Genomic DNA, 249,235 nt, shown 5'->3' with positions numbered 1-249,235 from the left:
TGCTTTGACCCTGCTCTGTTCTGACTCCTGATTCTCGCCGACTCCCTAATCTGTACTACTGCTTGGACTGCTCTGGAATAACGAACCTGACCGCCCGACTACGAGACTGCCTATCCCTCACGGTACTGTAAACTGCGATCTTCTGTTACTGAACCTCTGCCTGCCCCTGGATCCGAACCAGCCTGCCCCACCGGTACCGAAGCCCCGTGATTGACTGTGCATGACCCGGACTGCCTGTGATTCTGAATAAACTGTTTATCCCTACGATCTGCCTGTGTGGTCTCTGTGCTGTGCATGTGGGTCCGAGCTCTGCCAAAACCTGACATGATCAAAGCCATCACACACTCAGGTCTTGACCATTCTGGGTCACTGGGTTTTCACTCATTGATTCATTCACTGTTCATCATCTCATTCTGATCGTTCTCTCATTTTCTATTCTGTTTATTTGAGTATTTCCATATTATGTTATTCATATATCCAGTAGTGTTATATTAATAAAACGTTAAAGGAATCTGGTTTTGTGTGCATTGTTCTTCAGATTTAAACAGAGGTCACTGAACCGTGACAAGAATTCACGGCATAAGAGACTGATTTGGTTTTATCACAAGAAAGTGGTTATTGGTGTTCATGGTAACTCATGAATTGATATCTGGCATTGACTAGATTGACACAAGCGTGGTTTCAGCTTTAAAACAAACCTGTTGCCCCAACTTCGAGGTATATTAATGTTTCTACACAGAATAATGTTTCTACATTAATATCAAACTATTAATAATTTGAAAAGTAATTTTTCGAGAAATTACGTGGGAGAGCTCATCTGCTACCGCAACGAGGCCAAACGCTGATTAAGCTGCTGACGTCAAAAAAGTTGACTACGTCCAAAAGTGACTACGGCAAAACAATGAAAACGATGAAAACGTTGACAAAGATTAAAACGATGACAAAAGATGGCGATTAAAAAGACGATGATTAAAAAGATGACCAAGGTCATACTATGACAATATTAAAGAGATGACAATGATTCAAAAGTTGACCAAGGTAAAAAGATGTTGACCAGAGTGCATTGTTGACAATCATAAATAAGCTGACTAGCTTTTTGATTTGACGAAAGTATTTGTAAATAATTACCTAACTATATATATATAGATATATATATATATATATATATATATATATATATAGATATATATATATATATATATAATAACTATTAAAAATTTACCAGTCAGAAACAAAAATCTTGCCATTTTGGGTAATATTTTACATTGGTGCTTGTATTTTGAAAGCATTTGGAGGCTGTGTGTGAGTGATTACTAAACTATAAAATAGTCATTAGATAGTCATAATTTATCATTCAATAGCAAGAATAGCCCTGTTAAAGCAAAATATTTAGATTAAGCCCTTTCAGAATAAAAGCACCCTAATAAGTGTGAGTGGTTATTTACTGAACTCTAAAGTAGTCTCATTAACGATTGGTAAGTATTCAGAACCAGAAATTTTCTAATCAATTATGCCATTAAAGGTAATAAATTGTAATTGGTGCTTTTATTTTGAAAGGATTTAGAGGAAATGTGTGGGGGTAATAGCGTAACTGTCAATTAGTCTTTAAATAATCACAATTACCCATTCAAAGGCAAAAACAGTGCAGTTAAAGCTAATAATTGGCATTGGTGCTTTTATTTTGAAAGGATGTAGAGGAAGCACGTGTGGGTAATTACTAAACTGTTAATCTATCTTTAAATAGTCATAATTACCCATCTAAAAGTAGAAATATTGCTATTAAAGCTAATTATTTGGCTTGGTGCTTTTATTTTGAAAGGATTAAGAGGAAGTGTGTGCTTAATTACTACACAATCCAATATTGTAGTTGAGTAATCAATAATAAGCATGGAACTGCTCTGTACACAGAGCATCAGCAGTTTTGACCTGTCAGTCAAATCTGCAGCTGCGCCGTCGCCATGGAGACAAAAGGCGGGAAAATCAGGCTCACTCTGCTCTGTAAAAGCAGAGTTTCACCCTGTATAAACAGGCTTGTTCCAGCTAAACCATGATAGTTATCACAACAATTATTTCATTTTACGAGTCCCAAGGCTTCAATGAGCAAATGGTGTGAATTTTATGTTTAAGGACAAAAGCTTGTAGCCACAGTGGCAATTTCAAAATATGTCTCCTCTGTTTTTCTCCCCAGACGTCTGCCGAAAATTATCATTAAAGTCTATGGGAGAATTTCAGGATCTCTCTGCACTTTGAGGTTGATAGCGACTAAAGTATAGGTCTGAGGGTAAAGCCAGACACATCATTAGAAAGAAGACAATTATGACTACGATTTAGTGAAGTAATTACGTTGATAGAGTAAAAATTGTGGCTGTAGCGAAAAGTTATAGACAGAAGTTCTGTCTTAAAAAAGCGCACCTTCTCACTGTAGCTGTGACATCACGCACTCTAACTGACCCAATACACACTAATGGAAAAGCTGAAAATTTAACAAAAACCACACGATATTTAAACGCTCACAAGTCGAAAACTATAAAAGATACGAGGACGCTGATTTACACGGAGAACGTTGAAAGATGATTGACGCTTTTGACGTTGAAATGACGTTTCTACGCCAAAGTATGACGATGATAGACGCTAATGAAAAGAGGGAAGTTGACAGAAAGTTGAACGATGATTCCCATAGACGACCATTATAAAAAAACGACGAAAAACGTTGAATAACGTTAAAAGTTGAAAAGCTGAAAACGTGAAAAGTAATAGCCTGCATCGTCTAACGATGACGCACGTTTAGAACGTTGAACGATGATTCTACGACGAAGCGTTGAGACGATGAAAGCGACCGAAAAACGGGGCGAAATAATAATAAGAAGAAAATAAAGAGCGAAGATATCAATAGTGTGAGAGCTGTTCAGCTCTCCCACTAATAAAGAGCGAAGATATCAATAGTGTGAGAGCTGTTCAGCTCTCCCACTAATAAAAAAGAGCGAAGATCTCAATAGTGTGAGAGCTGTTCAGCTCTCCCACTAATAATAATAATAATAATAATAAAGCTTAGAAAAACAATACAGTGAATGCTTTGCAGCATAGACGACCATTATAAAAAAACGACGAAAAATGTTGAATAACGTTAAAAGTTGAAAAGCTGAAAACGTGAAAAGTAATAGCCCCCATCTCCTAAAGACGACACACGTTTAGAAAGTTGAACGGCGATTCTACGACGAAGCGTTGAGAGTGAGAGCTGTTCAGCTCTCCCACTAATAAAGATTACAACAACATAACAGTGAATGCTGGAAGCATTGATAATACCTAGATAAAGCATTTCCATAAGAAAATGCACAGTGAATGCTTCCAAGCTGAAAATATTCCTGAAGAGTTGCTGAAAGCAGCTGAAACATTTAAAACAGATGAAAATAGCTCAAGCATGTAAAGCATAGTTCAATGTATCTAAGGGGAAATAGGAATCGATTAAACAGTGCTGAATATTTGCAGAAGAAGCTGAAGTAGTTGAATTTCATATGGAGGAAACACGACAAAGATTTGGTAAGATTAACGAATTGCTGAAAATCAAGGAAGTGTGTAAAGGTTTGCTTAATTTGTTATAATATAGCCAAATGTATCAAAATGGCTAAATATTGTAGTTAAATAGTTTTGATTTCAAGAGCTGAATGAGTAGCTAAACGTTTTGGAAATATTTAATATGGCATAAATTTGCTTCAGAACAACTATTTCAATTTAAATTGATAAAAGCTGAAACTTTGAAGGAAGTGTGTGCAGATAATTGCTGAACAGTAAAATAGTTTCATTAACTAGTTATAATTAACTAGTCAAATGCACAAAAGCGATATTTAGGCTAAAGAATTAGATTGGTGCTTTTATTTTGAAAGTAATTTGAGGAATTGTGTGTCCTAAATTGCTAAACTGAAAAAACGCTCATTAAGTAGTCCTAAATAACAAAAAAAGCGGTCAAAAGCAGAAATCAAAAAGGTTTAGAGCTTAGTTAGTCGCACTAAATGTTTAGTACTTTTGAAATGATTTACAGGAAGCTTGTGTGAGTAACTGTTACATTTTTTCATTAACTAGTAATAATAAACCAGTAATTACTTACAGACTTATTGCCGATTCACAATTGATCATTCAAAAACAGAATTTATGCTATTAAAGCTAAAAATTTGGATTGGTACTTTTACTTTGAAAGGATATTGATGACACCTGTGCAGGTAATTTCTAAACTTTAAGATTGTCATATCATATAGTCACAATACACCAGCTAAACGCAGAAATATTGCCATTTTTAGCTAAAGATCCGAAATGGGGCTTTTATTTTGAAAGGATGTGGAGACGCTGTGTGTGCTTAATAGCTAAACTGGAAAACAGTCACATTAACCAGTCACGATTACCCATTCAAAAGCATAAATAGTCCTGTTAAAGGTAATAATTTGGATTGGTGCTTTTATTTTGAAAGAATATGGAAAAGGCCCGTGCAGATATTTGCTAAACAGTATATTAGTCTAAATAACTAGTCATAATATACCTGTTGAAAGCAGAACTATTGTTATCTTTAGCTAAAGATCAGGATTGGGGCTTTTATTTTGAAAGGATGTAGAGGGGCTGTGTGTGCTTAATAGCTAAACTGTAAAACAGTCACACTAACCAGTCATGATTACCCATTCAAAAGCATAAATAGAAAAGCCAAAAAGTTGGATTGGTGCTTTTATTTTGAAAAATTCAGAGGAAGTGTCTGATAATTTACTAAACAATCAGTGTAATGATGTAATCAATAATATGCATAGAGCTAAGTAAAAACTGTGTCTGTAGTGACGAGTTAAAGACAGAAGTTGTATCTTTAAAAAGCGTTCCCTCGCACTCTAGCTGTGACATCACGCACTCTAGCTCACGCAATACACACTAATGGAAAAGTTGAGAAACAAACCAGTTGAAAGCAGAAATATTGCTATATTATATCTAATTAACTATTTGTAATTAATCAGTTGAAACATTACTTAAACGAGCTAATGAGTTGAATGTATAGCTGATTGGATCTGCAAAACAAAAGGTGCAAGCCAAGGACTGAAGCCATTGAACCACAGTATATACTGTAGTCTGTAGTTGAAAGAGGACTCACTGTAGCTAAAGAGCTTTTTTCCACATGGAGAGAGATGTGTGTGTGTGTGTGTGTGTGTGTGTGTGTGTGTGTGTGTGTGTGTGTGTGTGTGTGTGTGTGTGAATATAACATATTTATTGGTTCAAACAACGACTTGCGAGTTGCAACAGTCCCAAAACAGTGGACCTAAAGCAAATGAGAATATTTTATTACAAAATCATGCATCAATCATTGCAATTTCAAGTTTAACATATTGTAGTGGCTCACAGCAGTAAGTCCCGCCCTGAGCCGCTAAGGCTTACGGGTAAAACAACCGTTCTTGTGTTTGTAGTGTTATAGTTAAAGTTAGGATTCAAAAATTGTTATAACTTGTGAACGTGTGAAAAGGAAATGGTGCTTGCTTTCTACAAAGGTAGTGCACCAAGCGGTGCTGTTATTTTGTGTCTCATTACCTGCACAGTCTAATTTAAGCAGCTGAGACACGAATGATATCACCTGTAGATAAGTACAGGGTTTATTTGGGCCTTCAGTTAATTGGCCTCTTCACCTGAGCCAAATGTGCATAGTTCATTAAAGAATGAAAATGCATTATTGATTTTTTATTTTACAAGCTGGAGGATAAAGCTGAAAAGCATTCTGTGATTTAAAAAAATTGAAATAAAAAAAAGTATTGTATTTCAACACAAAGATTAGTCTCTTATGTCAATATGAAGAGCCTAATTAAAAAATTATGCATCATTAAGGGTCACTCCTATTAACACCACGTTCTGTTATGGTGCATTACCTACATGCATTGTGCTATAAATTTGCATATATTGTTGAACGCTGTAATGTTGACTTAATTTCTTAAAAACACCCCCTCAACTATTAGACAGACCGGGGGCCCGTTTCAAGAAGGAGGTTTTGTGGAAACTCTGAGTTTGTTAACCCTGAAATGAGGAAAACTCTGAGTTTTCGGTTTCAGAAAGCGGGGTTACTTAAACCCGTAAAGCGGGGTAAGTTTAAGCCTGTTTCAAGAAGCGAGGTAATCGAAACTCAGAGTCAGTTACTTTGGCAACTGACTCTGTGAACCAAACCTGGTCGCGAGCAGGTTTTATTCGGGAAACCCAGAGTTTCCTTCGGTCTCCGTCCCTTTTTAAAGTGAACAGTGTTTAAATACCTCGTTTAATCTTTCAGTTCATTCATAGATTTCACCTGTTTCCTTCGCGCAGAGACCAAAATGTCCGTTTCTAGAGGATCCTGTAGATGAGGACGCTGTATTAATTCACACGGCATTGAATTTACGCCGCGAGAGGATTTTAACGCCACGAGTTAATTTTCTGTCATATCGCCGTGCATATTTTTTTGAGCGGTAACGTTTTTCTCGAGACTCCATACATATATTTATAATATTATTCACCCATACGTCAAACACATCACCCTTCGTGGCCGTGCTTTTACATCCGAACAGATTCTTTGTGTTGCGTTACGTTTTTTTTTTTGCAAACGGTAGTTTTCTTTATAACTTTGGAGATGCTGAGCACATTAGTGAAGCCACTGTGTTAGAAAGTTCGACCTCAAGCGCTTTCCTTGACACAAACTCCTTAAAGCCATTAAAGAGGAGTTTTCACAGGATTGCAGGTATGTGGTAATTTGTTTCATTGAGGCTAATCTGAAAAATGATGATCAGTTAATAATATCTTGCTGTGATCTGAAATAAACTGATAAATGTGCAGGTGCACTGACTACTCTTTCTAATGGTCACTGTAACTGACGTATCATTGTTTACATCACCAAGATCATATGTGATGCTGCACATATCATAAACGTGAACTCATGAATATATCGTGAGTCAACCCTAAATAACAGGCTGCACTGTGGTAAGTACATGTATGTCCTATACACTTATTTCAATGCATGCACTACACACTCACAGGAACACTTCTATGCAGCACTAAACTAATGTGAACTTTCTTCTAGGAGAGATTGACGACTTTCTGCTGGAGATAAGGGTTAATGGCAGCCCACACTACTGACCCCTCAGCCAGAACCTGAAGCAGGCCCCCAGCAGCGCTTTGTCACTGCAGAACAAGAGCCCGGGTGGAAATGACCATAGACCTGTTGAAAGCACGTCTTCAGTGCCTACGTCACCTCAGGGTAACAGCTGAGAGGCCTGTGACATTAATGTGGCATGTGTTGTTCTCCACATTATTGCAATTATTAGAGAGAAGCAACACCCTGCCCTACAAATACAGGACCCTGAGGAGACTCCTTCCATCACAGTGATCTGCAGAGTGGATGGACAGATTTGCTTTAATGTCTTAATCAACCATCACCACCACCAATAAAAGAAACTGAATAGATGTAAATCATAATTTATTTTTTTTTCATTTCCTACAAATACAAAGGCAATTGTTAGATTTTATGATTCTTCCAATAATTCATACAATTCACCTTTAACTATACACTCATCTCCAGCTTGTGTTTGGGAATTTCAATTTCTAGATCTGGCTTTTCAATCTTGTGGTACAAGTATAACATTTCCTTGAGATTACGTTTATACAACTCTGTAACCGGTAACTTAAAATACAGAAGATTTAGAGTTACATGACATCTTGACATGACATGTTCCTCATTACTCTTACAGAATTGAACTCTGGCATTTACTGAACATCACTGAACTGTGTGCATCTGTGCAGCAGAATGTGACTGACTATACTTGGAGACACTATACTTGGAGATCAAGTTAAATCCTTTAGGCTACGCAACACAAACATCAGAAATCATGTGATGTGTATAAACTCTATTAATATTACACTTTATAATACTGCTTATAATTTAAGCTTTATTTAGTAGTATACTTACAACATCCTGGGTCAGAGGTGGAGGTGCAGGTCCTCCACCAGTTGTTCGAGCCTCTGCCTTCTTTCTGTTGGCTGAGTAGAAGTCAAATGTTTAACTGTGTGAAAACATTACAACCATGTTGAAAATGCTGCTGCACTACTATACTCTGCATGCTATTTAGTTATTTAATATGTCAAATATTGTAAAGTCAGGTAGTCTACACCCATGACATGATGGTGCCTTATACCTGTTTGAATTATGTTTTTACATTTCATTTTTAGCCACGTTCTGTCTGCAGGATTGCGCCTACATAAAAACTTAAATTAATTTCTTATATTATTACGTGTTTTGGGTAAATTTTAAAAACGTAATTAGATTAATGTAATAATTGCTCTCCATAAAAGGTATTGGATTATTGAATTATCATTACTTTACAAATCCCACATCAACCACAACAGGAATTTTAAAAATGCATAGACATAACACTGCACTTTTAATTCATACAAACGTCGGTATTTGCAATTACTGAAGTAACGCCTTAGATGAGTGAAAAAGTCCTTACTTTACGAGTGAAAAATAACAATACTAAAATTATTTAGTATTTAGTTACGCTGAACACTATGATTAAAATGTAAACTTACGCATTGACTCAAGGAGCTATTTTCTTCCAAGCTAATTCTTTCTCTTTCACCGCTGCAGCCGTGTTGCCTTTTCTACGGAATATAGACTCGTAGACGCTATATGCTTGAGGTATCATATCCATTTCCGGACCTCTTTTGTTGTGCTGTTGCCATGGTGACTCGTAATATCTTCACTCCATTGATCAGGGCTTTGTACGCGCTTAACTCTGAGTCAGTCAACTCGGAGTTGCTTAAACCAACTCTTATCAGCTGTTTTGAAACCGAAAACTCCAGGTTTGTAAACTCAGAGTAAATCAACTCAAAGTTTAGTTTAAACTCAGAGTTTGTTAAACCTCCTTCATGAAACGGGCAACAGGTAGTTTAAAAAAAGCTAAAGATGTATGTCTACACCTGCTCTTATGGGGAATCAACAATGCAATGAACTCATCAATAATATGCATAGAGCTGCTTTGAGCATTAGGACTTTGACTTGTAAGTCAAAGTGCTACTGAGCTCAATCCCTTATCTGCTGCAGCTGCGCCGTTGTCATGGAACAGGTAGGAACTTGTTACTCCAAAACCATAGAGGTTGTCACAAAACTAACTTCACTTTATGAATCCCAAGGCTTCAATGAGCATTAAGGATAGTTCAAAGAGATCTGACGAAAGAGAAGAGAAGAGAAGAGAAGAGAAGAGAAGAGAAGAGAAGAGAAGAGAAGAGAAGAGAAGAGAAGAGAAGAGAAGAGAAGAGAAGAGAAGAAGAAATGCTAAAATGAAGAAAGTATGTAAAGGATTGCTGAACTTGATGAAACATAGTTGAATGTATCTAAATAGGTAAATAGAGTCCAAGAGCTGAAAGAATAGTTGAATGTTGTGGAAACATTTAAAACAGCTGACAGTAGCTGCTAATTAACTATTTCTAATAATCAGTTGAAACATTACTGAAACTAGCCAATGAGTTGAATGTATAGCTGATCTGATCTGCAAAGAAGTTGCAGAGCTAAATGTGAAGAAATAAAACAAAAGCAGATTGATTTCAATAAAAACTATAAAGTGTTTCACACATGACTACAGTGCTGTAAAGGCTTCTTCTGAAAATTGTTGAAATACTTGTTCCAGTCAGGTTTCGAACCAAGAATTCCTAAATCAGAGTCATGCTCTTTAGCTACTCAGACACATTACCTGCTTAAATCAGTGCTCAGACGAGCTGTATACATACTACTGGAAAAACTGAAACTTTCTAAATTTTTTTATATATATAATATAGATTACTAATATAGTAACACATTAAGCTTCCATCCATGTTCCATACCGCTTAATTCCATCGGCGGGTTCGTGGGGGTGCTGGAGCCTATGGGTGATAGGCAGCGTACACCCTGGACAGGTCACCATCCCATCGCAGGGCTAATACATTAAGAATATAGATCAATTTATCTAGGAAATACAAACACTTGTATTACAATGATTGCATGATCATGAGTCAGACAGGAATCGAAACAAGAACCCTCGCTCCAAAGACAAGAACTTACACCATTCAGCTAAGGGATATAACAAGCAAATGACGACATAGCTGAAGAGCTTCCTCCAGATGGAAAGAAATGCTTAGTCATTTTAACATGTTTATTTTTTTAAACAAAGACTTGAATGTTACAACAGTCTCAAAGGTGTAAACCCAAGCAAATGAGAATATTTAAATACAAAATCATGCATCAATCATTGCAATTTCAGTTTTAACATATTGTAGTGGCCCACAGCGGTTAGTCTTTTTTTTGTGTTCTTTTTTTTATATTTTACAGTATAATAAAAACCCACACTGAGTTATATATTTAATATATCAGCAACTTTTGGCTATATTATAAAAGGATCATTTGTCACTAGTCATTAACACTGTTTTACAATTACATACATCCATATGAACAAATCACTAACGAACTGGGGCGCTTGCTGCTCCCTACAGAGACTGCGCTCTGCTGACACGTGACAAGTGAACGAACGAACGATCCATATGAATGAATCATATGAACTGTAGTACTTGGTGCTGCCAGAGAGCCTGAGCTGTGAACGATGAACAATAATGATGAACTAAACCGTGCAGCCCGAGCTGCCTTTCACGTGGCGGCTGGTAGTGAACAAGTGAAAGTAAAACTTATTTTGACAATTAGTGAGACTTTTAAAGCAAAAAGTAACAATAACTTCCTTAAAATATTTACCTGGTGCATTTATCTTGGCCAAAATGTGACATTATTATTATTGTTTTTTTTTTTATATATTTTGGCAGAATATACAGGACCACAAAAACAACATGTTGATATGTTGATATAATGTTTGCAAGTATTTATTTACAAACACACTTTACATTATATACACAATTAAACTACACACATCTACAAGAATCAAAGACCGCTAATTAATTATGATTCCATGAATAAATAATGCATGTCAGGCGTCAGGTGATAAATAAATAAACGTCAGAAACCAGACATGGTTCATGGACGCCCAGCTTTTACAAAATGGTAGTAGAAGTTAAACAACAGCATTCATTACCCAAAAATATGAATCCAGCCTTTATGAGCCTGCTCCAAATACCTGGAAAAGACCCTACACTCCCATCAAGTTATAGACCAATTTCACTAATAAATGTAGATTTAAAAATAGTGTGTAAAGCACTTGCTAGAAGATTAGAAAAAAAATCGCTCCATATATAATTCACTCTGATCAAACAGGCATCATTAAAGGTAGACAGTCATCAAACAATATGAACAGATTAATCAACTTAATTGATTATGTCAGCCATCGTCTCCTTAGATGCAGAAAAAGCCTTCGATAGAGTACACTGGAAGTTTCTTTTAGCCACTCTGCATAAATTCAGCATTGAGAAATCATTCATAGACTGGATCCAAATACTATACAGCTCAGCAAACGCCGCAGTCAGAACAAACAACCAGATCTCACCAAGATTAATCTGCATAGAGGGACAAGACAGGGCTGCCCACTTTCCCCATCACTATTTGCAATATTTATTTAACCTCTAGGCGCAGCTTTAAGACAGCATGAAGGAATTACTGGAATATCGACCAAATCAGTAAATCATAAAATAAGTTTATATGCTGACGATGTGTTACTGTTTCTCCTGGAGCCACAGACGTCTCTTCCTAAAACTATCAGCCTCATAGATGAATTCTCAGGACTTTCCGAATACTCAACTAACTGTACAAAATCTATAGTGCTACAACTTAACTTTAAGGTGAATAACATCTCTTCTAACACACTCCATTCAGGGAACAATAAATACTTGGGCATTGAATTGTTTAGGTTATCAGAGCTTATTGATCTAAACTACAACCCATTATTAAAACAAATAGAAGCCAACCTCAAAAGATGGCAGTCCTTATCCATTTCACTTATGGGAAGAATTGTAACCTCGTTGGCTGTGTGTAGCAGCCGTGCGCCTCTCATTACCCTGTCTTTCACAAGTGGCATTGTTCATGCACCAACGTCTGCCTCACCCTTTGGGTGAACAATGTTAAGCTACAGCTTCACTAACCTTGTACTGGGACACTCAACACCTGAGCTGATATACAGGCTTTCTAAACCTAGCTAGAAGTAAGTACTGATACGTATCACTACCAATATCAATAATGTGTGAATATGGAAGTTGTGGTGTTGTATGTCATGGCTATTATTAAGTATTATGAGGTTATATATGACAATGCATATGTGTGTCAATCAGCCTTTGCGCCACTAGGGGCGCTCCTGTGCTTTGGTGTGGGTCATCTCCTGAGTTCGTTACCTGCCTGTAATGAGTTGATGATATCCACCTGCTTTATGTTGTATTAAAGTCAAGCCTTTTGTTTCACCCATTGCTGGTGTGTTAATCGCGGTTGTAAGCTCCAAAACTACACCTAAGTTACTTGTTAAAGAGAGGAATTTGTGTGCCCGTTAGGAACGGAGCGTTTTTAGTTTTGATCTGTAGGACTCAGTGCTCGGTTAGTTGTCTCTAGTGATTGTCTTGTGTTTCATGTTTAAAGTATTGTTGCCTGAAGGAACAGAGCATGTTTAGTTTGTTATCGTAGTTCTCACGTTTCTGTGTTAGAGCTTAGTCCTGCCACGCAGTGAGTTTGTTTGTGTTTTAATAAACCATTGTATGTTACTTTACTTCTGCGTACTTGGGTCTTGCATTTGGGGTCTCCCCTATTCACTGTTCCCCCGCGATCTGGTCAGTGGAATCGGCTAGGTGAGCATAACGGTTCAGTAGAGAACCAAGTGTTTAGCAGCGTAGTGCCGTGTGCACATAGGCCGTAGTGCCATATTTCCTCCCGCTCAGAGCGGGTGTTAACTCCGTCCTCCGCCTCCATTGCATCTCCTCTCCTGGCCCACGTTCCCTGTTAAGCCATACGGAACCATATGGGGGGAGTTTGTAACAATATGTGTATGTATATGATATATGTATATGTTTGTATGAGTGTGTGCACATACCTTAACACTATTATTGGTATTAATATTAATTTCAAAGGTAAACCACAGTACAGCAGTTGTTTAGTTATGAATATGTCAGCCTAAGGTACATCTCTTCTCCTAGCAGAACGTTTTGTTCTCAGAGCGCTGGGCTACTTGTGGTTCCCAGAGCCGTTAGCTACCAAGCTCCTCTCCTGTGGAAACAGCTGCTTGTTCAGGTTTGAGAAGCTGACACACTCTCCACTATTAAGATCAGGCTTAAAACAATATTTTTTTAAAAAGCTCATAGTTATAGAGTATTGTTTGTTGTTGCTGTGCTTTTCTCTCTCTGTCTATCCTCTCACCCCAACCGGTCAAGGCAGATGGCCGCCCACATTCAGCCTGGGTCTGCTGGAGGTTTATTGCTCTTTAGAGAGCATCCTGTTAAATTGTAATCATTACAATTAAAGGCTTGATGTATGTGGGATTTGTTGGGTTTAATTATGTATAATCTTAATCTTAATCTTAAACCTAACCTTGTAAAGTGCCTTTGGATAACTTTGTTGTGATTTGGCGATATATAAATAAAACTGAATTGAATTCAAAACACAACTGACTTCTGAGTTTTAGAACCTTGGGGAGAAAGGCTCCATAAAAAAACAAGTACAATATACTCAAGTTACATAAGTTTTATGCCATTACTATTACATTCAAGTTCATTGTACTAATTTGGAGTAGAATCTACTTAAAACTGAGAATCAGTTTAAAACCTGGGCAACTTAAGTTAAATGTACTTAAAAATCTAAGTTTTGGTGGTGATCACGTGTTTGCATCTCCATGGAGACAGGATTTAAAGCTTTGTGATTGGCTGCTTTGAAACCGTGTGAAAAACACACATTAACATTATTGACATATATTGATATCATTCTGCCGGCTCAGTGACTGCTAGCTGACTTTAGCTGTGTCCGTTTTAATAGTTCTTTGTCTCATTAAAGACATACGTGAACATTATTGTAACAAGCACTACAAAAGCACAAAGTACCACAGACAGATTTACTGGACTTCCGTCAGAGAACAGCTTGAGCCACAGTCAGGGTTTCCAGACGTACGATAATTATTATAATTATACAATAGTTTTGGGGTCTGTATGATATACAGTACCCTAGAGACAATATATGATAGTTTTGACACTACCGTTTGCATCTTTTAATGTTGATTTGATTGACATGCGCGCCACCAGAAACTGTTTTAACTTGTTGTTGGTTGGCTCCTGGCCCCAGTCAATCACCTCAGCAGCGCTGCTGATTGGTTTGATGATCTGCTCGTGTGTTTTGTTTTTTATGATTTTAGTGGTCTGGTTTAATAACTTTAATTAAATTACAAATTATATCTAACAGTAAAATCATATATTTTCTACACGTAATTACAGTAATTAGTAGAGTTACTGTTTGTTTTAATTAAGAGTAATAAAGTGTATGTATTATGATGTTGTACTGTTTTGCCTGTGACGGTTATATGCTGTTGCTATTTAACAGTTTTTTTGCCATCATTTTTACAGACATTTATTGTATCCATTTAAATTTAAAATTTAAAACCATTTATCACATGTTTAAACCTTATTGTTAAATGTTGAGCAAAATACTTTGCTTTGAAATATAAATGTTTACTGTTTATACTGTTATTATTTGTCCTTGACTTTATGCTATTGTAAGGTAAGATTAACTTAGAGTAGTGTATTATAAAATGCAAATGCATACATTTCTTTTAACCAATCAGGTGCATCAGGTTGCTAAGCTGTATGGGTAATCATCACCAGCGATAATTTCTTTAAATATTACAACGTGTAATTGATTAACTGTTGTGAATTAGTGTGTAATTGTGTATAATTGTATTCTTGTTGGTTGGTTTTGTTCACTGTTGGCAAATTTTTGTCCAGATGGCGTGCACCACAAGGGATACTGGTGTGGGGGGGAGTGACCCACTTATCATATAATAATAGAAGTCAATGTGGTTGGTGGTCACAATGAAGGATTACTTACAGAAAATGTGTGAGAGAACTTGTCTGTTTGTAAGACCAGCCTTTACTCTTGTAGTGCATGGGGCAGAGGTGCACTTACTGTATCTGTGCTTCCCTGAACTATTCTGCCTGCAGTAGCTGTTGATGTGAAGTCAGTGGATAGTTAATACAATAAATGTTTTTAAGTTAAATCAATCTGTCAATTAGTGCACTGAACATAAAGTTTTAATTGAAGTAGACTAGCAAATAAGTTGTTACTATTAAAGATTTTGAGTTAAGTGAACATTGCATTGAGTGGATTGAACCCAACATAAACATTTCAACATAATTTCTTTAAGTTGAGTTTACTTGTTTTTTTAAGGCAACCGGTTTACTTGAATTTTTTAAGTAAACTCAACTTATCTAGGCTTACAGTGAAGGAGTAATTAATAAAGTTATTATGAGTTATAAATTGCTGCTACTCCTCCACCTCTACCTGTATTTCTAGGACCATGATAGCTGATGTGACTCATTAGCATAGGATACGATACGACTTTATTAATTCCACAATAGGGGAAACTTGTGACAATCAGCCTTTCGTGCCACTAGGGCCGCTCTTGTGTTTTTGGTTTCACCATTCATGTTCCTTATTTCCTGTCCCTGGGCTTATAGTTTGTCATACCTGTGTTTATTTTAGTATTTAAGCCCTACTTTTGTTTTCAGTGTTGCTAGTGTGTTAAGCTGTTACATCCAAGATAAAGAGAGGAGTTTTGGAGTTGCAGAGTTTTTGTTTCCTTTTGATGCAGGTTTGTAACAAATGTTTGTGTTTACAACAGTGGCATGATGGACAAAAAGAAAAGTAAAACACCAACAGTAAAAAATTTATGCAAAAGGATAGTCAACAATAGTGTTCTACCTTTATATGTGTTATGTTCAAAATTAGAATTGTGTGTGCCTTAGCGCCCTCTTCTTGGCTTTTGACAAAAACCTCAGTTAAGCCCAGTAGACACGTGAAGTCGGACTCCTCTGCACCTCCATCACTGTATGGTTTGGTTCAGCCACCAAGCAGGACAGACTGCAGTGGGTGGTCTGGTCAGCAGAAAAGATCAACAGAACTGAGCTTCCTTCTATTGAACACACCTGTACCGGGCCAAACTCAGAAAACGTCTGTCAGTATCACTGTTGACCTCCACACGCCCTGCACACAAACTGCTTAAACTCCTCCCCTCTGCAGGCACCCCAGAACTATAGGCACCAGAACCACCAGACACAGAGTCAGCTTTTTCCCCAAGGCTGTGTCTGAGCTCAACTTTACCGGATATGCACAACAATGACTGCAATATAATAATATATGTCCAATAACCACTTTCAAACCACATTTGATTGTCACATAGCGAGCCAGTTTTTATTGTTTGTTATTTGTTTTCAAAACTACATTTAAAATTGTATATATTTGTGTTTTCTGAGGGAACAAAGACAGAGTCAGACCACATACAATTCCTTGGCTGTCCTGTGCAAATTTTGTCATTAAAGCTGATGCTGATTCTGAAAAACAGTAATACTTGTAAATACTTGTATCAAGAATACTTGTACATCAGCACAATCAGTACACACATCAGTAACAAGTTACGCAGGAATAAGGCATCAATGTTGACTCTGCGTACTCTACATATTCACATTGGCAACCATCATCATGTGGATGTTAGAGCCCTGGGACACTGTACAACAACAGATCGTGACAATTGTGTGTTACTGCATTGCTGTATTGTAGAGTCTGCTGGCTGTGGGGAGGACTTACCTGTGATAGCACTCTTTCTTACACAGTGGGTGTGTAAGCACATCATCAGTCAGAGCCATCTTCCTGGTGTATTCATTATGGATAATGGCTTTGATGCTCAAAAATCCTCATCCTCCTTCCACTTAGCGTACTGTCTCAGGGTGCTGAATTTGGGGAGAAACCCTCTATGCATTTTAAGGAGCTTCCTTGTCTTAATGTAGGTGGCTTCCATCTCCTCTTTTGGCCAGCTTTTTATGTCAGCGGGAGGGGTGTAGGTGTTGACCGTTGAGACTTTGTTCTTCCCATTCAGGTGACTTGAGACATGCGCTAGTGAATGGCATGTGAACGCAAAAAATAGTGACTTTTGTTTTTTTTGTAGTGAGTGAGCATAGATATGATGGAGCCAAGCCAAGAGGAGCCTTATAAACTAATAACATCCAGTGAGTGAGTAATATTGTCAGTCCTGTTGTTCATTCAGTAAACAATCATCTCAAAAGATGCAGGATTTTTTGCATTGTACAGCATTTATTATGTCTGGCATCAACAAATATCAAAAAACAAAGTGAGTTATTGATGTGATGCTGAGCGTGGATCGACAAAAAGCAAATAGATGCAGAGAAATAAATGCAGAGTAAAAACAGACTCACACTGTTAGACGAAATTATCGCAGATGAAAGCTAGTCGAGAAGGTCATCGAGAATTACTGCAGTACATCACACTGTAGTCTTCTTAATAAAGGACACTTCATACAGGTAGGCAATGAATAACTTGGTTCCCTCAACATAGTTGTACCTGAGAGAAAGAGACAAGACCCAATTAAACCCTCCCTGCTCCACTTTATTGCTATAAGCAAAAAGCTAAGACTTGCAACACTTGTATTACAGGTTATGAAAGATAACAAAAGGGTAATATGGCACTTGCTGACTATTAAGTTTCCATTTCTCCAGTCTGTAAAATGAATTAGAAGAAAGGAGCTGTGTATTCAAACCTGCTAATTTTCTCATTCTGAGAGTGCAGTCCATCATCAAAACCTCCAATGGGCATCATAATGATGCTTTTCCCTGTCACATCCTGGAAGGTTCTAGCAATGGGGATAGTTCCACCCTCACGAATGAGATCAGGGTCCATGTCAAAAACTGTATGTAAAATATAATTTACATTTTAGATGCATGAACTCTTAAATATATATAGGAATTAGCTGCCACGTACAATTCCATATGCAATTTAAACTAGCTCCAGATTTCAGACCACTGTGTCCTTAATCTGTGCTATAACTAGGTTTTAACATTTTCTGATTAGTTAGAAGAGTGGCCTCGCTCAAGTACCTTGCTATGAAAAATTTAACATTTTACACCAAACTGAACCTGTAAACAATGTTTGCTCAATGATCCATTCGATGGTGGCCAAGAAAGACTACAGTGTTGTGTCTGGGTTCAGACCATTAACTAGTCGGCAGTCTAAACCTATTTATGATTTTGCTGTAGAGGGATAGTTGTGTGTCTATGCTGCTAAATCTGTCTAAGTAGTAGACTATATAACAAATCATGAGTTTGAATCATTTTTCTATTTGTCCTGTTTCTATACAGCTACTGAATATTGAATTGGATCGTGCACCTCTCTTCACAGCAGCCTTCCCAGCTTTATAGAGAGGATGCTCCGTTTCAGCTAACCAAGGCTTTGCGCCAATGACCATGGTGACTTTCAGCTTGTTAGGAGACTTTCTCTTTGCGAACACAGAGTAAAGGTAGTCCGTTACCTAAGAGATGGCGTTAACAAGATAAGGCACAGATGTGGTTATTTAGAAGAGATTGTATTCAATATAAAACAGCATAAAAATATAATACATATAATAATATGAAACAGTTAATATTCAGAGGATTTGCCAGCTTGTTTTACCTGTCTTTTGACCAAAGCAGGGTCCATGTTGGGAACTTGTCTAATGGAAAACTTAGCGGTAACTTTGGCAGGGATAACAGTCTTTGTTCCAGGGTCAGAGAAGGCTCCCTCAATGCCATGGATGGACACAGTGGGGTAGCGCCACATGTGGGCCAATAAATCCACCTTAAGGAAATATAGCATGAGAAACCTGATGTCATCTTGCACTGGCCTCTCATTTAAAAGTGTTACTGTTCTGTGTTCTGCTGGAGGTTTATTCCTTGTTAGAGAAGGAGCTTTTCCTACCCTGGTTGCTGCCAAATTATAATCAATCATAATCAATCGGTAAAGTCGCAGGACTTGTATACGGGTGGCCCCCGGTTCGAATCCCCGTTAGGGCGAATAATCATCCAGTGTGGGTCCTTGGGCAAGACCCTTCAAGCTACCGCCTACCTCATAATGATGAGAGACAATGAAACACATGAGATACCGGCTCAGACGTCGCCCGGTCTAACAAGGTCTGCGTCAGGTGTTGGGGAACCAGAGCACCTTGACGAGAAGTGGGCTACTGGAACAAGAAAGAAATGGCTAAGATGCGAGAACAGAGAACTGTTGGAATGCTATTGCTCAAGTAACCCTAGTCAGAGGGGTTACATGAAAAGAATGTGCGGCGAATGGGAACAGAGAAACCCACATTCAAGACGCACATTTAAGATGACGGTGAAGCAACTAGTAGCTCAGTGTTCCAACATCCACAAACGGCAACTGCCATCACAACTTGAGATTGATGAGGTACAACACAAATGCTACGGCAAGGGGGAGCCAGGACGCCAGGTCAGAGGGGAGGTTTCATCATCTCCCCAACCAGAAATTGGGTACGAAGCCCCAATGAGCACAGATACGCTGAGCGAGGCAGCGACTGACCTGAAAGATAAGATCATGGCGAGATTGAACAGGCAACCCCGAACCCCACTACAACGACTAAGTGAAGTACCATCAGAAAGTCTCATGGAAGATGTGAATGCAGCATTGAGAGTGATCCCTACCACAACAATCAGAGAAATCAATGAACTGATATACGCTTCAGCATCAGTGATCCTAGAGGTGCTTGGCTATAAGAGCAACCATGGGAGCCATGAGAAACAATACCCACCATGGAAACGAAGGTTGGAGGCAAAAATCAAGGCAGCTCGGAGGGAAGTGAGCCAAATGACAGAGGCCCAGAGAGGTGCAATGAAAAGACCGTGCGGTAACACAGCAAGATGCCCATACCTGAAGCACTCGAAACTGCAAGCAAAGCCTTCAAGCCTTGGCCAGAGCCGCCTAAAGAGATACACCAGAGACAACGAAGCCAGACGAATAAACCTGCTGTTTCGCAACACAACCTGCGAAAGGTGTACTCTCAATGGCAGGGTAATAACAACAGAGCAGACACACCAAGGCTGGAACTGAACAGTACTGGAAGTGTATATGGGAAAGGGAGGCATCACACAACAGTGATGCACAGTGGCTGGGTGGATCTGAGGGAAGACCACAGCAACCTCCCTGAACAAATCCAGTGACTATCACAGTGGCAGACATCCACATAGAGTCTCAGGTATGAAAACTGGACATCAACCGTCCCTGACATGATCCACGCCTACTGGCTAAAGAAGCTCACTGCAATCCACGAGCGCCGGGCAGCACAAAATGAAACCAGCTGCTAGGGATGGGGACCCACCCTGAATGGCTAACCGAAGGGCAAACAATCCGGATAATGAAGGATCCTCAAAGGGTACAGTCCCATCCAACTACCGGCCAATAACCTGCCTCTCCACAACATGGAAGCTCATGTCAGGCATCATTGCAGCTAAGGTAAGTGGGCACATGGGTCAATACATGAGTGAAGCACAGAAGGGCATTATTAAGGATACCAGAGGAGCCAAACACCAACTCCTGGTAGACAGAACAGTCGCCCAAGACTGCAGAATGCGACACACCAACCTGTGCACAGCCTGGATCGACTACAAGAAAGCCTATGACTCAATGCCACACACATGGATCACCGAATGCTTGGAGCTGTACAACGTCAATAGGACTCTAAGGGCCTTCATTGCAACCCTTGAAGCCAATGGGAAGCCTGGCTTGGGAATTCTGCATAGGTCTGAACCCTCTCAGTCAAATAATAAACAAGACTGGCTATGGATGCCGACTCCGGAACGGGGCCACCATAAGTCACCTCCTCTACATGGATGACATCAAGCTGTACGCCAAGAGTGAGCGAGACATCGACTCGCTGATCCACACCACCAGGATCTACAGCTTGGACATCGGGATGTCATTCGGACTCGAGAAATGTGGGAGGATGGTGACAAAGAGAGGCAAGGTAATCCACACAGAAGGGGTCTCACTCCCAGAAGGAACAATAGCAGACATTGAGGACAGTTACAAGTACCTAGGAATACCACAGGCGAATGGCAACCTTAAACAGGCAACAAGGAATGCAGCAACAGCCAAATACCTCCAACGAGTAAGGCAAGTCCTAAGAAGCCAGCTCAATGGCAAGAACAAATCCTGGGCAATAAACAGCTACGCCCTGCCAGTGATCAGATACCCTGCAGGAATAATAAGGTGGCCAAAGGAAGAGATACAGACCACAGATGTTAAGACACGAAAGCTCCTCACCATGCATGGAGGGTTCCACACCAAATCCAGCACCATGAGACTATACGCTAGGCGCAAGAAAGGAGGCCGAGGACTAGTGAGCGTGAGAGCCACTATCCAGGATGAAACATCCAAGATCCATAAGTAAATCAAGGATAAGGCTCCGACAGATGACGTGCTGAGTGAATGTCTCAGGCAGTGGAGAACAGAGGATGAGATGCTGGAAGAGGGACCATCATGGGAGGACAAGCCCTTGCACGGGATGTACCACCGGAACATAACTGAAGTGGCTGATCTCAACAAATCCTACCAATGGCTTGAAAGGGCTGGGCTGAAGGACAGCACAGAGGCACTCATCCTGGCTACACAGGAGCAGGCCCTGATCACCAGAGCCATAGAGGCCCAGATCTACCACACCAGACAAGACCCAAGGTGTAGACTGTGCAAAGAGGCCCCTGAGACGGTCCAGCACATAACTGCAGGGTGTAAGATGTTGGCAGGTAAACCATACATGGAACGCCATAACCAAGTGGCTGGCATAGTATACAGGAACATCTGCGCAGAGTATGGACTGGAAACCCCAAGGTCAAAGTAGGAAACACCTCCCAAGGTGGTAGAGAACGAGCGAGCCAAGATCCTGTGGGACTTCCAGATACAGACAGACAGAATGGTAATGGCAAACCAACCAGACATTGTGGTGGTGGACAAAGAACAGAGGAAAGCCGTAGTGGTGGATGTGGCAATACCAAGCGATGGCAACATCAGGAAAAAGGAACATGAGAAACTAGAGAAATAACAAGGGCTCAGAGAGGAACTGGAGAAGGCTTGGAAGGTGAAGGCCACAGTGGTGCCTGTGGTGATCGGAGCACTGGGGGCAGTGACCCCCAAATTGGAGGAGTGGCTACAACAGATCCCTGGAATAACATCCGAAATCTCAGTCCAGAAAAGTGCAGTCCTAGGAACAGCAAGGATACTGCGCAGAACCCTCAAGCCTCCTGGCCTCTGGTAGAGGACCCGAGCTTGGAAAGTGGATGAGACCACCCGCGTTTTTTTTTATATATATTTGAATATATGCACATCTGGCTGCAGTTAAACAATTGCTCTATGTGGGATCTGTTGTATTTTGTTGCATAAGGTCTTGTAAAGTGCCTTGAGAGAACTCTATAAATTGGTGCTATCACCTTGTTACTGTACATGAGTTGGCTTATGCCAATCTTGTTTTTGTAGCTGTCCATATCAAACTGGATGTCCTGGTATAGTTTCCATTCCTCATCAGTAAGGGGAGCCACGGCCTCCCGAATCCCAGGAACCAGGATCTTACCACTGGGGCTGATAAGTGTATCTGAGTAGAGTAGAGTAGAATAGAGTAAAATGACTGTGTAGAGAACATGGTCAGAGCAGTTGCAGTAGACAGTTTATCTTTCATTAATAAGGCAAATTCTACATGTGAGCTGCTTTGAGCCATGTACTGCACTCTGCCTAGCTCTTCACATTAAATCATCATAACCATACTTAGAAGAAGCTGGTTGGGAAAATATAAAGGCTCTGTTAAAACCTAGCCCTAATACTGCAAGTAAGAGTTTTTTGGTCAAAATTACTATGATAAAATGTTTAGACTATTGATGACAATGAATAATTAAATGTGTTAAATGAACTTACCAAGGATGCCTATAAGGTCAGTCATTGGTTCAATCACAGTGCCTCCATACACACCAGAATGCAAGTCCTGTTTAGGTCCTTCAACCTGCAAACACATCAGGTAATGCTTTAATCAGGGAATATTATCATGTATTAGTACAAAACTCCACAGTGTTCTCCAAGTATGCAGTGTGTGAGAAGGAGACAGTTCTGCCATGTCACTCATGATCAAGACTAAACCAAACACTAACAAATCAGCTGGCAACAAAACAGACAATTTAACAGTAGTGTTAAATAGGATAATGCTGTCTAAGCCACGAGGGATATCTGAGGAATGGTTTTCATCCTATGCACAACCTCCTAGTGATGCACAGGAGCATATTTAGTGCCAGATTAAGACTTCCAAAGTGCAGTACTAAGCACCACAGGAGTTATTTTCTTCCTGTGGCCATCAATCATTATAACTCTTTCCTCTGTGATCTCTGTGATTAGACACCGCTATTCATTCATAACCATATTGCATTCTTATTTGTTACTTTTATATATGTATATATTTTATATATACATAGAGCAATTTAAAATGTGAATGATTGATACAATTATTTTATATTAGCTTACGTAAGTTGGTGAGTTCTCTAACTTAGTTTTACTTTTGATGTGGCTCTATAAATAAAACTGAATTAAACCAAGGAATCTGCTGTGAGTGGAAGTTCTAGAAACCTGGCTGTAAGCGACAGGTGTTGCAACTGGTGAGGTGGCATTCTTGTTAGACTAGGATGCTAGAATTGGATACCTGCATAAGACTGATGTAATTCGCTCTAGACAAGTAACCAGGGTCTAGAATAAAATGTCTTCCTTCCACTGTAATGACTGGGAAAGATTGTCTGGTTAAAATCATTTCACCCTCAGCAACCCTGTGTGGTCATTGTATCTCAGAATTACCCTCCATGACTAGATTTGTTTTTTATTCTGGTCAGATTATACTTTCAGAAATGTGGATTTGTGATATGGCCTCAGCAGTGCCACCTATTATAGGTAGCACTCCTGAGGGGGGAAATGTTCTAATCAAGTGACATATAGCTCCTTTTGTGGTCAGTGGTTCATTTTCAGCCTCCTCTTGAAAGTAAGTGTCTTCAGTATGACACTGAACACATAAACCCCATGTTATCAGCAGTGTGCAGAGTGAAACAGTAGGGTTTAAGAAGAAAACACTGCAGCCCTATTGTCTCTAATATAACCTCAGCAAAGAAGTAGCAGTTTCCTCTGGTTCCATAGGTGAGAGCGGGTCGTCTGCTGAGCCAGCCACAGTCTGAGATGATAATATATTCCACATCAGAGAAGAAGGTGTCCCTCTGTGCTAGGATCATGGCATCCAGGCCATTAGAGCCAGTCTCCTCCATGCCTTCAATGACGAACTTCACATTCACTGGAAGTTCCTGACACAAAAAGGAACATATTTAGATATATTTGACAAAAATTGGTTTAGAAAATGATAAGCTTTCTTTGAATTTATAGTAACAAGCAAAGCATATTTTCATTTCATAAAACATGAGCCATGTGTTTATGTGAAAATAGTCACCAACATACTTCATACATATATACATATAATACATATACAATATTGGGCCTGTTCTCTCCAGACAAAGTGGTGGCACGCATGGCTCCTGCAGTGCCTGTTACGTTTTGGGTTTATAGTGCACTACGCATATTTCTCTTATATTTAAAGTGTTTCATAACCAAAATATAATCTCTATTGTGTCCCAAGGTGAGATGTGTTTCTGCTCCCATTTACACTTTCATTGTGCTAATGTGTAGCATTGGAAACCACCTGTATTAACCAGCAGCATATATACACAGTTGCTCTCGGTTTCTCTCACCATATTCAGGTTCTGATAAGCCTCAACAGCATGAATCCAGGCTAAAACTGGGGCCTTGTTATCAGAAGCTCCTCTTCCATACAGGTTACCTAAAGGAACAATTAGACACATAATCAGTAATATATAATTTGTAACTTCCTCCTTGAACCGCCGCCTTATCGTGGTGGAGGAGTTTGTGTGCCCGAATGACCCCGGGAGCTATGTTGTGAGGGGCTAAATGCCCCTGGTAGGGTCTCCCAAGGCAAACAGGTCCTGGGCGATGGGCCAGACCAAGAGCGGTTCACAAACCCCCTATGAAAGGCAGACAATCAAGGCCAGAGACGTCGCCCGGTATGGTGCAGCCGGGGCCTTACCCTGGAGCCAGGCCCAGGGTTGGGGCTCGTATGTGAGCCCAGCCGGGCACAGCCCGAAAGAGCGACGTGGGACTGTCCTCAAGTGGACCCACCATCCGCAGGAGGAATTGTAGGGGGCCGGTGCAAAGTGGATTGGGCAGCAGTCGAAGGCGGGAGCCTAGGCGACCCAATCCCTGGATAACCAATCTGGCTATTGGGACATGGAATGTCACATCACTGGGGGGAAAGGAACCTGAGCTTGTGCAGGAGGTCGGGCGGTACCAGCTAGAAATAGTTGGGCTCACCTCCAGACACAGCCTGGGCTCTGGAACCCAACTCCTTGAGAGGGGCTGGACCCTTTTCTACTCTGGAGTTGCCTGCGGTGAGAGGCGGCGGGCTGGTGTGGGCTTGCTCATAGCTCCCCAGCTTAGTCGCCATGTGTTGGAGTTTTCCCCGGTGGACGAGAGGGTCGCTTCCCTGCGCCTTCGGGTGGGGGATAGGTCACTCACTGTCATTTGTGCTTACGGGCCAAATGGTAGTGTGGAGTACCCGGCCTTCTTGGGGTCTCTGGAGGGAGTGTTGGAAAGCGCTCCAACTGGGGACCCCATCGTTCTTCTGGGAGATTTTAATGCCCACGTAGATTACGACAGTGATACCTGGAGAGGCGTGATTCGGAGAAACGGCCTCCCTGATCTGAACCCGAATGGTGTTATGTTATTGGACTTCTGTGCTAGGCACAGTTTGGCCATAACAAACACCATGTTCGAACATGGGGTGTCCATCGATGCACATGGCACCAGGACACCTTAGGCCGGAGGTCGATCATAGACTTTGTAGTCGTTTCACCTTACCTTCCGCCATATGTTTTGGACACTCGGGTGAAGAGAGGGGCTGAGCTGTCAACTGATCACCACCTGGTGTTGAGTAGGATCCGCTGGCAGGGAAGGAGGCTGGAACAACTTGGCAGGCCCAAACGTATTGTGAGGGTCTGTTGGGAACGCCTGGCTGAACCCTCTGTCAGACGGACCATCAACTCACACCTCCGGGAGAGCTTCGACCAGATTCCGAGGGAGGTCGAGGACATAGAGTCAGAGTGGACCATGTTCTCCGTCTCCATCGTCAACGCGGCCGTCCGGAGCTGTGGACGCAGGGTCTCCGGTGCCTGTCGTGGTGGTAATCCCCGAACCCGGTGGTGGACGCCGGAGGTAAGGGACGCCATCAAGCTGTAGAAGAAGTCCTACCAGGTCTGGTTGACCTGTGTGACTCCTGAGGCAGCTGATGGGTACCGGCAGGCCAAGCGTGCTGCAGCCCGTACCGTTGCGGAGGCAAAGTAAAGCGGTCAGTGTATCGGTCCGTCGTGGTAAAGAGGGAGCTGAGCCAAAAGGCAAAGCTCTCAATTTACCAGTCAATCTACGTTCCTACCCTCACCTATGGTCATGAGCTTTGGGTCATGACCAAAAGGGCAAGGTCACGGATATAAGCGGCGGAAATCAGCTTTCTCCGTAGGGTGGCTGGGCGCTCCCTTAGAGATAAGGTGAGGAGCTCTGTCACCCGGGAGGAGCTCAGAGTAGAGTCGTTGCTCCTCCACATCGAGAGGAGCCAGTTGAGGTGGCTCGGGCATCTGGTTCGGATGCCTCCTGGACGCCTTCCTCGGGAGGTGTTCCAGGCATGTCCCAGCAGCAGGAGGCCCGAGGAAGAGCTGGAGGATTTGTCCAGGGAGAAGGAAGTCTGGAACTCTCTGCTCAGACTGCTGCCCCCACGACCCGGCCCCCGGATAAGCGGATGAAAATGGATGGATGGATGGATAATTTGTAACATTGCTCATTGTAGCTTATAATATTACCAAATGTCATTGTCATGTTGGTGTCATTTATGTGGGGTCCACTCTGACTAGGCTACCAGTTTGTCATGGGGCCATATACACAAACACACTCACTCTCAACTCACACCTTACTACACCGGTTAGAAGAAACTGGAGAAACCCTGTGCAGATGTGCAGGACAGAAGCTGGACAACCTGGGAATCAGGCCTTTCTTTCTGTGACCCTAATCGTAAAATACTGTGACAAGTTCTGCTATGAAATGATCAGACATGTGTCTGTTGTGTGTCGTGGTTTCTTTTAAACACATCTTTTTTTAAAAGTAATTATTATTATTGTGACATCCTTTGGTGATAACTGTGATCAAGAATGTGCACGTCACAATCCCAATATGGTTTTATTTGATATGTTTTCCATTAGCTGCAATAGAAAAATAAACATGTCTTCTTACAATAAGTTCCAATATTCGAGAGTAGATAGATAGGATAGAGTTAGAAGGTAATCTAGAGGTGTTTCACATTCATTAATACAGTTAGACAAATTATCTATAACCTGAAACTATTACCTCTCCATAGGAATGGATATTCAGCTATGATGGCCTCAGGTGTATAATCAAATGTGGCAAAAAAATCAGTGGGGGACTACACTACAACATTTTTAAAACATTGCAACCAAAGTTGCCATCCATTCAAACTTCTAAATTAAGGTCTGTAGACCTAAGTAATGTTTGGTTAAACATTCCAACGCCACCAGGGTTACTTACCACTGATGTCAGTCAGGTTATACGGATCAGTTGCCCAGCCATCCTCCAGCTTTGCTGGCTGAACATCCACATGGCCATAGATACAAACTGTGTTTTTGCTCTGGTTAGCTCCAAACTGAGCTGTTACCACTTTAGGCAACAATAATTTCTGCCCATCAGGAAGCTGCAGACATGAAAGAAGTTAAATTAATAAAGATGTAACAACCATTCACACATAACATAACGTAACAGAAGGCATACAGTATCTACTGTATATAGGAAAGATTCAGAAGGTCACGTAATGCTATGTTGTTCCTAATTTCAGATGTGAAGCCAAGGATGTTGACCTTTAAAATAAACCAACATATTATATTTTTTATGAGTTTAGCTAAATGTAGTCTAGACATTGATTTTCAATCCGCTTCCTGATGAGCCAGCACCTTTGTTCAATATGCAATCTATCCAATAGTGTGTGTCAGACCAGTATTTCTGAAAGGTGTTGAGGGAGCTCAGCTAGTGTTTTGAGTGTCACAACCAGCCCTCCAGCTGTTGGAGGTGCTTTGGTTTTGTTTCTTTCTGGTGTCTGTACTGTATGTGGTGTGATGTCACGTCCTGTTATGTCTCTGTGTGCTATTTGTTATTTGTCAGTCTGCGTATTTTGTATAATTTTCTTGCTTAGCAGTGATTTTTACTTGATCTTATTTGTATCCTCCTTTGTTGTTTATACTGTCTTGAATTTAAATGACATCTATTAGGTTCAGTTTTGTCTTGTGGTCTTGCATTTGAATTCTGTGTTGGTCTGGTTGTACTGTAGGTTGAGCTGGCTACTTAAACTAATTAATTTGGGCTTCAGCGACTTTACTGGTGTGTGTAGCCTGTGCCAGATGTTCTGACGTGTGTAGCTCATGTCAGGTGCTTGTGTAGCCTTTGTGTAGAGCATATTTTGAAACAGAGAGGCTCAATTCACTTCTTGTTCTCCGATGTCAACTAGCTCCACTGTCCCTCCCATCCTCCTCAGCTTCTGAGCCACCATCTCCATCATACGGTGGAGTTCTGGTCTTTTCAGGATGTTGCTGGAGTCACTTTCTACTGCCACCCAGTCTCGCAGAGTCTGAAGCACACATTCAAACCAACCTCATTGTTAGTTTCCCTTTCTCTCAATTTGTAAACACATGAAAATACAGCACTAGTGTCTAGTGATCAATCAAACAGAAAAAACTAAAAGGAGAAGCACCATCTCTGCTCTTTATACAATTAAATGAAAGTCTGGCACTGGTCGACTCCATGGCTATGTTTATTTACAAACACGTAAAAAAAGAAGACATATCGATGACAACACAGCGAAGTAACAACAACTGTATAGGCTGTCCAGCATGTGAGGATCGTAGTTTCAGTGCTAAAATGTAAAAAGTTTGATTGCTGAAAATTTCCCCATTGTGGAACAAAGAAAGATTTTCTTATTTGTTCTATATTGTTCCTATTTGTTCTGATGCAACTCGCAAGCGTCAGGCAGTTGCACAATCATCTCCCTCGCTACACAGTTATTGATTGTGCTACCAAAACACTGAAATTACAACAGTGCAAAGTCAGGCTAATCTAAAATCAGTAAATAATAGCAGATTAAAAGGTTTTAGTGTTCGCGTGTGGAGTTTCCCCCTACACTCCCTTCTTCCCTACTCGTAAGAGATGCTGTTTTGTAGCATCTTTAATTGCTTCTCTCTGTAAAATACTTTTCAGAGCCCTAGATTCATAGTATCACACATACTTCTTTTAGGAGTCCAAGTACAAGTTTTACAATTGCTGTAAATAGAAAAAATGCCTATATTGTACCTCAACATATTGTTCTTGATGGCTGTCAACATACTTCACCAGCTCCATGTACTGGAAAGCCTGGACAGTGGAAATTACTAGCAAGATGCAGAGAAGAACAGGAAGGTTCATCTGTTGACAGTCAGAAAGTGAATTACTGATCCTTGCCATCATCAGATTATGTTTGACATTGGAGTGCAGCGACCCTGAAATATTAACATCAAAATAGAATAGTCGTATTCTATGCAATTCAACTGTGAATTGCCAATAACTAATGTCAGAAACATTTAAAATGCATTTGCTAATGAAGGGATAATGAATGAAGGGAACCTGACCCAAATCAAAAAACCAAGGGTATAAAGGTTACAGACCTACATGTAGAGAATGTAATATGAACATAGAACAGACAGTTGTAGAATGAGCTCACTGTCTTTTCACCACCTAACTGATTCCCATACAAACTTTATGTTGTTTAAAAGCCTCCCCTATATGGGTAGAAATACACACAGAAAAGCTGAAAATTTGGCAACCATTTAAAGTTCAAAGTTCTTGTTTTTCTGTGTCACCCTGTAAATCTCATGGTGGAATAAAAGTATATAAATATATGCATAATAAAAATCTAATTTAGAATCAAAAATAAACTGCATACTTCTAAACAAACAGTTTTTTTATTTGAAAGCTTAAAATCATAAAACAGCCTACCATTTGTGTGCGTTGAGAGAGCGTGGCCGTTGCTAAAGGCAGGCAGACTGTGGACCTGTAAGGCTAACCAAACATTTATATATCCTCCCTTCATATCACGCAGCCCAGAGGTCAAAGAGGCAAATATTTCCTAATGCAGTGCCAAGGCAGCTGACAAATTATTTTTTTGCTGACAGCCTCAAGAATTAACTTCACTTTATTGATTTCTCTTTAAGTATGCACATCAGGGTTCAGCAGTAACAAAAGCAGCACCGAGCAAACCCCAGTTGCAAATAGCAGAGTGGATTTTCCATTCATATTAGCCAGATGTCCCATTGTGCTGAACTTAAGCTTGGAAGAATTGTTACTTGACCTGCTGCTATCTTATGTAATTATCCTAATATGAAGTGTCTAGAAAATATTTAATCCCATCATTTTTTGTGTTCATTGGATAAATTGTCCTCTCTTTATGCTTCCTGCAGTGACCAACAATATAATGAGCTTAGCCTGCAATAGGAACTTTATATTGTACCTGTATTCAGGTTTTTAAGTTTGAGGCTTAATATTTTTAATTTGCCATAAACATTTTTAATTCATGGTTTGCAGTACTAACATTACAACATACTATTTAGTCATTAATTAAAAGCTTCCAACTTCCAACTAACTCAGTCTTACAAGATGTCTCTGACACCAATATTCACTCTATCACAATCAGTGATCATGCACCAATGTCCATTTCGTTGATTAAGACAGCCACACCATCAACCAGGAATTGGAGGTTTAATACATCATTACTCAATGATCAAGACTTCATCAGTTATGTCAGGAGAGAATGGAAAACCTTTATAGAAATCAACGATACACCGGAAATCTCACCCTGTGTTCTTTGGGAGACTGGGAAGGCAGTTATGCGCGGTAGAATTATTTCATATTCATCACACAAGAAAAAAAAGGACATGTTACTTGAATTAGAATTAGAGGAAAAAATAAAATCTCTAGAGATTAAATATGCAGCCTCTCCAACCAATGATGTCCTAGAAGACCTAAAGAATCTAAAGCTGAAATTAAATAATATAATTGATTGCAAAACTCAGTTTCAGATAGACCAATTACGCTGGGAGAACTTTGACCATGCTAATAAATGTGGTAAATTTCTAGCTAACCAATTAAAAAATAATAAAGAGAAACAAATCATCCATTCAATAACTAATAAGGAAGGCAACATTACTCGTGATCCCCATGAAATAAATGATACCTTTAAAAACTTTTACCAAGAGTTATATACGTCCCAAATAGATCCACCCACCTCAGCCATAGAGGCGTTTCTGAATAAACTAGAACTGCCAAAGCTAAATGAAGAACAATCTACAACTCTAGACTCATTGTTATCTTTGGCAGAACTACATGAAGCTCTGCAGGAGATGCCCAATAAAAAAGCTCCAGGACCAGATGGATTCCCAACTGAATTTTATAAAGAGTTCTGGTCCATGCTGGCACCCAGCTTTTACAAAATGTTAGCTGAAATTAAACAACAACATTCATTACCCACAAATATGAATTCTGCCTTCATAAGCCTGCTCCAAAAACCAGGGAAAGACCCTACACTCCCATCGAGTTATAGACCAATTTCACTAATAAATGTAGATCTAAAAATAGTGTGTAAAGCATCAGGAATCGAAACAAGAACCCTCGCTCCAAAGACAAGAACTTACACCATTCAGCTAAGGGATATAACAAGCAAATGACGACATAGCTGAAGAGCTTCCTCCAGATGGAAAGAAATGCTTAGTCATTTTAACATGTTTATTTTTTTAAACAAAGACTTGAATGTTACAACAGTCTCAAAGGTGTAAACCCAAGCAAATGAGAATATTTAAATACAAAATCATGCATCAATCATTGCAATTTCAGTTTTAACATATTGTAGTGGCCCACAGCGGTTAGTCTTTTTTTTGTTTTCTTTTTTTTATATTTTACAGTATAATAAAAACCCACACTGAGTTATATATTTAATATATCAGCAACTTTTGGCTATATTATAAAAGGATCATTTGTCACTAGTCATTAACACTGTTTTACAATTACATACATCCATATGAACAAATCACTAACGAACTGGGGCGCTTGCTGCTCCCTACAGAGACTGCGCTCTGCTGACACGTGACAAGTGAACGAACGAACGATCCATATGAATGAATCATATGAACTGTAGTACTTGGTGCTGCCAGAGAGCCTGAGCTGTGAACGATGAACAATAATGATGAACTAAACCGTGCAGCCCGAGCTGCCTTTCACGTGGCGGCTGGTAGTGAACAAGTGAAAGTAAAACTTATTTTGACAATTAGTGAGACTTTTAAAGCAAAAAGTAACAATAACTTCCTTAAAATATTTACCTGGTGCATTTATCTTGGCCAAAATGTGACATTATTATTATTGTTTTTTTTTTATATATTTTGGCAGAATATACAGGACCACAAAAACAACATGTTGATATGTTGATATAATGTTTGCAAGTATTTATTTACAAACACACTTTACATTATATACACAATTAAACTACACACATCTACAAGAATCAAAGACCGCTAATTAATTATGATTCCATGAATAAATAATGCATGTCAGGCGTCAGGTGATAAATAAATAAACGTCAGAAACCAGACATGGTTCATGGACGCCCAGCTTTTACAAAATGGTAGTAGAAGTTAAACAACAGCATTCATTACCCAAAAATATGAATCCAGCCTTTATGAGCCTGCTCCAAATACCTGGAAAAGACCCTACACTCCCATCAAGTTATAGACCAATTTCACTAATAAATGTAGATTTAAAAATAGTGTGTAAAGCACTTGCTAGAAGATTAGAAAAAAAATCGCTCCATATATAATTCACTCTGATCAAACAGGCATCATTAAAGGTAGACAGTCATCAAACAATATGAACAGATTAATCAACTTAATTGATTATGTCAGCCATCGTCTCCTTAGATGCAGAAAAAGCCTTCGATAGAGTACACTGGAAGTTTCTTTTAGCCACTCTGCATAAATTCAGCATTGAGAAATCATTCATAGACTGGATCCAAATACTATACAGCTCAGCAAACGCCGCAGTCAGAACAAACAACCAGATCTCACCAAGATTTAATCTGCATAGAGGGACAAGACAGGGCTGCCCACTTTCCCCATCACTATTTGCAATATTTATTTAACCTCTAGGCGCACCTTTAAGACAGCATGAAGGAATTACTGGAATATCGACCAAATCAGTAAATCATAAAATAAGTTTATATGCTGACGATGTGTTACTGTTTCTCCTGGAGCCACAGACGTCTCTTCCTACAACTATCAGCCTCATAGATGAATTCTCAGGACTTTCAGAGTACTCTATTAACTGGACCAAATCTATAGTGCTACCACTTAACCTTAAGGTGACTAACATCTCCTCTACCACACTCCATTCAGGAAACATTAAATACTTGGGCATTGAATTGTCGTCTAGGCTATCAGAGCTTATTGATCTAAACTACAATCCATTATTAAAACAAATAGAAGCCAACCTCAAAAGATGGCAGTCCTTACCCATTTCACTTATGGGAAGAATTGCCACCATAAAAATGATGATCCTGCCAAAAATTAATTACATATTTTCAATGATTCCAACTCAGCCAGCCCAGGCGTGGTTTAAGACATTAGACTCCTACATCTCACAGTTTTTGTGGAAAACCAAGCCACCACGAATTAGTTTAAAAACTCTTCAAAAATCCAGACGCTGCGGCGGCCTAGAACTACCTAACTTCCACCACTATTTTCTTGCCAATAGACTGAACCATGTCCACAAATGGATAAAACCTGAAGCTGATCTCAATATCACCACTAATTACACGTTCTGGAATAACATATGTTCTAATTTTTTCAGAATGACAAAAAATACAAATTTACAACTAATACAATACAAAATTCTTCATAGAACTCACTATACAGGACAAAGGATGTTCCAAATGGGTCTCACAAACTCAAATATTTGCCCTCACTGTACAGATAACACAGCAGATAGATTCCTACATGCATTCTGGTCATGCTCACCTGTGCAGCAATTTTGGCAAAGAGTATGTGAACACCTGTCAACCCAGTTAAGCTGTCCAATCCCAGCAGCCCCTGCACTTTGTTTTCTAGGAGATCTAAGTGGGCTTGATCTAGAGACAAACTCATCACACACACTTCTTTCTGCCCTCTGTGTCGCAAAGAAAATCATCCTCATGAACTGGAAAACTAAAAAAAAATTAAGCATTACTCAATACCTGAACAGCTTGTTAGATTATACCACCTTAGACACATTGTCTGCTTCATCAAATCAATGACCAAAACTATACTCTGATTGATTCCATTTCCAGGTAAGGATGCGTGGGGCTCGGGTGCTGCGTCATGTCTGGCACAGTGGTGGGGGGGTGACTAGTGGTTGGTGGTGCCTGCCTGCCTAAGGAACCGGGACAACGGGTTGGTGGACTCTGGGCTGGCCGCATGGGTCCCCTACGGCGGGGGTGTGGTGGCTGCTGGGACCGGCGGCCCTGTGCCGGGGTGGGACCATTTTGAGGGTTGGCGTGTGCCTGTCTCCGGGGAGCCGGAGGCGGGCCTCCCTGCCGGTGTGCGGGGGCAGACTGGGGGTGGAGACCTGGGTAACCTGCGTCCGGGGGACTCCCTCTGGGGGTGCCTGCCTGTGCCCGGAGGGGTGTCTCTCCCCTGGGGCGCTGCCCCTGCTCGGGTGGGGCGCTGCCTGCCCTAGCGGTCCGACGCCCTCTGGTAACTGCTCGGGCCTGTTGCAGGGGGGGTTGGCGGACTACTCGGCTAGAACCTTCATTGGGCCCTGGGCGGAGGCTGGCCCTCAATGCACAACCGCAGAGTATGTGTGTGGGTTTGAGTGTCACACTACACGGGGCGAGCATGGGCATACTTGAGCGAGAGAATGGGTAAGTGTGAAAGAAGGGTGAGGATGGCTCTGGCTGTGCTGCGTGTGGCGCCTGGGCAGTAGTACTGCGGTCCCTGGGTCTCGGCTGTACCTTCCTGGCTGGGGGTTGTGGGGGGTGGTGGGATAGGTAGCAGAGCCAGTCGGGAACCTGGCTCTGCGGACCCTGGTGCTCTGCTTCCCAACTACATTTCTCCGCATTCATCCACTTAGGTCTGCAAGGGGCGTCCTGCTGATGGAGGGACCGGGGCTACTGGGAAGTGGTTCCTGTCAGGACTCGGGCAGGCGGCGGACCCACATGCACAGCACGAAGGCACGATTATGATAAAGCACAGGTTTATTAGATAAGGCAGGGTCAGGCAGTCCAGGTCATACACAGAAGTGTTCAGTGAGCGGTAAACAAGGGAGCAGGCAATCTCTGATTAAATGTCCAGGCAGGGTTCGGTACACAAGCAGGCTCGGTAAAGGTACAAACGGGGATAAGGCAAACTCACGGTCAGGTAGTTAGTCCAGGTTCTTTTACAGGCAGGATACACGGAGCAAGGCAAAACAGGAACAGGCACGAGGAGCACGGACATGGAACACGAAAACACGGGAAACACGGGAAACTCGGAACGCTCAGGAAACACGCGACACTGATGAAACACGACAATCTGGCAAGTGACTACGGGAACAGGAGGTGACTAAATACACAGGTGAGTGATTAACTGATTACAGACAGGTGTGGGTGAATGAACTAGGGAGTGAGCACTGAACTGGCAACGGGAAGTCTACAAAATAAAACAGGAAGTAGTGTGACAACAGGACATGGCGTGAAACATGACAAACAGGACATGGCGTGAAACATGACAGTACCCCCCCCCTATGGCGCCTTCCACGGCGCCCACGGAAGCCCCCCCCCCAAACCAGGGCGGGCGGAGGGTGGCCCCAGGAGGAGGGACCGAACCCCTACCCCACAAGGCACACGAGCAGGGTGGGTGGAGGGAGGACCGGAGGAGGGTCAAGGCAAGAGTCCATATAACAAAGTCCACGAACGGGGAAGAACACAAAGTCCAGGGATTCCGTCACGGAGGGTGACGGCGTGGCGAGATCCTGCTCAGCAGCCGCTGAGCCAGGGTGGCACTCTTAGTGCCCTTGAACTGGGCCGATGTCCCTGGGGGCCACCCCGAATGGCAACGTCCTCCAGGCGGACGCTGATCCGATGGGCTGAGGAGTCGAGGCGGGCGTCGCCGCAGGAGGCAGCGCCATCCAGGCAGCAGGAGGCGCCGAGGGCGAGGCCACCAGTCCGGCAGCCGAGACAAGGACGAGGCAGGAACCAGCGGCGCCCTCCTTGGACCACCGCGACGAGAGGCAGGAACCAGCGGCGTCCTCCTTGGACCACCGCGACGAGAGACAGGAACCAGCGGCGTCCTCCTTGGACCACCGCGACGAGAGACAGGAACCAGCGGCGTCCTCCTTGGACCACCGCGACGAGAGACAGGAACCAGCGGCGTCCTCCTTGGACCACCGCGACGAGAGACCGGAACCAGCGGCGTCCTCCTTGGACCACCGCGACGAGAGACCGGAACCAGCGGCGTCCTCCTTGGACCACCGCGACGAGAAACAGGTGCAGATGCGGCCGGAGCCGGACCGCCAGGAACCGATGCAGATGCGGCCGGAGCCGGGCCGCCAGGAACCGATGCAGGTGCGGCCGGAGCCGGGCCGCCAGGAACCGAAGCAGGTGCGGCCGGAGCTGGGCCGCCAGGAACCGAAGCAGGTGCGGCCGGAGCCGGGCCGCCAGGAACCGATGCAGGTGCGGCCGGAGCTGCGACGGGAACGACCCCCTCCTGGGGGTCGCCAGGAACTACGACGGGAACGACCCCCTCCTGGGGGTCGCCAGGGACTGCGACGGGCGCGACTCCCTCCTGGGGGTCCGCCGGGACTGCGACGGGCGCGGCCCCCCCCTGGAGGTCCGCCGAGACTGCGACGGGCGCGACCCCCTCCTGGAGGTCCGCCGGGACTGCGACGGGCGCGACCCCCTCCTGGAGGTCCGCCGGGACTGCGATGGGCGCGACCCCCTCCTGGAGGTCCGCCGGGACTGCGGCTGGCGCGACCCTCTCCTGGAGGTCCGCCGGGACTGCGGCTGGCGCGACCCTCTCCTGGAGGTCCGCCGGGACTGCGGCTGGCGCGACCTCCTCCTGGAGGTGCGCAGGAACTGCGGCTGGCGCGACCTCCTCCTGGAGGTGCGCAGGAACTGCGGCTGGCGCGACCTCCTCCTGGAGGTGCACAGGAACTGCGGCTGGCGCGACCTCCTCCTGGAGGTGCGCAGGCACTGCAGCTGGCGCGACCTCCTCCTGGAGGTGCACAGGAGCTGCGGCTGGCGCGACCTCCTCCTGGAGGTGCGCAGGAACTGCAGCTGGCGCCGCCTCCTCCTGGAGGTCCGCAGGAGCTGCAGCAGGCGCCGCCTCCTCCTGGAGGCCGGCGGGCGCTGCGACTCCGAGGGTGACAGGGACTGGAACGACCTCTCTCGGGCCGACAGGAACAAGGACTGGAACGACCGCCACAGGGCCGACAGGAACGGGAGTGGCCTCAACATGGCCGACGGGAACGGGAACTGGAGCGGCCTCTACTTGGCCGACGGGAACGGGACCAGAGACAGGAACGCCCTCAACTTGGCCGACGGGAACGCCCTCAACTTGGCCGACGGGAACGCCCTCAACTTGGCCGACGGGAACGCCCTCAACTTGGCCGACGGGAACGCCCTCAACTTGGCCGACAGGGACAGGAACTGGAACGACCTCAACTTGGCCGACAGGGACAGGGACAGGAACTGGGACGACCTCAACATGGCCGACAGGGACAGGGACAGGAACTGGGACGACCTCAACATGGCCGACAGGGACAGGAACGGCATCTACTTGGCCGACAGGAACAAGAACGGCATCTACTTGGCCGACAGGAACAAGAACGGCATCTACTTGGCCGACAGGAACAGGAACGGCATCTACTTGGCCGACAGGAACAGGAACGGCATCTACTTGGCCGACAGGGACGGGAACGGCCGCAACATGGCCAACAGGGACTGGAACGGCCGCAACATGGCCGACAGGAACAAGAACGACCCCTAACGGATCGACAGGAACTGGAACGGCGTCCCCTCCGGAGCTGGCATGACAGCTTACAGCTGCCGAGCTCGACGGGGGAGACGTCGGGCCTGATTGGGTGGAACTAACAGTTGTCAGACGGACGGTGCCCTCTGACTGGGACAAGGACTGAGCGTGACTGGACCGGACTGGGGCGTGACTCGACTGGACTGGAACATGGGCTAGACTCGGCTGGACCAGAGCGTGACTCAACTGAACGGGGACCTGGACTGGGCTCGACTGGACTGGGCTCGACTGGACTGGGCTCGACTGGGCTGGGCTCGACTGGGCTGGGCTCGACTGGGCTGGACTGAAACCTGGACTGGGCTCGACTGGACTGAAACCTGGACTGGACTCGACTGGAGCGGGGCTCGACTGAACTGGGCTCGACTGGACTGAGACCTGGACTGGGCTCGACTGGACTGAGACCTGGACTGGGCTCGACTGGACTGAGACCTGGGCTGGGCTCGACTGGGCTGAAACCTGGGCTGGGCTCGACTGGGCTGAAACCTGGGCTGGGCTCGACTGGGCTGAAACCGGGACTGGGCTCGACTGAACTGGAACCGGGACTGGGCTTGACTGAACCTGAACAGGGCTCGACTGAACTGGGGACTGAACAGGGCTCGGCTGGACTGGAGACTGAACCGGGCTCGGCTGGACTGGAGACTGAACCGGGCTCGGCTGGACTGGGGACTGGGCAACACACGGCTGAACTGGGGACTGGGCAACACACGGCTGAACTGGGGACTGGGCAACACACGGCTGAACTGGGGACTGGGCAACACACGGCTGAACTGGGGACTGGGCAACACACGGCTGAACTGGGGACGGGGGACCGCATGAGAGCAGGAAGTCCTCCCAGCGGAACAAACATGGAGCTGGGCAGGTTGGTGCAGACACAACGGCCCGACGGGGCTGGGAGGAGGAAACCGAAACCATCGGCGGTGCGACTGGCGCTGGCGTGGTGCGGAGCGCGTCGCTTAACTCATTGTACCTCACGCACAGCCGCTCATAGAGGCGACGAACACTGGGGCGCTCTAACGCGCTGTCATCGTCCTCCAGCGTCAATATCGCCACCTCAACGGCGCTGCGCTGGTTCTCCGGGTTAATCGCCCGTCGGTAATCCTCCGCGAGGATCTTGAAATAATCACGTAGGTCGCTGGGTAGCTCGGCGCAAGTGAATTCCATGCTCCCTCGGGAGAAGAATATTCGCCGTACAAAAACAAGGAAAAAAAAAACAGTCACTGACCTGACCGGAGGCTAAGTGCTGGCTGGGTCCAAGTTTGGCCAGATTGTTCTGTCAGGACTCGGGCAGGCGGCGGACCCACATGCACAGCACGAAGGCACGATTATGATAAAGCACAGGTTTATTAGATAAGGCAGGGTCAGGCAGTCCAGGTCATACACGGAAGTGTTCAGTGAGCGGTAAACAAGGGAGCAGGCAATCTCTGATTAAATGTCCAGGCAGGGCTCGGTACACAAGCAGGCTCGGTAAAGGTACAAACGGGGATAAGGCAAACTCACGGTCAGGTAGTTAGTCCAGGTTCTTTTACAGGCAGGATACACGGAGCAAGGCAAAACAGGAACAGGCACGAGGAGCACGGACACGGAACACGAAAACACGGGAAACTCGGAACGCTCAGGAAACACGCGACACTGATGAAACACGACAATCTGGCAAGTGACTACGGGAACAGGAGGTGACTAAATACACAGGTGAGTGATTAACTGATTACAGACAGGTGTGGGGGAATGAACTAGGGAGTGAGCACTGAACTGGCAACGGGAAGTCTACAAAATAAAACAGGAAGTAGTGTGACAACAGGACATGGCGTGAAACATGACAAACAGGACATGGCGTGAAACATGACAGTTCCGTCCCTTCCAAGTGGGATGCTCTGCAGTTTTAATTGCATTAGTCATACACACTTGTCCAGGAATCTGGGGGCTCCTTCCGGGGGGGCCAGTAGACTTCCCATTGATGGCTCTGTCTGCTGGACCCCCCGGAGAATTGGGTATCTCCCAAAGTTCCTCATACTTAGCTACATACACATACATTTAGGGCCGGGGGTGGGCTCTTTCACTGGGGCCTGGGGCTGAGGCCAGTTGTGGCCTCGGCCACTGGCCCTGATGGAGAGATCACCACCCAGTTTTAAGTGCAAAAAGACATTTAGGGCGAGGGGGGGCACTGTCCGGGGGACACACCGTCAGCCAGCGGTTGTGCTCCTGGAGGTGTCACCCAACTTCAGTGCACTTTAGTTCCACACACTCACGTCCAAGCTGGGTTGCAGGGTTCTGGGGTACCTTTTTCTAGTGCCCTCTGCCTCCCCCGGGTTGGGGGGGTTGGTCGGGGCTAGGGAGGAGCTGCGGTCCCTGCCTGGGGCCACATGGACGGCAGGCCGGAGACCTACCCTCCCCACGAATGTGATCAAGCGAATGGTGTGGGTGGGAGAATGTATCTGAGAGTGCATTGGTTCACGTATGATTGACTAGTTTGTTGTGAGAGAGTCTATGGTGTGTGTGTGTGTTGATGTGATGATGTGTGTTGCACATGTGGATGGGTGTATGCGTCTGTGTTTGTGTGAGTTGGTATGCGTGTGGTGCGGTTGAAGTGTGGGGGGTCCGGTTTTTCGCCCGGGGTACGATGATCGTCTGCCTGGGTGGTCTCTTTTCTGCTGACCCCACCAATTGCTGGCCTTGTGCTGCAGGCCGCTGTAGCGCCAGGGGATGAGGTCGGGCCGATGGGGTAGGCCCCGCTCCGCCCGTGTGGGGGTGGTGGACTGGGGGCGGGCCCCACTCTGGGCGCGGGGGCATCTTCTGGCGGGCTCCCTACGGACCGTGGGTCCTCGGGCTCTACTCTTTCAGGCCGACCCTCCCGCCGGGGGGAGTGTTTGCCCCTGGTTCTCATGGGGCGGACAGCGTTGACCCCCGGTGGCCCACTCTGGCCTTGGGTGCTGTCTCTGTGGCTGCTGCAGCTCTGCCTGGGGGGCTCTGTGTGGGCGGCTTGGGTTGCAACACCTGCCCTCCTGGAACTGAAGGTGTGTGGGCTCCCTGGCTGCTGGGATTCCTTCCTCTGCTTGCTGGATGGGCGTAGTGGCGGAGCCCCTCACATCACCCTGGCTTCCACAAGTGGCATTGTTCATGCACCAACGTCTGCCTCACCCTTTGGGTGAATAATGTTAAGCTACAGCCTTACTAACCTTGTAGTGGGACACTTTCCAAATCCAACTGTAAGTATTATTGATACTTATCACTACCAATATGAATAATGTGTGAATATGGAATTTGTGGTGTTGTATGTCACTTTTATTAAGTAGTATGGGATATGTATAATAATGCACATATGTATGTATATTGTATGTATATGTTTGTATTAGTATGTGCACATACCTTAGCACTATTATTGGTATTAGTATTAATCTCCAAGGTAAACCACAGTACAAAAATTGTTTAGTTATGAATGTGTTAGCCTAAGGTACATCCATGCTTCTTATTTATTTTTTTTTATTTATTTTTTTGCTCCGATTGTTTACTTAACAGATTTGCTTGGTTTCAGCAGCTGGTTGCACCCCTTACCCCCCCTCCCCCCACCCTCCCGCATACACACCCTAAAGCAGAAACCTAACCTGTCCACCAACACAGCAACATCACACACATTTTGGATTAGCTAAATAAACCATTAAATAAACCATAAATCAGGAAGAGTATATATATGCTATATATACATATATACTCTTCTTGTTAAAGCAAAGCTGTCCATCACAATATGGCATTCAGCGTAATATATGCTGCTTGCTTAACTGCTGGACAGAACAAAAAAAAAAAAAAAAAAAAAAAAAAAAAAAAAAAAAAAGCTTCCAACTTAATATTATTTATATTATTTCCTTAAGACGATAGCTTGATCCACTTCCTGCCAATATCCAGCAACGTGGCACACCATCAAAGAAGTGAAGCAAGATTCAACAACATGATCAAAACCACTGACCCACCATACAGTAAAACTGCACATTGGCCTTTTATTGTGGCCATACTAAGACACTTGTGCAACAATCATGGGGTCTAATCCGCATCTTGATACAATGGATCATGTCAGCAAGAATAGGTGCTCACTGGCACAGATTTAGACCGATTGTTGAGCAGTATTTGAAAGAACCAGACCTTTTGTTTATATAGAACAAGTTTTAGACCTTTGAGCTTTGAGGAAAATGCAAGTGTTGTATTTATACATTTGTTTGGTGTACTACTATCACACTGAAACCTTACTACAGAACACTAAAGGCCTAGACAATGTAATATGCTAATATTTTATCATTATCAATTACTACTATTTTGATACTACAATCACTAAATTTAGAGTTGGTTTATTCATCAGTTCTAATTAAATCAGCTTAGAAGTTTCTATGTTTTTTTTAAAACTGAAGTTTGTCAAACGTTGAAGTTTTAGTTTCCACCACTTTTAGTAAGTGGTAAGTTAAGTAAGTACAAAGAAACTGAACTGAAGATTTGATCCAAAATACATTTGTTCCTTGACTCACAGCTATCTTGTAGAAGTAAACAAGTAATCAACAATTGTTTAGGTAAGTTCAACTGGTCGTTATATGATGTCGGTCAAAAAAAGAGGAAGAATGCTTGTTTTGTATAGAAAGCAGTGATCTGATCATTCAGATTTAATATATGTGTGTGTCCACCTGCATGACTGCATTTGGGTGGAAACAGCTGTGTGTGAGGAAAATGCAGCAACACACAGAAATACAAAAGTGGTTATATAAAATTAATAATTTCATTTGATTTAGTTAGAGCAATGTATCTTTTTACATAGTATCCTAATAGCACTTGGATGTTCGGCTGCATAAACAGTGATTAAGAAACCACTTTATGTTTACAGTTAAGTTATGCAACCATAAATTCTGAATAATGTTTAATGCAAAAATTTATTTTTGCAGTTGTGCAGTTGCAGAGCGTTGTGCTGGTGACTCGCAGGTTAGAATCTAGCGGCAGGAGTGAGTTCTGTGCCGGTGTCCTGAGCTGGATAAATAGAGGTGTTGTGTCAGGAAGGGATCCGACGTGAAAACCTGCCAATAGCTGTGCAACCCCTGACGGGAAAAGGCCGGACTGATTGTATTTGTAAGAGAAACATTACAATAAAGTTAGAATTACGGAAAAAAACATTAAATAAAGTTAAGGGAAAAAAAGAAAAAAATACGTATCAGCGCGCCATTGGTCCGTTGTGAGTTAGGGGCGTGGCTTGAGCAGGAGGAGTGTGGATTGAAGTAGCCTCCTGCGCAGACTATAGGGGATCCTATACGCCGTTTCATTTTTACGCGGGAGGTCAAAGGTTATTAACAAAATGGCTGAATACAGAGGAATCCTAGTTATACGAGAATGCGAACATAGATCTGTAATTATACGGTGATGTGTTGTCTTGGATTGACATTGATTGCCGAGTCAAATTCGTGGACACGTCCTTTTTGGTTGCGATAAACGACTGTAAGCCGTCCTAAGCGAGACAAGCTCAAGATAAAGAATCATTGCTAATGCCGGACCAGTATCGACTGTAGCAAATGTCTTCTAAGCTCGTGGTCTGTTAACGTTACAAAGAAGAAGATTGTTCTTTATCTTAGTTTGCCAGACGTTTGGAGTTGCTGCATGTGATGTTTGCGACGGAACCCAACACTGCTAAGAAGGAAACATCACGGAACGATAGGGCGCGTGGACACGAAAGCTAACGAAGATGAACAGAAAGAAAGATAAAGGGTTTGAGAGCCCACGGCCATTTAAATTATAAGTACTTTTTGTAGTGTTAATCAACTTGTTGTCATGCTTAAGGTCAAAATAAACTACGTAGTATGTTCATACTGGCGATAGTCGCCCTTTGTAAATATTATTGCATATTGAATGAATGCAGAATCTATATAAATTCCCAATGCAGATTTCCATTCATTATGTTTACCCTGGTGTCTGTTGCTTCTACGACCCAGCAGGTGGTGTGCATCAACAACATCAACTTTCAAAGGAAGTCCGTCATTGTGAGTAGGACTACTTAGTAAACTATTTCAGCAGGTCGCACAGTATGTAATGTCACATCTAATGTTGACTGGAGCCTGGCACCAACCTCCCATCAGTTTAGTTAGCCACTATTATTATTACTATTGTTATTATTATTGTTATTATTATCTTATTTCCTATTATGACTAGGAGCTTGAGTGGTTTAGAGTTTAATGTTGTTTAGTTTATTTCACATAGTAGTAAATAAATAATAGTAAATGTGCTAATATTAAATCAAAATTAATAATAATGTAAAGTGTGAGTTTTGTAGTTTAAGGTGGATAATCCATAATTAAAGATTATCATTTATTTTGCATTTGTATTTTAATTAATTTGTATATGCACTATAAAGTAATTTTAGTAAGGATAAATATTCAACATTTTTTGTGACTTAGTGGAATAATGGTAGAAGTAAGACTTAGACCTTTGGGAGGCTTTGATGTGATGATGGAGCCTGAGGCACTAGACTGGAACGCTGCAGTTCACTGTGTGGTTCTGATCCACACAATAAAAATGACCTCAGCTACTGATGACATTTGCCATTAATTTTTATCAGCATCTTGCTTTCTTTTTGTTTCCATTAGGGCTATGTTGAGCTGACTATTTTCCCCACAGTAGCCAACTTGAATAGAATCAAGCTTAACAGCAAACAGTGCCGCATCTACAGGGTCCGGGTCAATGAACTTGAAGCCCCATTCATTTACAATGACCCTACCTTGGAAGTCTGTCACCAAGAGTCTAAACAGTAAGTCCGTCAGTGTTGTGTATTTATATGTTAGCTACCTTATTACTAGTTTATTAGCTTTGAAGAATTATATTATTATAATACAGCACTTTTTTCTTGTTTATCTACATATCTTTATTGTGTATGTTCTGTAGTAAATGTTTTTGTGCATCTGTGTAGGAGGAATCTCAACTATTTCTCTAGTGCCTATACAGCAGCAGTGAGTGCTGTGGATCCAGATGCAGGACATGGGGAACTGGTCATCAAAGTTCCCTCTGAGCTCTGGAAACAAGGAGATGGTAAGTTAATTCAACACAGTAACTGTGCTAGAATCAGCAGAATGTGTGTTCCAATTCAAACCATACAACTGTGTCTATTGCTCCAGTAGATTTGAAGGTTTTAAAGGTCTACATTGAATTTTCCTTGGATCAGCCAAAAGGAGGTCTCCACTTTGTTGTTCCTGATGTGGAGGGCAGTATGGCAGAGAGAGGAGCCCACATGTTTTCCTTTGGTTACCAGAACTCCAGGTATCAGTAATGTGTTTTTAATTGGAATTTTGTGTGGGTTAAAACTTGGCTGACTGCCGAAGTCTTCTGCATTTATTGTATGCAACAGTAAAACTTATTTTGTGTATTTCATTTTTTGTTTATTTTGTCAGTTTATTAGGTTATTTTTTTCATCTTGCACAGATTTTGGTTCCCCTGTGTGGACTCGTACTCAGAACTATGTACATGGAAGCTAGAGTTTACTGTGGATGCTTCTATGGTGGCAGTATCCTGTGGCGATCTGGTGGAGACTATCTACACCCATGACATGAGGAAAAAGACTTTCCACTACATGCTTCCCATCCCTACAGCAGCACCTAACATTTCTCTTGCTGTTGGGCCCTTTGAAATTCTTGTGGATCCCTACATGCATGAGGTTAGTTCAAATGTTGATGATTTTGCTGCATACAGTTTGGAATATGTTTTGCTGGTTTGTTTGTCTGTATTGAGTCATAGTGTGAATTAAACAACTTAACGTAGAAGACACAGGAGCAAAAACTTCAAATCATGCAAACAGTCATGAAATCTTTTTAGCTTTAGGTGTTTAGCTTATGGAATTATCTGGCCATATGGACTGAGTTGAGATATGGAACACCTTAGACTTCCAGGTAGAACAGTGCTGGGATCTGCACTGTGCTTTTGAATGTAGAAACCTGCAGCTGAGCAGCATTAGTTGTTGGCTCCGCCAACCATGGGTTTCCTTTTCTGGTCGCACCAGTGTATGACCAGAAAGCCATGTAGTGGATGAAAACTGTGAGGTAGTGACAGGCTACTGTGGTCCGCTAGGTTTTGATCACTTAAGAAGTGACTCTATTGATGTTGTGGAGAAGATCTTTATGATCCTTATGATTTGATTGCTCACACGCTCTGGGATGTGATGACCACTGCTCACTCTACTAGAAGGACAGTAGTGTTGGTGGCTGTGGTTGGAAAAGACTCGTAGCACTGTGTGCTTTGCATTGATACAAGAGACTTCAGCTTTTTTCTGGCTGTGCATGTAGCACAAGACCTTGTTCTGTGTGGCACTGGTTTAGATGTTTTCTCATCCAGTCTTGTAATTGTTATCTCCCATATGATGGCATCTTACCAAGAAAGTGCCATTCCTTCACTGTACTGTTTCCTGTCGACACTGTACAAAGACAGATAAAAATCCTCCCATCAAGTACGACTCTGGAGACATTAGATGCTTGTCCACAGGTTTTTTTGGAACAGAATGTATCTTTTATTAATAATGTGTATTATACCCTTTTTTCTTATTAAACAACCACATCTGATATTGTTAAGCTTAAAGAATGAGCAATTACAACAGCATATTGTAGAGAAACACCGATAACCTCAAATGTCTACAAGCGTAGATAAGCAAGTAATGGCATTTACTTCACATACACACACATGTCCCTTAACTAATAAAAACACATATGACTGATACTGCTGTAAGGGGAAGGTGCTGAAGGATGAGACTGAAGTCCTATTGATACAACCACTTTCTCTAACTTTACAGCAAATGAAATGTCGGATAAGGCCACTAGGGGTGCTACATTCACAGCACTTTAGGATTGGATGCACATTGTAGCGAATTACTGTACAAATTAAACAATCAACTGATAAATGAATACTTGTTGCCTTAACGTAATTGCTGCCAATGTCCTTTTGCAGTCTGCTTTGCTTGGTTATAGCATTAACATGGTTGTAACATTCTGCTTTCCTCTGTTATGTCACAGGTGACCCATTTCTGTCTGCCACAGCTGCTGCCCCTGCTCAAACACTCCATGTCTTACCTGCATGAAATTTTTGAGTTTTATGAGGAGATCCTGACTTGCCGCTACCCTTATGCCTGCTTTAAGACCGTTTTTGTGGATGAGGCATATGTACAAGTGTCGTCCTATGCATCAATGAGCATCTTCAGGTAATTATGGTGTTCTGGATATATGGTAAATGTTAGCTATGTTACATGTTGTTTTTTAAGGGCACAATCACTTACAGTACACTGTTACCCAGTAACTTAGACACCTGAAAAGAACATTTCCCTCTATCTTTCAGTACCAACCTGCTCCACAGTGCTACAGTCATTGACCAGACCCCACAAACTCGCCAATGTTTGGCCCAGGCGTTGGCTCACCAGTTCTTTGGCTGTTTCATCTCTAGGATGTCATGGTAAGATTTGTAGTAAAGCCCATCCATAAAGGTGTTGTCTGGAGAGATCTTTGGATCTACCCTAACGTGTGAGATGCCCTTTTCTGCAACTGCAATTAAATTAATTAAATGTGTGATTCCCTAGCATGTTTTGAGATAAGGCACCATTCTTACTATGCTATTTAGGTATATTTTAGTGTTAGTGTTCATGTGTGCACTATAGCTAACATTCGCATTACACCTTTGTTTGACACAAGAGTTGTATACTTCAGCAAATATAATTTGCCACACAAATGGAAGCAGAAACATCTGAGGGATATAGGCAGAGTATTGCTAAGCTTTTCTGTCATAGGAGCCAGAAGCCATTCCAGAATTGACCTCAGTGACGAATCACAGTATGATGGATCCGTGACAGCCTTGCAAAAATGCACATTTATATGTGAAAGAGTAGAGAACAAGTTAAGATTATTGTGGCCATCCAGTAGTTAGACTGTTAGTACTGAGGATGAGGAACTTGTGGGTGTCCTCATTTTCTTCTCTCATGCTGTACTCTGTTTTCTTTCCAGCTACACATCACATGCAGGGCCTCGGTCTGTTTTTGTTGTTGAGCTGGGTCGTGTTTTATGTTTGTCCCTGGGCTTTTACATTTTTTTCTGTGAACTCTTGATTCTCTCTTTGATTTAAAAAGTTAATGTTTATCTAAGTTTTTTTTTTTAATTTAAGGTAATTTAATTTAAGATAGATGAGTCAAGTAAAGGTTATGTTTTTTTTTTCCCCCTCATTCCATGGATCCCATGGAGAAACTTCCATCCCAGTGACGTGATGTGTTTTTTGTTATAGGGCTGATGAGTGGGTGTTAAAGGGAATCTCGGGTTACATCTATGGCCTTTACCTCAAGAAAACCTTTGGCGTTAATGAGTATCGGCACTGGATCAAAGGGGTAAAAATTTTATTTTCAGGTCCTTTTCCAGGAACTGGGTTAGTTGAGCTTGGGAGCTGGTAGTCCTCTGGTGGTCCAATAAACTGATTCTAGTTGCAGTTTAGTGGCGCATACATAGGCCTACATCATTAATTCCATTCCTGAATGTACTAGTTGCTTAAATTATTAGTTTACTGAGTAATTACCATGTGCTGTCATGCTTCTTTAAATACAATTGACTGCTTTACTGTAATTGAAAAATCTGTAAGACTTACATTTGCACTTGTTTTTATTTGTGTTTAAATAAATCATTAGGGTTTATTTGGTACTTGGTTGCTCCAAGTAATTTGTGAAATAAGAAGTAATTAGCTATTAATAATACTAACCAGCAGCTCCTTGGATGAGCAAAAATTTTTTTTAATATAAATTCTTAACATGAACCAGTTCAGACTTCTCAAGCAGGAGAATTTGTTCGTTATTGTGACTGTGCTTTTGAATTATGTTATTACCAGGCAGGAAATTATAGCAAGCATCCTTTCCTATCAAAATCAATTCTGACCTTGACTTAAAAAAAACTAATAACTGGTTTGAATCCCTATAAGGTGTTGTTTTTATGTTTGCCAGGAGCTGGATAAGATTGTTGACTATGAACTTAAGATTGGAGGGGTTTTGCTTCACCCAACCTTCAGTGGTGGCAAAGAGAAGGACAAGTAAAACATTTTGTTTCAGTTTAACCCATATACATTAACAACACACATTTAGTTGTGTCACTTGAAGTTTAGTTTGTACAAGTTATTGTCTGGATTATAATCATATCATACACTAACCAATTATATACTCTCTCTTTTTTTATAGCCCTACTCCCCACCTTCACTTTTCTATTAAGCATCCCCATACATTGTCTTGGGAGTACTACAAGATGTTTCAGTGTAAGGCCCACCTGGTGATGAGGTTGATAGAAAACAGGATCAGCATGGAGTTCATGTTGCAGGTAAAAGACAGCCAGCATTACCTTTCCTATTTTTGTGGTAACCTGGTTGAAAGCAGTTGAAGTCAACAACTTCTTTCTTTCAGTTCATCTTTTGTTCTCTTTTGCTGCTTCTTTAGGTTTTCAACAAGCTCCTGAGTCTGGCAAGTACAGCCTCATCTCAGAAGTACCAGAGTCACATGTGGAGCCAGATGCTTTTGTCTACTCATGCTTTCCTCAAATCTATCTCCAATGTGTCTGGCAAAGACATTGGCCCACTCATTAAGCAATGGGTGTATCTTTTGTGAAGTACAGTTGTTTGCCATTGGTGGTTTTTACCTGTGACACTTTTACACAATTATTATCCCAACCCAAATTTTCTTCAGTGGAAGATTAAGAACATATCCGAAATAATTGCAAATTTTATGGCCCTGGTGTGTGAATGTGTGAGTTATGTGTGCACAAAAGGTGACAAAGCGCTTTGAGTATGAATAGGGTAAAATGACTTTATACAAGTGCAGACCATTTCTTTAGTATGAAATTTAACCTCATCAATAGTGAATGTAAGCTTATATGTTTATACATATTGTGATGATTCTGAATTTAGGACTACCATTAGCCAACTGTGCTAAGCTGGCTAACTAGTGCAGCTAAGCCTAATAGCTACAGCCAAGAGTCAGTCAATGTTCATGCTCCATACATGCTTCATACAATGTTCATGCTCCATACACATCATACTGCCCCAATCATCCCTGGAGAAAAGGCAGCTTAAAGAAAGCAGCAGGCAGCTTGTTGGCTTTGGTGGCTGTCTACGCAGAGCATAGCAGGACCATTTGTTTTCCATGCACCTACATCGACGCCTCAGAACACTCAGAAAGAAAGAAGAATTCGCTCCGTCGGCTTTGTTTATCTGACGCGGTCAGCAACTCAATCACATACAGGTGTTTCGTGCAACAACTCAACAACTTTGGTCTGATTTGAACGGTGTAAACTTCTTGACTGTGTTCAGTGGCATGAAGCTCATAATCACTGTTGTGTAAAATGCAGGGTTCAAAGCTCAGGAAAAAGTAGCGGCTTATAGTCTGGAAAATATGCTATAACTAAAACCTAACCACTGAATCTAACATACAGATAACTAGAATGCACAAACACTTTACTACACTAACCATAATCCCTAGGGTGCCCTTGGTTGCTAAAATATGTTTTATTTATTCACATAGTTTATTTATTTTGTGTGTTTGCAGTCTTAACTTGTGGTGTTCAGAGACCAAAGTGGTGTAGTAAAATTCTTTGGCAGTTTTGCCTTCAACAGGAAGAGGAATGTACTGGAGTTGGAGATCCGTCAGGACTACACATCATCTGGAACTCAGAAATATGTGGTTAGTGTTACATTTTTATGGGAACTTTGCGATCAATCCTTACTTTAGCAGAATGACAATATGACACATTCCATCTTAAAATAGAAAATGGTGAGTGCCTTCTGCCTACTGTTATTAATTTGCCAGCATTTTTCAATTACAATTACTCTAAGTTGCCTAAATGTAACACAGAATTCACAAAGTTATGGTATTTTGTCTCAATAGTCTGTTCCAGTTTTCTAATAAAGCAAATGGGTCTAAATACCCAGGGTTCCTTTTAAATCAAGTTTTACCTATACATTCATTATCTCTAGCTACTTTTTGCCCATTGTTGGTGAACCTGTATTTACAGATGGAACAGTCTAAAATTGCTATCAGCAGTGTCTTAGTAGGCGGCCTGCATGGCATGTGCTCCCCAACTCTGACGTACTTGGTGCGCAGATAATATATTATTGTGACTGGTTCCGATTACTTGGATTGAACATGCTTCAATCCACGCTTCTTGAGTGCAGCACAGAAAGAGGGTAAACAAATGAGGCTTGTTCAGATAAAGCACAAATGTCTTGGTGTGACTGACAATGAGCAGGTAAAGGCAGCGACTTTTTATTAATGCACTTTACAGAGGCATTTAAGCTTGTGTGTTGGACGGTAAAACCATCAGGTGTTCTGTGGCCAAAGGGTGCAAACACTCGTCTCTGGATCTGGGAAGTGGAGTTCAAATCTTGCCCTGGGCATGTGTTTTTAGAGTAACTTGTAATATCACCACATCAAATCCAACCTGAAAATGCCAAGTAGCCAAAAATAAGCAAGGGTAATTGTATGCTTTGTAAATATAACTTGGACATTTATCAGTTCGATTTGATTATTTCCATTCAGTTTTATTCATATAGTGCCAACTCGTCATCTCAAGGCACACTAAAGGTTTAATCGAAATGCAAGAGAGCTTCAATGATGTCCTAACATCTCCTAAAACTACTAGGATAAGATAAAGTTTATTGATCCCACAAGGGGGAAATTCAATTGACATCTATGCTGGCTGCGCCGTCCGACAGTGCATGCAAGCTGCAATACAATACAATGCAGAATGCAGTAACACACAGATAACTAATACTGATAAATCGTTTTAGGGGTTCAACTTTTCTACCATCGACTCAATAACAGTTTAGTGCCTCAATTGTTTTTATTTATACACACTGATACACTGATCAGGGCCAAGCAAGTTTGCAAAGCACTGGCTTGATTCAGTCAGAGCAAGAGGTGTCCTAAACAGCTAAGCTGTGTAATACTGCCAACTACACATTGCTGTGATTATAGAGCCTACCTTATTATGACTTAAGTCTATTGCAACCCTAAATTGTCCCATGTTGTTTTTTTTATTGTGTTTATAGTTTAATGACTTCCAAAAAACAAATGTTTATAAATTAACTATTTACTTTATTAAACAAACAAAGATATAGCTTATAATTGTATTGTGTTCTGTTGGCTGTACTTTCCTATAAGTATGAATACCTTATGCTGGTGTACAGGCCATACATTGTGTATTTTATATATTTCTGTCTTCATGCAGGGTCCAATCAAGGTCACGGTGCAGGAACTGGATGGATCCTTTAACCACATGCTGCAAATAGAGGAGAACAGCCTGAAACATGACATTCCCTGCCACTCTAAAAGCAGGCGGTATGTATAGAAGAAGGCTGTTGGCTCTGGGCTTTCATTTGCGTAGGTTTATGTTTTGTGGATTACCAAGTGAATGGTAGATTATGACTCATGGACTGACACGGTTAACACTGATGGCGTATCACTCATAGCGTCATCTGCTCAAAATCAAAATGTATCATTCAGTCATTCATTCATTAATTGACAAATGGTGAATGGCTCTAAATAACTGGTAACCTGAGTGAAAAGGTGCATTCCAATCAATTTGAAAATACATACCTGTCCCATCAAAAGAAATAGTGTTGTCTCAGTCATTTAGAAAATATACGCACGTCCTCCATTCAGCACCAATGCAAGTGGATTAAAGGCTGCTCTGCCAAATATTCACAATTTGGTGCTTACTGCCACAAAACCCAGCAACTGTAAGCATCATCTCGAATCAAGTAGTGATGGGGTTAGATGCGCTCAGAGTCCTCCGCTATAAAGACATCTGTCTCAGTAGGCTTTTTCACGGCTTTCTTTAGATACATATTTAGTCACTCCTTAGCCTAACATCTCATCAACATCAGACCAAAAGAAAAGCAAGGACGTGGCTTATGTCGTGTTGATTTCTGTTGTGGTGCAATAGGATCTTACAGATACAAGTTTTCTATACCTCTCCTGTGATATCAGGACATAAGTAAAGTAGTTTTCCTCTATGCTTTTCTGTCGGTAATTGATTGGCTAACGTTTATCTCTGTCATGTCTCTTGGCTGTTTTCTCGGATTTGTTCCTTTTTTATGTTTATACTGATTTATTTATTTATGAGAAATGACAACAACAAATAATAATACATAATAAATAATGAATCTTCTCTCCTCTATGCTTCCCTTAGCTCAGGCTGACAAATCTCTATTTTTCCAGAAACAAGAAAAAGAAAATCCCTTTGATGAATGGAGAAGAGGTTGACATGGATTTGTCAGCCATGGAGTAAGTTTTTACTTAAAATGCCCATAATGTTTTTCACTAAACAATAACAAACAAATATGTTGTATTTGCCCTACCTTGTTGGGTGTCGCATTCAACCACACCTTGTTATAATTAGATGTGTCAAAGTTTTCATAGGTGTCTACTGATAAATGTTAAAAACATATCCACAGTGTCTCTGTCATGTTTCATCAGTGCTGACTCACCCCTCCTCTGGATCCGGATTGACCCAGACATGTCCATTCTTAGGAAGGTGGAATTTGAGCAGGCTGACTTCATGTGGCAGTATCAGCTTCGTTATGAGAGGGATGTAGTCGCACAGGTCAGTTAGAACAATTGTAAATTAAATGATTAGCTACAGAAAATACTGTCACGTTAATGTCTAGTATGAATGAGCTGTCTTTCTGCTGATTTTTTTTTTTCTTTCAGCCTTTAGTTATTTGTTAAATGTTGCTCTTTAAGCGCGTGCCTACTATCCATGTAATGTTTCTCATTTGAACTTATGCCTGATCCCACTGCTAGGAAGAGGCTATTTCAGCACTGGAAAAGTTCCCAACTCCTGCATCCAGACTTGCTCTAACTGACATCCTGGAGCAAGAACAATGTTTCTACAAAGTCCGCATGCAGGCCTGCTTCTGCTTAGCGCGGGTGAGTTTGGGTTTGTAGTTAGGTTGATTGTTGCCAAAGATGGTGTGATACTATTATTGTCTAAATACTGTCTAGAAATAAAAGAAAAACTAAACAAAACCATTGCTGGGAAATCTGATTTGATTTCCATCTGACAGACATTTTGAAAAGTAGATGACCATGTGCTTAGGTAGTAACTCTCTGGATTTGACCCTACTGGATTTCTGCTATTTACTCACTTCCACCTAAGCCAGTAATTTAATAAACTTTTCTTGAAGCTCTTTTATAATACTGCTATACACGCAAAGACACAAGCATGTCAGGAGACACACAAATTGTTTAGGGTGTTACTGTTTGGTAGCAAGAGGAAAATGTCACACAAGTTGCTGCATTGAACACATTTTAAATTGTGCCTTTGTAGCATTTCTCAAAAAACTACAAAAAGTTAAAGCAGGTTAATAGTTTTTGTTTTAGTTGGCTTTGATGTTGGTTTGTTTTATTGCTTTATTGGTAACAGATGGCCAGCTGATGTGGAACAACTTATTCTGCCATGTGCTTCCCTACAGATAGCCAATGCCATGGTGAGCACATGGCAGGGACCACCCGCCATGAAATCACTGTTCACCAGAATGTTCTGCTGTAAGAGCTGTCCCAACATTGTCAAGACCAACAACTTTATGAACTTCCAGAGCTACTTCCTGCAAAAGGTACATGCTAGGTTTTAGTTCATGACAAATATGAGTTAAGGACTAGAAAAAAAATTGTATTCTTCTGTATTGTCTTGCCATGGCAGGTGTAGTGGTTAATATAATGCAGAAAAGCTTTTTTTCCTACATACTACCCTGTGAATGTTGACTTTTCCTCTGTGTTCCTAACATTTTGACCAATAATATATTTAGCCAGCTGTGGTAAAGTTCATTCTTATTACTATTAGAATTATTATTTTTTTGTCCTTGTTCAACAAGCAGCATATACAGGTGTTGGTCATATTAGATTACTAATTAGAATATCATCCAAAGGTGGATTTATTTGACTAATTCCATATATATGGATATATATAACTAACAGCAAACAGAAACCCCCAAATTTTTCCTTTTGCCTGAATTAGTGCAGGAATGCGGTGTGGCATGGAGTCCATCAGTCTGTGGCACTGCTCAGGTGTTTATGAGAGCCTGATAGTGGCCTTCAGCTCTTCTGCTTTGGTGGATCTGGCATATCACATCTTCCTCTTCATAATACCCCATAGTTCAGGCAGTTCAGGCGAGTTTCAATTAAGAACAGGGATACTGTTGGCGACTCTCCCTGGTTCTAATATTTGCAGAGTCACTGAGTGGCTGATTGAGGGAAGCTTGTCTGACGCGCTCCATACAAATATTGACGGACTTGGGTTCAATATATGTAAAATCCGTTTATTCCTTTACTTGTTAATAATGACATCCAAGTATGTCATCCAATAATCCACAGAGTAGTCCTAATGTAGTGACATAATACAGCGGTCAACGAAAATAGGCCTTCCCCATCTCCCACTTACTACAAACTGGCAAAACACTAAACTTGCAGGTAATGCACCTTAAGTCATTACCATCATCAGTACCATTTCACTTTGCAACCATGCGTCATGACAACCCCCACCCCCCCACCACACCCCTTAACCTGTCCTCTACAGATACCATGGTCCTTAAAATGTGTGCAGGTGCCAAGTCCTGTTAGAAAATTAAATCTGCATCTCCAAAAAGTTGGTCAGCAGCAGGAAGCATGACGTGCTCTAAAGCTTGCTCGTATACGGCTGCATTGACCTTGGACCTTAGAAAACACAGTGGACCAACACCAGCAGGACGGTCAGCATCACAGTCCAGAAGAAGAACAACAGAACAGTCTGAGCTTTCAGAAAAGCTTAAAATGGTTTTGGAGAATGACCTGTTTATTGTTTATTGTTCTGACATCAGAACATGACCATTACGAGTTGTCACGTCAAGAAGATGGCGCTGGTGTTTTTGGCTGCTCGTCTCCTGTCGGTATTACTGTTGTTGTTTTTTTATTTTTTATTTTCTGGCTCTTGGAACTCTACAGACGGAGTCTCTGCTGGTTTATAATGGTCAGTTACTTTTGGATCTTCGACAAAATGTTAAGGATGTCTGTATATTTGATCCTAATGGACAACAAACTCTGCCGCCGCTCCTGTTGGGAATTCAGGCTCACCTGTTACAGGCCTTGGCTCTTCTCTTTCGGCGAAGACGTCGCCGCAGTAAACGCGGTGGTCAGTAGTTGAAGCTGAAGACTTGCCTGGCTTGCTCCCCTTGTTTCTCCCGAGCAGGACACGGATTGCACAGTCCCTTTGTTGTACCCTGACGTTTCCTGGACCCCAATCGCCTGACACCTGTTGCGGGCAGTGATGAGATTCTCCGGCCTCCTCGCCCTTCTCTCCTCTGCCCCGCCAGCGCAGAGTAAACCCCCGTAACCTGAGGGCGCTTCCTCGGATCTCCTGTTCTAAACCACAAGCCCCAGTCAGAATCAGACTTGTGAACGCCATATCGCTGACCAACAAAACTTTTATCCTGAAGGATTTCTTCTGCTCCCATGGATTGGACTTCCTCTGTGTGACAGAGACTTTGGTCGGTACTGATGAATGCAGCGTTCTTGTCGAACGTCTACCAGCTGGATGTTCCTACTTTAACACCCCGCGGACATCGAGCCGTGGAGGAGGAACAGCAACTGTTTTTAAAAATGATTTTAAATGTAAAACAGCCCGTTTTACCTGTATCTTCCAACTTCAAGGCGACTCTATTTGAGGTGGGTCAGTCTGATCTGGTACTGTTCGCTGTGATCTACCGACCTCCCAGATACAACAAAGAATTTTTTTAATGATTTTTCTAAATTCTTGGCTGAAATGATGCCAAACTATGACAATCTCCCCATTGTTGGTGATTTTAATATACATGTGTGTTGCATTGACAAACAGCTTTGTCCTCCTTCTCGCACAACTGTTGATGTTACAACAGAGGAACGTATCTCCTGGTTTCACTCTTCCCGTTGTACCCTACTGGATACTGTGGCCCCACTAAAAACTGTGTTGCCTAAAATTAAATCTGAGCCATGGCTCAGCAGCAGGACTCGCGAAGCTCGGCAAAAGTGTCGAAAAGCTGAGCGCAGGTGGAAGAAGGATGGTCTGCAGGTCTCTCCCAAGGGTTGTTGGGGTCAGTATCAAAATACTGTTAAAGATGCTAAAAAAGAATATCTTTCTAACATTATTGCATCAAATAGCCAAAATCCACGTGTGTTATTTAAGACAATCTGGTAGGCATTCATGGTGCCGCTTTTCCCTTTACCTACTTCCTCTGGATTCCATCCTAAGGAAGCATGGCATTTCTTTTCATTGTTATGCTGATGACAGTCAAATCTACATGCCACTAAAAAAAGTGATGACTTCTGCGTAAAATCACTTCTGTCTTGAATTGATGACATTAAGGAGTGGATGGCCCTAGGTTTTTAAAGGTTTAACCATACAAGAACTGAGGTGATTTTGATCAGTCCAAATGGCCTCCCTGGTTCACCTTGGCCCTTTGGCACAGTTTGAGAAGTAGACTGTGTCAAACTTAGGTTTTAAGATGGACTGTGATTTTAAATTGGATCGTCAAATTAGTGCAGTTGTAAAGTGTGGCTTTTTCCACCTTAGGCAGCTGGCTAAAGTAAAGTCTTTCGTAACACGGCAGCACTTTGAAACAGTAATCCATGCCTTTATTACATCTCGGTTGGATTACTGTAATGCACTGTATTTTGATGTAAATAAATCCTCCTTTGCACGTCTCCAACTGGTCCAAAATGCAGCTGCTCGTCTCATGGTTGGGGCGGGAAAAAAGGACCACATAACTCCCATCCTGGCATCTCTCCACTGGTTGCCTGTGCATTTTAGAGTTCATTTGAAAATGCTTTTATTTGTCTTTAAATCTTTACACGTTCTTGCCCCCACTTATCTTGCTGAGCTACTTATCCCCTATGCTCCTTCTTGGTCTCTCAGGTCAGCTGACCACCTCCTCCTGACAGTACCGAAGTCAAGGCGGAAGCCTAGAGGGGACAGAGCTTTTCCCATTGCAGCACCCAATTAATGGAATGCCCTACCACTGCGCATTAGGCAGGCACCTCCATTGTCCATTTTTTAAAAATTACTTGAAGACTTATTTTTACTCTCTGGCATTTAATTCAGCATGAAAACTTTGTATGTTTTCTTTTGTTTTTATTGTCATCTTATTTATTATTCATTGTTTTAAGTATTGTCTTAATTGCTTGTTTTTCTTTTGACTAGCTGTGTACAGCACTTTGGTCAGCCAAGGCTGTTTTCTAAAGGGCTTTATAAATAAAGTTGAGCTGAGTATTTCAAACCCACCAATACACAGAAATTTGTAGGATCAGACTCTGAAACATAAAAGGAGCAACATAGTTTATGCAGTCCAGTGTCGTGAAGTGCTCTGCTGTACATCGGTGAAACCAAACAGCCACTACATGGCCCAGCACAGACGAAACAACACATCAGGTGCAGTTTCAGCGGTGTATCTCCATCTGTATGAAAAGTGCTACTCATTTGAAGATAACAAATTTCACATTCTGGACAGAGAAGTAATGCATGCTCTCCCTTAACAGAGGAGGAAGCCAGGCCTCAGACACAGTCTGTCTCTTATTTATTATGCTGCCCTTTCATCTATTCCAATGAAGATCCAGACCAATTTACAAGTTTAAAAGAAAGGACAAACCCAACGACTCTGTAGCGATGGAGGAGGAGCTTGAGAGTTCACGCCTACTCACTACCCTCAGCCCTTTGTTCTCATAACGAGCCCATTGCTACACAAATGGGAAGAATAAATGTGTGGCCATCAGCCAACTTCCTTCAGACTGAAGAAGGCACCTGCATTGGTGGTGGTGAAATGTTTCTACTGTAAAGAAATCCAGTTAATCTGACTCCACCTTCAGAATGAAGAACATAACTTTGGAGCTCCACCTTCAGACTGAAGAACATAACTTTGGAGCAGTCCAGTCCTTTTTGTCTTTAGCCCAGGCAAGGCGCTTCTGATGCTGTCTGTTGTTCAAAGACACAATGAATGCAACAGCTGAAACCCATGTCTTCGATATGTCTGTGCGGTTCTTGAAGTACTGACTCCAGCTTCAGTCCACACTTTGTAAATCTCCCCCACATCTTTCAATGGGTTTTGTTTCACAATCCTTTCCAGGGTGCAGTTATCACTATTGGTTGTCCACTTTTTTCTACTACATCTTTTCCTTCTCTTCGCCTCTCTTAATGTGCATGGACACAGAGCAGCCTCTTCTGCTATGACCCTTTGTACCCTCCTTGTTCAAGGTGTCAATGGTCGTCTTTTGGGCAGCCGTCAAGTCAGCAGTCTTCCCAATGATTGTGTAGCCTACAAAACTAGACTGAGAAACCATTTAAAGGCCTTAGCAGGTGTTTTGAGTTAAATAGCTGATTAAAGTGTGGCACCACGTGTCTTCAATATTGAACATTTTCACAATATCCTATGTTTCTGAGATACTGAATTTGGGGGTTTTATTAGTTGTTCATTAAAATCTTTACAATAGAGATAGTACAATCTGCTGCTGAAACCAAATAAGTCAATAAGGCAAAACAACTAACTATAATTATGCACAAAAAATACATAACAACAAACACATTAACTAAATAACGGCAGTACTGTTCTTAACTGTTAATTAATAATTAATATTAATACATAAATACATTCATGTACATATACCTATGCATATATATTACACATAATCACATAATACTTAATAATAGCTGTGACATACAACATGATAACTACCTTAATCAACCATCATTAATAGTGATAATAATAAAGGCCAGCTAAGATTATGAAGCCTGTTTGGTGTTGTGTATCCCACTATGGGATTGCTGGTAATGCAGAAGATCAGTGATAATTTATCTGCATGATCGTGTGGGTATGCGCGCACTAAAAATAAATTTGTTGTTGTTTTAAGCTGTCACAACAGCAATGGCTGTCACAATAATAACACCAGAGCTTATTTTTTCTGTTTTCTATATCAGACGATGCCAGTTGCCATGGCATTACTCAGAGATGTTCAGAACCTCTGTCCAAAAGATGTCCTGAATTTTATACTTGACCTTATGAAGTATAACGACAACAGAAAAAACAAAGTAAGAACACACATCTTACTCTCTCTTTCCTAAAGTAACAGCAAATAATAATTCACAAATTAATTAAAATTAAGTAATTTCTCAGTTCTCAGATAACTACTACCGTGCAGATTTGATTGAAGCACTGACCAACTCACTGACACCGGCCATCAGCATCAACAATGAAGTACGCACAGTGGACAATCTGAACGCTGATGTTCGACTCATATTAGAGGAAATTACCAGATTCCTCAACATGGAGAAACTGCTGCCCAGCTTCAGAAACACCATCACTGTCAGGTACATACAGGTTTTCTTTTTAAAAATGTTTTATTATGGCTTAGTAATTTTATTGATATTTTTTTCACTCTGATTAGACAGCTAAGTGTGCGAGCAGACAGTTCCCACTGCTGTTTAAGACTAAATGTTCACAGCCATAATATTAGTTACCTTTCTGTATTTTGATGGCCTTGTTTGCAGTTGTCTTAAGGCAATCCGTCAGCTCCAGAAGAACGGTCATATCCCCAGTGACCCATCCCTGTTCAAGTCCTATGCTGAGTATGGTCACTTTGTAGATGTTCGCATTGCTGCACTGGAGGCTGTCATTGACTATACAAGAGGTACCATGTTCCCCACACCCTTCTGGCTGCTGTGTTTACATAAATTTAAGCAAGCAGGAAAGGCTTTCTCAAGACAGATGTCACTCGAGTTCTCTTATCCCCACATCTGTGGGGATAAGAGAACTCGAGTTAGATTTCGCCTAAGGAGAAAGATTAATAAAATGTACATGCTACTGTTCAACATTAAGGCTCCTCCATTACATGAATCATGTGTCCAAACTTTTTTTCCCCTCAGTTGAAAGAGATGCAACAGAACTTCAGTGGCTTCTCATCCTGGTTCAGACTGACCCAATTCATTATGTCAGGTCAGCTGACTTAGATAAACCCATGTACCTTTTCTGTCTGTGTCTGTTTTTCTTAAATATGTTTTACTGTGCATGAACAAGGGAGCTTCAGTCACACTAATTATTCTTAGAATTATTCTTGTCTTCCTCTTCTGTATTGTACCATGCTCTCTTCTGGCATGTTCTCAAACAGTACAGCTTTCACTTTATTATTAGCCAAAGTTTTTAGGTGTTTGTAAATCTTTGTAATTCATTACATTTTCTAAAAGGTGGTACATTATTACATTATCAATTTCAAAACGGTAATTAACAAACACCCTTGTCAGACAGAAAACAGTTACTTTCAATTCTGCTTAGTCTTTGTTGAGTGGTATTAAGAATGGAGATGATCTGTTGGCGTCCTGATGCCATCATCGCTGTCTGGCAGCAAGGCGGGCAATTGGGACTCATCTGGATGATATTTTGGCCTTTTGGAGTTGGTGGGAACCCGTGTCTCTCTCTGTCCGTACTGACTCTGATAAGGCTTTCAGAAATAAATGTAGGTCATAATGAGAGTTCATTGTTCTGAGCACAAGATCAGTACTTACTCCTTAAAGATTGGCTAAATGTCATATATACCTTCAGCTTTTTCACAGCAGCAATGAGTGCAAGCAGTTGCAGAGAAGATTTCTGCACACATTCAGTCTCATTTCTTTCCTTGTCTCTGACTGATCAGACATCAGATCCTGAGCATGCTGTGTAAGAATCCACCATTCACCAAGACATCTGAGTCTCCTCTGTGTAATGAGGGTTTGGTCGACCAGCTCTGGAAGCTTATGAATTCAGGTTAGACACGCACACCAGCTTTTAATTTCAGTTTTTTGCACTGTTGCAAGTTTGTAGGACACTTGTAAAATGTCCAAATCACTTCAGCTCTTTTCTATCTTAATGAGATACAGAATGTGTGAAAAAATAGTTTTGGTGTTTATTAATTTTAACCCCAGGGTCTCCTAATTAGGAGACCATGGAGGTTAGTAAGTTTTGACAAAAACAAAACAAAAAACAAATATAAAGTAATATAAACATGCTTAGCATCACATTAAACAGCAGTGAGGGCTACGAAAAGACACCTGCCCTCTTGTGGCCATATGTGACAGATTTAGACACAATGTCCACAAATGGTAAATTAAAAACTGCCCTATAGTTGGCTAGTTCTCCAGGGTCCAGATTAGTTTTTTTCCAATAAAGGTTTGACCACAGCCACCCTAATAAAGTGTGGTTTATGTAGCCTTTTAGTAAAGATTGGTTCATTTGATCTAATATGAACATTCTGATTAAAGGTAGAATGTCTTTGAGTAATCTCGTTGGGATTGGGTCTTAAAGACAAGTGGACAATTTGGAAGCTTTAATTATTGAAGTGAATTCCATAACATCCATGGGGTAGAAATGTCTAAGTAAGCCAGGTGTCGTCAAGTTGCTCCATCTATACAATGATTTCTTTCATTTTGAGGATGATGCTAATGAATATTTTCTCTTATGGTGATAATTTTATTAGTAAAATAGTTTTTTAAAGTGTGTTGAGCTTACTATCTCAGCAGCTATGACTCTTAGTCAGCCTGGTACAGTGCTGAAGGGAAACCTAGGATTTTCGTTTTCCTTGATTCAGGAAGGATAATATGTTTTTTCTAGGAATGGAACCATATCTCTACTGTACCTCTGGAGGGTAAAACCAAGATCTTCATTTTGTTTCTCTATGTCTATGTTTATTGAAGGTACCTCCCATGACTGGCGGCTACGCTGTGATGTCATGAATCTGTACTACACATTGTTTGGCTTGACTCGGCCCTCCTGCCTCCCGCTACCAGAACTTGGCCTTGTGTTAAACCTAAAGGAAAAGAAAGCCGTGCTCAACCCAACCATCAAGCCTGAGATAGGTGTAGCCGCTATGATAGACACGCCCGCCAGTATCGGCATCCATGGTGTTGGCATGAGCTACTCAGCTGTAAGTTATGTCGCAACGCTTATTTAATGTTAATAGATGATGTATGTTAGGAAGTACTGGTACGTATGGAGTTGTTGGGTTTTATTTTGACATGGACTGTAAATGGTTTAGTTTAAGTGAAGGATAGACTGTATAATAGTTTCAGTTTGCTACAGGCCTCTTTCCTTTTTTACTTTAATTTTCCAGTGATAAACACAGAGGAACTACTACATAAAAATGGTTTGTACAGTAGGGCAAAAATATATTTAGTCAAACACTCATCATCTTAAGTGGGAGAACATACGCAATTAGAGAGGTCTGTAATTTTCATTAGAGGTATACCTCAACTACTAAAGACAGACATAATGAGAAAAATAACCCAGAAATACACAGTGATCAGATCCTGTGTTTAGCAACAGGAAAAGAAAACAACAAAACAATAAAACAATTACTGATCCCCTAAGAGTTCTACTCTACTCAGACTTAAAAGAATGCCTCTGCCTTACTGCCTAATCCTGGTAAAAAGATCCGGCGTTGCGTGTGTCCGTGCGTGCTTGCGGTCAGGTCCAGGTGCATGTTGCGGTGATCGCATCGTGATCACCTGGGACAGCAGCGGATGAGGCAGTTAAGCTGGCGGTTTTCTGCCGGGTGGCTGGAAGTAGACGGGTGATCAGGCCCGTTCTCTGTGACGATGTCCACGTTAGTTCAGCTGCTGGCTGCGGTGGAGGCTCCAGTTGTGCCGGTGCAGAGGGAAGCTCCAGGTGGACAGAGGTGATGGAGAGAAGAAGAGCAAGGCTCTACAGAGGACAAGAGGTGGAGAGAACAAGGGACAAGTTTTTGGTCACGGCAGCTTTTTATAACAGTGTTTTCGGTCACACACGTCCTATTGTTTGGTCCAATTCCTCCTCCGTTTGTCGCTTGTATCAGCGGGGAGTTCGGACGTCTTAGCGAGGAGCCAGGTATGGTTCCCCAGCCTGGCGCCTGGTTTTGGCACTCATACTTAAAATCTCTTTGTTCCCACTCACAACTATCAGGATGAAGACATTACATGCAGGCTTCAGTACCTCCTTTGTTTGAGCATGTGGGACCGTAATAATAATTCTGTTAATAACAGTTTATACACGAGGTCCCCCAACAGTATTGACCAAATACTTATTTTCCACCATAATTTGGAAGTAAATTCTTTAAAAAATTCAGAAAGATTTTCTGGATTTCTTTTCTCATTTTTTTTATAGTTAAGGTATACCTATGATGAAAATGACAGGTCTCTCTCGTCTTTTTAAGGGGAGAACTTGCACAATTGGTGGCTGACTAAATACTTTTTTGCCCCACTGTATGTCCATTACTGTTGAACATTCACTGGGAAAGACACAGTTTCAGAAGGTTTGGTCTGTCTGACAATTATCACACATCATCATGTGTTGACGGACAAAAAAGCTCTCTGGAATAACATGATCAGAGAGGGTACATCTTGACTACTAAAACTAGTTAAAAATCACACACTAGGCAGTCAACACATGATGTGTTGACTGCCTAGTTGCATTCTGCTTTTGTCCTGCACTACAACAAAGTTTCATTTTAAATTTTAAAAAGATACACATCCACTGAGCAGGATTGCTCAGAGGATGTGTATGTTTTTAAAATGTTGAGTATTGGTAAGATGTTCATTTTAAAACATTGTATTCTTGTGTCTGACAGGTGGAAGAAGAGCCGGATCCAATTTCTTTGGGCGTGTGTGGGGTGGGTCAGCCCCCTCAGGGCCTAAAGAGGAAGCCTGAGACCCTGCTGGGCTCCCCTCCAGAGCCAGGGCAAGTACTGCATCCGAAGGAGGACGATGGAAGAGGAGGGCGCTACAAGATCAGAGTAAACCACTTTGTTTTTGCACTAGTTGCGCAGTGTGTGTGTAAGTGCAAACCTTGCTGCAGTTAACTTTGATTGCTTTCTCTTTGTGGTGTCCATTTTTGTTATTTTTTTAAAATTATTTTCTATCTAGTGTGTAGTTAAGGTGTACCCTCTCGGATCATGTTGTTCGAGAGGTTTTTTTGTCCGTTTTTAGGCTCAGATTTTTACTTTCACTCATCCGCAAGGCACCATCAACATGCCGACAACTATGTTTATACCCAGAAATTTGGAAGACGATTTAGTTCATCTGCTGACACAATATACACCTCTGATTCAAAGGCAGCCTGCCAACATCAAGAATATTAAGAGTCCAGATGAGGGCCACATTCCCCTGCAGAGCTGCTTTGAAGACACTGACTAGTTATATTAATTTCTGTGTGGACACCCATGTATCAGAGAGAACTTTTTGCTGCTTTCCGGACGACCTGAGTGAAAATAATAAGGTATTCAGGTCAGGGGACAGAGAGGCAGCTAGAAGTGAGCAGAGCAAACCTTACCCCACAAAGGCTGCAGGACCTGATGAAATCAGGCCCAAGGGTGTTGAAAGTCTGTGCTCCCCAGCTATGTGGTGTCCTCCAACACATCTTTAACCTGAGCCTGCAGCTGGAGTTCCTCTTGGGTGAAAAAAGTCATGACTTGTACCAGTAAATAAGACGCCATGTCCCAGAGTCTTTAACGAACACAGACCAGTGGCTCTGACTTTTCACATCATGAAGGCTTTTGAGAGGCTGATCCTGGACTCCCTGCATTCTCTGGTCAAACCCTCAGGCGACCCCCTCCCGTGTGCATATCAACCCCATCTAGGAGTGGATGATGCCATCATACATCTGCTCCATCACACCTACAACTAGACTTTCAGAAATCTGGGAGTCCTGTCATCCCTCCCACTAATAAAGAGGAAGAGCTGGAGGTTGTGAGCGAGTACAAATATCTGGGACTGTACTGTGGAAAAAGAACTCCTCAGCTCTGTATGTAAGATGGCTCAGAGCAGGATGTACTTTCCTAGAAGGGGCAGGTCCTTTTTACATCTACAACACCTGCTGGTCAAACTCCTCGCTATCTAGACCAGTGTTGGGCAAACCTGGTCCTCTAGGGCCAGTGTCCCTGCTGGTTTTCCAACTCTCCCTCCTGATCACCTTCATCAGGTGTGTTAGTTAGCTTTTTTAGCAGCTAATTGACTGAACACAATTGATTGAGGTAATCAGCTGTAACTGGGGCAGGGAGAGTTGGAAAACCATCAGGACCAGGACAGCGGTTTTCCCAGCGCGTGTGTGTGTGTGTGTGTGTGTGTGTGTGTGTGTGTGTGTGTGTGTGTGTGTGTGTGTGTGTGTGTGTGTGTGTGTGTGTGTGTGTGTGTGTGTGTGTGTGTGTGTGTGTGTGTGTGTGTGTGTGTGTGCCGATATCAACATGTAATTCTGATCTGTTGTAGTTCAACACAAATGAAGATGAAGATATTGATATGGAGACTGTTCATGACAGTCAGGCCTTTATTCATCATCACCTCAATCTGTTAGAGAGACCCTCTACACCAGGTAGGTGTGTGCAACACTGTACAAGACACTCTTGTGTATAAGATACACTAATGCGTTTTTTTTTTTTTTTTTTTTAAAGGTAAAGAGCCTCCCGCTATTGAACAATCCATGCTTTCTCTGCCTGCCACACCAGTGCCCCCTGTCCCGAAAGAGATGACATCGTTATCATCCAAGCATGGCAGCGAGCACAGCCACCATCATCATCACCACCATCATGAGCACAAGAAGAAGAAGAAAAAGCACAAGCACAAACACAAACACAAACACAAGCATGAAAGTAGAGACAAGGAGAAAGAGAGAGACTTGCATGTCCACAGTAACAGTCCAGCCAGTGGCCGGTCCCTTCATTCACCATCTCTCTCAGACTAAAGGTCTACCTGCAGATCAGGGTCATTAGATTCATTCATTCATAGGATTAGGGACAGAATGTGAATTGTTGTGGAAATATTGTAAGCCCAGAGGTATTTTCATGTCTTCACACAGGACTGCTTGAGACACACAGATACTTCATACCACTCGTTAGAAGTCAGTCTCAGACAACCTTATACATTTTTTTTCGATTGTGTCTTACCCCAACAGCTTAATGGCAACATTGAGAAAGGGGCATTATATAATTCTGCGTAGAACAGATGGAAATGTGCTAGACAATTGAAAGTAGTAATAGTGTGTTTTAAAAAAAACTTTTTGTGGTTGTCATAACTGAAGATGTTTTGTTGTTGTCTGTTTTAAACAATTAAAACTTGTAGAATTCTGTATTGCCCATTATTTATAATCCAGGCTGATTTTTTCTGATATACAATTATATAATTTCATCTGCTTTTGCGTAAATAAGACCACAAAAACATGTCAAATAATTTAAGGTAAGGTACAGAATGTAATGTGAGAATGTGTTTAATGTTCTGGCTTTTTTATTTATCCTTGATTTGAAAATACATTTACATTTCCGAATACATTTTTGAATATATGTGCAGTACACACATACTCATCAGTTACAACCTGTTAATCTCCACCAGCTTGGCCTGTTTTGTTAATGGCCTTCAGACATTGGACTAAAGTCTGTGTTTGATTTGCTTTGAACTATATGTTCCTGTCTTAGTCCTCATCTGATGACAAATGTAACATAATCCTAAATTCCGTCATGTTTTAGCATACACAAATGTTTGCCTTTACAGAACTTTGTAAGTAAACTATGTTTACATTTGAAAATTCCAATGACAGCTGCAATTGTGTTTTTGACCTAGACAGTGTAAAACAGACCTTATGGTTATGTTATGTATAAATTTAGATATTAATAAGCGAAGACTTTATGTATATATACAATATGTATGTCGTGCAGATACATTAGTTACAACCAAAATGTCCAGTACAAACTTCTGTTAGGTTTGTAGCGTGCACAAGCCGTGGAGTTGCCGTTGTACCCGTTGGCACATCAGAACCCTCCTCCTGCTTCAGTCCCTCCTATCGGTCCTCACCTTCCTGTTCCCGTCAACGGTCCTTCTCTTTGGCGCTTGCTTTCATGTCATTGGCATCACTGCAACAGACTACACCCAGGTCGACGGAGCTATGTTTGTGCAGACACTGGTACGGTAGGAGTTTCTGTTTTTAGCCTCGGGTCCTTAATGTACACGTCGCTTTGCGTAAATGTTTTACTCGCTTGTTGCTCCTAGCAGCTTTTCTGTAGACGACCTCCCTCTTCGTCTTCATCCATGTGTTCTTGAGCATTTGCAAAAAATGTAAATTGATTTGCTCTAAACGTTTCAAAGCATCAAAGTAGTTGTTCAGCGGATGCGAGGGGTCTATTGCAGGTCGATAGCCGTGTTAGATCAGTCTGATTGTATTGTGTAAGGCTTCATATAGTTTTGCAGAATTAATAAATGCTGAGTAGTAAAGTCAACAGACAAGTTTTGGAAAAAAAAGTTTGGAAACCATTACCCTCGTGAATCAGTGCAGCGGTTAAACAGGATTAATTTCTCATGGTGTTCTTGTCTCAGTTTGTTTGGATCCTGTCGGTTCCGTGTGGCTCCATGTGTTTGGCATTTGTGTATAATCGGCCCAGACATTCAGGGGAGGATGGGACTGCAGCCAAGTCAGAGTGTGAGTACACTGGAAACACACAGAAAACTAGGTAGCTCCCGGTATCCAACCCAGGACACTCTTGCTTTGAGGCAACTTACGTCTTTGAACTGTTTTAAATCTGAACATAAACTCACACAAGAAATCCAACCATGAAAATGAAGAAGCCTCAGAACTATTCTGTAACTCTGCTGTTAGTACAGTTGGTAAGATTTCCAACAAGTCTATTTCAGGGGTGGACAATGCTTTGTCTTACCTTATAGTAAATTACTTACAGTATTACCTTTTATAAGGTAACTATTACTATAAGTTAACTATTAACTATTTACAAATTTTCATCTTCGTCTCTTGGTTAGCACATGGATGAATCCAACCTCTCCAGTAGCTGTCGGGGAGGTTTGCAGATGTCACTCCATTCCTTCGTACGTCCATTAGGCTAGAAAGCAAATGCAATCCCATGCGATTTCTTGCTTCATCTTTGAGAATGTTCACCTGTTAAAATGCCGTTTCCACGTTTGCATTTGACACGGGCATGGTAAGTAACCGGATGGCACCTACAACAGGCCTCCACCTGCAACAAGAATGCATCAATTGTGAGCTCAGATGAAAACCCTGCTGATATTACGGTCCTCCACTGGGCTTCCAAAGTGTTTGCTTTGCAGCAAAAAAACTCCATTAGTAAGTCTTTGAATGCTGGCCTGCTGCCATCTGACATCACTGACTTGGGGCTGAGTATTTCCAGTTTATCTAACATATCCAATGACACTGGTAGGCGAAGTTGGTACTGTGCAAGCAGCTCTTTAAAAACATGTATATTGTCATGATCTGTGTTTTCGTTTCTAGTTGTTTTCCAGTAGTCACGCCATGTCCTGTTTTATTTTGTTAACTTCCCGTTCCAGTCAGCTGTCCACTTACCGGTTCTCAGTATCCACACCTGTCAGTAATTATGTAATCATTCTGTGTATTTAGCCACCACCGTTTCCCATAGTCCTTTGCCAGATTGTTGTATTCGAGTTTCATTAGTGTTCCGTGTTTCCTGAGCGTTCCGTGTTTCCCGTGTTTTCGTGTTCCGTGTTCCAGTACCTTGTTTCCATCCGGCCGTGTTTCAGGAGTGTTCCGAGTTTCGTTCGTGTTTCTTTGTTCCGAGTTTCCTGTGTCTCCGTGTATTCTGCCTGACCCTGGACTACTACTGACCGTGAGTTTGCCTGATCCCTGCCTGTATTTTTGCCGTGACCATTTCGTGTATGACCTGGACCGTCTGACCCTGCCGTAAAGAAATAAACCTCTGTCTGATCATAATCCTGCCTCCGTGCTGTGCATGTGGGTCCGCCGCCTGCCCGAGTCCTGACAGAACAATCTGGCCAAACTTGGACCCAGCCAGCACTTAGCCCCCGGTCAGGTCAGTGACTGTTTTTTTCCCCTTGTTTTTTACGACGAATATTACCCTCCCGCGGAAGCATGGACTTCACCTGCGCCGAGCTACCCAACGACCTACATGGTTATTTCAAGATCCTCGCGGAGGATTACCGCCGGGCTAGTAACCCGGAGGATCAGCGCAGCGCCGTGGAGGTGGCAATAGTGACGCTGGAGGACGATGACACCGCGTTAGATCACCCCAGTGTTCATCACCTCTATAAGCGACTGTGCGCGAAGTTTGACGAGTTAAGCGACGCGCTCTGCACCATGCCAGCGCCGGTCGCACCGCCGGTTTCCTCCTTCCCGCCCCGTCGGATCGTCGTGCCTGCACCAACCTGCCCAGCTCCATGGTTGTTTCCCTGGGAGGATTTCCTGCTCTCACGCGGTCCTCAGTCTCCAGTCCAGCCGCGCGCTGTTCATTCTCCAGTTCAGGCGCGCGCTGCTCAGCCTCCAGTCCAGCCGCGCGCTGCTCAGTCTCCAGTCCAGCCGCGCGCTGCTCAGTCTCCAGCTCAGTCGTGTTTAGCCCAGTCTCCAGCTCAGTCGTGTTTAGCCCAGTCGCCAGCTCAGTCGTGTTTAGCCCAGTCTCCAGCTCAGTCGTGTTTAGCCCAGTCTCCAGCTCAGTCGTGTTTTGCCCAGTCTCCAGCTCAGTCGTGTTTTGCCCAGTCCCCAGCTCAGCCGTGTTTTGCCCAGTCCCCAGCTCAGCCGTGTTTTGCCCAGTCCCCAGCTCAGCCGTGTTTTGCCCAGTCCCCAGTTCAGCCGTGTGTTGCCCAGTCCCCAGTTCAGCCGCGTGCTGCCCAGTCCCCAGTTCAGCCGTGTGTTGCCCAGTCCCCAGTTCAGCCGTGTGTTGCCCAGTCCCCAGTTCAGCCGCGTGCTGCCCAGTCCCCAGTTCAGCCGCGTGCTGCCCAGTCCCCAGTTCAGCCGCGTGCTGCCCAGTCCCCAGTTCAGCCGCGTGCTGCCCAGTCCCCAGTCCAGCCGAGCCCGGTTCAGTCCCCAGTCCAGCCGAGCCCGGTTCAGTCTCCAGTCCAGCCGAGCCCGGTTCAGTCTCCAGTCCAGCCGAGCCCGGTCCAGTCTCCAGCCCAGCCGAGCCCGGTCCAGTCTCCAGCCCAGCCGAACCCTGTTCAGTCTCCAGTTCAGCCGAGCCCTGTTCAGTCTCCAGTTCAGCCGAGCCCAGCCCAGGTTTCAGTCCAGTCGAGCCCAGCCCAGGTTTCAGTCCCGTCGAGCCCAGCCCAGGTCTCAGTCCAGTCGAGCCCAGCCCAGGTCTCAGTTCAGCCGAGCCCAGCCCAGGTTTCAGTCCAGTCGAGCCCAGCCCAGGTCTCAGTTCCGTCGAGCCCAGCCCAGGTCTCAGTCCAGTCGAGCCCAGCCCAGGTCTCAGTCCAGTCGAGCCCAGTCCCGGTTTCAGCCCAGTCGAGCCCAGCCCAGGTCTCAGCCCAGTCGAGCCCAGCCCAGGTCTCAGTCCAGTCGAGCCCAGTTCAGCCGAGCCCCGCTCCAGCCGAGCCCAGTCCAGGTTTCAGTCCAGTCGAGCCCAGTCCAGGTTTCAGTCCAGTCCAGTCGAGCCCAGTCCAGTCGAGCCCAGTCCAGTCGAGCCCAGCCCAGGTTTCGGTCCAGTCGAGCCCAGTCCAGGTTTCGGTCCAGTCGAGCCCAGTCCAGTCGAGCCCAGTCCAGTCGAGCCCAGTCCAGTCGAGTCACGCTCTGGTCCAGCCGAGTCTAGCTCATGTTCCAGTCCAGTCGAGTCACGTCCCAGTCCAGTCCAGTCACGCTCAGTCCTTGTCCCCGTCAGAGGGCACCGTCCGTCTGACGACTGTTAGCCCCACCCAATCAGGCCCGACGTCTCCCCCGTCGAGCTCGGCAGCTGTAAGCTGTCATGCCAGCTCCGGAGGGGACGCCGTTCCAGTTCCTGTCGGCCATGTTGCGGCCGTTCCAGTCCCTGTCGGCCATGTTGCGGCCGTTCCAGTCCCTGTCGGCCATGTTGCGGCCGTTCCAGTCCCTGTCGGCCATGTTGAGGTCATTCCAGTTCCTGTCCCTGTCGGCCAAGTTGAGGTCGTTCCAGTTCCTGTCCCTGTCGGCCAAGTTGAGGTCGTTCCAGTTCCTGTCCCTGTCGGCCAAGTTGAGGTCGTTCCAGTTCCTGTCCCTGTCGGCCAAGTTGAGGTCGTTCCAGTTCCTGTTCCTGTCGGCCAAGTTGAGGTCGTTCCAGCTCCTGTCCCTGTCGGCCAAGTTGAGGTCGTTCCAGTTCCTGTCCCTGTCGGCCAAGTTGAGGGCGTTCCCGTCGGCCAAGTGGAGGGCGTTCCCGTCGGCCAAGTTGAGGGCGTTCCCGTCGGCCAAGGTGAGGGCGCTCCCGTCGACCAAGTAGAGGTCGCCCCTGTCTCTGGTCCCGTTCCCGTCGGCCCTGTAGCGGTCGTTCCAGTCCCTGTCACCCTCGGAGCCGCAGCGCCCGCCAGCCTCCAGGAGGAGGCAGCGCCTGCTGCAGTTCCTGCGCACCTCCAGGAGGAGGTCGCGCCAGCTGCAGTTCCCGCGCACCTCCAGGAGGGGGTCGCGCCAGCTGCAGTTCCGGCGGACCTCCAGGAGGGGGCCGCGCCAACCGCAGTTCCGGCGGACCTCCAGGAGGGGGTTGCGCCAGCCGCAGTTCCGGCGGGCCTCCAGGAGGGGGTCGCGCCAGCCGCAGTCCCGGCGGACCTCCAGGAGGGGGTCGCGCCAGCCGCAGTTCCGGCGGGCCTCCAGGAGGGGGTCGCGCCAGCCGCAGTCCCGGCGGACCTCCAGGAGGGGGTCGCGCCCGTCGCAGTCCCGGCGGACCTCCAGGAGGGGGTCGCGCCCGTCGCAGTCCCGGCGGACCTCCAGGAGGGGGTCGCGTCCGTCGCAGTCCCGGCGGACCTCCAGGAGGGGGTCGCGCCCGTCGCAGTCCCGGCGGACCTCCAGGAGGGGGTCGCGCCCGTCGCAGTCCCGGCGGATCTCCAGGAGGGGGTCGCGCCCGTCGCAGTCCCGGCGGACCTCCAGGAGGGGGTCGCGCTCGTCATAGTTCCTGCCGACCTCCAGGAGGGGGTCGCTCCCGTCGCAGCTCCCGCTGCACCGGCATCGGTTCCTGGCGGCCCGGCTCCGGCCGCACCTGCATCGGTTCCTGGCGGCTCGGCCCTGGTCGCGCCTGCATCGGTTCCCGGCGGCCCGGCTCCGGCCGCGCCTGCATCGGTTCCCGGCGGCCCGGCTCCGGCCGCACCTGCATCGGTTCCCGGCGGCCCGGCTCCGGCCGCACCTGCATCGGTTCCCGGCGGCCCGACTCCGGCCGCACCTACACCCGTCTCTCGTCGCGGTGGTCCAGGGAGGACGCCGCTGGTTCCTGTCTCTCGTCGCGGTGGTCCAAGGAGGACGCCGCTGGTTCCTGCCTTTCGTCGCGGTGGTCCAAGGAGGACGCCGCTGGTTCCTGTCCTTCGTCGCGGTGGTCCAAGGAGGACGCCGCTGGTGCCTGTCTCTCGTCGCGGTGGTCCTAGGAGGACGCCGCTGGTTCCTGTCTCTCGTCGCGGTGGTCCAGGGAGGACGCCGCTGGTTCCTGCCTCGTCCTTGGCTCGGCTGCCGGACTGGTGGTCTCGCCCTCGGCGCATCCTGCTGTTGGGATGGCGCTGCCTCCTGCGGCGCCGTCCGCCTCGACTTCTCAGCCTCCTGGATCAGCGTCCGCCAGGAGGACATCGCCGTTGGGGGGGATTCCCGTGGACGCTGGCCCAGCCCAGGGGCACTGGGGGTGCCCCTCTGCCTCAGCGGCGGCTGGGCAGGATCTCGCCGCGCCTTCACCCTCCGTGAAGGAATCCCTGATCTTCGTGTCTTCCCTGTTCGTGGACTTTGTTATGTGGACTCTTGTTTTGGCCCTCCTCCGGTCCTCCCTCCACCCACCCTGCTCGTTTGCCTTGAGGGGTTGGGATTCGGTCCCTCCTCCTGGGACCACCCTCCGCCCGCCCTGGTTTGGGGGGGGGGGCTTCCGTGGGCGCCGTGGAAGGCGCCATAGGGGGGGGGTACTGTCATGATCTGTGTTTTCGTTTCTAGTTGTTTTCCAGTAGTCACGCCATGTCCTGTTTTATTTTGTTAACTTCCCGTTCCAGTCAGCTGTCCACTTACCGGTTCTCAGTATCCACACCTGTCAGTAATTATGTAATCATTCTGTGTATTTAGCCACCACCGTTTCCCATAGTCCTTTGCCAGATTGTTGTATTCGAGTTTCATTAGTGTTCCGTGTTTCCTGAGCGTTCCGTGTTTCCCGTGTTTTCGTGTTCCGTGTTCCAGTACCTTGTTTCCATCCGGCCGTGTTTCAGGAGTGTTCCGAGTTTCGTTCGTGTTTCTTTGTTCCGAGTTTCCTGTGTCTCCGTGTATCCTGCCTGACCCTGGACTACTACTGACCGTGAGTTTGCCTGATCCCTGCCTGTATTTTTGCCGTGACCATTTCGTGTATGACCTGGACCGTCTGACCCTGCCGTAAAGAAATAAACCTCTGTCTGATCATAATCCTGCCTCCGTGCTGTGCATGTGGGTCCGCCGCCTGCCCGAGTCCTGACATATATGTGTTGAAATGCTCTTTTTCGACTTTTGGACACTGTTCAAATCTGCATCCAGGGGGCAATGGAAAGTGGCTAGACGATTTTAGATCAAGCTCCCTCTGTTGCTTGTCAGTGTTAGTGCGCAAAACACTGTGCAACTTGTGCACAGTTAACACACATTAACAGTATGAATGTAGACCAAAGGAAAAAAATTCACTCTCTTACAGTGCTACCAAAGTGGTTCAACACAAGCTGTGTGCAGTGTGTTTTGGACACTTGTTAATATGTCTTGGCCGTGCAGTAATAGTAAGATGTGCCGAAGCTACGCCAAAATCCAAGACACACCCTACTTTTCTTGTTTCAAAACAAATGTTATATGCAAGAAGCAAGTTTACAGAGCAGCAGCTGCACTCCCTGAGGACTTTGTTTGTTTGCTTTGTTTGTGATGCTGTCTGTAAAAATAAGAAATGAGTGAGCTGTTCTATTCTTCTCAGAGAGTGTGTTTTACTTACTTTACCTTGGGCAGCATGAGTAAATGTTAATTTAGCTCCTTTTCTGTTTCACGTTCACCAGAAGATAAATGCTTACTTTGATCATCCGTAATCAATTTACAACCAGAATCAGTTATAAACAAACATGTTTCTATATAGTATTTATGGCCAAATTAGGCATGTGCTAATTGCTGAAAACATATCTTATATACTGTAATTTTCGCCATACAAGAGGCACCGGCATATAAGACGCACCCAATTTTAAAGGAGGAAAATCTAGAAAAAAAAGATTCTGAACCAAATACTGTAGTAAAATATTTTATATAAACTGTATAAAAGTTATCAGCAGTTTAAGAACAATTGTATGCCAAACATGTAACATGATCAGTCAGTAAAAACAGTAAAAAAGTGAATGTGAACGTGAAAGAACTCACGGTTCAGATCGTTCCACGGATCAGGAGTAACAGAGCAGATCTTTTTCGGATCAGTAAAAAAAAAAAAAAACAAGACAAACATACCGGTACGTTTTGTCTTTGCTCCCACTCATCACTGTCACTGTTCCGCTCAGCAGATCTCTGCATTCGTCGTATAAGACGCACCAACTTTTCCCCTTCAGTTTTGGGGAAAAAAAAGTGTGTCTTATACGGCGAAAAATACGGTATATCTTCTTCCCATTTGAGCTGTTTTCATCAGAGATCTCCACAGTGAATAATCTTATTTCATCTAACTCTATCCTGGGCATCTTCTACTCTCATATCCTTTGTTAGCACATCCATGTAGCTCCTTTTTGGTCGTCTTCTTGCCTGGCAGCTCCATCCCTAACATCCCTCTAGCATTACTGTATATTAACTGTCCGTCCTCTGCCCATGTCCAAACCATCTCAGTCTGTCCTCTCTGCCTTTGTTGCTAACACAGCCAGCTGTGAGCTGTCTCTCTAATTTGCTCCTTCCTGTCTAAAGAGAACCTCAACATCTTCATCTCTGCTCCCTCCATCTCTTGTCTCTTCCTCACTGCTACTGTCTCAACCCATAAAGCAGAGCTTCTCTCACCACTGTCTTGTCCACTTTTCCTTTGAGTCCTGCTGACACTCCTGGAGGAAAGTTTCAGTCACCTCTTCACCTTATTTCCCGACTTCCCATCACAATGAACTGTTAAATACATGCACTCTCTGGCCTCAGTCTTCTGTAACCTCACTGCTCCACCTCACTCTCTCTCGTCTTGCTATGACTGACTTTCATGGCTCTTCTTTCCAGAGCCAACCTCCACCTCTCCAGCTGTTCCTCCACCTGCTCTCTACTCTCACTACAGATCACAATGTCATCCTCAAACATCCTTGTCCAGCGAGATTCCTGTCTAACTTTGTCTGTCAATCATCAAAGCTGATCTACGACTCTCTCTTCTTGTGGAGCATATCCACTGACTACATTCACCATCACCTCTTGAATTTCTACCTTTAGGCTGATCATCCTGTTTGAGACTCTTTTCATCTCTAGAACATTGCTCACAAATTCCCCTTTCAGGATCACTCCTACCCCGTTTCTCTTCCTATCCACACCATGATAGAAGAGTTTGTATCCTTCTCTAATACTACGTGCTTTGCTGCCCTTCACCTCTCCACAGTATCTTCCTCCCTTCTCTTCATGTCTGCCATCTCTCTGCCTTTTCCTGTCATTGTGCCAATGTTAAGAGTCCCTATGCTCTGATCTATGCTACTGACTTTCCTCTTCTTTCTCAGTCCATGAGCCCCTCTACCTCCTCTTCTTCTTTGACCAAGAGTAATACAAATTCCACCGGCACCACGTTCCTGAAACTCCTATTGACGGTTTGCAAGTTTTATGCCTGGATGCCCTTTCTGACTTAACCCTCTCTATTTAATCTGGTTTAAGATTGATTGATTGATCATCTAAAATAGTGTGTTTCATGTTTGCTGTGCTTCAACTCTCTGTTCTCAGCAAATACAACCATCAGCGAATAGGAAGAGCACTGAGCCTTACTCAGACTGAAGGAACCAGCTAAAAATCAGTCTCATGTGGCCATGTTTATGAGATAGAGTGAGCAGCACTGTAGTTTTATGTAGCACAATTCATTAGTTAGTGTTTCTTTTTACTGTACATAATATGATCATATTGATTTATGACTCAAGGTCAGTGGAGGTTTTAATTCCCTTTCAGCTCACTGAGAGCTGTGGTCACAGATAGTGATTCTTAATTTTGTTCTGGTCAAGTAGTGGTTTGCACTGTTGCGTCACAGCCAGAAGGACCTTGCTTTGAGTCTCCACTCAGTCTGTCTGGGTGAAGTTTGCATGTTTGCGTAGGTCCTGGATTTACCCCATCATGTACTGAAAACAAGCCAGCTGTGACCTTTTGAGTCCACTTAAGCATTAAGTACTTGACAACCATGATTTCAGATAGAAAGTTCAGCACATTTTGTTTTTGTGTTTAAGATAAGGAGTAATCTTGCTGTCTTTTGTCATCAGCTCTTTCTGGACCTGAGTATGTTCCCACCTCTGGCTCCTGCAGGAGCAGGTGTTTTGAGTTTGTTGAGCTGGAACCACCAAGCTGCCGCTGTGACAACCTGTGCAAGACGTACCTCAGCTGCTGCTCTGACTTTGACCAGCTCTGCCTTAGGACAGGTTCTGGACCTTCTTTATCATTGCTACTTAAACACTACTGAAATTATTGAACAAGAGTCGGGAAAAAGAATAGTTTGGAGACATTTTTCATATCCCTGTTAATTTAAAAACTATTTCCAGAAGAGGGAGCAACACAGAGCAACATACGTGAGTGGAGGTATGGAGAAAAAGTGTTCTGGTGGCAATCTTTAAGGGCAAGTGGGAAACGCAAAGCTGCAGCAACTACAGAGGAATAAGGCTGATGAACCACACATTGAAGCTGTAGGAAAGAGTAGTGGAGGCCAGGCTCAGGAAGAAGGTGGAGGTTTGTAAGCAGCAGTATGGTGTCATGCACCAAAGAGCACCACTGATGCCATCTGCTCTGAGAATGTTAATGGAAAACTACCACCAGAACTATGTTCAGAATAGTATGTGTTAAGTACTTTCCTTCATACTTGTGATTTCTTTAGTTATGTACAGGTATTATAGTTTTTCTTTGAATGTCTTACCAGAGGGCGGCTATGAGTGCAGTAAGGATCGATGTGGAGAGGCTCGAGATGAACACCATGCCTGTCACTGTTCTGATGACTGCTTGGCTAGAGGAGATTGTTGTACCAACTACAAGACACTGTGTAAAGGTTGGTCCTAAATGTCCATCAATGTCTTATCTGTTCTTCTTTTAGAGTTTCAGGAAGACTAGTCCCCCTTAGGGTAAATAGAGCTTAGATGGATTGGCTGTCTGTTTCAGTGCTAGCACACAGAGACCACTTTTGCCTCTATTTACACCTACATGTACTGTATTATACTTGACCATATAACTTAAATGCCCGTAAAACCTGAAACACTGGAGAAAACCCCATGCAAACACAGGCAACAGTCCAGTTCATGCAGCTGCACTGTGCCACTAAATCCTTCCTCTCTATTGATACTTTCAGGAGATTTTTTGTGGCTGCAGGAAGAGTGTGAGGAGATAAAGAGTCCTCAGTGTCCCCCTGGGTATGTTTACATGAGCACTAATGACATCTACAGGCCTTTGTGATCAGATGCACTTTGTTTACTTTTAAATCTTTTGTATTTTCTTGTACATAACCTGTCGAGTTACCACGTTGAGCATTTCTTTTTCTTCTCATTGGTGTGTGTGCAGGTTTGTGCGCTCGCCTCTCATCATGCTGTCAGTAGATGGATTTAGAGCATCTTATATGAACAGAGGAAGCAACATCATACCTAACATTGAGAAACTCAGTAAGGCCTTCCTGAGCATAAACAATCACATAATCATCCGGAGGCGGCTGGTGCTAATTTAGGCTGTTGTCCTGTTCTCCTTAGAAATGTGTGGAACCCATGCTCCCTACATGAGACCGGTGTATCCCTCTAAAACCTTTCCCAACCTCTACTCACTGGCTACGGTATGACATCAGCATCAATGTCAGCATGCTGTGCTATTGCTAACACCAAAGAAGCTCAGCAGTTGTGTTGAGGTAAAAGTACAGCTGAGCTTGACTACAGTAGTTGTTCGGCCAAGAGCACAAATTATAATTGGGATTATAAATCTTGGGTGGAGATACCAATTATGTTTATAATTTAGATTCACAAATACTCGTTATTAGCTTAAATATTTATAACTATATGATCAATGTCTATAGTTTTGTAATGGATACAGTTAGTCATTATTTAATTATTAATTTATGAGGCACCATTCTTACCAGAGACCAATAACCAATTTGGAATAGCCAATACAGTCTCATTTGTATTTAAGATTCAAGATTCAAAAATCTGGCTGTCACAGATGGAGGTACACACAAGAAAGTAGGAAGATTAAAAATAAGAATGCTAACACAGCTACATACACTCACAACAAGTCTAATTACTATTGTCTAATTACTAGTTGACATTTTATTATACATGTAATTGCACGGATGAAGATCAACCCTTACAGACAGAGGAGAAGTTTGTACAGGCTGATGGCCCACGGTAGGAAGGATCTCCAGTGGCATTCTGTGCAGCACCTAATAGTGATCAGCCGGACTGAAGGTGCTCCTCAGTCCAGCCAGCACACTGTGTAGGGGGTTGGAGGTGTTGTCTAGGATAGAGAGAAGTTGGACCATTATCCTCCTCTCAGCTACAGCATGTAGGGGGTCCATCTCCACCCCCAGAACAGAACCAGCCCTCCTGATCAGTTTGTCCAGTCTGTTACTATCTGCTACATTCATGCTGCTGCTCCAGCAGACAGCAGCGTAAAACACTACACTGGCCACCACAGACTCCTAAAGTGGCTTTTCCTAAAGTCTATCACCAACTCCTTAGTTTTATTGATGTTCAGTTGGAGGTGGTTCTGTCCACACCAGTCCACAAAGCTGTCCACCACTCCCTGATACTGTGTGATGTCACCACCCTGCATACATCCTACAATAATAGAATAAATCAGAGAACTTCTGGAGATGACAGGACTCTCAGTTGTACCTGAAGTCTGAGGTGTAGAAGGTGAAGCAGAAGGGAGACAGAACTGTCCCCTGTGGAGCAAACCACGGTGTCAGACACACAGTTCTGCAGGCGGATGCACTGGGGGTGTTTGGTAAAGTGGTCCATGATCCATGAGATCAGGGGGGGCTCCAGCTGCATGTCCTTCAGTTTCTCTCACAGCAGCACTGGCTGAATGGTGTTAAATGCATTGGAGAAATCAAAGAACATGATCCTCACTAAGGTGCCAGGCTTGTCCAAGTGGTTGTAGGTGCGATGGAGCAGATGTATGATGGCGTCATCCACTCCTAGATGGCGTTCATATGCAAACTGGAGGGGGTCGACTGAGGGTTTGACCAGACAATGCAAGGAGTCCAGAATCAGCCACGGGTCTGTAGTCGTTAAGGACTTTCAGCACCCTTGGGCTGATTCCATCAGGTCCTGCAGCCTTTGTTGGGTGAAGTTTGTTGATGTGTGATGTGAAAGGGGGCCTATCGTGGGCAGTGGGGGGTTTAGACGCCCAGAAATCTGTTAAAGACGTTATAAAGTTTGTTGGCCCTGTCCACAGACCCCTAGGACTTGTAGCCAGTGATGGTCCTCATGCCCCTCCACACTTCCATGGTGTCGTTGTTCTGAGGTCTGTGTTTCAGTTTTCTCCTGTAAGCCTCCTTCCCCTCCCTGATTTTGAATGACAGCTCTTTCTGTCCTAGCTGCCTTCCTGTCCCCTGACCTGAGGAGTGATTCAGGGTAGCTTTGATATCAAGTCCAGTGTGTTCTCACCTCTGGTGGGACAGCTCACAAACTGGGTGAATGTAGGAGGTGACTTGTAGAGGCTGGTGGGATTAAAGTTACCGGAGATCATAAAGAAAGCGTCAGGATGTCTGCACTGCAGGTTGGAGACGGCCGTCTGTATGACGTCACTCGCCCGGCAGGGTTCGCGGAGGTGGGGGGGTGCAAACAGCGATGAGGATAATGTGTGGAAACTCTTAGGGTAAATAATATGGACGGAGGCCCACAGCCAGCAGTTTGATGTCGCTGGACACCGTCATGCAAATATTCTTTCCTCTCTCACTAGAGAGAGAGCTGTTCATCATTTTTTTATCCAGTGACCTCACGTTGCCCATAATCAGCGAAGGGAGACACAGCTTGAATCTTCTCATCTTCTCTTCGCGCAGCTCCTTTCTTCGGTCTTTATACCCTACACAAACGTTAGTGCCTCCTCTGCATCCCCTCGTTCGTTCTTCAGGGAAGTTTGTCGTTTCTGGCGGAGTCAGCGACTTTTCTGCTGAACTTAGTAAGTTAGTACCATCCGTACCATAGCCGACCCAATTTACCAGTGCCGCAAAACCATATACAAATAGTCACAGACAACTAATTAAATTATGAAAGCACTCGGAAGGAAGGAGAGAGAAAGGAAGAGAGAAAGCGCGCCCCTCTTTAGGGGCGTGGCGAGGCAACACAGCTGCAGAGAGGTTTCGTGTGCCTGTGAGCTCACAGAGAAAAGAGTGTGTGGAGCAATGTGATATGGAACTAAGGGCTGCAGTCTCAGAAACACGGGGATATATTTCGTGATAAAGTCACGTGATCGCGAAAACGCGCAATGATTAGATCATGCTCTTGGCTGGTCACAGCATTAAAAAACAACAGCACAGCACCACAATAAAGCTATCCTAAGCTAGCAAAATCATCGATTACACACCCCTTAGATTCAGGCAGAGCTATAATAGCAATATAGTCACATGATCATGGAGATTCACAGTGATCAGATTGCACGTTCAGCGTAATCAGAACAGGAAAAAAAACAAGACAGTACAACAATAAAGTAATTGGTGATCCCTTAAGAGTTCTACTGTGCTCAGACTCAAGAGAATGCCTCTGTCCTACTGCTCAGTCCTGGTGGTGAGGACAGGTGTTGTGCCAAAAAATAAAGTGCCAGAAATTGCTGCACGCGAGTAGAGATGGGAAGTTCGGTTCTTTTAACTAACTTAGATCTTTAACTCTCGATCAGTAAAGTGAATGAATCAATTCGAGTCAGTCGTTCATTTCATTTTTTTACAACAGGCGGCGCTGTAGCCCTTTTGTGGGATTTGTAAAATTAGCCACAGTACTTAAACACTATACAGTATACTGAAGACAACATGGTTTGCTTCAGTGGACAAATTGTAAACACAAAATGCCATGAATGAACGAATGATCCGTATGAACGAATTCCAAAAGAACTGTAGTACTTGGTGCTCGCCACAAAGCCTGAGCTGTGAATGATGAACGAGAATGATGAACTAAACAGCAGCCCGAGCTGCCTTTTACAAGACGGCGGGTAAAGCAAAACTAAAACTTATTTTGACAGTTAGTGAGGTTTTTAAAGCAAACAATAGGGCAGTAACAATAAGTTTCCTAAAATATTTACCTGGTGCATTTATCTTGGCCAAAACGTAACCCTATTATTATTATTATTATTATTATTATTATTATTATTATTAGTGCCAGAAATTGCTGCACGCGAGTAGAGATGGGAAGTTCGGTTCTTTTAACTAACTTAGATCTTTAACTCTCGATCAGTAAAGTGAATGAATCAATTCGAGTCAGTCGTTCATTTCATTTTTTTACAACAGGCGGCGCTGTAGCCCTTTTGTGGGATTTGTAAAATTAGCCACAGTACTTAAACACTATACAGTATACTGAAGACAACATGGTTTGCTTCAGTGGACAAATTGTAAACACAAAATGCCATGAATGAACGAATGATCCGTATGAACGAATTCCAAAAGAACTGTAGTACTTGGTGCTCGCCACAAAGCCTGAGCTGTGAATGATGAACGAGAATGATGAACTAAACAGCAGCCCGAGCTGCCTTTTACAAGACGGCGGGTAAAGCAAAACTAAAACTTATTTTGACAGTTAGTGAGGTTTTTAAAGCAAACAATAGGGCAGTAACAATAAGTTTCCTAAAATATTTACCTGGTGCATTTATCTTGGCCAAAACGTAACCCTATTATTATTATTATTATTATTATTATTATTATTATTATTATTATTAATAATAATAATAATAATAATAATAATAATAATAATAATATATATTTTATGATTGTAGCAGAGTATACAGGACCATAAAATCAACTCAAATCAAATGTTGATATAATCTTCGAAAGTATGGATTTACTGTACAAACACACTTTATATTATATACACAATAAAACTACACACATCTACAAGAATTAAAATCAAAGACCACTAATTAACTATGATTCCATGAGTAAATAATGTATGTCGGCTGTTAGGTGACAAATAAATGTCAGAAATCAGACAATGTTTATTTCCTTGTTTATCAGTCCACACAGCACCAAAACGAACTAATCCTTGATGAACGTCGCTCAGTTGAGTGAGTCCTGAACGAATCATTTCTATTTCCATACCTGCTGACTGAGCTTAAGCAGCTGCTGCCATGTGGCGAGAGAAGGTACTGCATGGAACTGAACGAGTCATTCACTGAGAGGACTTGTTCCTTCCGAGTCATATAAAAGATTAGTTTATAATGAACAAATCATTCACGAACGACACATCACTACACGTGAGTTTGCACCGCCTCAGTAAGGCATTTAGCTCGGTTTGTGTAGGACTGCAGCTGCTTATTTCAGTTTCAAACAGCCATAATTTGTAAGTATTATCTGCTACACGTTAGAGTGGTCGTAGTGATGCCACATCTTTTAGATTTTGTTTAAATGACCAAAATAATCATCGTAATTCTATTTACACTTTTAATATTTGCATGAGACCAGTTAACCAGTAAAATGCTTTCATGTTGCCAAAACGTGATTATAAGAGCCAAAGCTTTTGATCAGAAGCTTAATTCTGCCTTATTTTAAATACATTAAGCCCTGCTTTGTTATATTTACAGATATATATATAATAATAATATAATAAATATCCAGTCCATCTGATCTTTGTCTGTTCCTGCCTACAACCAGAAGAACCAGTAGCATGCTTTTTTTATGTTGCCAAAAAGTGATTAAAGCCAATATCTGTTTACTAAAAGCTTCTTTCTCCCTTATTTTAAGTTCATTGAGCTCTGCTGGGTTATATTAACATATTTAATGAACATTCAGCTCACTTGACCACTGTCTGTACCTGTCTGAGACCAGTACAACCAGTAAAATGCTGTTTTCATGTTGCCAAAAAGTGATTACAGCCAATATCTTTTGATCAGAAGCTTGTTTTTGCTTAATTTTAACTTCATGGGTTTAATTAACAAATTAAAGTTCACTTGACCAATGCTTGTACCTGTCTGAGGCTAGTAGAAGCAATAAAATGCTGTCTTCACATTGCCAAAAAGTGATTCAAAGTACCTCATACCTAGCCACATACACATACATTCAGGGCCGGGATTGGGCTCTTTCACTGGGGCCTGGGGGTGAGGCCAGTTGTGCGGTCGTGCTCCTGGAGGTGTCCCCCATTTTCAGTGCACTCTAGTTCCACACACTCACGTCCAAGCTGGGTTGCAGGGTTCTGGGGTGCCTTTTCCGCTGCCCTGTTGGAGGGGGACGAATGTGACCAAGCGAATGGTGTGGGTGCAAGAATGTATCTGAGAGTGCATGGGTTCACGTATGATTGACTAGTTTTTTGTGAGAGTTTATAGTGGGTATGTGTGTGTGTGTCTGTTGATGTACGTGTGGGTGGGTCTGTGTTTGTGTGAGTTGGTATGCGTGTGGTGCGGTTGGAGTGTGGGGGGTCCGGTTTTCCGCCCGGGGTACGATGATCGTCTGCCTGGGTGGTCTCTTTTCTGCTGACCCCCACCAATTGCTGGCCTTGTGCTGCAGGCCGCTGTGGTGCCAGGAGATGGGGTCGGGCCTATGGGTTCGGCCCCGCTCCGCTCGTGTGGGGGTGGTGGACTGGGATGGGGGCGGGTCCCACTCTGGGCGTGGGGGCATCTCCTGGCGGGCTCCCTACGGACCGTGGGTCCTCGGGCTCCACTCTTTCAGGCCGAACCTCCCGCCGGGGGGGAGTGTTTGCCCCTGGTTCTCATGGGGCGGACAGCGTTGACCCCCGGTGGCCCACTCTGACCTTGGGTGCTGTCTCTGTGGCTGCTGCAGCTCTGCCTGGGGGGCTCTGTGTGGGCGGCTTGGGTCGCAACACCTGCCCTCCTGGAACTGAAGGTGTGTGGGCTCCCTGGCTGCTAGGATTCTTTCCTCTGCTTGTTGGATGGGCGTAGTGGCCGAGCCCCTCACATCACCCTGGCTTCCACAAGTGGCATTGTTCGTGCACCAACGTCTGTCTCACCCTTTGAGTGAACAATGTTAAGCTACACAGCTTAACATTGTTAACATTGTCAGCATTGTCAACATCAGCTCAAGTGTTGAGGGACACTCAACACTTGAGCTGATAAACAGGCTTTTCAAACTCAACTGTAAGTATTACTGGTACTTATCACTACCAATATTAATAATGTGTGAATATGGAAATTGTGGTGTTGTATGTCATGACTATTATTAAGTACTATGGGATATGTATAACAATGTACATGTGTATGTATATGATATGTATATGTTTGTATGAGTATGTGCACATACCTTAACACTATTATTGGTATTAGTAATAATCTCCAAGGTAAACCACAGTACAACAGTTGTTTAGTTATGAATGTGTTAGCTTAAGGTACATCCCTGCTTATTTTTTTTTTGCACCAATTGTTTACTTAACAGATTTGCTTGGTTTCAGCAGCACAGCCACCCCCCCTCCCACACACACACCCCAAAGCGGAAACCTAACCTTTTCACCAGCACAGCAACATTACACATATTTAGGATTAGCTAAATAAAACATTAAATAAACCATTAATCCAGAAGAGTATATATATTTTATATATACCCCTCTTGTTAAAGCAAAGCTGTCCATCACAATATAGCATTCAGCGTAATATATGCTGCTTGTTAAACCTCTGTACAAAAAAAAAACAAAAAACCCGGGTGCCTTTCTTTTCTTTTACCTTTTCTTTTCCTTTTCCTAAATTCTTCCTATATGCATATGGAGAAATAAATTCACATAGACAACTTTTTTAATTCTTTTTTTCATTTCTTTTCATTGAGTCGTCAGAAGCTCTGATGGTATTTTTTTCCACAACAATTTGGCGTTGTCGGCTGGATTCCAGGGGTGGCGGTCCGGGGCGAGGTAAGCAGTTGACAACGGTCCTGACTGAAACAAATTCTTTAGGTCAGCCCTAACCTCCTGTCTAAGAGAAGAAGGGACTGACTGCTTCGCTCAGGGATGTTCACAGCTGGGATCCAAAGACCAAGTTAGTAAGTTATCAGTTCATTCAACTAACTTCGCTCGGTAAGAGAAATTCCAAAAAAGAAAACTTGTGTTACTTTTTCAAATTAAGGGGTTTTGATTCAAATAGAAAAGGACCAGAAGGAAGATATGTGAGGTTGCAAATCTAGGGAGTGGGGCTTCCTAGTCTGGGGTGGATGGTGGTCCCCCAATAACAAAAATGTTAGAGTATATTTAGGGTAACAGAAAGTGTTTAGAGTTGTGGAAGAAGGAAGCAGAAAGTAGGGCTAGGAAGCAGGCAGTAAATGAACTGCCTAGAGGAGGGAAAGATATTAATGATTCTTCTCATGGAGGAAAACAGCCTCCACTGTATTCCCATCCATGTGCATCCCCTCTCTCTATTTATCCTTTTGCAGAAATGCACGCGCTGAGTGTGGATCCCGACCTCGACTCCTGTCCTCCACATCATCAGCCAGCCAGAAGTCCAGCACAAATCGGTGGTAAAAGCTCAAAGACAGCCATTAGTGTCATCCTCATCAGACCCAGTAGTGTCAGCCCAGGCAGGACAGCCAGCAACCTCTGCGGCAGAAGGAGGACTGATATCTACCACGGGGTCCAGACCCGCCAACCCAGTCAGGTCACCCTATGATATGCGCTCTAACAAGAAAAGAGCCAACCTGAGTCCAAAATGGTCACCACCATTGATAGAGTTGTGTGATGAGAGCAAATCAGATGAAGGGGAGACACAAGGCACCTCGCTTATGTGCCCCATGGTTGAAGTAGCGGGACGACAGGGTCCGATCCTCATGCACCGCCCATGGACAGCAAGCAATGTCAGAGATGCTGCAGAAAATCCCCGATCCTATGATTTCAGGTAAAGGCTTTGGAGATGCCCTGCGATGGACTGGCGAACCGTCCAGGGTGTACCCTGCCTCTCGCCCATAGTCAGCTGGGTTAGGCTCCAGCACCCCATACCCTGCATTAGGGAATAAGCGGTTTAGAAAATGGATGGATGGATGGATGGCTCTGGAGATGAACTGATAACTTACTGCCGTGAGGCTCCAGTGACCCACTGGAGCTGAGCGTCTGCTTGCCAGAAAAAAGAAGACCGCAGATGTACACGATAAACTGCCTGACCCATCAGCACAGCTCTCCAACACAGACTGGGCCCACGCAGACTACCACAATTATACTACCATGTTGACTGCACTGGTAGTCGCGATAGCTAAAGCTTTTCCACGGAAAATGGACATGACAGCAGTCACAACCTGCAAACAGCTGAAAGATGAACCACTGGACGAGTTCATCCACCATCTCATCACCCTATACAACATCCACAGCGGCCTGCAACAACCAGCCAACCTCAGAAAAACTTGGAGACCCTGGGAAATCCATCTGTGCAACAACATCATGAATGGCCTGCAGAAAGATATTACTGCTAAGGTTCAACGCATCTACGTTGGGTGTGGGGACCTCTGCCGTCTGGCAGAGCTGCGCAGACACTCTCAGCACATGCTGAAGCAAAGATAGGACATTAAAGGCGAAAAAGTACAAAAAGAGCTACACATGGCTTCCCTAAACATGGTGCAAGCAATTGCAGGAGCACAGAGGAGAGAGAAGGATTTCAATTTAGGCAGAGGTGGAGGGGAAGAAGAAGGCCGCCTGAGACAGGAACCAGTGACGTGCTATTGCTGTGGCAAGTTTGGACACTACTCCCGTAACTGTCACTTCAAACCATCTAAACAAAACAACAAGCAGTGTTTTCAATGTGGGAAAACTGGGCACTGGCAGAGCGAATGTCCTCAACCAAAGGAATCCAGGGGTGCTAAGCAGGCTGATTGACTGGAGCGGGAGGAGAGTGACGGTGAAGCACCAACGGCGAGCACTGAGGAGGGAGGTAACACACACGCAGACATGCACGCAAACAGCAATGAAGAACGTTTTTTGCAACTAACCCTACTAACACATGTTTGCTAGATCAAGAAATTATTTTCCAAATTAAACTTCAAATTGCCACAGAAGAGAGCGTTTATGTGAAATATGAACATCCAGTTTTTAAGAAATTCCCTGAAATGACTCTTGTGATTGCCAGACAGACAGTTGTACTCCTGGTTGAGTCTGGAGCAACAACTTCTGTTCTGAGGTCATCAGAATCCACACACACATACCACTTAGTGAACGGTTAATCTGTACAGTAGGAGTAACGGTCTTCAAAGAGACAAACTGTCCCTTTGCCATGTGAGTCCCCATGATCAGGTAAAAGCATTCTTTTACCTGATCAGACGTCTGTCCATTAAACATAATGGGGAGGAACCTCATGAGAAAGTTAAATATTTGTTTAATCTCCACAACCAGAGGTCTACAAGTAACTACTATAGACAAACTACTTACATTCACAGGAGTCCAGTACTCCCCCAGTACTCCCTCATATGCATTTCAGTGGCAGCTGCAGGACCAAGGTTTTTCTGAGTCTGTAATGAATAGCGTGCATCGGCTGCTATCTTCATCTGAAACAACAATAATGCAAGCAACAAACTTGCATTATATTTCTTACGAGTCCTATGGCCCAGATCTTACGTATGAGAAACCATGGTTTTGTGTTCCATATAAAGCGGGGTGTTGTTCTTTCTCCTGAACAGGAATCTTTTTACTCTAAAGCAAAAACAGTCCCATATGTGCCACTCTGTAAACATGGGAAAGACACATGGGGAGATTTATCCACATTCATGACAATGTGTTAGTATAAAGCTAATCAGTGAGAAGCCACATCTGAACCTACGGTTTTGTACAATTCGAGGCATCACATTTATTGCAAACCTTTTACCTGACCAGCTGGGTGCGAGCAGCCCTCAGAATGTACAACAGCCAGAACCATCTAAGCAACAGAGGGTTTTCGATAGGGAGTTTGTTGCCCTGGACAGACAGGCTAGACCAGCTTCTACTACTGTTCATTGGCTGTGTGGTTCATCACTGTACTTTTATTTTCCACCTAATTGGCGGGGTGTGTGCATCACACTATCAGTACAGGATGAGACCTACATCATCTCAGACCAGGACATGTCTCACATCAGACAGAAGTGTGACAAGATGGCCCCTTCTAACAACATGACGGTGTCTGGGGTTATGACTTCCCAGACGACTTTAAACTGTGGTCAATAAGCTCCAAAGTGCTGTTGTCCCTGTTCCCATGGGATGGGGTAGGAAAGCTGATGCTTAGAGTAGAAACGATCAACTATAGGCTAATGTCTTTTCTTATTGCTTCTATTTTTGAAGGAAAAGCAGTCTGAGAGGAGCTTAGAGACCTTTGTTTAACAGTTCCACAAAATAGAACGATTCTACACCAGCCCACAGCTCCACAAGGAGGGTGTGCGTTATTGTAGGTGCATCTTGATGCACTTACATTCCAGCTAATGTTGAGAATGGCAGTAAAATTCCAGAAGCTTTGAACAAATTACTCAAATTACAGCAGGTCATGATGAAGGATGCAGTTCACGACTCAGTTTTTTTCATTCCTTAAAGGATGGAAACAGTGGTTTATCATGATAGTTGTATATATTGCTGTATTTCTGGTTCTGTGTGCCATCTGTTCCATGTGTGTTTTGCCCTGCGCTAAGGCGGCTGTGACTTGAGTGACTACGAACGCAATAGGCATTACAACAATGCGAATTCACAATGCGACACCTAACATGCATGAAGAACCAGACTTGTCTCTCCTCTCAGACCGTGAGGAGGATGATATCTCTAGGTCGGAAGGAGACTCCACACTGGAGAGTCCAGTGTAGAAAACAGATTTTCTTTCCTTTCCTTGTTCAAATCTTTTCTTCTTACATATGATAACAAAATTTCCGCAAATGCTTCATTACTAAGATTCTGTACACTGAAATCCCAGTAAATTCATATACATGATGTATCGTGTTAGTCTGCCATATAAATAATAATAATGCTGATCGGGTTGATTATTAATGCCTTAATAATCATCTGATTGTTTTTGATTCATGTTCATATTCATAAGTGTTGATCATATACATCCTTAAACATTCTATGCATTGTTCAAGTATATTGCTGCAAGCCTCTGAGCAGGAGGGGTCCTAAGTTATCTTATGAACAGGAAGCCTAGTTCTGATTTGATCACTCTGTGAGACAGTGTCTCACTGTCTGACTTGATGACCCTGTGACGTAGTGTTTGACTTAAACAAGGAACAGAATGCTCCTTGAGTGAGGCCTTTCTCTTATCTCACCTTTGTAGACTTGTAGATGTAGACTTGGCAGATTGTCCTGAAGTTTGAGCTCATGTGTGGAGGTTTTGTGTTATCTGTATGCTTTAAAACTCGGAACAGGAGGAAATGTTTTCAGAGAACCTTGGTGGACACCTTGTGTGAGCATCAACTTGTTCTCTCCACCTGGTTGCCTTTTACCTATTCTTTTCCATTCTTTTTTTTTATTTTTCCTATATGCATATGCAAAAATAAATTCACAAAGACAACTTTTTGAATTCTTCTTTTCATGGAGTCGTCAGAAGCTCTCGTGGTATTTTTTTCCACAACAATGTGTTAGCCTAAGGTACATCCCTGCTTATTTATTTTGCAGCGATTGTTTGATTAACTGATTTGCTTGATTTCAGCAGCTGGTTGCACAACCCCCCCCCCCCTGTTTTGATGAGACACTTATTTCTGCCTCATTTTAACCTTAAATGTGTTCTACTAGATCAAAATAAAGATTTAGTTAACGTTCAGCCCATCTGTTCACCTCTTGTACCAGTCTGAAATCAGTAGAACCAAGAAAAGGCTTGTTTTCATGCAACATGAACACAGCCTCATTCTGGTTGTACTGGTCTCAGACAAGTACAGACAGTGGTCAAGTGACCTGGAGGCCCATTAAATCTATTAATATAACCCAGCAGAGGGTAATGGAGATAAAATGGGGAAGAAATGAGCTCAAGTGAGCTGGATGTTCATTAGATCTGTTAAAAGAGAAATAAGCTTCTTATCAAAATAAATTAGCTGTAATCACTTTTTGGCAATGTTAAGACAGCATCTTACTGGTTTAACTGGTCCCAGAAGGGTGTAGAAAGGGATAAGATGTACTGAATGCTCATTGAATCTGTTAATATAACCCAGCAGAGCTCCATGCATTTAAAATAAGGGAGAAATAAGCTTTCAGTAAACAGACATTGGCTTTAGTCGCTTTGTGGCAACATAAAACCAGCATCTTGCTGGTTCTACTGGTCTTAGGCAGGAACAGACAAAGATCAGATGTACTAGATATTTATTACATCTGTAAATATAACAAAGCAGAGCTCAATGTATTTAGGCAGAATTAAGCTTCTGATCAAAAGCCTCTGGCTCTAATAATCATGTTTTGACAAAATGAAAGCATCTATCTGGTTTAACTGGTCTCATGCAGAGTTAAACAGTAAGCAGTCATTCACTGTAAAGAGAATTACGATGATTATTTGGGTCGTTTAAACAAAATCTAAAAAACGTGGCATCACTACAACCAAAAAAAACCATGCAGCGGATAATATTTACAAGTTATGGCCGCTTGAAACCGATATAAGCAGCTGTAGTCCTACACAAACTAAGCTAAACGCCTTAACGAGGCGGTGAGTGCCCCCGTGTGCATAAATCAATTTCTGGCAGACAGTCACTTTTTGGCACCACACCTGTCTCATGGGCATGCGTCGTATGTGTGCATGCACTGTTGCGGTCCGTTCCAGGTGTGCGTTGCGGTGATCGCGTCGTGATCACCTAAGACAGCAGCGGGTGAGGCGGTTAAGCTGGCGGTTTCCTGCCGGGTGGCTGGAAGTAGATGGGTGATCAGGCCCGTTCTCTGTGACGATGTCCATGTTGGTTCAGCTGCTGGCTGCGGTGGAGGCTCCAGGCGTGCCGGTGCAGAGGGAAGCTCCAGGTGGACGGAGGCGACAGTGAGGAGAAAGGAAAACAAGGGGAAGGGAGAGCAAAGAGCAGTAGAGAAGAGGAAAGAAAAGAGCAAAGACCAGGAGAGCGGCGCTTTGGCTCCAATGCCATTTGATCTTCAAGATTTTGACCCGCCTTGAACATTGTAGCAACCAATAGGGTTTAGGGCAAGTAGTTCACACCAACAATGAATGAATGAATGAAAAGTACTCATGAACAAGGTGTATCAAATCATAATTAACAGACAGGAAACAACCTAATCAAACCAACAAAACCAAGAGTGACGTGGAGAACAAAATAAAAGGGCGCCTCTAGGGCCAATTGTCATAGACGAGTTGTTGTCTTTACCACCTCCAGAGACATGCCGGTGTACACAAATAGTCTGTAAACCACAGTACGTTAAACATTTGTATGAACCAGAATCATTAACACTAGTCATAAAACTCTCAACCTTGTCAAGTCACTAATTATTACAATGCTGCACTTTAAAAGCACACTTCAATAGCAGCTAAGAAGATATGTAACAACACTGGTGTAGCTAGCTGGAGCGGTGTCACTACCCTAAACAAGAATGCATTGAAAGTTTAGGGAAGAATAAAACCCTTTTCTTTTTATTATTCCTTAAACATCTGGATATTTTCCAGATGTGAATATAGACATTATTGTTTTTTTGTGGTAAATTAATGTTCTAATTTCTGCAGTAAAAATACAATATATATTTAAAATAATATATAAATAAATATGTAATATTGATGTGTCAACGTTATATTTGCAGCAAAGCAAGAGAATATTTTAACCACCCTTTAGTTCCCATGTGCTAACTTTCATAATGCAGCAAGGTGTTTATTAAAGGGTTAGTAAACATTTTATTTCTTTGAAATAAGTAAAGCGATGTTATGTTCCCGAACATGCAGATTTGGGTAGACTAGCTGTTAATGGACTATAATAAATTAAATATGCCCATTACACATATGTCTACTTGTCTTGAAATGTAATGGCAAAACTGGAGCTCTGTTGACCTTAACAACCAACAGCTTTGCCTTTTCTGTTTAGATGCCATGTTGTCTCTGGAGGTGAGTGAACCACTGGTTTTACCGGACATAATTGTGATTGACACTTGTTGGACCTCATCATTGAGATCTTGGTCAGCTGAATCTTTTGTTTTGAATGGTTCTCATAAAACTGTAAAAGGGTCTAATGTTGTTGTGTCTCACCCTATAGCCGTGTAAACAGGCTCCCTTATCTTTTAGCTGTTCCCATTAAGGTTCACCACAGCCAATCATCTGCTTTCATTGAACTTTGTCCGCCATGTAACCCAAAAAGTAGATTTCATTTAGTGGTAGTCAGACAAAATAAGACATTAAAGTAGATGGTAAACTACTGAGTATTATTATAATTTACCAATGTTTCTCAGGGCCTCTATCCAGAATCTCATGGCATTGTTGGCAACTCCATGTATGATCCAGTGTTTGATGCCACCTTCACCCTAAGAAGTAAAGAGAAACTCAACCATCGCTGGTGGGGAGGACAACCAGTAAGTCTTTTCTTGTCTTTTCTTGACTGATAATGTGCATGCAGTGAAAGTATTTTTCACAATCTGTGACTGGAAAATGTCACAGATTGTTTCTGTAAGTTCTGCATAATGAGGTAAGATAATTATTCTTTGATTTCTGGGAACAGGCTTTGTATTTTGAGGCAATTTGCCACTGATTATTTGCATCTTTGGCGTCCGTAATTTCCCTTGTGTCAGTTCCATAAGGAGTCAGAATAGTGGCTGATCCTGCAGTTGAAGTGGAGCTGTTGTTGCTGACAATAAATACGTAGGTTTACCAGCTCTTTGTTTACCAGCTCTTTGAGAATGGGATTAGTTTGAATGACCTGTTGGTTCACGAACTGCACCTTCAAAAACTATGAGGAGGCATAAGGATCGTAAACTTTCTCATTGCTTGGCACTCGTAGGCATGTATACGGTGTAGACTTCTAGACCCAACATTGCAAAATTAGACACAGGTGGGAGGTAGGAAATAACGGTCCAAAACCCAGAAGAGTAGAAAAACCAAATACAAGAGGGATCTGATCCTTCTAAGTCTGCTCTTTTAAAGGTAAAACAGGAAGAATGAGAATTTTTTTCTGCAGGAGAGAGTAAAGTTGGCTTTGGTCAGAGTTTGACTCATCTCAATGAGCAAAGGAGCAGCTGAACTCAGGGCGTGCATTAGGAATAAATGGACTTACTTAAAGTTCTTTTGTATGTGCACTGGACTCAATGTCTATGAAGTTGAAAAGAATGTAACTGTAATGGGTATCTGCCAGGTTTTCTCTCTGCTGCCTGAACAGGGGGACTTCACTTTTTAATAAAAAGCTGGAGGCCAGCAGTGCTTCTTTGCGTGGAAGGGTCTCTCTAGGGCTTTCTAACAGATGCAGGGACTGTATTTAAATATACTGGGTGCCTGACTCCTGCATGTTTGGGGCGTCATTTATGTGTAATTTGAATTTAGGGAATTTATCATTGGATCAGGAAGAAGATTTTGATAGAGTAGACTTTATTTATTGTATATAGCGCCAGATCACAACAAAGTTGTCTCAAGGCACTTTACAAGGTATGGTTTAAGACAATACACAACTAACCCCAACAAGTCCGCATACAGTAAGCCTTTAATTACAATTTGACAGGAACAGTGCAGAAGAAAAAAAAATCCCTCTCTAACGATTAAGAAACCTCCAGCAGAACCAAGCTGAATGTGGGCGGCCATCTGCCCCGACTGATTGGGGTGAGGGGATAGAGAGAGAATAGTTGTTTTTAGTTTTTCAGGCTTTTGGTCTGTGGGATGGATGATGGCTTTATCAGTATATGTATGTACCCTGTATCAATGCATGTATGTGTTCCATTTACAGTGGGTTCCTTCCAAACCGTATAATCCCCCAACCTTTGAACATCATGGCCCTGCTTTTCTTCCACTCATGTTGTTGTTTTTGTCCAGGGTAACACCAGTAGTATTCAAAGAAATACAATAATGGCATTGTTTTTCCAGATATGGATCACTGCTCTCAAACAGGGAGTGAAAGCTGCCACCTTCTTCTGGCCTGTGTAAGCTTTCAAGCACACTTGCATATAAAACACCACAGTTTTTGTATCTTTCGTTCACCTGATTTTTTGTTTGAAATCAAAAGTCAAACAATGAAAAAACAAGCTTTTTTTCATTATTTCATTATTAACGTGATAATGAAAAAACAAATAAAGCTAGTTTTTTTGACATTTCATTTTATTCACAGATCAAAGTGTTGAATTTTAAAACACTGTCTTCAAGCTGGAATCTTTTTTTTTGTTTTTAAGCTTTACTGAATCACAAGAGTCGGAAGTTGATCTGAGCTCACTGCCATTAGCAACTTCTTCTACAGTCAGATGTGATGGGGGACGGCCTATTTTCATTGACCGCTGTATTATGCTGCTACATTACGACTACTCTGGGGATTATTGGATGATGTATTTGAATGTCATTATTAACGATTAAAGGAATAAACAGATTTACATATATTGAACCCGAGTCCGTCAATATTTGTACGGAGCTCGTCGGACAAGCTTCCCTCAATCAGCCGCTTGGCGTCTCTGGAAATATTGAAGCCTGAGAGGGTCGGCAACATTGTCAACGAAACGGGTAGCCATTGTTGGGCTTACTGTGGATGAGAGCCACGTTTTAAGTGAATCTGAGGAATCATTGCTGAGATCAACTAGCGACAAACATCGACCTCTGGTCGATGTTTGTCGCTCGGATACGATGAGTGGATCACAAGCTTGTACTGCTGCCTTTGATGTCAAGTGCGGTAGAAGTCTTGTCAAGCGATATGGCGTTATCGTAGCTTATCTAGCGATTAGAGCCGTACATATCGAAGTCGCTGCATCCCTGGACACGGATTCCTTTATTAATGCATTATGCTGCTTCATTGCAAGGCATGGTCAAATCCAAGAGCTGCGTTCCGACAGTGGTACCAACTTCGTGGGTGCAGACGTGAGCTGAGCGTGCTATGGAAGAGTGGAATCAGCAAAAGATTGCTGATGTGTTGTCCTTAAAAGGAGTGAAGTGGCTCTTCAACCCCCCTGCTGGGTCACCTATGGTTATGGCGTTCCATACTTAGGAGGTCCATACTTAACCTTGCTTTAGGAAGCAAGGTTATCCACACAGAAGGGGTCTCACTCCCAGAAGGAACAATAGCAGACATTGAGGAAAGTTACAAGTACCTTGGAATACCACAGGCGAATGGCAACCTTGAGCAGGCACAAGGAATGCGGCAACAGCCAAATACCTCCAACGAGTAAGGCAAGTCCTAAGAAGCCAGCTCAATGGCAAGAACAAATCCCGGGCAATAAACAGCTACGCTCTGCCAGTGATCAAATACCCTGCAGGAATAATAAGGTGGCCAAAGGAAGAGATACAGACCACAGATGTTAAGACATGAAAGCTCCTCACCATGCATGGAGGGTTCCACCCCAAATCCAGCACCCTGAGACTGTACGCTAGCCGCAAGGAAGGAGGCCGAGGACTAGTGAGCGTGAGAGCCACTATCCGGGATGAAACATCCAAGATCCATAAGTACATCAAGGATAAGGCCCCGACAGATGACGTGCTGAGTGAATGTCTCAGGCAGTGGAGAACAGAGGATGAGATGCTGGAAGAGGGTCCATCATGGGAGGACAAGCCCTTACATGGAATGTACAAAGGCAGCCGGTAAAAGTGTCTACCCCGACCGTGTTTGGGACCCAAATCTGCCGCGTCAGCGCCCAGTTTGCACTGCGGGAGGAGTGTGTTACGTCCTTCTGGCCTGTAGGAGGCAATTGACTCCCACTTTTGGTCCTAAAACATTGTGGTTGATTATGTCATATAGCCTCTTGTAGAACAACCAATGATCAGGTCTTGGGTGGCCTAGTGGTTAAGATGCATGGCTGCAAAACTTCTTGTCTGGGGTTCGAGGCTGAGTGGAATCAGTTTTTTAATTTTAATTAATTGGAAAAACAGCGTCTCATCATCATCATGTGATCACGAGATGACAACGTGGTATTACTTTGTGCATGGATCGCCAAGACCATGAACCGCTGGTCGCGTTATAGTATTTAGTATAGTTATGAACGTAAGGAAGTTATGGCAAATTATGGCAGTTTAAAACCGAAAATAAGAAGCTGAACGGTGCTCCCTCCTGCGTGCAGCATTTGATTTGTGGCAGACAAGCTACTGTAACCCTGATTTCTCGCTGTTGGTACGGGCTACAATTATCTTTACGTGGTGTTTAATGCACCACACGGCAAGACAGTACGGCACATGTACACTTTTTTCTTTACGCCGCTCTTACCCAACGCGCGTCACCTTTTTCCTGTCCCCCGTCAACAGGTAGGGGGACAGGAAAAAGGTAGGAACTAATGTTAATTACAAATAAAATCACAGTAGCTGAAATGCCACGTTTCCCAAACATAGAATAAAAAAATAAAAAGGAATACTAACTAAGGTTACACTACTACAATTTAAAAAAGGGAATAAGGATGATCTAGACCAGAGGTCTGCCACCGGCAACACCCACGTTTTCAATGAAAAAAACACACTGGGAACCGCGGAGGGCGGACATTGTCAAACATTGTCAAGGCATCGGCAAGGACAGCTAACTTGCGTTTCCCTGCTTCAAACAGCTGCTGTCACTGAGAGCAACCCGTGCTGCATCACCGGTCAATCTGGAAACGCATTCATTGGTTCGGACAGTTTAAGGTGTGTGAACTGGGGAGGAGACGGGGGCAGTGACTGAAGAGCGACTGAATAGAGTTGATGTCTTCCCCGCTGACAGGCACATTCATTTGATAACGCACTTACCTTGGCTGACAGTTCAGTTGAAAAACACTGAATCTTTACAAACCGTCCCTGAATAACATCTATGAACTGCAGTTTCTTCCTTGATTATCCATGATTATTATGGAAGAAGCTCAAATCATCGCCAGTCCAAATTGTGCAATTAATACTGTGTTTACAATAAAGGTAAATAGTAATAATAATATTTTCAATTTAAAATGCACTGTATATTTTAAAGGAATGTTACAAAGTGCTACAAATAAATTAGACCAGAAAGCTAAGATAAATACATACGTTTACTCTGGCACAGTAAACATGTTGAACAAACTACTTGCTGCATTATTGAGTCTTAGACCTGCAGCTGATCACGCCGCCCGATGCTGCCCAGTCTCCTACGCAGCTTTGTCCCGTAGCTGTATTTCTCACATGCTGATCGAGTGGTAGCAACACATTAGCATGTCTATGCGCCTCTACGGGGGAGGGGAGGGATGAGAAGTTTGCCTTTGCGACTGTGAGCAAACATGAGACAAACAAAAGCTTGGTCGAAGTCAGATCCAAGTCATCTGAGTACGAAACACATCACATATCATTCGATCTCGTGTTTCATTCGAGCGGCAGTCTGGAGCTCTCTGCTAAGACTGCTGCCCAGCGACCCATCCACGGATGAGCTTCCATTAAAAATTAAAAGCTTAAAAAAGTTTTTTTTGTTTTTCGTTTTTCTCTAAACAAAAAAACAGTTTTTAATCCAATTTCTTGTGTTTTTGTTAAAAATGTTTTTGCTCGGTTTATTGGTTTGTAAGGCGGTGCTTTTATTCAAATCTGTTTGCCACCCACAGCAAGAGAAAGGAGAAGCTGGTGAAGGTGGATGGATGGGCGAATAATGTTGTATCAGATTTAAGAGCTGTGGGTGTGTACATATTCTTAAGCGACGCCTGCTATTTAAAGATACGAAAAAGCTGAGGAGAATGAAAACAAGAATGTGTTGCTGCTGTGGCGCTGCCTGTTTTAAACCACACAGAACAATTATAACTTTGCAGTGAACATAAAATAAGTAAGCTATCAACAAGTTGTTGCCCTTCACACTCCCCACATTTGAGCACACAACAGATACTTAATAGTAAAAACTAAATAGTAAAATAGGTCTGGTGTAATATATGTGTGTTACAGGTAGAAATGAACAGTCGGACCTCAGTTACGCTGTAGCGCTTTGGAGGCTTCTAATCAACGCTGCGCCACCTGGTGGTTAAAACGAGACTAGCGTCCGGATTTTTTTCAGCCGGCTGCAGGATTAAAAATCTTTAGTCAGCGACGCACTCGCTGCACCGTGGCGACGCGTCGGTACTGCAGTAAAAACCCTAGTCACTTTGAACCGCTACCACTGTATATATACCACTCTATTCTCACCCTCCGCGGGTGGTCCCATCCACTTTCCAAGCTCGGGTCCTCTACCAGAGGCCAGGGAGCTTGAGGGTTCTGCGCAGTATCCCTCAATATATATATATATATATATATATATATATATATATATATATATATATATATATATATATATATAGTTTTTGTCAACATCTACATGAATGTTAAACTCTTCGTCTGAGCTAACAACTAAGTCAAATAAGAAATTGTGGAATTCAGTTAAGAACTCTGAATATGGAGTAGGAGGATGGTAAAACACAACTGGCTTCTGAGTTTTATAGTCTGGGTGAGAAAGGCTCAGAGTGAGGCTCTCAAATGAATTTGAACTATGTTTAGGTTTAGGAGTAATTCAATAAATCTGAGTTATAAATTGCTGCTACTCCTCGACCTGATCTTCTAAGAACAACAACTAAGTTTATGTGACTCATTGAAGTTCACTCATTTAAACTGACATGTTCATTCTGCTGCAGCTATGCTTCAGAGACAGAACAGATGTACGTATGCGATGGTCACTTATCAAGTCATTTAATAACAAGGATTTAGAGCAGAGAGATTTGATATTTAATACTGCCTAGGATTTTCAGCTCTACCTAATGTAACACTGTCTGTATTGCAGTGCTATTCCGTTAGAGAGGAGGATACTGACCATTTTACAGTGGCTGCACCTTCCTGATGGCGAGAGGTGAAGACTGTTTTTCTCATTTCTTACCATTGTTACTTTGTATTTGAAGCAAAACTGTAATGGATTTGGCATGATCATTCAGATTAGCGTTTTATTAACCGATTTTAAAGACTATATGCTATATCATTGTATACACAGCAAATGACCTCAGTGCCATTTCCACTAAGCTTCCAACATGTAAACTGAATTGGTGAGCTTTCCCTTTCTATGGAAGCCTTTCTTCTGTGACCCTAGGATTGACCTTTTCTAGGTTTGTGTCGTTCTTTAAATGAGCTCCCCATGTGTAGTGGTTGTTTGGTTTCCTTGTGTTTAATGGATTTTCTCCAGGTACACGTAGGAGAAAGGTGGCTTTCTCCTACGGTCCAAAAACATACAATTAGGTTGTCTGACTGTAAATTGGCTGTAGATGTGTTGTCTTGTCCCATGTATTTGATCTAGACATCAGATGATAAGTGAGTAAGTTGTGATTCTGTAGGTTCTCTTACCACAGTCTCATTCAACCACTTTTTTTTCTGAATTTAAAGCAGTGATGTATTTTCCTGCTGAATTAAATATTTATATCTCTATATTTCAGCCATTTAAAGAAAAGGGGTTGAATTTTGTTTCTGTTTATCATTTAAAGCTCCAGTGTATGAGAACAGATATAAGCCTTGAACTTCTTTGTGGACAGATGCTGTTCATGTTCTGAGAGTCAAAATATTGACATATTTTAGCTTTTTCAGTCAGCTTTTTCATGTTTTAGAGTAGGATTCAGTGTAGTTTCATGATTTGTTGACTACTTAAATCACTGAATCATTATAATCTGACAAGATGCTACTGTAGCACTAGTTTAACCAGCCTCCAACACTGCTAGATCAGTCAGATGTAAAAACTACAATTAGATTTGAAAACCACAACTGTGACAAATACTTTCCAATTTTTCAGACCCTATGTTTATGCTATGCACTCTGAGCAGCCAGACACCTATGGACACAGGGTGGGGCCAAAGAGCACAGAAGTAAGTATCAGCATCGTATGTAACATAGAAGATGCAGCCATAAATACACTAATTATTATTCCATCTATCATCTACCGCTGAATACCGCTGGAGCTTATCCCAGCATGCTGAGGGTGGGAGGCAGGGTACACGGAGACAAACAACCACGCACACACACACACCTACAGGAAGCCGGGGGGCATGCAAACTCTACAATTCTCGGGCCACCCTGGGAATTGAACAAACACCTTCCTAAGGCAACCACGCTACCCACTGCACCACCATGCCACCCCATTAAATATTAGTCTTTACAGAAAAACAGGTCCTATCAAAACATCTGCTCACAGTTTTACAAAAAGAGCCCATTTACCGTGACTTATTCTGTTCTATCCTAACCAAACCCATGCTATTCTCTGTTCTCTTTGGGCTTGTGATTGGGTTTACTCTCGTACTGTTTCCCTTCACTGCTGGATAAGGCAGTACACATCTAAAAACCTTTACATTTATGGAATACACTGATTGGGGCATAACATTTTGACCACCTGCATAATATTGTGCTGGTTTCCTGAATGTGTGCTATGGGACCAGGCACCAAAATGTTAGCAGCAAATACATTTAATCCAGCACATCCATCCACATCCATAATGTCCAGCTCATCCTACACATGCTCGATCAGGCTAGGATCTGGGGTAAACCTTCATTCATCCATCAGTGGGGAACTTTGCTAAGCTAACCACTGTATATCTGTACAGCTTATTATATATGTTATGGATTGTGAACTGTCAGTTTGGCTTCTAAAGTCTGATCGCAGCAGGACCTGCGATATCTGTCCAAAATGTTCCTAAACCATTTTATTTTCAAATGCAAGATGCATTACTGTACTGTATAAGTGTACATGGTCTGCACCAGTGCTTCAGAAGGTGATAGTGTACATCCTGAAGTAACATCTGTATCAATGACTTTGTCACCAGTTCCTGCTATCATCACGACTGATTACTCTGTCCTCTGTACTGAGTGCTGCACACAGCTGTATAATATCAAAATAACTAAACCTAGTCGTAAAATGCCTCAGTTCTAACACCACTTCAGTGTACTGTGCAGTACACTGAAGATGTGACAGCAGGTAAGCGCAAACATTGATTATAACATGAACGCACAATCAAATAAGATTTGAACTAAAATTGTCCCCTGGGACAAATAAAATAAACCAGTCAAGAAAAGGCATACAGGGAAGTCCCTCCAGTTCTTAGATGCAAAAAGATTCAAAATTAAGAAATTGCATGTGCACAACACTGGTTTGTTTCTGCGTGTTGTTTATTAAAACACACGTTACAAGACTTGAATGTAATTTTGTACAATTCCTTTTGTACATTGTAGTTGAACAACCCTCTGAAGATGATTGACAGAATAGTTGGCCAGCTGATGAATGGACTTAAACAGATGAAACTGCATCGCTGTGTCAACATCATCCTGGTTGGAGATCATGGTAGTGCCACACACACACACAAGGACTTGTGTTTTTAAGCTTTACTGTACATGCCAGGCAACCTCCACCAGAGCAGACATGATGTGCGTTTCTGTGTTCTAGGCATGGAGGAGGCCCATTGCGACCGCACGGAATTCCTTAGTAACTACATGACTAATGTTGATGACATCATTCTCATACCTGGGTCTCTAGGCAGAATACGTTCCAGATACCCTAACAACATGAAATGTGAGAATTAGTTTTTTTTCCTCAGAGGTAGTTCACAATGTACATTTTAAAAGCTTTTCATCATTTTGTTAGTTAAGTTGAATTGAAGACCATAAGTAATTTATCAATTATTTTCAGCTTGTAATTAAGGGAAGCTATTATAAGATAAGCAACAAAGGAACCCAGTACTGTTTAGTCTAATACTGTGTGGAAGTATAAATTTAGCAAGTCATTCTTCCAGGGGTGCCGTTAGGAGGGGGAAAGTTAGGACGATTCTAAGGGCCCGCAAACTTTGAGGGGCCTACAGAGACCAGCTTTATTAATAATAACATTAATAGCAGTAATATATGAGATATCAAAAAATGTATCTATTAAAGAATTGCAAATAAGGCTAAATTACGACTTATTTCTGCCTCTCCAGTCAAATTCCACCCCTCCTACCATTTACTGCATGGTTCTGTCCGTCCACCCGGATCCTATAGACTCACTACTGAGTGAGATCGTCAACGGTTAAAGCAGCAACATCCTTGCCGTCAACAAAGCATTAATCCGGCCATCAGAACAGAAAAGAAAGGTTTAACAAAGCAGAAAGAGAGAAGAAGGGGCCCACAGTAACTTTTAAAAAAAATTAAAAGAAAGGTTTGTTTATTTATGGAGCTTCCATGTTGTATGTTAGCGCTGCTTTCATAGCCGACTCCCTATGTACTGTCCTCGCTGTGCGTGCATGACAGCCATGCATGCACTAGCTGCTACAGTAGATATCCAGAATACAAAATGCCCACACAAGGCGTTAATTTCTTGCATTAAATACAAGTTGTAGAAAATGAGTTGCTACCGTTTCTCCTTCTTACTTCTGAAGCTAGCTTACAAATGGGAAAATACGTCCAAGATCTGCTATTTGATGAGAGCGGTAGGAGCGCTCACTCTACTTCCCAAGATCCAAGTATGTAGCTCTCACTGTGACAGGTTTACGGAATCAATCTTTAAACATTTCCCCCACACCTGAAAGGCGCCACACTCTATTAAATGTGAAATTAATGTAATTTTGACTGAACATCGTCAGTAGAAATAATAATCATGTAGCTAGATTCAAACTCACAACCTTAGTATCACCAGCCTTGCACTCGAACCAACTGCACCAACTAGCCAATGCAAAAGAGAGTGGTCAGTACTAAACCATAGGCTCTGATAACAATTTGGTTTTATACGGCCTATAAATGCCAGCGGTGCCCCTGCATTTTTCTATAAAAACAGATTAAAGTAATTTAAACTTAAAACAACTTATAATTGAATTATAATTACGATTGCACGTTTCCAACACGTAAAGCAGTTCACAATTACTATGGAGCCCCTCCCACATGGCAAACTTAGTCTGGGCCAGATCTGGTTCAGACAGCACACTTACATTTGGCCCGCATAACTCAGCCTTTTGGTGGGGAGTTGGGCCACACATGGGCCAGCACTGGGGCAGCCACAGTAACACCGGAATTGGTTCTCTGTATGCAGCACATCCCCTGCCTCTAACTAGCTTTACACACCTGGTTGAAGAAGAAATGGCATCAGTTGTTATCCTAATGTATACCTTAATCAAGCCATATAATAATGTTTTCAGCCCAAGTTAAAAATGCCCCCCAACTGGGCGGCCAGTAATGCAGTTGGTAGGGAGGTTGTCCTCTAACTGCAAGGTTGGTGGTGTTAAAGTGTCCTTGGGCAAGGCACTGAACCCCAAGTTGCTCCTTGTGATTCCTGCAACCGCAGCTGTGTGTGCATGTGTGTAAATGAGAAACTACTGTAAAGCGCTTTTGATCCTGAAGTTGGTGTCATGAGAGCCGCTGCCTCCCGGAGGAGCCCTTTTTCTGGAGGGTGGATGGGTCGTTATGGCGGTTGGCAGAGATGTGCCAGTAAAAACTGAGAGATGGAGCTGTTTCAGTTTTTTTTACTGTCAAAAATACCCGCAATGAAGGTGGGAGCGTCATCTGGGTAGCGGAGAAACTCCTTCACCGGAGGGAAGGGCTGCTGCGGTAACCATGGGATGGCCATGTCCGAAACTGGATCCACTGGATTCACTGTGGCCACAGGGACTGGGGAGCGAAGCTGGGTTGGAGCTTGAGGCGCCGGGACTGGCCGCGATTCTGTGACTGGAGAATGACGAGGTGCTGCGGCTGAAGCAGCCTGGGGTATTCTCTGGGGTAGCTCTGAATCCTCTGGGTTCTGAACTGTCTTCCTCCGACGTCGGCCGGGCACCGACAGCCGGGGCCCGATCTCCTCCTCTCAGGGGTCAGGACAGGGTCTGAGAGAGCGTTACCGGCATCGGGGACACTCTGAACCTTCAGCACCTTCAAGATCTGGCGTTCCTCGCTGGGAGCCAGCACGCAGTGGTGGAGTCAAAACACGGGGGGGAACGGAGTCCATGAAAACCCCTCTGCTGCACATAGGGATTCCTGCAGCATCTGGTTGCGGCCGCTCTCCAGCTGGTGGAGCCAGAGTGCGGTCTAGCGACTGCTGAGACGCCGGAGCTGAGGCCTTAGCAGGGGGAAAGAAGCACAGCAGAAGCAGACACATGAGCAGGACTACAAGATCAACAGGAACCGAGGACTGATCTTAAGCAGGTGGAACAGCAACAGCTGGCTGACGTTGGGACGTCGGTGGGAAGCCATGAGTTGGCATTCAACGAGGGATCGTTGCGTAGGCGGGCGTGGCGTGCAGAACACACTCTAATTCCTTGTGCTCTAATTCCTCGTGCTCTAATTCCTCGTGCCTTGAGCACAGCTGGTCGTAGAGGGTGTGAACACCGGGACAGTCTAGCCTGCATCCACTACTGCAACGACACTCAGCTGGGCCTTTGGACTGGCCACTTCCCAGTGGTCCCTCGTCAGTGCCGAGAAACCGACGCGGCGATGTCCAGGTAGGCTAGGGGATGTGCGGCCATAAGACAGGGAAAATTAAAAATTAATAATAAAATAATTATATAAAATAAAAAAATATCTCTTTGCAGTCTTGAGGCAGTCAATTTTTAAACACAGTATGTGTACTGTAACTCTATAATGGTGCCATGTAAAACTTCACAGATTTTCAATGGGTGTTGACCCAAACAATGGCAGTAGCATTTAAGAATGAAGGGACACTCAGATTCCTCCATATTTTCTATGCAGAGAAATTATCATTTATTCCTCTGCAGAAGTCCCCTGAGACATCTCAGAGGAAGCAAGCATTGACAAATTGATTCTGATAAAAGGTCTGTCAGCGATGGTGCACATGTAGATGTGGACTCTGGACTTCCTGAAACTGAAGGTGTGTGGGCTCCCTGACTGCTAGGATAGCAGCCAGGGAGCCCACACACCTTCTTCCTTCTCTTTCCTCTGCTTGTTGGATGGACGTAGTGGCCAAGCTCCTCACATCCCCCTGGCTTTCACAAGTGGCATTGTTCATGCACCAACGTCTGCCTCACCCTTTGTGTGAATAATGTTAAGCTACAGCTTTACTAACCTTGTAGTGGGACACTCAACACCTGAGCTAAGTAAGTTACTTACTTACTTACTTACTTATACTTATCACTACCAATATCAATAAGGTGTCAATATGGAAATTGTGGTGTTGTATGTCATGACTATTATTAAGTAGTATGGGATATGTATAACAATGCATATGTGTATGTATATGTTTGTATGAGTATGTGCACATACCTTAACACTATCATTGGTATTAGTATTAATCTCCAAGGTAAACCACAGTACAACAGTTGTTTAGTGACTGGCTTAGGATTCATGTCACGATCGCACGGATGAGGACCCACATGCACAGCATAACACGGTTTGGATGATGATAAATGATGGTTTATTCCAGGTTTAACGAGGTCAGGCAGAGACAGCGTCAGGGGCGGGCAAGGTTCAAACACGAGATGCAAATCGAGGGTTACAATACCAAGTCGTCGGGCGTCGGATCGGGGTCAGGCAGGCAAGGTCGGTAACAGGCAATTGTTGAACACCAAGGCGGACAGGACAGGCAGGGATAAGGCAGGCTCAGAGTCAGCGGTCAAAAAGCAGGGTACATGAAACACGGCGAGGCTAGATCTACGAACCGGACTATGACGGGAACACACAAACAACGATCTGGCAGAGAACTAAGGACACAGGTGGTGGTTAAATACAAAGTGACTTGATTACTGATGAAGTGCAGGTGTGGATAATGACCAGGTGAAGCAGGGACAGCTGTGACAAGACGTAAACCGGAAGTGAAGCTAGAACAGAAACAGAAACCAGGAGACTACCAAAGTAAAACAGGAAGTGGAAACTGGAACCCAAAACATGATGATATGGCCAATGAACAAAGTCCTTCTCAAAATAAAACTGAAAACAGAACCAGAACCTGACATTTCACTCCATTGGACTCACGTGATTTACTGTGCACATATTATGGGATTTGTTTGGTCAGGAACGCGCTGTGTGAAGAATGTCATGACCCTTTTTTTGTCGCTGTGTTGGTAGACAGGTTTAGTTTTTGCTTTTGGGTGCGTGTGTGCGGGAGGGGGGTGTTTGGGGCAACCAGCTGCTAAAACCAAGCTAAATCAGTTAAGCAAACGATCGGTGCAAAATAAATAAGTAAGGATGTACCTTAGGCTGACACATTCATAACTAAACAACTGCTGGACTGTAGTTTACCTTGAAAATTAATATAAATACAAATAATAGTGTTTAGGTATGTGCATACAAAACATTTATCATATAGCACACACATGTAGTGTTACACATAATCTCATAATACTTTTTTAGCTACACTTGTGTTGTATCAACCACTTTTAGCTATTTAAAAGTGTTTAAGAAATGAATTCAGCAATATATGCAAATCTATAGCACAATGTCTTGTGGGTAATGCACAATATGCACCATAACAGAAACTGGTGCAAATAGGAGTCACCCTTGCAATGATTGGTGAATGACTTTTGCATTAGATTCTTCACATTTACATTTTACATTTACAGAGTTGCACCTTGAAATCTGTTGTAAATATCAGCGTTTTGCTTTAAGTATATTAATTATTTATAATGTTTTTAAGTATGTTAATATTTTTAAAAGTTTACATAAATTATTTTTGTTAATCAGAGAAGCCTCTTCAGATTTGTTCTTTTACCTATACAGTAGATAGAATGATTGACACATGATTTTGTATTAAAATATTACCATTTGCCTTAGGTTTATAAATTGGAAACTGTTGCAATATTCAACTCTTCGCTTAATAAAATAAATATTTAGTTAGAGCTAAGATATGTTAATTAACTAAACATGCAGGTTGTCTCTTTCTGGGTGCTCCCTTAGCAAAGTGCACACCCCATTTATTTTTCACACATCCAATGTATCGCCCTGAGGGTCACTCACACGCACAGTCTCTTCCCTCGGTGCAGCATATAAAACAACAAGAACAGATTACAAATACACGTGAACAAAAAGGAAAAATTAATTTCACTAAAGTTATACCCTTACTTAAAGGTCCATGCACACGCTTTTTTCATGCTCCACAATGCTAAAGAATTGGACCTTGATGTCTCAGTAAGGTGTCTGTAACTTTTCATGCCAAAAAGCGCTGTAGATCGTCCACACGGCCCGTCTGAAAATGTGTGTTTTAAGCTCTCGTCCACAACGCTCTATTTTCGGAGTGTGTCGGAAGCTAAACTGATCGCCAAACCCCTTTGAGGAAGCGCATAGCCGTGATCCGTCGCGGGAATCAAACGTCACGGTCACTGAATCCATTGTAACAGCGAAACTGGCCACCTCGTCCTCGTAGTGGAATTCAACCATACATTGATCCAAAATCTGACTCTGAAGTCGAATGGAAGGCTGTTGAAGTGGTTACTTGTACTGGCGCAAGGTATGTCTAACTGGCAATTTCACATTTTTCAATTTATTGATTTATATAATACGCAACTTGATTAGCTGCTAACGCTAATACTAATGGTTGCCAATAAGCAGCCTGAATTAATACAACAGAATATTCATAACACGACTACAGCTTGTTTGGGAGCATAGCTCGATAAACTAATATAAATTAATTTTTACATGTTTTTTTCTTTCCCGTGCTGCTGCTGTGTCAAATAATTTTTCCATAAATGGGGCCTTCAGCTGCAGCTTATATTTTGCCGTATTTGTCTGTAATTAAGTGCCAATGTGGGAACGGTGAATGCCTACAGAGGCATGGTGTGACAGCAACTATTGCTTTCAAGATATTGCACATGTTTAATACTTTTATTAATGTGACATGATATTTAAAATTAAAATTTCGATAAATCTTACCTCAAGATGCCTGAACCAGTTGCCCACCCTACTGTCATGAATGGTTGATGATCCAGGACTGGAGCCAGTATGATTGAATGTGTATTCATTACAGAACACATTTAATATACAGTATATCAGACAATTACACATGCATGGAGTAAATCAGTATCTCAGAAATTCATAAACAATTTTTGAACATTTTACTATTTACTGATTAATCATAATGTAACTGGGAACTCCGGTTTACAAACATAGTTTTCTAAATACATATTGACCTAATATATTTTTAATTGCTTTTAGTAAAGTGTATGATATATCAAGTGCTAATATATAATAGAAATGTAGTTATTGTTTTTTTCTTCATAAATTTGACAGTACTATCTCTGTGTGTATCTCAAGTCGTCGCAGGTATCTATTGTAGCCTAGAGAAGGTTAAAAGAAGTTAGCTGGTGCTGGGGTCTTCTAGGGCGAAGAGTCCAAGTCATCCCATCTTCCCTGGTCTGGATCAGGGCAGTATTTCCTGAGGGACAAGGCACCTATGTTGGACTTAGACCACCTGTGGAATACCTTAATTATTTTTTTTGTGGCAATACCTCAATAAAAGTTGAAAGATTATAAAACATTTGTGTGTTTTCCCTCATAAAAAATAGTTCAGTGAAACAGCAATAGTCAAAGCTTTACTGTCAACCAATGCACCAGCACTATAATGCTGGATAAGTTACCTTCACAGTTCAAATTGCAGACCACAAAATGAACAGGTAGGATTCATAGTTATGTTGAAAGCATAGTTTTTAGAGTGGAACAGGTACAGTCATGGGCAGTTGGCTGGGATCTGGATCTTTGTTGTCTTCATCGCGTTTTGGAAGACATTGGAAGCAGTGCGGCTGCTGTACAGATGGAGGATGCAGCTGTTTTCCTTGACACCACTCTAGAAGGTATAGAGTATAGTAGATTAATGAAATGTCCAGTAGTTCCTATGTATCTCACAACCCTCACAAATGTAAACAATATATAGAGGTAGTTACATCAGTTGCACTGGTGTTGGGAGCAAACACGTTTTCATCTTAGCTTTTATAGTGCTGGTTTGTTAAATCTTGGCATGACATTAATGACCTCCTTTCTGTCAGGTTGCTCAAATTCTGCTCAGAGGGCCGGTGGGACAGGTATGTTTACAAGGTCCTCCATAGAACAACCTGAGTCCAGCAGGACTTTATGAAGATGGTCTCCATCACATTTTCCACATAATCTGCACCGTAACACAAGAATTACAAATTACCGGTCAACAGAATAAAATATCAAAATAAGTTGACCAACTGCATACAGAGAAAATATATAGACAATAATATAGATCAGATTATGAATACCACAACTATTGAAATGTGAAATACAAAATCTCTGTCAAATAAAACTGCCTATTGGCCAACAAATTATCATACTACTGCTAAATGTACATACCTTTGCTCCTGAGGTGAGCAACAACTCTTCTACAAGGTAGCCGCGTGTCCACAGCCTGCAGTGGCCTCAGTTTGAGAAACTACCTCCTCTCGTTTCGGTAGCTAGGATGTGTCAGCCTGTATTAAATGAAAAAAAACACTGTCACATTTACAGCTACAGTAGCTGACTAGATAAGCAACACATACGAGAAGACAGCAACAACACACATGTTAGACTTAGATAGAACTTGCCATAACCCAAATTCACAGGTCCATTTGGGCTACTGTCAGAACGTCAAAGGCGGCGGGACCCACATGCACGGCATGGACAGGCAGGGATATGAAAACAAAAGGATTATATTCCAGGATCAGGCAGGGTCATACACAGGTAAGCAGATAGGATCAATGCAAGGGTTCGGGCAGCCTCAGTTCCATGGACAGACAGGGTGCGTTATTGTGTTGGCAGAGATAGCAGTACCGATCAGGATCAGGCAGAATCGTAATCATAAGACAGGCAGGGTCATTACCAGATAAGTTCAGCAGACAAAGCAGGCAGGGATCAGGCAAGGCTCGGTAACGGTAGGCAAAACAAGATCGGAAACACGGGTCGGGACAAGAACAAAAACGCAGGATGACGGTGAATGCACGCGAACACGAACTAACAATCAGGCAAGGTACTGGGATGAGAGCTGGTGCTTAAATGCTAGGTGACTGATTACTGATGAAGTGCAGGTGTGGATAATGACCGGTAGAAGCAGGGAACAGCTGTGACATGAGGTAAACAGGAAGTCCTTTAACAATAACACCAGAAACCAGAACTAAGACATGACAGACAGGAAGAACTTCAAAATAAAACCAGGGACTAGAATCAAGACGAGACAGACAGGACGTGCTTCAAAACAAAAACCAGAACATGACCGGAAGCCTAGACTGAGACTGTGACAGCTACGACATACACATGACAGGCTCGGTAGAAATTAGAAACACAGAACACACACAACTCACAACTCACTATTGCAGCCAAACCCAAGTTGTACCGAACGTCATGTGTAGGTGCTGGAGGCTAGCGCTAGCCACTAACGCTGCACTTTGTTTATTCAGAGAAGGCTCTTCAGTTTTTTTCGTTTTACTTATAGGTGCAATGATTGACACAAGATTTTGTTTTAAAATATTAACATTTGCCTTAGGTTTATACAATAAATCTGTTTCAACAATCAAGTCATCCCTTAATAAAAAAAATACTCAGCAACAACTGAGCTATGCAAATTGGTGGTGTGAGAAAGAGTGACCATTGCAATGATGCATCCTTCCACATGAAAATAATCACATTTGTTTTAGGTTTATGTCTTTGAGACTGTTGCAGCATTCAAGTCTTCGTTAAATAAAATAAATATGTCAAAATTATTAAGCATTTTTTTCCATCTGGAGGAAGCTACGTAAACTTTTAGCTGTTATGTCCTGAAGCTCAATGGCATAAGTTTTTGACTCTGGAGTTGGTGTAACAAACTCCCCCCGTACGGTTCTGAACTGCCAGGGCTTGACAGGGAACTGGGGCCAGGAGAGGAGATGCAGTGAAGGTGGAGGATGGCACTAACACCTGCTCTGAGCGGAGAGGGGCGGCTCTGTACCGAGCCGGACAGGACGCTCATGACAGACGGTTATGGCGCTACGGCCTATGTGCACCGGCACACAGCTGTGGTCACGTCATGCTACTAAACACCTGGTTTAACGGTAAACCTTTACACTCACCTGGCCACATGCGCTGACCAGGTTGCAGGGGAAAAGGGAAGAGGGAAGACCCCAAATACACGACCCAAACACAGGAAGTACAGTTTAACATAAAATGATTTATTAAATACAAACATAAACTCACTACAAGGCAGGACAAAAGTTCAAACAAAAACATACAACTCGAACTCATTGGTATGCAGACGAAGTAAACACTACTACTTTAATAAAAATAAAACACTCTGTTCACTACGGGCAACATAAACTATAAACATAAAACACAAGACAAAGACCTGAGACAACTAAACAAGCACTGAATCCTACAGATCAAAACTAAAAATGATCTGTTCCTAGCGGCACATAAATCTAAACACGGATGACAACAACTAATCTTCACAGATGAAAACAGGACAGGACATCAGAAAGAAACAAAATGTCTCCATGTCTTCAAACTTCTTCTCTTTAACAAGTAACGTAACTTTGACGTACATCGACGAGTGCTTTGAGCGTCTGGTAATGGGGAAAAAGGACACTGCTCCAAACAAGCGTTCCCGTCCGTCTGACTCACCTGAATCACCTGGAGCTAGCTCGGCGGATAAAAACATCACGGACATCCTGGAGTCCATAGAGAAAAAAATATCAAGTTTTGACGCACGTCTGGCGCTAGTGGAACTCCTCCACAAAGAGTTTATGGCCCTCCGCGACTCCCTGGAATTCAGCCAGCAGCAGGTGATTTCTCTCGCCACCGAGAACGAAGCCCTGAAAGGAACGGTGCAGTCCCTGACGGAGGATGTGGCTCAGCTAGCGGCCGAAAATAAAAAAATAAAAGAAGGCATCATCGTTCTGCAGGCCCGCAGCATGAGGGACAACCTGGTGTTCTCTGGGATTCCAGAACAGGCGGAGGAAAACGCGGAAACCACCGTAAAAAACTTCCTTAAACAACAGATGAAGATCCCAGCGGAAAATGTGGACAAGATGGCGTTTCACCGTTCGCACAGACTCGGAGGAAGACGACCGGATGGCCAGCGCCCTCGACCCATCGTTGCCAAGTTTCATGACTTTAAGCAAAAGGAACTGGAGCCAAGGCAGACAGCTGAAGGGAACCGACTACAGCGTCAACAACCGGTTTCCCAAGCAGATCCTCGACCGCCGCCGCCGACTGTTCCCCATCCGTAAGAGGTTCATGGCAGAAGGCTGCAGGGCTGTCATCAGCGTCGACAAACTGTACGTCAACGGAGAGCTCTACCGGGACCGGGAGCAACCCAGTGGCTGTACTAGCAGGTGGTATGTAACAACACTGGTTTAATATAAAAGGTTTGTTAAAAAATAATAGATGCAATGCAACTATGTGTTATAACTTTACATCCAGTATTCAAACTCGTTCTTTCGCAGATGTTTCATGTAAATGTTTATTGTCAATCTAATGTCACTCACCCACTCACTTTGCAAAGCACCCATCATACTTAATCACTCACTTTCCTTTCACTTTAATTTTCCTTCCCTTTACTCTTTTTCCTTCACCTACTTTCACTCCACACTGTCTACATCCTTCTTTTCTCTATTCTTCTTCCACATAGTCAGCCAGCTATGTAGCCCTCCAGCAGCCACACACAAACATCTACTGCACAGGGGAAACACGTGCACATACATAGGTAACACACAACTCAGAATACACAGGTACTTAAGGTTAGCCACACACCTAAAGTCTGTCACACTACATACACACAAGACTAGTGATCCGCAGCAGTCAGGTAAGATATGACACCACTGAAGATTGTCACTTGAAATGTACGTGGAATCAATAAGAAGGAGAAACGATTTAAAATATTTAGTCATTTGAAAACCCTACAAGCAGACATTGTTTTACTACAGGAAACTCATATTCCCAAAATTATAAATTACACTCTGGCATCAGCAGAGTTCCTACATGCTTACTTAGCCGGTTACAATTCTAAACAAAGAGGGGTCGCCATCCTGATAAATAAAAAGATTAACTTTACTCATAACGATACCATTGTAGATTCCAGAAGGGAGATATATAATCATTAATATCTTGATAGGAAACATTGATTATTGCATAGCTAATGTGTATGGCCCTAATGTTGACGACCCCTCTTTCTTTCACAGCTTCTTCACATCACTGTCTGCTCACTCTGGTATAGTAGGAGGGGACTTTAATTTAGTATTCAACCCAGAGTTGGACAGGCTAAGCAAAGCTGTGAGTAACAGGAACTTGCAATCAGTACAGACCTTAAAACAGTACATGGATGATTTCGGTCTCTGTGACACATGGCGTTCTCTTCATCCTACATCCAGGGAATATACCTTTTTCTCACCAGTTCACCACTCTCACTCCTGTATAGATTATATTTTAGTAAATAACTCAGTCTTACAAGATGTCTCTGACACCAATATTCACTCTATCACAATCAGTGATCATGCACCAATGTCCATTTCGTTGATTAAGACAGCCACACCATCAACCAGGAATTGGAGGTTAAATACATCATTACTCAATGATCAAGACTTCATCAGTTATGTCAGGAGAGAATGGAAAACCTTTATAGAAATCAACGATACACCAGAAATGTTGTTCTTTGGGAGACTGGGAAGGCAGTTATGCGTGGTAGAATTATTTCATATTCATCGCACAAGAAAAAAAGGACATGTTACTTGAATTAGAATTAGAGCAAAAAATAAAATCTCTAGAGATTAAATATGCTGCCTCTCCAACCAATGATAGAATCCTAGAAGACCTAAGGAATCTAAAGCTGAAATTAAACAATATAATTGATTGCAAAACTCAGTTTCAGATAGACCAATTACGCTGGGAGAACTTTGACCATGCTAATAAATGTGGTAAATTTTTAGCTAACCAATTAAAAAATAATAAAGAGAAACAAATCATCCATTCAATAACTAATAAGGAAGGCAATATTACTCGTGATCCCCATGAAATAAATGATACCTTTAAAAACTTTTACCAAAAGTTATATACGTTCCGAATAGATCCATCCACCTCAGCCATGGAGGCGTTTCTGAATAAACTAGAACTGCCAAAGCTAAAGGAAGAACAATCCACAACTCTAGACTCATTGTTATCTTTGGCAGAACTACATGAAGCTCTGCAGGAGATGCCCAATAAAAAAGCTCCAGGACCAGATGGATTCCCAACTGAATTTTATAAAGAGTTCTGGTCCATGCTGGCACCCAGCTTTTACAAAATGGTAGTTGAAATTAAACAACAACATTCATTACCCACAAATATGAATTCTGCCTTCATAAGCCTTCTCCAAAAACCAGGAAAAGACACTACACTCCCATCGAGTTATAGACCAATTTCACTAATAAATGTAGATCTAAAAATAGTGTGTAAAGCACTTGCTAGAAGATTAGAAAAAATCACTCCATATATAATTCACTCTGATCAAACAGGCTTCTTTAAAGGTAGACAGTCAACAAACAATATGAACAGATTAATCAACTTAATTGATTATGTCACCATCCATAAACTAGAGTCAGCCATCGTCTCCTTAGATGCAGAAAAGCTTTCGATAGAGTAAACTGGAAGTTTCTTTTAGCCACTCTGCACAAATTCGGCTTTGGGAAATTATTCATAGACTGAATCCAAATATTATACAGATCAGCAAACACCGCAGTCAGAACAAACAACCAGATTTCACCAAGGTTTAATCTGCATAGAGGGACAAGACAGGGCTGCCCACTTTCCCCATCACTATTTGCAATATTTATTGAACCTCTAGCCGCAGCTATAAGACAGCATGAAGGAATTACTGGAATATCGACCAAATCAGTAAATCATAAAATAAGTTTATATACTGACGATGTGTTACTGTTCCTCCTGGAGCCACAGACGTCTCTTCCTACAACTATCAGCCTCATAGATGAATTCTCAGGACTTTCAGGATACTCTATTAACTGGACCAAATCTATAGTGCTACCACTTAACCTTAAGGTGACTAATATCTCCTCTACCACACTCCATTCAGGTGTAGCGGATTCAAATTATTAATAGTTTGATATTAAAGCAGAAACATTAATATACCTCGAAGTTGGGGCACCAGGTTTGTTTTAAAGCTGAAACCACGCTTGTATCAATCTAGTCAACGCCAGATATCAATTCAATGAGTTACCACTCATGAACAACAATAACCACTTTCTTGTGATAAAACCAAATCAGTCTCTTATGCCGTGAATTCTTGTCGCGGTTCAGTGACCTCTGCTTAAATCTGAAGAACAATGCACACAAAACCAGATTCCTTTTAACGTTTTATTAATCTAACACTACTGGATATATGAAAAACATAATATGGAAATACTCAAATAAACAGAACAGAAAATGAGAAAATGATCAGAATGAGATGATGAACAGTGAATGAATCAATGAGTGAAAACACAAAGAATGGTCAAGACCTGAGTGTGTGATGGCTTTGATCAAGCGAAAAGAGTATTTGTCTCTAACTAGTTCGAATCTAAGGATAACTAATAAATTTGGGATGTTCAACTTTAGCGCTTTGAGAAACACCAGAATTCTCAGAGGATCAGAGATGTTGGTCTTGCCTTAGTTTGGAGCTGTAGCCGCTGTACAGCCTCTCCCGTTACCGGTTAGTTGAGCAGGCGTGCCCTCTTTGGTCCAGGTGCCACGGCCTCTGAGCCAGGAATCGTCGCCCGCGATTGATGAGGACGGCTCGGGTTCAGCGAAGTAACAGTCAGCCAGGCTGGACTTTCAAGGTGTTTCAAAGCGTCGGCGCTACTTAAACCAGCCCAAAAAGCAAACGGGCTGGAATCTAATTTAATTAGTTCGATCAAAAATAGCGAGTCAATTAAGGACTGGTTGTGATAGTTTCAGTTTTGCGGAGTTTCTTGATGACTTTCTAACGTAACAAAAATTGTTGTTCGTTCGTGTTTCAAGTTTAACTTAGGTTTACAAAATTTAAGAACAAAGGAAAATTAAAGAAAAGTAATGCGACGCAAAAAGAAAAAGTGAAAGAAGTTTGAAGATAGAAGGAAATCCGTTTTGCCTTGGGTGTCACTGGTTTAAATACCTCTGGGGCAGTGGTCACTGCAGGGCGGAGAAATGACTTCAACCAGTGGTGAAGAGTTCTACCTCTTTAGATCAGGAGTCAAACTATTTGATTTGGATCGCTCCTAAATCTGGGATAACTAAGCTTTCCTCTTTTCATCAAGCTCAAAGTTCCATCACACCATAACACAATAAACACGTAATGATCACTTTGGCACTCAAATGAGCAGAGAAGTCAGAATGGTTAACCAGCAACATTAAATGCATAGAATCTTAAGGTCTTATATGTGGTCCCTTACAATGCTGTAAGAAATTAAATGTTATTCATGATGCCTGGTCTTGTCTTATGCAACACCCAGTAAACACTAAAACATACACGAATAATAAATGCAAGCAAAATCAAATTATAAATGACCTAATCTGGACATTACTAATTAAACAATTGTAATACTTAAAAATGTGATACAATAATGAGGATACCGAATTGTAGCTGGTGGAAATAGTCCATGTGTATGTTGCACAGATTAAAAGAAGTAAAGAAGGTGAGTCTCTCTATTTCAACTTTGTGTCTACACACAAAGGAAAGCATGGTGATGAGTTGAAGTCCCTTTGTAACTTTAAGAATATCCTGGCAAATCTGTAGATCAGGCATTGAACATCACACAGAAACCAATCTAATACCAAATGAAAACATTTTGTCCACAGAATACAATGACATCAGTTTCATGGAAGTTGAAAGTTCTGGTGCATCTGAACCAGAACCTGTGTCCAAATGAAGTCTCTCGTTCTCTTTGATGAGCACATTCCACATTTTATGGCTGGTGGTTCCAGTTCTGGGAGAGACAGCTTCTTGGTGATAAATGTGACAGCCTCTCCTTTTGGCATGATAAGCAGAGGTGGAATCCTGAGGGATTTACAGGTAGATCAACAAAGTGGACTCATGGTTCTTTGATATGGACATTTGAGATGTTGGCGTCAATTGGTGCCTGTGGTGATAGAAGCCAGTCTCCTGTTGTGGAGAAAGGTTCAGGGTCCCTTATCTCTGGGGACTAAAGGGACGTAGGGGCTCTTCAAAGAAGGGAGTTAAGTTCACATGTAGGTCAGGTTACCTCAGTCCAGACGTGGATTGCTACACAGGGAACATTAAATACTTGGGCATTGAGTTATCGTCTAAGCTATCAGAGCTTATTGATCTAAACTACAATCCATTATTAAAACAAATAGAAGCCAACCTCAAAAGATGGCAGTTCTTACCCATTTCACTTATGGGAAGAATTGCCACCATAAAAATGATGATCCTGCTAAAAATTAATTACATATTCTCAATGATTCCAACTCAGCCAGCCCAGGCGTGGTTTAAGACATTAGACTCCTACATCTCACAGTTTTTGTGGAAAACCAAGCCACCACAATTAGTTTAAAAACTCTTCAAAAATCCAGACGCTGCGGCGGCCTAGAACTACCTAACTTTCACCACTATTTTCTTGACAATAGACTGAACCATGTACACAAATGGATAAAACCCATGCCAGCAGACTCCTCCTGGATAGACATTGAACAAACATTTTGTGGAAATATTAAAGTTGCAGATCTGCACCAAAATCAAACATCATAGTTGTTACCAGAGCATTAGCATAAAAGCATCTCTGACAGCCTGGTGGGATTTTCTTAAAATTAATGGGTCTTCGCTTACTCTTTGCCAAAACACACCTTTCTGGAACAATCCAGACATCATACAAAACAAAAAGGCAATACACTTTCCAACTTGGCATATCAAAGGGATAACACATCTGAAACATGTTTTCACAAGAGACAAGTTTTACAGATAACACAGCAGATAGATTCCTACATGCATTCTGGTCATGTTCACCTGTGCAGCAATTTTGGCAAAGAGTATGTGAACACCTGTCAACCCAGTTAAGCTGTCCAATCCCAGCGGGCCCTGCACTTTGTCTTCTAGGAGATCTAAGTGGGCTTGATCTAGAGACAAACTCATCACACACACTTCTTTCTGCCCTCTGTGTCGCAAAGAAAATCATCCTTATGAACTGGAAAACTAAAAAAAAAATTAAGCATTACTCAGTACCTGAACAGCTTGTTAGATTATACCACCTTAGACACAGTGTCTGCTTCATCAAATCAATGACCAAAACTATACTCCTGATTGATTCCATTTCCAGGTAAGGATCTGTGGGGCTCGGGTACTGCATCATGTCTGGCACAGTGGTGGGGGAGGGTGACTGGTGGCTGGGGGTGCCAGCCTAACTAAGGAACCAGGACAACAGGACTGGTGGACTCTGGCCTGGCCGCATGGGTCCCCTGCGGCAGGGGTGTGGTGGCTGCTGAGACCGGCGGGCCTGTGCCGGAGTAGGGCCTTTCTGAGGGTTGGCGTGTGCCTGTCTCCAGGGAGCGGAGGCGGGCCTCCCTACCGGTGTGCGGGGGGCGGACCTGGGGTTGGAGACCTGGGTGACCTGCGTTCGGGGGACTCTCTTCGGGGGTGCCTGCCTGTGCCCGGAGGGGTGTCTCTCCCCTGGGGGCACTGCCCCTGCTCGGGTGGGGCGCTGCCTGCCCTAGCGGTCCGACGCCCTCTGGTGACTGCTCGGGCCTGTTGCAGGGGGGGTTGGCGGACTACTCAGGCTACAACCTTCATTGGGCCCTGGGCGGAGGTTGGCCCTCAATGCACAAACGCAGAGTATGTGTGTGGGTTTGAGTGTAGCACTACACGGGGCGAGCATGGGCATACTTGAGCGAGAGAATGGGTAAGTGTAAAAGAAGGGTGAGGATGGCTCTGGCTGCGCTGCGTGTGGCGCCTGGGCAGTAGTACTGCGGTCCCTGGGTCTCGGCTGTCTCTTCCTAACTGGGGGTTGTGGGGGGTGGTGGGATAGGTAGCAGAGCCAGTCGGGAACCTGGCTCTGCGGACCCTGGTGCTCTGCTTCCCAACTACATTTCTCCATATTCATCCACTTAGGTCTGCATGGGGCGTCCTGCTGATGGAGGGACCGGGGCTACCGGGAAGTGGTTCCGTCCCTCCCAAGTGGGATGCTCTGCAGTTTTAATTGCATTAGTCATACACACTCGTCCAGGAATCTGGGGGCTCCTTCCGGGGGGGCCAGTGGATGGAGCCTTCACATTGATGGCTCTGTCTGCTGGACCCCTCGGAGAATTGACAATCTCCCAAAGTTCCTCATACTTAGCCACATACACATACATTTAGGGCCGGGGGTGGGCTCTTTCACTGGGGCCTGGGGCTGAGGCCAGTTGTGGCCTCGCTCACTGGCCCTGGTGGAGGGATCACCACCCAGTTTTAACTGCAAAAAGACATTTAGGGTCAGGGGGGGTACTGTCCGGGGGACACACCGTCAGCCAGCGGTCGTGCTCCTGGAGGTGTCACCCTCCTTCAGTGCACTTTAGTTTCACACACTCACGTCCAAGCTGGGTTGCAGGGTTCTGGGGTACCTTTTCTGCTGCCCTCTGCCTCCCCGGGCTTGGGGGGGTTAGGCGGGCTCGGGAGGAGCTGCGGTCCCCACCTGGGGCCACATGGACAGCAGGCCGGAGACCTACCCTCCCCACGAATGTGATTGAGCAAATGGTGTGGGTGCGAGAATGTATCTGAGAGTGCATTGGTTCACGTATGATTGACTAGTTTGTTGTGAGAGAGTCTATGGTGTGTGTGTGTGTGTTGATGTGATGATGTGTGTTGCACATGTGGGTGGGTGTATGCGTCTGTGTTTGTGTGAGTCGGTATGCGTGTGGTGCGGTTGGAGTGTGGGGGGTCCGGTTTTCCGCCCGGTGTACGATGATCGTCTGCCTGGGTGGTCTCTTTTCTGCTGACCCCCACTAATTGCTGGCCTTGTGCTACAGGCCGGTGTGGTGCCAGGGGATGAGGTCGGGCCGATGGGGTCGGCCCCGCTCCGCTCGTGTAGGGGTGGTGGACTGGGGGCGGGCCCCACTCTGGGCGCGGGGGCATCTCCTGGCGGGCTCCCTACGCACTGCGGGTCCTCGGGCTCCACTCTTTCAGGCCGACCCTCCCACCGGGGGGAGCGTTTGCACCTGGTTCTCATGGGGCGGACAGCGTTGACCCCCGTTGGTCCACTCTGACCTCGGGTGCTGTCTCTGTGGCTGCTGCAGCTCTGCCTGTGGGGCTCTGTGTGGGCGGCTTGGATCGCAACACCTGCCCTCCTGGAACTGAAGGTGTGTGGGCTCCCTGGCTGCTAGGATTCCTTCCTCTGCTTGTTGGATGGGCGTAGTGGCCGAGCCCCTCATATCACCCTGGCTTCCACAAGTGGCATTGTTCATGCACCAACGTCTGCCTCACCCTTTGGGTGAATAATATCAAGCTACAGCCTTACTAACCTTGTAGTGGGACACGTTCCAAATCCAACTGTAAGTATTATTGATACTTATCACTACCAATATCAATAATGTGTGAATATGGAAATTGTGGTGTTGTATGTCATGACTTTGATTAAGTTGTATGGGATATGTATAACAATGCACATATGTATGTATGAGTATACAGTGGCAGCGGTTCAAAGTGACTAGGGTTTTTACTGCAGTACCGCCGCGTCGCCACGGCGCAGCGAGTGCGTCGCTGACTAAAGATTTTTAATCCTGCAGCCGGCTGAAAAAAATCAGGACGCTAGTCTCATTTTCACCACCAGGTGGCGCAGCGTTGATTAGAAGCCTCCAAAGCACTACAGCGTAACTGAGGTCCGACTGTTCATTTCTACCTGTAACACACATATATTACACCAGACCTATTTTACTATTAATTATCTGTTGTGTGCTCAAACATGGGGAGTGTGAAGGGCAACAACTTGTTGATGGCTTAGTTATTTTCTGTTCACTGCAAAGTTATAATTGTTCTGTGTGGTTTAAAACAGGCAGCGCCACAGCAGCAACACGTTCTTGTTTTCATTCTCCTCAGCTTTTTCGTGTCTTTAAATAGAAGGCATCTCTTAAAAATATGTACACACCCACCGCTCTAACATCTGATACAACACATTGGCTTCACATAATTCCGTGATGCGTCGCGGTTTATTTAATATAATTTGAATGCGCATGGCCAAGTAAAGACGTAGAGCGCAGTCCATCTGTGACTACAGCCGCTTATTTAGGTTTCAAACTTCCACAACTTGTTAATTAAGGTTTTCCAATTGTCGTAGATTTTACGTAAATAATCGTAATAATCATAGGAATTTGTTTTACAGCAGTTGTCGATAGTAATTTTGACAGGACGCAAGAAATCAGTAGATCTACAGCGACGCATTACAGCAGCATGTTTGTTCCTACGCGTTTACTCTGTGTCTGCAGAACTGCAGTTTGACTAGTTTTGACTGTGCGTGTCATTGTAACTGAGTGGCTGAGAGACTTATTCGACCCGTGTACGTTTCAACATTTTCATTTCCCATCCGTCCATCCAGCCACTTTCACCGGCGTTTTCGTTTCTCTTTCGTTGAGCTGCAAACGGATTTTAATCAAAGCACCGCCTTACAAACCAATAAACCAGGCAAACGGAAGACAAACGGAAAACACAAAAAGTCGTTCTCTCGTTACCTTTGCTTATAATTTGGTGGCGACATCAAACTCTTACACAAACACGTGACGTGTTTCAGAGTCATGTGTCCAGACAGAGAGTGACCAATACACAAATGTATGGATGTGCAAATGCGGGCTACGAGAGGAACGGGGCAGGGGTGCACGAGATGTAGCGAGAATGTGTTTTGACTGTTCGTGTCATTGTAACTGAATGAGTGGCTGATGTGACTTATTCGGCCCGTGTACGTTTCAAAACTTTGATTTCCCATCCGTCTATCTATCCTGAATAAAAGCACCGCATTACAAACCAATAAACTGAACAAAAATATTTTTTAACAAAAACACACGGACTTGAATTTAAAGCTGTTTTTTTCGTTTAGAGAAAAACGAAAAACAAAAAACCTCTGCTTTTAATTTTTAATGGAAGCTCATCCGTGGACGGGTCGCGGGGCAGCAGTCTTAGCAGAGAGCTCCCGACTGCCGCTCGAATGAAACACGAGATTGAATGATATGTGATGTGTTTCGTACTCAGATGACTTGAATCTGAGTTCGACCAAGCTTTTGCTTGTCTCATGTTTGCTCAAAGGCGCAAAGGCAAACTTCTCATCCCTCTCCTCCCCCGTAGAGCCGCATAGACATGCTAATGTGTTGCTGCTACTCGATCAGCAGGTGAGAAATACTTCAGCTCCAGGACAAAGCTCCGTGGGAGACTGGGCAGCATCGGGCGGCGTGATCAGCTGCAGGTCTAAGACTCATTAATGCAGCAAGTAGTTTGTTTTACATACGTTTACTCTGCAAAAATAAACGTATGTATTTATCGTAGCTTTCTGATCTAAGTTATTTGTAGCACTTCGACATTCGTTTAAAATATGCAGTGCATTTTAAAATGAAAATACTATTATTATTATTTATTACCTTTATTGTAAACACAGTATTAATTGCACAATTTGGACTGGCGAAGATTTGCGCTTCTTTCATAATAATCATGGATAATCAAGGAAAAAACTGCAGTTCATAGATGTTATTGAGGGACGGTTTAATAAAGATTCAGTGTGGTTTTTCAACTGAACTGTCAGCCAAGGTACGTGCATTATCAAATGAATGCGCCTGTCAGCGGGGAAGACATCAACTCTATTCAGTCGCTCTTCAGTCGCTGCTGCCGTCTCCTCCCCAGTTCACACACCTTAACACTAGGACTACTGGGTTTTCTAAATATACCAGTTCCTACTACAAGGTGTTCCTACGAAGTTAACCAGCTGTTTATTTGGTTATTACTCCTTTCACCTGTACCACATAAAGTTATTGCAGAGCTACAGCCATGTTCCTACAAAGTTAACCAGCTGTTTATTTCGTTATTTCCTCTTTCATGTCCGTCTGGTGAATGAAAGTGGGCGTGGCCATCCACGTAACAGAGCAGGGACACTGGGGGATGGGAAACACGCATCAACACGCGGGACAAAGATCTGCGTTTCTCTGCTGCTACAGCCTTGCTGCGTTGTGTTGTTAGTGTCCCTTTCACCTGTACCATATAAAATGTGTTCCTACGAAGTTGATCAGCCGCTTTCAGAATCAGAATCGTTTATTCCCCAGGTTTGAACAGGGCAAACATTATTTTTATTTACAAAAAAAATTAAAACGTTTACATGTGATTTGTAAATGCTGCACTGAGCTCCTTTGCTTTGACGAGTTTTGTGTCTACATGAAAGCGGGCAGAACAACGTCCGAACCAATGATTACCACTTGTTGGATGGACTGAGCCTCCACGGAGAGATTCATGGTAGGCATGGAACGATGGAATGGCACTATGGCACTATCCTCCGGGCTAATGGCAAACGGAGACTTTTACCGGACAAGAAACTGCTACGTGACCAGGTTGGCTGCAATATAGGAACAGTCTGAGGGCTCTCTGCCAATTCTTCTCAGCAGTGGACAGGCAGATACAGCCAACCTCCCTGGGTTCATCAACAGGGCGAGCACTTCCGCAGGCTTGATTAATCCGGAGGAGCTGGGCGTGGCTTGGTGACCTTGATGGCGTACGCCAACGCGGAGCAGTCGCCCTGGCGAAGACTCACTAATCTCTGGGCTGCTTTATGACCAGGTGTTATCTCTTGAAAGATGTGCTTCAGAGCCTTGGACAAAGCGGAGAAGGTGACGAAACAGGCCGAATTGTTTTGCCATTCGGCAGTGGCCCAAGTTTCCGCTTCACCCGACAGATGGGATACAGCGTAAGCTATCTTGGCTTGCTCAGTGGGAAAATCTGGGGCATGCAGTTCAAACTGGATCTTGCATTGTGTAATGAAAGCTTGACAATCACCAGACTCTCTGGAGAAGCGCGCCGGTGATCCCAGGTGAACATTTGGTGCAGAAAATCTCGGCGCTGGTGCAGCGGGAGCAGCTAGAGCGGTCACCAGGGCAGGACAAAGTCTTAGGGTTAGTAACTTTAGGTGGTCAGGACTGGGCTAGCTTTTATAGTATCGCTCCGGACTACTCCTCCTGTTTCCGTATACACTCTCCTTGGGCTTGGAGCTTGGTCTAAATGGCCTCGATGCTGGCTGGGTCCATGTTTGGCCAGATTTTTTCGTTCACAAAGCTCAAGGAGGCAGTCTTACATGCACAGCAGAGACGAGACTCGAATGGTTATGATGTTTTAATAAGATTGTTTTTTTAACCAGATCGTGGTCAGGCAGACAAAGGTTGGAGCCCAGTGGAGCCCAGGATGCAGTCTTAAACGCCTCTCTGCATGTTCTCTACAGCCGCCACCCACTCTTAGTCTAAGTTATCACATAGAGACTGTGTCTGCTCCTTGACCACCTAAACTATACAAGTCACAAATGAATTAAAGAGGAGTGACTTACCAAAATTTAATAAACATCAAAACAGTTTCTCTTACAGACCAAAGTAACAGTAAGTTAAAAAGTGTGGTTTATTAAATATCAGATCTCTCTCATCTAAATCCTTGTTAATAAATGACTTGATAAGTGACCATCACATAGATCTGTTCTGTCTCACTGAAACCTGGCTGCAGCAGGATGAATATGTTACTTTAAATGAGTCGACTCCAATGAGTCATATCAACTATCATGTTCCTAGAAGTACAGGTAGAGGTGGAGGAGTAGCAGCAATTTATAAATCAGATTTATTAATTACTCCTAAACCTAAACATAGTTATAACTGATTTGAGAGCCTCACTCTGGGCTTTTCTCACCCAGACCCAGACAAAAGCTAGTTGTGTTTTGTACTGTTTATTGTCCTTCTGCTCCTTATTCAGAGTTCTTAACTGAATTCTCTGAATTCTTATCTGACTTAGTTCTTAGCACAGATAAAGTCATTGTAGTGGGAGCTTCTTTACGTACAATGTTAGAAACAGTGGCTCCTCTGAAGAAGAAGGCAGTGAATCAGAGGAGGTTAGCTCTGTGGTATAACTCAGAGATCCGCAGCCTAAAGCACAGGACCAGACAACTAGAAAGACAGTGGCGTTCCAAAAAAATAAATGAAAACTGCATTGCATGGAAGGACAGTTTAATAAAATAAAAAATTCTGTCCTTGTCCTGTTAGATCTTAGTGCTGCATTTGATACAATTGATCATAGCATTCTATTACAGACACTAGAACATAGAATTGGGATTAAAGGAACAGCATTGGGATGGTTTAAATCCTATTTGTTGAACAGATTCCAGTTTGGTCATGTTAATGAGGAATTCTCCACATGCACAAGGATTAGCTATGGAGTACCACAGGGTTCTGTGCTGGGTCCAATTCTATTCAGCCTATACATGTCTCCTCTAGATGAGGATTATTAGGAAGCATTCTATTAATTGTCATTGTTATGTAAATTATACTCTGGCTTTGGAACCAAATGAAACAGATCAACTAGTCAAAATTCAGAGTTGTTTAAAAAACATCCAATCCTGGATGTCCCAAAACTTCCTTGAACTAAATTCAGATAAAACTGAAATTCTGTTGACATTATTGAGTGAGATAGCCACCCTGGATAGCATAACATTAGCTTCAGATTCTACTGTGAGGAACCTTGGTGTCATCTTTAATCAGGATCTCTCTTTTACATCATACATTAAACAAATCTCCAGAGCCTACTTTCACCTTAGAAATATAGTTAAAATCAGAAGCATCCTCTCTCAGAGTGATGCAGTGAAACTGATCCATGCATTTATTACCTCTAGGCTGGACTACTGTAACTCCTTACTCATAGGATGTCCAAACAGCTCCTTAAAACGCAGCTCATTCAGCTTATTCAAAATGCTGCAGCCAGAGTTTTGACAGGACTTAGAAAGAGAGATCACATTTCTCTTAGATTAGCTTCTCTGCACTGGCTGCCTGTAAAATGTAGGATAGAATTTTGAATTCTCCTACTCACCTACAAAGTACTTAATAATAAAACTTCTTTTTATCTTAAAGACCTCATAGTTCCAACACATCGATCTCAGAGCGCTGGGCTACTTGTGGTTCCTAGAGTGTTTAAATGTAGAATGGGGGGCAGAGCTTTTAGCTACCAAGCTCCTCTCCTCTGGAACCAGCTCCCTTTTCAGGTTCGAGAAGCTGACACACTCTCCACCTTTAAGATCAGGCTTAAAACCTTCCTTTTTGATAAAGCTTATAGTTAGAGACGGTTCAGGTCACTGGCAATGATCGTTAGTTACAGGAACCATCTCTTAGTTAAGCTGCAATAGACATAGACTGTTCGGGGACTTAAATTATACACTGAGCTCCTCTGTTTTCTTCTACTTCTTCTGTCCAATAACCTCCCATCATTGTTCCATGATTAACTAACCTTGTCTCTTTCTCTGCTGTCAAATTAAAGGCTTGCTGTATGTGGGATCTGTTGGGTTTAGTTGTTTATGGTCTTAAACCGTACTTTGTAAAGTGCCTTGACATGACTTTGTTGTGTTTTGGCTCTATATAAATAAAATTGAATTGAACTGAACAGGCTCAGGCATTCGGCAGTCAAAAGCAGGCAATGGTCAAACACTCACGCAGGTACTGGATCAGAGGCAAGGCCAGGACTAGGCTATGGTCAAACGCAAACTGGGCTCACGAGAAGAATGCTGGAATGCTTACGACACAGACAATCTGGCAACTAGACGAGGTAAGTACCGGACTTAAATGCAGGGAAGTGATTGGCAAGCTGAGAGACAAGGACAACAAAGCACAACAAGCTACAACTTTGTTTTACTTGCAAGGGGAGGTCCCATGAGGTCGCATGAGGTCTTAGCGTTGTAAGCGTTTCATCCAGGAACTGCCAACTCGGACTCCGGCGAGCTCTCCTTGGTGTAAGCTTTTTATTAAAAAATGGGACACGCCTTGAAGTTGCACATATGGGCATATGGTATGGTTACAATGAATACATGAAGATAATACTGAGAACAAGAAAAATCCATATAAGGATAAAACACTTGATTGATTTCCATAAGCATAAGTATAGGCGTATATCATCATGAACTGTTCAACCCTAAGACTGCTAACTTTTCTCTGGCCTTTACCGCTTACACAAAATAAGTCAGCAGGCCCAAACCTCTTCCTGTTTCTGTGTCTGTGTGCAGGGTACAGCTTCAGCAAAGTATAACATGTTTCTGTTTCTGACAGGATTGAAACACATATATCCTTCGTAATGACAATAAGTAACAAACGATAAATCAGCCTTGTGAGTGACGTAACATCCATCCATCCATCCATTTTCAACCGCTTTATCCGGGGCTGGGTCGCAGTGGCAGTAGTCTGAGCAGAGAGTTACAGACTTCCTTCTCCCTGGAAACCTTCTCCAGCTCTTCCGGTGGGAGACAAACATCATAATAGCAAATCATAAATCAGTTAGTAAATCATATTTACTCTAAAAAGATGCACTGACATAATGCTGCCGACAATCCTGATCGTAGTGCAGGATCCTGCTAAGTTGAACAGCAACCAAGCTGCTTCGGAAGCCAGTTCCTCCCGTAACTCGGGGAACCAGCTAATCATCTCCAGAACTCCTAGAACTGCAGGAAACTGTGGCACATCCCAAAAAAGATTGCGCAGTATGTCAAAGCCATTCGCCCGGTCTGTGGGTGAAGGCGCCGTGACCACAGTTTCCACAGAGTCATAAAACAGCCCCCCCAAAATGAGGGCCAATCTGCTATGATGCAGGCGGAGCCATGATAAGCTTGGGTGCAAATAAAACAAAAACGCAGAGCAGAAAAAGAAAACATGAACACAAAGACACAGACAAGCTAACACAAAACTAAACACTTAGCTGTGCTAACCTGAGCTAACAAAACAAAACTAAACACAAACTATGAGTTGGGTGGGTTCTGGTATGCTTGGTGTGTTCTGTTACGAACTTCCCCCGTCGAGTTACAGTTCCCCTGAACTGAAAATCACTGATTAGAAGGAACAGAAGTAATGGTTACACTACAATTATGCTCCGTGATCCACGGGCAACATAGACTCTGAACATGAAAACACAAGACAATGACACTGGACGACTGAGAACTAATCTAAACAGCACTGTATCCTAACAGGCTAAACTAAATACGTTCCGTTACAATGGGCAACTAAATCCTAAACATGAAAACACAAGACTGTGACTCAAGAAAACTACAAACCTTTACAGGTGTCAAGAAATAAGCCATCAAATGAAACAAAACTCCATTTCTTCAGAAAACCCCTCTTTTTAACTCAACGTAATTGTTGGCGCAGCTTCCACGCTTACAACCAGGTACACACCAGCAATTACTACAAACAAAAGTGGGGCTTAAATACATAAAACACAGGTGAATCACATTAAACTAATTACAGAGCCCAAACAGGAAACAAAAGTACTTCGGGAAACATAAGTAAGAACGTGGAGGAGCCAAAACAAGAGCCATATTATTATTATAATATTGTTTTCGTACATAAAGCTATATTCTATCAAACTAAGCAAACCTTTACACACTTCCTTGATTTTCTGCATTTCTTTAATTTCAGCAAAAGTTTCCTCCATTTGAATTTTAACTACTTCAGCTTTTTCTGCATTCAGCATTAAGCTCTGTTTAAAAACTTGTAATATTAATCTATGATATACATGCTTCAGCTATTTTTAGCTATGTTTTAAATGTTTCAGCTACTTTCAGCAATTCTTCAGAAATACATTCAGCATGGAAGCATTCACTGTGCATTTTCCTATGGTAAAGCTTTTATCTAGTTTTACATTGCCCTATCCTTAAAACAAACATGTCCCTTTCAGTTTAAATGTGGTTTACTTGCCTTTTACATTAGGAATTTAAGAATTTAACTTATCTGTAGTACAATTTGAAAAACTGCAAAACCTGAAATGTTAAATGTTGCTTTGTTGCACTAATTACTTTGCAGCAGCTTTATAACTTTTGTTCTTGTTGTAGATGACCCCAAGGCTGTTGTTGCAAATTTAACAGTAAGTGTAAGGCTTGTGTTGTCTCATTAAGCATTAGAGAACAAGAAGTGAAAACAGCACTATTCTCACTTTTCCATTTACAGTGTAAGAAAGGAGGACAACACTTTAAACCATACTTGAAGCAGCATCTGCCAAAGAGACTGCACTACGCCAACAACCGACGCATTGAAGACATTCATCTTCTCGTTGAGAGGAAGTGGCATATTGCCAGGTGAGGATCCAGCACTACAACAGGAAGTGCTCATAAACATTAATGAATGTTGATTTAAGCTGTGACACATCTCGTGTTCACAGCCCTATTGAGGTGTTGTTTGCATACTTCAGCTTTTCTGTCCAGGATTCTTTTATTTACTGAAGATGGTGTTTTTGCATCAGTGCTACACAGTGAACTTCTTCCTGCTGCTTCCCTGATATCATATTAGAGCTTTTCTATACTGTTAACCACGTGTTCAGCTTGTGTTCTGGGTCTTTTCGCATCTTGACAGTTCTCTTTAATAGCCTGACCATCAGAATTTTCGATTTTCACCTCAGAAATTAAAATGATCTACATACATTTTGCCATTTGCCATTGGGTGTCCAAACTATTGTGTACTAATGTGTTACGTAACACCTGTTAAAACATCTTTGAATTGTTAGTAAAGTTGTAACCTACTTCTAGTGTTGCAACAGTGAGAGAGGTCAAAAACCAAAAGGATGGTTTTGATTACCAGTAATTTTCATTGTTTTCTCTTTAGAAGTAATAATGATTTTACAACTGTCTAATGTAACTCTGTGATATTTTCTTTATATAAATAAATATTTATTATAATACATTGCAATTGATTAAACGTATAAAGCCTAGACACTTTAGGGTCACTAAACAGTACACATCAAATACTGATTGGTGACACATAAGATTCATTTCAGGAAGGTTCTTGAGGGCAGGAGGCCCTGTGGATTCTCTGGTGATCATGGATATGACAACAAGATCAATAGCATGCAGGTACGTTCCATTCAGCATTCCATAGCCTCCAACAAAAAACGATCATATGCAAATTTTGTAATAATAATATCTGTTATTTCTTTGGGTCCTTCCTGTGACTGTATGATCAACCTATATTTTCAGACTATTTTTTTGGGGTATGGACCAACATTTAAATTCAAGACCAAAGTTCCAGCTTTTGAAAACATTGAGCTCTATAATATAATGTGTGGTAAGGCCTCTTTGGTGTTTTAATGGCCGCATGTGTCTGTTTGTCTGAGTGAGACTGAAGACTTGTGAGACATAACACAGTGTTTGCAAGATGTGCTTTGTGTGTTTTGTTTTGTTGACATCAAACTGATCTCTATTATCACAGATATTCTGGGCTTGAAACCTTCCCCCAATAATGGAACCCATGGCAGTTTGAACCACCTACTGAGAAGCCCCCCCTACCAACCCACAATGCCAGAGGAAGTGTCCAGGCCGACACCTTCAGTTCTTGGTCCTCCAAGAACTGATGACCTGGGTTGCAGCTGTGATGAAAAGGTCAGCCTTGATGACTCAATGAAAAGAATAGCTCTCTGTGGACTGCTAAAGGGAATATTAACTTGTGACCAATGAATGTCGACAAATGCTGGTGGAGTGCTGGTGGTGGAGTGGAGAGATTCATAAATTCATAAAGTCATAAAGTCAAATTATACAGTAGTTTTGAAGATAAGTCTATTTTAACCTGCACATGTGACATCATATGTGCAAACATAGTGTTCATAGAGATTTTCTTCAGATTGCACTTAAAAACCTTTTGTTACATTTTGTATCTGTATTGTCATACAGTTGCATAATCAAAGTATTTACACTCCCTCTCTGCACATTTTAAGTGTAAGGTGTAAACAATGTCAAACTAAAGGACTGCTTTGTGTTTTGACTGCCATACTTCTACTCTACTCATACTCTAGTATTTTTGGTTTGATTTCAGAAAAACAAATAGTTATTTTTAATCTGTTACACTTACCACATAGTAAAATGTGTATATCAATAATATGTGAAATGATTGGCCAAGTTCATTCGAGTATGTGGCTGCCAAAAATGAACTAGTCTCTTTGCTTTCTGCTGCAGAGCTGCAATAACTTCACATTCACGTTCATAATGTAATGGCCAACAGAACAATTTAAATTTGTACTATGTCAGACGCCCTTGTTACAGTAGGTTTGAATATGAGGTGGACATAGCCCAGCTCTGTTTTGTTTTACTTTATCTCTGCTGTATTTTTGATTCTTGCTTATATCACTGGCAAAAGATTGTTTCAATGTCCTATCTTTTTGCAGTTGCGTGTAAAAAGTAGAGGCCAGAGAGCTTTGAAAGTGACCCTTGTACGAGGCTATAACCTGGAGTCACTGTGGCTCTGTCTCTTACAGAACAAAGTGGAGGAGCTAAACCAGCGACTGAAGCAAGCTAATGATGGTCAGTCTCTCGTGGAACTGCTGAAAATTAGTAGATATTTAGCATATTATGTAGTATTTGCCATCCATTAACATTTGCAGTAGACTCTGGTATTCTACTATTTTACAGTTGATGATACAGTACCAGTTGATAATCAGTCCAAATGAAAGAAACAAGCATAAAGTGCAGCAGTTTGTAAATGTATCTCCTGTATTTCTCCCCTCCCAGACAGCAGGAATCTCCCTTACGGTCGACCTGCTGTACTTTTCCGTACCAAGTACTCTGTCCTCCACCACAGTGACTACATTAGTGGCTACAGTGAGGCTCTCTCTATGCCTCTGTGGACATCATACACTGTCAGCAAACAACAGGTGCTTAGCTGAAGATTACTATGCACGTTCAATGCAACAATTACAGTACCAGTACCTCATTAAGAAGACACAATCATTTATTTTATCACCAGATGAAACAAATTAGTGACTAAAATATTTGAAGTGTGTATCTTACCAAAAGCAACACCCTCAAATCCCTCTTAATAGCTCAATGAACCATTCAGTAAGGGCTCATTTAAAATCATGTATCATTTTGAAATCTGTTCATCTTTTATGTGTGTATGTGTCCAGATGGAAGTGTCTTCTCTGCCTGAAGCTGTTTCTAACTGTATCAGACCTGATAGCAGGGTGCCTCCAGTCTTTAGCCAGTTGTGTACTAACTACAGAGCAGATAAACAGATCACCTATGTCTTCCTGTACCCACCACGTAAGTCTGCAACCACAGCTTAAACTCAATTATAAACAAAATATTTATTCATTTTCTTTCAATGAGGGGGACCTCAGTGAGGTATGACATATCTTACAGTATTTAATCAGAATCAGAAAGAGCTTTATTGCCAGATCCTGTAGAGTGCACTTTACCGGACTAGGAACTTGTCTTGGTTTTGGCACACCCAGGCAGCCGTCTATGGCGCCACGTCCCATCTGATAGTGGAAGCAAGTTGTAGTACAAAGACAACACAATACAGAAACATACGCATACACACAGTGGCGCACAATACAAGTGGAAACCTTGGTGGAATTTTTTCTTGGATACATCAGGACAGATAGATAAGGTCGGAGAGCAGATGGTGAGACTGTATACTGCATCAGTATAGTGAAGTGTTGTTTATAGATGTATGACCGAGGCTGACCAATATGTTTACATGCCAGTCCAACAGTTGTCCTTGAAAGAAGACACAATAAGGGAAAGAAGATAGAGGCACAGCTGGTGAGCTAGATTGGACCTGGAAAAGGAGGGGTGAGAGAGAAGGAACAGAATAATGCACAGCCAATTCTAGTACATTTTAACAATCCATGACTAATTTGTCTAGATCAATAGTCCAATCGGTCAGAACTCAGGGCTTCATCGCCTCCTGTGGGACCATGGGTTACCGTTGACATCTCCTCAAGCCTGTCAGACAAGGCTGTCACCATATTCACCAAGTGTTCAGCCCGTCTGCAGATGTTATCCATCTGTCTCCTGTCTTCCTCCGAACGGCTGAGATCTTACTAGTCAGTCCTGTAATCTGGGCATCCGAACGGGCTAAATTGGTACTGATCAGTCCCTCAATCCGGGTCATCATCCTCTGATGCAATTCCTCCGAACGAGCTGAGATGTTACTTGTCAGTCCATCAATCCGGGCCAACCTCTGGTGTAATTCAGTCAGCCGAGTAACCATGGCCCTCATCGGCGTTTGTAGCTTCACGGCCGGTGAACGTGCCAATAAGTCGGCCGTAGATTTTCCAATCTTCCGATAAAGCAGGGCACCGCCAAGGCCAATCATGAGTAGCCCTATTGTCAAAGTCCAAAATATGAATAGATCCTCTGCATCCTTGATGGACAGAGGCTTCAGACACATGGGGCACCAGGAATTCCAGGCATCTCGCACGTAACCAGAGGCAAGAGTCCCAGAGGGGCAGAGGGGTTCTCCCGGAGATTCTTTCCTTTGTGAGAAAATTTTATCCAATGTGCTGAGTGTCCAGTTAACTAGCTCCATGTTCAAAAATAGTTGTTATTCCAGAATAGCAGATCAGGGTGCTCAGAAAAGACAGGACAAGGACACTGCAAGCAAAAGTAGAGTGGGAGCAGAGAGAAAACACGTCTGCACTCCTCAAGAGGTGGAAGTAGAAATATGTAATTATTTCACATGACCGAAGTTAATATGACATTCCTCATTACCTGTACATCACTTATCTGAACAAAAACTTAATGGTATAACCTAAATCTGACTGAAAGACTTTATAATAAATGTCAACGTTTACCTAGTATTTATGTGAAAAAATTACATAGAAATTTTACATGTAATTATATTACATAAAGTCCAAGTTTTAGGCCTGATAATTTTTTTAGTATGTGCGACCTTTAAGGGCTTGAAAAAGTGGGACAGTTTGTCACCATGAGAATGAGAACAATATCTATCTAGCGCTGACAAAACCCCTCAACTCATGTTACTTACTGTTTTAACTAAAAGCTATTATGTATTTATTAGACGATTAGCTATTCTGTTAAAGCAGCTCTTTGACTGGTTTGCATAAATTAAACATGGATTTTATGCCTGTTGTCTAATGCCATTAAAAAACTGTAACATGTTTTAATTGTACTATTTCTTTTTTACAAGAGTTGTCCTCAAGCAAAGAGAGAATACATGATGCAGTACTCATCACGAACACTGTTCCCGTATATCCTGCATTCAAGAGTAAGTCAGAGTTTTAGAATCATGGTTCTCAGGTGCGGTGCTTCTTTATAACGTCTTGTAATTTTTACTGTTTTTATGTTTGGATTTGATTCAGATTCAGTCCCTGCCTGTTTTTCTGTTGGTGTCTCTCACTTAGGAATATGGGACTATTTTCAGAAAGCACTGGTCAAGAAATATGCCACTGAGAGAAATGGTATCAACATCCTCACTGGACCCATATTTGACTACGACTATGATGGTGTCAGAGACCCCTTTGAGAAAATAAGAGAGTAGGCACATTATCAAAGACATGTATTGACAGCTTATTATAACTGAGGTTGAAACTGAGCCTTATTTTATCTGTATTTCAGGACTAGCAGTGGGACAGTGCCCATACCCACACATTACTTTGTGGTCCTGACCAGCTGTTTGGACTTCACAGAGACAGCAGACTCCTGCAGCGGTCCTTACAGCAGCAATGCATTCATCCTGCCACACAGATCAAGCAATGATGAGACCTGCAATGTAAAGATCAGATGTCTAATTTGTCTAACACGTCATTTTTTGGATAGTGGCAGCTTTTTTATGTGCTACTGATACAATTGTCTATGTACTACTTCATTCAATGAGTGCCATGCAGGAGAACAAACAAAAACTCTGATGGCCCTTAGCCAACACCAATTCCACAATGAAGTTGAAAAGTCAAAATATTAACAAAACGTATGATGTTAACCTAGTGTAAATTGTACATATTAATTCAATGCCACAAAAATCATTGCATTAATATGATACCAGATACCAATATGCATCATGCATTAATATAAAGGACAGAACACAGTGAATGTTGGGGTGCCACTGATCTTATGTTTATATGTCAGAGTTTCACCTGCAGGGAACTTCATGATTAATGACAATGTAAAACATTCATAATTGAAACACAATCTTAACATTTGTGTCAATCTAAATTTCCATGTTAATTTTAAACCCCATTATCTTACTGTAAACTAATTAACTAGTCAGAATGTTTGCGTGTAAACAGGCTTCACATGCATTTCTGTCTTAGGTGCGCACATGACATGATGAGAAAGTGGCTAAATGCCAAATGAAGTGTCAGAATCAAGTGAAACAGCTAATTTAAAAAGTGAAGTAAGGTGAAAGGAGTACATATAGTGACATGATTGGATTTAGAGATTTTATATACTATGTGGACGGATCCCTACATAGGTTTGGATTCTATCCCCTGGCTAAGCTCTTGCTACAGTAGGTGCTGTACACAGTGCATGTACATCAGTGTTTGAGAGGTGTGTTCAGGGCAGGGGTGGGGACTTTACTGTGTTCAGTATTCTGATAAGAATTTTACAATCTGAAATGTCTTGCAGTTATCATACTACGAAATGAGCTAGTGAGGTATGTGAGGTCACTTCATGAGAACATTTGTTATACTCTACCTAACACTGTTTTGCAGAGTTCAGAAGAGGAGTCACGCTGGGTAGAAGACCTGATGAAGATGCATACAGCTCGGGTCAGAGACATTGAAATCCTGACGGGCCTAGACCTGTACCGCAGAACCAGTCGAACTTATGCTGAGATCCTGTCCTTAAAGACCTACATGCATACATATGAGAGTGAGATCTGAGTTAGCATGAATCTCACCAAAGCATTAACTATCGTGGATGTATGTGCTATGAGAAAGAAATTTTCTGTCACATTCTCGAGTCTATTGCTGCCATTTACAGCATCCATGTTTTGGGCCTTGGTGTAATCTATTTTACTTAATGTCTCAAATTTTAATGCACAAATCAAAAAATAAAAGTAATTTAGTGTTGTGTGATTAGACAGGTTACTGAGGTCAGGCCATATTCACACCGTTACGGAATCTGTGAAGTACAGTCCCTCTCATTCATTTAATGAGGGGAAAGGTGTGTCCATTTGTATGATGTAAAAAATTATAAGCTTCCTAAATATGTTTCTCTAATATATAGCAATGAAGTCCATTATTTTGTAGCGTGAAATGAACAAGTCAAGCTGGATCTGTGGGATAGGAGCCTGTGCCTGTCTGCTCCCCCCTCCCACCACCAGAGAGCACCCCTGACTCCTCTGGTCCTGGACTCCACACCACGTCCTTGATCAGATGAACAATCATGACTAGCCTGTAAGCATTAGTTGGGTTATGTTTTCTTCCTGTTAATGAATTTGAGAGCTTCTTAGTAGCTTTAGTCCAGTTAAACACCAGGCTGTTTTACACTTGACTATGAAGCCGATTAAACAGTATCTATGTGGCACAGAGACCTATGATCCATGTAAATGATTTGCCCTTGCTGGGAGTTAACGGGTGACTGTTGGAGTAGCGCGGCTGATCATCTGTTGCGTTGAGCTTCACAAATGTCACCTGTCACCAAACTCTTATTATCTCCTGACACTAATATGCTGGTTGTCTAGGTGGTATCCTTCAAACAAAGCGGGCTTTGTGGATAATTAGAGTAGTTTTTGGGGAAAACCTGGGCTGATAAGAAAAGACAGTGTCTTTCCCATGTTGGATGAAGCCTCTCTACAATCTTTGTGCAGATATCATAAGTAAATATGACATAGTATGTCAGTAAAATGTAGAATAAAAACTCAAGTAGACCAGTGCTCTGAGAGCAGAAGATTTCTGCTGGAAGCATAAGGAGTTATGAGGTCTTTAAGATAAGAAGGAGCTTTATCATTAAGTACTTTGTAGGTGAGTAGGAGAATTTTAAGTTCTAGGCAGCCAATGCAGGGAAGCTAATGTAGGAGAAATCTGATCTCTCTTTTTAAGTCCTGTCCAAACTCTAGCTGCAGTATTTTGAGTTAGCTTTAGGCTTTTTAATTAGGCCACATGTATCCCCAGATAGGGGGCAGTGTGTTTTACAGGATAAACAAATGCATAAACAAATGCACGAATATAGACATGCCTAACGTCAATTTAAACAGTAGAGTGAGGGCTACAGCACTATATAAGTGTCGTTCATGTACGTCAAACACAGACGAAGATATGATACAATAAACCGTTAGTATGTAGTTAGAATTATAGCCAGCCCTGGGCTAGTTTGCAACCCATTTATGGTTCTGCCACTGTGATACAGCAACACACATAAACAAGAGCTCAAAGGGATATGCACCGAGGCATGCTAGCTATCACATGTGGTAAGGTATGAGCCAAAGAATAACATACAATGTACACATAAATATCATCACACAAAGTCCATATTACTAGTGAACCGATCCTATTCTTAGTAATTTCTACCTTCTCGGAGGTTACCCACTCACTCTGTTACTAACTAGCCCTCCCACAGAGCTTGTCTAAAGTGATTTATAGGGGGGGCTTTTTTTAATTGCACCAGGGCCACAAAATGTGATCAGCCATTTTTACTGACTACCAGTCCTGTCACTCTTGTGTTGGTGTTTTTAGGCCAATTCCATAGATTATAACAAGTAAAAAGACACCTCACTGGCCACAGTCAGTTGTTGCTAGGCAGAGATATGGCTGCACAGACACCTGCCCCCCCAGTGACCTGTAAAGTGACAGATCTGGACACGTGGTCACGAATGAACACTTTCATATATGTTTAGATTGGTATAGGTACTGTAAGTGGAGTTTGGATATACTGATCACTTTTATTGCTGTTTTAGGTGGATAGTGGAAAAACATACAGAATATCCACACTGGGAAACTCCTAAACTCAATTGACTGTTGCATAAGGAGGACATGACAATATCTGAATTAAAGAGTTTCCTCCAGTCACATTTAGGAGAGACATCCTCTGCCCAGGATACAGGATATGACCGATACCTTAGGGGGGCACTCGAGGTTTAGTATCCTGGATCAAGGCAAGGCATACCACCAAGGGTTTATGGTAGAGGGCTTGCGGCATCGATTCAATTCAATTCAATTTTATTTATACAGCGCCAAATCACAACAAAGTTATCTCAAGGCACTTTACAAAGTAAGGTTTAAAACCTCACAAAACTAAACCCAACAAATCCCACATACAGCAAGCATTTAGGACTGCTTTCGTTTCTCCTTGGGGGTGTACGTGTGGATAAAGATTCCCTTTGGACTCTCCAACACACCTGCAGCTTTTCAAAGAAGTATGGAAGAAATGTTAAGCTCACTCAGGGATGAATGCTGCATTCCCTACCTGGATGATATTGTGTTATGCAAAAAACATTTAAAAACCATGTAGAGGGTGTTTGCAGGGTCCTCAAAGCAGTTCAAAATTTTCCAGCCTTTCAAAAAGGCTGGAAAAATGTGAAGTCTTTCAGAAATAAGTGTGATATGTGGGCAGGTGAGACAATTGCACAGGGGTCCTCAGCTACTATTGAAGTTACATACAGGATTTTTTTTCGTATAGCAAAGCCACTGTATGATCTTCTGCACATGAAACCTAAAATGTTGTCTATACAGGCCTGACATACCAAGTTACAGGAACCTCAGCTTCCTTCGAAAGCCCCTGTAAGATGGTGTGGTGAGCAGCAAAAAGCCCTAAATAAGCTCATTGGCATGCTCACTAGCCTCATAACAGGGCCTTGGCGCAGTTCTCTACCTGCGTCAGAACAGCAAGATGAGGGTTATAGGGTATGGTTCTAGAACACTGTCACCAGCTGAGAAAAAGTGTTGGCACTTAATTGGGCAGTATATCAAGCGTTTAGAGACTTTCTCTGATATGTCTATCTGCTAACTACCTCCCACTACAGTCACTCACCCATACAATATTTGTGCAAACTCTGTGCATCATTATATATCCAGTACATATTTACACAATGTGCAACAATTTTTCTGTGCAACATTTGTGCAAACTGGTACAAGATTTATATTTACTGTGCAATAACCCCTGCAAGACCTCATACTCACTCTACAGTACCTGTACCAGTGGCGTGCAGTGAGGTTGAAGGCTGGTGAGGCACTGACTTCTCCAGAGTCAGACTTACAATAAAAGAACTTGAATTAGTATTTTTATGTTCACTATTGGCAAACACAATTACTTTAATTATAACAGAGGAACAGAGGGGACCAAACAGTGATACTGGCTTTAACTCGCTTTACTCACTTAAAACAGAACTTTGACTTTAAAAAAATACCACAGGACCTATCACACTTACTGTACAATGAACAATAATAAAAACATGAGACTTTGCTTTCGGTTAACACAGGACTTCTGCCTTATTTAGTTAACACAGGACTACAAATCAACACAAGACTTTGACTTTACTTGACTTAAAGATCTACTGTAAGTTGGTGTCATCAGTTATTTTTTTGAAAACTGAAAACCATTTGTGGTCTTAGTTTTATATATTTTATACAATACCCCGTGTTAGGCCAGACGTTATCACAGGTTTAAAGGGGTCATAACATGCAAAATCCACTTTTTTGACATTTTGGAGCGTTCCTATGACTCTATGGGTCACATATACACACACTGAGCACGGTAGAAATGAATTTCCTCCTTTTTTCAAATTTTGAAAACGTAAATTTTCTCATCCAATGAAAACAAACCACAACCTACTCTGAGACCGTGTCCCAGGTTTTGTCACACTGGTAGGAAGTTCTCCTTGCAAATCCTGAACCACCACCCCCACAATGATCCCAAACCAAAACTGGTCACAGGTCACACAGGTACGCAAACACAAGGCGGTGGGCTGTCAAACCCAGACAGCACTGCGGGCTGTTGGGACACAGCTGTCTCGCAGAACATTAGAAGCTCACCACAGGAGTAAAGGTATGTACAGTATGATGATCGTTTTTATATTTTGATTGTTACAACAGTATGGCACTATTCAGTATTCTGTATACTATTCTAGATTTGATTTAGAAGATTTTTTCTCTTTGCTAGGTCAACAGGCTACAGTTGAAAGCAGAGACTTTGGTGTCAGCACAGTTGGTGCTTTTCAATTACCTGTCCTGTCATCTACACCTATTAAAAGACCATCTAAGCGAGCACGTTTGGAGCTGGAGGAGGATGATGATCCTTTAGAAGGATCCTCAGTCACTGAGCCTTCCCTTCAGCATGATGAAACCTATGAACCTGGAGATACTACAACATCCAGATCTGAAATTGACACTTCGTAAGTTCATCTGAATAACTGGCTGTTGATTATTATAACTGTTGTACACATATATTAGGGATATATGGATCATATATTATGTCAATGCGATCCATCTGCTCTTGTTTTTAAGTGCTGTACAAAGTACCTCACTCCACAACCAGGCAAAATACATTGTTTATGAGTCTTGTCTAATGGAACAGTTTGAGTATTGTCCTGTATGCAAAACGGAGGTGTGAGGTCAAGACAAGGAGGTTAGGGACCTTCCTGGCTGTGGAACAGCTCTGCACACACTGTCTGTTTTTAAAAAGATGGAATAGCCAACCTTTAGTTGGTAGTACCCCAGCAGGCAACATTCATCTGTCTGCTGCAATTTACATCAGTGGCGCTTCGTATTTCAAATTTCAAAACGTGAGTAATTTCTATGTATTTTTTTTCAACAACTAAACCCAACTTTTCTTATTTATTGTACAAGTCATTGTGGTTTGTGCTATTTACAGATTGCAAGGGCGATGAAGCTCTATATGTTCGAATTCAACACTTTCCGGCGACATTCCAGGAGCTTTGTGGAACCTGCTATCATCAGTGTCTGGAAAACCTGGCAGAATTCCATACTCCTTCGCCTAAGTCAGAAGGACAAGGTTATTTTTGGAGGTGATATGAGGGCTGACTCGCCAGGTAATAACTGATCTGTGTTTGATGGACTGTATGTCATTTGATAAAAAGTACCACAACTTTAACAATAACCACATTTTAATCCTGAAAAAATTCAGTACTTCTCACCCTTTACCCCACCAAACATAGGTGTCTGTGTAATAGATATACCAAGTCCGTGAGAGAAAATAGCATATCCTTTTTATGTGCCAGGGCACTCGGCTAAATATGGAAGCTACACCATGGTGGACCTCACGACCAACAAAGTGCAGTTGGTTCAGGTCAGTTGACAGTCAATGTAACAATGAACTCGTGATTTGTGTCACATTGAACATGTTTACATGTTTTTTTACCTTCATTTGATATTTAGAGTAATGAGGTCGGTGGAAGCCACAATATGGAGAAAGAGGGACTAAGGCGGAGCTTGGCTAAAATGTCACAGCATGGAGTCAAAAATTAAAGAATAACTTTAAATTAAAATTTAAATATATAAATTTATTTAAATATATAATATTTAAATAAATATTAAATTCTTTCTGTAAAGAATAAACATTCAGGCATACTGGCTCCAGTCCTGGATGGTCAACAATACATTATGGTGGGTTTGGCAACTGATTCAGACTGTCACGATCTGGGTTTTTGTTTCTTGTTTTATTCTGAAGGACTCTGGTTTTACTTACGTTTTAGTTTTCTGTTATATTTTGGTAGTACTTCCGGTTTCTGTTTTCATCTGGTTTGTTCCTGTTTCACGTCCCGGTCTCATTACACATACCTGTCTGTTATTAGTAATCACCGCCAGCATTTAGCCACCACCTGATACCTCAGTTATAGTACGTAAGTCGTCCCCTTCCAGCATTCAATTGTCAACTTACCTCGACTTTGACCCTGTTCCGTGTTCCCGACTTCTGATTATCGCCTGATCCTGACTGGTACCGTATGTTGTAGATTCTGTTACCGAACATTGCCTGTTTACTGGAAGTGACTTAGCCTAATCCCTCTGTGCTTCAATCTTCGTGCCTGCAAGTGTATTACCTGGACTGTCTGGAACTACGATTTTGTATTAAAGCCCTTTACCTTTACCATCTGTCTGCTGCATTTGCACTGCGCATTTGAGTCCGCTCTCTGCCGTTCCCTGACACAGACGTCTCTGAACCTTAGTTTCAAAACAAGTGGTAAAATTTATCTAAAGATTGATATCAAACCCCACTTTATATTAATAAAATTGTTATACATACCTGTGCAATCTCTTGACAGCAACAGTTTTCAGCTTCTGTAGGCATAGACTGGCACTTTCCACATTGGCACCTATTTAAAACACAAATATGGGAAAATTTAATCTTCGACTAAGACTATAATAATCCCATTTTAGATACATTTTCAGTCACAGCAGCAGGACGTGCAAGACAAACGTTTAACATATGTTTTTAGATTATTTAGTTGAGCTCTGCTCCCAAACATGCTTTTATATATACGTATAATTAAAACCTAAGCAGTGTTTTCTATTAACCACTTTTAGTAAGTCATGTCAACAATGCCTTGTTCAGGTAATTCAAGCTGCATCGGCCATTAGCAACCTAATACTAGCAACTGCTAGCATAAACAGTAGCAACAGGTAACCGCAAGAACCACTAATCACGCTAACCCTAAACCTTGTATAACTGAAATAAATTGATGTAAGTGAGAAATTTTCATTGAGACACATCTTGTATCATCCGAAATGTGGTGACTTCAACAGCCTCCTCTTGAGCGTCAGGGTCAGATTCGGGATCATAGATGTATGGCCGTACTATACTACCGGACCAGCTAGCCATTGTCTGTTAGAATGTATTCAATTACCGTGCATGCCGTGAGTCCTGTAGTGGGTCTTCTTCTTCTGTGGAGGATTGCAGTGGATTGCACCCTCAATGTTGCGCTACCGCCACCTATCGTATCCTAACCCTGCGGTGGCTCGTACCAATAAAGCCAAGAAAAAAAAAAAGAAAAAAAAGGTATGCGCTTCCGCACAGAGGTGTGGCGAGCAGCTTCTCTTGCGACACGCCCAGAAAACAGCCTGTTCACTGAGTGTGACTGAAAACCACACATTGACAGGGGCTATGTGGACGATCTATAGGCGCATATAAATGCGCATATTCAGTGATTTTACTTGTGGAAATGTTAAGAAATTTTGAAAAAAGGGAGAGGAGTGGAGGAGCAGTGAGCAGCCAGGACAGGTGCACCACCTTTCCTGATTGACACCTTTCCATGCTGCCTGGTGCAGGCCTGGTGCAGGCAAAGAGTTTCAAGTGGCAAAAGAACAAGACTTAATTTGGTAGCTGTATTGTTGCCCACTGAAGGGGGTGACCAGGATCCCCAAGCACTCTCTCAGGCCATCAGCATAAAGGAGTTGGGAGTCTGGAACAACGTAGACAATCTGGCAAGGTACTGGGGTGAGAGGTGGTGCTTAAATACTAGAAGCCTAATTACTGATGACATGCAGGTGGTGTTAACAAGAACCGGAAGTGAAGCTGGGTTAACTGGGTATGGAACCAAACAGGAAGTGGTGACAAAATAAAACCGGACATGACTGAAAACGTAACTAAGAAACATGGAATATGACAGAACCCCCCGTCTAGGACGGATTCCTAGACGGCCCAGGGAGCTCTGGTGAGGTTCGGGTCCAAGATGTGACCGTGTATGTTGGCGCTTCGGAACGGTGGCGGTCTGCTGCCTTCTTGTAGTGTTCCTGGGTGATTAGCATGGTTCGTCTAGCCTGGGCCCAGGTGCGCCGGCAGCGTCTCAGCAGGGCATGAGCAGACGGAATGATGATCTCCTTCTCCAACAACGGGAAGAGAGGCGGCTGGTATCCGTATGCACACTGGAATGGACACATGCCGGTGGAGGTGCAAGGTAAAGTATTGTGTGCATATTCTACCCACAGTGCTGGCTCCAGGATGTTGGGTTGGTGGAGGCAAGAAGACGGAGGCCGGTTTCCAATTGCTTATTCATGCGCTCCCTCTGACCATTGGCTTCGGGGTGGTAACCAGAGGTAAGGCTTACTTGGGCTACGAGCAGATCACAAAACTGCTACCAAAAACGAGACACGAACTGAGGCCTTTGGTCTGAGACAACGTCTTTGGGAAACCCGTGCACCCGGAAGACATGTTCCAACACTGCCTGAGCTGTCTGCTTAGCTGAGGGAAGCTTAGGTAGGGGGGAAAATGGGTTAGTCTGGAGAATCGATCAATGACTGTGAGGACAACTGTGTTATCCCTGGACGATGGAAGGCCCGTCACGAAGTCCAGGGCAATGTGGGACCAAGGACGATGTGGAAATGGTAGAGGCTGGAGGAACCCCAGAGGTGGCTTGTGCGATGATTTATGGGCGGACCACTCAGGGCAGGCAGCCACATACTCCCATACATTTTTGAGGACGGATGGCCAACAGAACCACCACCAGGTGACTGCCCCTAAAAGACAAGAAGTTGGCAGGATGGTGGTGGGTTCCATGACCTCAGACTCGGACTCGTGCACTCTTGATAAGGCATCTGGTTTGCCGTTTCTGAATGCAGCGCGATATGAGAGGTGAAAATTGAATCGGGCAAATAACAGGGCCCAACGGCCCATCTTAGTGTTTTCTCTAATGGTGAGAATTTTATTAGCAAAGTAGTTCATAAAGTCATTGCTACTAAGATTTAATGGTCCATGCACACGCTTTTTTCATGCTCCACATTGCTTTTAAGCTCTCGTCCACAACGCTCTATTTTCGGAGTGTGTCGTAAGCTAAACTGATCGCCACACCCCTTTGAGGAAGCGCATAGCCGTGATCCGTCGCGGGAATCAAACGCCACGGTCACTGAATCCATTGTAAAAGCAAAACTGGCTAACTCATCCTCTTTCAACCATATATTTGATCCAAAATCTGACTCTGAAGTATAATGGGAGGCTGTTGAAGTGGTTACACTTCGACTGGCGCAAGGTACGTCTAACTGGCAATTTCACATTTTATTTAATTTTTTGATTTATATAATACGTAACTTGATTAGCTGCTAATACTAATGGTTGCCAATAAGCAGCCTGGATTAATACAAGAGAATATTCATAATAACACGACTACAGATTGTTTGGGAGCATAGCTCGATAAACTTAAAGTTTTTTTCTTTCTCGTTCTGCTGCTGTGTCAAAATAAGTTTTCCATAATGGGGTCTTCAGCTGCAGCTTATATTTTGCCGTATTTGTCTGTAAGTTGTTTGTAAGTGCCAATGTAGGAATGGTGAATGCCTACAGAGGCATGGTGTGACAGCAACTGTTGCTGTCAAGATATTGTATGTGTTCATTACTTTTATTAATGTGACATGGTATTTGAAATTAAAATTTTGATAAATCTTACCTCAAGACGCCTGAACCAGTTGCCAAACCTACTGTCATGTATGGTTGATGATCCAGGACTGGAGCCAGTATGATTGAATGTGTATTCATTACAGAACACATTTAATATACAGTATATCAGACAATGGAATAAATGGAATGGAATAAATCAGTATCTCAGAAATTCATAAACAATTTTAGAACATTTTTCTATATACAGATCAATCATAACGTACCTGGAAACTCTGGTTACAAACCTAATTTTAGTTCTAAATACATATTGACGTAATATATTTTAATTGCTTTTAGTAAGGTGTATGATATATAAAGTGCTAATATATAACTAATAGAAATGTAGTTATTGTTTTTTTCTTCATAAATTTGACAGTACTATGTGTCAGGACTCGCAGGGAGTGGACAGGAGTGAGGGACCCAAACGCACAGCTCAGGAGACAGACTGATAATGAACCAGGTTTATTTGGTATAAACCAAGATGGCAGGCAAAAACAGGAGTCGGGCAGGCAATCGTCAGAACCAGGAAAACACAATCTTCAGGCAGAGGTACAGGCAAGGACAAGGCAAACACGGTCAAAAAACGGGCATGAAACAAAACCATGGACTTACTCTGAGTTGGCTGGAAGACTGACAAACCGGGTGCTCGACAACAACAAACTGGCAGAGAACAAAGGGACGTCCAGGTACTAAAATGCAGGAAGGTGATTGATGACGAGACACAGCTGGTGATGACATGACAGGAGACAAAGGTGAACTAGGCAAGACAGGACAGAAGCGGAAGTGCATGAAAATAAAACAGGAAGTAAACACATGACTTAGTGAACCAAACTGAAGCAGACCGGAACCAAGACCGGGAACGACAAAATAAAACAGGAAATGAACACAACAGCCCAGGTTCATGACACTATGTCTGTGTGCATCTCAAGTTGTTGCAGGTATCTAGTCTAGAGAAGTCTGTTCAGCTGGTGCTGGGGACGTCTAGGGCGAAGAGTCCAAGTTGTCATCTCACCTTTCCTGGTCTGGATCAGGGCAGTGTTTCCTGAGGGACAAGACACCTATGTTGGACTTAGACCACCTGTGGAATACCTAAATTATTGTTTTTGTGGCAATACCTCAATAAAAGTTGAAAAATTATAAAACATTTGTCTGTTTTCCCTCATAAAAAATAGTTCAGTGAACCAGCAATAGTCAAAGCCAACTTTATTGTCAACCAATGCACCAGCACTATGATGCTGGATAAGTTACCTTCACAGCTCAATGTGCAGACCACAAAATAAATGGGTAGGATTCATAGTTATGTTGAAAGCATAGTTTCTGGAGTGGAACAGGTACAGTCATGGGCAGTTGGCTGGGGAGATGTGAGGATCTTTTTTGTCTTCAGATGTTGGAAGACATCGGAAGCAGTGCAGCTGCTGTACAGATGGAGGATGCAGCTGTTTTCCTTGACACCACTCTAGAAGGTATTGAGTGTAGTAGATTAATGAAATGACCAGTATTTCCTATATATTCCACAACCCTCACAAATGTAAACAATATATAGAGGAAGTTACATCAGTTTTAATGGTGTTTGGAGCAAACACGTTTTAAACTTATTTTATAGTGCTGGTTTGTTAAATCTTAGCATGACATTAATGACCTCCTTTCTGTCAGGTTGCTCAAATTCTGCTCAGAGGGCCGGTGGGACAGGGATGTTTACAAGGTCCTCCATAGAACAACCTGAGTCCAGCAGGACTTGAAGATGGTCTCCATCACATTTTCCACATAATCTGCACCATAACAAGAGAATTACAAATGACCCGTCAAAAGACTAAAATATCAAAAAGTTGACTAACCGCATACAGAGAAAATACATAGACAATAATATAGATCAGATTATGAATACCACAACTACTGAAATGTGAAATGCTAAATCTCTGTCAAATAAAACTGCCTATTGGCCAACAAATTATCATACTGCTGCTAAATGTACATACCTTTGCTCCTGAGGTGAGCAACAACTCTTCTACAAGTTAGCCGTGTGTCCACAGCCTGCAGTGGCGTCAGTTTGAGAAACAACCGCCTCGTGTTTTGGAAGCTGGAATGCATCAGCCTGTATAAAAAAAAAAAAAAAAATATTGTCACATTTACAGCTACAGTAGCTGACTAGATAAGCAACACATATGTACACACAACAGGCTCGGTAGTAATTTGAAACACAGCTTACTCTCACAACTTACTATCGCAGCCAAACCAACGTCATGTGGAGGCTAGCGCTGTAGTCTAGTGCTAGCCGCTAACGCTGCGCTACCATCGCGCTAGCAGCTAACATGACGCTAGCAGCTACAATGTGAGCCGAGTGAATGACCTCAGTACCATATATCACACCATTCGTACCGGACAAATGCTGGAGAGGCTTGAACTCATCCAAATTGTGGCAGCACCTTGCAACACATTCTTATCAACTGTTCTAGCAATTAGCATTCCTTACACAGGAGGGAATCTAGATTAAACCAAACAAATCTCTGGAGTACAAACATCAAACAAGTATCAAGCATTTACTTACGTTTGGGGAAGCAGCAGGTGGATCAGGTCTTGTAGGAATGGTGCGCTTTTTCAACCTGAGTGACTTCTTCTTTTGTCTTTTAAAAGCCGATTGACAAACAACTGAAAGGTGCATTACCGCTGTAATGGAAAAATTGTGCCTTTGTGCTTTTTCTTATCCAACACAGTCGTCATGTGCTGGTTACAGATGGAGCGGCAAATTTTCGTTGCCTCGTTGCTGCAGGATTTCACACTGATCTTGGAATGACATTAGCATGACTTAGGTATCATTCCACCAAGCCCCCCTACACCAGTCATGACCCCCCACTGTGATATACTTAATGCGTGGCTGCCTTGTTAACGCCCCCTAAACCTTTTTTAAGAAATGACCTAAACCTTTTTTAAGAAATGACCTGCAATTGCACATTCATGCACCAGGTGAAGCAGTGATGTGTAATCCAGGCTCACAGGCAGATTAGAAGTGCATAAGGTTTGTGTACTTTATATATGTAAAGCATATATTTATATATATATATATATATATATACAGTATATATACAGTATAAATACAGTATATATATATATATATATATATATATATATATATATATATATATATATATATATATATATATATATATATATATATCTATATATATATATATATATATATATATATATATGGACCAATGCCTAAGAGGTACAGTCAGATGCCCATACCTGAAGCACTCGAAACTGCCAAGCAAAGGCTACAAGCCTTGGCCAGCCGCCTAAAGAGATACACCAGAGATAACGAAGCCAGACGAATAAACCGGCTGTTCGCAACACAACCTGCGAAAGTGTACTCTCAATGGCAGGGTAATAACAACAGAGCAGACCCACCAAGGCTGGAAACTGAACAGTACTGGAAGGGTATAGGGTTGTGGAGAACCACCCTTGAAGCCACTTGCCCAAGTATCCATCAAATGTGGCATATACCAAGGAGATGCACTGTCCCCACTGCTGTTCTGCATAGGTCTGAACCCCCTCAGCCAAATAATAAACAAGACTGGCTATGGATACCGACTCCGGAACGGGGCCACCATAAGTCACCTCCTCTACATGGATGACATCAAGCTGTACGCCAAGAGTGAGCGAGACATAGACTCGCTGATCCACACCACCAGGATCTACAGCTCAGACATCGGGATGTCATTCGGGCTCGAGAAATGTGGGAGGATGGTGACAAAGAGAGGCAAGGTAATCCACACAGAAGGGGTCTCACTCCCAGAAGGAACAATAGCAGACATTGAGGACAATTACAAGTACCTTGGAATACCACAGGCAAACGGCAACCTTGAACAGGCAACAAGGAATGCGGCAACAGCCAAATACCTCTAACGAGTAAGGTAAGTCCTAAGAAGCCAGCTCAATGGCAAGAACAAATCCCGGGCAATAAACAGCTACGCTCTGCCAGTGATCAGATACCCTGCAGGAATAATAAGGTGGCCAAAGGAAGAGATACAGACCACAGATGTTAAGACACGAAAGCTCCTCACCATGCACGGAGGGTTCCACCCCAAATCCAGCACCCTGAGACTGTACGCTAGCTGCAAGGAAGGAGGCCGTGGACTAGTGAGCGTGAGAGCCACTATCCAGGATGAAACATCCAAGACCCATAAGTACATCAAGGATAAGGCCCCGACAGATGACGTGCTGAGTGAATGTCTCAGGCAGTGGAGAACAGAGGATGAGATGCTGGAAGACGGACCATCATGGGAGGACAAGCCCTTGCATGGGATGTACCACCGGAACATAACTGAAGTGGCTGATCTCAACAAATCCTACCAATGGCTTGAAAGGGCTGGGCTGAAGGACAGCACAGAGGCACTCATCCTAGCTGCACAGGAGCAGGCCCTGAGCACCAGAGCCATAGAGGCCCAGATCTACCACACCAGACAAGACCCAAGGTGTAGACTGTGCAAAGAGGCCCCAGAGACGGTCCAGCACATAACTGCAGGGTGTAAGATGCTGGCAGGCAAAGCATACATGGAACGCCATAACCAAGTGGCTGGCATAGTATACAGGAACATCTGCGCGGAGTATGGACTGGAAACCCCAAGGTCAAAGTGGGAAACACCTCCCAAGGTGGTAGAGAACGAGCGAGCCAAGATCCTGTGGGACTTCCAGATCCAGACTGACAGAATGGTAATGGCGAACCAACCAGACATTGTGGTGGTGGATAAAGAGCAGAGGAAAGCCGTAGTGGTGGATGTGGCAATACCAAGCGATGGCAACATCAGGAAAAAGGAACATGAGAAACTAGAGAAATACCAAGGGCTCAGAGAAGAACTGGAGAAGGCTTGGAAGGTGAAGGCCACAGTGGTGCCTGTGGTGATCGGAGCACTGGGGGCAGTGACCCCCAAACTGGAGGAGTGGCTACGACAGATCCCTGGAATAACATCCGACATCTCAGTCCAGAAAAGTGCAGTTCTAGGCAACAGCAAGGATACTGCGCAGAACCCTCAAGCTCCCTGCGCAGAACCCTCAAGCTCCCTGGCCTCTGGTAGAGGACCCGAGCTTGGAAAGGGGATGAGACCACCCGCGGAGGGTGAGAATAGAGTGTGTATGAGAGAGAGAGAGAGAGAGAGAGAGAGAGAACAGAAATTAGCGTCTTAAATGTAAAGTAGTTTATAACTGAATATAAAGTTATTTATGTCTAAGCAAGTAGAAAATTACAGGTGTTATGAATACAATGCCCTTTAGTCAACATCCACATGGATATTTTATTTGTTTTAATTATACTGTATCGAAAGTATTACTGTATCGTAATGTTTAGCTCTAAATTTACTGGCATTTTTTGACAACTGACAAAGACCAAAAGCCTCCTCAGTCTGAGGGAAGTTCTATATTATCCTCCAGTTTGGCTTCACTTCACACTTGCAAAGAACTGTCTCGTTACGTGAACAAAAGACACAAAAGTGAGTAGGTGTGATGAACCCTCCCCCAAGAAGGACACCAGACTGAAAGAGTTGACATGACTCAACTTCCACACAACTTCACCTGAGCCATGAAAAACAGATATATTTGTAAACTGCTTAAAAAGAAAACATTACCAAGAGTGCAGGAACCTTCAGTCTGAGTAAAGTTAGGCACTATCCTCTATTTACAATAGGCTTCACTTCACACCTGTAAAGAACTGGCTCATCAGTTCAACAAAGGACTGTGAGAAGGTGTCAAGACCATGTCCCCCATGAAGCACATATAATGTAGAAGCTCCTTGAGAAACATTTCTGCTCTAAAAGAATGTAGTGACCCAACTTTCAACTTCGTTTAGAAAATGGTCAAATGAACTGGACGTTTATAAAATCTGTAAATAAAACTTGTTAAAAAGAAAGTGTTAAGTCTATGGCTTTAGGATATAAAAGTTTCTTATTTTCAACCACCAACTAACAAAAACAGTTTATTTAAAAAGTGTGGGTGAGAAGTTGTGTGCTTTAACCACTAGGCTCTTATAAGTGATGGATGGATGAAGTAGTTCACAAATGTATCTGGATACATCACATCAGGTAACAGCACTGCAGGACTCTGGTGCTTTGGGGAGAAGGGGGTGGTGTGAAACCAGTCTAACTAGTGCTGTGGATTGGTCGTTCTGTCTGAAAAGAGGCTCTCTATTGTTATGTTCATCTAAGCTTGATTAGAACATTGAAATGTTCTTTTTATAATGTAAAAGAGCTCCTGAAGCAGGCAGACTGACACACACTACATTCAAGTGAATAAGAATAATATATAGAATGAGAATTTAATAATTTCATTATGTACTTTTGTGAAGTCCAACCCAACCTAATACAGACAGTAACTGATAAACCTCCAGAAGGTAGTTTGGCAGCTGTGGCAGTGTGAGCTGCCGATGCTTATCTATGATTGAAAAAAAGTTAGTACAACATTCAATTCTGAAATGAAGTCAACTTTTCGAGTTTTCTCAACTTTTTAGTTGACAGTTTAGACAGACTATTGTCTGTCTGTCTGTTTGTCTGTCTGCCCTAGCAAACAGTGTAGAACTGACATTATCAGATCTATGTCCTGTTCTCAGAACTGTGCCTATACTTGCTGTTTGACTCTAACTCTACAGGTCAGATACTAAAGATCCACCTTTTGGTTTTACCCTGGAATTGCGTCTTTGGTGCTAAAATGGGGGTGGCCTCATTAACATTTTTAACACCTTCCCCAGACAGACCAAGGAGGGAGGCTGCTGACAGTGTGTGATCAGCGTCAGAAAGGTGACTGACAGTCGACTGAAATCAGCGAAAATGAACCGCTCAATCTGTAGGTGCATTACTGAACATTCTTACACAAACACCTAATTTCTTGCGCCCTGTCGTACATCAAGTTTAAACATCTGATGTTCCATTTGACTGACTAATAATTTATGATATATGTGTGTCTTTTACACCCGGACTCTGGCTCCATTCTATCTGACTCCCCACCAGACCCAAGGCTGTTAAAGCGAATCCATCTTGTCTTCGAAGCTTGGTGTTCTTTCCTTTGGATAACAAGACATGATGATGCAAAAGTGAGAATATAAACATTCTTACTCACGGTGGAATAAGGTGGCACAAACAATTCCATTGGTGCAGAGAGACATTCCACCAGAGCCAGCAAAAGGGGTTAAAAGGCAGAAGCAACTTGAGGATCGTGGGCATTTTGCATCACACCTTTGTGGTGTGTGCACTGATCTCAGCTGGTTTTTGGTTTGTTGATGTGCACGATCAACATCCATGCTCTTGGTTTGCTTTCCCCATTATTTTTATAATATATCTCACAAAAGACAACTCTCATCTGCCTCCTTATGGGAAATTTCCATCACACCGCCACCTACTATGCTAGCGTGCACAATAAGTGAAACACAATGTTGCAGGTACATTTGGAACGCCACTGCCTTTCTAGTTGTTCGGTCCTATGCTTTAGGCTGCGGATCTCTGAGTTATACCATGGCGCTATCCTCCTCCTCTGATTCACTGCCTTCCACAGAGGAGCCACTGTGTCTCCACCAATTTGGTGCCCTAGGCGAGATTTCAAGTGGCGCCCGTTGCATCGCAGTTAATTCCACTGCTAGTGTATAAACTGATAAGAAAAGTTATAGATTTGTCTTGGACATTCTCTATTTGAATAAAACAATTGCATATTTAAAATATTTAGAAAGAATTAAATAAACATATACAAAAAATGAACTAAGCAATAATAAATAACAATAATATTTATAAATAAATAATAAATATACAACAGTATAATGTAAATTGCTTTCATAATGTACCTACTGTATTAATACTCCCATAATGAAAAATGTAAACAAGTGACACTAACTTAAAATACAATATAAAGTTACTTGCGTTTTTCCAGTCCTTAAAGGAGACTGATCATACTTTTCATTCTAAAAAATATTGGACTTTAATGTCTCAGTAAGATCTCTGTAAATTCTCATCCCATAAAACCCTGTAGATCATCCACACTGCCCCTGTCAATATGTGGTTCTGACTCCCCATAAGCAAATGCTGTGTTTTCTGGACGTGTCGCAAGCGAAGCTGCTCACCACACCTCTGTGCAGAAGCGCATACCTTTTTTGTTGTTGTTTTGTTTTTTTTAAATTGGCTTCATGGATTCGGGCCACGGCACGGTTAAGTTTCTTATTCACAAAACAGAGTGACAACAGGTCTCTAAAACACTCTTCAACCAACCCGAAACTACTCTAAAACTCCCCGGAAGCACGCCTGACGTCACGCAACTATATACGCTTCAAAATAAAAGGGCCACATAACACATAACAAGAACTGGACAGTCAACTGCCAACCAAACTATGTAGCACCCCCCCACCGATCGCTACAATACAATAGGTGGCAGTAGTGCGACATTGAGAATGCAATCAAACGCAATCCTCCACAGAAGAAGAAGACCCACTACAGGACTGCAGACAATAGCCAGTCAGCTGATTAGCATAGTAGAACCATACGTCTACGATCCAGAATCTGACCCTGAAGCTGAAGAGGAGGCCGTTGAAGTCTCCACATTTCTGCTGATGCAAGATGTGTCTCATTGGTAATGTCGCATTTACTTCAATTTAATTGATTTATGTAATTTGCAAAGCGGCTAGCGGTGGCTAATGCTTATGCTAAATGGCCTGTGCAGTTTGAATATTCACAACACGATGATCTTCTTAATAGAAAAGACTACTTTAGCTACATTATACAAATAAATAAAGGTTTGAGAGCATAGCTGAAATAACATAAATACAATTTACACATTTACACATTTCACTGTTTTTGTCTTACTTGTGCTGCTGCTCTGACATTATTTAATTTAAAAAATGTGCATTAATATTTGGAGCAATCACTGCATGACCTTCCTGGGAACAAAAAGCACTGGTTCAAATTATATATTGACGTGACGTATTTTTACTGCTTTTAATTATGTTTTTTGATCATTCTTGATAAACCTCACAGTAATATGTCTCTGTATCTGAAGTTGTTACAGGTATCTAGTCTACAGAGGCTAGTGAGCTGGTGCTGGGGATTCCTGGGTTGAAGAATCTAAGTTGTCGTCTCTTCATGCTTGGGTTGTAGATGAAGGCAGAGTTTCCTGATGGATAAAACATTAAAACACTTATTACGATATAGACAACCTGTGGAATAACTCTTTTACCATTTGAGTAAAAATGTGTTTTTTGTGAGTGCAATACTCATTAAGAATTTTTGTTTTTTTAATTTATATACAATTTATATGCTTTTTATTTATGGCCGCTTCAACTTTATAGCTTACCATATTAGAAAGAGAAAAACATGTAATTTCAATACTATGATTTCCCGAATAAAAGTGTTTTCCCTTCAGAAACAGAGTTCAGTAAAATACCGAATAGTTAAAGTCAACTTTATTGTCAACCAAAAAAATGCACCACTACTCCAAAGCTAGAACGAACTGTTACCTTCACAATTCCGATGTGCAATGTATAGGTTACTTAGTTAATTAAGAAGTCTGGGGGTTTGAGGACAGAAGCCTTTGCAGGGCCTTGCAGATGAAATGCTTGATGGAAGTAGGGTAAACAGTCCATGTCCTGGGTAGGGGGTACACTTGGTTATGTTGGAGATTTGTTTCTGCAGCAGGACAGGTATAGTAAATAGATGACCAGGGAGATCCTTGTTCTCATCACTATTTGGAAGACTGAGCGGAAGCAGTCCTCTACCAGATGGAAGCTGTGGCTGTCCTCACCATCACCTCATCAAAACAAAAAGGTACTGCAATCAGAATTGTAGATTAGTGAAATGTTCATTATTATGTAGGTCAAAACCTTCCCTAATGTAAGAATACACAATACCAGACAAAAAATTAAACCAAACAAGAGGACAGGCCTGTCTGTGCTAAAACAACAGATAAACAGTTGTTATAATTCAAATATAAAACAGTATATACCAGTTAAAACTAGAAAAAGTATTTTCTTGAGAAATTACGTGGGAGAGCTGATCTGCTGCCGCAAAGATGCCAAACGCTGATTAAGCTGCTGACGTCAAAAAGTTGACTACGGCAAAACGAAAGGAACAAAAGATTAAAACAATGACAAAAGATGGCGATTAAAAAGATGATGATTAAAACGATGACCAAGCTCATACTAAGACAAGATTAAAAATATGACAATGATTCAAAAGTTGACCAAAGTAAAAAGATGTTAAAGATTAAAAAGTTGACCAAGGTGCATTGTTGACAATCATAAATAAGCTGACTAGCTTTTTGATTTGAAGAAAGTATTTGTAAGTAAATACCTAACTGTGTAATAGTTTAATAACTAGTAAAAATTTACCAGTCAGAAACAAAAATTTTACCATTTAAGATAATAAATAACATTGGTGCTTTTATTTTGAAAGGATTTGGAGTCGTGTGTGAGTGATTGCTAAACTATAAATAGTCATTAGATAGTCATAATTTATCATTCAATAGCAAGAATAGCCATATTAAAGCAAAAGATTTAGATAAAGCCCTTTCAGAATAAAATCACCCTAATAAGTGTGAGTGGTTATTTACTGAACTCTAAAATAGTCTCATTAACGATTGGTAGGTATTCAGAACCACAAAATTTCTAATCAATCTTGCCATTAAAGGTATTAAATTGTAATTGGTGCTTTTATTTTGAAAGCACTTAGAGAAAATGTGTGAGGGTAATAGCGTAACTGTCATTTAGTCTTTATATAATCATAATTACCCATTAAAAGGCGAAAACGGTGCAGTTAAAGCTAATAAATTGCATTGGTGCTTTTATTTTGAAAGGATGTAGAGGAAGTATGTGTGGGTAATTACTAAACTGTTAATCTTTATTTTTATTTTTAAAGATTAAATAATCATAATTACCCATCTAAAAGCAGAAATATTGCTATTAAAGCTAATCATTTGGCTTGGTGCTTTTATTTTGAAAGGATTTAGAGGACATGTGCTTAATTACTACACAATCCAATAGTGTAGTTGAGTAATCAGTAATAAGCATTAAACTTCTGTCTACACTGAGCATCAGGAGTTTGACCTGTCAGTGAAATCTCCAGCTGCGCCATCGCCATGGAGACGAAAGGCGGGAAAATCAGTCTCACTCTGCTCTGTAAAAGCAGAGTTTCACCCTGTATAAACAGGCTTGTTCCAGCTAAACCATGATAGTGGTAAACTTATTTCATTTTACGAGTCCCAAGGCTTCAATGAGCAAATGGTGTAAATTATATGTTTGAGGAAGTAAGTTTGTAGTGTGGTAGAAAATTTCCATAAAGAAGCAGATGAGATAGTTGTCCTTTTGTGCGATTTATTGAAATAATAAAGAAAATAAAAATAATGGGGAAAGCAAATAAAAAGCATGGATGTTGATCGTGCACATCAACAAACCAAAAACCAGCTGGGGAGATCAGTGCACACACCACGAAGGTGTGATGCAAAGAGCCCACGATCCTCAAGTTGCTTCTGCCTTTTACCTTCTCTGTCCGACTAGGGTGGAATGTCTTTCTAACCCAATCAAATTACATGCACCATCTCCTCCCTGTCGCAGTGTGTGTGAAGATTTTTACTTTCTCACACCTGCATCGCTGACGACCAACTATCTGTGAGAAAGGAGCACCAAGTCTCAACAGACAGAGACACAACTCCCCGACCTTGGGTTTGGGAGCTAGAGTTGAGAGTCTATCAGGCAGAGACAACCATTGAACAATCTAGGTGAAATGTCAAATGCATACAGTAAGACAAAACATAAGATATTAATTGCAGAACATAAGTCATAAATCGTATAATAACTGCTTAGTAAGGAAGACACAATTTTTCCCATAACAGTAGCCACAGTCGCAATTTCAAAATATGTCTCCTCCTGTTTTTTTCTCCAGACGTCTGCCGAAAATTATCATTAGGGTCTATGGGAAAATTTCGGGATCTCCCTGCGCTTTGAGGTCGATAGCAACTAAAGTAGGTCTGAGGGTAAAGCCAGACACATTATTAGAAAGAAGACAATTATGACAACGATTTAGTGAAATAATTACGTTGATAGAGTAAAAATTGTGTCTGTAGTGATGAGTTAAAGACAGAAGTTCTGTCTTTATAAAGCGCACCCTCTCACTGTAGCTGTGACATCACGCACTCTAGTTGACGCAATACACACTAATGGAAAAGCTGAAAATGTAACAAAAAACACACTAAATTAAAACGCTCACAAGTTGAAAAGTATAAAAGACACGAGGACGCTGATTGACACTGTTAAAGTTGAAAGATGATAGACGCTTTTGGAGTTGAAATGACGTTTCTACTCCAAAGTATGACAATGATAGACGCTGATGAAAAGAGGGAAGTTGACAAAAAGTTGAACGATGATTCCCATAGACGACCATTATAAAAAAAACGACGGAAAAAGTTGAATACCAATAAAAGTTGAAAAGCTGAAAACGTGAAAAGTAATAGCCCCTATCTCCTAAAGGCGACACACGTTTAGGTAGTTGAACGACAATTCTACGATGAAGCGTTTAGACGATGAAAGCGACCGAAAAACGGGTGAAATGAGAATAACTAGATAAAGCATTTCCATAGGAAAATGCACAGTGAATGCTTCCATGCTGAATGTATTGCTGAAGAATAGCTAAAAATAGCTAAAAATTTTAAAACATTTCTGAACGTAGCTTAAACACATAAAGTATAGATGAATGCATCTGACCATCTGGGAAATAGACATCTTTATACAATAAAGTGATTGCATATACATGCCTCAGACAGGAATCGAATCCAGATGTCCCACTGTAGAGTCAAGGACTTAATCCATTGTGCCACCGGACATAATGGCTTAAGCATGACTTGGCTGAACAGTTTCCCCAAATGAAAACAAATCCTTAGTCATTTTATCATGTTTATTTTTTTAAACAAAAATTTGCAATAGTGCCAAAACCTAAACCTGTAATGTGTTCTTTTTGTTTTTGTTCGGTTTTGTATGGTACAGTCAGAGGATTGTGTGTGGGAGAAAAGTTGAAAAAAGCTTAATAACTTGAAACATATGAAACTTATGAATGAGAAAAATAATAGCACACTTCTCCTTAAAAAGCTGAACATTTTGATATTGGAATGGTTTTTGTAGCTCAAAGAATGCGGGAGTAGTTAGGTGCCGAAAAATGTACGGAAGAACTAAAAATAATAATAATAAAGATTACAACAACATGTGATAAAGACCGAAGATATCAATATTGTGAGAGCTGTTCAGCTCTCCCACTAATAATAAAGACCGACGATAACAACAGTGTGAGAGCTGCTTTATCTAAACTGGAAAAAGCGCTCATTAAGTAGTCCTAAATAACAAAAAAAGCAGACAAAAGCAGAAATCAAAGAGGTTTAGAGCTTACTTAGTCGCACTAAAAGTTTAGTACTCTTATTTTGAAATGATTTACGGGAAGCTTGTGTGAGTAACTGTTAATTTTTTTCATTAACTAATAATAATAAACCAGTAATTACTTACAGACTCATTGCCGATTCACAATTGATCATTCAAAAACAGAATTTATGCTATTAAAGCTAAAAATTTGGATTGGTACTTTTACTTTGAAAGGATATTGAGGACACCTGTGCAGGTAATTTCTAACCTTTAAGATTGTCTTATCATCTAGTCACAATACACCAGCTAAACGCAGAAATATTACCATTTTTAGCTAAAGATCCGGAATGGGGCTTTTATTTTGAAAGGATTTGGAGAAGCTGTGTGTGCAATATATTAGTCTAAATAACTAGTCATAATAAACCTGTTGAAAGCAGAAATATTGCTATCTTTAGCCCCAATCCTAATTTAGCTAAAAATCAGGATTGGGGCTTTTATTTTAAAAGGATGTGGAGATGCTGTGTGTGTGCGCTTAATAGCTAAACTGGAAAACAGTCACATTAACCAGTCAGGATTACCCATTCAAAAGCATAAATAGTCCTGTTAAAGGTAAAAATTTGGATTGGTGCTTTTATTTTGAAAGAATATGAAAAAAGGCCTGTGCAGGTATTTGCTAAACAGTATATTAGTCTAATTAACTAGTCATAATAAACCTGTTCAAAGCAGAATTATTGCTATCTTTACCGAAAGAGCAGGATTGGGGCTTTTATTTTGAAAGGATGTGGAGAAGCTGTGTGTGCTTAATAGCTAAAATATAAAATACTCTCATTAACTAGTCACAATTGTCCATTCAAAAGCATAAATAGTCATATTAAAGCCAAAAGTTAGGTTGGTGCTTTTATTTTGAAAGATTCAGAGGAAGTGTCTGATTAAATACTAAAAAATCAAACAGTGTAATAAAGTAATCAATAATATGCATAGAGCTGAGTAAAAACTGTGTCTGTAGTGACGAGTTAAAGACAGAATTTCTATCTTTAAAAAGCGCGCCCACGCTCTCTAGCTCACGTAGTACACACTAATGGAAAAGTTGAGAAACAAACCAGTTGAAAGCAGAAATATTGCTATATTATATCTAATTAAATATTTGTAATTAATCAGTTGAAACATTACTTAAACAAGCTAATGAGTTGAATGTATAGCTGATTGGATCTGCAAAACAAAAGGTGCAAGCCAAGGACTGAAGCCATTGAAGCACAGTATATACTGTAGCTGAAGAGCTGTCTCCACATGGAGAGAGATGTGTGTGTGAATATAACATATTTATTGGTTCAATAAACGACTTGAGAGTTGCAACAGTCCAAAAACGGTGGACCTAAAGCAAATGAGAATATTTTATTACAAAATCATGCATCAATCATTGCAGTTTCAATTTTAACATATTGTAGTGGCTCACAGCAGTTAGTCCCGCCCTGAGTCGCTAAGGCTTATGGGTAAAACAACTGTTTTTGTGTTTAAAGTCTTATAGTTAAAGTTAGGATTCAAAAAATGTTATAACTTTGATGAAATTAATATAGCATCTTGTTCATTTATGGTTGTAATGTGTCCTTTTTTTGTTCTTTTTTGTGTGGTACACCGTGAGTGAGGGGATTGTGTGTGGGAGTGACCATCAATGAGCAGTGCTTTGATGGATGTGTGAAAAGTAAATGGTGCTTGCTTTCTACAAAGGAAGTGCACCAGTGGTGCTGTTATTTTGTGTCTCATTATCTGCACAGTGTAATCTAAGCAGCTGTAACACAAATGATGTCGGCTGTAAATAGTACAGGATTTAATGAGGCATTCAGTTAATTTGCCTCTTGTTATGGGAAAAATTGTCTCTTCCTTATTTCTATGTGTCTTCCTTATTTCTATGCAGTTATTATATGATCTATGACTTATGTTCTGCAATTAATATCTTGTGTTTTGTCTTACTGTATGCATTTGACATTTCACCTAGATTGTTCAATGGTTGTCTCTGCCAGAAAGACTCTCAACTCTAGCTCCCAAACCCAATGTCAGGGAGTTGTGTCTCTGTTGAGACTCGGTGCTCCTTTCTCACAGATAGTTGGATGTCAGCAATGCAGGTGTGAGAAAGTAAAAATCTTCACACACACTGCGACAGGGAGAAGATGGTGCATGTAATTTGATTGGGTTAGAAAGACATTCCACCCTAGTCGGACAGAGAAGCTAAAAGGCAGAAGCAACTTTAGGATCGTGGGCTCTTTGCATCACACCTTCGTGGTGTGTGCACTGATCTCCCCAGCTGGTTTTTGGTTTGTTGATGTGCACGATCAACATCCATGCTTTTTATTTGCTTTCCCCATTATTTTTATTTTCTTTATTATTTCAATAAATCGCACAAAAGGACAACTCTCTCATCTACTTCTTTATGGAAAATTTCCACCACACCTCTAAAATATTTTATTGTAGGTTGCTAAAGTCAAGAAGTCTTCACCTGAGCCAGGTGTGCATAGTTCATTAAAGAATGAAAATCCATTAATTAATTTTTACTGTATAAGCAAAAGGACAAAGCTGAAGAGAATTCTGTGATTAAAAAAACATTGAAATAAAAAAATATTGTAATTAAACACAAAGATTAGTCTCTTATGTCAACATGAAGAGCCTAATCAAATAATTGTTCATCATTAAGGGTCACTCCTATTAACACCACGTTCTGTTATGGTGCATTGTGCTATAAATTTGCATATATTGTTGAATTCTGTAATGTTGACTTAATTCCTTAAAAAAACACCCCCTTAACTATTTGACAGACCAGGTAGTTTAAAAAAGCTTAATGTCTACACCTACTCTTATGGGGAATCAACAATGCAATGAACTTATCAATAATATGCATGGAGCTGCTGTGAGAATTAGGAGTTTGATTTGTAAGTCAAACTGCTACTGAGATCAATCCCTTATCTGCTGCAGCTGCGCCGTTGCGATGGAACAGGCAGGAACCTCCACTGATCAGCACAAAGAGCTGGAGTGAGGCTGATTTCCACCCCAGCTTAACAGGCTTGTTATACCAAAACAATAAAGATTATCACAGAAATAACTTTACTTTATGAATCCCAAGGCTTCAATGAGCACCTGGTGTGCGTTTTATGCTTGAGAAATAAAAATTGTGGCCACAGTTGCGATTTAAAAATGCCTGTCCCTCTGTGATTTTACCCAGAAGTCAGAGAGTTTTTTCCATTGGAGTGAATGGGAGGATTTCTGGAACTCTCTGTGCTTTGAGGCAGATACAGATTAAAGTGTAGTTTTGATGCCTTAGCCAGGCACATCATTGGAAAGAAGACAAGTATGACTACAAACGAGTGAAGAAAATACGTTGATAGAGTGAAAACTGTGGCTGTAGTGACGAGTTAAAGAGAAAAGTTCTGGCGTAAGAAAGCGTCTCTCTACTCTCTAGCTGTAGCATCCCCCACTCAATTAGACGCAATACACACTAATGGAAAAGCTGAGAATTCCTCAAAAACCACCCTATGCTTAAACTGCTATAATTCAGAATCTGTTAAAGATATTAACAAGTTGAATGATACATTAATAGTTGAATAGTTGAAGATTGTTTTGTAGTTTAAATGGTGTCTGTAGCCTAAAGTGTGCTGAAGTAGTTAAAGTTGGGTGAATAGTGTGAGAGCTGTTCAGCTCTCCCACTAATAAAGAATGAAGATCTCAATAGTGTGAGAGCTGTTCAGCTCTCCCACTAATTAAAATCTTATTTTGCCTATCTTACTGTTGATACATAAGAACTTACATACCTTCACTTCTGAGCTGGGCAGCAGATGTCTGTGTACCAACAGTCTGCAGTGATTTCTCCGTTTGACAGCCTCCTTGCATGTGGGTAACTTGGATGTGTCCCCCTACAGTTTAGAAAAGACAATGTTACATTTACTGTAAATTGTATTGGTCCTACAAATATAATGGCTGTGGTACAAGCTATGGGTAACTGACCATATAAGCAGCAGTTATTGTAGAGATGTGTTGATGCGTGTTTCCCCTTCCCCCAGTGTCCCTGCTCTGGCCACGACATGAAAGAGGGAATAACGAAATAAACAGTTAAAACTTGATGGGTGTCTCTCTTTTGAGTTTTGTTTTTAGGCTAGATAAGTGCAAAACAGTCCTTATTACTGTAATGGAAACATTGTACTTTAATGCTTTTTGTGTTCATTTCTGACTCTGTATAATAACCATGCATTCTGTACTTGTTGATTAGACCCAGAACTGAACATTATTAGACAAACAATCTATCTTCCTCTCGAGGTTCTGTCGCACATTAAGTGCTGACATCTAATGTTGTGTTTGACTGACTGATTGTTTATGGCTTGTGTCTGCCTTTTACCCCTGGTCTCTGGCTCCTTTCTATCTGATGCCTCACCAGACCCAAGGCTGTAGACCTTGTGTATTCTCTGTGTAATGTAAACATCTTCACCCACAGTGTGATAGGAAGATTCCACCAGGTCCCGGGAGAGGGGTTAAAAGGCAGAGACAACCTCAGAACGGGGTGATGTTTGCATTATACCTCCGTGGTGTATGTTCTGATCTCCCCAGCTGGCTTTTTGATTTGCTTTCCTCATTATTGTTATTTTCTTTATTATTTCAATAAATCGCACAAAAGGACAACTCTCTCTCATGTGCCTTTATTGCAAAATTTCCACCACAATTACTCATGCAGAATCAATATATGCAGAACAAACAACTTGCTGCATTAATGAGTCGGAGATCTACTGAGTCCTGGCGTTCTGGCATACCTCAGAGAGTTTATTACAATTTATTTGTTTTTATTATATGATATTCTCTACAAGTTAGCAATGGTAGTCTGCCAGACTTGTGTGAAATACCATACGAAGAGCGTCTAAAAAAGTCAAGTGATGCTGTGAGGAACGCGATGCTGTTAGAGAACGCGAGACTCTGCGAGAACAGCACGAGAAATTCATCAAGGCGGCGCAACACCGGTAGTAAACAACAGCGCGACAAACTATCCACCAATTTAAATAAATAAACAACTACCTTATTTCACGGAAAATAATCAACCATCTTACCATTCTAAATAACACCAAAGAAAGTTTTGAGTACATCGACGAGTGCTTTGAGCGTCTAGTAATTGGGAAAAAGGACACTGCTCCAAACAAGCAACTCCGTGGCTGTACTAGCAGGTGGTATGTAACAACAATGGTTTAATATAAAAGGTTTGTTAAAAAAATAATAGATGCAATGCAACTATGTGTTATAACTTTACATCCAGTATTCAAACTCGTTCTCTCGCATTTGTTTCATGTAAATGTTTATGGTCATTCTAATGTCACTCACTCACTCACTTTGCAAAGCGCTCATCATACTCAATCACTCACTTTCCTTTCACTTTAATTTTCCTTCCCTTTACTCTTTTTCCTTCACCTACTTTCACTCCACACTGTCTACATCCTTTTCTCTATTCTTCCTCCACGTAGTCAGCCAGCTATGTAGCCCTCCAGCAGCCACACACAAACATCTACTGCACAGGGGAAACACGTGCACATACATAGATAACACACAACTCAGAATAAACAGGTACTTAAGGTTAGCCACACACCTAAAGTCTGTCACACTACATACACACAAGACTAGTGATCCACAGCAGTCAGGTAAGATATGACACCACTGAAGATTGTCACTTGGAATGTACATGGAATCAATAAGAAGGAGAAACGATTTAAAATATTTAATTATCTGAAAACCCTACAAGCAGACATTGTTTTACTACAGGAAACTCATATTCCCAAAATTATAAATTACACTCTGGCATCAGCAGAGTTCCTACATGCTTACTTAGCCGGTTACAATTCTAAACAAAGAGGGGTCGCCATCCTGATAAATAAAAAGATTAACTTTACGCATAACGATACCATTGTAGATCCAGAAGGGAGATATATAATCATTAATATCTTGATAGGAAACATTGAATATTGCATAGCTAATGTGTATGGCCCTAATGTTGACGACCCCTCTTTCTTTCACAGCTTCTTCACATCACTGTCTGCTCACTCTGGTTCCAAACTTATAGTAGGAGGGGACTTTAATTTAGTATTTAACCCAGAGTTGGACAGGCTAAGCAAAGCTGTGAGCAACAGGAACTTGCAATCAGTACAGACCTTAAAACAGTACATGAATGACTTCGATCTCTGTGACACATGGCGTTCTCTTCATCCTACATCCAGGGAATATACCTTTTTCTCGCCAGTTTACCACTCTCACTCCTGTATAGATTATATTTTAGTAAATAACTCAGTCTTACAAGATGTCTCTGACACCAATATTCACTCTATCACAATCAGTGATCATGCACCAATGTCCATTTCGTTGATTAAGACAGCCACACCATCAACCAGGAATTGGAGGTTTAATACATCATTACTCAACGATCAAGACTTCATCAGTTATGTCAGGAGAGAATGGAAAACCTTTATAGAAATCAACGATACACCGGAAATATCACCCTGTGTTCTTTGGGAGACTGGGAAGGCAGTTATGCGCGGTAGAATTATTTCATATTCATCGCACAAGAAAAAAAGGACATGTTACTTGAATTAGAATTAGAGCAAAAAATAAAATCTCTAGAGATTAAATATGCTGCCTATCCAACCAATGATAGAATCCTAGAAGACCTAAAGAATCTAAAGCTGAAATTAAATAATATAATTGATTGCAAAACTCAGTTTCAGATAGACCAATTACACTGGGAGAACTTTGACCATGCTAACAAATTAAAAAATAATAAAGAGAAACAAATCATCCATTCAATAACTAATAAGGAAGGCAACATTACTCGTGATCCCCATGAAATAAATTATATCTTTAAAAACTTTTACCAAGAGTTATATACGTCCCAAATAGATCCATCCACCTCAGCCATAGAGGCATTTCTGGTCCATGCTGGCACCCAGCTTTTACAAAATGGTAGCTGAAATTAAACAACAGCATTCATTACTCACAAATATGAATTCTCCCTTCATAAGCCTGCTCCAAAAACCAGGAAAAGACCCTGCACTCCCATCGAGTTATAGACCAATTTCACTAATAAATGTAGATCTAAAAATAGTGTGTAAAGCACTTGCTAGAAGATTAGAAAAAATCACTCCATATATAATTCACTCTGATCAAACAGGATTCTTTAAAGGTAGACAGTCAACAAACAATATGAACAGATTAATCAACTTAATTGATTATGTCACCACCCATAAACTAGAGTCAGCCATCGTCTCCTTAGATGCAGAAAAAGCTTTCGATAGAGTAAACTGGAAGTTTCTTTTAGCCACTCTGCACAAATTCGGCATTGGGGAAACATTTATAGACTGGATCCATTTATTATACAGCTCAGCAAACGCCGCAGTCAGAACAAACAACCAGATCTCACCAAGGTTTAATCTGCATAGAGGGACAAGACAGGGCTGCCCACTTTCCCCATCACTATTTGCAATATTTATTGAACCTCTAGCCGCAGCTATAAGACAGCATGAAGGAATTACTGGAATATCGACCAAATCAGTAAATCATAAAATAAGTTTATATGCTGACGATGTGTTACTGTTCCTCCTGGAGCCACAGACGTCTCTTCCTACAACTATCAGCCTCATAGATGAATTCTCAGGACTTTCAGGATACTCTATTAACTGGACCAAATCTATAGTGCTACCACTTAACCTTAAGGTCTCTTTTACCACACTCCATTCAGGGAACATTAAATACTTGGGCATTGAATTGTCGCCTAGGCTATCAGAGCTGATTGATCTAAACTACAATCCATTATTAAAACAAATAGAAGCCAACCTCAAAAGATGGCAGTCCTTACCCATTTCACTTATGGGAAGAATTGCCACCATAAAAATGATGATCCTGCCAAAAATTAATTACATATTCTCAATGATTCCAACACAGCCAGCCCAGGCGTGGTTTAAGACATTAGACTCCTACATCTCACAGTTTTTGTGGAAAACCAAGCCACCACAATTAGTTTAAGTTCAAAAATCCAGACGCTGCGGCGGCCTAGAACTACTTAACTTCCACCACTATTTTCTTGCCAATAGACTGAACCATGTCCACAAATGGATAAAACCCATGCCAGCAGACTCCTCCTGGATAGACATTGAACAAACATTTTATGGAAATATTAAAGTTGCAGATCTGCCCTTTATCAGCACCAAAATCAAACATCATAGTTGTTACCAGAGCCTTAGCATAAAAGCATATCTGCCAGCCTGGTGGGATTTTCTTAAAATTAATCGGTCTTCGCTTACTCTTTGCCAAAACACACCTCTCTGGAACAATCCACACATCATACAAAACAAAAATGTAATACACTTTCCAACTTGGCATATCAAAGGGATAACGCATCTGAAACATGTTTTTACAAGAGACAAGTTTACCTCTTTTGAAGAACTAGTGTCCCACTATGAAATCACTAGTGCCAATTTCTTAGAATACCAACAACTAAAGTCAATACTTAATGCAAAAAGTAAGAATACTCCCATCCACATGCAACCACCACCAGTAATAGAGCGATTTATTGATATATCAGGGAAAAGGACAGTATCCAAAATCTATATCTTAATTTCCAATGTAGACCAGACAGTGAGCCTTCCGATCTCTAAATGGGAAGCTGATCTCAATATCACCACTAATTACACGTTCTGGAAGAATATATGTTCTAATTTATACAGAATGACAAAAAATACAAATTTACAACTAATACAATACAAAATTCTTCATAGAACTCACTATACAGGACAAAGGATGTTCCAAATGGGTCTCACAAACTCAAATATTTGCCCTCACTGTACAGATAACACAGCAGATAGATTCCTACATGCATTCTGGTCATGCTCACCTGTGCAGCAATTTTGGCAAAGAGTATGTGAACACCTGTCAACCCAGTTAAGCTGTCCAATCCCAGCGGCCCCTGCACTTTGTCTTCTAGGAGATCTAAGTGGGCTTGATCTAGAGACAAACTCATCACACACACTTCTTTCTGCCCTCTGTGTCGCAAAGAAAATCATCCTTATGAACTGGAAAACTAAAAAAAATTAAGCATTACTCAGTACCTGAGCAGCTTGTTAGATTATACCACCTTAGACACAGTGTCTGCTACATCAAATCAATGACCAAAACTATACTCTGATTGATTCCATTTCCAGGTAAGGATGCGCGGGGCTTGGGTACTGCGTCATGTCTGGCACAGTGGTGGTGGGGTGACTGGTGGTTGGGGGTGCCTGCCTACCTAAGGAACCAGGACAACGGGACTGGTGGACTCTGTGCTGGCCGCATGGGTCCCCTGCTGCGGGGTGTGGTGACTGCTGAGACCGGCGGTCCTGTGCCGGGGTAGGGCCATTTTGAGCGTTGGCGTGTGCCTGTCTCCGGGGAGCGGAGGCGGGCCTCCCTGCCGGTGTGCGGGGGGCGGACCTGGGGGTGGAGACCTGGGTGACCTGTGTCCGGGGGAGTCCCTCCGGGGGTGCCTGCCTGCGCTGCCCCTGCTCGGGTGGGGCGCTGCCTGCCCTAGCGGTCCGACGCCCTCTGGTGACTGCTCGGGCCTGTTGCAGGGGGGGTTGGCGGACTACTCAGGCTACAACCTTCATTGGGCCCTGGGCGGAGGTTGGCCCTCAATGCACAACCGCAGAGTATGTGTGTGAGTTTGAGTGTAGCACTACAAGGGGCGAGCATGGGCATACTTGAGCGAGAGAATGGGTAAGTGTGAAAGAAGGGTGAGGATGGCTCTGGCTGTGCTGCGTGTGGCGCCTGGGCAGTAGTACTGCGGTCCCTGGGTCTCGGCTGTCTCTTCCTGGCTGGGGGTTGTGGGGGTGGTGGGATGGGTAGCAGAGCCAGTTGGGAACCTGGCTCTGCGGACCCTGGTGCTGTGCTTCCCAACTACATTTCTCCACATTCATCCACTTAGGTCTGCAAGGGGCGTCCTGCTGATGGAGGGACCAGAGCTATCAGGAAGTGGTTCCATCCCTCCCAAGTGGGATGCTCTGCAGTTTTAATTGCATTAGTCATACACACTCGTCCAGGAATCTGGGGGCTCCTTCCGGGGGGGCCAGTAGACGGAGCCTTCCCATTGATGGCTCTGTGTGCTGGACCCCTCGGAGAATTGGCTATCTCCCAAAGTTCCTCATACTTAGCCACATACACATACATTTAGGGCCGGGGGTGGGCTCTTTCACTGGGGCCTGGGGCTGAGGCTAGTTGTGGCCTTGCCCACTGGCCCTGGTGGAGGGATCACCACCCAGTTTTAACTGCAAAAAGACATTTAGGGTGAGGGGGGGCACTGTCCGGGGGACACACCGTAAGCCAGCGGTTGTGCTCCTGGAGGTGTCACCCACCTTCAGTGCACTTTACTTCCACACACTCACGTCCAAGCTGGGTTGCAGGGTTCTGAGGTACCTTTTCTGCTGCCCTCTGCCTCCCCCGGGTTGGGGGAGTTGGGCAGGGCTCAGGAGGAGCTGCGGTCCCTGCCTGGGGCCACATGGACGGCACCCTTTGGGTGACTAACATCAAGCTACAGCCTTACTAACCTTGTAGTGGGACACTTTCCAAATCCAACTGTAAGTATTACAGATACTTATCACTACCAATATCAATAATGTGTGAATATGGAATTTGTGGTGTTGTATGTCATGACTTTTATTAAGTAGTATGGGATATGTATAACAATTCACATATGTATGTATGTATATATACACACACACACACACTCTATTCTCACCCTCCGCGGGTGGTCTCATCCACTTTCCAAGCTCGGGTCCTCTACCAGAGGCCAGGGAGCTTGAGGGTTCTGCGCAGTATCCTTGCTGTTCCTAGGACTGCACTTTTCTGGACTGAGATTTCGGATGTTTTTCCAGGGATCTGTCGTAGCCACTCCTCCAGTTTGGGGGTCACAGCCCCTAGTGCTCCGATCACCACAGGCACCACTGTGGCCTTCACCTTCCAAGCCTTCTCCAGTTCTTCTCTGAGCCCTTGGTATTTCTCTAGTTTCTCATGTTCCTTTTTCCTGATGTTGCCATCGCTTGGTATTGCCACATCCACCACTACGGCTTTCCTCTGCTCTTTATCCACCACCACAATGTCTGGTTGGTTCGCCATTACCATTCTGTCAGTCTGGATCTGGAAGTCCCACAGGATCTTGGCTCGCTCGTTCTCTACCACCTTGGGAGGTGTTTCCCACTTTGACCTTGGGGTTTCCAGTCCATACTCCGTGCAGATGTTCCTGTATACTATGCCAGCCACTTGGTTATGGCGTTCCATGTATGCTTTGCCTGCCAGCATCTTACACCCTGCAGTTATGTGCTGGATCGTCTCTGGCGCCTCTTTGCACAGTCTACACCTTGGGTCTTGTCTGGTGTGGTAGATCTGGGCCTCTATGGCTCTGGTGCTCAGGGCCTGCTCCTGTGCAGCCAGGATGAGTGCCTCTGTGCTGTCCTTCAGCCCAGCCCTTTCAAGCCATTGGTAGGATTTGTTGAGATCAGCCACTTCAGTTATGTTCCGGTGGTACATCCCGTGCAAGGGCTTGTCCTCCCATGATGGTCCCTCTTCCAGCATCTCATCCTCTGTTCTCCACTGCCTGAGACATTCACTCAGCACATTATCTGTTGGGGCCTTATCCTTGATGTACTTATGGATCTTGGATGTTTCATCCTGGATAGTGGCTCTCACGCTCACTAGTCCTCGGCCTCCTTCCTTGCGGCTGGCGTACAGTCTCAGGGTGCTGGATTTGGGGTGGAACCCTCCATGCATGGTGAGGAGCTTTCGTGTCTTAACATCTGTGGTCTGTATCTCTTCCTTTGGCCACCTTATTATTCCCGCAGGGTATCTGATCACTGGCAGAGCGTAGCTGTTTATTGCCCGGGATTTGTTCTTGCCATTGAGCTGGCTTCTTAGGACTTGCCTTACTCGTTGGAGGTATTTGGCTGTTGCCGCATTCCTTGTTGCCTGTTCAAGGTTGCCGTTTGCCTGTGGTATTCCAAGGTACTTGTAATTGTCCTCAATGTCTGCTATTCTTCCTTCTGGGAGTGAGACCCCTTCTGTGTGGATTACCTTGCCTCTCTTTGTCACCATCCTCCCACATTTCTCGAGCCCGAATGACATCCCGATGTCTGAGCTGTAGATCCTGGTGGTGTGGATCAGCGAGTCGATGTCTCGCTCACTCTTGGCGAACAGCTTGATGTCATCCATGTAGAGGAGGTGGCTTATGGTGGCCCCGTTCCGGAGTCGGTATCCATAGCCAGTGTTGTTTATTATTTGGCTGAGGGGGTTCAGACCTATGCAGAACAGCAGTGGGGACAGTGCATCTCCTTGGTATATGCCACATTTGATGGATACTTGGGCAAGTGGCTTCAAGGGTGGTTCTCCACAACCTCATCGAGTTTGCAATGAAGGCCCTTAGAGTTCTGTTGATGTTGTACAGCTCCAAGCATTCAGTGATCCATGTGTGTGGCATTGAGTCATAGGCTTTCTTGTAGTCGATCCAGGCTGTGCACAGGTTGGTGTGTCGCATTCTGCAGTCTTGGGCGACTGTTCTGTCTACCAGGAGTTGGTGTTTGGCTCCTCTGGTATCCTTAACAATGCCCTTCTGTGCTTCGCTCATGTATTGACTCATGTGCCCACTTATCTTAGCTGCGATGATGCCTGACATGAGCTTCCATGTTGTGGAGAGACAGGTTATTGGCCGGTAGTTGGATGGGACTGTACCCTTTGAGGGATCCTTCATTATCAGGATCGTTCGCCCTTTGGTTAGCCATTCAGGGTGAGTCCCATCCTATAGCAGCTGGTTCATTTGTGCTGCCAGGCGCTCATGGATTGCAGTGGGCTTCTTTAGCCAGTAGGCGTGGATCATGTCAGGGCCAGGTGCTGTCCAGTTTTTCATACCTGAGACTCTATGTTGGATGTCTGCCACTGTGATAGTCACTGGATTCTGTTCAGGGAGGTTGCTGTGGTCTTCCCTCAGATCCACCAGCCACTGTGCATCACTGTTGTGTGATGCCTCCCTTTCCCATATATCCTTCCAGTACTGTTCAGTTTCCAGCCTTGGTGGGTCTGCTCTGTTGTTATTACCCTGCCATTGAGAGTACACTTTCGCAGGTTGTGTTGCGAACAGCCGGTTTATTCGTCTGGCTTCGTTATCTCTGGTGTATCTCTTTAGGCGGCTGGCCAAGGCTTGTAGCCTTTGCTTGGCAGTTTCGAGTGCTTCAGGTATGGGCATCTGGCTGTACCTCTTGGGCATCAGTCTTTTCATTGCACCTCTCTGGGCCTCTGTCATTTGGCTCACTTCCCTCCGAGCTGCCTTGATTTTTGCCTCCAACCTTCGTTTCCATGGTGGGTATTGTTTCTCATGGCTCCCATGGTTGCTCTTATAGAGAGCATTTTTGCCTCCAACCTTCGTTTCCATGGTGGGTATTGTTTCTCATGGCTCCCATGGTTGCTCTTATAGCCAAGCATCTCTAGGATCACTCATGCTGAAGCGTATATCAGCTCATTGGTTTCTGTGATTGTTGTGGTAGGGATCGCTCTCAATGCTGCATTCACATCTTCCATGAGATTTTCTGATGGTACTTCACTTAGCCGTTGTAATGGGGTTCGGGGTTGCCTGTTCAGTCTCGCCATGATCTTATCTTTCAGGTCTGTCGCTGCCTCGCTCAGCGTATCTGTGCTTACTGGGGCTTCGTACCCAATTTGGGGTAGATGGGGAGATGGTGAAACCTCCCCTCTGACCTGGCGTCCTGGCTCCCCCTTGCCGTAGCATTTGTGTTGTATCTCGTCAATCTCAAGTTGTGATAGCAGTTGCCGTTTGTGGATGTTGGAACACTGAGCTACTAGTTGCTTCGCCGTCAGCCTTGAATGTGGGTGACGTCTGAGCCGGTATCTCATGTGGTTCATTGTCTCTCATGATATGAGGTAGGCGGTAGCTTGAATAGGCATCCAGTGTGAATCGCCCTAACGGGGATTCGAACCGGGAACCCCCGCATGCAAGTCCTGTGACTTTACCGATTGAGCTATCCAGCGAGCTATATATATATATATATATATATATATATATATATATATATATATATATATATATATATATATATATATATATATATATATATATATATATATATATATATATCGTTGTTTGTCGTTGTTTGTATGAGTATGTGCACATACCTTAACACTATTATTGGTATTAGTATTAATCTCCAAGGTAAACCACAGTACAACAGTTGTTTAGTTATGAATGTGTTAGCCTAAGGTACATCCCTGCTTCTTATTTATTTTGCATCCGACAGATTTGCTTGGTTTCAGCAGCTGGTTGCACCCCTTACCCCCCACCCTCCCGCACACACACCCCAAAACAGAAACTTAACCTGTCCACCAACACAGCAACATCACACATATTTTGGATTAGCTAAAAAAACCATTAAATAAACCATAAATCAAAAAGAGTATATATATTCTATATATACTCCTCTTGTTAAAGCAAAGCTGTCCATCACAATATGGCATTCAGCTTAAGATATGCTGCTTGCTAAACTGCTGGACAGAACAAAAAAAAAAAAAAAAGAATTTATCAGCGCATTCGTACGGGCCAGTAGGTGCGTGCTCTGCCTACTCGCGAAGCGACAGCTAGCTAAGTTGCTACGTTCAGCAGCTTTAGAGGTTATTGTGGTTAGGGTTAGGGCTAGATAACGGGTGGGGGGTTCAGGTTACAATTAGCTAACACAATACCGCTAGCTACTTGCTAAGTTATGCTCGCTAAAAAATCTAAATCAAAAACTTCGATCCTCCCATCTGAACAACAACCGCTCAACAGCGCCCCTACTGACTCTGCTGGTTAAATCATCCGAGCCGTGATCTACCTTAATGATCGATGACAGCGACCTACTGCACCTATTCACCGCTGCCAGCAGGTAGATGGGCACCTACCGGCCCATACATATCGGCTGATAACCACTGATAATGGCCATTGAATGGCGTGATAACGTCCGAAGCCGCTGTTGTGGACATGGTTCAGTCTATTTGCAAGAAAATATTGTTAGAAGTTAAGTAATTCCAGGCCACCGCAACATCTGGATTTTTGGACCGTTTTTAAACTGATTCGTAGCGGCTTGTTTCGCTATAAAAAATCTGAGATGGATGAGTCCAAAGCTTTTAATTACAAAAAAAAAAAAAATTCAACTGAAAGGTTTTGGCGTCCCACAGCCTACGTACAGATGGAGCGGCAAATTTTCGTTGCCTCGTTGCTGCAGGATTTCACACTGATCTTGTCATGACATTAGCATGACTTAGGTACCATTCCACCAAGCCCCCCTACACCAGTCATGACCCCCCACTGTGAGGTACTTAATGCGTGGCTGCCTTGTTAACGCCCCCTAAACCTTTTTTAAGAAATGACCTGCAATTGCACATCCATGCACCAGGTGGAGCAGTGATGTGTAATCCAGGCCCACAGGCAGATTGGAGAGAGAGAACAGAAATGAGCGTCTTAAATGTAAAGTAGTTTATAACTGAACTTAAAGTTATTTATGTCTAAGCAAGTAGAAAATTACAGCTGTTATGAATACAATGCCCTTTAGTCAAACATTCAGTCAACATCCACATGGATATTTTATTTGTTTTAATTATACTGTATTGTATGTATTACTGTATTGTAATGTTTAGCTCTAAATTTACTGGCATTTTTTGACAACTGACAAAGACTAAAAGCTTCCTCAGTCTGAGGGAAGTTCCATATCATCCTCCAGTTTGGCTTCACTTCACACTTGCAAAGAACTGGCTCGTTACGTGAACAAAAGACACAAAAGTGAGTAGGTGTGATGAACCCTCCCCCAAGAAGGACACCAGACTGAAAGAGTTGACATGACTCAACTTCCACACAACTTTACCTGAGCCATGAAAACCAGATATTTTTGTAAAGGTTAAAGGTTCCACTCAAATCAAGGCTCTGTTAACGTAATGCTGTATGGAGGAATTTAGTTACTGTCCATACAGTAGGTCTCCCTCAGAGGATCAACAGCCTAGTGGTTAAGGCACAGAAGCTCCCAGCTAGAGACTCCTGGTGTAAACTTGCCTCTGGTGTCTTTTGTTTACTACACAAATTCAAGTGACGCAAAATACAGAGATCTGGATACATATGTGTTATGAGTTATGCCAGCTGATATTCTTTCAGTTCATTTTAGTCACCTTTTACTGCCAAATGTCACCGCAATCGGCTGATTGTGACAATAATTTTCAAGTTAACTTACAGACTTGTCTTAAAGCAGAAACATTACCAAAAGTGCAGGAACCTTTAGTCTGAGTAAAGTTAGGCATTATCCTCTATTTACAATAGGCTTCACTTCACACCTGTAAAGAACTGGCTCATCAGTTGAACAAAGGACTGTGAGAAGGTGTGAAGACCATGTCCCCCATGAAGAACATATAATGTAAAAGCTCCTTGAGAAACATTTCTGCTCTAAAATAATGTAGTGACCCAACTTTCAGACAACTTGGTTTAGGAAATGGTCAAATGAACTGGACGTTTATAAAATCTGTAAATAAAACTTGTTAAAAAGAAAGTGTTAAGTCTATGGCTTTAGGATATAAAAGTTTCCCTTTTTTTCACCAACTAACAAAAACAGTTTAGTTAAAAACTGTGGGTGAGAAGTTGTGTGCTTTAACCACTAGGCTCTTATAAGTGATGGATGGATGAAGTAGTTCACAAATGTATCTGGTTACATCAGGTAACAGCACTGCAGGACTCTGGTGCTTTGGGGAGAAGGGGGTGGTGTGAAACCAGTCTAACTGGTGCTGTGGATGGTCGTTCTGGCTGAAAAGAGGCTCTCTATTGTTATGTTCATCTAAGCTTGATTAGAACATTGAAATGTTATTTTTTTAATTTAAAACAGCTCCTGAAGCAGGCAGACTGACACACACTACATTCAAGAGAATAAGAATAATATATAGAATGAGAATTTAATAATTTCATTTGTGAAGTCCAACTCAAGCTAATACAGCCAGTAACTGATAAACCTCCAGAAGGTAGTTTGGCAGCTGTGGCAGCGTGAGCTGCCGATGCTTATCTATAATTAAAAAAAAGTTAGTACAACATTCAATTCTGAAATGAAGTCAACTTTTCAAGTTTTCTCAACTTTTTAGTTCACTCTTTAGACAGACTATTGTCTGTCTGTTTGTCTGTCTACCCTAGCAAACAGTGTAGAACTGACATTATCAGATCTATGTCCTGTTCTCAGAACTGTGCCTATACTTGCTGTTTGACCCTAACTCTATGGGTCAGATACTAAAGCTCCACCTTTTGGTTTTACCCTGGAATTGCGTCTTTGGTGCTAAAATGGGGGTGGCCTCATTAACATTTTTAACGGCTTCCCCAGACAGACCAAGGAGGGGGGCTGCTGACAGTCGGCTGATGAGGGTGTGATAAGTGTGTGATCAGCGTCAGAAAGGTGACTGACAGTCGACTGAAATCAGCGAAAATGAACCGCTCCATCTGTAGGTGCAGCTGATCACGCTGCCCGATCTCCCATGGAGCTTTTTCTTTGTCTCTGGGCTAAAGTATTTTACACCTATTGACCGAGTGGAGACAATATGTTAATGTCTCTGTGCCAATACGTAGTAGGGGATGGGGTTTAAAGTTTGCTTTGCAACTGAATCAACATCAGATGCCGTAACTCACGCGGAGCGAGTTCCAAATCCACTGTGTTGCCTGTGTAATAAAACATTGTTTTTCTGCAGATATTGTGGTAAATGTCATTACGGTAAAGTATAATAATGCAGCTTCCGTTTAAAGGACACATTGACTATCTCTTACTGGTTTAACTGTTTAACTTGCCCACCTTAAAAGTGGTCAAAGTGGTTTATGAGTTATTTTCGTTTTCATTCAGTGAAAAACGTTAACATTCATCGTGCATAATAAGCACATGTAAAACAAACAAGCTGCTGCATTAATGCGTTGTTAATCTGCTGAGTCCTGACGTTCTGACGCGCCATAGAGAAAGATTTAATACAATGTATTTATTTATAATAAATAAAATCCTCTTACAGATTTTATGTGAACGTCCATAAGAACTGCGTTTTAAAAGCGGTGAAGTGAAAGGTTTTTAATGTCAGGAGTATAAGAAAAAAGACCATTGGTTTTAGAAGCCAGATGTTGTTTAATTAGTAGGGGATCAGATCAGGGGACTCTGCCGGTGTGCGCACCCAGCTGATTCATTCCGCCTCCAGACAGGCTCTTGCAGAGACATGTTTGGGGTCATTGTCCTGAAAAAACCGATGCTGTGTTTCAAAATACTTTCTAATATATGGCCCCACTGTGCGTTTGATTATGGACTCCTTGAAAAACTGTCTATCCATAATCCCCTCGAAAATAATCATCGGTCCTGGTCCCCACCTAGAAATCCTTCCCCAAACGTGGAGTTTGAGGGGATGCTTAGGTCGCTGTTTGGAAACCAAGTGTCCTTTCTTTGCAAAGCTCATTCTGGCAAAATGCTCCAATGCCATAGTCGATTTGTTTTTCCCCGAAACGAGAAAACGGGAAATGGCCTTAAATCCATTAATGTGTCTGGTTTTGAAAACACAGTTTTCAGCTCGTTTATTCGTTTTTAACACGCTGCTCTGAATAAATGCCGTTTGTCCTTTTTAAACAAGATGGTGGGGGTTTCTCCTTACCATACGAAGTTACTGGACTTACTGGGAGCGTGTCCAGACACATTAACAGGTCCTCCGGGTTTAAAACGTTCTAAAACGACGTGTTTTCTCGTCTTCCCAGCTTTTATTCTGGAGGGGAAAATCAAACCGTTAAAACGTACACGGACCCGACACTTAAACACGAGGACATACTGTATAAAGACAGCAGCGACATCAACAACTGACAACAAACACTAGCGCGTATTGACAACTTGATCCAGGTCATCTGCCTATGAATAAGTGGCTCCTCAGCACCATCATTGAAACGTCACATCACTGTCTGCTTCAGACGGTGACGCCACTTCCCCGATTCTCTTGTTGCCTGCATTTGACAAGCATACATTTCCGGTTAAGCTCTACCTGGACACATCATCTGTCATTCGGGCTCTTACGTTTACCTCAGAATCAGAGCAAACTACAGGTCATTGCGGTCTGAGTAAATTTTAAGAGTTTTACAAGTATAGCAACTTAAAAGCTGCTATAACAAGACAACAACTTAGTTTTTTGTTCTCTACTTTTTTCTCAAAACGAAAAATCAGCTTTAAATCCAACTCCGTGACTTGTGTCGAAAAAACAACAACACTTGAATTCCGTTAATTAAAATTACGAGTTGAAACGAAAACCAAGTTTGTTTTGTATTTTTTCCTCATGATCAACAAACCAGAAGACGAGTACAGATATACATATAAAATACATTTATACCACAGATTGATGAATACATATAGATTCCTATTTTATGTTATTATACTTATATTATTCTATTGGATTGGCTGGAGGAGGGACTGTGTCTCTCGGCTGGCCTGGAAACTGTGTAAAAACATCAGCAGCTTCAGCAACTGACAACAAACAGTAGCCCGCACTAGCGAGCAAAGATGCATAATAATCTATAATATTTAAAAATGAAGTACTCTACATTTAATGATACAATACCATGACATCGTCTTTTGTGCTTAATGTGCAGACACAGATAGAAATGAACAGTCGGACCTCACATCTTTGCGCCACCTGGTGGTTAACACGAGACTAGCACCCTGATTTTTTTCAGTTTGCTGCAAGATTAAAAATGCTTAGTCGGGGACGCACCCGTGGCGCGCTGGCGTGCGCGTGCACGTACTGCGGTAAAAAAGGTGGTCGCTTTGAAGTGCTATGACTGTACATTTTAAACAGACCCAACCAACATATTAAGACATCGCAAGTATCAAGCACGTACTTACTACAGCAAGCTAGATCCACCGCTCCCCGCCTGTAGCTGCTCGAAGGCCGAGAGCTATCAGCTTTTCCCCACAGGTATATGCGATTACAGAAAAAGGTCAAAAGCTGGATCCACCGCTCCCTGCCTGTAGCCGCTCGATGCCGACAGTCATTATCTTTCCTCCACACAGGTGTGTGGCTGCAGGAGCCCACATGAGCACATTTGGAGGGGACAAAGGCTCAGTCGACTGGCTGTAGCCGTTAGCATAGCTAGCTAGTAACTTGCCCCACACATAGGTTACTACATTTTAAACCAGGGGTGTCAAACTCAAACCAGTCCCTGGCTGGTTTTCCAACTCTCCCTTTTCTAGAGCCTGCAAATTACCTTGATCAGGTGTGTTAAGTCAATCAGCAGCCAACTGACACAGCTGTTCAAGGTAATCAGATGGGAGAGGTGGAAAACCAGCAGGGACACCGGCCCTCGAGGACCGCAGTTTGACAACCCTGTTTTAAACAGACAAAGTAACATTTTAAAACATTATAAATATCAAGCATTTACTTACTTCAGTGAGTGGATGACGGACTGTAGGAATAGATCATTTTTTTCCAACAGGAGTCGTAAAAGAAATCCAGCATTGTACGCACCCTCATTTGAAAAGCACATACGTATAAATGCTGAGGCAGTGTTTCTGGCACCGGTCCGTTTAAAATAAAAGTGACCCACAAATTCCTCACTTGTTGATCCCTTGGTAAAGTGAAGAGACTTTGGTGTTGGTTAAAACACCCAAGAACCGAACTATTTCTACGGGAGGACTTGGGCGCTGCCGTGCTCGTCTGTTCACGGTGAGTGAGAGGGGGAAATGGCATAAGTCCAGTTTTGGTTGGAGATCATTGTGGGGGTGGTGGTTCAGGATTTGCAGGGAGGACTTCCTACGTGTGTGACGACAACGGGGGAACGGTCTCACAGTAGGACGAGGTCTGTCTCCATTGGATGAGAAAATTTACAGTTTCAAAACGTGAAAAAAGGAGGAAATGCATTTCTACCGTGCTCAGTGTGGGTACATTTTTGACCCATAGAGTCATAGGAACGCTCCAAAATGTCTAAAAAGTGGATTTTGCATGATATGACCGCTTTAAGTCTTTCCCTGTTCAGTTTGTACTCTCTTTTAGAATGAAGTTTGCAGCAGAAGCAGTTCAAGCTACCATCTTCTTTTTTGGAGGTTGACAGTAGGAGCGTTTGATGCTACTTTCATCACTGCTGGGTTGTGCTGCTGCTGTGGAGGTGACAGGAGGATTAGCAATGATAGGACTGAGAAACTGCAGTTTAGTTTCAGTTCAGTTTATATTGTTACGTTTCACATGATAAACACACTTTAGACAGTTTCAACTGTAATACAACAAACAGCTCAGCTAGGCTTTAAGAGCATTTTGATTGACTATTACAAGGTACAGGTGTCAGATAACCATGGTATTGCAATTAACATTATAACACCTGCTGAATAGATCTAATATTTCTAGATTTGCCTGAGGAGGAATGATGAGGGTAGTTACATTGCTATTTTCCATAACCACTAGGCCCTTCCATAACCCTTCCCGTTAGCAAACAATGTTGTTATGCTAATTGTTAACGGCAATTATGGCGTTATCACTCATCGTTAGGAAACAGCAAACTAAAATCATTGGCAAAATCTCTACCGTAACATTACCTCTGTCTTTGTCGAGTTTCTCCTCCTCTCCTCTTTTTCATCCCCTGGGCACCAGAAAGTTTAAGATGTTTTGACAACTTGTTGATCCATCAAAAAATTACCACCGTGTAGCAGTTAAAGTTGGATTACTTTGAAGAGAGGGGAGGTGTCTTAGGCAAGCTAAGTCAAGGCTATATTATTATTAGTACTACTTCTACTACTACTATGTAGGTTTTTCTGCCATGCAGTTAAAATTAATGTGGTGGGCTCATACTTTTCTGAAGTCTAGTTTTAAGAATAGTGGACGTTTATTTTGCTTCCTCTATTTCTGGTGCCCCCTGGATGTATGACACCCTTAGCATTTGCCTATGCTGCCGATGCCAGAGGCAGGCCCTGGTGTCTAACATTGTATGTAGAGAAGCTGCAGCATCATCTACAAGACAATCAACCTGTTTATAGGGATTAAGGTGACTGTTCTCTATGTAGCTACAAGTCGATGAGGCAAAAGATGACAGAATCATCTGCTTAAATCTAGCAACAGCATTGTCAGTGTGTGAATGTGAGTGTGAATGGATGAATGAAAAGTAGTGTAAAGCTCGTTGGAGCCTGGAAGGGTGGTTAAAGTGCTATAGAAGTACAGACCATTTATCAAGATTTCCTTTCAGCTGCTGCAAAGTCAATTATGGTAAGTTCAAACGTTAATAAGGAATTGTCAGATAACAGAGGGTTTGGGGGAAGAACTATTAATAAAATCAGGGGTACAGTATGATTAAAATGATGAGTGAGTTTATTTACCTGCTGAGTAAAACCAATAGTGTCCAATAATGAGTTAAATCTAGTACTGAGACAATTACTCTCAATTATTCATCTACATGAATGGAATTAAAGTCTCCCACTACAATGACTTGATCTGTGCTAAGAACTAAGTCAGATAAGAATTCAGAGAATTGAGTTGAGAACTCTGAAAATGGAGCAGGAGGACGATAAACAAAAAAAAACACAACTGGCATGGAATTCGGGTAAGTCACTCCATGTTACTAGAGAGTCCAACATAGGATAACATAGACATAGACTGCTAGGGGACGTAATTTATACACTGAGCTCCTCTGTTTCCTTCTGTCTTTTCGATCCAATAATCTTCCATCATTGTTCTACATTTAACTAGCACTGAGTTTTTCTATCTAGTAGATGTGCTTCTCTCTCTCTCTTCTTGTCCTCACCTACAGGTATCATCAGCTTTAGAGCTGTGTTAGATGAATACATCCATCCATTTTCAACCGCTTTATCCGGGGCTGGGTCGTGGGGGCAGCAGTCTGAGCAGAGAGTTCCAGACTTCCCTCACCCTGGACACTTCCTCCAGCTCTTCCGGTGGGATGTCAAGGCGTTCCCAGGCCAGCCGAGAGACATACTCTCCTACCGGTGGGACATGCCTCACCAACAACACCTAGTACAACAACATCTCCCCAGGGAGGCGTCCAGGAGGCATCCGAACCAGATGCCCGAGCCACCTCAACTGGCTCCTCTCGATGTGGAGGAGCAGCGACTCTACTCTGAGCTCCTCCCGGGTGACAGAGCTCCACACCTTATCTCTAAGGGAGTGCCCAGCCACCCTACGGAGGAAGCTGATTTCAGCTGCTTGTATCTGTGACTTTACCCTTTCGGTCATGACCCAAAGCTCATGACCATAGGTGAGGGTAGGAACGTAGATTGACTGGTAAACTGAGAGCTTTGCCTTTCGGCTCAGCTCCCTCTTCACCACGACAGACCAGTACACCTGTAGATGAATACAGCTGTGCATATATTTGTGTTCTGATGCCTATTATGGCAGTACACACACACACACACACACACACACTGGTGCACACATGCAAATTAAATTAAACATTAATATTTTCCTTTTATTAACTGAAATCTAGACATCTTAAAAATAATTGTTTTGTTGTTTTTCAGTTAAAATGTAGATTAACCAACATCACTGATTTTGAAACATTAACTAAATTTATACATTTTGAATTATCAATGCAATTGATTCTGATCATTTGTGTTCCCAACAGTGTTAGTCTTGAGAGGGAAACATTGTGTTTGTCGGTTTCTCATTATGCATGGAGTACAAAAGGGATAATTATATTTTCTACTGTATCTTGTCCTTGTTGGAAGTTGAACCCATTATCTTTGATCTTCCTTTATATCGTTTGATTCATGTTCCTTTATCTGTGCACATATGCAACAGATTATAGGAAAGAAAAGAACAGTCGTGGCTCAAGGGAGATGTTTGATGTTGGATAGGGAAAGAGATTCATTCACACCACCTAGCGTTTGTTTTGTATTTCTTCTAAATCAATTGCGATTTACTTCACAGCCTTTAAGAAATAATAGTGGGACATCCACTACGTATACACTTATGTACCTGTCCCCCTACCAATATGCTGTTAAAATGCACAAAAGAAAGTGAGTAAATTACAGTTGGTTAATGTGAATCCACCACTATTCCAGAAATTAAGAGATGTTATTCTAGGAGCTGCCTTGCCTTTCTACTTGGCCCAGCGGCTTCAAAACGAAATCTGAGACAGTCTGAAATCACTGCATCCCTGCCAAGGAAGGCTAAAATAAGAAAGCAGCAAAGCTAAGAGAGTAACAGTGTTTTATTAACGAAAGATATTTGTGTAGTGCAGAGTTTTCTACTTGTTCATTATCAGACACACACACACAAACGAGTCACAGCCTTTTAGGAAATCTTCTAAAAATAGAAGGTATCTGGTGGTTTGCACTAAGCTCGACTCTCCCAGTCACATGTGCACAGACAAGTCTAACATGTCCACAGCAATATTAAAAGCTCTAAAACTGCCCTTCAATCTAATGGTAAATTTACCCACTTCATTGTAAAACAGGGCCAGCCCCAGTGAGAACGCTACTGTGCAAGCGTCTTAGGCCTGACATGATGTGAAATAACCCAGGGGTTCTTCATCCTCTGCTGCCCCAGATATATCAGCCATTCCTGCATTTTACCAGTCTGGAAAAAGGTTACAATCACCTTGACCAGTGCATAGAGATGGGATACTGCGCCTCTGCTCTCCAGCTATTCTAATTCACCTGATCACTCACTCTGATTAATGAGGACATTTGAGAAAATCAGGTCACTTCTTTGACTTACTCACTCAGATGTATTTTTACTAGCTGCTGTCCTTTCACGTTGCCTTATTTCTTTTATTTTATAATTTTTCTCCATTGTACATAATATTCACCATTTTATATATAGAACCATATGGACAAACATCAACATGTGACAGGTACCAGAGCACACCTTCAGGGTTGTTTAGCTGAAAAAACCAACCAACTCATTATTAGGCATGGTCATAGTGCTGTGCAATATTGTATGTGAGATTATCTCACATGGAGGTGAATCGCTGGGGTTACTGCTAAATGATGACCATGCGTATTGATCATGAGAGCATAATCATTTGTCATGTAGGGGTGAGATCAGAGGGCTTTTCACAATTTTCTAAACTAATATTTTACAAGACAAAACCTGTAGATAATTTTAAATAAATAAAAATGGAGATTTTATAAATGACAGTTTATCTACGACACACGCCTGGTCTTAGTTTGATGATCATTTTATAGACTTTTAGACTCATCAACAGCTTTACCTGATTATTTATAAGCCCATTATAACAATTCTATCGGTGTCTTTAGCGTTTTTCACCATCCACCACTAAATTATACGTGAAGTATTTACAAAAGGCAATTGAGCTGTTCAGTAAGCATGCTTTTCTTTTGTTAAATAAGAAAAAATAAAGTGAGATATGTTCAAAAAGCAGCTCTCCTTTGTCACGTTTAGTTGCTTATGCACGTGATTCCTCTACTTTATTTCGAGCGGACGTTGCGCCCTGGCCAAGTTGGCGCTCCTCAGCCGTGCGTCACTGACGCTCTGCTGATCTGAGCCACAAGTACTGGGCCACCAGTGGGGAATGTGCCGACAGTTGGATTCACTTTGGGAATAATGGAAGCCCCGAAGTTCGCAGCTGTGAACCTGACGGCGGAGCCGGCGTTCCCGGCGCAGCGGCCGTGCGAGGAATGGAGGAGCGGTCCGGAGGACTCCGTGTTCCACCTCGCCAACATGTTCCTGTTCTTCGGCTTAATGGGTGGCAGCGGCTTCTATGGGCTCATCTACCTGTTCACCTTCCTAGCTCTGGGCTTCTTCTGCTCAGCAGTCTGGGCTTGGTCGGAGCCCTGCACCACGGACTCGTTCCTGTGGAGCCTCGCGCTCTTCGCCGCGTGTCTGGGACAGGTCCTGTACGTGTCTTACAAGCTGCGGAGTGTCTCCCTCAACCAGGACTTCCAGGAGATGTACAGCTGCATCTTTAAGAAACTTGGGGTTTCGCTTATCCATTTTGAGAAGATAGTGGCCTCCTGTGATGGAGACGTGCACGCCTTGGGGAAGGACCACTGCTTTGCCGTGGAGGGGAAAACCGCCATTGACAAGCTGTCGTTGCTCCTGTCCGGCAGGTGACGTTACGCTGTTATTAGCATGTTGTCAGGACCGACTTTATTAGAGTCCTGACTTAGTTTTTTCTTTTATATTCACGGTAAAGGAAAGGTGACACATGCAGTAGATGTGTACATATAAGTCCCAACTCTCCTACACAGAACAACCTCAAACTATTCTTTTAGCTTAGACTTGTAAGACATATTTTTCCCGCTAATAAGGCACTGAGCGACAAAATAAAAGTGATTAAACATAGACCAAAACCAGATGACACAATAATAACAAAGATTGAAAAGGTGACCAAGGGAAATCCTTAACACCTAGATATAGCATTTCCCTGGGAAAATGCACAGTGAATGCTGCCATGCTGAAAGTATTCCCAGAGGATTGCTGAAAGTACCTGAAACACTTAAGGCAGCTGAAAATAGCTGAAGCATGTAAAGCACAGATGAATAGATTTGAAGAGAATTAGTTGTTTAAACAGAGCTGAATGTTTGCAAAGAAGCTGGAACAGTTAAATTTCAAATTGAGGAAAGTTGAAAAACATTTGCTGAAATTTAAATTGAAAGAACTGCTGCAAATACAGGAATACACAATATACCTAAATGTAACAAAACAGCTAAATCTCAAATAAATAGTTTAAAGTTCAAGAGATAAAAGAATAGCTTGAAGTTAAGAAACTTTTAATACACCTGAAAGTGTATTAAACAATGTTATTATTTAGCAGTAATTACCCATTCAGAGGAATACAAATGACCACAAAAGCTTTATCAGCTTTTGTAGTCATTTGTATTGAATTGGTGCTTTTATTTTGAAAGAATATACAGTAGAAGAAGCATGTGTAAGTAATAAAAAAAATTAAAATAGTCTTATTAACTACAAATAATAAATTAGTTGAAATTAGAAATACTGCTATTTTTAGCTAAAGATCTGGATTGGTGCTTTTATGTTGAAAGGATCTTAAGGAAGCTCGTTCAGGTAATTGTTAAACAGTAAAGTAGTCTTATTAACTAGTCATTATAAACTAGTTGAAAGCAGAAATATTGTAATTACCTTAAAGGTCCATGCCCACGCTTTTTTCATGCTACACAATGCTAAATAATTGGACCTTGATGTCTCAGTAAGGTGTCTGTAACTTTTCATGCCAAAAAGCGCTGTAGATCGCCCACACGCCCGTCTGAAAATGTGTGTTTTAAGCTCTCGTCCACAACGCTCTATTTTCGGAGTGTGTCGGAAGCTAAACTGATCGCCACACCCCTTGGAGGAAGCGCATAGCCCTGGTCCGCGGCCGGAATCAAAAGTCACAGTCAGTGAATCCATTGTAACAGCGAAACTGGCCACCTCGTCCTCATAGTGGAGTTCAAGCATACGTTTGATCCAAAATCTGACTCTGAAGTCAAATGTGAGGCTGTTGCAGTGGTTACACTTCTACTGGCGCAAGGTACGTCTAACTGGCAGATTAACGTATAATTTAATTTGATTTATATAATACGCAACTTGATTAGCTGCTAACGCTAATACTAATGGTTGCCAATAAGCAGCCTGAATTGAAGAAAATATTCATATTACAACTACAGCTCATTATTACATGTTTTTTTTTATTTCTCGTGCTGCTGCTGTGTCAAAATAATTTTTCCATTATGGGGTCTTCAGCTGCAGCTTATATATTTTTTTATTGTATTTGTCTGTAATTAAGTGCCAATGTAGGAACAGTGAATGCCTATAGAGGCATGGTGTGACAGCAACTATTGCTTTCAAGATATTGCATGTGTTTATTACTTTTATTAATAAATTAAAATTTTGATAAATCTTACCTCAAGACGCCTGAACCAGTTGCCAAACCTACTGTCATGTATGGTTGATGATCCAGGACTGGAGCCAGTATGATTGAATGTGTATTCATTACAGAACACATTTAATATACAGTATATTAGACAATTACACATGCATGGAATAAATCAGTATCTCCGAAATTAAACAATTTTAGAACATTTTAGTATTTACAGATTAATCATAACGTACCTGGAAACTCTAGTTTACAAACATAGTTTTGGTTCTAAATACATATTGACCTAAGGTGTATGATATATCAACTGCTAATATATAACTAATAGAAATTTAGTTATTGTTTTTTTCTTCATAAATTTGACAGTACTATGTCTGTGTGTGTATCTCGAGTTGTTGCAGGTATCTAGCCTAGAAGTCTTGTCAGCTGGGGCTGGGGACTTCTAGAGTCCAAGTTGTCATCCCACCTTTCCTGGTCTGGATCAGAGCAGTGTTTCCTGAGGGACAAGGCACCTATGGTGAACTTAGACCACCTGTGGAATACCTAAATTATTGTTTTTGTGGAAATACCTCAGTAAAAGTTGAAATATTATAAAACATTTGTGTGTTTTCCCTCATAAAAAATAGTTCAGTGAAACAGCAATAGTCAAAGCAATTGTCAACCAATGCACCAGCCCTATAATGCTGGATGAGTTACCTTCACAGCTCAATGTGCATACAAAAAAATGAATGGGTAGGATTCATAGTTATGTTGAAAGCATATTTTCTGGAGTGGAACAGGTACAGTCATGGGCAGTTGGCTGGGGAGATGTGAGGATCTTTGTTGTCTTCATCACGTTTTGAAAGACATCGGAAGCAGTGCAGCTGCTGTACAGATGGAGGATGCAGCTGTTTTCCTTGACACCACTCTAGAAGGTATAAAGAAAAGAATAGCAGATTAATGAAATGACCAGTATTTCCTATGTATCTCACAACCTTCACAAATTTAAACAATATATAGAGGTAGTTACATCAGTTTTAATGGTGTTTGGAGCAAACACGTTTTAAACTTATTTTATAGTGCTGGTTTGTTAAATCTTAGCATGACATTAATGACCTCCTTTCTGTCAGGTTGCTCAAATTTGCTCAGAGGGCCGGTAGGACAGGGATGTTTACAAGGTCCTCCATAGAACAACCTGAGTCCAGCAGGACTTTATTGAAGATGGTCTCCATCACATTTTCCACATAATCTGCACCATAACAAGAGAATTACAAATGACCCGTCAAAAGACTAAAATATCAAAAAGTTGACTAACCGCATACAGAGAAAATACATAGACAATAATATAGATCAGATTATGAATACCACTACTGAAATGTGAAATGCTAAATCTCTGTCAAATAAAACTGCCTATTGGCCAACAAATTGCTGTTTATACTGCTCATACTGGTGTTAAATGTACATACCTTTGCTCCTGAGTTGAGCAATAACTCTTCTACAAGGTAGCCGTGTGTCCACAGCCTGCAGTGGCGTCAGTTTGAGAAACAACCTCCTTGCGTTTCGGTAGTTGGGATGCGTCAGCCTGTATAAAAAAAACACAGCAGCAACAACACACATGTTAGACTTAGATCGAACTTGCCATAACCCAAATTCACAGGTCCATTTGGGCTACGACATACACACGACAGGCTCGGTAGAAATTAGAAACACAGCTGACTCTCACAACTTACCATCGCAGCCAAACCAAACTCATGGCTAGCGCTAGCCGCTAACGCTGCGCTAGCATCGCGCTAGCGACAAACATGACACTAGCAGCAAAACTGTGAGCCCAGCGAATGACCTCAGTACCATGTATCACACGACTCGAACCGGAAAAATGCTGGAGAGGCTTGAAATCATCCAAATTGCGTGTCAGCACCTTGCAACACTGTCTCTCTCTGTCGCTGTAGCTGTTAGCATCAACTGTTCTAGCAATTAGCATTCCTTACACAGGAGGGAAGCTACATTATAAACAGAGAAACTTCTGGAGTACATACATCAAATAAGAATCAAGCATGTACTTACGTTTGGGGAAGCAGCAAGTGGATCACGTCTTGAGGAACGGGGCGCTTCTTCAACCTGAGTGACCTCTTCTTTTTGTCTTTTAAAAGGCGGGTGCTAAAAGGCGCTACCTCCTATGGTAGACTGCGCAGTGAGTGACTGGACTGACTGAAACGAAATGTTTTAGGTACATTTAGGGGTCCAGGTTTGTCGGGGGGGGTGAAGCTGGTTCTGTGATTGGTCAAGCAAATGCAGACGTATCCAGTCCGCCAAATTAGAAACGATGGTTCTTGCACCGGATTGGATAAACTCTCAAAAATGTGAAATAAGTAGGGGGCGTACTTCTAACACACCAGGAGTGTCTTAACGTGACCCAGGGAGTCAAATAAACGTACCAGAATGTCCAAAAAGTGAATTTTGCATGTGCATGGACATTAAAGATTTGAATTGGTGCTTTTATTTCGAAAGGATTTGAAGGAAGCCTGTGCAGATAATTGCTAAACAGTATAGTAGTCTGATTAACTAGTCACAATACACTAGTTGAAGCACAAATATTGCTATATGGATCAGGATTGGGGCCTTTATTTCAAAAGGATTTGGAGGAGCTGTGTGTGTGCTTAATAGCTAAACTGAAAGTACGCAGGACTAGTTAGATACAGAAAAACGTACATAATAATAATAAAAATAATAATAATAATAAAGATTCAAATCTCAATGCTTTGCAGCATTCACTGTGATGACAAAAATATTGACTAAGCTAAAAAGTAGATATGTATTTGTGTGTTGTGTGTCCTGAATCAACATTGATACTCCAGCGCATTTTCTACAATGAGCATTTAGTTAAAAGGCCTTAAAAGTCTAATTCAAAATGCTGCAGCCAGAGTTCTGACAGGACCTATAATTCTCCTACTCACCTACAAAGCACACTGAAAAAAAGGGATAAAGGGGGTTGTTTACTTTACAAATATGGTTCTTATGTATGCTACACAATATATTCACTTTTTGACTGTAAATATGTACAAGTCTTTAAAATAATATTAAACCAAGACAGATGTAAAACTAACAAATATGAATCATGTTAGCAAGACTGAAGGTACTTGTGTTTTGTAATGAAACCCCGCCCCCTCGTCTGGAGAATGGAGGGAAAGTTAAACTTGTCGATCATCGCAGTCCACCATCTTTTCACTCCGATTGCGAAGTCTGAGGCGCTCATCAAGCTGAGTTTAAGGTAAATAAAGGATTTATGAAATATCTTTTTTACTGTGAAATAGTCGTATGCCGCATATATAAGGCCAAACGATAGGCATTATTCTGTATTAACAGTTAATTTGAGTAATATAAAGCAAACAACATTAAGCTAACGCTGCTGTTAGCTTATGTTATCTTTGTAACGCTTGTTCTTAGTTCTTAAGACTGTACTGCATGTGGGTTTTGTGTTCGAAATGTGTGGGTCGCAGTAAGTAATATTAAAGAAACTTGTATTAATGCCTTCATACATTAACCTATTTCGAGCGTGCTCTCCGATCCCCCTACAATGGTAACTAAGTACAGTATGCTATAGCAGTGGTCTGGAAGATTTTTTGCGCCACGCACCGGTTTAATGTTACACAGCATTTTCACGGACCGTTTTTTACAAACGTGGCAGATATATTAAAATGAATAAAATAATGCGACCTCCATTAAGACATCTAGTTTTAAAATACAATATTAAAATGCATTCCACTGTGTATGTAAGTTTATTAGCAGCGTCCTCGCAACACCGCGTAACATGTACAATGCTTGGTCTCTAAGTGGAGGAGCAGTTTGAAGGCCTCATTGCCGTTAGAGCCGGTTGCTGCACATTATGCAGACTTGGTGCGTTAGAACAACCGGTTGCAATATCGCCTTGTTTCAAGTAGGACTCCCAGTACTCTTAGATGCAGCTTTATCTTTCTTTGTAGTCATAGCCTTTTTTATGTGTCTTCACTGGCTCTATACTGTTGCAAAAAAAAAATTCCAAAGACGTTTGTCCGCTAGCTTGACTGTTTCAGTTTAGCGGTAATGTGTTACGTGTTCCCGGTTAGCGCAGCCACTTTGCGAAGGCAGCTGTTTTAGGTAAGACACGTGACCGAGGCAAGCGTCAATAGCGAGTCGTAGACTGGTTTAGCGGAGAGATTCTGGTAATTTTCCAAAATAAACATCATTCAGAATGTTTGGTTGTTTGGGGACCAATGCGCTATAGGACGCGTTTTAGTTTAATAACGTAATATATAATACAATCATCTCAATAAATAAGTGTTGGCTTAATCATTAAGTTGGTGGGAAGAGTTTATGTGAAATGTTAATGTCTTTTTTTCTATAGGTGTTTTTGTTTCCCTTGTGGACCCCTGATTTCAAAGGCTCTGTAGTGGTAAGTATTCAAATGCACTAATTATCACCTGTTCCATTCTGCTGTATACAGAAAACGGCTACCGTAAACAGACCTGGGTCACACTAGTGATAAAAAGGGGGGAATTTATAACATTTTTAGTATAAATGTAACAGGTTCTGTTTTTTTCATTGAAAACTAGTGTGTTTTCTTTCCAATGGCCCCAAGCTCAAAATTGTAGGTCCTACCATTTAGGAGCTACAACCATTTTAATTTCACTAGGTCTATTAGCATAATAGGCATACTAAATGCACAAAATGGGGGTTGGAATATAGTAAATACGTATGTGCCATGATGTGAGTGCAAGTGATAACAGATAATAATTATAAAGAAAAATTTATTTACTGATCTTATAAACCTTTATTCTAGGTTTTGACTTTGCAGAAGTGCAGTAAGGATTTAACAGTAAAAAGTGTGCTCATCTGTAGTTACAAGTAGGTGTGAACTGCTGAACCATTACAAACTCAAACATCCACAGTTTGGACATGCCGGTTGTTATCCATGTGCATATTCTGAATGCCCATGCATATTTAAGACATGGAATGCTCTGTTAGTACATCACAGTAGAGTGCATTCCACACATCTTGGTCAGACTCAAAAACAGTTATCCATATTCAGGTTTCACTTATGTCCATGCAAAAATATAGCTAGGGAAAGAGAGTACTTTGTTCATATCAATACCCATCTGAAAAGACATGAAAATGTTTCTTGCATGTTTGTTGGTTGTACTTTTGAAACAAGCATTTATAGAACTTTTAAATCTCATAAGAGTCGCCGACACACACATTATAGCCTAACTGATTTTAAGCCAGGTATTCACCATCGAGAGAATTAAAGCTTGTGGCCATCACTGAGCTCTGTGGCATTCTTCCATTGGTCGATTATATGGTTGGACCAAACCGCATGGTAACCTTAAAGAGGCACATCTTGATAAAAAGTTTGTTTACTGTAAAACTGTAGGTTTCCAACACTATTACTGTTTATATATATTTTTTCTGTCATTCGGTAAAAGGGTTGAACTTAGTATTTAGTAAAGTATTTTGCAGCCAACTATGTAAATATTTTTTCTCTAATCTCTTTACAGAAAACTAGAAGAATGGCTTCCATTGTGATTCTCAAGGTACTGCTGAGTGACAACAGCAGCCAAAGGTTAACTTTGAAAAATGGACTTCCTGGATCGGTTGATGAACTTGTTGAAGAGGTGCAAAGACAATGTGGTCTTAAGTCAAACTTTAAACTTCAGTTTATGGATGCACTATTTGGAAATGTTTTTATGAACCTCACCTCAATGGATGAAGTGCAAGATAGAGGGACAATCAAAATCATCCCCATTGCTGACCACTCAACTCCTCTACATGATGATAGCCCTTGCACATCAGCTGACATATCCTTTGTTGCTCTTGATGAATCCACATCTCTGTCTAGTGGATGTGTTGATACTGACATATTGTCCTCACCAGATTCAGAGTCCTCCAGTTCTAGGTCATTTTGGCCTTCAGTCTTCTGCATTCCCAAGTTTAGTTATGGTGCTGAGTTGAAACTAGAGCAAGGCAATGCAGCATACAGAGAAAAGGGTGCATTGCTTCTTCCACACCCTAAACTAAAATCAAACATTCTTAATGGCTTGGTGCAAGAAATAGTTCACTATAAGGTTTATGTGACAGATAAAGAGTTTAACACCGTTGGAGAGGCCCTCATTTCAAGCATCCATGCCTGACAGAAAGAGGTTCTGTAACTGAATACCCTGGATGAAAAGCTAACTTGAAAAATAAAATGGCAATCTACCTTACTCAACTGAGAAAGTTGGGTTGCCCCGAGGTGATGGTAAACTCTCAAACAAAAACCCGAAGGCAAAGCAAGTGCTGCATCTGGTATTAAAAAAAACAATGCGGTCTGAAGTGAACTACTGCCCCCCCTATCCTACTGGAGAATCTGAGGAGAGCCTTGAGAGTATGAGACTGGCTCTTATTTCAGACAGAGAGGTAGTCAGGATGAAAATGGAAAAGACATTAGCATACAGGAGACATGAAGTGGTTTGTGACACACCTATGATACAAGACTTTCAGACAAGGTGGCCAGCGCTTTTTGATGTAGGAGAGGTATGTGATTTTTTTTTTTCAGTTGATATGCAGAAAGACATTTTCAGTGTTCATTTTTCTGTTTATTGCTGGCAATTGTATACTTCACGAATCTTTTTGTGCAAATTAATCTGGTCATGACCGCCTGAATTTATGGGCCACCTCCACAGGATAATGATGATTATAAGTTGGTACTCTTTCCTTGCACAAAAATAAGGTTTTTATTGTATGCTTACAATAAATTGCATATTGTAATCTTATGTCATTATTTCTTTTTCAGATAAACGCACGAGTTTAAGCGCATCACCATCATGCCTTTGCATGAGATTTCTTTCAAACCTAGATCTTCTATCTGACAAACTACTGAAGCTATTCCAGAGGAGAGGAGGCCAGATTGGAAAGAAACTAAAGACTATTATAGGTCCCATGACAGAAGTAAGAATTCATCCTCTTTTTTTTTTTTTTTGTTCTGTCCAGCAGTTTAACAAGCGGCATATCTTACGTTGAATGCCATATTGTGATGGACAGCTTTGCTTTAACAAGAGGAGTATTTATAAAATATATATACTCTTCCTGATTTATGGTTTATTTAATGGTTTATTTAGCTGATCCAAAATATGTGTGATGTTGCTGTGTTGGTGGACAGGTTAAGTCGGTTCTGCTTTATGGTGTGTATGCGGGGGGTGGGGGGTGGGGGGGTGAGGAGTGCAACCAGCTGCTAAAACAAAGAAAATTTGTTAAGTACACAATCGGAGCAAAATAAATAAGCAGGGATGTACCTTAGGCTAACACATTCATAACTAAACAACTGTTGTACTGTGGTTTACCTTGGAGATTAATACTAATACCAATAATAGTGTTAAGGTATGTGCACATACTCATACAAACATATACATATCATATACATACATATGTGCATTGTTATACATATCCCATACTACTTAATAAAAGTCATGACATACAACACCACAAATTCCATATTCACACATTATTGATATTGATAGTGATAAGTATCAGTAATACTTACAGTTGGATTTGGAAAGTGTCCCACTACAAGGTTAGTAAGGCTGTAGCTTAATATTATTCACCCAAAGAGTGAGGCAGACGTTGGTGCATGAACAAGAATTCATCCTCTAAATAAATTACTTGTTTTCACGTTTTGGAGAAGAAAAATTATTCCAGCCTAACTTGCTGTGTTTCCTCTTAACTAGGCAGATGATGTTGATCTTGCTAGAGAATGCATTCTCAAGGGGCTGTGTGTGTACCTCAATGAGGACCCACAAAATCTAGTAAGATTGTACATGGTAAGTAATAGTAAGTGGCTTTGGAGATTAACACAAGCATAAATGTATTTATTCATTTGTTGTATTTTGTGACTACACAGGTAGAAGACAAAGCTGCCATCCGAAGTGCTCTTGAGGAGACCACTGTGGGAATCTTTGTGATCAGGGGACTGCATGCCTATGATACTCCAGAAACATTGGCATTGTTCTTGAAGGCCAGACGGTGTTAGAAGATCTGGATAATGTTGCATTAGCCACTGCCTTGTTGTTTGACCCTATACATGCCTTGAATTTAAACTACCCTTTGGAGTTGAAGTGTACATTTGAAGTTCTGCAGAAAATTGTTATGGAGCTTGAGGGAAATACTCTCTCCAACAAAGCTCACACTCTCAAAAACAGACTCTGCGTAGAGAATTTGAGTGTATTTAATACACACAATCCTTGGTCATGTCACGATCCGGTTCCGTTCTGTTTTTATTTTGTAAGGACTCAGTTTGTCATCCATGTCATGTTTTGGTTCCAGTTTTCATTTCCAGTTTTATTTTGGTAGCACCCCCGGTTTCTGTTCTTGCTTTACTTCATGTTTGCCAGATGTCACAGCTGTCCCCGTTTCCACCGGTCATTATCCACACCTGTCTGCAATTAGTAAATCAACACCAGTATTTAGTCTTCACCTCTCACACCAGTACCTCGCCAGATTGTTGACTCCTAGCACCACTATCCAGCGTTCTTGTCTTGTTACCGCGTTTTTCTGATCTTGCCTGTCATCGACCACCGATTTCTGCCTGACCCTCATCTGTACCTTCACCCTGGATTGTGGTATTTGTCTGACCGTCTGACCGTGAGTTTTGCCTAGCCCTTGTCTGTACCTAAACCTGAGATACGCTGTGTATGACCCGGACTGCCTGACGACGCTATACAATAAAACACTGCTTAATTCATCAAGTCCTCTAGTGTGCTGTGCATTTGGGTCCTCAGCCGTGTGTTCGTGATAGGTCACATATGGAACGCTCACATTTTTCCTGGAGCAGGAATCAAGCAAAAGCAGTATTTGCCACAGAATGTCTCATAGGTATTTACAGACATAAACTCATTCCCATAAGTCTGACAACATCTCAGTGTGAAAACTTTTTTTTTTCTTTTTTTTTTCATCTAGAGCACTTTTATGTAGCGTTTTTTCTTTTAATTATTGGAACAATGTCTCTTTGGGTTACAACATTGTACTTGCTCTCTAACTTTAAAGTGTGTAGAATATGAGTTAGTGTATTTAATTTGGGGAGGGGGCATTTGAATATTGAAATAGGAGAGAGGGAGAGACATTATTACTTAGATTTTAGTTTGTGAAATTGTTTTGGGGGACTAAAGCTTTCTTTGTCCATAGTTCTTAAATGTTTTAGGTTGTAGTGTTAAATGCTAAATGTTCACTGCCATCTGCTTGAGTTACTTTGAGAAATTCTCCTTACACTGCAAAAGGCCTTTGACATTCTCCTTTGTTGTAAATGTTTTATTTTTCTAAAGGAATATAAGCAGTTGTATTTGTATGTAGTTGTGTATGCTATTTGCAGATGAAGATACTGTTTTGTGGACATGCAGTATAATGTACCAGGTATAGTTGTGTACCAAAATACAGTAATTTTGAAACAATGTTTGGTGTGTTGTATTAATGCTGCAGCAATTAACAAGAAAGTCATGTTTATGGAACAAAACTTAATTTAATCTATTTCATATAAATGGAAAAACCTAATTCTATGTAATAAAATTATGTATATTTAGCCAAAGAAATTAATGAAAGAATTATGGTTTAACATAAGATTTTATAATATACCTAAAATGAACTAAATGCCTTATCTTTACATAAATAAGATATGTATGTTTGACATATAAAAATACAAAACTTCTAACATAAATGTGTCATTTGAATTAAACATAACTTTAATATGTGCAACCGAAGTCCATATTTTTTTCATGTAAATCCAACAGATTTTTTTTTCAGTGCACTTAATGATAAAGCTCCTTCTTATTTTATCTGTCTTAAGACCTCAGTTCTCCACTTTTGCCGCCACGGGATCGGTAAGTACAGAGACCCCTCGATACTTTGACGTTTGACAGTTTAGATATGAGGAATTATGCACACGGAAGCTCGTCAGTGGCGCGTGGAACTCCTAGAAGGTGACGTCTTTGGGGGGAGAAAAGGTTTTTGAGCTTAGATGGAAACAAAAGCGCTGACCGAATGCATCACATATGGCTCATTACTAAATCATACAGCGTAACAAAAGAATATTTGGATTATTTAGGTCATATGACTGTTCCTGTTCATCTGGGTTCATCTGCTCTTGTGAAGGAATGTATAGTTTAGTACATAATATTTTGTGAATTGCTAAGTTATTCATAAATTAGTCAAGATTAGGTACATTTCTAAGTTACATTTAAATTCATTTTTCACATTTAAATGAGGAGGAGAAGCAGAGTCAGGGAGACTCCACAGACAGGCAGGAAAGTGGAATTAAACCACACAGATCTTGCAAGAAAGCTTGCTCCATAGTGACTTAAGACTAAAGGTTCAACCTCCAGCAGTCATTAGTAAGTAAAAACAGCCTCTGTACAAATGCCTGCCAGACAAGCACTTTATGCCACATAAACAAACAGCATATTAAATCAGAACCTGTACAAACCATTAACTTATGCTCCCAGCAGAACGCTTCATTCTCAGAGCGCTGGGCTACTTGTGGTTCCTAGAGTCTTTAAATGAGGCAGAGCTTTTAGCTACCAAGCTCCTCTCCTCTGGAACCAGCTCCCTCTTCAGGTTCGAGAAGCTGACACACTCTCCACCTTTAAGATCAGACTTAAACCCTTCCTTTTTGATAAAGCTTATAGTTAGAGATGGTTCAGGTCACTGGCAGTGATTGTTAGTCACAGGAACCATCTCTTAGTTAAGCTGCAATAGACATAGACTATGTAATTTATACACTGAGCTCCTCTGTTTCCTCCTACCTCTTCTGTCCAATAACCTCCCATCATTGTTTCATGTTCAACTAACCTTGTCTCTTTCTCTCCAGTAGTTGTGCGTCTCCCCTGCTCTCTCTCTCTTTCTCTCTCTCTCTCTCCTCTACTCTGTCCTCACCTACAGGTATCATTGGAGTCAAAGTTTGGTGTCTGTGATGGGCAGCTGTGGATCCAACCATCCTGCCTGTGCTCTATTGTTGTTGCTGTGCTTTTCTCTCTCTCTCTCCCCTCACCCCAACCTGTCGAGGCAGGTGCCTCCAGGCACATTCAGCCTGGAGGTTGGAGGGAGTTTTTCCTCTCCACTGTTGCTGTCAAGTTGTAATTACTTTGTAAAGTGCTTTGAGATAACCTTGTTGTAATTTGGCGCTATATCAATAAAAAAATTAAATTTCAAAGAATAGAAACATTCTCCATTCATGACAGGTTCATAATTTCATTCTATCTATTTTATTATATCAAAGATGCGATCTAGTAGTTTAAGATACTGATAATGTGTGTAATTATGACTTTTCATTTTTCCTTACACAGAATCCGAGTGACAGTTAATGGAGAGTTTCTACATTACATTTATCCTTTCCAGTTCCTGGATTCACCTGAGTGGGACTCTCTGAGACCATCAGAGGAGGGGGTCTTCCAGGTAAATTGTATCTCTGAGTCATTAACTCATGAACTGATAATTCAAAATGACAGTTCAATAAAATCGGATCTCATCAAAATCATTAAACAAACAGATAAACAATTACAATCTGTATTATTGTTTCCCCTGACCTAAATAAATCAATACTGGATATGGTCTCTAGTCTTCTGTCTTTGTCCAAGGATGTCAGTTTCTCAGGATTGAATTTATGATCACTGATTAAATGGCTGAGGAAGTTTAAAAATGGAATGCTTCCTATTTGAGAAACACTGTTTTATTTATTTTATGAATGGGTGGAAATGTAATTAATCCAGAAACTGACCTGTGATGACTGTTACTTTCCCTAGGTGACCCTTCGTGCTGACACACCTTGCCGATACGTTGCATGGAGGAGGAAGAAACTTTACCTGCTTTTTGCCAGGCATCGGTACATAGCCAAGATATTTGCCCTGATTGTCCGCAGTGACATAGCAGAGAAGCTGTACTCTCTCAATGAGAAGGCTTTGGATAGTTCCAGGCACCACTATGATCTCCGATTACCAAGTTTCTGTCACATGCCAGGGACTAAATTAGAAAAGACAAATGTCCTGCAAGTGCCTGTGCAGGGTGCGAGGACTGCTTGAAAACACACACTTGAAGTTGTAAATATTTAGAGAAAATATGCTGTGTGTAGAAAATAGGTTTGGTTTTGTATATGGTATGGATATGATAGTGATTGTATGAACTCTGTACAGATTAGAATTAAAATAGAAATACGTCAAATTGTTTCTATGCTCATTCTTGGGTGAAGGGAGACATCAAGAAATCAGTTAGTTTTTCAGTGTGTGTGTGTGTTTGTGTGTGTTTAAATGGTTTATATAATTTATTGTGCTGAATAGGTAGTTGCTGGTATGCGGATATTGTAACAAATAAATTATGCATTCATGTGTTATGCTTTGTGTATTTGTGTATAACGCCTACTGTATAAAAACATTGACTAACTTACAATTTGGACACTGCAGCCAATAAAAAAATAAATGTTGGAAATTGTAGCGTTCAGTGTTGTTGTCCAAATCCCTTTAACGCCACAAAGTAACGTGCTGAAGAGGATAAAATGAAGAAGCCGCGCAGTGGTCTCACCCAACCTCCCCCTGGCGGAGCCTTTACGCACTGCAGCCGCGCTGCTTCAGCTTCTTTGCCTATTTTAGTCTGCCCCAGTGAGTCGTGTGGAATGTGCAACCCCCAAGCTCAGGCTCCAGCCTGTGGGGCTGTCTCTTACATCGAAGTAATCCACTGCTCCACGGTCTCACGTTCATTCCACCGGCCGCCACGGGATCGGTAAGTACAGAGACCCCTCGATACTTTGACGTTTGACAGTTTAGATATGAGGAATTATGCACACGGAAGCTCGTCAGTGGCGCGTGGACCTCCTAGAAGGTGACGTCTTTGGGGGGAGAAAAGGTTTTTGAGCTTAGATGGAAACAAAAGCGCTGACCGAATGCATCACATATGGCTCATTACTAAATCATACAGCGTAACAAAAGAATATTTGGATTATTTAGGTCATATGACTGTTCCTGTTCATCTGGGTTCATCTGCTCTTGTGAAGGGATGTTCAGTTTAGTACATAATATTTTGTGAATTGCTAAGTTATTCATAAATTAGTCAAGATTAGGTACATTTCTAAGTTACATTTAAATTCATTTTTCACATTTAAATGAGGAGGAGAAGCAGAGTCAGGGAGACTCCACAGACAGGCAGGAAAGTGGAATTAAACCACACAGATCTTGCAAGAAAGCTTGCTCCATAGTGACTTAAGACTAAAGGTTCAACCTCCAGCAGTCATTAGTAAGTAAAAACAGCCTCTGTACAAATGCCTGACAGACAAGTACTTTATGCCACATAAACAAACAGCATATTAAATCAGAACCTGTACAAAACCTTTAATTTCATATCTCTCTGATCCTTTTCATGTTTTCAAGGTTACCCTGCTGAAGAATGTCTTCTTCCCCCGAGTTGTCCCCCCACCTCTTCACTACAGTACCCCTATTCCTCTCAGCCACTCCAGAGGTTCCTCATGTGCCCAATGCCACCTCCTGCCAGGAATGGGAGCAGACTCACCACCTCCTCTTCCACCTGGGGAATCTGTCTCTGCTGTTGGGTCTTGTTGTCCCCACCACCCTGGGTCTGCACATGATACTTCTGCGCCTCCTCCTGATAACAGGTCCGTGATAGGCAGAGCCTCCTGTGGTGACAAAACACTGCTAGTAATATTCTTAACCCAGCTCACATAATATCCACACTTTAAGTCCCCTGCATGTTAGAGTGTTGGTGAAATAACTGGTAAAAATTGGTTGAGCACAGTTAATTTGAAACGATTCAGCTAAAGCTGAAGTGGGCAGAGTGTTTTTATCAGAGCTGCTGAGGCTTGATACTGGCAGATAAAGAATGAATGCCAGATGGAAAAACCACTTCACTTCCAGTATGTTTATGTTCTTCTTGGAAGGAAAGTGCAGAAAGGAAGCAGCAGGGTTTATGGAAAACATGTTGTGATTTGGCAGTTCATTTATTTATATCAACCTTTGACATAATGATGAGTAAGTTGAGTATAACAGTAGAATTACACACACACACACAGTGTTTTACTGTAGCTTTAGTTCACTGTTGCCAGGTTTTGCATCCTGATTTTGACTTATTCATGGTTCCACACAGATTACAGTTACAGATTATATTCAATGCAAGTACATTTTTTGCTTTGTTAATAACTAATTTCCTTATTTTTGGAAGAACTACATTTTCAGGTTTCACCACTTTGTGGTCTAAACTGCCATTGTTCTATGCCTTTACCTTGGCAGGATGTGGTCTTTTCATTGCATGGGCCACTCTGTACAAGTGCAATCTGGACGTGATGGTTTGGAATGTGGTCTTTCTGGTCGTCAACTTCATGCACTTGTTCTTCCTCCTGTACAAGCGACGGCCGGTGAGATTAACATTAGTGAGATGAATTTGCATATTAACAGTCCCTCACACGCTATGCTTACAGGCCAGTTCAAAATATGAGGACATCTTGTACTTGCATTCACCACCTAACACCACAGAAGCATTTACTTTATGCTGGATTTTGTTACTTTGCTCCTTCAGATAAAGATTGACCGAGAACTGCAGTCAGTCTACAAGCGGATGTTTGAGCCCCTACATGTGCCACAGGCTTTATTTCAGAGGCTCACGGGACAGTTCTGCACCATTCAGACCTTGAAGAAAGGCCAGGCATATGCTGCTGAGGACAAAACCTCTGTCGATGAGCGCCTCAGCATTCTCCTCAAAGGAAAGTATGTGCTGTCTGTGTGGAGGATTCATTTTTAATTATTTAATACTAACATCAATATTCCTCGAAATAGGTACACCAGGTTTGTTTTAAAGGTGAAACCACGCTTTTATTAATCAAGTCAAATGCCAGATGTCAATTTAATGAGTTACTAATTATGATTAACAACAATAACTATTTTTTCTTTGATAAAACCAAATCAGTCTCTAATGTTGTGAATTCTTGTCAAAGTTCAGTAACCTCTATCTAAGTCTGAAGAACAATGCACACAAAACCAGATTCATGTTTTATTAATCTAACACTACTGGATATATGAATAAAATAATATAAAATTATTTAAATAAGAAGTAAGAAATTAGCAAAAATAAAGCATGAAATGATCAGAAAGGCATGAATAGAGAACAGAATGCTGGTGAATGCGGGTCTGCGTGTGTGTTGAAAGCTTTATATGACAGATAATGTTAATGGCAATTAATGAACATATGGTAAACACAATCACAGAAAACACAGCAATCAGCAATGTAATGAATAAATGAATAAAGGATACAGTATGGTCAATACCTATGGAGTGAAATTAGGGTCAGATTAGATTTGTGCGTAAACCGATCAGTTTGTGTGTAAACTGATCTGTGCATGCGTAACCAGATTTGTACCTGTAGACTTAGTGTGGCTATACCATGCTTACATTTTGGGGCGTTACACAGCAACTACAGTAGTAGCAGTTCAAAGTGACGGTGCAGCGGGTGCGTTTCTGACTAAAGATCTCTAATCCTGCAGCGGGCTGAAAAAAATCAGGACGCTAGTCTCGTTTTAATCACCAGGTGGTGCAGCGTTGATCAGAAGCCTCCAAAGCACTACAGCGTAACTGAGGTCTGACTGTTCATTTCTACCTGTAACACACATATATTACACCAAACCTATTTTACTATAAAGTTTTTACTATTAAGTATCTGTTGTGTGCTCAAACGTGGGGTATGTGTGTGTATGGGGTGCCGCATGTAAAAAGAGCACCTATAACTAGTTTTCTCACATTTAACTTAATGACACAACATGTTTGCTCACATTTAGTTAAATGTGCAAAAGTCTAAATGTAAATGTTAAATATAAATGTAAATGTTAAATGTAAATGTTAAATGTAAATGTTAAATGATCGCCTGGTGTAAAACTGAATATTTAAGTAGACTCCTCCCCCTATGATCCTAGATCAGTGACGCGGACTCAAACACCTCAAACAGTATGCATAGCTCTGCCCACATCTGAAGCTAGAATGGTGGACGACAATACTGGAGACAAACCATAAGTCAAAGCCATTATGGCTCAGACTCCCTCCCTTTAGCGGAGATTGAACGGGCTGTAACGGCAGGTGTGCGGGCTGAGGCTCCGCTTCAAACTGCTGTTCTGTCGTAAACACCATTAATGGGGAGTTAAGTAGGTTTAAATAGAATATTTCTATGGCGCTGGTGGAGAATTAGTTAGCTAACTATACTAGCTAGCCGAAGTTACGTCCAGGCTATAAACAAAAGTTTCCAGGTCAGATGTGGGCGGGGTTTGCGCGCACTGTTTGAGGTGTTTGAGTTTGCGTCTCTGATCTGAGACCAGCGCTGTTTGAGGGTAGGGATGGAGTCTACTTGCACAATTATGAATATTCAGTCTTATGCTCTGCGATCATTTAACATTTACATTTAACATTTACATTTAACATTTACATTCAACATTCAAAATTTAACATTTAGACCTATGCACATTTAACTAAATGTGAAAAAACATGTGTCATTTAGTTAAATGTGAGAAAACTACTTATAGGTGCTCCTTTTACATTTGGCACCCCATAAGCAACAACTTGCTATCAAATAAATATTGTCAAATTGAGACAATATCCATGACCATCCTTCTACAGGGTATTTCCTATGTCCTTCGGTAGTCTAGTTGTCAAGCTGAGTGGCCATTGTCTTGTTTGAGTTGGTGTGAGTTCGATTCCTTGTTATTGCTCTAACTATGCAATTTTTTTTCTGAACAACATAGTTGATGGCTTAGTTTATTTCAAAGTTATAATCGTTCTGTCTAGTTTAAGACAGACCTGCACCACAGCAGCAAAACGTTCTTGTTTGCATTCTCCTCAGCTTTTTTCGTGTCTTTAAATAGCAGGCGTCCCTTAAAAATATGTACATACCCACCGCTCTAACACACACTCTATACAATACATTGACTTCACATAATTTGTGGTTATGGGTCGCTGTTCAATTAATATTATTTGAATGCACATGGCCAACTAACGACGTAGAGCGCAGTCCATCTGCGACTACAGCCGCTTATTTAGGTTTTAAACTTCCACAACTTGTTAATGAATGTTTTCCAGTAGTCGTAGATTTTTAGAATAATCATAGTATTTTGTTTTATAGCATTTGTCGATCGTACCTGACAGGACGCCAGAACTCTGGACAGAACAGATCTGCAGCGACGCATTACAGCAACATGTTTGTTCGTACGCGTTTACTCTGTGTCTGCAGAACTGCAGTTTGACTTGTTTTGAGATGAGTTATTTGGCCCGTGTCTGTTTCAACACTTTGATTTCCCATTCGCCCATTCAATTCAATTCAATTCAATTTTATTTATATAGCGCCAAATCACAACAAAGTTATCTCAAGGCACTTTACAAAGTAAGGTTTAAGACCTTACACAACTAAATCCAACAAATCCCACATACAGCCTTGTTTTTACGCGGTGGAGCGTGTGTTACATCTTTTTGGCCTATAGGTGGCGATCAGTCCCCACACTGACCCCTATGACGCTGTACCATGCTCATATTATATGGGCCCATGTAAAGTTACGTAACAACGTCTCCGTAATTGTTTAATAATGTTCGAGCTGTACTGTATGCTTAGACAGACCGAGTGCGCGCTCCCACGTACAGCGTTCGATTTTATTATGATATTATTCCTGCGGGAGAATCAGATGTCGCAAATAAATCTGAGCGACTCTGGATTTAGCCGACTTTGAAAGCTCCGGTAAATAAAAAAAATTTTATGAAGCGTCCACAGTCTGTGGCGTTCTCGTGTGCTCTGGGAGAGCGTTCCACAGACTAGGTGCAGCTGAGCGAATTGTCCGATCTCCTTTTGATAAAAAATGAACAGTCGGACCTCACATCTTTGCGCCACCTGGTGATTAAAACGAGACTAGCACGCAGATTTTTTTCAGCTTGCTGCAGGATTAAAAATCCTTAGCTGGGGACGCACCCCTTGCGCAGTGGCAACCCAACCGTACTGCAGTAAAAAAGGTGGTCGCTTAGAAGTGCTACGACTGTAAGTATGCTGTTAATTGCTACGATCTGTCAATAAAATATAAAATGTTAAACGTGGAGCTTTCAGGATCTGCTTTGCCATGTCACACAGGTTTGATTACACATTCACAGATCAGTTTACGCGCACACAAATCAGTTTACTAATCTAATCTGACCCTAATTTGACTCCATAGATACCTAAGTGTGTGATGGCTTTGATGGAGAGAAAAGAATATTTGATTCTAAATTATAAACCTAAGGATAACTAATGAATTTGGGATATTCAATTTTGGGAAGCACCAGACTTCTGTCGGCCACAGCTGTCGGCCACTGTACAGTGTCTCCCGTTACCGGCTTGTTGAGTGAGGCGTGCAGGGAGGTGATTGATGATTGGACACAGCTGGTGATCACATGACAGGAAACAAAGGTGAACTAGGCATGACAGGACAGAATCGGAAGTGCGTGAAAATTAAACAGGTATGTAATGACACATGACAAGTGAACCGAACTAAGGCAGACAGGAACCAAGACCGGGAAATTCAAAATAAAACAGGAAATGAACATTACAAACCAGAAAACACAGGAACAGCCCAGGTTCATGACACTTGATAACTTCTAAAGTAACAAAAGTTGCTCTTCTTTCGTATTTCTAAGTTTCTACAAAGTAGAAATAAAAAAGTAATGCGACGCAGAAAGGTAAAACAAGTTTGAAGATACAGGGGATCCAAAATATAACTAAATGTTTACTGGTTAAATACCCAAGGGCGGTGGTCACTATGGGGGAGGCAGTGGTCACCACCATCCAGTGGTTGGGGAGTGTTCTGTCTCTTCAGCTGGAGTATCAAACTATTTCATTTGGTTTAATCCTAAATTTGGGATAACTAAGCTTTTCTCTTTTCATCAAGTTCAAAGTTACATAACACCATAACACAGTACACATGTAACGATCACTTTGGCACTCAAATAAGCAGAGAAGTCAGAATGGTTAAACAGCAAAAGAAATGCATAGATTATTAAGGCTTTAGACGTGGTCCTTTGAAACGCTGTAACAAATACAATGTTACTGCTCTGGTGCATCTGAACCAAATCTTGTGTCCAAATTAAGAGTTTCTCTTTTTATTAGTCCACATTCCAGGCTTACGATACAGATCTCCTGGGCTAGTGGGAAAGCACATGGAATGATTCTTGGTAGAGAAATTATGAGACAAGTCTTGGTCCTGTTACTGATTAGGCAGAGGGGGAACCTGGTGAGACTTAGGTGGTGTCATGCCAAAAGTGTACCCATGGTCTTTTGATTTTACACTTAGAGTTGGTGTGTTGTTTATGTTAAACTCACAGTTCTGTTCTGATAGGAAACAGTGTCCTGTGGAATAGACAAGAATTTCATGTATTCTTATCTTCTGGTGAATCGCAGCTTTGTCTCTGTGGAAGGGAGTGAAGCTTACATGTGGTGTTAAGTTACCTAGGACCAGACGTGGATTGCTAGATTTGTTTGGCTTGCAGGTGCTGGTTTTATTCCTGTTACTGATTTGATGGTTTGGTTAAAATCAGTTGCAATTCAACAATACCAAAGATAAACATGTTAGATGTCCAAACAAACAAACAATTAAACATCAGTTTAGAACAACTGATGGTTTCAGGGACTTATAGACTTAAAGTGATCTTTTATATTGGGATTGGTGTAATATACTTGACTCTTTTGGTGGCAGGATGAAGGTGTCATATCGAGGCCATTTCCTCCACAACATCTATACCAATTCTTTCATTGACTCACCAGAGTTCAGGTCCACTGAGATGCACAGAGGAGAGAAGTTCCAGGTAATTAGACAAACTGTGAACTCACACATTTAATCAACTAGAATAAACAAATGTCAGTTTATTAATCAATTAAAAATTAAAAAAAAATAAAATAATGAATGGACCCCTGCTGTCTGTTCTATTTAATAAGATAATTTTGTAATATATATTTGACTGACAGGTGACCATCATGGCTGAGGAGAACTGTAAGTTCATGTGTTGGTCTCGGGAGAGGCTGACCTACTTTCTGGAGTCAGACACTTTCCTTAATGAGGTGTTCAGATATCTCATTGGAAAAGACATCACTAACAAACTGTATTCTCTCAATGACCCTACGCTCAGTGACAAGGTTGGTAAAACACTTAAGGTAGTAACAGAAACTGTATAGCAATTGTAACATTGTTTATTATTTGTGGATGTGTTCCAGACTGCAAAAAAGATGGACCGTCAGCCAAGCCTGTGTTCTCAGCTGTCCATGATGCAGATGAGGAACAGCATGGCCAGTACCAGTGACACTGATGATGTTCTTTATCAGATACTTCAACGAGGGTCTGCTGGATCAATATACCGTAAGTTATCATCCAGAAAGATTAAAGCTAGAATAAAATAGAATATTGTCATTGTACAGCAAGTGGGCAACAAAGTTGGATCGGCTCTTGGTGCAAACAGACAATACAGTAAAATTATAAACATATATATATACAAAAATAAACACAGTCACATAGTCACCGTTCACACATAAATGTGTAGGACTACCATGTGTAACTTTTTTAAAGTAATTTCGATAACCTTGAACTTTTTATCTTATTAAAGGTATACTTCACTACTGAAAAGCAAGTTGTGTTATAAAAATTGGATATTTTATTAGCCAAAATGTTTACTATTGATGGCCTGTGTCCAGAGAAAACAGGAAAAAGTGGCAGTATTATGTGTTGTGGCTGAAAATTGTTAAATCCTACAACACACAGAATGCATTGCAATAAGATATACCTCCCGACCTGCTGTGATTGGAACAAACCTGACTGCGCGGCGTGTTACTCCTCCGGTTTACAGACAAACGTTCGGACATTGCTTTTTAGTTGCTGGCAAAACAAGACGGTTGTCCCTACCTAAGAGTCTTGGTGACAATTCCGAGTACTCCCGTGTCCAGCAGCAGCTCATAACTGTACTCAAACTTCACAACGCAAGCTAAAATAATACACGGTCCAATATATTACTTACTCAGTGCTCATTTGACCGTTCTGTCCCGGCTTTTTTTCTCTTTTGTCCTTGGCATCCTGAATCTAGTTTCAACTGCTGCTTTGTTTACATGCAGTACAAAGCTAATGATCCGTAACACACGTTCCTCGGTCAGCAGTGGAATACGCAACTGCGCAGTGCAGTGACACGATGCAGCTGGTGTTCTGCTGCTGGCTGTGGGCCGCTGGACGCCGGGTCCGGCTCTCTACTGCGGGCCACTGGACGCTATTTGGTTTCAGTGCTCAGCTTTAATGAACTGAAGTGAAATTGTGTGGTAACATGTTGTTTCAATTTAACTACAAGTATTAAATGAAGCATTTGACAAAAAAGGTGAAATCAATTTGGTAATTAGTGCACTACACATAACATTTTAAGTAGAGTAGTCTGGCAGATAAGTTCATACAGATGGAGCGGCAAATTTTCTCTGCCTCGCTCCTGCTGGATTTCACGCTGATCTTGTCATGACATTAGCATGACTTAGGTACCATTCCACCAAGCCCCCCTACACCAGTCATGACCCCCCACTGTGAGGTACTTAATGCTTGTTAATGCCCCCTAAACCTTTTTTAAGCTTTTAAATGACTTACAATTGCACATTCATGCACCAGGTGGAGCAGTGATGTGTAATCCAGGCCCACAGGTAGTGTGGAAGTGCATGAGGTTTGTGTACTTTATATACAAAAGCTTCCTCAGTCTGAGGGAGGTTTCATATTATCCTCCAGTTTGGCTTCACTTCACACTTGCAAAGAACTGGCTCGTTACGACAACAAAAGACACAAAAGTGAGTAGGTGTGATGAACCCTCCCCCAAGAAGGACACCAGACTGAAAGAGTTGACATGACTCAACTTCCACACAACTTCACCTGAGCCATGAAAACCAGATATATTTGTAAACTGCTTATCAAGAAAATTCTTCATGGATCCATAACTTCAAAGGTTCCGCTCAAATCAAGGCTTTGTTAACATAATGCTGTATGAAGGAATTTAGTTACTGTCCATACAGTAGGTCTCCCTCAGAGGACCAACAGCCTAGTGGTTAAGGCACAGAAGCTCCCAGCTAGAGACTTCAGTTATAAAAGTGCCTCTGGTGTCTTTTGTTTACCACACAAATTCAAGTGACACAAAACACAGAGATCTGTGCACCCAGGCATCAGTGCCTCAAGAATGGACAGACACTGGGCCTGGTTGTACAGCAGGAAATCAGCATCATCATCCACCATATCCAGTAATAAAGGGACATCTGAATACATATATGTGTTATGAGTTATGCCAGCTGATATTCTTTCAGTGTCCTTTACCATTAGTAAAGTTAGGCATTATCCTCTATTTACAATAGGCTTCACTTCACACCTGTAAAGAACTGGCTCATCAGTTGAACAAAGGACTGTGAGAAGGTGTGAAGACCATGTCCCCCATGAAGGACATATCATGTAGTAGCTCCTTGAGAAACATTTCTGCTTTAAAAGAATGTACCCAACTTTCAGACTACCTGGTTTAAAAATGGTCAAATGAACTGGATGTTTATAAAATCTGTAAATAGAACTTGTTAAAAGAAAGCGTTACGTTTATGGTTCAGGATTTAAAAGTTTCCTATTTTAAACCACCAACTAACAAAAATGGTTTGTTTAAAAAAAAACTGTGGGTGGGAAGTTGTGTGCTTTAACCACTAGGCTCTTTGAAGTGATGGATCTCTGATAAATCTTCTGTTTAAGTAGTTCACAAACGTATCTGTTACATCACATCAGGTAACAGCACTGCAGGACTCTGATGCTTTAGGGAGAAGGGGATGGTGTGAAACCTGTCTAACTAGTGCTGTGGATGGGTCGTTCTGTCTCAAAAGAGGCTCTCTATTTTTGTGTTCATTTAACCTTGATTAGAAGATTCAAATGCTATTTTTTTAATTTAAAACAGCTTCTGAAGCAGGCAGACTGACACACACTACATCCAAGTGAATATGGCCGAATATATATAATGAGAATTTAAGAATTTCATTAGGTACATTAGTAAAGTCCAATTCAACCTAATACAGCCAGTAACTGATAAACCTCCAGAAGGTAGATTGGCAGCTGTGGCAGCGTGAGCTGCCGATGCTTATCTATGATTAAAAAAAGTACAACATTCAATTCTGACATGAAGTCAACTTTTCAAGTTTTCTCAACTTTTTAGTTGACTGTTTAGACAGACTATTGTCTGTCTGTCTGTTTGCCATAGCAAACAGTGTAGAACTGACATTATCAGATTTATGTTCTGTTCTCAGAACTGTGCCTATACTTGGTGCTTGACCCAGGTCAGATATACATGTATACAGGTCAGATACTAAAGCTCCACCTTTTGGTTTTACCCTGGAATTGCGTCTTTGGTGCTAAAATGGGGGTGGCCTCAACATTTTTAACACCTTCCCCAGACAGACCAAGGAGGGGGGCTGCTGACAGTCGGCTGATGAGGGTGTGATAAGGGTGTGATCAGCGTCAGAAAGGGCACTGACAGTCGACTGAAATCAGCGAAAATGAACCGCTGCAGCTGTACTATTAAAGATTTTGAGTTAAATAAACATTGCATTTAGTGTATTGAACTCAAAATACCCATTTGCTAGCAATCAAAAATAATACAGTATGTAGCTTGTATTCAACAGTTTGACGTTATTGTGGCATTTGACTTTTGAGTTCATAAACTGCCTTAATCAATCTGGTCAATCTGGTTGAGTCTATATACTGTATATATATGTGTGTGTGTGTGTGTGTGTGTGTGTGTGTGTGTGTGTGTGTGTGTGTGTGTGTGTGTGTGTGTGTAGACTATATACTATCCATAGGAACTGCAGGAAAAGCACTGTTTTATCTGTTTGCATGGAGTATAAGTAAGTCAAGCAAGAAAATGCCCAATTTAATGTACCTCAAGGTACCACAGCATACACCAATACTGAAGAATGAAGTACGTAAACTCATACATTCCACGTTGCTGGTATATCCAATAATTAAAGGAGAAGGTGTGTAGATTTGTCCCAGTTCAGTCTGTGATAGTGTTATTGTAATCTGTTTAATGCGTCTCTTTTCCTAATGCATGAACTGCTGGTGCTAACCAAACACAAAGGCTTATTTTTGGTTTTAGGGCATCTGTTGTGGAGTTAATATCTTCTCAAGACTGAGCACTTCACATATAAACACACCTTCATTGTTTAATTATGAATACAATCAAAAACCAAAAAAATGTTTCTACTCTTAGAGAAATCCCCTGGCACCAAGACCTCCACGAAGATGAAACCCATTGAAGAGAGGATGGAGGATGATGTATTCGAAGAATCTCCCTCCAAGTCTCACCGAGAATCCAGCACTTCCACTGAGGATGTGTAGTCAGCAGCATCGTCATCATTACAGAATTTTTTAGCCAGTCTACTCAAATGTCAAATATACTTTTGCTAACGTTTAGAAACATCTCCAGTGGACACTGTAGGTAACCCAAGAGAGATTGTAGTGGAATGGAGAGTCCTTTGAGTGTTTTTGTTTATTACTTATTTCAAATCATCCTAAAATATTTCCTGTGAAATGGTGTATGGCTACACATGCATGTGTTATGTAGGTCTTTTTTTTGACACACTTCTCTGTGGAAATGTTTTTGTCCTCACAATAAAATACCATCATTACTGTAAGTCTCATTTGCTTTCGTTAGTTTAGCTGCACAATGGCAGGATCCGTTAAAACAAAATAATTAAGTCAAAAAAAGCAATCGAGGAGTAAAGAGTTGACTTGAACATACTGTGCCTGAGAGGATTCGGTGCATCAAACATAATGAATTTTGTTTGTTGGGGAACAAGGGAAGCTTTTGTTGCGACCTTTTTACAACATGCTGCTTCTGATAGTTAGTTACACATGCAACCATGTATGGCATAATTAGTCACAATTACCAGCTACCATTTTTATCCATCCATACAGTAAGGAGATGCAAAGTTTTTGGATCTAAAGTAAGTCAGTCTTTGGAAAAAACTACTGTAAGTCACCGCCAGCACTTCCATCAGACGACCACTCACTTCCTGTCCTACAGCTGAAGCAACATTCAAGGTACAGTACACATGGCACACACACACACACACACACACACACACACACACACACACACACACACACACACACACACAATGATGGTACAATAGCATAAAGGATAAAACTACAACACCAAATTAAACCCATAATACAAGTCTGTTACTGTGATAAAAGGTTGTGTTTCAACATGAATATGTGCAAATTTCTGTTGTTACAAGGCTTCTTTATATAACAGCTCTTCTAAGCCTGACAATGAAAAGGTGTTAAAACTAGAGAATATTAAATGGTTGAACAAGTGTCATTTAAATGTTCACACCCTTTTCTGTCAACAAAAAAGAATTTGAAGCTAAACTCTCAAGCAACGAGAATTGGTCAGATTGAAGTCTGGGCATTTCACTATAAGGTTGTTAATCAAAGATGGCAGATCTTGTCAAAGGAAGTTCACAGAACCCAAGTCAGCGTCAGAACAAACTGCTATGGTGAATTTAACAAATTTTATGTAAGTCAAACAAACAGAATACTCCAACCAAATAACTGTAAAACTTAAATAACAACTTATACCACAAGGAACATAAAGAAAAATAAATAAAAACAGAACTGTATTGGTCAATTGCAGAGACAGACCGAGAGACAGAGGGCTAAGGAAACCAGCTGACCAGTGAAATCTGAGAAAGAGACGCGTTATGTGGATTAATTCGCTGATCAATGGTTGGTTGTTGCAGTCAGCCCTTATCAAGTCATTTCTAGAGATGGGACGTTCGGTTCTTTTAATTGACTCGGATCTTTAACTCTCGATTCTGTTGTCACGTGACAAGTTAACGAACGAACGATCCATGTGGACGAATCCCAAAAGAACTGAAATACTTGGTGCTCGCCACAGAGCCTGAGCTGTGAACAATGAACGATAAAGGAGAACGATGAACTAAACCGTGCAGCCCAAGCTGCCTTTTGGCATGGCTGGTAGAGAACAAGTAAAAGTAAAACTTATTTTGACAATTATTGAGACTTTTAAAGCAAAAATTAACAACAAGTTCCCTAAAATATTTACCTGGTGCATTTATTTGATCCAAAACATTATAATAATAATAATAATAATAATAATAATAATAATAATAATAATAATAATAATAATAATAATAATAATAAATTTTATGATTGTGGCAGAGTATACAGGACCACAAAATCAACATGTTGATACAACATACTAGTTATGAACAACAATAACAACTTTCTTGCGACAAAACCAAATCAGTCTCTAATGTTGTGAATTCTTGTCACAGTTCAGTGACCTCTGCTTACATCTGAAGAACAATGCACACAAAACCAGATTACTGGATATATGAATATCCAGTAATCACCTCTACATATGGTAGAGGTGAAAGGGACACTAACAACCCAACGCAGCCGAGGCTGTAGCAGAGAAACGCAGATCTTTGTCCTGCGTGTTGATGCGTGTTTCCCCTTCCCCCAGTGTCCCTGCTCTGGGACGTGGATGGCCCCGCCCACTTTCATTCACCAGACGGACATGAAAGAGGAAATAACGAAATAAACATCTGGTTAACTTCGTAGGAACACGGCTGTAGCTCTGCAATGACTTTATGTGGTACAGGTGAAAGCAGTAATAACGAAATAAACGGAATATAAAACGGAAACGCTTTCAAGCGTTTTCTGTTCACCCAAACTTGATGGGTGTACTGTCATCTTTTCAGGAAATGTTTAGCATTTGCATGTTGTTGTAAATGAATAACGAAATTAACAAAATCTACGTTTGAAAAAACTGTGAAGAGTTCCGTGTCTACTGGAAAGCGGGCAGAACAACGTCCGTCCACGACTCACTGCCGAAAGCGGCTGGTGAACCTCCTGGGAACATGGTTGTAGCTCTGCTGAATAATACAGGCAGCCAGCCCTATTAATCATTTGTTATTTTCTTGTATGCCAAAATATAAAAATGTTCAGTAATTACAACTTCTGCTCCCACCGAGATTCGAACCCAGGGTAAAAAACTGACACATCAAGGCTGTTAACAATAAACAAACCATTACACCACGGAGGCATTATAACGTGACTCTACATGGGCCTATATAACATAAGTCTAAGACAGCGTCATGAAGGCCAGTGTGGGGGCTGATCGCCACCTATAGGCCAAATAGACGCAACACAGCTCCAACGCGCTAAAAACCCGGTGACACCGCGCTGAAATGCAAACAGATTGCCGTAAAGGCTGACACATTGAAGTGCTACGACTGTAAGGGTTCACAAGGGAAGTTGTCACTTTGAAGGGAGGAGGATGAATCCATCCAGTGGTGGAGAGTGTTCCGTCTTTTCAGCTCGGGTATCAAAGTATTAATTTGGTTTGATTCTAAATTTGGGATAACTAAGCTTTTCTCTTTTTATCAAGCTCAAAGTTCCATCACACCATAACACAATACACATATAACAATCACTTTGGCATTCAAATAAGCAGTAAGAATGGTTGAACAGCAAAATAAATGCATAGATTATTAAGGCGGCCCTTTAAAACGCTGTAACAATGGAAATGGTATTCCAGTACAAAAATAAAAAAAATGTAAACAGATTAAATAGGTGACCAAGGTGCATCGTTGACAATCATAAAAAAGCTATTTTAAAAAGATTGAAGGAAGTATTTGTGGTTCATTGCTTTACTGTTAAAGGAGACTAATCATACTTTTCGTTCTAAAGAATATTGGACCTCAATGTCTCAGTAAATTCTCTGTAAATTTTCATCCCAAAAAGCCCTTTAGATCATCCACACTGCCCCTGTTAATATGTGGTTTTCACTCCCCTACAGCAAACGCTGTGTTTTCTGGGCGTGTCGCAAGCGAAGCTGCTCACCACACCTCTGTGCGGTTTTTTTTTTTTTTTTTTAAATTGGCTTCATGGATACGAGCCACCGCACGGTTAGGATACTATAGGTGGCAGTAGTGCGACATTGAGAACGCAATCCTCCACAGAAGAAGAAGCCCCACTACGGGACTGCACAACATTAGCCAGCTGGTTCGTAGCGTTGTAGAACCATACGTCTACGATCCCGAATCTGACCCTGAAGCTGAAGAGGAGGCTGTTGAAGTCACCACATTTCGGCTGATGCAAGATGTGTCTCATTGGTAATGTCGCATTTATTTCAATTAAATTGATTTATGCAAATTGCAAAGCGACTAGCGGTTGCTAATGCTTATGCTAAATGGCCTGTGCAGTTTGAATATTCACAACACGACTTACCTGGAAAACTCTCGCTAATAGAAATCACTACTTTAGCTTACATTATATAAATAAATAAAAGTTTGAGAGCATAGCTGAAATAATATAAATACATTTTACATTTACACATTTCACTGTTTTTGTCTTACTTGTGCTGCTGCTCTGACATAATTTTATTTAAAAAATGTGCATTAATATTTGTTATGGTTGCTGGGGCCGTTTTGTATTTCCTGTTTTATTTTGTTGACTGTTGACCGGTTTCCTGTCTTGTTCCGGGGGTCCCTCCTGGTCACGTGACCCCGCAGCCGGCTTCTATCACGCAATCAAATAAGGTATAAAGGCTCTGGCACTCAAATCGCTCCCTTGCCAGATTGTTGCGAGTGTTACTCCTCTTTCCAGCGTATTATTGATTAAGCCTGCCCGTGTATCTGACCATCGCCTGTTCTTGATTACCCGTTTGCCTTGTCCTACCTGTACTGCCGTGAGTAACCTGTGTTGATCCCGACTGTCTGTTCACTGCTCTGCTTACCCCTTTTGTACCTACGCCGATCGTCTGCCTGTGTATCGACCTCTCCCTGTTGTACAACTCTGGAACTTGCCTTGACCATTAAAACAAAACGATACGTACCTCCTGTTGTCCGAAGCTGTGTATGTGGGTCCGTCATATCAAACAGCCTGACAATATTTAGAGCAATCACTGCATGACCTACCTGGGAACAAAAAGCATTGGTTTAAATTATATATTGACCTGATGTATTTTTACTTCTTTTAATTATAATTTTTGATCATTCTTGATAAATCTGACAGTAATATGTCTCTGTATCTGAAGTTGTTACAGGTATCGAGTCTACAGAGGCTAGTGAGCTGGTGCTGGGGATTCCTGGGTGGAAGAATTTGAGTTGCCATCTCTTTATGCTGGGTTGTAGATGAAGGCAGTGTTTCCTGATGGATAAAACACTAAAACTCTCATTATGATGGATGTACTGTAGACCACCTGTGGAATAACTCCTTTACCATTTGAGTAAAATGTATTTTTTGTGAGTGCAATACTCATTAAGATTTTTTTTTATATATAATTTATATGCTTATATATGCTTATAGCTTACCATATTAGAAAGAGAAAAACATGTAATTTCAATACTATGATTTCCTGAATAAAAGTGTTTTCCCTTTAGAAACAGAGTTCAGTGAAATACTGTTAATACTGATAGTGAAATAGTTAAAGGAGTCATATCATGCTTTTCATTCTAAAAAATATTAGATTTTAATGTCTCAGTAAGGTCTCTGTAAATTTTCATCCCATAAAACCCTTTAGATCGTCCACACTGCCCCTGTCAATGTGTGGTTTTCACTCCCCATCAGCAAACGCTGTGTTTTCTGGGCGTGTCGCAAGCGAAGCTGCTCACCACACCTCTGTGCGGAAGCGCATACCTTTTTTGTTGTTGTTGTTTTTTTTAAATTGGCTCCATGGATACGAGACACCGCACGGTTACGATACAATAGGTGGCAGTAGTGCGACATTGAGAATGCAATCCACCGCAGAAGAAGAAGACCCACTACAGAACTGCACGACATTAGCCAGCTGATTCGTAGCGTAGTAGAACCATACGTCTACGATCCCGAATCTGACCCTGAAGCTGAAGAGGAGGCTGTTGAAGTCGCCACATTTTGGCTGATGCAAGATGTGTCTCATTGGTAATGTCGCATTTACTTCAATTTAATTGATTTATGTAATTTGCAAAGCGACTAGCGGTTGCTAATGCTTATGCTAAATGGCGTGTGCAGCTTCAATATTCACACTTCTAAATTTTTCTACTTACCTGGAAAACTCTCGTTAATAGAAAACACTACTTTAGCTTACATTATACAAATAAATAAGTTTGAGAGTATAGCTGAAATAATATAAATACATTTTACATTTACACATTTCACTGTTTTTGTCTTACTTGTGCTGCTGCTCTGACAATTTTATTTAAAAAATGTGCATTAATATTTAGAGCAATCACTGCATGACCTTCCTGGGAACAAAAAGCATTGGTTCAAATTATATATTGACCTAACGTATTTTTACTGCTTTTAATTATGTTTTTTGTCATTCATGATAAATTTGACAGTAATATGTCTCTGTATCTGAAGTTGTTACAGGTATCTAGTCTACAGAGGCTAGTGAGCTGGTGCTGAGGATTCCTGGGGTGAAGAATCTGAGTTGCCATCTCTTCATGCTTGGGTTGTAGATGAAGGCAGTTTCCTGATGGATAAAACACTAAAACACTCATAGTATGATTGATGTAGACCACCTGTAGAATAACTCCTTTACCGTTTGAGTAAAAGTGTTTTTTGTGAGTGCAACACTCATTAAGAATTTTTTTAACTTTATTTATATATAATTTATATGCGTTTTATTTATGGCCACTTCAACTTTATAGCTTACCATATTAGAAAGAGAAAAACATGTAATTTCAATACTATGATTTCCTAAATAAAAGTGTTTTCCCTTCAGAAACAGAGTTTAGTGAAATACATAATAGTTAAAGCCAACTTTATTGTAAACCAAAAAAATACACCACTACTCCAAAGCTAGAACAAACTGTTACCTTCACACTCCAATGTGCAATGTATAGGTTACTGAGTTAATTAAGAAGTCTGGGGGTTTGAGGACGAAGGAGAAGCTTTTGCAGGGCCTTGCAGACGAAATGCATGAAAGTAGGGTAAACAGGGAGATGTGGTGATCCTTGTTCTCATCACTATTTGGAAGACTGAGCGGAAGCAGTCCTCTACCAGATGGAAGCTGTGGCTGTCCTCACCATCACCTCATCAAAACAAAAGGTACTGCAATCAGAATTGTAGATTAGTGAAATGTTCATTATTATGTAGGTCAAAACCTTCTCTAATGTAAGAACACACAATACCAGACAAAAAATTAAACCAAACAAGAGGACAGGCCTGTCTGTGCTAAAACAACAGATAAACAGTTGTTACAATTCAAATATAAAATCTAAACAGTATATACCAATTAAAATCTTCTATTACCTATCTTACTGTTGGTACATACAAACTTTACATACCTTCACTCCTGAGCTGGGCAGCAGATGTCTGTGTACCAACAGTCTGCAGTGATTTCTCTGTTTGACAGCCTCCTTGCATGCGGGCAACTGGGATTTGCCCTCCTACAGTATAGAAAAGACTGTTACATTTACTGTAAATTGTATTGGTCCTACAAATATATTGGCTATGGTACAAGCTATCGGTAACTGACCAGATAAGCAGCAGGTATTGTAGAGATGTGACTAATTAGCAACTAAGCTTGAAACACAACACAGTAATCATTCCAACTAATCATGTTAGAATTTGATAGAACAATGACATAACCCCAAATCACAAGTTGATTTAGGCTGGACAGGACGGGGTAATAAACATAACCGCGTTCATCTGCAGGTTCTTTTTGTAGCGATCGACCAGCTGTAGCTCTAAAGTGCAAAGGCCTAAAGGCATGCTAACGGCCAACGCAACACACAAACAGGAGCGGCAGCACGTCAACAGGACAAAAGCTCGATCCACCGCTTCCTGCCTGTCGCCGATCGAAGGCCCATCGCTATTAGCTGTTCCCCACACAGGTGTGTGATTGCACCAACTCAGAGTAGCACATTTGAAAGGGACAAAGGCTCGGTTGACTCACTGTGGCCGTTAGCGACGCTAGCGATTAGCTTGTCTCACATGTGGGTTACTGCATTTTAAACAGACCCAGCTAACATATTTAGATATCACAAGTATCAAGCACAAACTTACTACAGCGAGCTAGATCCACCGCTTCCTGTCTGTCGCCGCTGGAAGGGCGATAAAGATCAGCTGTTCCCCGCAGGTGTATGTGATTACAGAAAAAGGACAGACGCTAAACCCACCGCTCCCTGCCTGTAGCCGCTCGATGCCGATAGTCATTAGCTTTTCTCCACACAGGTGTGTGGCTGCAGGAGCCCACATGAGCACATTTGAAGGGACAAAGGCTCGACTGGCTGTAGCCGTTAGCATAGCTAGCTAGTAACTTGACTCACACATAGGTTACTACATTTTAAACGGACAAACTAACATTTTAAAACATTATAAATATCAAGCATGTACTTACTTCAGTGAGTGGATGACGGACTTTAGGAATAGGTCCTTTTTTTCCAACAGGAGCCGTGAAACAAATCCAGCATTGTACGCACCCTCGTTTGAAATGCACATACGTATAAATGCTGAGGCAGTGTTTCTGGCACCGGTCCGTTAAAAATAAAAGTGACCCACAAATCCTCACTTGTTGATCCCTTGTTAAAGTGAATAGACTTTGGTGTTGGTTAGAACACCCAAGAACCGAACTATTTCTATGGGAGGACTTGGGCGCTGCCGTGCTGGTCTGTTCACGGTGAGTGAGAGGGGGGAAATGGCGGAAGTCCAGTTTTGGTTCGGGATCATTGTGGGGGTGGTGGTTCAGGATTTGCAAGGAGAACTTTCAACCAGTGTGACGACAACTGGGACACGGCCTCAGAGTAGGTCGTGGTCTGTTTTCATTGGGTGAGAAAATTTACGTTTTCAAAATGTGAAAAAAGCAGGAAATGCATTTCTACCGTGCTCAGTGTGTGTATATGTGACCCATAGAGTCATAGGGACGCTCCAAAATGTCTAAAAAGTGGATTTTGCATGATATGGGCCCTTTAAAGCCAACTTTATTGTCAACCAAAAAAATGCACCACTACTCAAAGCTAGAACAAACTGTTACCTTCACACTCCAATGTGCAATTTATAGGTTACTGAGTTAATTAAGAAGTCAGGGGGTTTGATGACAGAAGCTTTTGCAGGGCCTTGCAGACAAAATGCATGGAAGTAGGGTAAACAGTCCATGTCCTAGGTAGGGGGTACACTTGGTTATGTTGGAGATTTGTTTCTGCAGCAGGACAGGTATAGTTGTAAACAGATGACTGGGGAGAAGTGGTGATCCTTGTTCTCATGACTATTTGGAAAACTGAGCAGAAGCAGTCCTCTAACAAATGGAAGCTGTGGCTGTCCTCACCATCACCTCATCAAAACAAAAGGTACTGCAATCAGAATTGTAGATTAGTGAAATGTTCATTATTATGTAGGTCAAAACCTTCTCTAATGTAAGAATACACAATACCAGACAAAAAATTAAACCAAACAACAGGACAGGCCTGTCTGTGCTAAAACAACAGAAAAACAGTTGTTACAATTCAAATATAAAATCTAAACAGTATATACCAATTAAAATTAAAATCTTCTATTGCCTATCTTACTGTTGGTACATAAGAACTTACATACCTTCACATCTGAGCTGGGCAGCAGATGTCTGTGTACCAATAGTCTGCAGTGAGTTCTCTGTTTGACAGCCTCCTTACATGTGGGTAACTGGGATGTGCCCCTCTACAGTATAGAAAAGACAATGTTACATTTACTGTAAATTGTATTGGTCCTAAAAATATAATGGCCATGGTACAAGCTATAGGTAACTGACCAGATAAGCAGCAGGTATTGTAGAGATGTGACTAATTAGCAACTAAGCTTGCAACACAACACAGTAATCATTCCAACTTAATCATGTTAGAATTTGATAGAACAATGACATAACCCCAAATCATAAGTTGATTTAGGCTGTGACACAGGACGGGGTAATAACAAACATAACCACGTTCATCTGCAGTTTCTTATTGTAGCGATCGACCAGCTGTAGCTCTATAGTGCAAAGGCCTAACAGCTAACGCAACACACAAACAGGAAAGGCAGCACATGTTAACAGGACAAAAGCTTGATCCACCGCTCCCTGCCTGTCACCTATTGAAGGCCCATAGCTATTAGCTGTTCCCCACACAGGTGTGTGATTGCACCAACTCAGAGTAGCACATTTGAAAGGGACAGACTTACTGTGGTTGTTAGCAACGCTAGCGATTGCTTGTCTCACATGTGGGTTACTACATTTTAAACAGACCCAACTAACATATTTAGATATCACAAGTATCAAGCAAAAACTTACTACAGTGAGCTAGACCCACCGCTCCCTTCCTGTCGCCGCTGGAAGGGCGATAACGATCAGCTGTTCCCCGCAGGTGTATGCGATTACAGAAAAAGGACAGACGCTAGACCCACCGCTCCCTGCCTGTAGCCGCTCGATGCCGATAGCCATTAGCTTGTCTCACATGTGTTGTTGGTTAGAACACCCAAGAACCAAACTATTTCCATGGGAGGACTTGGGCGCTGCCGTGCTGGTCTGTTCACGGTGAGTGAGAGGGGGAAATGGCGGAAGTCCAGTTTTGGTTTGGGATCATTGTGGGGGTGGTGGTTCGGGATTTGCAGGGAGGACTTCCTACATGTGTGACGACAACGGGGGAACGGTTTCATAGTAGGATGAGGTCTGTCTCCATTGGCTGAGAAAATTTACATTTTCAAAATGTGAAAAAAGGAGGAAATGCATTTCTACCGTGCTCAGTGTGTGTATATGTGACCCATAGAGTCATAGGAACGCTCCAAAATGTCTGAAAAGTGGATTTTGCATGATATGACCCCTTTAAAAAGTTTTATAACTAGTCAAAATTAACCTGTAATTACTAAATATCTTGCCATTTAAGGTCATGAATTATTATGAATTACATTATTGCTTTTATTTTGAAAGAAAGTGTGCGTGCGTATTTTCTAAACTGACAATTAGTCTTTAAACAGTCATAATTTACCATTCAAAAGTAAAAATAATGCTATTAAAGCTAATTAATTTAATTGGTGCTTTTATTTTAAAAGGATTTAGAGGAAGTGTGTGGGGGTGTTTACTAAACTGTCAATCAATCTTTAAATAGTCATAATTAACCAGTCGACAGCCTAATTAAATAATAAAAAATTTGTTCATTTAATTACTACATGATCCAATAGTGTAGTTGACTAATCAGTAATAAGCATGGAACTGCTGTGTACACTGAGCATCAGGAGTTTCACCTGTCAATCAAATCTGCAGTTGTGCCGTTGCCAAGGAGATGAAAAGCAGGAAAATTACGATCACTCTGCTCTGTGAAAGCAGAGTTTCACCCCTTATACAGTAAACAGGCTTGTTCCAGCTAAACCATGATAGTTATCTTTATATATCATTTTATGAATCCCAAGGCTTCAATGAACAACTGGTGTGAAATTTATGTTTGAAGACTAAACATTTTAGCCACAGTTACAGATGGGAATTTCCATTTTTTTTAACTGACTCGAATCTTTAAGTCTCGATCAGTAAAGTGAACAAATCATTTCTAGTCATTCAATTATTTCATTCATTTACAGAAGGTGGCGCTGTGTGCATTGGAAAAATTGGCCGTGGTTCTTAAACACTATATACTGAAGACCGCATGGTTTGCTTTAGCAGACAAATTATTATCACAAAATGCCACAAGCAATTCAAACCCTGTGAAAACCTAGCAAATACTACACACCACATTAACGAGACTTATGTTCTGCATCTTCCCTGCCATTGTTGTTTAACAGCGCAAAGGTCAAGCGTCAAACGAGTGATCCGTAAAGATCCATATGAACGAATCAGGAATGAACTGGAGCGCTTGCTGCTCTACAGAGCCTCGCATAAGAGCCTTTCATCACGTGATGAAAGACAGGTTCCTTGAGGAAGGACGCTCAGTTGAGTAAGTCCTGAACAAATCATTTCATTTTCCTGTCCTGCTGACTGAGCTTAAGCAGCTGATGCCATGTGGGGAGAGATGGTACTTCAGGGAACTGAACGAGTCGTTCACTGAGAGGACTTGTTCCTCCCAAGTCATATAAAAGATTAGTTCATATTGAATGAATCGTTCACGAACGACATCACTAGCCACAGTTGCAATTTCAAAATGCCTATCCTTCTGCGTTTATTCGCAACGTCTGTGTTTGAGGTCGATAGCGACTAAAGTATAGATCTGATAGCTCTGCCAGACACATCATTAGAAAGAAGATAATTATGACTATAATTTAGTGAAAGAAATACGCTCATAAAAACAAAATAGTGATGAGTTAAAGTTCTGTCTTAAAAAAACGAGCCCTCACACTCTAGCTGTGACATCAAGCACGCTAGCTCACGCAATACACACTAATAGAAAAGCTGAGAATTTCTCAAAATCTACCCTATGCTTAAACTGCTATAACTTAACTTAAAAAGTATTAAAGATATTAATTTTTATTAAAGATCCATGCACACACTTTTTTCATGCTCCACATTGCTAAAGAATTGGACCTTGATGTCTCAGTAAGGTGTCTGTAACTTTTCATGCCAAAAAGCGCTGTAGATCGCCCACACGCCCGTCTGAAAATGTGTGTTTTAAGCTCTCGTCCACAACGCTCTATTTTCGGAGTGTCTCGGAAGCTAAACTGATCGCCACACCCCTTTGAGGAAGCGCATAGCCGTGATCCGCCGCAGGAATCAAACGTCACGGTCACTGAATCCATGTTGAATCCACTGTTACACAGTGACACTGGCTAACTCGTCCTTGTATGGAGTTCAACCATACGTTTGATCCAAAATCTGACTCTGAAGTCAAATGGGAGGCTGTTGAAGTGGTTACACGCAAGGTACGTCTAACTGGCAGATTTACGTTTAATTCAATTTGATTTATATAATACGCAACTTGCTTAGCTGCTAACACTAATACTAATTGTTGCAAATTAGCAGCCTGAATTAATACAACAGAATATTCATAACACGACTAAAGCTTGTTTGGGAGCATAGCTTGATGAACTAATATAAACTCATTTTTACATGTTTTTTTATTTCTCGTTCTGCCGCTGTGTGAAAATAATTTTTCCATAATGGGATCTTCAGCTGCAGCTTATATATATAATTTATTGTCAACCAATGCACCAGCACTATAATGCTGGATAAGTTATCGTCACAGTTCAATTTGCAGACCACAAAATGAACAGGTAGGATTCATAGTTATGTTGAAAGCATAGTTTCTGGAGTGGAACAGGTACAGTCATGAGCAGTTGGCTGGGGAGATGTGTCGTGTATTTTGATGTTCGACGTTGTTAGAGAGTTCACACAGACTCAACTTTTATGCTCAAATTAACACATGAATTTATTACATAGAATGAAATAGTACAATCACAGAATAATCATGAGAGAGGTAGTGGCCGAATTCACCCGCTTGTTCTTCTGCAGAAAGAATTGAGAGGTCGAAAAAGGTCAGCTGGGTGTCTGCAGCAGACCCTCTGCGAAGCACTCTAAGAAACATCTTCCAATGCCCACTTTTTAAAGCTGTGCTGTTTATGCAACCAGCAAGTGCCTACGTGTCCATCGAAAGTCCATGTTTACTCAGCTGCAGCAGTTTATTTGTTTTAGTGGCCAATCTGACACCACGGTCAACTTGACATTTGTTGCAATGGACAGAAATAACTCCATAGGAGGAACAGGATTTACCACAAACTTGAGGATCTTTTTTGTCTTCACGTGTTGGAAGACATCGGAAGCAAGTGCAGCTGCTGTACAGATGGAGGATGCAGCTGTTTTTCTTGACACCACTCTAGAAGGTATAGAGAATAGAATAGCAGAATAATGAATGTCCAGTATTTTTCTATGTATCTCACAACCTTTACAGATCTAAACAATAAATAGAGGTAGTTAGATCAGTTTTAATGGTGTGTGGAGCAAACACGTTTTCAACTTATATTATAGTGCTGGTTTGTTAAATCTTAGCATGACATTAATGACCTCCTTTCTGTCAGGTTGCTCAAATTCTGCTCAGAGGGCCGGTGGGACAGGGATGTTTAAAAGCTCCTCCATAGAACAACCTGAGTCCAGCAGGACTTTATTGAAGATGGTCTCCATCACATTTTCCACATAATCTGCACCATAACACTAGAGTTACAAATTACCTGTCAACAGACTAAAATATCAAAAAGTTGACCAACCGCATACAGAGTAAATACATAGACAATAATATAGATCAGATTATGAATACCACAACTACTGAAATGTGAAATGCAAAATCTCTGTCAAATAAAACTGCATATTGGCCAACACATGATTATAGTGCTGTTAAATGTACATACCTTTGTTCCTGAGGTGAGCACTCTTCTACTCTTCTACAAAGTAGCCGCGTGTCAGTTTAAGAAGCAACCTCCTCGCGTTTCGGTAGCTGGCATGAGTCAGCCTGTATAAAAAAACATGTCACGTTTACAGCTAAAGTAGCTGACTAGATAAGCAACAACACACGTTAGACTTAGATAGAACTTGCAATAACCCAAATTCACGGGTCTACTCGGGCTACAACATACACACGACAGGCTCGGTAGTAATAGGAAACACAGCTGACTCTCACAACTTACTAGCGCTAGCCACTAACGCTAGCCACTAACGCTAGCCACTAACACTAGCCGCTAACGCTGCGCTACCATCGCGCTAGCAGCTACAATGTGAGCTGAGTGAATGACCTCAGTACCATATATCACACCATTCGAACCGGACAAATGCTGGAGAGGCTTAACTCATCCAAATTGTGTGTCAGCACCTTGCAACACTGTCTCTCTCTGTCGCTGTAGCTGTTAGATTCAACGGTTCTAGCAATTAGCATTCCTTTCACAGGAGGGAAGCTACATTATAAACAGAGAAACTTCTGGAGTACATACATCAAATAAGAATCAAGCATGTACTTACGTTTGGGGAAGCAGCAGGTGGATCATGTCTTGAGGAACGGGGCGCTTCTTCAATTTGAGTGACTTCTTTTTGTCTCTTAAATGGCGGGTGGCAACCAACTGAAAGGTGCATTAGCGCCACCTCCTATGGTAGACTGCGCAGTGAGTGACTTCTTCTTTTGTCTGTGACTGGAGTGACTGAAACGAAATGTTTCAGGTACATTTATGGGTCCAGGTTTGTCTGGAGGGGGCAAAGCTGGTTCTGTTATTGGTCGAGCGAATGCAGACGTATCTAGTCCGCCAAAATTGAAACGATGGTTGTTGAACCGGATTGGATAAACTCTCAAAAATGTGAAATAAGTAGGGGGCGTACTTCTAACACACCAGGAGTGGTGTGTTAAAGATGCTCTGATCAGAATTGGACACAGAACAGATTGACTGAGAGGTTCAACTTCTACTGCTTAGAGCTCAATTACTCATCTACTGCAGCTGCGCCAATGTCGAGGAGACGGTTCCCCATAGGCAGGAAACTCCACAGATCAGCTCAGTTAGTTGTACTGAAGCTGATCTGCACCCTTGCTTACCTGGATTGTTACAGCAAAACCATAATGGTTATCACAAAAATAATTTCACTTTATGAATCCCAAACCTTCAATGAGCATTTTATTATTATTTTAGCATGTTGTAGCAGTCCAGGGGGGATATTCCCGCCTTGAGCCGCTAAGGCTTATAAGTAAAGTAACCGTTCTTGTGTTTATAGTGTTATAGTTAAAGTTGGGATTTAAGTAATGTTATAACTTTAGTGAAATTCATTGATCCTTTTTTTCATGTGTGTTTGTAATGTGTTGTTTTTGTTTTTGTGCTTTTTTGTGTGGTACACCATGAGTGAGGAGAATGTGCGTGTGAGTGACCCTCAGAGGGCAGTGATACATTGGACGTGTGAAAAATAAATGGGGTTTGCACTCTGCTAAGAAAGCATCTGAAAAGTGTCAATCTCTTCTTGTCACTCTATATCCACAGAAATATCTGGGCTTGTGCAGTGTATGACATGTAGATATTTTTGCTTATAGAGTAGCATAGGAATCAGCTGCACAGTTAGTCAATTGCCATAGCTAAGCTCTTGCTAAATATTTATTTCATTTAGCAAAGACTTGAATGTTGCAATAGTTTCAAGTGTGTAAACCTAAGGCAATGTTAATATTTTATCACAAAATCTTGTGTCAGTTATTGTATCTAAATGTAAAAGGACAAAGCTGAAAAACCTTCTGATGAAAAATATACTTATATTAAATACTTTAAAATACATTTAAAATATTGTTATTAAACAAAAAACTGATATTTACAGCAGAGGTTAAGGTGCAACTCTAAAGTAAATGTGAAGATTTTAATGCAAAAGTCATTCAGCAATCATTGCAAGGGTCACTCCTGTTTACACCAGTTTCTGTTTAGTCATGGAGATGGTGCTCCAAAGGCAGGAACCTCCACAGATCTGCTCAGACAGTTGTAGTGAAGCTAATTTCCACCCCTGCTTAACTGGGTTGTTACAGCAAAAGCATAATGGTTATCACAAAAATAACTGCTCTTTATGAATCCCAAGGCTTCAGAGTGAAACTGGTGTGAATTTTATGTTTTAAGAGTGAAAATTGTGGCCACAGATGCAATTTCAAAAATGACATAAACAATGGTTCAGGTCACTGGCAATGATTGTTAGTCACAGGAACCATATCTTAGTTAAGCTGCAATAGACATAGACTACTGGGGGACTTAATTTATTAACTGAGCTCTTCTGTTTCCTTCTACCTCTTCTGTACAATTTTATTCAATTTTATTTATATTGCGCCAAATCATATAGTTATCTCAAGGCACTTTACAAAGTAAGGTTTAAGACCTCACACAACTAAACCCAACAAATTTAACATGCAGCAAGCAAAATTTGACAGCAACAGTGGAGAGGAAAAACTACCTCTCTAACGAGGAAGAAACCTCCAGCAGAACCAGGCTGGATGTGGGCGGCCATCTGCCTCGACCGGTTGGGGTGAGAGGATACAGAGAGAGAAAAGCACAACAACAACAACAAGCTACAACATATACATCAGAGTGGGGCAGAGAGAGAGACAGCACAAATACTGGAGAGAAGGAGACAAGGTTAGTTGAACATAGAACAATGATGGCAGGTTATTGGACAGAAGAGGTAGAAGGAAACAGGAGCTCAGTGTATAAATTAAGTCCCTCAGCAGTCTATGTCTATTGCAGCTTAACGAAGAGTTGGTTCCTGTGACTAACAATCATTGTCAGTGACCTGAAACACCTCTAACTATAAGCTTTATCAAAAAGGAAGGTTTTAAGTCTGATCTTAAAGGTGGAGAGTGTATCAGCTTCTCGAACCTGAAGAGGGAGCTGGTTCCAGAGGAGAGGAGCTTGGTAGCTAAAAGCTCTGCCCCCCGTTCTACATTTAAAGACTCTAGGAACCACAAGTAGCCCAGCGCTCTGAGAACGAAGCCTTCTGCTGGGAGCATAAGGGACTATGAGGTCTTTAAGATAAGAAGGAGCTTTATCATTGAGTACTTTGTAGGTGAGTAGGAGAATTTTAAATTCTATCCTACATTTTATAGGCAGCCAGTGCAGAGAAGCTAATGTAGGAGAAATGTGATCTCTCTTTCTAAGTCCTTTCAGAACTCTGGCTGCAGCATTTTGAATAAGCTGTAGGCTTTTTAAGGAGCTGTTAGGACATCCTATGAGTAAGCGATTACAGTAGTCCAGCCTAGAGGTAACAAATGCATGGATCAGTTTCTATGCATCACTCTGAGAGAGGATGCTTCTGATTTTAGCTATATTTCCAAGATGAAAGTAGGCGGTTCTAGAGATTTGTATAATGTACTGTATGATGTAAAAGAGTGATCCTGGTCCTGAATACACCAAGGTTCCTCACAGTGGAATCTGAAGCTAATGTTATGCCATCCAGGGTGGCTATCTGACTCAATAGTGTCTCTCTCAGAGTTTTAGGCCCAACAATGAGAGTTTCAGTTTTATCTGAATTTAGTTGAAGGAAGTTTTGGGACATCCAGGATTTGATGTTTTTTAAACAACCCTGAATTTTGACTAGTTGATCTGTTTCATTTGGTTCCAAGGACATATATAGCTGAGTATCATCTGCGTAACAATGAAAATTAATAGAATGCAACGGTATGGTAATGGTAAAATAGCCATATAAAAACTAGTTTAAAACTAAAACATTACTATTTATGGCTAAAATCTGGATTGGTCTATTTATTTTTGAAAGGATAATGAGGAAACATAAAAAGGTAATTGCTAAGCAGTAAAATTGTTACGAACTTGCCCCGTCGGTTCCGAACCGGCGGGGTTTGACAGGGAACCTACTAACTCCTCCCGTCGGTTCCGAACCGGCGGGGCTTGATGGAACCCTGGGACAGGAGAGGGGATGTGGTGGAGAGAGACGGTGACAGCACCCGCTCCAAGCGGGGGAACTACGGCTCTCACGGAGCCGGGAGGAGAACACGCTCACACTGAGCGGAGGCTTCAGGCACCACGGCCAATGTGCTTCCAGCACAGAGCTCCTCTGTGTAATCCCTCACACAGACACCTGGCCGCAACCGGCAGACCAGGTCGCAGGGAACACAGGCGAGGGGGGAGACCCCAAATGCACGACCCAACACAGAAGGTACAATTAACATTAACGGTTTATTCAAATACAACAAAAACTCACTGCACAGCAGGATTCAGTTCAACACAAAAGGAAGAACTAAAAATCACTGCAATGCAGGAAAACAATTAACAACCTAACTCACTATCTAAACTATACGCTCCGTACACTACGGGCAGAAACCTACACATGAACACAAGACATAAACAACTAAGAACTAGTACAGCACTGTCTAACAGGCATAAACAAAACACGCTCCGTAACACGGGCAAAACCTAAACATGAAACATAAGACACTCACAAAACTTACGTGGTGAGACAGGACATAAGCCAAACCAAAACTCCTTTGCATCACAACTCTCTGCAACGTAACAATGGGGTAGCATCCAGCTACACCGAGCGTACACACCAGCAATGTGTGAAACAAAAGAAATCCCTTATATACAAACCAAAACAGGTGGGTCAACTAATTACACAGGAAATTAAAACTCAGACCCACACCAAAAAGCCCCAAGAGCGCCTCTAGCGGCGTGGAGGCTGAATATCACAAAAATAGTCTAATTAACTTGTCAAATTTAGGCATTTATGCTTTCTAATAATCTCGCCTAGAGGAGACATGTATAGGCTAAACGAAATTGGACCAAGCACAAAACCCTGTGGTACTCCATAGCTAATCCTTGTGCATGTGGAGAATTTCTCATTAACATGAACAAACTGGAATCTGTTTAACAAACAGGGTTTAACCACTAGGCTCTTTGAATTGATGGATCTCTAAAGAATCTTCTGTTTAAGTAGTTCACAAATGTATCTGGTTACATCACATCAGGTAAGACTAGAAGCAGGCAGACTAACACACGCTACATCCTAGTGAATATGGTCGAATATATAGAATGAGAATTTAAGAATTTCATTAGTTACATTTGTAAAGTCCAGTTCAACCTAATACAGCCAGTAACTGATAAACCTCCAGAAGGTAGTTTGACAGCTGTGGCAGCGTGAGCTGCTGATGCTTATCTATGATTTAAAAAAGTAAGTACAACATTCAACTCTGACAGGAAGTCAACTTTTCAAGTTTTCTCAACTTTTTAGTTGACTGTTTGGCCAGACTATTGTCTGTCTGTCTGTCTGCCCTAGCAAACAGTGTAGAACTGACATCATCAGATCTATTTCCTGTTCTCACAACTGTGCCTATATTGTATATTTGTCAGATACAGGTATATAGGTCAGATACTAAAGCTCCGCCTTTTGGTTTTACCCTGGAATTGCGTCTTTGGTGCTAAAAATGGAGGTGGTTTTGTTAACATTTTTAACAACTTCCACAGACAGACCAAGTAGGGGGGCTGCTGACAATCGGCTCATGAGGGTGTGATAAATGTGTGATCAGCGTCAGAAAGGGGACTGACAGATGCCAGAGCCACCTCAAGTGGCTTCTCTCGATGTGGAGGAGCAGCGACTCTACTCCGAGCTCCTCACCTTATCTCTAAGGGAGCGCCCAGTCACCCTACGGAGGAAGCTCATTTCGGCCGCTTGTATCCCCTTGTATGCCCTTTCGGTCCAAAAGCCCAAAGCTCATGAGCCCATAGGTGAGGGCAGGAACGTAGATTGACCGGTAAATTGAGAGCTTTGCTTTTCGGCTCAGCTACCTCTTCACCACGATGGACCGGTACACCGACTGCATTGCTGCAGCCGCCGCGCCAATCCGTCTGTCAAATCTCACGCTCCTTCCTTTCCTTACTTGTGAACAAGACCCCAAGATACCCCAAGAGAGCAAGCCCCTTTGACAGAACAGTTTGTGTTGGCACAGTACAACACAGTATGTAGTATGAGGTCATTGGGAGGGTTATTGCACATTAATGAATATAAGTTTTGTACCGGTTTTCACAAATGTTTTACAGCAAATTTGTTGCACATTGTGTAAATATAGTGTAGTATGTTTAATATCATCATTTGGAGTATATTTTATGTCATCATGTATCATATCATATATTATTATATAGGTAGTCAAGAATCTGTTCTGGTCATGTTAAGGTGCAGTCACTGTTCTGTAACCCTTGTATTTTGGAAGAGTTGCTGCCTAAGGAATGTCTGGGATAGACTCCAGGAAACAGACATGAGTAAACACTTTTTGTTGGCCAGTGGTATCAGGCCAGAAGTTAGAACAAAACCCAATGTCTAGCTGACGTGGGATCAGGGTGTATAGGTTTGTGCCTCAGCCTTAGAGGGGCAGAGCCCCACGGACCGATAGACGACTTGCTGTCTGGGACGATGGGGTTCTCACTGCTGCAGGAGACCAGGCGACTTCTCACCGCTGCTCTGCCCTTTCTTCCTTGCTGATAATATTATATCACCACTTGTAATAAATTGAAGATGTATCTGTTTAAACGTTAACTAGTGGTGGTTTGAGTTTGTCCATTTCAATTTGGCAGCTGTAAATATACTACAATGGAATAGATATGTAATAGTGCATAGGGTTTGCACAAATATTGTGCAGAGCAGATTACTAGGTAACCACTGATGCAGTGGGTGAGTGATTGTAGTGGGACTTGGTTAATAGTTCTGGTTATACAACCTAATAGCAGCTTGTAGGAAAGATCTGTGGAATCTCTCCTTCACACAGCGAGAGTGGATCAGTCTGTCACTGAAGCTGCTCTCCAGAGCAGACAGTGAGTGAGAGTGTTAGGGAAACTGTTAGTTCCCTTTGTAAATCTTAAATAAAGCAGACACAATCAGTTGAGACCTTCTTCAGGATTTTACTTGCAAGGAGTGAGCAGTTTACAGCAAAGGCAACTTCCTCTCACTGAAGAGAAGACAATGATTCAGCTCATAGTATGTATTGCATTCTGGGAGGTGCATAGTCACCCAGTACATAGGAAATATTTTCTGCTCAAAGCAAGCATTGGGCACATCAGATAAGGATGCTACACACCGGTACTCCCTATTTCTTGCAGAGCAGAAGGGAGAAAACTTCAAGGTTATAGCACAGCTAACAAGGCTTCAGCAAAATATGTTTCAATGATTAAATGCAGTATTTTTCCAACAGAGCGTCCTGGTCCAGGATGAATGTGAGTTTAGCCAGGAACCTTCTCTCACCCACCTCCTGCACCGTGTCCAGAGTGCAGCCCAGGACAGAGCTGGACTTCTTTATGACTCTGTCCAGTCTCTTCCTGTCCCTCACTGTGATGCTGCTGCCCCAGCAGACCACACCGTACAGGATGGCTGATGCCACTACAGAGTCATAGAAGGTCTTCAGGAGTGGCCCCCTCACTCCAAAAGACCGCAGTCTCCTCAGCAGGTACAGTCTGCTCTGACCCTTCCTGTACAGTGCATCCGTGTTATGAGTCCAGTCCAGTTTATTGTCCAGATGCACACCCAGGTACCCAGAGTCCACTCTCACGATGTCCCTCCCCTGGATGTGCATCGGTGGGATGACAGCAGGCTGCCGTCTGTGGAAATCCACCACCATCTCCTTGGTTTTCCCTATGTTTATCAGGAGATGGTTCTGCTGGCACCAGTCCACAAAGATCTGAGTGAGTCCTCTGTACTCTGCAATTGTCGGACTGATCACGGATGATGACGATGCAGAGTCATCAGAGAATTTCTGCAGAACTTCTGTTGTGTCTGAAGTCTGACGTATAGAGGGTGAACAGGAAGGGAGCCAGTACAGTCCCCTGTGGGGCCCAGAGAGTATAAAGGACAACCTTCCATCAACTCAGATTTTGACAGCTCTAGGTCAAAGGTCACTTGATCTTTCCACCCTTGAACTTGCAATGTCAAAGTGTACCTATTCTTTGACCCTCAATGGGTCTGATCTTTTATTCTCCGTGTTAAAGGGCGATGTGATCATCAGAACACCGCTATGTATTGTTGTGGAAATCTTCTTATAAAGAAATCAACCAGAGATCATCAGTGTGATGAACCATCTCAAAGTTTACTCTCATGACGACACAGAGTGGATCACAATTACATCGAAGACGTAAGGCACATCTTACTATGTACAAAGTATCCACTGAAGGACTGAGGACACAAGACCTGTATTTATACCCTGTTACAAACCCCCACATGAGCTGTTGACTGGTCTTTGATATACATGAGTGCAGTAAACCCCCCTTTACTTTCTTTAACAATGTTCCCGTGGTCACTACAGTGAAACCCCCACCATTTGATAACCAAATGCTTGATGACCCCCCAGGAACAACCCTCAGCCAGAGGCACAGCATCTCATGACAAACACAAAATTTCCCACATTCCTCCCTTTTTGTGTCAAAGTGTCAAACATACAAACAAGGGAAATTATTGTCAACATTTGAAGTTATTATCTGTAATGGAAACATTGTACTTTAATGCTTCTTGTGTTCATTTCTGACTCCGTATAGCAACCATGCATTCTGTACTTGTTGATTAGACCCAGAACTGAACATTCTTAGAAAAACAGTCTATCTTCCTCTCAAGGTTCTGTTGCACATTAAGTGCTGACATCTAATGTTGTGTTTGACTGCCCGATTGTTTATGGCCTGAGTCTACCTTTTAACCCTGGGCTCTGGCTCCTTTCTATCTGATGCCTCACCAGACCCAAGGCTGTAAACCTTGTGTATTCCCTGTGTAATGTAAGCATCTTCACCCACATTGTGATAAGGAGATTCCACCAGGTCCCGGGAGAAGGGTTAAAAGGCAGAGACAACCTCAGAACGGGGTGATCTTTGCATTATACCTCCGTGGTGTATGTTCAGATCTCCCCAGCTGGCTTTTTCATTTGCTTTCCTCATTGTTTGTTATTTTCTTTATTATTTCAATAAATCGCGTAAAAGGACAACTCTCTCATCTGCCTTTATTCCAAAAATTTCCACCACGGAAATTGGCGTCTACGAACAGGATCCCGCGGCAGGTCGTCTGGACGGCGTGATCAGGGACGGCGATCCTGAGGACTAGGTTCGCTCAGCCTCCAAACCTCTACAGCTGTTCTGAGTGGGAGGACTGCTCACCCGTCTGGATCGCCTCTGATGAGATCCAACGAACTCAGAATCCAACCTCTACTCGGCCCGGTGAGAGAGATGGGTTTGAAATTGGTTTCAGGTATTCGGGGTTACTTGGCTCTGATCATTTGGTTTAGGGAAAGTAAAGCAAATAACAATTAATTCTAAAACATCCCCAACTAGACTAAAACAAACAACGACAAAAGAAAATAAAAGACAAGAAATGGACAAGAAATAAAAGACGGCTTCTGAAATACGGAGCGCGTTTGCAGAGGGAAGTGTTTTTGAGATACGAGGGACCCGGGTCTTAGAGGGGCCTGACGGTGAGGGACCACTTCCGAGAACTCTGTCGCTGATCTGAGCGGTTCCCTTTCTACGGAGACGTCCGTGGAAGAGAAATTTCGAAAAAAAGGTTCCGGCCGGAACACATAAAAGTCTAAGGCAGGAAACCGCCGGGACTCTGAAAGATGGGTTCGGGGCGATCTAAGTCTCCACCACCAGACTGCAGCATTACAAAATTAAGGAGATGTAAATATGGTGATGAGTGCGTGTCATGTCTTCACGACTGGACAAAACATTATGGGTTTCAAGAAGGTGGTTCACTCAGTGTGAAGGACATACGCGCTTTAAAAGAAAAAATAGAAGAAAAGGAGAAACAGCTCCGTAAAAGTAGAACGATCAAAGTTAAAACTTTAGAAGAAATTCAATTAAAGAACAGACGCCTTGAAATTTGGGTTAAAGAATCCGAACGCAGGGAAAAACTGAAATGCCAAAAAGAGTTAGGAGGGAGAAAGGATGAGAGTGGTGACGTAGCTGGCAGAAAAGATAACAACTCTGTGGAAGCTTGCACACCGCCACCATACACACATACACACACACACACACAGAAACAGAGCGCTCCCACTGTTTCTGCTTTATATCCTTTTGCAGAGCTGAGCGCGGGAATCCCAACCTGGACTCCTTCTACGTCAGCAGGAGGGCCGGGCAGGGTGGACAGCCGGACCAACAGCAACAGCCTGATCAACGACAACAGCCAGACCCACAGCAACTGCCTGCCCCACATCAACAGCCTGCACCACTGCAGCAGCCTGGCCCACACCAACAGCCTGGCCAACCTCTGTCATCAGGAGCTGCAACATTGGCTGCAGAGCAGTCAGAGCTTGTGAAGGACAGCGAAAATATCACACCAACTCCTGGAATGGAGGCACAGGCGTTCTGGGCCAATTCACCTATCGGCTTCATTCCTACATCATCCACTGCCACAAGCTGTGCCCATGCACATACCGCCACTACGAGTGCTGCCTCTGCAACTACCAGCGTTCATACCCTAAGGAGCAACACACCAGTAGCTCCAGAAATCAGCTTGCCCATGGTGGAAGTGGCCGGTCCTGAAGGAAGCATGTTAGTGCACAGACCGTGGACTAGCGCTGACATAGCTGACTTTGCTCACACTCTTCCAGACATCACTGTATCCGGAAAGACATTCGGTGCCAACCTTCTGGCCTTCTGCCAGGAGTACAGACCCACTGGAGCTGAGATCCGTCGCATCCTGGCCAAACGTCTTGCACCTTGTGAATACCAAAAGCTGGCTAGACAATTGCCTGATGTGACACTTGCTCTCAAACACAAAGACTGGACAAACAACTTAAATGATGGATTCGTTGCCGCAGTGAGGATGCTTGTTGCCCACCTCGAAACTGCGTTCCCCGACAAAGTCTGTATGATTAAAGTCACTACATGCAAACAACAACCAGAGGAATCAGTTGATGACTTTGTTCACCGCCTCACCACCGCATACAATACACACGGAGGAGCTTACCCTCCCCCTGAAGGAGTGGGAGGACTCATCTGTTCAACATACAAGAGTCACCTCTGTGAACTGGTGATGAAAGGCTTACTCCCTGAAGTGTTTGACGCCGTAAAGCAGTCATACATCGGATGGAAAGAAGAAGCGCGTCTGTCTGACCTCACAAGACACGCACGCCATGCTTATGACACTCTCCAGCAGAAGAAGATGGCGAAGAAGGAAAAACAACAGAGCGAACTGTATCTGCCATCCTTGGAGATGTTCTCTGCAATGCATAACAACAACAGAGGAGCGAGCAGGTTTCGCGGGGGGGGACGAGGAAGAGACTTCAGACAGAATTGGCCCAACAGAGACACAGGAGGCGCATCTGGAGATCCAGGAAACGCTTGCCACATCTGCGGCGAGATGGGACACTGGAGGAAGTACTGCCCCCGGCTACGTCAGGTTCCACCCTCCCGGGCACTCTCGTCAGACTGAATAGAGGAGGAGCCCAGCGAAGGTTTCCGTTCACATGATGACGTAGACGGTACCGCACAGACACACACACACTCGCTCACACTTGATACATGCTCAATTGATTCAAATTCATGCTTGCCTGCTTGCAATGAAGACTTGCTTTCTGCTCAAAACATCCCACAGAGTGATTTTAAAAAGAATAACAAACAGCTAAATGACAACTGCTGCATGACTTTACAGTCAAATGGTTTCAAACAATTTCCTGAGTTTGCTTTCACGGTTCAAGGTGAATGTATGGTGTTTTTAGTAGACTCAGGAGCAACAAATTCTGTAATTAAATCTTCCATGTTTTCCAATCCACCTAAAATGAGTGGACGATTTGTGCACACTATAGGTTCGTCTGGCCAGACAATAAAAGAAAAACTTACTGTTCCTCTGTCTTGCACAACATCAGACGGCAAGACACTCAAACATTCATTTTTGCTTTCAAACTTATGCCCAGTTAATCTATTAGGAAGAGATCTCATGTGTAGTTTAGGTATTTCACTGATTTCCACTGCGGAGGGAGTGCAGGTCACAACCACGGACAATGTAAATAATTTTTCCTTTGTTTGTGCTAATTTCAGCTCAGAGCCGCTGCTCTACTCTTATCAGTGGCTGCTGAAGGGAGAGGCTGTAACTGAGGCCCTCATACAGGCTGCTCGACAGCTTGTTTCCTCACAGAATACGACCTTTAGTGATACATCTGACCTGTCTTGTACAGCACATGTGTCCACTGGTCCTGATGAGGAGTTTGAAAAATCATGGTTATGCACACATGCAAACAAACTGACCTCAACCTCTCTATTCTGGGATGAAAATAGGTCTGCGCTTGCGATTTCTCTCACTAATGAGCAAGAGAGATTTGTTGATGCTTATTCTACAGATCCACATGTCCTTCTGTCAAAACATGACGGAGACAAATGGCAGGACTTGGGTCCTTTCGTGGACAGATGTCAACGGGAAGGAGACTGGCAAACGACTTCCGACCCGAATGTGATGTATTCACCTACTTTGCATGCTTACAAAAAACTTTTTCAGTCTAACTTTCATGCGCAGCGTACAGTGCACTTGGTACCACAACATTCCACACACACTCCACACCACGTGTTTTTGTCGGAGGACGCTCTGACGCAGTATCCAGCCTTACAGGAAGTTCCAGCTTCCCTGTGGGCCACACACAAATATGATGTAGGTTTGATCAAAGGGTGTGACCCAGTGGTCATCACGCCAAAATCTGACTACAGACCATGCAAACAGCAATACCCTTTAAAGAGAGAAGCAATTGAAGGAATAACACCGGTGTTTAACTCTGTTGAAAGCAGGAATCATCGTCCCATGTGACAACTCTCCAGTGAGGACTCCACTCTTCCCAGTTAAGAAAATCAGAGACAAAGGACAGCCAACAGAATAGAGGTTTGTCCAGAATCTGCAAGCAGTAAATGCGGCGGTCCAACCACGCGCACCTACGGTACCGAACCCCTACACCATTCTTTCTCAGGTTCCGCCCAAGGCTAATTTTTTTTCAGTAATTGATTTGGCTAATGCTTTTTTCAGCGTGCCCGTCCACAAAGACAGTCAATTCTGGTTTGCTTTTGAATTCAACGGAAAGTCATACACCTTTACCAGACTGTGCCAGGGGTATTCAGAAAGCCCTACCATCTACAATATGGCACTGAAAGACAGCCTGGATGATCTTGTCTTGTCCCCAGGCACCGCCCTGCTGCAGTACGTTGACGACTTGATGATCTGCAGTGAGGATCAGGAAACTTGCACAGCAGACACGATGAAGTTGCTGAAACACCTGCATGCTGCAGGCCACAAAGCAAGTCTGTCCTAAATACAGTTTGTTCAGACTAAGGTTACCTTCCTAGATCACATCATTACCGCTGAAGCTATTCAGAACCTGCCTAAACCGTGCACATACAAACAGCTTATGTCCTTTTTAGGCATGTGCTCTTATTGCAGGAATTTCATTCCTAACTGCGCCGTCTTGGAGGCTCCGCTTAGAGCTCTGATGCAGACGTCTTCTGCATCCACCACCCGCCTCACGTGGACATCTGAGGCTGAACAGGCGTTCACTGACCTCAAACTTGCTCTTCAGTCGGCTCCTACTTTGGGTCTGCCTGACCCTACGCGAATTTTCACTCAAACAGTGGATGAGAAATCAGGTTGTATGACCTCTGTCCTTTTACAGGATCACGGAGGGCGTCCACGCCCTGTAGCCTGTTTCTCTGCTAAGCTTGACCCAGTCGCTGCGGGGCTCCCACGATGCCTCCGAGCAGTGGCTGCGGCAGAGAAAGCCGTGCTGGCATCACGTGACATTGTTGGCTATTCTGATGTCACCCTGCTGGTTCCTCATGCCGTGTCTTTGATCCTTTTGGAACAAAAAACATCACATCTTTCTACAGCCCGATGGCTTAGATACAACACTGTCTTACTGGAAATGCCAAACATTAATGTCAAAAGGTGCAATGTGCTTAACCCAGCCACTTTGTTTCCAGGCCCTGACGATGGCGAGCCTCACAACTGTGTTTCGGTCTTGAACCAGGTTTGCACTCCGCGCCCAGATCTGTCGGAGGTGCCAATTCCTAACTGTGACCTCGTTCTCTTTGTTGATGGCTCTGCCTCTAGAGACCCTGCTTCGGGCCACTGTCAGGATGGATATGCAGTCTGCACCTCTCATACTGTTTTACAGTCTGGCGCTTTGCCAGGACATTACTCTGCTCAGGCTGCGGAGTTGATCGCACTGACCGAAGCCTTTAAATTGGCTAAAGGGAAGTCTGCTACTATCTACACAGACTCCAGATACGCTTTTGGCGTCACACATGACTTTGGTGCTCTGTGGAAACACAGAAAGTTTTTGAAATCTGATGGCAAACCTATCTTGCATCATGATAAGGTTGCTGATCTGCTCAACGCAATTCTGTTACTAGCTGCAATTGCTGTATGTAAGTGCCCTGCACACACTGGGTGCAGTGATCCCATCTCTGCTGGAAACGCGCGCGCTGATGCTGCTGCAAAGGCAGCTGCCCTACTCCCCCTTCCCTTTGTTCCCTGCCTCTTATCCTCCACCTCTACCCAACCTTCCTCTCCTCCCTCTGCTCTCCCTGATTTTCAGACATTCTCTACCCCACAGGAACGCAAGCTCTAGCTGACGAATGGCGCCACCAGTAGCCATGGCATTTGGTATGGGCCCGACAGCAAACCTTGCCTACCTAAACACTTTTTCCCTCATTTCGCGAAGTTGACACATGGATTAGACCATGTATCAAAGGGGGGAATGCTCTTACAAAACATTGGTAGACTAAGGGATTTTCAATCTATGCGCAAAAATACTGTGAAACATGTATGACATGCGCCCAACACAACCCAGGTAAGACGATTGCCAAACCACTGGCAGCTCACCCACCACCGGAAAAGGCGTTTGACCATTTAATGCTGGACTTCATCGAACTAACGCCAGCAGAAGGTAAATAGTATTGTTTAGTGATTGTTGATATGTGGTCAAAATAGGTGGAGGCCTTCCCAGCTAAACATGATAACAGCCATGCAGTTACCAAAGCCTTGCTGACAGAAATAATTCCCAGATGGGGGATTCCATCTAAAATCAGCAGTGACAACGGCTCACACTTTGCAAACCAAGCCCTAGTCACAACGATCAGTCACAATCACTGGAGGCCACGGCTCCACCTGAACAGAACACTGTTCAGGTCTGACGGCTGACTGACGGTAAGCGTATCGCGTCACTTCCGGTTACTGAGGTTTGCTGCCGCTGTGTGTGTACAGCGTTACTCTCCGCTCTTTTCTAAATATTATCGTTTTATATCCGATAGCGACTGCTAAAAGTTTCAAAACAAGCTTGTAACACTCAAGCATCTTTTCCTTTCATTAAACGTCCTGCTAATTTACACTGTTATCTAAGTGTTTTCTCCGCTAGCGTAGCTCCTAGCTTACTTTCCTGGTATGGCTTCCCCCTTTTCCTCTCCCTCTCGCTCTGTTCGGTGCTCGGTGTGTCTTATGTTTAGCTTATCCTCCGCCTCCTTTAGTGATGGTAATGGTATCTGTAATAGGTGTACGCTAGTTGCAGGGTTGGAGGCGAGGTTGTTAGACTTAGAGTCTCGGCTTCGCACTTTAGAAAACAGGCCAGCTAGCCAGGTCCCTTTAGCCGGTGCGGAGCCTCCTAGCTTAGCTGCTACCAGTCCCCCGGCAGGTCCCAGGCAGCTGGGTAATGACTGGGTCACGGCTCGTAAGAAACGTAGCTTTAGGCAGGCGCCCACGGTGCACCACCAACCGCTTCACGTTTCAAACAGATTTTCCCCACTCAGCGACACACCCGCTGAGAAACCCACTCTGATCATTGGTGACTCCATAGTCCGAAACGTGAAGTTAGAGAATCCAGCGGTCATAGTTAGGTGTTTGCCTGGGGCCAGAGCGGGCGACATTGAGTCTTATCTTAAGCTCCTGTCTAAGGATAAACGTAAGTACGCTAAGATCGTAATACACGCAGGAGCTAATGACGCCCGGTTACGCCAATCGGAAGTCACTAAAACTAACATTGAGTCGGTGTGTTCGTTCGCCAAAACAATGTCGGACTCCGTAGTTTTCTCTGGACCCCTCCCCAATGTGACCAGCGATGACATGTATAGCCGGCTGTCATCGCTCCACCGCTGGTTGTCTAGGTGGTGTCCTGCAAACGATGTGGGCTTTGTGGCTAATTGGAGCACTTTTTGGGGAAAACCTGGGCTGATTAGAAGAGACGGCGTCCATCCCACGTTGAACGGAGCCTCTCTGCTCTCTAGTAACATGGCCATGTTGCTTAGTCCCCCCACTCCGTGACAACTCAGAGTGGAGCCCAGGACGCAGAGTCGCAGTCTTACACGCCTCTCTGCATGTTCTCTACAGCCGCGACCCACTCTTAGTCTTAGTTATCGCATAGAGACTGTGTCTGCTTCTCGACCACCTAAACTATACAAGTCACAAACAAATCAAAGAGGAGTGACTTACCAGAATTTAATAAACATCAAAACAGTTCCTCTTACGGAACAAAGTAATAGTAAGCTAATGAAGTGTGGTTTATTAAATATCAGATCTCTCTCATCTAAATCCTTTTTAATAAATGACTTGATAAGTGACCATCACATAGATCTGTTCTGTCTCACTGAAACCTGGCTGCAGCAGGATGAATATGTTACTTTAAATGAGTCGACTCCAATGAGTCACATCAACTATCATGTTCCAAGAAGTACAGGTAGAGGTGGAGGAGTAGCAGCAGTTTATAAATCAGATTTATTAATTACTCCTAAACCTAAACATAGTTATAACTCATTTGAGAGCCTCACTCTGAGCCTTTCTCACCCAGACTCTAAAACTCAGAAACCAGTTGTGTTTTGTATTGTTTACCGTCCTCCTGCTCCATATTCAGAGTTCTTAACTGAATTCTCTGAATTCTTATCTGACTTAGTTCTTAGCACAGATAAAGTCATTGTAGTGGGAGACTTTAACATTCATGTAGATGTTGACAGCAACTGTCTCAGCACTGCTTTTAACTCCTTAATAGACACTATTGGTTTTACACAGCAGGTAAATGAACCCACTCATCGTTTTAACCACACTCTAGATCTTGTCCTGACATATGGAGTTGAAATTGATAATTTAATAGTTCTTCCCCAAAACCCTCTGTTATCTGACCATTTCTTATTAACTTTTGAATTTAGCACAACTGACCCTATAACAGCTGGAAAGAAATGTTACTATAGCAGATGTTTATCTGACAATGCTGTTGCCAGATTCAAGCAGATGATTCCATCATCTTTTGCCTCAATGTCTTGCAGATACACAGAGAACAGTCACCTTAATCCTTATGAACACGTTGACTGTCTTGTAGATGATGCTGCAGCTTCTCTACGTACAATGTTAGACACAGTGGCTCCTCTGAAGAAGAAGACAGTGAATCAGAGGAGGTTAGCTCCGTGGTATAACTCAGACATCCGCAGTCTAAAGCAAAGGACTAGACAACTAGAAAGACAGTGGCGTTCCAACAAAATAAATGTAAACTGCATTGCATGGAAGGACAGTCTAATGAAATATAAAAAAGCACTTTGTGCTGCTAGAAAAACATATTATTCCTCCCTAATTGAGGAAAACAAAAACAACCCCAGGTTTCTTTTCAGCACTGTAGCCAGGCTGACAAAGAGTCATAGCTGTATTGAGTCTACTATCCCCTTAAATCTCAGCAGCAATGACTTTATGAACTACTTTACTAATAAAATTATTATCATTAGAAAAAACATTCAGCAGCGACTTCTTCCAAATGACAGAAAGCACTGTCTAGATCCATTAACTTTAAATTTATTAAATCCTCTGTCTTACCTAGACAGCTTCTCCCCCATAACTCATATGGAGTTAACCTCAATAATCAACTCTTCCAAGTCGTCCACTTGTCTTTTAGATCCAATCCCAACCAGATTACTCAAAGAAGTTCTACCTTTAATCAGCTCATCCATATTAAATCAAATCAACCAATCTTTACAACTAGGCTATGTACCACAGGCTTTTAAGGTGGCTGTGGTCAAACCTCTATTGAAAAAACCAACCCTTGACCCTGGACAACTAGCCAACTATAGGCCCATTTCAAATTTACCCTTTATTTCCAAGATTCTGGAAAAAATCGTGGCTAAACAATTATCTGACCACCTTAGTGGGAATAACCTGTATGAAGATTTTCAGTCAGGATTTAGAAAACATCATAGCACAGAAACAGCTCTGGTTAGAGTCACTAATGATCTTCTATTAGCTTCGGACAATGGTCTAGTTTCTGTCCTTGTCCTGTTAGATCTTAGTGCTGCATTTGATACAATTGATCATCACATTCTATTACAGACACTAGAACATAGAATCGGGATTAATGGAACAGCATTGGGATGGTTTAAATCCTATTTGTTGAACAGATTCCAGTTTGTTCATGTTAATGATAAATTCTCCACACGCACAAGGATTAGCTATGGAGTTCCACAGGGTTCTGTGCTGGGTCCAATTCTGTTTAGCTTATATATGTCTCCTCTAGGTGAGATTATTAGAAAGCATTCTATTAATTTTCATTTTTACGCAGATGATACTCAGCTATACATGTCCTTGGAACCAAATGAAACAGATCAACTAGTCAAAATTCAGGGTTGTTTAAAAGACATCAAATCCTGGATGTCCCAAAACTTCCTTCAACTAAACTCAGATAAAACCGAGATTCTTATTGTTGGGCCTAAAAATCTGAGAGAGACACTATTGAGTCAGATAGCCACCCTGGATGGCATAACATTAGCTTCAGATTCTACTGTGAGGAACCTTGGTGTCATGTTTGACCAGGATCTCTCTTTTACATCATACATTAAACAAATCTCCAGAACCGCCTACTTCCACCTTAGAAATATGGTTAAAATCAGAAGCATCCTCTCTCAGAGCGATGCAGAGAAACTGATCCATGCATTTGTTACCTCTAGGCTGGACTACTGTAACTCCTTACTCATAGGATGTCCTAACAGCTCCTTAAAAAACCTACAGCTCATTCAAAATGCTGCAGCCAGAGTTCTGACAGGACTTAGAAAGAGAGATCACATTTCTCCTACATTAGCTTCTCTGCACTGGCTGCCTGGAAAATGTAGGATAGAATTTAAAATTCTCCTACTCACATACAAAGTACTCAATGATAAAGCTCCTTCTTATCTTAAAGACCTTATAGTTCCTTATGCTCCCAGCAGAACACTTCGTTCTCAGAGCGCTGGGCTACTTGTGGTTCCTAGAGTGTTTAAATGTAGAACAGGGGGCAGAGCTTTTAGCTACCAAGCTCCTCTCCTCTGGAACCAGCTCCCTCTTCAGGTTCGAGAAGCTGACACACTCTCCACCTTTAAGATTAGGCTTAAAACCTTCCTTTTTGATAAAGCTTATAGTTAGAGATGGTTCAGGTCACTGGCAATTATTGTTAGTCACAGGAACCATCTCTTAGTTAAGCTGCAATAGACATAGACTGCTGGGGGACTTAATTTATACACTGAGCTCCTCTGTTTCCTTCTACCTCCTCTGTCCCATAACCTCCCATCATTGTCCCATGTTTAACTAACCTTGTCTCTTTCTGTCCAGTAGTTGTGCTTCTCTCCTCTCTCCCCCCCCCACCCCCACTCTTTCTCCCTCTCTGTCCTCACCCACAGGTATCATTGGACTCAAAGTTTGGTGTCTGTGATGGGCAGCTGCGGATCCAACCATCCTGCCTGCATCCAGTCCCTGGTCCTACCATCCTGCCTGTGCTCTGTTGTTGCTTGTTGTTGCTTGTTGCTGTTGCTGTGCTTTTCTATCTCTCTATCCTCTCACCCCAACCGGTCGAGGCAGATGGCCGCCCACATCCAGTCTGGTTCTGCTGGAGGTTTCTTCCTCGTTAGAGAGGGAGTTTTTCCTCTCCACTGTTGCTGTCAAATTAAATGCTTGCTGTATGTGGGATTTGTTGGGTTTAGTTGTGTGAGGTTTTAAACCTTACTTTGCAAAGTGCCTTGAAATAACTTTGTTGTGATTTGGCGCTATATAAATAAAATTGAATTGAATTGAATTGAATTGAATAGAGGAAGTGGGAAAGTTTCTGAACATCGACATCAGAAAGCACTGCTCTTACCACCCTCAAAGCAGAGGGGCGGTAGAGAGAGAGAATGGCACTTTGAAAAACAAACTGGCTAAATGCTGCTCAGAGACTGGTCTCAAGTGGACTCAGGCTCTTCCTGTCGTGATCCGCCACGCAAGATGGCGGATCATGGAAGTTGGTCTGGGCCAAGTCAGAGAGCCGTGAGGACCAGGAATACATTTTAACCCGTTTATTTTATGTTCAACACCCAACACCAAAACAAAACCCTCCCATAGAAGGAACAACATACAGCAGGAGGCTAGCCGAGCAAATTTAGCGAGCTAGTAAGCAGGCCACCTTAACAGAACTAGAAAACAAAATCACACCACTATGGGGAGAAACTAAAACATGGCAAATCGAACACACGGCACGGCAACAAGGCTAACTAAGACATGACATGGCAACAAGACTAACTAAGACATGGCATGGCAAGGCTACAAGGCTAACTAAGACATGGCATGGCAACAAGGCTAACTAAGACATGGCATGGCAACAAGGCTAACTAACGCTTGACGTGAACAAAATACAAACACGGCAAACTAATACGTGGCAAGATAACCAGACTGAACTAAGGCTTGGTGTGAACAGCAAACACACGTGGCAAAAATTAACCTGACCTGGTGCGCCGGTGATACGAGAACAGGGTGTAGTATGACAATGACCCAGCACAGAGTGCTGTGCTGCAGGTGTCTTTGAAGGGATCCAGAGGACAAGTGCAGGTGTGGCAAGTTGAACTTATTACTGTGTCTACAGAGGAAAGGAGAGTGAGTGGGGATGGTCCAGAGCTGAGGCGTGGCATACTGTAGTGAGGGAGAAGGCGTGGTCCGTATGAGATCCTATTTGATAGACCTCCTATGATGGGACTCCACCCTGAGACTGAGACTAGGATTTTACCACCTACTGAAATGTGCGAAGACGCAATGCTACAGTACTGTAAGAACTTATCCTCTGTTCTGTCCCAAATCTCCAAACAGGTGAAAGCGGCTCTGCCCAAACAGGCGACAGAACCACTGCACATCATTCAACCAGGAGACTGGGTGATCATTAAGGAGCTTCGCAGGAAGCACTGGAACTCAAAACGGTGGCAAGGTCCCTTCCAGGTCCTTCTGACGACCAACACGGCTGTGAAGATCGCAGAAAGAGCGACTTGGATCCACTCCAGCCACTGCAGGAAGGTCCCGGATCCGACAGACGACCCTCCATCTACATCTACACCACACGAGAAAACCACCACTGACGAAAAGAACTGAGAAGGACGACCCTCGCTGTGCTCACACACGCACTGAGGCGAGGCTGCGTTGACCGTTCAGCTAAAGGTGTGAGCCAAGCGCCGCGTGAAGCTGCGCCGGTGAATCACACTATCAGACCATACATCTACACACACGCTCCTGAGAAAACACACACACGAGCAGCCTAGAGTTGCCGACGCTGGACGACGTGTAGACTCTTCACATCACGGGAGTGACAGTGACTCAGACGACATTGGGAGGAAACCTGGCGGTGATAACGAATCCCAAGTGTCTCTGCAATCAGCTGATCACAACCTGAAGAACCCCAAAGAACTGTCAAGGTGTCAACAAACAGGTTGGAAACAATCTAACGCTACTATTCAACAGGAAGAAGAAGACATTGATTGTGACCCTGTGGTTTTGATCTTCATTGTATGTTACTTTAATATTTGCTCTAAATTGTGTGGTTGATTTACATGTATACCTCTCTGTGATTTCATCCACTATTTTTAAACAAAACATTTTACGACAAGCATATCTAGAGTTGTTTTCCACTTGATTCACACTTTCACACAAATTTTTATCTTCCACTGACGCAAAATGACATCCACCAGACGAAACAAGATAAAAATGATTGTCATATCGACGATGACAGCAATATGCGTGGTCACGCATCAACCGAAGACACTCTTATCCACCGCACACCAGAGTCACCCACAAATCGATCATGCTTAGTTTGTGTCGTTAGAGACCTGATGACCATGACGGAACAATTGCCCCACATAGCGAAGACAACATGGCAGAATAGAATGGCCTTGGAGATGTTATTAACAAAGATGGGAAGTGTTTGTGTCAGGTTTGGTAAAACATGCTGTACCTTTACCCAGGATGACTGGACAATTTTTATTCTTTTAATGTTTGATTAATGTGTAATCAAAAGGGGGGAAATGTAATGGAAAAATTGTACTTTAATGCTTCTTGTGTTCATTTCTGACTCTGTATAGCAACCATGTATTCTGTACTTGTTGGTTAGACACAGAACTGAACATTCTTAGACAAACAGTCTATCTTCCTCTCAAGGTTCTGTCGCACATTAAGTGCTGACATCTAACGTTGTGTTTCACTGACCGATTGTTTATGGCTTGTGTCTGCCTTTTACCCCTGGTCTCTGGCTCCTTTCTATCTGATGCCTCACCAGACCCAAGGCTGTAGACCTTGTGTATTCTCTGTGTAATGTAAACATCTTCACCCACAGTGTGATAGGAAGATTCCACCAGGTCCCGGGAGAGAGGTTAAAAGGCAGAGACAACCTCAGAACGGGGTGATGTTTGCATTATACCTCCGTGGTGTATGTTCAGATCTCCCCAGCTGGCTTTTTGATTTGCTTTCCTCATTATTGTTATTTTCTTTATTATTTCAATAAATCGCACAAAAGGACAACTCTCTCATCTGCCTTTATTCCAAAAATTTCCACCACACTATCCATTTACTGTCTGTCTCCCTTTTAAGTTCTTGATATTCTGTTGGTGCTCGTCCACATTCATAGAAGGAAACATGGTTTCCCTACTCACAGAAGATTCCTTAAACCTGTTCTGTTTAAGGAGTTTCCGATGTTGCTCTTCTGTTGATTACATCTCTGTTGTCCTTTTTTTTTTCTTTTATTAATGTTGATTTGTTTCGCAATC

At 42.2% G+C, this 249,235-nt stretch overlaps 7 protein-coding genes and 5 long non-coding RNA genes across 22 annotated transcripts in view; 7 read left to right on the top strand and 5 right to left on the bottom strand.

Moving 5' to 3' along the window:
* The first annotated feature begins 3,996 nt into the window (after positions 1-3,996).
* On the top strand, positions 3,997-11,199 carry LOC129603134 (uncharacterized). The gene is made up of 2 exons (XR_008692787.1): positions 3,997-9,098; positions 9,166-11,199. It is a non-coding gene; the product is annotated as an uncharacterized LOC129603134 (long non-coding RNA).
* Positions 11,200-17,247: 6,048 nt separating this feature from the next.
* cndp1 (carnosine dipeptidase 1) lies at positions 17,248-30,307 on the bottom strand. Its single transcript, XM_029129804.2, has 12 exons — positions 30,185-30,307; positions 29,504-29,614; positions 28,641-28,784; positions 27,695-27,857; positions 24,781-24,869; positions 24,142-24,339; positions 22,925-23,009; positions 22,447-22,607; positions 18,644-18,808; positions 18,362-18,503; positions 17,736-17,883; positions 17,248-17,539 (listed from the first exon to the last, which is right to left on the bottom strand). Exons 1-12 carry the CDS (start codon positions 30,185-30,187, stop codon positions 17,461-17,463), a joined length of 1,488 nt encoding a protein of 495 aa, XP_028985637.1. The 5' UTR covers positions 30,188-30,307; the 3' UTR covers positions 17,248-17,460.
* Positions 30,308-43,531: 13,224 nt separating this feature from the next.
* taf2 (TAF2 RNA polymerase II, TATA box binding protein (TBP)-associated factor) lies at positions 43,532-67,390 on the top strand. Of its 4 annotated transcripts, none has more exons than XR_008692782.1 (27): positions 43,532-44,025; positions 44,216-44,270; positions 44,874-45,034; positions 45,194-45,312; positions 45,399-45,540; positions 45,703-45,934; positions 47,280-47,464; positions 47,599-47,712; positions 48,532-48,631; positions 49,235-49,320; positions 49,466-49,601; positions 49,718-49,872; positions 50,842-50,956; positions 52,503-52,612; positions 53,495-53,560; positions 53,753-53,879; positions 54,080-54,205; positions 54,751-54,891; positions 60,252-60,362; positions 60,448-60,641; positions 60,822-60,961; positions 61,197-61,266; positions 61,961-62,070; positions 62,997-63,226; positions 64,904-65,108; positions 66,537-66,639; positions 66,719-66,860. XR_008692782.1 is itself a non-coding variant. In XM_029129793.3 (27 exons), the coding sequence occupies exons 1-27, from the start codon at positions 43,976-43,978 to the stop codon at positions 67,006-67,008; spliced, it is 3,630 nt and encodes a 1,209-aa protein (XP_028985626.1). In that variant the 5' UTR covers positions 43,535-43,975; the 3' UTR covers positions 67,009-67,390. The 4 variants fall into 4 exon arrangements, 3 of the variants coding, with proteins under 3 accessions (XP_028985626.1, XP_028985625.1, XP_028985627.1); XM_029129793.3 differs by having other exon boundaries at positions 43,535-44,025; positions 45,402-45,540; positions 64,904-65,068; positions 66,719-67,390; XM_029129792.3 differs by having other exon boundaries at positions 43,535-44,025; positions 64,904-65,068; positions 66,719-67,390.
* A 146-nt stretch (positions 67,391-67,536) lies between these two features.
* Positions 67,537-148,686, top strand: enpp2 (ectonucleotide pyrophosphatase/phosphodiesterase 2). Of its 7 annotated transcripts, XM_029129796.3 has the most exons (29): positions 67,537-68,220; positions 68,631-68,733; positions 77,607-77,762; positions 77,883-77,919; positions 78,254-78,379; positions 78,677-78,737; positions 78,886-78,983; positions 79,068-79,147; positions 93,792-93,911; positions 95,407-95,462; positions 100,235-100,300; positions 101,225-101,297; positions 102,654-102,762; positions 102,865-102,990; positions 130,352-130,383; positions 130,467-130,594; positions 131,290-131,365; positions 131,489-131,576; positions 131,721-131,890; positions 132,670-132,805; positions 133,013-133,155; positions 133,408-133,543; positions 135,438-135,515; positions 135,652-135,784; positions 135,866-136,019; positions 136,960-141,968; positions 142,058-142,235; positions 142,425-142,492; positions 147,496-148,686. In XM_029129796.3, exons 1-26 carry the CDS (start codon positions 68,156-68,158, stop codon positions 137,128-137,130), a joined length of 2,721 nt encoding a protein of 906 aa, XP_028985629.1. In that variant the 5' UTR covers positions 67,537-68,155; the 3' UTR covers positions 137,131-141,968; positions 142,058-142,235; positions 142,425-142,492; positions 147,496-148,686. The 7 variants fall into 7 exon arrangements, with proteins under 7 accessions (XP_028985629.1, XP_028985632.1, XP_028985633.1 ...); XM_029129799.3 differs by lacking the exon at positions 68,631-68,733 and having other exon boundaries at positions 142,582-148,686; XM_029129800.3 differs by lacking the exon at positions 77,883-77,919 and having other exon boundaries at positions 132,760-132,805; positions 142,582-148,686.
* On the bottom strand, positions 147,753-149,388 carry LOC129603133 (uncharacterized). Its single transcript, XR_008692786.1, has 2 exons — positions 148,206-149,388; positions 147,753-148,022 (listed from the first exon to the last, which is right to left on the bottom strand). It is a non-coding gene; the product is annotated as an uncharacterized LOC129603133 (long non-coding RNA).
* A 404-nt stretch (positions 149,389-149,792) lies between these two features.
* Positions 149,793-162,332, top strand: LOC129603128 (uncharacterized). Its single transcript, XM_055503050.1, has 2 exons — positions 149,793-155,161; positions 155,588-162,332. The coding sequence occupies exon 1, from the start codon at positions 150,629-150,631 to the stop codon at positions 151,745-151,747; it is 1,119 nt and encodes a 372-aa protein (XP_055359025.1). The 5' UTR covers positions 149,793-150,628; the 3' UTR covers positions 151,748-155,161; positions 155,588-162,332.
* On the bottom strand, positions 156,223-164,025 carry LOC129603135 (uncharacterized). Its single transcript, XR_008692788.1, has 3 exons — positions 163,917-164,025; positions 163,724-163,825; positions 156,223-156,354 (listed from the first exon to the last, which is right to left on the bottom strand). It is a non-coding gene; the product is annotated as an uncharacterized LOC129603135 (long non-coding RNA).
* A 21,382-nt stretch (positions 164,026-185,407) lies between these two features.
* popdc3 (popeye domain containing 3) lies at positions 185,408-200,255 on the top strand. Its single transcript, XM_029129555.3, has 3 exons — positions 185,408-186,031; positions 199,116-199,224; positions 199,572-200,255. The coding sequence occupies exons 1-3, from the start codon at positions 185,526-185,528 to the stop codon at positions 199,845-199,847; spliced, it is 891 nt and encodes a 296-aa protein (XP_028985388.1). The 5' UTR covers positions 185,408-185,525; the 3' UTR covers positions 199,848-200,255.
* LOC129603132 (uncharacterized) lies at positions 187,651-190,104 on the bottom strand. The gene is made up of 3 exons (XR_008692785.1): positions 189,841-190,104; positions 189,243-189,358; positions 187,651-188,704 (listed from the first exon to the last, which is right to left on the bottom strand). It is a non-coding gene; the product is annotated as an uncharacterized LOC129603132 (long non-coding RNA).
* Positions 200,256-200,403: 148 nt separating the features above from the next.
* bves (blood vessel epicardial substance) lies at positions 200,404-212,484 on the top strand. The gene is made up of 8 exons (XM_029129553.3): positions 200,404-200,541; positions 201,186-201,427; positions 202,059-202,183; positions 202,345-202,532; positions 207,515-207,623; positions 207,784-207,951; positions 208,030-208,171; positions 212,061-212,484. Exons 2-8 carry the CDS (start codon positions 201,202-201,204, stop codon positions 212,186-212,188), a joined length of 1,086 nt encoding a protein of 361 aa, XP_028985386.1. The 5' UTR covers positions 200,404-200,541; positions 201,186-201,201; the 3' UTR covers positions 212,189-212,484.
* Positions 212,485-218,616: 6,132 nt separating this feature from the next.
* On the bottom strand, positions 218,617-220,773 carry LOC129603131 (uncharacterized). 2 transcript variants are annotated; one of them, XR_008692783.1, is made up of 3 exons: positions 220,215-220,773; positions 219,160-219,261; positions 218,617-218,923 (listed from the first exon to the last, which is right to left on the bottom strand). It is a non-coding gene; the product is annotated as an uncharacterized LOC129603131 (long non-coding RNA). The 2 variants fall into 2 exon arrangements; XR_008692784.1 differs by lacking the exon at positions 220,215-220,773 and adding an exon at positions 219,881-220,147.
* A 15,673-nt stretch (positions 220,774-236,446) lies between these two features.
* Positions 236,447-249,235, top strand: part of LOC129603129 (uncharacterized) — a 13,081-nt gene continuing 292 nt past the window's right edge. The window contains exons 1-2 of the mRNA XM_055503051.1: positions 236,447-237,690; positions 247,296-249,235. The exon at positions 247,296-249,235 is cut by the window's right edge and continues 292 nt beyond it. Of these exons, the coding sequence (XP_055359026.1) occupies positions 236,556-237,641 (1,086 nt within the window). The 5' untranslated portion in view covers positions 236,447-236,555 and the 3' untranslated portion in view covers positions 237,642-237,690; positions 247,296-249,235. The remainder of the gene's footprint in view (positions 237,691-247,295) is intronic.

Source organism: Betta splendens, chromosome 16 (assembly GCF_900634795.4).
Source record: "Betta splendens chromosome 16, fBetSpl5.4, whole genome shotgun sequence".
NCBI classification, from domain to species: domain Eukaryota; kingdom Metazoa; phylum Chordata; class Actinopteri; order Anabantiformes; family Osphronemidae; genus Betta; species Betta splendens.
This window is presented reverse-complemented; position numbering and strand designations above follow the sequence as displayed.

What these genes read in the sequence shown, in the direction of transcription:
- bves (XM_029129553.3), top strand. Translation starts at nt 201,202, where the DNA reads ATGTCTTCTTCCCCCGAGTTGTCCCCCCACCTCTTCACTACAGTACCC. An exon ending in GCGCCTCCTCCTGATAACAG is followed by an intron (nt 201,428 to 202,058) that starts GTCCGTGATAGG and finishes TTACCTTGGCAG; the next exon opens with GATGTGGTCTTTTCATTGCA. An exon ending in AGCATTCTCCTCAAAGGAAA is followed by an intron (nt 202,533 to 207,514) that starts GTATGTGCTGTC and finishes TTTTGGTGGCAG; the next exon opens with GATGAAGGTGTCATATCGAG.
- LOC129603128 (XM_055503050.1), top strand. Translation starts at nt 150,629, where the DNA reads ATGCACGGAGGGTTCCACCCCAAATCCAGCACCCTGAGACTGTACGCT.
- cndp1 (XM_029129804.2), bottom strand. An exon ending in AACTCATGTACAGTAACAAG is followed by an intron (nt 18,809 to 22,446) that starts GTGATAGCACCA and finishes TATTTCCTTAAG; the next exon opens with GTGGATTTATTGGCCCACAT. An exon ending in CAGAATGAGAAAATTAGCAG is followed by an intron (nt 17,540 to 17,735) that starts GTTTGAATACAC and finishes TCTTTCTCTCAG; the next exon opens with GTACAACTATGTTGAGGGAA.
- taf2 (XM_029129792.3), top strand. Translation starts at nt 43,976, where the DNA reads ATGAACAGAAAGAAAGATAAAGGGTTTGAGAGCCCACGGCCATTTAAA. An exon ending in AGCCCACGGCCATTTAAATT is followed by an intron (nt 44,026 to 44,215) that starts ATAAGTACTTTT and finishes TGTTGCTTCTAC; the next exon opens with GACCCAGCAGGTGGTGTGCA. An exon ending in GCTCTGGAAACAAGGAGATG is followed by an intron (nt 45,313 to 45,398) that starts GTAAGTTAATTC and finishes CTATTGCTCCAG; the next exon opens with TAGATTTGAAGGTTTTAAAG.
- popdc3 (XM_029129555.3), top strand. Translation starts at nt 185,526, where the DNA reads ATGGAAGCCCCGAAGTTCGCAGCTGTGAACCTGACGGCGGAGCCGGCG. An exon ending in TCGTTGCTCCTGTCCGGCAG is followed by an intron (nt 186,032 to 199,115) that starts GTGACGTTACGC and finishes TTCCTTACACAG; the next exon opens with AATCCGAGTGACAGTTAATG. An exon ending in CAGAGGAGGGGGTCTTCCAG is followed by an intron (nt 199,225 to 199,571) that starts GTAAATTGTATC and finishes TACTTTCCCTAG; the next exon opens with GTGACCCTTCGTGCTGACAC.
- enpp2 (XM_029129796.3), top strand. Translation starts at nt 68,156, where the DNA reads ATGTCATTGGCATCACTGCAACAGACTACACCCAGGTCGACGGAGCTA. An exon ending in GCCACCTTCTTCTGGCCTGT is followed by an intron (nt 95,463 to 100,234) that starts GTAAGCTTTCAA and finishes TCTGTATTGCAG; the next exon opens with TGCTATTCCGTTAGAGAGGA. An exon ending in GTTGCAGCTGTGATGAAAAG is followed by an intron (nt 131,891 to 132,669) that starts GTCAGCCTTGAT and finishes ATCTTTTTGCAG; the next exon opens with TTGCGTGTAAAAAGTAGAGG.